The following is a 288358-nucleotide window of genomic DNA, read 5'->3' as shown; positions in this document are numbered from 1 at the left end:
AATAAAGAATAAAAAGAACGAACAAACAAAAAATACAATTACAAATTAAATACACATGCACCCTTTTGTACGATCAGATTGTATTTACCAGAGGACACCATGTAAGGGGCCCCCACCTAACAACTGAAGGATAAGACAAGGGAAGATAGGTCAAATAGGGGTGTGATAGGGCAAGTTGAGTGCGCAAGCAATGGTAAATGGAGAGTACAGTGGTACCTCGACATACGATCGCTTCGACAGACGATCTTTTCGACATCCGATGTAAAATTTGACTCGCCATTTGTTTCTACATCCGACGACATGCTGGAAATACGACGACATGACAGCACCGCAGACGAACGCACAGCGGATTTTCTTATGTGAGAAATCAACTCAGGTTTCAAAAAGATTGGTATAGGTGGTGAAACAAGCAAAAAGGTGACACTTCTAAATGAAGATGCAAGTTATAGTGAAATATGAGCGTGGGGTGCGCATCCGTGAACTGGCTCAACAATACATCTCCACGGTCCGCCTCCGACCACCGTTCGCCAGACTTTATAAGTTAAGGTGACAATTATTATTGTGGTAACATCACCAAAGAAATCGCCAGCTTCGTCATGTTTTTATCATTTATTTCACAACTTCTCCAACACAAAAGTTGACTGTGATCTCAAGAAAACATTGAAAGTGAAACTCAACCTCCTCCGCTTTCTCTCTCTGACACGTCAGCCGCGTGGTGCGTTCAGGTACAGAAAAAAAACGTCCGTCACATTAGAACCCGATTCGTTACATTATTACAGGAATTATTATTATTATAACATTATTATTATTCCGATTTTTCTTTATAATTTGTTTTGCTATGTGTAATTGCCATTTTTAATTGTACCAGCAGTATTTATTAAGGATTTAGTTTAAGTTTTTGGGCTGTGGAACGAATTAATGGAATTATAATGTATTCCTATGGGGAAATCCTGCTGGACATACGACCGTTTTGACTTACAAACAAGGTCCTGGAACGAATTAACTTTGTATGTAGAGCAGAGGTTGCGCTAGACTTTTTCGTTGTCTGTCATTTTGACTGACAGTGTCATAAAAATCCGGTCATAATCTATTTTTACCCGTCACATTTTTAAAATGATAATAATGACATATTCAAGAGTATTTAGTTTTCATTCATTTTTAATTAATATTCTGTCCGAACAAGCTTAACAAGAGGCAAACAGACAGCGGAGTGCACCAATCAGCGACGAGCAGACGTGCCGTTAGCAAAGCGACGAGGGCAGGATGAGGGACTTGCGCACGGAAGTAAACATAAGAGGAGAACGGAGTTTATTCAACATGGCTAGCATGAGACAGACTGTTGTCAATGACTCGTGTCGATGTGTTTTAGCTCATTTAAAACTGAATTTACCGCGGATTGGAACATATTCTCGGCTCTCCCGTTCGCCATCCGTGTTATAGAAGAGACGACTTTCGGCGCGCAAGAGTGACGTTGCTCGTGAAGAACACGTCACGCAAATAAACAAATCTGATTTGTCGATTGATTTTGTACCTACTCGAGAGGCTGTGTCCCAGACTTTTCTCTCAGTGTTTGAAAAATACAGGCAGAACAGTCTGGCCGGGCCAGGCAAACACTCAGTTGCCTTGACATTTTTAAGGCAACGACGTCATGCATCAAGAGAGACAATAGCTAATTAATATGCTCACTCGCCACCCTGTGGTCTGGGGTGTGAATTGCAACCTGTCAAAATGACAGACGGACTCCAGTTTTTTCCGTCACTGTTTTAAAAAACCGGTCAACGACGGAAAATATTCGGTTAACGCGACCCTTGATGTAGAGGTACCACTGTACTTATATAGCCATTAACGAGTCGACATCCATCTGATCGCTAATTCTGGCACCAACAATTGTATTCACGTAAATGTGCCTGGTTGCATCTATTCATATGTGTACCCATTATGTCCATGTTTCTGTAGGTGCAGCATTTTTATTTATCAACTTATCTTCAAATCCTGTACACGAGTCAATAATCCCGTGACGACGTTGTTCATTCACGAGCATCAGCTGGCATGAAGTGCCGCCTGACCTCTTATTTGCCTTTAAGTTGTCTTTCCCTTTGTCTTGCTTGAGTAGGAGTGGGGGGTTTGCGGGTAATGGGCGGGTGTCTTCCTCCGCCCCACCACCCTGCGTCTGGAGGCTCCTCTTGGGTTAGAGGCCCCGGCTCCTCCGTGCCACTCCTCCAAGAAAAGTGGGTCATGAGTCTGAGACTGAAGGATTAGGAGTGCAGGCGTGTGCCAGGCCACCTCTTACTTAGCCATACTGTTCAGACGCACCCACCCCTTCATTTTAAAGAAAAAAGGGGGTGGTGCGCGTGACCTCAACTCAAACTCCTCATGAATGACGCTAAAGGGTGTCAAAAGCCCAAAAGTGAAGAACATACATTAAAAATGAAGCTCTATATCAATGATGACACATAATAGCACCAAGAAATGAAAAATGTGAGCTTTTAAAGTGCTCTTGATGGGATGTTGCGTGATTCTTTGACACCTCAAATGATTAACCATTAAATAAATTACTAATAATAGACACCTTCATTCATGCATTGGAGTTATTAAAGTCATAAAAGCCATACCTTGACAGACAATTTCTCAGTTTTATTTCGACTTAAAGTGACATTGTAATTCATAGCATGGTGTGATTCAATAAGAAAAATTTGGAGCTAATGTATTAAAAAAATACAATCAGTAAAAAACATACTGTATTTCTGTACCCATTTTTAAGGGCGCTTGATCATTTTAAAAGCGGTTTATAGTTGCATCATACCACTTCCGTTTAGTTTTCCTGTAAAGTGTCGTCACAACCACACCATCCAAAACCGGAGACCTGATCTCACCAAGACCAAGAGAAGACTGAAGCCATGAAGAGATCTAGATTTTTGAAATGTAGTCTTGAGTGTGAAACCGGTCTTGAGTCATGATCCTTTTAGAACAAACGTCTAATAGAATCACAGTCAAGCAGGTATATGGATATCGATACTAAGTGTGGAAAAAAATGACAGAATTAGAGATTTATATTTCAATAAAATAATGAAGAGTAGAAATACGTAATTGCAATTATGCAAGGATCCCTATTCAGAAGAACCACCTATGATACATGAAATACGTACATAAAAATCAATGTTGTCTCTATGACATTATCATAAAATTACATTTCAATGTTTCAATGCATAACAAATTATTAAAAGAAAATTGAAAAATTTTGCCACTATATCATGATTGCGCCATACCTGGGCAGCATAGGAATAATCATAGACTTCATAATATATTGACGGGACACGGGACGCGGAACCGATTAATAGGGGGCCTGCATTGCTGGCGTGGCCGTCAAAGCTGATCTAGTGGAATCATAGACAAAGAGCTTTTTCCGTTGAAAATTCTTGGGAATAAATGCTTAAATCCCTTAATTCTTTATAGATATGCATGTAAAACAGTCTCGATTCTTGGTTAAAAGCAAAAAAAAAAAAGTGCAGTTTACATTTATTTTACATAAATATTGCAACGATGCTAGTCAGTATGCAAATGTAGTGGCCGCCTTATGAAAACAGCTTTTTCCGTTGAAAATTCTTTTGAATAAATGCTTAAATCCCAGATTTTTTTTCATAGATATGGATCTAAAACAGTCTTGATTCTTGATTTAATGCAAAAAAAAAGGAGCAGGTAGCATTAATTTGCATAAATGTTGCGAACTATGATGCTAGTCAGTAAGTAAATGTTGCGGCCGCCTTATGAAAACAGCTTTTTCCGTAGAAAATTTATGTGAATAAATGCTTACATCCCTGAATTCTTCATAGATATGGATGTAAAACAATATTGATTCTTGGTTAAAAGCAAAAAAAAAAAAAAAAAACGTGCCGTTTGCATTTATTTTACATAAATATGGCGAATGATGATGCTAGTCAGTAAGCAAATGTAGTGGCCGCCTAATGAAAACAAAGCTTTTTCCGTTGAAAATTCTTGGGAAAAAATGCTTAAATCCCTGAATTCTTTCTAGATATGGACGTAAAACAGTCTTGATTCTTGGTTTAAAGTATAAAAAAAAACGTGCAGTTAGCATTTATTTTACTTAAACATTGCGAACTATGACGCCAATGCCGTAGCGGCTAATTTCTCCCATTGATTTTTTTACAACATTTCACAATGAATGCATGGTACAAAAAATATAATAATTACCTTGAATCCTCGAACAAATCACTCCTGGGACAATCCTTCCTGTTTGTATGCGGTACAGCTTTCATACTTTTTCAACCTAAATCCGGCATTTGATCGCTGCATGTGACCGAGTGTTAATCAATGAAGCGGAGTGTGGGACGGCGCCCTTCGGAAAGGTGTGACCCAGTGAATGGGGAATGTGTCACGTCAATATATTATGAAGTCTATGCTGCCATTGATCATTTGATCGGTGCCTGCATGTGTTTTGAGAAGAACTTTGACCAACTGAAGCGGCGTGTAGGCCCCCTACTTGAAGGTGTCGCGCAGTGTCTGGGGTTGTGACCCGTCAATATAATTATGAAGTCTATGGAATAATAAAACCTAAAATACATTACAATACAATATTTGATACTACAATGTTTTTTGGGGCTGGTCTAGCATCAATATTCTGTATTGTATGTCTTTCGTATTGTTTTTTTCCCCCTGACAAATTCACCAAAGTACAGTATTTCAGCTACAAGATATTACCTTGTCGTTATTTTTCTCGATCTTGCAAAATAATGTGTAAATTGAGGCAGGAGCAAGCAACATTTTCAACATTCAACATTTTCAGAGCATATTTGTATCTGACTTCTCTTTATTCCGATCATCATGCAATCACTGTGTTGCAAAACTCATGTCAAAATAGCCCAATTTTCAGAGATGCCATCCTGTGTCGTCTTTTTCATAATAGATTTTTTGTTCAGCTACCATTGTTCAATTGCTGTATTGTGATACAGTTGTACAAATGGCACGCGCCAGCATTATTCATGCAAAGAGGCTGCCTTTGTTTGCTAAAGAAGGAAGCTGAGAGGACAGTAATGACCCGAGCCATTTCCTAATTAAAACAGCGAATTAAGCCGAGATGAGCCACTAACACAAACAAAATCAAAAGAACAGCATCTCCATTATTATGTCTTATCCCTTGAAAACATACTGACCGACTTCATGGCACGAGCCACCTACAAATAGGTCATATCATCATCTTATTATGATCATATTTTTTATTAACCACTGACCCCCTCCTCCTTGTTGTCAAAAACGTCACACACACACACCCATCACAATACACGACGCTCTTACTTCTCTGCATGTCTTAATCCCTGGCAGACTTTAAGTGTCTGGCATCGCAGCAAAATCCCAAACTGGAGAGGAGCATGTTTGAGACCTAATCCCCTTACTCATAGACTCCACTTGCCCCCAATTCACCTCTGCCAAAGTAGGCCAAGAACAAGAAGCCACAACATACACATGGACAGATGATGTATAAGCTCATATACAGTAAACTATAGGCACAGCCAGATGCTGACATGCTGTGTCCATACAAATGGACTGTTAACGTAAAAAGCCTGTGCACCTGGATTGATAATAACTTTGAGTCTGTTTCCGTTTGTCAAGGAAATGCGCTAAGTACCAATGAAAACTTCCACATTAGCATATTATGCTACTAGTTAGCAGTTGGTTTCAGTTTTTAGACCTTCTCTGATAGCCAGGGGTCGGCAACCCAAAATGTTAAAAGAGCCATATTGGACCAACGAAACAAAAAACAAATATGTCTGGAGCCTCGAAAAATTAAAGAGCCTTATGATGAAGGCAACACATGCTGTATTTATCCAGAGGTGGGTAGAGTAGCCAAAAATTTTACTCAAGTAACAGTAGCATTACTTCTAAATGATATTACTCAAGTAAAAGTAGTCATCCAAAAATGTACTCAAGTACAAGTAAAAATGTATTTGTTGAAAAGAATACTCAAGAAATAAGTAACATTGTGAGTAACTGCTTAAAATGTTTTTTAAATCATAGTATATTTTTTTCCTTATCACTTCTTCGATATGAACTGTTATACTGTAGTTTAACCTATTAAATGACCATATTAGACCAAAACGATGACACAAAAATCATCTAATTCAGACCACAACAGCAATATGAAACATCGCCGCTTCAAAGAGCATGAGCACCCTCTAGTGGAGAAAAAACATGTTAACTCTGATTGGTATAATGCAGTCATGTGGTTATTGTTTTGACGTTTCATTGGTGAAACAGACGGCCACAGTCTTGCATCTCTGGTAATAATAAAATCAATATGTAGAATTAACATGAAAAATGTAACGACTCTAGAGTAGCCCAAAGTAGTGGAGTAAGAGTTTCTTCACAAATTTACTGAAGTAAAAGTAAAAAAGTATTGCGTGATAAAACTACTCTAGGAAGTACATTTTTCTCAAATAGTTACTCAAGTTTCCCCTTACCCATCTTTTTACATTTTCAAAGATTTTTGAAAAAGCTCCAGGGAGCCATTAGGGCAGCGCTAAAGAGCTGCATGCGGCTCTAGACCCGCGGGTTGATGACCCCCAAAATTGTGAAATTGTGTTGGCTATTTTGAGCAATATATTAAATTAATGGCTTAGCTTCCATTCGTATGTCCGCAGATATTTTTTGTCCGATCAGATTCCAGGTCTAATGTGTTGCCATGTCAGTGTCATGTGTCCATCACCTTCCAGAATCCCAAAAACTTATTATGATTTCTTTCATTTTTTTAACCAGTCAGATTTTAGATTCACAACTGTCAAACTTGTACAAAAGGTGACATTAACATTTTTTTATCCTCTAATTGGTTGAATTAAATAGCCTTCCAACTGTCATTCCTCTGACTGGTTGAGCTAAATACTGCATGCTCGCCAAAGATTGATTTTAGTTGGGAGATGATGGACTAAAAATTAATTTTCAGAGCAGACTTTTCAAGAAAAACTGGACATTTTGAGGATTGGTTGGCCCACACTATTGCAGGCTGGCTTCAAGCCGTAAAAGGATTTATTCTGCACTTTCAGAGCAGAAACAGCTAGCGAAATCAGCTAAGAGGGGCAGAAAAGATGGATTTGGTCATGCATCCTCTGTGGTTTATTTCTTACAAAGTTTTTTTGTTGTTGTTGCTAAAATCTTGATTTCATTCGTGGAAATCTTAAAATAAATAACTTCATTAAAAAAAAAAAAAAAAAAAAAAAAAATAGAATTCCGAAATTAAAAATACGTTGGAATGATTAACCTTGCGACTGTGTTTTTCAAAGAATGAAAAAAGTTACACTAATCACAATGAACTGATTTTATCTACAACATTTATTATTATTAATCTATTTATTTACCGAATACTAATTCATGGATTTCTTGTAATTATTATTTACAGTATTTTCATATTGAAATAATCTTAAAAATAAATTAAAAAAAAAAACAAAAACCCTCTGACAAGTGACAACCCCTGACAATTTCCATCCATAATCCTTCTAAATGATTGACATGACTAAGATAAATACATAACATCTTTACACAACGCCCATGGACATTCTTAAATTAAAATGAAACATTAACGTTAAACTAGAATACATTAATTTTATTGAAACTGTTTTGTGTAAAGCAGGCCTGGTACTCACTGCAGTTGAGTCAATAAAAGCCCCAGGCCACTCACATGCTCCACCCGTCAACTCCCCCTCACTTTCATTGCAGCAATGGTGCATAAGATTACATTTGACTTTCACATTATGCATAATATTTTGTCATCGTAGCCCCCCCCCCCCAACCCCCATCACTCCCCGTTCGATCAATTAATTTTATTGAGTGTAAGCTTTAGCCTTTAAAGAAAAAAGCAAACAGTCTGCTTTTCCTTATGTCCATCATACTGATAAACTGTCCTTATGTCCTGCTTGCACAATGACTTAATATAGTTTGTGTATGTGTTGATTTTTTATCATCATGACTGTGACTGTTAATAGTGCAAGAGCACAACCTTGACCATGAGTTAACACGCTAGTGACACAGGTTGCATTTCTTGCACCTGTATGATAAACAGCAATGAAATATTATACATACAGAATAGTACAGTACAGTATACATTTGAATTTATTTTACATCCATCCACAGCGCTTGTGCTGGTTAAGGTCATGAGTCATGACAGTATGTTTGAGACTATATTGCTATTTGTCCCCTTGAAAAATATTCTTTACATGACAACATGGCTTTGGTACCAATACAGGATTTATACTCTCCGGGAATAGAAGTCAAATATCTGTGATTTTATTATTATCATAAAAACTTATTTATTATTTTTAGGGATGTCCCGATGGCATATGTTTACGTCCGAGTCCAACTCATATGATTATGAGAATCTGCCGATACCAAGTCCCGATCCCATACCGAAAAAAAGTCTTTTATTTTATTATGTTTTTTAATTACTTGAACAAAAGTTCCAAACATGTTACAGTACTGTACTGTTTACAGTACTTCCTCCTCTACGTTTTCCTGTAGTGTTGCAGAGTATAAAACATTATATTTTTGTTTCTTTTGGCAATATCATTGTATTTGTGGGTTATTTTGTTACTCTGTAGTCCTTAAAAAAGAAAACCATTTTTTTTAAACCCAATCCTTTCACCAGATTCTGATACTCTGAAAAATGAAAAAACATCCCAAATATTTTATTCAGATTCGTTGCCTCTTACTATTGAAGTAAACTGAGCATTTGAATCCATTATTGTGTATCATGTTATGACCAGGGGTTAATTTGTGCCGGATCCTGGTGGAACAAGATCCGGCACCTCTTGATTATGGCCTCACTGTGTTCCGGGACTTATTAGGGCAGATCCAGCACCTCTCGTGTATAGAAAATAATAATAATATAAAAAAGTTTATAATGTATTGTAATCACCCCAAATGGGGGTAAAGAAGGAGAGGAGTCGTTGATGGCTTTCTCCACTTTATTAGTGCAACAATAAGGAAACAATAAACAAAATAACAGCGGACTGCTGCCACATTCGACCGTTAACTTTTGCTTCTTGCCCATCTCCCTCTCGCTTCCTACTACCTCACAGGCTCTCCAGTTCCAGCGTCTCTGAAAGGGACCATGCTTAGTTACGGACATTACAGTATAAAATAAAATAATAATATGCATAAATTCATTTCCAGTCCCAAGAAATGCATGTTGTTTATAAAAATGTAACACCATTTGAAAGAGTCGGAGATTTGTTGATCCACTGAAAAACTGGACCAACAAATCACACCCCTGACATTAAAAGAAAAAGGAAAAAACTTTGGAAATTTGTGGCATCTGGGGAGCAAGCAACCAGGATCAAACAGTATTTCAACATGCCAAATATACAGTTGCCTTTACTGTCTTTTTTCAAAAAGAAGGAAGATGGTTCAAAACGTTTCAGAAAAGCAATAATGAGGATGAGGGCAGCTGCAGCGATCATGCTAACGGACCGGGCGCAGCAGAACGCTAGCTTCGCATTATCTAGCCAGGTTCATGGACAACCAGCCAAGCCGGGGCAGGAGGCTGCTACCGTGGCAGCAGCTGGTCAGGTTCAGCGCCACCCGGAGTTGGGGCCAGCTACAGTGCCAGGAGTCAGCCAGGTGGACCACCAACAGCTGGAGCAACAGGCTTGTCCCCTTATCGGAAATTCGGGTTTGGGTTGCACAATTTGTAAGGTGGAGGGAACTTTGACGCCAGAGAAGACGGGAGGGATGAAACTCGCAAAAGAACGGGTTTGTGTTATTTATTGTAATCTGATTTTTAAAAATGTTTTCCAAGTTAGACTGTACTGTAAGTTCCACCTGTGGTTATGTGGGCAATTGCCCGTGCTGTGCAGAGTATAGCCTAAATAATTGTAAATGGTTGTCATAACATTTATACCATGGATATTATCTGAAATTGAGGCTTGTCAGGCCCACAGCATGGCAAGTGGGCATTTGCGTGTTGTTTTCAGCACCATTTTCTGCATATGTTCCGGGACCTGCGCCCATCTCGTCATCCCTGCGCTGTCATACTGTATGTACTTTGCCTTCCGGCACCATATGATTTACAAATTAAGCACTGGTTATGACTGATTTAGTCATTTAAAAAAGCTTGCATGGTACTAAGAAATTGCCACATTTTCAAGATTGTGCAGGTTAACCAAAAGAAATTTATGCATATACAGTATAGGCAAGACAAGGCAAATTATTATTTGTACAGCGCAATTCAACGCAAGGTAATTCAAAGTGCTTTACACCACATAAAAATAAAAAAACACAAAATACATAAAAATCACATTAACTCATCAAGATATAGCAATATATTTATTAATATTTGGTCAATAATGAAATAATAATGTATTTTATACAAGTGGCACATGCACACACACCCACACACACGAGGAGGCAGATGGTTTTGTTTTTGTCAAACAGCGAGAGGCAAATTTAAATTGCTCAGTTTAAATCTAAAATCAGCTTATACCTCCAATCTCATTTTGCTTTTGTTGCTCCTCGCAATGCTCCGTAATGAGCTAGTGCCGCTGATGCACGGCGGACAGAGGATTATTACCATTATGACAAAAATATGAAAATGAAGAGACTTGAAGAAGCGTATTACTCACTAGGGCAATTCATTAAATTAAGAGGCTTCAATGAAAATAATACACCATAACCTTGAAGGGATGTTTGTGAGCTGGGATTATTTAGTTGCCGTATATATCTTTGCCAAGGCATGTTTGCCCCTTTAATACTGAATTTTAAAACAGGGATGGGAAATATGTGGCACGCGGGCCTTATACTGCACATGATCTAAGCTACAATGTGACTGTGACAAGCCGCACAGGACTTTTTAGAGAAAGCACAAAACATTTACTCAATAGGTCATTTGCTTGAATATGGCTTAAGCGTGGGTGTAATTTGTCTAGGTACTCCAGCGTTCTACAAGAATTGAAATAAGTTTTGACTCATTGAAGATTCTAAATGAAGTAATAGGTTTACTTTGAGCATGAATATTTATGTGTGTATTATGTGCCCAGTAAAAGGCTAATGACCAGTTCACTACATCTGTGAATTGTTGGCCAGCCTACAGTATAGCAGAGCACAAACAGACAACCAACCATTCAAATTCACACCTAAGGACAATTTAGACTATTCATTTAACTAACAATGGATGTTTTTTGTAATGTGAGAGTAGACAAATATATACAACTCCAGAGGAAAGACAGACTTGACGCCAAACCTTTATACCAGGGGTTGGGACCCTGTGGCTCACGAGCCAGATCTGGCTCTTTTGACGGCTGCATCTGGCTCTCAGATAAATCTTTAATTATTAAAAAAAAAAGTTTTGTTATACACCTTTGCACATTGCGCGAAATGGCGACGGTCACAGGTCATATTCTGGTGGTAGCCATGTGCTAGTTACCGGTTTCACGGTTTACCGTGGTGTGAAAACGTCGCGGTTTCAAAACCACTAAAATTTTACGTCAGACCGTAGTACGGTATTCCTCATTTTTCATGTGTCAAAAATGCAGCCAGAAGTGACGTGGCGCGGCAGCGCTCACCCCCTCCCATTTGTTTCTGTGTGTGAAAGTGATGCTATTGGCTAGACAGCCAGCGAACCCAAAAACAAATACTCCAAACCAGAGGTTGCGCTAGACTTTTTCGTTGTCTGTCATTTTGACTGACAGGGTCATAAAAATTCGGTCATAATCTATTTTTACCCGTCACTTAAATTTTTAAAATGATGATAATGACATTGTGGTGACCCTTTGTTTGGCATAATTCACCTTCCGTACTTGTGTGTCCATTTGGCCGAGCGCGTTACCGGTGTTCGGCTACGACAGTCACGTGACAGAGACACTTAAGAGCCGCGCGCGGTCCCCTCACTATCCACTCGCTTTCGCTATATGATTGGGCAAAGAGTCGAAATGCTCTCCCGTGAAATGCCTGTTTAAAAATGTTCCCGTTGTTACTTCTTGCGTTCGCTTATAAGTGCCCATTTAAAAAGGAAAAGCGATGGATGATACTACACACAGAGCGTATTATTAACAAATGTTAAAGTTGTATAATCATATAGCGAGAATAAGGAACGTCACAGACAAGCGCAGGCCCCCGCGAGTGGATAGTGAGGGGAATAGGATAGTGCGCCTCCAGCTAACAAGACTCTTAACATTGCATACCGCTTCAACATATTCAATAGTATTTAGTTTTCATTCATTTTAAATGAATATTCTGTCCAAACAAGCTTAACAGAGAATCCACACCGTGCCATCACACATCAAGCAGATGAATATGTAACTTTTTCTCCGCAGTGACAAAAACAGCTGATTGTGGCCCCAGTACGTAGGTAGCCTACCATATGTAGCATATGGAACAATGAAATTAACAGTTCACCTGCTGTGGCCTGAACGTAGTCTCACACTTTCCTCCTGGTGCGCATGGACTTGAATTGCGTGCCCGCTTGTGCAGTCCCTGTTTTTCACCTCTTTTATCAACACCATCGTCGTTTTGGGGCTTTTTGAAGAAACTTCGGACACTCAGTTGCCTTGACATTTTTCAGAGTAAGGCCAACGACGTCGTGCATCAAGAGAGACAATAGCTAATTAATATGCTAACTCGCCACCCTGTGGTCTGGGGTGTGAATTGCAACCGGTCAAAATGACGGATGGACTTCAGTTTTTTCCGTCACGGTTTTAAAAAATCGGTCAACGACGGGAAATATTTGGTTAACGCGACCCCTGCTCCAAACATAAGACGTTATTTTTCTTCAATTTATTGAGCTCTCAAATCGTGGTAAGTGTAATATACAAAATGAATACATTTAAAACGTTGTACAATTGTATTTTTCCATGTGCGAGTAGCTTCAACAGATTAGCACCGTGGAAAAGTTCGCCAAATGCAAAACACACATTTTCCTTTCAAATTCGATATACACGCTAACTAAAAGCTTACAAAGATGAATGTTAGCCTAGGCTTAGCTGGGAGAGCCGCAGAGTGAGAAAACAAGCTTGATTCGCTTGAATGAAGGGGAAAAAGGATAGCATCGAAGATCGTTAATAAGGAAAGATGATCTTGCCCTAAGCACAAATCCACGTTCATTAGCTCAAGGAGGTCTCACTCCCAATATATATATTTTTTTAGATGAAACCTTGCCACAACAATATTTACATTCTTTTATTTTTTTAACTAACTTATCCGTTTTTAACTAACTTATTAACTTATGAATTCTTTATGTTCTTTTTAACACAAAGGCATGACATCATGTAGACTAGATTTGACACAGTGGCTGAAAATGGCAAAACTTCACTTGAGCTTTTCCACCCAAAAAAAAAAAAAAAAATGAAGTATAAATTTAAAAAAAAATGTATTCAGAAGTGGTTTTACTTTTTTATAGAAATTATTTTGTTCTTGCTCTAATCTTGGGCATCTTGAGCTGTGACTGTGGGTATAGTCTATAAGTTATATTTTAATTTCATTTAAAATATTAGTTTTTTTAATTGATAATTTATTTATTTTAACAATATATTCATGTTCAAATTTGCAACTATGTTCTGAAAAAATTATAATCCTGTTCAATGGAAAAAAAGTTTTTTTTTTTTTTTTAACCCATACATCTCAAAATAACACAATTTGTAGCTATAATTGCAATGCCGTGATACCGTGAAACCGCGGTATTTTTGCTCACGGTTATCGTACCGTCAAAATCTCATACCGGCACATGCCTAGCTGGTGTTGTGCAGCAATGAGCAGACGTGATTTTTGCGGCGTATGTTAACTTTTTTAATGCTCTGACAACACTCGTGCAATTCGCACTAGATATCATCAAATAGCAACCTAGATGTGCGACGTTAGATCCCCCCAAGTTCCATGCCATTGGCTGCGTGAGCCCAGGGTGATCATGGGGCACGTATTCCGTATACGACAACCGGCGATTAAAAAGCTGTTCGCAGTAATTTTAGTGGGAAAGTGGCAGACATACATGTCGTTGTGTCTGTCTATATTTTTATCAATCAATCACATTGGCAACGCAGATTAGGCAGTGACACTGTTCAAGTGGTGTCGCCGTATTTTGCTGTCGAAAATAGCGGCCGATGTGCGCATGTGCGTGAAGTAAACTTCCCTCGTTTTTAGTTTCATTTTCCGTGTTTGTCAGATAATTTTAGAAACCCTTTTGAGAAGATGGGAAAAAGAAAAAAAGAAGAGGAGTATCGTACTTTTAAGCAGGCATTGACAGAGGAATTTGCCTTTGTGGAGAGCTGTCGACGACTTTTCAGAAAGACCGTCATGATGTCAAATCAAATTGAGGCAACGCAAGTGAAGGACATAAACGCGGCACCGTTTTTTCTCTCGCTTTGGATGAGTCAACAGACGTAAGCAATTTATCCCAATTCGGCGTGATTGCAAGGTTTTGACGATGAAAGGATGAAAGGAAGTCCTTCACTTAATTCACGAAAGAAAAAAATCAATCGATGGATAAACTTGTTTCAGTGTGCACTGATGGTGCTCCGTACGTGATGGGGAAAAACAGGATTCGTGGCGCTTCGTGAACATGAAAAGTTTCTCAACGCCTGCATGAAGCAAAATCATCAACAAAACCATGCAGCACCAACAGTCGCATTAATGGTAAGAAATACTCATCATTGATTGGCAACAGCAGAACAGTGTTATTAAGCCTTTAACACCGAACTTGTCGGCAGCGACGCATTTACCCATGTCGTCTTTGAAGCTTCGTCACGCTGTACTTACGTCACCCACGTGCCGCTGGATGGTCTCCTTTGAAAATGCGGAAGTTGATGTCCACACCAGTTTTTATTTGAAGTCAATCGACCAAGAAAAACGGGAGATAATGTCATTTGAATTTTATATTTTTATTGCACTCATAAATATGCATTATCCATATTTACATCATTTCTTGTCCTTTTTCAAAATCGAAAGCGGCACAAAAGACTACATATCCCGAGAGCCGTTGTGATGTCACGAAGGACGAACCGAATGTGATCATTTTTAATAAATTTCCGAGCGGGGTGCCAACTAATGAAAGCGAGGCATTCGAAGCAAGCAACGCCTGGTTGGTTTGAGCGAGCGCCTTTGAAACGTGCAGAATGAATCTAAAACCACATTTAGCGCAAGATAATGCATTATTTCATTAACTCAAGGAAGAAGATGAGCTGTTTTTGTCGTTGTTTTCTTTGGATGAGTCGCCGTCTCAGCGAGTAGAAGTGACAGCAGCGCGCAAACGGCGAAATAGTAGGCTGTGTGACATTGTGTGTGACGCAGCTCCGTGACCTGTTCAAGCAGAAGCTTTATTGAGAGCGCAAAAAAAAAGAAAAGAAAAAGAAAAGAAAACTTTATTTGTTCGCATGCCTGAAAAATTGCACTGAACTACTTGTCAGTATTTTTTAAAATACTTTTTTTCAATGTTATATATATTTTTTCTTCACTATAATATTTTCAAGTTTATGTAGATGTGTGTTCGAGAAGCTTGATTGCATGTATGTATATACTTTTGATAAGGTGATGGGTACAACACGTAACTTAAAAAAAACACACCTAACTTCAAAAAAGAGATATCCTCCAAACCTTTTGTGTGTTAGATGATATATATAATCTTTTTCTCTCACTATTTTGCACTGTATATAACCTGTTTTGACCATAGTATGTGTAAAGGCCAAAAACGCCTATGACCATACCTGCTGTTTGTGTTGAATTGTCAAACATAAAACTATTCAATCTTATTTTTTTCTATTGGATGTTTATCCTAACAAGTTGAATAGATATTATCAAGCTTCAAAACGGTTGGTCGAGCAGGTTTGGTTGTCAATGGGACATCAACATTACAAATTTTGAAAAAAGATTTTGGGATTTTTTTTTTGTCTTTTTGGGTCCAAAATGTGGATTATAATTGGTCAGTGAAGAAAACAACTGTTTGGACATGAAGTTCAAGGTGTCCTGAAAAAAGGGACCCAACTTGGCCATTGTAAACATTTTTTTCTTTGAAATATAAAGGCAACATCAAATGGATGCAAATTCGGCCAAAATAGGCTTAGGTGTTAAAGGGTTAAAAAGAAGTCAGAGACTAACCGAAAACCCTTGTACTTTAAAAGTGTTGAAATTACATAAAATGCACACATTACTTGTATTTTTAGTTTTAAACATATTGTATGGCTCTGACGGAATTACATTAAAAAAAAAAAGGTGGTGTTTATGGCTCTCTAGGCCAAAACGGTTCCCGACCCCCAGTAGACGATTTGATGGAGATGCTGACCAACCCCTAACCCACTGAAAGCCTGATCTACTATGAATATTTGTACAGGCCTGGTTTTGAAATTAGGTCAGTGTATCGCCAATACAATGCTGACCTCTAGGGCAATTTTAGTAGTATTGCACCCTAAGCAAAAACGTTTGTCATTGCACGTCATTCGAGGCATACAAGTACGTACTTAAGCTTTTAGTTTATAATTTTCTCGGTCAGGAAAAAACAATGCGAATGCGATATTTTAACTTTGAGGGAAGATTTATTATTTGCTTATTATTAAGATTCAAAACATACATAGCCTCACATTTTTTTACTATTTATACTATTTCTGTTGACCAAATATTATCAATTGCCATTTATGATTTAGCTAATTTACAGAAACAACGTTTTGCTTTATTACAGTGGTTCTTATCCTTGCCAAATCTACCGAGCCCAATTAGTTGGACGTGTGCATTCACCGAACCCTTCGAAAGTTGATAAAAAAGCATTTTTTTTTTCCAATTAAAAAAACGATATAAAAAAAAAACGATATAGCTAAGCAAGCAAGCTAATATTTAAGTGAATTCCCTTTCAAATTTCTTCAAATTTACAACAAATTATTTTGCCTTTCGCTTTTGATTTTCATGTTGGAAAATGAAATGAAGGTCATTTCAATTGTTGCTGTTTTTCGTTTTCATGTCTATATCCTCATTTTATTGTCGCATCTTCGCATCACATACTGTTTTAATGGCGTTGAACTTTTTTTTTTTTAATTAACCGAAATGAGCAATCAACACACAAACAATAACAACAAAAATAAACAATACTAACACCAATATGCCAGGGGGTATAAACACACCACGCAATGTACATTTGAAATAAAAAAAATAAACACTGCTGAAATCAAGTAAAAAAAGGTTCTAGTTTTTCACAAATACTGTTTTTTGGCTTTCAAATTCTTTAATTTTTTTAGCAGCTTTATGTAGCATATAGTTTCGTTATAAAAGTGAGAAAAGGAAGGTGACAGCTTGCTAAATTTCCATTTGTGGAGGTAGATTTTGATAAGAAAATGAGTAGATTAATAATAAAAACATTCTCACCCTTGAGATTCTTATATAGACAAAAAAAAAAAGAAGATATTTTTCCATTTGAGTTTTAAGTCCACATGTAAATTTCTGCTGATGAAATTGCAAAAGTCTTTCCAAAAGTTATTTGAAAAATAGCAGGTCCAAAAAAGGTGCTGAACTGTCTCTGGATGATTTCAACAGAACAAACAGTTTGTCCCGACTGAATTTTTTCATGTAATGGTTTGCAGGATAGAATCTATGGATGATTTTGAAAGACACTTCTTTGACCTTATTTGTCGATCTACGTTCCTACTAAAGTTGCACCGATACCGATACCAGTATCGGCAGGGGGCGCCGATCCGGCCCGAATTGGTAAAGTTGCACCGATACCAATAACAGTATCGGCAGGGGGCGCCGATCCGGCCCGAATTGGTGGTATTGGTATCGACGAGTACCAACATTTAGGGCGCCGATACCATCTACTGGCATCACTTGAACGCAAATGTACTGTCCTCCCCATGTGAGCTAACTTCCCAAATCCCGATGCATGACATTTGTATGTCTTTGTCTCGAAATTACCAAAATAAATTAACTCCTTCGTCTTCAATTTTAAGGATGTAAACTACAACGCATATCCACGATGTTACGCTGCTCATCTAACATGGCATTCACAAACGATTAGCATGCGTAAGCTAACGCCTGCTATTACAGCGCCGATGGGATCAGAAAGGTTAAAACCGTGGGAGACTAAGCAAACTCATGGTTTCATGATGAACAATGAGTGGCAAATTAAGAGCGTCGTACTTCAAACGCGTCCTGTTTATGAAAGTCGATTGTCATATGTGTAACACATATGACAATCGACTTTCATAAAAAGGAGGGGGTGCATCAATAATCGTTTTATAATCGAATCGGAGCCTCTGAATCGTAATCGTAATCGAATCGTTAGGCACAGGCGGTTTTTGCTATGGGCAATGTGGGCGACCGCCCAGGGCGCAATCTATTTGGGGGCGCACAAGCGCTCTCGAGAAAAAAATAAATAAATAAATCGTGCCGTGCCGGACTAATAAATTATATATTAAAAAAATAGAGAGCAGGCTCTCTGTATTGTGCTTTTGCATGCATGCACATGAAAGCTGTGGCGCCGCCCTCTTTTTCTTCTTGTCCTCTGCTGTAGCACTTGTGCACGGCCGAGGCACCGCCCTCTTTTTCATTTTCTCCTGTTCTGGCGCCTTGCGCGTGTACACAACTCCACAACTCCTCATCCTCGTGGTACTTCTTTTTCAATATGGAGCAGCGAGAAGTTAAAAACAAACTGAAGACCGGCGAATGGAAGAGGCAAGAATGCACCGGTAGGAGTGAGGTGTGGAAAGAATTTCAATTGATCGTGGAAGATGCAACAAAAAACTGTGTCGGCTTCGTCGAATGCAACAAATATATACCCAAAACTTTCCAAGTTGGCAAGAAAAAGTGTTGTGCATCCCTGCAAGCACCAGCCGCAGCAGCTGCGAGAGAGTTTTCAGCGCTGCAGGCCGCACAATAGATCAGCGGAGAACGTCACTGAAACCTGCCAGTGGACGCAATCTTATTCCTGCACGACGACGACCAAAAAATATAAACAGTGTAAGCAAGCCATAATATCCTGCTGTTCAAATCGCCATTTTTAGCCCGAGCCGGTCTAGTTATTTCCCTTATTTCACAGGAATAAAGAGCAGGACATGAGGCCGCGAGTTGCAGACTGCAGTCAAGGCCAGCCCGCAGTTTAAAAGCTTTTATTTCATTTGTATTTTTAAAAATATTTTATTTTTGGTATCGTTGTCATTACAATAAAAAATGTTATTTCAAAGCATTTGTAGGTTTTTTTTTTTTCCATGTGAGAACAATATCCCACACACTCAGAAATATATTTAACAAACTTTCCCAGTGTTATTTTGTTGTATAAATGCTTTTATAATTCTCATAAAAAATGTAGACTATTTAGATATTGAGTAAACTTGCATTTTTTTTCTGACAACTGTGAATTCGTTACGAAAGACACTTATTTATGTACAAAAAGGCAACACAAATGTGATCCTTTTGAATCTTCTCTGTGTGTCTGCAAAACCGCATTTTTAAAAAAAATATTAAACTTTCCCAGCGTTATTTCGTTGTGTAAATGTTTTTATAATGATATAAAAATATGTAGACTATTTAAACATTAAGAAAATTTGCGTTTTTTTCTGCCAACTCGAAGAAATGAAAATAAATTGATGCGTTTTTTTCCCGCGTCACTCCAACAAAGTAAAAAAAAAAAAATCGGGTTTTTTCGGGCTCGGGCCTGCATATCTAGTTATTTGATCGGGTTCGGGCCGGGTCGGGCCTCAATACCAGCGGGCCGTGTCGGGCTGGAGTTTTTAGGCCCGAACTAGGCTCTAGTCAGAAGAAAAGGCAGGGGGAGACGGGAGGGGGATCAGCTGCTCGCAACTGCAGAGTGAGTGAGCAGGACGAGTCTCACTCACTCTCAGAGGAAAAGCAAGGAGGGGGGCGGGGGATAGACTATTTTAATAAAATAACGTAAAAAACGTAACACATTCTTGTGTTTGATGTCGGTGGGGGGGGGGTAGTTTGGATGTCGGTTGGGGGGGGGGCGGGGGGGGGGGTCTGATGGGGTGGTTCGCCCAGGGCGCGAAAGTAGCCAGGACCGCCACTGTATGTGTTGTGCAGTAATGAGCAGAAGTGACTTCTGTGGCCAGAAAACACTCAAGCGGCGCAGCCGCAGCGCGCACACTAGATATCATCAAATAGCAACCTAGATGTACTATGTTAGATCCCATGCTAACTCTCGCACGCACACACTAGATATCATCAAATAGCAACCAGGATGTACTACATTAGATCCCATGCCATTAGCTGCGTGAGATTGATGAATTAGAAAACCGCCATGACTGAATGGAAGTTAAGCAGGCCAAATCAATCCATACCAGTGTCTATAGATAATGCTGCAAATACTGTTAATTCAGTACATGTTACAGATGGACTCGGACCACAAATAGGATGTTTTGCTTATATGGTAAATATAGCTGCTAAGAGAGCTGCAGCAATCAACAGTGTGCCCCACTTTACAAATAGTAAAGATTGTTCTCAGCACTTGTATACAAAATTTCTTCAGATCAGTAAGAAGTAAGCACATAAATATTATGCACTAAAATGCTTGTTTATATGGTTATTTTTGCTTGTGAGCAAAAAAAAAAAAAACAAACAATAATAATAACAGTTGTATTTTCTGTTTCAGAGCATTAAATGTATTGAATTGTTTCGAAAATCGTACCAAACCATGACTTAACTGTATCGTTGCATCCCTTATACGTACATACTGGACTGTCTCAGAAAATTAGAATACACAATATTCTAATTTTCTGAGACAGTCCTGTATGTAGTTAGGAGTGGGAACCTCTTGGTACCTCACGAGACGATACAATTTGCGATACAAAGCTCACGATAACGACAATCTGACGATATAGCGATACAACGATTATCAACACATTGGTCAGGAAATCGTTCTAGGATAGTCTACAAAAAATTAATAAACAGAAAAACAAGCTTATGCTGTGAATTGGAATGAGTTTATCACTAGTAGACGTCCAATCCATTTGAACTGGGAGGGTGGCAGTGAATGAACGTTAATTCGCTGCCATCCCTCCCACTTCAAACGGATTGAACGTCTCTGGCCGTCATTGGCAGCCAATGCCAGGCAATGAGTAATTTTGGGCCATTTAAGGTCATTTACCTGTTGATTTTCAGTTACTTCCTGTTGATTTTGGGGTATTTTATGGGTCACTTGCTGTTTATTTTGCGTTGCAGAACAGGAAGTGACCTGGGAATCACCCAAATGAATAGGCAGTGACTCAAACTCAACAGGAAATTACCTGTAAATGCCCTAAAATGAACAGCAAGTGACCTGTAAATGCCCCGAAAATTGGACCGAATGACTGTGAATGCTCTGGTTTTGAATGACAGAACGTTCCCAGTCTAAATGGATTGGGCGTCGAGCACCGTCAATGGCAGCCCTTTTTAAAAAAAAATTTTAATTGACCATTTTTTAAAACGACATCTCGATTCTTGACAGGAGCATATTGATAACCTTTTGGGATACAAAGTATCACGATAGATCCTTTTTTTTTTTTTTTTTTTTTTTTTAATTGACACCTTTTTAAAACGATATCTCGATTCTTGACTGGAGCATATCGATAACCTTTTGGGATACAAAGTATCACGATATATCACCATTTCGATATTTTGTCACACCCCTACATGTAGTATTACTTGTAGATGCGTTTGCTTACTGTTGGATTTCTTATGTACATGTAATTCGCTTATTATTTTCACTTATGCTAAGCATTAAAATTGTACACAACTGAAGTAAAAGTAGTGTTAAGACCCATAACATAGTGACAACACATTATGCTTGTGTTCTTTTTTTGCTTACTTTTTCCCCCGCTTTTTCAACACAACTGTCGATTTACGCAATTTAGTGGCGAATCAGGCCAGGCTTTGGCGTAATCTTCTCATAGCTAGGATATCTAATTATTATCTTGTTTTATTACACATTAAATAGACCAAGACTGTGACTGAGCGATAAGATATTACGAAATTTCAAGAGTACATACTCGGATGTTTGGAATCCTCCCCTCGCTTTCGACTTCCAGGTTCGTGGCGTCACGTTGTAGGCGTGGCTATGCGTCACTGTAGATTTCTTCCACACAGTTGCTGCCATTACTGTGGTCAGAGTGGGGGGAAAGAGGGTAAAAGAGGAGCAAGTCGTAAGGCGAGGGGTAAAACGGAAGGGGGGCTACCCAGAAAGTTAATTCGCTGTGAAGGGGCCTCTTTTTAGAGGGGGCGGGCGGAGCAGGTACGAGGCGGCGAGATGGACCAGTCGCTAGCTCATGGTGTGGAGCAGGGTCTGGCTAGCAAGCGGCTACATTCAAGGTAAGTGGTTTTTATTCCTCTAAGCTGTCAAACCCTCGAAATAATAGAAAATAGTAACTCGAAGCTTTTAAGGATGTCCGGAGGAAGCGGTGGTTGCTGAGTCAACCTGACTCGCGAGAACCATTGGCACCCAGAACCTAGCTCGGCTTGTGTAAACAGACTGAATGGAGCCCACGTACAATGCGACGTGGGAGACGTAGTATTTGGCCATATAAGAAAATGAGATCATAACACTGACATATTTGACCCTGTAATGCAGGGGTCCCCAAACTACGGCCCGCGGGCCGGATACGGCCCGCAGCCACATTTGGTCCGGCCCCCTGAACAAAAAAAATAAAAATAAAATAAAATTGTAAAAAAAAAAAAAAAAAAAAATATATATATATATATATATATTTTTTTTTTCAATAGAGTTATTTATGTCCTGGCTTTTTTCTGTGAAGAACTGAGCAATGGTTATTTGGTTATTATCTATTTAATTAATACAGTATTATTATATTATATTATATTACATGATATTATATTATATTATATTATATTATATTATATTATATTATATTATATTATATTCAGGGGTGCACATAAGTGGTCCGCACATGCGTACTGGACGTAGACAAACGCGCTGGCCCTCAACGGCTTCCATACGCTTTTGCGTACCGATGGCTGACCACTCTATTTGCGGCGGACACGAGAAAATAACTTCTCAAAATGTCGATGAGGCAGGCCACACTGAGTAATTACTTCCGTGTTCCCCCACCCCCGTCAAAAGACAGACAGACGACAGAGACGTCACCGGAGCTACCGAAAAAAAGGACTTTTGCTGAAAAGTGGCTACAGGAGGTACCATGGCTAGAAGCGAATGATGCTCGCACGGAAATGCGGTACAAAATGTGCCGTGAGAATCCCAATGTCGCCGATTAGAGCAACGCATTTTATGTAGGGTCAAAGAATTTCAGCCATCCAAACTTTGAAAAGCACGAAAAAAACAGAGAGCATGTGGCAATTAAGCAAACTATCGATGTCAAACAGGACCCACTCGCCCTATGGACATGTGGCGGAATAAAGGTAATGAACAGCGACGTGCACTGACAAACGTGTTTTTGCTCGCATTTTACAAAGCTAAACATGCACGTTCAATGAGGTCTTATGAGGAGGACATCCCACTTTTAAAAAGGCTTGGAGTTAATGTGGGAGCCGCATAATGCCCTTTATTTTGAATTGGTGCTTTTATGTTTATTTCTTTACATTTCACTTCAACGTAATGGCAATTTTGTTGTGCCAGTTGATGTTAATCAAGCATTAACTGTTAATATAATTAATCAAAGTTAATTGGCTCTAAGTAAAGCTTGTCATAAATTTATCGCATCAGGTGGGTCGGCTCTCAAGCTCAATGAGGACCAAGTCACATCTCCAGGTCCTCCTCTGAGAACCTGGGCAAAAAAATTATGTGCACCCTTGATTATATTATATTATATTATATTATATTATATTATATTATATTATATTATATGATATTATATTATATTATATTATATTATATTAAGGGCTGTCAAAGTTATCGCGTTAACGGGCGGTAATTAATTTTTTTCATTAATCACGTTAAAATATTTGACGCAATTAACGCATATGCCCCGCTCAAACAGATTAAAATGACAGCAGTGTCATGTCCACTTGTTACTTGTGTTTTTTGTCTCCCTCTGCTGGCGCTTGGGTGCGACTGATTTTATGCACCATGAGCATTGTGTAATTCTTGACATCAACAATGGTGAGCTACTAGTTAATTTTTTTGATTGAAAATTTTACCAATTTTATTAAAACGAAAACATTAAGAGGGGTTTTAACATAAAATTTCTATAATTTGTACTAAAATCTATCTTTTAAGAACTACAAGTCTTTCTATCCAGGGATTGCTTTGACAGAATATTAATGTTAATGCCATCTTGTTGATTTATTGTTATAATAAACAAATACAGTACTTATGTACAGTATGTTGAATGTATATATCCGTCTTGTGTCTTATCTTTCCATTCCAACAATAATTTACAGAAAAATAAGGCATATTTTAGAGATGTTTGAATTGCGATTAATTACGATTAATTTTTAAGCTGTGATTAACTCGCTTAAAAATTTTAATCGTTTGACAGCCCTAATTATATTATATTATACTATATTATATTATATCATTTTTATTTTATTTACTTTGGTTCCGTGAAGAATCCAGAAAGGGTTATTTGATTATGGCTTTCTGAAAAACAATACATTTTTACATTTAGGCACTCCTGCAATCGTCACACTTTTTCTGTTACAAACTGACCCCGGCCCCTCATCAGAGAAGAGAAGGGTTATGTGGCCCTCACAGGAAAAAGTTTGGGGACCCCTGCTGTAATGCAATCCCTGAACACTACTGGGTTTGCCTGCAGCATCCTCATTCCGGTCAGCTATCGATACAGGGGTCGGCAGCCTATGACTCCTGTTGGACTGCATGCACCACACTAATCTGTACAGTAAGTGAGTATTAAAGGGTCAAATATTGTATCGTTTTACAATATCAGAGAGTTAACGTTTGTCTTCACTGATAATTCGCTGACCTTTTTGGTTTTAAATGCTCTCAAATTTCGATAAATGTACTGTTTATATTAGAGCCGCAACGATTAATCGATTAAATCGAGTATTCGATTAGAAAAAAATATTCAAATTAAATTCTGTTGCTTCGAGTATTCGTTTAATTAAAGTGGCGGGCGTTTTAATGGTTTATTTTGAAAGTGTTTGCATTTAGTTTTATTGATTAGGGAGGATACACTGCCCTCTGGTCTGCCTCTTTTCACTTGGCTGAATCCAGCTGCTCCCTGTTAAGACCAACGTAAGTTTTTGTTTGAGCTAATGTTTTTTAATGCATTCATGATTTAGTTTATTGGTATATCTAGTAGAGCTGGGAATCTTTGGGCACCTAACGATTCGATTACGATTACGATTCAGAGGCTCCGATTCGATTATAAAACGATTATTGATGCACCCCCCTCCTTTTTTTTTTATTTTTATTTTATTTTTTTTTTTAATGTTTTGTACATTAGTTCCAAAATTGTTCAAAAATACTCTCAGGCTAAACCGCACTACTATTTCAGTATCAAGTTAACATATAGCAGTAAACAAATATACAAAAATAACATTAAATAAAAAACTCCAGTCCCCATTCTGTATCAGCAGCTTTAAACTACATTCAATTAATTTATGTTGTGAATCAACCATTAAATTTGTTAAAATTGCTCCCGTTATTCCATAATTTCCCTTTTGTCTACTTTCGACATGTGAAAGTTTTAAAACTATTTTAAAGATATATTCAAGTCAATATTTTACCGATTTAGGAGTATTTTAGATAAAAAGCTAATTAGGTTTGCTTGGAAGGTTCGCTACAACAGCCTTGCAGGGAAGTGTACTGCTTTAAGATGGTGGCCGTTTATAACGCCCGCATCTAGCTTTTTGTAGATGTGCTGCTAACACTACCAAATCTATATTGCATCTAGTCCTATATAAATGATATCCACCATAACATTATATGGATGTACTTTGGAGCAGCTTTTCGGCAGCAGTCAGGTATGTTGTTGTGTTTTTTTTATCTCGTTGCATGAGTTGAGCTAGAGCCGTGAGTTGAGCATTGGCATTACCCGAGGGGCCGGGTAATGGGAAGCATGATGTTTAGCTACTCTCGCTCCGTTCCGTTCCGAAGACCGCGCGGCGCGCTGAGTGTTGTGTACTTCCGCTTTACTTGGCATATTTCAAAAATCGGAATTTGGATGTTTGTGAATCGTTCTCGAATCTTCCACGGCCGAATCGCGAATAATCTAAGAATCGGAAATTTTGCACACCTCTAATATCTAGCTGTTTTTTGTGGGAATATGTGTCTGAACCATTGGTTAAGAGCATTGTAAAAAAAAAAAAAACAGCATTGTATAGAATTTAAGCTAGCGGACTTTTTCTATGTACAGGGTGACCCAAAAAAAAGTTTACACTCAGTTGACTGCTTGTTTAAAAGCCATTGAAACATATCTAAATAGGTTGTCATGGTTAAGTGATACATTAAGGTCACTCAATGCAGCTGGTAATCTCTCGTCTCTACAATTCCTGTGCTTCTGCTGAAAATGAAGAGAACTTTAGCTGTACCTGAATTGCTGCGTGCCGGTCTGACACCTACTGAGATTTCAGCAAATCTGAGACTATCCAGATGTGCAGTGTACAAAGTTAAAAAGAAGCTGAAAGATACTGGAACAGCCTCACGAAAACCTGGGTCTGGAAGTGAAGATCTGTGCGGACCAAAAAGTTGATTGAAAAGGTGATATGTGGCCACCCCAGAGTCCAGATCTCAATCCCCTGGATTATAGCATATGGGCAACTGTGGAGGACAGTGCCTGTAAGAAGCCACAAACTTCTGTGGCAGCCTTGGAGAGGTCCATTGTTAGATCTTGGGAAAAGATGACAGCATCCTACATAAAGAAGACCTGTCAAGCGTTCCGCAGGCGCCTGGAGGCTGTTGTGACACTTAAGGGAGGACACATTGAAAAATAGAGTGTACTGTACATGTTCTTTACAATAATGTATAATTTGTGATTCAATTCTAATTCTAAGATAATTAAACATGGCATTTAAATTGTATTATGGCAGTGTAAACTTTTTTTTGGGTCACCCTGTAAGTTAGCCAATTGTTATTTTGTTGTACATAACATCATTTACATTAACATCATTTAAAAATAAAAATATACCGTTTGAGGCTCAGCTCAGGTATTTTAATTTTTCATGTTCCTTATCAGATTCCTCGATTATTCGAACTAACTCGTCCATCGATTAATCGACTTCTAAAATATTCGATAGCTGCAGCCCTAGTTTATATACCTACAGCGAGGAGCAGAAGTATTTGAACCCCTTGTGATTTTGCAGGTTCACCCACTTAGAAAATAGTTAGAGGTCTGAAATTTCAATCATGGATGCATTTACACGTAGAGACATAATCTAAAAAAAATAATCCAGAATATTGTATGATTTTTCCAATAATTTATTTGCAATTTATTGGGGTTCATAAGTATTTGTACTTCTGAGAAAATCAGTGCTAATATAGTGCAGGAGCCTTTGTTTGCAATTTCAGAGGTCAGACGCTTTCTGTAGTTTTCACATATGGAAACAGGGATTTTGGCCCATTCCCCCACACAAATCCTCTCTAGATAGGTCAGGTTTCGAGGCTGTCGTTGAGAAGCACGAAGTTTCAGCTCCATCCAAAGATTTTCTGTTGGATTAAGGCCTGGAGATTGGCAAGGCCACTCCAGAACCTTGATATGCTTTTTACGCAGTAGGGGTGTACCATCTTGGGCACCCCATGATCCGATTCGATTAAGAATCAGGTTGCTCCGGTTCGATTATTGGACGATGATCACGGTTATCACGATTATTGATGGATCATACATTACGAATCAATAAAGTAGCCAAACAAATTTATGTCCATTATTTATTTAAAATATCATAATGATTCAACAGGAACAATGGAAACATGCCCATACAACAAAAAGCTGCCCTTAAGCTGCCTTTTTTCTTTTTTTTTTTTTTTTTTTTTTTTTTTTTTTTTTTATAGCAAGAAAGTGCAAAAACATTAACCATTTTAAAGGCAGTACGTATTTCTCAACATGCCTCTACAACAAGAAAGTGCAAAAACCTTAGCTGTTTCAAAGGCAGTAGTTATTTCTCGAAACAATACAATAAACTTTACACTGGTGGAATGAATTCCACATTTTCTGGAAACAAAGTGTCTTTATAAATAAGACTTAACCAATATACTTTTTTTTCAGATTTCTGTACTACTTCACATGTTTGTAGTGTTACCGCTGTACTTAGTCTTCGCTTTAAACGTTCTGCATCTAGAGTAACTTTTGTACACCACCAAACAAAGCGCTAATTAGCATAGCGCTCAGCGCTAACTAGTAACATCTCAAAAACAACAACAATAAAGGCTAAACAGTACAAGAGGGTTCATGTACTCACCTCTGATAGACGGACACGGGACTTAGCAAAACACAAGGAACTTTTTCCAATTAACACGACTTGAACCTACTGCTGGACAAGTGAAAGACAAGGAGCAACAAACTCTCTCTCTCTTCCCCTATAAAAAAACAAAACAAAAAAACCTGTGCACAGAAGCGCGACCGGCCGGTCCCTGCCTGTTGACGACTGAAAGACAAGGAGCAACGAACTATCTCTCTTCCCCTATAAAAAAAACAAAACAAAAAAAAAACCTGTGCACAGAAGCGCGACCGGCTGGTCCCTGCCTGTCTCATCCACAAATTTATTTTCCAGTCTTTTGAAAAGGAGTAAATCTCTCACTCAGTAACTGGCAGCATCCATCATAACGTTGTGCGTGCGTCTGTGACAGGTGTCCGGGCGGCAGACGTGTCTTGAATTTCATTCCGCTATGAACGGCTGTCATAAAGGTATTAGGGAAAATCATTGTTTTTGAATCTTTATGAATCGTAATCCAATCGTCACGTGTCGAATTGCGAAGCATCTAATAATCGATTTTTTTGGCACTCCCTTATTACGCAGCCACTTCTTGGTCAGCTTGGCTGTGTGCTTCGGATCATTGTCATGTTGCAAGATCCAGCCACAACTCATCTTCAAGTCTCTGACTGAGGGAAGGAGGTTGTGGCTCAAAACCTGACGATACATTTCACCATTCATCCTCTGCTTTATACAATGCAGTCATCCTGTCCCCTTTACCAGAAAGCAGCCCCAAAACATGAGGTTTCCACCCCCATGGTTCACAGTGCAGTGTTTCCCACAGGATTTTAGGAGACTGTGGTGGGAGGGTCTCTGACCATAGGATTTTTTGAAACTGTGGTGGTGGGCTTCATCGGAGTCGGACAGCCACACCATGTCGTGCCACGGCGATTTTTTTTTTTTTTTTTCATTATTTTTTTCCCCCCAAGAAGAACCATAACAAAGATATATTTGAAATATTTCATTAGCTAGGCTAATGTTATAGCTCTCAGCTACGGTACATGTATGTAAAATGCGTTGCTGATTACAGCTACGTTACCCTATGTAATAATGCGACTTTTTTTCTCGTAGCAATAGTACAACTTACATCTCGTAGTGACTCAGGGTTGGCAACCCAAACTGTTGAAAGAGCCATATTTGACCCCCCCGCCCCCCCAAAAAACTGATACACTATGTCTGGAGCAGCAAAAAAGTAAAAGCCTTGTACAAGCCTTATAATTATCAATACTAGCTATATTAGCCTACTATAAAAATGACTAAGTTGGCTAGAAATACATAATTAGCCTTCATGATTAAATGTTTATTTTCCCTGCAGTGGATCCTATAGCGCACCACGTGACTACTCTGTTGTACGATGACACCACAAGTTTAACTTCATTACAATATTAATGAATTGAAAGAATGTTTGTATCATGTTTGTCCTCCTAGAAATCCTATTAAAACAAAAAATATATTTCCCTCCCCCGTCTTTTTCCATTAAAAAAAAAAAAAAAGCTCCGAAGCAGCACTAAAGAGCCGCATGCGGCCCAAGAGCCGCGGGTTTCAGACCGCCGTTGTAGCCCTCCTTTTTCCTTTTTATTTGACCCTCATAAGTACTACATTACCACAACAATAACAGTCCTTCTGTCAACTGACCCATTTACAGGACTGGGGGAATTCTAATGGCCGTGTAAAGTTTTTATTGATTCGGTGAGAAGGTGAATAGTTTTTTCCCCGTTGTTCGTGAACTAAATTTCCACACAAACGCACATCGAGGTACCATTAACTTAGCAAGGAGAGGTATGAGAGTCATTTTTCGAGTGTCCCAGAGCTCGCGAAATTGGGGGGGGGGGGCGCATTTATCCAACTCCTGTCTGAAGTTGGCGCGTCGGTGTTGTGCCGAAAAATAGCCACTCCACGCGAAATGTCCCCCCGACGGGAGCGCCCACACGTCACTCGTACAAACAGCCTTTTCTTACCAATCGATGGACACGGAAACGACGTTCTTGTACCGTGAATATGTATCATTTTACTCTGCTTGAACTAATAAATACTTTACTGTGACCAACGCTCTGAAAATAGAGCAAGGCTTTATTTTGGGCCCCGCCTCTCCGCGCAAGTTCAGTCAAAGTTTGCTGTCCGTCCAAGACGGCCGTCCACTGCTCACTTTCGCCGAAAAGCAGGGGCGGACTGGGACTAAAAAGCAGCCCTGGACTTTGACTCAGCCCAGCCCATAAGAATCGCTATACGAAGGGAAACACAGACCCCATAGGGGGGTCCGGGAACATGCCCCTCCCGGGAGAATTTTTTTTTTTTTTTTTTTACATTTTATTGTAAAATGCACCAATTTCGTGCACTTTGAGAGAAAAATGAAGAAAATGTGTCTAGACTGTGACTGTCTGACTACGGGCACTCAAAGTACTGCAAGGCTGAACTGGAGTTGGATTCATTTTCTGTACTAGCTCTATGATCAACCTGAATAAACAAATGAAAGAATTTATTTTTCAAAGCAAGTTTTACGTATCCAATTGATTATAATATATCTCTATAGATCTCTGTCTATAAAATGACTTCATTGTTTATGCCATAATTCAGTGGTCTCCAAACTATTCCACATAGGGCTGCGGCGGGCGCAGGATTTCATTCCAACAAAACAAGACAAAACCTCTGCACCAATCTGGTGTCTTACAAGTGTAATCAGTTGATTGCAGTCAGGTGCTGCTTGTTTTAGCAGAAACTTCATTGGTTAAACTGTCGGTACTCGATCGGTTAAAACAAAAACCAGGCCCCACAGCGGCCCTTGAGGACCGGTTTGGAGACCCCTGCCATAATTAATCTTGCCATACAAATAATAAATTTCAATGAAAATACAATACACATTTCAAGACAAATCCTGTATACATAAACTTCATTGGAAAGTATTAACCAGAAAACAAAACGATATATATATGATTAATAATGTATATAACATCAATTTAACTACCTAAACTTTAAAGTAAAACCATTCATTTTATTAATATTTTGTTATATTTCTTCTGAATTAATATTGCTATGCTGCGTGTGCATACATTGTTTTACGGCTAAAATATTTTTTCTTAGGAGAGGGATAGTAGGACTAGCATACTGTAACTTGACACGATTGCAAACGGGTACATCGACTAGCTGGCACTAACCCTTTAATTGTCATTTATTTGATTTAAAATGTAGCTACCTGATGGATAACAATTGCCAGTTTACAGAGCAAGTAACCCTCTTCATCCCAATTTACTTGCCCTGCGCTTGTCTGGGGAACTTCCAACAGTTTATCGTTGCCCCCTCCCTCTTCTTTTCTCTCTCCCAGCACCGTCTGCACGTCAGAGCGGCTGCAGCTCCCTCTCACCATCGCCGGGAGCTGAGCTGTTGTTACCCGACGTGGCCGTTGCAGCCAGACTGCTGCTTGCGAAAATATTTGTCGATTTATGACATTTTAATGCTTCACTCTCCAGTTTCTTTAATTTTTTCTCTCTAACCTTCTCCGCGCCACCCTGCTCTTTTCAGTTTTTTTGCCACCACCATCCATATTGTGCATTAACACTCGTCGCTATTTTGCTTCCACAAGGAAGGAACCAATGAAGGCTACTCTGTGCTTTCGTCCTTCCTAGTCTATCAGATTGGCGGTGAAAAACCAGGCGCATTGCTGCCACCTGTCGGATTGGATGCGAACTGTAGATAATCAGAGGATAGGGGGGATAAAAACAGTGATGCATAATGAATGGCGGCCGCCGGCCGTCCAGGGCACCGGCCGTTCTGTGATCCTCCAGAACCCACAGATTACCAGTCCGCCCCTGCCGAAAAGTCAGATCCAAACTATTGTAATGCCCCGGATATGGGGAAGAAGGAGAGAAGTCTGTATTTGCTTACCCACTTGATTGTGGTAACAATAATAAAGAAAAACAATAACAAAATAACAGCGGGCTGCTGCGACATGCGACCGCTATCTCTCGCTATCTCGCTCGTTCTCCCATTCTTCCTACTCGTTCCCCTTGCGTCTCTTAAATAAATAAATAAATAAAATACTACTCTAAAATGCTGCTCTCGCTCGCGCGGGTAGTAGAGTGGAGTGGGCTACAGCTGTGACTGACGCATCTGATTAGTTTTTTTTTTTTTTCCCCGGCATTGGGGGGGGGGGGGGTGTCAAACGAGACTGGCGGGCCCAAACGAGACTGTGGCGGGCCGCCACAGTCTCTTTCATTGGTGGGAAACACTGCCAATGGTCAACTCACGGCTTTAGCTCAACTCATGCCGCTGGATAAAAAACACAAGAATACCTGACTGCTGCTGACAGCCGCTACAAATTACGTCAACGTCGTTTTACTGGAGATAATAGATATCATATGTATATAGAACTCGATGCAAAACGACAGACTCGACGGCGTTAGCAAAATTGAAGTATTGAAAACCAGATGTGTTCATTGGTGGGAAACACTGCAGTGGGGATGGTGGTCTTGGGATTGTACTCATCCTTCTTTTTCCTCCACACACGATGAGTTACGTTTGCATCAAAAAGTTCTACTTTCGTCTCATTTGACCACATGACTTTCTCCCATGACGCCTCTGCATCATTCAGATGGTCCATGGCAAACTTCAAACGGGCCTTCACATGGACTGGCTTCCACAGGGGAACCATTTGAGCAATGCATGATCTTTCATGCAAATCATTGCACCGTAGTGTTCGACTGACAGTAGCCTTTGAAACTGTGCATCCAGCGCTCTTCAGTTCATTGGCCAGCTCCTGCCGTGTAGTTCTAGGCTGAGCTGTTACTTTTCTCATCATGGGTGATGCCCCACAAGGAGAGAATTTACATGGAGCCTCAGTCCTAGGTAGATTATCAGTCATGTTTAGCCTTTTCCATTTTCTAGCAATTGCTGCATCTGTGGATTTATTCTGACCAAGCTGCTTTCCAATTGTCCTATAGCTTTTTCCAGTTTTGTGTAACTCAACATTTTTTTCTCTTTTGTCTTTCGAAAGCTCTCTGGTCTTGCCCATGGTAGCAGTTGGATTATGACTGACTGTGGGGTTCGCAGGTGACAATATTGAGCTCAAACGGGTGGTGGGTGGGTGGTTACTAAGGGTGTAACGGTACATGTATTCGTATTGAACCGTTTCGGTACTTGGTGGTCGGTTCGGAACGGAGGCGTACCGAACGAGTTTCTGACGTAGTGTAACCCTTACTTTTCGAGGCTGCGAGTCGATCGGGTTACAGTTTCTTTGTGTAGATTATATTTACTCCGTCTTCTCTACTGTAATGAGGGCCAACACGATAGGACAGTAAGAAACGTAAACGGCGCGACAACGTGGCCGCCACGAGAACGCAGTGAAACGCGGCCGTTAAAGTCAACAGCCAATGCACACCAGTCGCAGCGCGGCTGCGTGTTAGACGCGTCCCAGAAGCGGCTCAACGCGATGCACGCGAAAAGAACGGCAGAGTTTATTATTTGACGCGAGACGCGGCCCTCCTGCGTCAATACTACTAGCTAGCAGACCGGAAGTCACTCGTATAAAAATACGGTGGATCCGGTCGATTTTCAAACTAATATGCAATCGTAACTTACTTTTTGAGTCCATCAGATCTCTTGAGTGGTAGATCGGGGCACAGTTGACTTGTCTTTGTTGATTTACAGTTGTCTTCTCTGCTATAATAATAATAACCAACACGGCCCTGTGTTCAATACAAAGCCCTCCTACCACAACAAAACAAGTAGGAACTAATGTTCACATAGGAACTAAAGTTATACAACATAAAATATACAATATAAATGAATACTACATCACATTTGTAAAATACAAACACATAATAAAATAAATAATAGCCCATTTAAATAAAATAAATTGAAATGAGCTAAAACACCTGTAATTAAATAGTAAGAATAATAGACAGATCCGGCTTACACAATTAAATTTATTAATTTCTGTGTGGCGCTTTTACTTGAAAAAAAATCCACCAATAAAGCTTTTGAAAACCGTTCATAAGAAAAAAAATCATTGAGGCATTTCATTTGTAAAATACATGTTAAAATCTTTGTCATTGGGATTGCTTTTCTCTTTAGCACAGGACTTCATTTTTCTTCTTTCTTTCTGAAAGAAAGCTGACCAATACGCGGGGTCTGAAAGGCAAATTGTTGTTGGATTATTATCTTCAAATACCCACTACTTTTAGAGCAGAATTATAGCTTTGTATAGGCTACTGTTCCTATTGTTGAAAGCACAAAAGTATGTAATAAACAACTAGCACATTTATATTTTGCATTTTGTTTTCTTACTGTACCGAAAGTGAACCGAACCGTGACCTCAAAACCGAGGTACGTACCGAACCGAGAGTTTTGTGTACCGTTACACCCCTAGTGGTTACGCATGGGTCGGTAATCGGTGAAGGCAATCGCTCCCGCCACCGTGTATGACTAGAGTTTGAGTAGTTTTTTGTGATTTTTTTTATTTTTATTTTTTTTTAACGTGTTCGAAAGGCGAGGAAGCGACTTAAGAGCCGCTCGGTTCGGGTTAGCATGTAGCCTAGCTGTCACGCCTCCTGTTTTGTTTATGCTATTTCCTCGTTCTCTGGGGCAGGGAAATGACAAGAGCCGGACTAACTCTGGTGGCATAAAATACCGTTCGGGAGGTTTAAGAAGTCGGCAGTTTTGACCATTATGCAGTAATTTAGCCCTGTCATACTGAATAAAGGCATATTTAGTATTTCATATTTCATTTAGCACGAGACTATTATTTGTCATGACCATACAATTTAGGTAGCAGTTGGGGAATCAATACTTATACAAAAATATTCTGTAATAATATTGGAGTAGAAAGATAAAAACAATGATGACATTTTGCATTAGCCATGCAGTCTGTTGTAGTCATCATTATTAGGGATGTCCCCATCCAGGTTTTTGCACTTCCGATCCGATACCGATATTGTTTTGCACTCCCGATCTGATACCGATACCGACCTATCTGAGCATGTGTTAAAGTTTAAAGTTATTTAGCCTCCTTACTTAGTTGTCAGACTCATGTTGAAAAAGGTTTTAGTACTCTTGATAACTACTAGCCAGCTGAATTAGGTGAGTTTGAATAACACACAACAGTTGGTAACAAGAAACTGAACCTGTTTATTCAGTGACAAACACAAAACATTATAAATAACAAACAGAAATGGCATAGTCAGTCAGTAAAACGTGCAAATAATATTGTAAACTGTCTTAAAAAAGCAAAACACACCAACAACCTCAGTGGAAAATCCCACAAATCCCTTAAGCTATTAGATGCTATTAATGTTTCGTGCATTAGTTACAAAATGGTGTAAAAAGCCTCTCAGGTTTAAATAAACGACTATTTCAGTATCAAGTTAACATTTTGAAACAGTAAATAAAATACTCAAGTCCCCATTCTGTATCAGCAGCTTTCAACTACATTCAATTCATTTAATTTTGCCAATTAAGTGTTAAAGTTGTTAAAATTGCTCCCGTTATTCCATAATTTCCCTTCTGTCTACTTTCAACATGTGAAAGTTTTAAAACTGTTTTGAAGATAGACTCAAGTCAAGATTTTGCCGATTTAGGAGTATTTTAGATAAAAAGTTAATTAGGTTCGCTTGGAAGGTTCACAATAGCCTACTAGGGAAGTCTCCTGCTTTAAAATGGCGGCTGTTTACTAACGCATCTGGTTTTCAATACTTCAATTTTGCTAACGCCGTCGAGTCTGTCGTTTTGCATCGAGTTCTATATACATATGATATCTATTATCTCCAGTAAAACGACGTTGACGTAATTTGTAGCGGCTGTCAGCAGCAGTCAGGTATTCTTGTGTTTTTTATCCAGCGGCATGAGTTGAGCTAAAGCCGTGAGTTGACCATTGGCAGTGTTTCCCACCAATGAAAGAGACTGTGGCGGCCCGCCACAGTCTCGTTTGGGCCCGCCACAGTCTCGTTTGCGCCCCCCCCCCCCCGAAAAAAAAAAATACTAATCAGATGCGTCAGTCAGCCGATTACACAGCTGTAGCCCACTCCACTCTACTACCCGCGCGAGTGAGAGCAGCATTTTACAGTAGTATTTTATTTATTTATTTATTCATTTAAGAGACGCAAGGGGAACGAGTAGGAAGAATGGGAGAACGAGCGAGATAGCGAGAGATAGCGGTCGCATGTCGCAGCAGCCCGCTGTTATTTTGTTATTGTTTTTCTTTATTATTGTTACCACAATCAAGTGGGTAAGCAAATACAGACTTCTCTCCTTCTTCCCCATATCCGGGGCATTACAATAGTTTGGATCGGACTTTTCGGCGAAAGTGAGCGGTGGACGGCCGTCTTGGACGGAAAGCAAACTTTGATTGAACTTGCGCAGAGAGGCGGGGCCCAAAATAAAGCCTTGCTCTATTTTCAGAGCGTTGGTCACAGTAAAGTATTAATTAGTTCAAGCAGAGTAAAATGATACATATTCACGGTACAAGAACGACGTTTCCGTGTCCATCGATTGGTAAGAAAAGGCTGTTTGTACGAGTGACGTGTGGGCGCTCCCTTCGGGGGGACATTTCGCGTGGAGTGGCTATTTTTCGGCACAACACCGACGCGCCAACTTCAGACAATTACGGCTGACGAAAGTTGGATAAATGCGCCCCCCCGCCCCCCCAATTTCGCGAGCTCTGGGACACTCGAAAAATGACTCTCATACCTCTCCTTGCTAAGTTAATGGTACCTCGATGTGCGTTTGTGTGGAAATTTAGTTCACGAACAACGGGGAAAAAACTATTCACCTTCTCACCGAATCAAGAAAAACTTTACACGGCCATTAGAATTCCCCCAGTCCTGTAAATGGGTCAGTTGACAGAAGGACTGTTATTGTTGTGGTAATGTAGTACTTATGAGGGTCAAATAAAAAGGAAAACGGAGGGCTACGACGGCGGTCTGAAACCCGCGGCTCATGGGCCGCATGCTGCTCTTTAGTGCTGCTTCGGAGCTTTTTTTTTTTTTTTTAAATGGAAAAAGATGGGGGAGGGAAATATATTTTTTGTTTTAATAGGATTTCTAGGAGGACAAACATGATACAAACATTCTTTCAATTCATTAATATTGTAATGAAGTTAAACTTTTGGTGTCATCGTACAACAGAGTAGTCACGTGGTGCGCTATAGGATCCACTGCAGGGAAAATAAACATTTAATCATGAAGGCTAATTATGTATTTCTAGCCAAGTTATTCATTTTTATAGTAGGCTAATATAGCTAGTATTGATAATTATAAGGCTTGTACAAGGCTTTTAATTTTTTGCTGCTCCAGACATACTGTATCAGTTTTTTTTGGGGGTGGGGGGGTGGGGGGTCAAATATGGCTCTTTTAACAGTTTGGGTTGCCAACCCTGAGTCACTACGAGATGTAAGTCGTACTATTGCTACGAGAAAAAAAGTCGCATTATTACATAGGGTAACGTAGCTGTAATCAGCAACGCATTTTACATACATGTACCGTAGCTGAGAGCTGTAACATTAGCCTAGCTAATGAAATATTTCAAATATATCTTTGTTATGGTTCTTCTTGGGGGAAAAAAATAATGAAAAAAAAAAAAAATTCGCCGTGGCACGACATAGTGTGGCTGTCCGACTCCGATGCAGCCCACCACCACAGTTTCAAAAAATCCTATGGTCAGAGAGCCTCCCACCACAGTCTCCTAAAATCCTGTGGGAAACACTGATTGGCATTACTCGGGTCTATGCCAAGCATTATGTTTACTTTCGGGACGCAATGCGGTCAGTTTCTCATTGCGTCCCGAAGACCGCGCTGTGTATTAGTTCCGCTTTACTTGACATATTTCAGTAATCGGAATTTGGATGTATGTGAATCGTTCTCGAATCTTCCACGGCCGAATCGCTCAAGGATGTATTGACGGCTGGGCATGTTGTACCGTGGTTCTAAGTGTTGGATGGTGCGTCTTTACTCACGTGAGATAATGGCTCGTCATCCAGAATGAATTCTTCGGCAATGACTCTTGTTATTCCCTGGGCTTTGGGACTGTCGAGTGCCAGTTTGTCATGCATGGCAAAAGTTTCTGCCAGTGTTAGTTGCATAGGAGCTTTCTTTTTGTCTTCGGTTTTCTTAACATACTCCTCATATTGTTTGTGTTGGTATTTCGCTAAATGCTTGATTAGGTTGGTTGTATTAAAACTTCTTACAGCTTTACCACTACAGTTGACTTTATTGTGGCATATGTTGCACTCTGCCTCTTCGTCTTTGTCGTCCTTTAAGGTGAAATGATCCCACACAGCTGACATTTTTACCGATAAAGTCTCTCGGTAAATTGGAGGACGGTAATGTAAATGTAGTGTGTTGAAGGTGTGCCGTAAAATGCCGACCGGATTTTAGGGAAACTGAAGCAAAAACTGGAATGGTTTATGTAAATCGGTGCGCTGGAAAACCCGGACCGGATTAAAAAAAAAAGTGGATCGGAAGTCTCGGAATTTTTCCGTGTTCTGATCCGATACCGATGCGCATTTTTTTGCCCATATCGGCGTCCAATTCGATCCAAATATCGGATCGGGACATCCCTAATCATTATCGTGTTTGTTGTCTGTTGCCTTTTTCTTGTTCTGAATCTTCCTCCTCCTCCAAATACGACTCAAACATATGTCACATACTTCCTTTGGATCGACAATATTGTTCGAAAAATCCACACTTGAACCAGAATCGCCGAAAACGGCTTCTTCCTCCATTGGGCTCCATGCTGAATCCACTGAAATCTTTCATTGTCTGACGTCATCACCAAGATGGAGGCGCCAGAGTGCTATAATGACAGGAGGAGCTAAACGGCAGATATAAAGACTCATTTCTCTTCATCTGCGCTTTGCCAAATTTTTGTATATAATTGAATTTCAATAATAATGCTATTTAACTTTTTTTTTTTGTCATTTCATATGCACTTTCAGTACTTGGATGAGTTTCACAAAATTTCAGCCGTTTCAAACCAGAGAAAACATTTAAAAAAAAAAAAAAAAAAAATGTTTTTTTTTATTTTATTTTTTTTTATCAGAAGGAACAAATCAACCATGGGAGTGACTTCAATGCGAAAAGTTTTTTTTTTTCTTTTTGGCACCCCTTTACCATGAGACGTCGGCCCATTCTATAAATCAGTGAATGCAACATTTTAGAATAGCTTGTCATCGCAAAAGATAAATGTATTAATTGATATACATGTGCTGTCAGCAACTCAAAGGCTGGCTGCAACCAGCTAAAATTTTATTCATGTACTATTTTTTTCCTCCTGCACAAGCAAATTCACCAATGGCAATGAATGATAACATGTCATACTTTTGCTAAAATAGTCCAAATATCAAGGTCTATAACCATAATTTCCACATCTTCCTCAAACTAGCTGTTTTTTTCTCTCTCTAAACTATAAATTGCAGCAATTAAAAAAAAAAGAAGGGCCAATGTCTCAACACTGGCAACAGGAAATGGTCAAAGCTGTGCAGTGACATTTACGAGGTAGGTCTTGTTTGACACTCAAAGGTTAAATATGTTACATATCTCATTGTTAAGGCTTCTGCCCTCTTAGTTTTTTTCTGCCAAACGTGACCTTCCAGTGTAGTGTTTCCTTTATTTTGTTCCTTGTGGCAAACAGAATCAACTTACTTGTGAAGGGGAAAGTCAGTTTTCCATGAGACAAAAGAATCTATCTACTTTTAAGTGCCTGCTGCAGGAAGGGAAGGGGGGAAAACATTCATAGTTTTCCAGACAACCGGCCACTGCAGTCTACAATTATTATTACATTACTACTACAAGCACAAATATGCTCAATTGAGCAGTATGAATGAAGCCAGAAGAAACCTGTGAAAGACAAAAGAGTACATTAAATTATGTAAGAGTTGATCTGATTTAACTGCGCTACTGTAGCTTATTGAACATGTATCTAATTGCTACAACAAAGCTACTTCATGCCAGACCAAAGGCAGGCTTCTGGAGGAATGACAGTTTCCCTCAATCTGACCAATTTGAATAATAATAGCGGGATGTCTTTCACATAGCTTTCTTCAGTAAACCACAAGGATGTCAAGAATGTGACTCGTGGAATTGAAATGATTGTTTTTGTGGGCTTGCTTTTCTTCTCCCCCCATCTTTTATTTTCTTAGCATTCTTTCTGTCGATTTGATTCCTTCAGATCACTCATTTGCTGTTTGTTGAGGTTATTTTTTATATTCCAACTTTGGACACAGATTTACAACTACTCCAGGGCATTTAACAATTTGAATTTATGTGCCGTTCAATGTCTCTTTGAGGTATTTTTTAAACAGTTCTGCCAGTTGGATGGATTTCTTGCTTACTCTGGCCTTGTTGGGTCCCAGGCTAGGTCTTGCTAACGTGCTGAAATTTTCTAGCCTTTTGCTGATGCAATGCCCTTGAAACTCCTTTGAAGTAGTTTTTTTCTCCATCTGTAAGGGGACCCACGTCTGACTTTTAGGTCTGAAGGACTTGTTCTTAGTACTTTTGGCTACCGTCCACAACTCACTTCAGTCTTGAGTGTGGTGGTTGTCATCATGCTCTACTTTCTGTTGTAGTGGTTTGGTTCATAACCTGATCTCTGCCAACCCTCCAAGGTAAATTGTACAGGATGCCTATTTCTGTCAATGGCAGCCATTGAGTTAACACTTTAAAATTAACGCATTTTAAAAACACAGTCTTGTTTACCCGATTCAGATCCTCTAAAAAATGACGCGATCGGCTTTGATTTCCAATCATGTGATCGGATCGAGGACATCCCTACTTTCAACTTGTAACTACAGGTGTCCAATAGTTACTTTTTAACCAATATCCAGATATTGTCCAACTCCAAAAGCTGGTACTACATGGTCGTGGACCTAACAAAGTAATTATTTTTCAATCATTTAATGTTCATTTAATTTTTACACATGAACGCAAACGGTCTTTTCACACAACAAATCCCAAGCATCTTGGGTCGCTTTCACACTAGCACTGTTAGGTCCATTTTAGTTTGCCGATATCTAATGTTCAGTCAGCACAACTGCTGTGCTAAGCTGTAACAAGCCATTGCACAAAGGCAGAAGGTGTCTACATTCACTTTGAAGGCAACACGTATATTGGCCCAAAACCGATAATGAAAAAGCAATGTTAATATTATCCGATATGGTTCTATATAGTGTAGAGCTGAAACAAATACTCGAGTAACTCGAGTTTAAAAACTGATTCGAGTAATTTTATTCACCTCGAGTAATCATTTCATTTTGACAGCTCTAAGCATCACGTTTTGCCCGGACTACTTTTAATGCGGGACAACACGCTGATGTCACGCGCTTTGAGAAGGAAGCAATTTAAAAAAAATAAAAAAAAACTTACTGCAGCCGACAGACATGCAGACGTTGCTAAAAACTAGCCCGCATGATGCTACGGTGGTAGCAGGTAGCGTCTGATGCGTCCCATAGAGATCACATGTATGTTGAGCTAGATGCGAAATGACAGAGTCAGCGACGTTAGTAAACAGCCGCCATCTTAAAGCAGGAGACTGTCACTCACACACGTAACGTTAGCCCTGCGAAGGGCTAGGTTTCTATTAATTATGACCACTTCGATGCGTGGCTAACGTGTCTTACATACAGGCTTTATTTAATCGTGAAAACATAGCGCTATAGAGTGATGAGGGTGCCAAACAAAAAAACTTAATAATGCTGTCAATTTTAGCTCAGTAGTCATTGCTGGATAAAACACCAAGTAGCACTTGTACCTAATGTGCTCCAATACAGCAGGTATCATACATTTATTTTGAACACTGCACAACTCAAAATCCTATCAGGACTTACAGTTTAGACTAACTTAAAACTAAACTAGAACTTAAAAATAGCTTGACACAAATGGAAATTCAATTGGAAAAACGTAGGAAAAACACCTAACTTTTAAGTGATGTGTGTTATCAAGCGCAATGGCATTTTTAGGTAAGAAATATATATATATATATATATATATATATATAATTTTTTTTTAAAGATCTAAGTTTTTTTTTGAGTAAAAGCAGTGAATTATTATTATTTTTTTAAAATTCTAGTTTCATCTGAGATGCAATTGTTGGCTGTTTTCAACAACGTACATCGAAAATAAAGACATTGATTGACTGACAATGGTTCAATATCAGATGAAATGTCTTGTTTTCTCATGTATATTTATAATTGCTCTTCACCTAAAAATATATGTTATATCTGATTACTCGATTAATTGATAGAATTTTCAGTCGATTACTTGATTACTAAAATGTTCGATAGCTGCCGCCCTAATATAGTGCTTTTATTGATCGGACATCTGCCTGTAACTGGGTGAAATAAGAACTGTCACCAATGTACATGTTTACAGACATTGTATTGACAGTTTAAAATCTTTGGAGAGTGGACACTGAAGACTAATGACCTAAAAAGGTTCGCGCCGAGTCAGCGTATACTGTAGTTGGATTAGCCTGGATCACTTACTGTGTTGCATGGACTCTATTGAGAAGATGAAGCTCTGACTTTGATGGCTAGCGGTCTTATATAAAGTGCTCTTGCTTTCAACCAAACCTTTTTTTGTTTTTGTTTTTCCCTCTACGTGAGGTGTGTAGAATCGCAACTAGCTGAGGATTAGGAAAATATCTTTTATGAATAGTAGAAAGATAACATGTCTTTAGTGGACTAGTCAAACTGTTTTTGTCAAGCGGAAAATCTGGAATGGCTGTGTTTTGGAATTGGGTAAACACTTTTTTTAAGAACCTGAGAAGCAGATGTCATTATTGGAGCTTGAACTTCCATTGAAGTTCTGTCAGGATAGATTCTTCGTCACTCACATTGCCTGACAGTGTCTCATGTCATATTCTTAAATTTAATGCCTGATCCTGATGCATTTGAATCGTGCCCTCTCACGGGGGCAGAGCAGGCAGTATGCAGGCTAGTGCACCGTGGCCCTCGACCTCAGGCCATGCTCAAACCCTTACACTTGGAGTTAAAGGTATTTGTGGACAAGGCACTTGGCAAGGAAAAACAAAGGTACTGAAACCAGACAGTCAAACTTCACTCATTCTTTCATAGATAAGTGATTTAATGAAAATGAGTCACAATACATAGCCTAATACTGGTGCATCTTTGTTCACACATGGAAAATTGTTCAATGGAAAAAGAATCTTGGTATGTGTCAAGTTTTTTTCCCCGAAATCGTCAGTAATGTGAAACTATTAAGCAAAATGTTGCTGAATGATAAATTTACACTTCTGTGTAAATTGTCACAATACATGTACTATCAAGGGATTTACAGTAAATTGGACTTTAGATATTAATTCCATTTTCATAATATTAAATAGTAATCTCATTTATGTACAATGAAAATCTATGATAAAAGATAAACTAGATTTTAAAAATGTACAAGCAGTATTACATAATACATATTAGTGCTGCAACGATTAATCGATTAACTTGAATAATTCAATTAGAAAAAAGCTTCAATTAAATTTTGCTGCTTTGAGTAATTGTTTAATTAAAGTGTTGTTGTTGTTGTTGTTTTTTTTAAAGTGTTTGCATTTATTTCTTCTGAGTTGGGTGGATTCACTACCCTCTAGTGACAACAGTGAATATGACATAACTCATTTAACATGGCTGAATCCAGCCGCTCCCTGTTAAGACCAACATTAGCTCAAACAAAAACCTCATGTTTTTTTAATGCATTCGTAATTTAGTTTACAGGTATATTTAGCTGTTTTTTTTTTTTTTTGTGGGAATATCTGTTTGAACGATTTGTGAAGAGCATTGTGAAAAAAAACATTAGTATTTTATAGCATTTAAGCTTGTGGACTTTTGCTATGCAAGTAGGCCAATTGTTCTTTTGTTGTATTAGATCCTCGTTTAATTTTTTTAATACTGTTTGAGGCTCAGATCAGATATTTCAATATTTTACGTTCCTAATCTGATTGCTTGATTATTCGAAATAACAAGTTCATATATTAATTGACTACTAAAATAATCGATAGCTGCAGCCCTAGTACATACACATAATTACACCTAAATATGGCTATCCTGATTTTTGATGTGTAATTCAGACAATCAATAACAAAGATCTAGCCATTAACCATCAGGTGAAGTGTTTCAGGAGTACAGGGAAATGCCCCTTTGTTCACCCCTCCATTAAACCTACTTACTGAATAGCATATGGCTCTATCTTTTCTTCGATAGGCAGCATATGTAGATGAGATTAAATTGGGTGATAATCCTTGATCAACATTCTTTCTGGAATTTGGCATTGCCACAAAAAATGCCTTTGAGTTCATCCTGGATTACGAATGCTTGTGCTTTTTGCCGATGACGCTTTGGTACGTCTGTATTGCGTTTGCATTCACACACTTTGCACTGAATTGTGTGCTCCGTTTACAATGAAGTGCTTGTCAGAGAACACAAAGATGTTTTGTGCATTACCTCAAACAGTGCAAGTCATCCAGTGGTTGCCAGGGTAACCCAAGTATTCTGTTTAAGAAGCCTCCGGTTGAAAGGCATTTTACACAGTCTTGGTGCACATGGGTTGAGTACGGAAAATGTATCATGACTCAAAGAAGGGAGCTCATGATGGCAATAAGGTAAGAATTGTATAAAAAAACAATAATGTAAAAAATACGCAATTTATCATCATCCAGGATGGAGGCATCCTGCTTGGAGCTAGCCTTGGAAGGGGAGCGCCTGTGCAAGGCAGGGGACTTCAAAGGTGGGACAGCGTTCTTTGAGGCGGCTGTGCAGGTTGGCACGGAGGACCTGAAGACCCTCAGCGCCATCTACAGCCAGCTGGGTAATGGCTACTTCTACCTGAAAGAGTATGGGAAAGCCCTAGAGTACCACAAGCATGACCTTACTCTCGCCAGGTGAGAAAAATGTTGGACTTGCTGAACCATCTGTGTTTCTTGGAATTAAATGTTCCTTTTCGAAATTTAATGGCAATAGATGTACAATCCGTTTGATCTGGGATGGTTGACAGAACTGGTGTAACAATATATTGAAAAGATGATATATCGCGATACATTGTAGATTAAAAAGTTATAGATATGCTCCCACCAAGAATGGATGTATCGTTTTAAAAAAGTGTCAGAAAGAACCTACTAAAATTTTCCATTAGACTAGTGTCTACATTAGCTCCATGTCTTCCATTGACAGTGCTATACATACAATTAACTTTGACTGGATTGGACGTCTCGTGTTGTCAATAGCACTGAAACTAGAGCATTCACGGCCAGTCTTATGGGCATTTACAGGTCACTTCCTATTGATTTGGAGTCACTTCTTATTCATTTTGGGGACATTCTTGAATTGCTTCTTTTTCAATAACCCAAAATCAACTGGAAGTGACCTGTAAATGCTCCTAAATCAAAAGACCGTGACCTGTAAATGCCCCAAAAGGAAAGGGAAGAAACCGAAAGCTAACAGGAAATGATGTGAAATTCTCCAAACTGAACTCATTCCCAGGCATTGTCTGCCATTGACGGCCATAGACGTGTAATCCGTTTGAACTGGGAGGAATGGCAATGAATGACCAAGCATGAACAAGTTCATTCCAATTCACAGCAGGAGGATGAAAATAGCTTGTTTTTGTGTTTGTTAGTGTTTTTGTAGAATATCCTAGAATGATTTCCTTTTGGAATTTCTCACATTTCTGCATACAATCAACATCAAATGTGATCTGATATTTGTCAAAATCACACAGATGAAAAAACAGTGTCTGCTTTAACTAAAACCACCCAAACATTTATAGGTTTTTAAATTTTAATGAGGATAGTATGCAAACAATGACAGAAGAGGGAAAAATAAGTAAGTGAACCATCACATTTATTATTTTTGTGCCCCCCACCCCCACCCCCTTTGGCAGCAGTAACTTCAGCCAGACGCTTCCTGTAGCTGCAGATCAGTCTGGCACATCGATCAGGACTAATCTTGGCCCATTCTTCTCTCCAAAACTGCTGTAGTTCAGTCAGGTTCCTGGGATGTCTGGCATGAATCTTTTAGGCTGTCTTTAGGTCATGCCACAGCATCTCAATGGGGTTTAAGTCTGGACTATGACTTGGCCACTCCAGAACGTGTATTTTGTTCTTCTGAAACCATTCTGAAGTTGATTTACTTCTGTATTTTGGATCATTGTCTTGTTGCAGCATCCAACCTCTTTTTAGCTTCAACTGTCTGACATACGGCCTCAGGTTTTCCTGGAAAACATCCTGATCAGCTTTTGAATTCATTCTTCTATTAATGATTGCAAGTTGTCCAGGCCCTGAGGTAGCAAAACAGCCCCAAATCATGATGCTCCCTCCACCATGCTTCACTGTGGGGATGAGTTGTTGATGTTTGTGAGCTGTTCCATTTTTCCTCCACACATGACGTTGTGTGTTACTCCCAAACAATTCAACTTTGGTTTCATCAGTCCACAAAATATTTTGCCAAAACGTCTGTGGAGTGTCCAAGTGCCTTTTGGCGAACATTAAACGAGCAGCAATGTTTTTTTTTTTTTTTTTTTTTTTTTTTATAGACAGCAGTGGCTTCCTCTGTGGAGTCTCCCATGAGCACCATTCTTGGCCCAAGTTTTACATATGGTTTATGTGTGCACAGAGATATTGGACTGTGCCAGTAATTTCTGTAAGTCTTTAGCAGACACTCTAGGGTTCTTTTTTTTACCTCTCGGAGTACTCTGCGCTGAACTATTGGCGTCATCTTTGGTGGACGGACACTCCTTGAGAGAGAAGCAACAGTGCCAAACCCCTTTCAATGTGTAAACATCTTCTCTGACTGTCGATTGATGAACATCCAGACTTTTAGTGATTGTTTTGTATCCTTCGCCAGCTTTATACAAATCAACAATCCTTGATAGCAGGTCTTCGGACAGCTCTTTTGACCGTGCCATGATGCACATCAGACAATGCTTCTCATCAAGATATTTCTTACAAGGTGTGTGCTTTATAGTGGGCAGGGCAGCTTTAAACTACTCATCAGTGATTGGGCACACACCTGACTTAAAATGTTTGGTAAAAATTGGTTTCAGTTGCTCTCTAAGTCTCCTTAGGCAGAGGGTTCACTCATTTTTCCGCCTAATGTCATTGTTTGCATGCTATCCTCATTAAAATATGAACATATAAATGTTTCTGTGGTTTTAGTTAAAGCAGACATTGTATTTTCATCTGTGTGATTTTGAAAAAGATCAGATCACATTTGATGGTGATTTTATGCAGAAATGTGAGAAATTCCAAAACGTTCAGATACTTTTTCATGCCACTGTATCGATAGTTGTTCTATCGGCGTATTGTGAGATCACCTTTATCGTGAGCCTTGTATCGCAAATCTTATCGTGAGGTACCCACAAGTTCTCAACTTCCCACTCTTAGTTGGCAGCGATTGAATGTTGAAAGTTTCAGTGTCATTGTCATGGTTTGGGCAGCTAGCGCTGTCAATGATAGCATTCAGTCAGTGTCCTATAAAAGGTTAACACATAAAATATGACACAAAAAGTGGGGGGACTTTCATTTTGGCAACAACTATAATCGAGGATCTGTATGAGAAATTTGCAAACCCGCTGAGAGTGCAGGTGGTATTTCAGTAGCAGGGGCGTGATTAAAGACCCCCTGGGGTAGGATTTACCTTGTTACATTGTAGACCTGGCAGGTCCACGGGGAGCTGGTCCCGTTGAAGCTGCTCATTAAAAGGCACTTTACTGCCTCGTCTAATTAAATCAAGTCTTAAGTGCTGCACTTTACAATTTAAACCAAGGCCATTTAATTTTATGGGGAATTGCTGTATTAACACAAGCTCCAAAACACTAATATTTTTCTCTCAGGACAATTGGAGATCGAATCGGTGAGGGAAAAGCCAGCGGTAACCTTGGCAACACGCTCAAGGTGCTTTGTCGTTTCGATGAGGCCACCGTCTGCTGCCAGAGACATTTGGATATCGCTCAAGAGCAAGGCGACAAGGTCCGAAAAGCTTTTTTTGACGTCAGAAACTGCACGTATGCATAATATTAACTGTATTGTGTGCTAGGTGGGTGAAGCCCGGGCACTTTACAACATTGGGAACGTGTTCCATGCTAAAGGCAAGCAGCAGTTGTGGGGCTGTACACAGGAGCCTGGAGACCTCCCCCCTGATGTTAGAGACACGTTACAAAGGGCGACAAGCTTTTACGAGTATGTATTCCTAATACTTGTTAAAAAAAAATTAGAATGTAGAAGTCCTATTACCAGCAGGTGAAACCTAAGGAAGGTCGAGGTTGTACTGTATATTCGGTTCCATATGTCAGTGTGTTCGTATGTTTGTGCTCAAGGTAACTGAAGAACCAAAAAATGAATTTATTATATCAAACTTGAAGGATGTTTTGTAATATGAAATGGAAGAGATGATTTAGTTTTCAATTGGATTTACTTTATACGTTAGAAACGTGATTAATGATTAGCCTTTTCAGGGGAGGTGATATAATGAGAAGAGAAAAGGTCAAAGGTCACAAGTATAGTGCTGCTTAGGTGGAAATCTCTACCAGTGCTCTTCTACTTACAATAGAATACAAAGCCTTTTGTTGTCATTGTACAGCGTGTAATGATATTAAAATCTTCGCTATAACGTGCACCACATAAAGCAAAGGTACAATAAGGCTAATACAGTGGTACCTGTACATACGAAGTTAATTCGTTCCAGGACCTTGTTTGTTAGTCGAAATGGTCGTATGTCGAGCAGGATTTTCCGATAAGAATACATGATAATTCCATTAATTTTTTCCACTGACCGAAAACATACACTAAATCTTGAATGAATACTGCTGTCACTATTGCAAATATCAATTACGAAGAGCAAAACAAATAAATTAGGAATAAAAATCTGAATAATAATATAATAATAGCAATAATAATAATAATACCTGTAATAATGTAACAAACAGGGTTCTAATGTAGAGAATGTGTTTGCGTGGTGTACCTGAACGCATCGCGTGGCTGACTTGATAGAATGAGCCTTTTTAGTTTCACTTTTTTTTAGTGCTGAAACGATTATTCGATTAACTCGAGTATTCGATTTGAAAAACAATATTCGAAATACATTTTGCTGCTTCGAGTGTTCGTTTAATTAAAGTGGCGTTGTAATGGTTTGTTTTGAAAGTGTTTGCATTTAGTTTTATTGATTCGGGCTGATACACTGCCCTCTAGTCTGCCTCATTTCACATGGCTGAATCCAGCTGCTCCCTGTTAAGACCAACATAAGCTTATTTTTTATTTGGGCTATTGTTTTTTAATGCATTTGTAATTGAGTTTAAAGGTATATTTAGCCATTTTTTGGGAATATGTGTTTGAACTCTTTGTTAAGAGCATTGTAAAAAAAAAATAAAGTTGGCATTTTATAGCATTTAAGCTAGTGGATGTTAGCTAGTTTTGCTATGTAAGTTAGCCAATTGTTCTTTTGTTGTACATGCAGTATATCCTCATTTATTTATTTTTTTATACTGTTTGAGGCACAGGTCAGGAATTTTTTATGTTCCCTATCCGATTACTCGATTATTCGAACTAACTAGTTCATCGATTAATTGACTGCTAAAATAATCGATAGCTGCAGCCTGACTTTCTTTACTTGCTGCGGGGGACATTAGGCGTGCTGTGTTGCTCAAGTTGATGGAATAAATGATTAGAAACCTGACGAAGCTGGCGATGGTACCACAATAAGAATTGCCACCTTAACTTATAAAGACTGGCGAACGGAGGAGGACAGTCATAGACTGTCTACGGCTGTATTGTTGAGCGAGTCATATCACGGATGCGCACCACACGCTAGGCATGTGCCAGTAACCGGTTTGAAGTTTTACCGTGGTATGAAAACGTCACTGTTTCAAAACCACAAAAATTTTCCTCAAAACCACTAAAATTTTCCGTCATACTGTAGTACGGTATTCCCTATCATACATTTCTCAAAAATGCAGCCAGAAGTGTCTTGGAGCGGCAGCGCTCACCCCTCCCTCTTCGGTTGTTGCTGTATGTGTCAGTGACGCTATTCTGCCAGTGAACCAAAAAAGAAGCACTCCAAACACAAGGCATACTTTTCTTGAATTTATGCACGTCTCAAATCATGGTAACAGAAATAAACAAAACAAATACATTGAAAACGTTATGCAATCATATTTTTACACGTCTGAGTAGCTTCATTAGCACAAATACAGCAGAATGAGAGGAAGTCATATCTGTGAACACCATGAAAAACACTGTGAACAAAACACGCATTTTCCTTTCAAATTCAAAATACAAACTAACTAAAAACTTACAAAGACTAATGTTAGCCTAGTCTTAGCTGCGGGAGCAACTTCGTCGAGGTTATAAATCTCAAGGCCACTGAGAAACAAGCTTGAATGAAGGAAAAGGAATAACATCAAAGATCGCTAATTGCGACAGATGATCTTGCTCTAAGCACAAATGCACGTTCGCTGGACAAGGAGAGGTCTCACTCCCAATATTTTTTAGATGAAACCTTTACACAACAATGTTTACATTTTAACTAATACGTTTTGAACTTAATAACTTATGACTTCTTAGTGTTTTTAACACAAAGGCATGAAATGTAGACTAGAGTTGACACAGTGACTGAAAATGGCGAAAATTCACTTGAGCTTTTTGCCCCCTCAAAAAAATTGTCATACAGTAGATATATTTTAATTTTATTTAGAAGTGTTTTTTTCTTTTTTTATAGCAATTATTTTTGTTCTTGCCCTAATCTTGATCAACCTGAGCTGTGACTGTGGGTAGTCTATAAGTTCGATTGATTTTGATTTTATTCAAAATATTTGTATTTTTTTTGTTTATTTAATTGAACATTATATTCATGTTCTAATTTGCAAATATGTTCTGAAAAATGTAAAAAAAAAAAAAAATAAATAAAATCCCGGAATTTTTTTTTGTTTTTTTTTGTTTTTGTTTTTTTAACCCATACATCTCAAAATAACACATTTTGGAGCTATAATTGCAATACCGTGAAACCGCAGTATTTTTCCTCATGGTTATCGTACCGTCAAAATCTCATACCGGCACATTTCTACCCCACGCTCATATTTTTCTATCATATCTGTCTTCATGTCAAATGATAATGGTAAGCATCACCTTTTTTTCACCACCTGCACTAACATTGTTGGAACCCATGGTGATTTGTCTCACAAGAAAATCTGCCATGCTTACATCTTGCGGGAAAACAAAGAAACTGCGGTGCTGTCATAGATCGTCGTATTTAGAGCATGTCGTCGGATGTAGAAACAAATGTCGAGTCAAATTTTACGTCGGATGTCGAAAAGATGGTGTGTCGAAGCGTTTGCGTATGTATGTATGTATGCGTAAGCCAAGTATGTCGAGGTACCACTGTAATTTAAAAAAAAAATAAATAAAAAAAATACAAGTTACAGTGTACACAGATTGGAAATAAAGTGAATAATTGACGATCAGCAAGTGGTGATGTAGTACAGTACTCTGACTAGGAGGCAGATGGCTGACTTGATATAATAGTGCAAATGACAGTTTATGCATCGATATTGATGTAACAGTGCAAACACACTATAATATAACTGCAAATATTGCATTTGCAGTGGCCAGATTATGCAGCTGTCTGAGAACATATTACTTAGTGAGATGCATGTGACAATGTAGTGGCATTAGCAATGCAGTGACATTTCAGCGCTAACTTCGAGTATGGTGACAGTCTCTCAGTCTGTTTGGCTGTTATGGCCCTATAGCGCTTGCTAGAGGGCAACAGGTTGAAGAGGTGGAAACTGGGGTGTGTATGGTCTATTATGAGGCTCTTTAGTGGTGCTCCAATAGTAGTATCTTCTAGGATCTCCACATTACACTGCGCATTATTATTTTTCTACGTACTTAAATTTTCTTCCATCTTTTCAGGATGAACTTGTGTTTGGTCAAAGAACTGGGCGATCGGGCTGCCCAGGGGAGAGCATACGGGAACTTGGGCAATACGCACTACCTTTTGGGAAACTTTGTGGAAGCCATCAAGTTCCACAGGCAGGTCAGTAGGTAGAGCGGGTTGGTTTGAATCATGACTCCGAATTCCCAATGTCCAAGTGTCCTTTATACAGACACAAATATTCCTCCCAGGGGGCCAGGGAGCACTTTAAATGACAGCAAGCAAAATGGTAATGAAGGATATTATTGCATTTTCTTTAACTCAGTGGCTGCCATTGACGGCGCTAGACAACCAATCCATTTTAAGCTGTAGGGTTGGTAGCGAATATATGTTCATTCGCTGCCGCCCCCTTTTCGTCAAATGGATTTGTCCCCTAATAATCATAAACTCATTTCGAGTTTTGATTTAGTTTTAAGGAGCCACATGATTGGATGTTTATCAAAGTCAATGGCACTGAAAAAGTTTATTGGAAAATAACAGTTTTTTTGTTGTTGTTTTTTTAATTAATTGATTTAGTATCACGTTGAAATTTTTAGTTTCGTCACAATCGTACATAACATGTTATAGGTTAAGGTTAGTTTGCAGAGTCTTCTTAAAAAAAAAAAAGACAAAATTTATGATTGCTATTGCTTCAAGTAATTCACTCAATACTGTGTCTCATCTACAGAGATTATCCATCGCCAAGGAGTTTGGTGACAAAGCAGCAGAGCGAAGAGCCTACAGCAATTTGGGCAACGCTTTGATATTCCTGGGTCAGTTCAATACTGCCACGGACTACTACAAGTAAGTTTAAAGCCTGACCTCTGGTGTTGGTTAGAGGAAGTAAAATAAACAGAATAATACAGCGCAGTAGTCCGCAACCTTTTTTTAGTGCCACTGTCCAGTTTAACACACAGCCAAGGGCGTAGGTTTGCATAGGGACTGTTGGCACACCACACTACTGACTTTTCGGGAACTTTTAAGTAACCTTATTTGCATTATTGATTTTAGTGGTATCGGTAATTTAGATTGTTTTCAGATATGTTGTAAGGATAAAATTGATCCGACAATTATGAAGTGAATTACTTTCATTATGTTCAGACTTACATTAACCCCTTTTCACTTGCTGAATGCGCCAGTCCATTTTTTTCCCCCTCAAATGCTCATTTGATTGGCTAATGATTTGAACCCCCACCTCCGTCCACACACGCACACATGCAATTACAGCTTCGACACAAATACAACATTCCGCTTCCTCCGCCCCCTTCGAAGACTAGGAATATTCGATTTTTTTTTTTTTTTTTGCCGCTAGCAGCAGCCACTGTAAGTAATGTTAAAAGACGTCAATGTTGTGGAGGTTGAGAACACACCACTAATTTTGCAATTGAAAGTCTGACCTGCTTCAGAGTTAGCATAACAATAATGTGTGTGGATTTCCCGAACTTGAGTAGAAAGCTGCTTTGAGAGAAATATCTTCCTGTATGTTTTGTACTGTCAGCATTAATTAAACAGTGAAATGTAGTGAAGCGAGGTTTATCCCCTTCACCCCGATTTTCACTTTTATTTGATTTATGTGATCTTAAAGCAGCCCAAAGAAGCTTAAATTTTTCGCTAATTTTGGCTGTGCATATGGACAAAAGCAGTAAATTTTTTTTACCTGAAGGAAGGCTCCATTTTTATTTATTTTTGTTATACGCTAAGAAGTTTTTCAGTTATATTTAATTTATTTGGACAGACATTTGTTGAGTGGTCTTAAGACAAATGTTTATTGTTTGCATTCCTGGATAGTTGAGAGATTGTTAATAGGTTTGTATTTATAGTGTATGATGATATAGTTTAAATTATGTTCAAATATTGCAATTTAAATTTGCTAATAAAACCTTGAAATTTATTCTGAAAGGTTTCAAAAATTTTTTTTTAGTAGTTTTTGAAAACAAAGGTTTGAATTGAACGGTGTATCACCCGAACCAACACATTTATACTGCAAAAACACACCTCCTTAAAACCAATTTAATTCATTTGTTTTCATTGTAAATCCACCAGAAATAAGTGAAATGATCTGCCAGACCATAAGTGAAATGATCTGCCAGACCAGAGCTTCAGGTAAATTTTACTCACTCAAATTTCTTGAAATGAAAAAAAATAGCTGTCTGAAAATAGGCTTAAGACTTATTTTCGGCAAAAACAATATTCATTCATTCATTTTCCATGCCGCTTTTTCCTCACGAGGGTTGTCAGAAATATTTTCAATTTAAGAATAGATATTGTTGAAAACATTATCTGAAAGCAAATTTTTCTGGGTTTAGGTGAAAAATGACCAAGTTTTAGTTGTATGGGCTTAATAAGAACACATAGTAATATCTACTTAATTTAAGTGGAATAAACGGACATATTAATCTGTTAACTAGTCTTTAACACTAAAAACAAGATAGAGAAAATTATTCGACTAGATTTAGGAAAAATTATCAGATTAAGACGTTGTAAATTTGCAGTGTGAAAGTTAATATCAGCCAATACAGATGTATTTTGCATTGATCATTTAGCCTATCAATTATTAGATTCATATTTGTGAGAAATGTAGCCCTGACCCCAGTTCATCCAATCTGTTTGGTGTTATTAATGTCACGTCCCCAGCAAAAAGTGTACATGTAGGTTATCCTGTTATATCGTCCATACCAATAATGAGACCAAACCTACGCCCTTTCGCGCAGCAGACTGATTTTGAAACTAATGTTTATGAAAACAACACATTACTATGCTGAATGTAGTTTTTGTCATCAGTAGGATCCGATTATTTAATTTTGTGTAGTGCAATTAATTGCAAGGTTCTCAGTCTAATAATCGTGATTAAAATCAGCATTTGAATAAGTTTATTTTGGTTATCTTTGTGAGCTATTTACATTTTGTTCACCTTCAAGATTAAATTGGAAAGCAAAAAGTAAATATGGACAGGTTTTTTTGGAATGCACATCTTTGTGTAGACTTGCACTCTACCATATTGAAGAACTTCTGATTTAGAGAAATTCTTTGTCGTTCAGGAAAACTCTGCAGCTGTCGCGGCAGCTAAGGGACCAGGTGATGGAGGCGCAGGCCTGCTACAGTCTTGGAAACACCTACACACTTTTACAGCAGTATGAGAGAGCCATAGAGTATCACCTTAAGCACCTGTATATTGCTCAGGATCTTACAGACCGGTAAAAACATTTATGACTTCACATTCACACACAGTTGTGTGGAACTTAGACAATATTGCTCGAACTGTGCACGTGTCGTGTCAGGGTTGGCGAAGGCCGAGCCTGTTGGAGCCTGGGAAATGCCTACGTGTCCTTAGCCAATCACAAACAAGCACTTCACTACGCTCGGAAACATCTGAAGATCTCCAAAGAAGTGAGATGTTTTCCATGAAAACGTGCTTTAATTTTTATACATGAAATTTTATCTATACTTCTGTTTTTCCCTATGACAGATTGGGGACAGGAATGGCGAGCTGACCGCTAGGATGAATGTGGAGCAGCTGATGGAAGCATTGGGTGTTAGCGACGGTGACCTTTCACCTTCAAGTTCAGAGTTTGAGATGCAAGGTGGGTGACAAAAGACATCATTTGCAACATTTGATCGATGATTTGGGTATAAATTCGGAATTACCGTATTTTTCGGACTATAAGTCGTTTTTTTTTTTTTCATAGTTTGGCTGGGGGTGCGACATATTCTGGAGCGACTTATGTGTGAAATTATTAACACATTATTATGTAATTTCACATGTTATTTAGGTGTTTTGGAGTGACACTGATGGTTTGGTAAACTTGTTAGCATGTTCTTTATGCTATAGTTATCTGAATAACTCTTAATAGCCATGTTACGTTAACATACCTGCCACGTTCACATTTCGTTGTTCATGCATTATGTAACATTATTATACTGTACACTTATTCAGCATCTCTATTTTTATTTTAAATTGCCTTTCAAGATGACATATCTGTTCGATGTGTTGGATTGTATCAAGTAAATTTCCCCCCAAAATTCGACTTATACTCTGGTGCGACTTATACTTTTTTTTTTTTTCCTCTTCATTGCGCATTTTTGGGCTGGTGCGAATTATACTCAGGTGCGACTTAGGCTAGGTTCACACTAGGGCTGGGCGATATGGCCTTAAGTACATATCACGATAAATTGAGCAGATTTACCTCGATAACGATAAATGACGATAAATTCGCCCAAGCAAACTGTTATATAATTTGAAAATTTGAATCAATGCATGGAATACAAATTAACAGTTTCTCGTTAAATTTATTTACCAGCTTTCAATTTAACAATTGCACATGCAGTCTAAACATTAAGTATTAAAAAAAATCTTGGAAAACAATAAGAATTCTTGTGTGAACATTTATAACAGCTTGTATGACTTGAAAAATATCATCACTTGAATTTCATTAAATTCATTCCGCATTGTTATACACTAGATAGTGGCATACGTTTCGATATTTAGAATAGATACAAATACGACACATCCACCCACCCCCCCAGAAATTATACTTAATTAAAAAATAAAATGTTTCACAAACCTTTCCTTTCTTTTATTCGGCTCAATTATTTACATCTTATGATTTTGGAAATCCTTACAGTATTCAATAAATAATATTCCTGTTCCCAAGCACTGTGCTTACAGTACTGTAATTTTTACAAAAAATAAACAATACATAGTTACTCCCCGTCATCTAGGATGAGCCACTTACAAGACTAGCACTGTCGTGTATTACAAATACTGCTTTGAACACATCTTCACAGACAAAAGCAATGACACAGGCTTAAAGAGGTCAACTTTAATTGTGTAAATCACACTTAATGACGACACGATCTCCTGGTTGAAATAGACGACATCCACTTAATTCTATTGAAGATACAGGATGTAATGCTGAGGCAATTTGTCAACTTTACTTTTAAAAAGAAACGTGCACTGTTTATCCAGTAGATGGGGCTCTTGCAGTGTGTCAAACAGTGATTCAATTTAGGGCAATTGTCATAAAAGAGGTTCATTGTTTCAGAAAGCCTCGGTTTTTCCATCCCTATCTGGAACCCGTCAAAAGTTTACTTAATGTCTGGTGAAAGTTTGGCGAAGCTAACTTAAGCCTGACTTCATCCCGTTTACTTGTAGCGTTAGCCGCTAGCGTTAGCAGCTAGCGTTAGCCTACCGGGCTTCTGTTTGATTGGCTTCCTGAAAACCATGTGACTCCAAACGTAAGCACACTGTCTGCTTTCTTAAAGAGGAATGAACATAGCCGAACAACACAGTCAAAGCGGGATGAAAAGACTATATTTTCTTCTTTGATTAAATTACCAAATTTACCGACATGGTCAAAATTACGTCGGTCATCGTGAAGAATTTCGGTATCGGTAAATTTTCGGTTTACCGCCCTGCTCTAGTTCACACTACAGGTCTTAATGCACGAATCCGATTTCGAGTCAGACATTAACTTGACGGTCTGAACGGGACAAGTTGCATAGAAGTAGACCATTTCAAATCCGATCTGAGTCACTTTCGTATGTGGTTCAAATCCGATCTGGGCCACATTTTTTCAGAACGTGACTGGCGGTCTGAACTGTCAAGACTCCCAAATTGGAATTCATGCAGCAATTACGTCAGCAAAGGGCAAAAGGCACAGAGGACGGCAGCCTGGTGGCATTAGCGCCTAGCTTTAACTCTGCTTTTAGGCACGAAGCAGGCTTGACCACAGTCATAAAAAAATAAAATGAAGAAGAGAAGAAGCCTTACAATTTTCGATTTTCACTCTGTACGCTGAATCATTAATTCATCAATTCATTATTGCACACATGGCCGAGTCGGGGCAAGCTGACGCACCCACGTCATTTCATGCACACACGTCAAGGCTCGTGTGTGCGTCTATGTGTTCTATCAATCTATATAAACTTTGAATATAAGACTAAACGGGGATTATTAATGTCTGTTATTTGTGTCCCATTTTGGAAATAAATATATGATCACTCTGGAAAGACATACAGCTAGCATGTGTAATTTGTTTTGATGCTTCTGCGCATGTGGGTCTCTTTGCTGAGCGCATCTCGGACTGCGAATTAGTGCGCATGCGTGATATTTGAACGGTCTCAATGGACAAAGGCAGTCTAAACGGGCACGCCAAAAAAACGGATATGGCAAATAATCGGATTTGTGCATTAAGACCTGTCGTATGAACCTAGCCTTATAGGCCGAAAAATACGGTACTGCAGCTCTGAAAAGCGGCCCAACTCATTACCATGTTCCCGTTGGTTGCAATCAAAGGAGAAAAAAAGAGTAAATCCAATTAGTTCAGTTTGACATTGCAATAGTTCAAACATTAAAAAGGTCCAATTTTAGGAAATTGACCTATAGGGCTACAGCGATCGATTACTTTAATAGTCGATTAATCTGTCAATGAGTTAGTTCGAATAATCGAGTTAGCGGATTAGGAACATTTAATGCTTTGCAGAATAAATTTTAAGACATGTATAACTTAACCTTGCTAAGATTGACCTTTCAAAAGAATATTAAATGTGAACACAAAATTCCACTTTTATTTAAAAATACATTAAAATACCTGAGCTTAGCCTCAAACGGTATAAAAAAGGAGGATCCAAGAGAAAATTGGCTAACTTGCATAGCAAAAGTCCACTCCAGTAGCTTGAATGCTGTGAAATGCTCACGTTTTTTTTTTTTTTTTTTTTTTTTTGCAATGCTCTTAACAAATCAAAAACATATTCCCACAAAAATATCAATATTAATCAAATAAATTTAAATATACCTATAGACTAAATTACGAATGCATAAAAAAAAGCATATTAGCGCAAACAAAAACTTACCATATGTTGGTCTTAACAGGGAGCAGCTGGATTCATTCATGTTCAACGAGTTATGTCATATTCACTGTGGGCAGTGCATCCACCCAAATGAATAAAACTAAATACAAACACTTTCGAAAAACCCCCATTACAAATCCATTCTAATTAAACGAATACTCGAAGAGGCAAAATTTGATTCGAAGCTTTTTCCTCATCGAATTACTCTAGTTAATCGCTCGCAGCACTTTTGATTTATTAAGTTTGTATTTAAATTGGGTGTCTGGGTATGGTTAAATTAGCCAGTGGTAGCTTTGCACGTTGGCTATTTGATTGCAGTAAGGGCATAAAGAGGTGAAAATCTACTCCGTGGGGTGTCTCAAATACAATACACTCGTAGATTACAAAACCCATAACTAAGTAAACATCATATTACAGCGTGAAAACAAAATGGGGCAAGTACTGGTTCTGACGGGGCCACCACAACTTGGCATAAAAAGCACAGTGTTTGGCCTTGCAATCTGGTAAGGAATTGAAAGAACGGACAAAAAAAATACACTGTAAAAAAAAAAAAAAAAAAAAAAAACTTTTCAATCTTGATACATCCCTACCGAAACATAAAAGATATTGAGTCACATGGAAAATTGTTTTCCATGTGATGTTATTGTAGGCTGAAAATCCACATTCAAGATGACCATTTTTTTGTGCCTTCCGATAAGTCAAACAGACTTTCCTTTGTTAGCCCTGCGAAAGCTGTCATTACATTGTACTAGCAATTTGCAACATGTTGGGGAATAATGATTGTGTTTTTCACACTTTAGGAGCGAGGCCCAAATTCACCAAGAGAAACAGCATGGACAGCGTGGAGCTGTGGAAGTTGTCTTCCTATAAGGTGATACTGCTTTTTCTGGATAGTGGCTGTTTTCAGGTCTCACTTGTAGGTGACTTTAACGGAGAACTTCACCACACTCCATTCAGTATACTCACACAATTAGTGATGTCTCGATCTGATACTCAGTATCTGTATCAGATCCCGATACGGCTTTTTTTTGAGTGTCGGATTTGGTCACAAGATCTGATCTGATCCAATCCGATCCAGCAATCATGTGTTCTCAATAACATCATGCTTCGACGCCGTCGCTCCGCTGTCACCGCAACGCAGAAGCATAAATATGCCTTGAAACTACTGCTCTTTCAAAAACTAACAATCGTGATTGATCTAATATTTGTAAACGGCGCATTTATTGATGAGGTACCTGCAGGGCTCAATTTAATACAAAAAATATGATTTTTCATTTACTGGCTACATAGTTTTTCTACATAATTTTTAAAATTATTTTTACTGGTCTATAAAGATAGGTATTGCATCGGCAAAACATATCTTGAAAAAAAAAAAAAATCTGATCGGAAGTATAAAAAAAAATTAGCATTGGATTATCCATGCACACAATACTCTCTGAAAGGGAACCTCGGACTCAGTCTTATAGGCTCTCACAATTGTCTTATAGGCTCTCACAATTGTTCTCTTTTCCTCAAATATGCTATTAGAAACGCATAAAATATTGCCATTGATTTAGAAATCTATAGTGTTTAGTAGGGATGGGAATCGAGAACCGGTTCCTATAGAGAACCGGTTCCGTGTGTTTCAATTCCATGGAATCGTTTGGCAGTCTATCTAACGGTTCTCTTATCGATTCCAAAAAGTACAATTTACGTCACGTAAATTACGCATATTACACTCTTTCAATTCAGCAAGTAACACTACTTGGTTACTCAAAGAGGGAGATCTCACCATGTATAACCTGAGGAGTCATCGCCGAGTGATGATGCATTTCTTTTCACAGGCCAAGTCATTATTCATGAGACTACTTAAAAAATGGTGATTTTTTTTTTTTTCTCAAAAAAGTCTATTAATGGGTCTATCGAATACTCTATCAGAAAAATATAACATATATGCATCTAAAATAATCCTAAATGATTTTATCAGCAATTTTAATACTCCTGTTAGAAAAGTTCCTTGGGTATGCGTTCGTTCCCATAGCGCCCAGTCAGTTACTTCCTGTTACTGTCCTATTCTGGGACCGATAATAGGCGTAAGGTGCACATTTCGAGCAGTGTGGCCACCTGTTAATCTGTGTGCGTCCATGAACGAATGTAAGTATGTCCTCTTCATATCATGAAGTACATATGATAAATTGGACCCGTTATCAGCACCACCGTTTTGTATTTTTACTGTTACGTCGGCTGGTTGTTCCCGCTCATCCTCGCTGCGTCGAGGAGAGTGTTGTTTACATTATATTCGCGTTGCACATTTGTGTTAAGAGAGAATGTGTTAGTTAGCATCTTAAGATGATGATGTACATCCATATGATTGTGAAGTGCTTTGTTTTCGCCACTTTTATGGCCAAGATGACCGCACGTGGGCGCAGTGTGCTTCCGGGTTGTGCGCGCACACTCGCGCCCACCCACCTTTGTGTTCATTACACTGTGCGAGTCATGCATACCTGTCAAGTTGCACAGTTTCGGCGTAATTTGTACAAGTGAGGACTGATTTTTCAATGTGTACGCCGTACATTCAAAATCTGTACGTTTTTCGTGCATCTCGTTTTTTTTTCTCCGTTCGGATTTTGTCACCATTTCGCCAACAAGACAATGTGCGTTAGGATGCGTTACTACGTTGGTTGAATGACACGAGAAAAGTCAGAGACACGGAGAGAGAAGAGTGTTTGTTGTGACGCTGTAGCAAACGTGATGCTAGGCTAGGGGGCTCCAATATTTCCTCACTGTAGCCGACAGCCGACAATCTACGCCTAGATATTACATGCATATAGAACTACATGCGGAATGACAGACTCGGCGTCGTTAGTAAACAGCCGCCATTTTAAAGCAGTTGACTTCTCAGAAATGCTCTGTTTTAGTGAACCTTCCTAGCGAACCTAAGTAACTTTTTATCTAAAATACTCCTGAATCAGCAAAATCTTGACTTGAATCTATCTTTAAATGATTAAACAGTTTTAAAACTTTCACATGTCGAAAGTAGACAGGAGGGAACTAATGCAAAAACAAGAACAACTTTAACAATTTTCACAATTCACAACATTAAATAACTTACAAACATAGCAAAGGTGACTTTTTTTTTATGAAAAAAAAAACATTAAAGGTAACACCAGTTACTTTGCCAAGTAATTACTCTTACATTCAGGTTACTGAGTTAATAACTCAATTACTTTTTGGGAGAAGTAATTTGTAAATTAATACTTTTTAAAAGATTAACAACACTGGTCAAAAAGATAAAGTCTGCAGAGTGAAAAGTGACGAAAGTGCAGATTTTTTTCTGCCAATTTGTTGCCGAACACAATTTGCCTGCAACTATTGCTGATCACTTCTCAGAATGAGCAAAAGAAATGTTCCCTGACTCAAACATTGCATCGGTAAGATGATTTTATCAATTGACCTTTTTAATTTATAACTAGACACACTAACTACCTTCAAGTCAAACTGAATTTCGAGCTGAAGTGCCATTAAGTGCAGCCATCAAATGACATGATAGAAATTGCCAAAAGTGCTGCATATATTTATAACAAAAGTCACTGTTAAATTTTAGTAATCATGATGTAGCTGAAGATATTGACTGTTCTTTGATTGCACCAGGTTATGTTACAATATTATAAATAAATTCATATTTTAAAAATTTAGTATTGTTTTTGTTTCATTTTGCACTCTATATAGAACGTTGTAAGATTAGTCACCAATTTGTAAGGGCATACGTAAGATTGCCACCGGCCACGGGTTGGCAGGTATGTGTGTTATTGACTGCTTTACAGTCAATTTGCATTGTTTATTGCATCAGCACTAATATGATGCAATTTTCTTTCCTTTCAGAACCACACATATACCCACACATTCCAGTCTTCTTCCACACACATACAAATACATCAACATCTTTCCATGCATGCTCTCATCTGCTCATTGAGTGATTCTCATATCAAGCGCCATTGTTATGGCAACAGGCACCACTATATATAAGTTATGCCTGTTGCCAAGTTGGATTAAAAGTGCCAAAAACCAACTCCACTCTCCGCTCCTTGTGTTCTAACCGACACCCCGATGCGAATGAACCATAAAACATATTGAACCCAGAACCTCATACAGTCTATTAGTCCAAATTAGAATCGGGAAGAGAATCGATGAAGAATCGAATCGTTAAGCAATATCGATAATGGACTCGGACTCGTAAAAATTTTATCAATTCCCATCCCTAGTATTTAGTACATGTTTTCACCTACGGAGGGAGCCATGTTTTAAGTGTGCTCAGGGTGATGACATAGATTGTCACTGTCACTCAACGAATACTACCGGGTTACTGCAACTCCTTCTACGCAGCGAGATGTTCAACACGTGCGCTCATCAGTTAAATGCGGCGAGTACTTACTATTTGTGTTTTTGTTTTATTTGATTGAATTACCTTTTCATTGCCACAAAATACTTTTTGCATGTGTTTCCCTCTCATACTTTGAAGCATTTTTCTTGTGGTAGCTTTAAAGCAGATTGTTGATCTGTTGACCACATTAGTCAAGTAGCATATTTAAACCACCCTTATTTGATATTACGATAAGTATTTTCTTAGGGCATTTTTAGTATGTTCTGTCTGTACGCATCTAAACAAAACAAGCTCAATGCTCATGGTAGTACTTTGGGTGTCAAATTCGCCTGTTCTACGACATTTCGCCGTTGTAGCACATTTTGGCAGAAGACCATTTTTTTTCCTACTCTCGTCTCATCCCGTCTTTCCTGTTCATTTTGCTTTTGCTGTTCATTTTGTGAAATATCGACTGTACTGTAAAGCTCATTAATGTTCCTCTTAATGTTCCTATCGGGTTCAAATTGAAAGGGTTTAGCAAACGACATGTTTATGTCGCTAGAGTCATACTCTGAAAACTGCAGCGTAACAATGTGATGTCACCGCTCTGCGACGTCAACAACAATGGTGACCTACAAGTTAAACTAATTTTACAAATTGTATGAAAAGGAAAACATCAATAAGGGTTTCAATATCACATTATTTTAACTTATAATAATGTTTATCTTTTAAGAACTGCAAGTCTTTCTATCTGTGGATCCCTTGAAACACGGCAAACACTTTGTTCAAGTGACTGATAAAATGACATCAAAGTTCATCAACAATTCTATGATCTTGAGTTATGGTATATGACCTTTTAACTCTTTCAGTGCAACTGACGATGATAGACGCCCACTCCTTTGGCGGTCAATCTTCCCTCTGCTGTTATGTTTTATTACTTAGTCACTAGTAGAGGTCCAAAACATATGAACTGTAAAGGTTGCCATTTTGACGTGCTCTCCGTAGGACGGTGAGGGTCACGAGGTGGAAAGCATACCCAGAAGGTTCAAGAATCCGACTGCACAAATGGAAAAAGGGAAAGGCTATCCCGACAGCCAGTCTTCGGACGAAAGGCCCTGGTTGGACTCTCCTGTGGACACAGAAGACATTAATTTGCAAGTCCCACCTCTGGTGCCAGTGAGTAGATACTCCGTGTCCTGCGTCAGGTGGTGGTGTAGCCTGTTTCTGTTCCATAAATCTTAGAATTTCTAATTGGCATTGAGTTTCCTATGTATAGTCAGTTTATTCAAATGTTAACTCATTGGCTGCCTCTGAGTGATCAACTTGGTTAAATCTAGCTGTAAAGCGCGACATGATTGGACGTTTATTGTAGAATGTTACAGAAGACATCATGAGCCAGAGTCATTTGAGGATTCCTTTAATTTCCCATGAGCTTGAGCTATAGGATTTAATAGGTCACCAACAGTGAACAAGTTGACATCCCTCATCTCATTTTCCTTGGAGCTAAATTCACGCATGATGGGAATTATAATTGCCTTTGGCTTTTATGCAGACGAAGCTGTACTTTCACACAGCAAAACAGATTATTAGATGGCGGCAACGACTGGTGTGACATTGGAAAAATACAATTTGGGCAGCTGTGTGTCATGTTTTGAATAGCGTTGTGGTATTCCCTTACACACAAGTACTGCTTTTGAGAGACAATAGAAGAAAGAGTCATTTTTGTAAATGTTGGAATATTACATGATTTACAGTCTTAAAAGGGCAATTTATGTGCTCAATTGTCTGGCCTGGGGAACATTTATCATCCACTTTCCACTCGTTTGAATTGTTAGTATATGTATTACTATTATAACATTCACACCATTCTTTTAGTTTGTTTGAAGGCAGCACTTTAGTTAAGTCTTTAGTTATTTTATTTTCATTTTTGCTGCAGAGTCCCATCTTTGATAGAGCTCTGGTCCTACATTAGTACTTTTTTATGCTAACAGTAAAAAGTTTTTGTCGTTATTTTTTTTGCCAAAAATGAAATCCAGCAACCTGTTGCTCAGTATAGTATTCCATGAGAAGGAATTTGATTCTTTGTGTAGTTATTACTTTGTATTTTGGGGCCGACAGCAAATAGGGGGAGAGAAAAAAATAATTAAAACAGAAGTTTTGCACTTCAGTTACATTATTAAAAAAAATAAATAAATAAAACTTGTTTATTTTTCAGCCATATCACCCAGCTCTAGCTGCTTGGACAGAATACCAGTATATCTGAGGGGTCATTTACATGGTGACACTCCGAGAATATGACACATTTCATGTTTGGAATTACATAGTTTTGTCTCAGTTCGAACGATGTCACAATTCCGCTTGAAAACGATGGAGTATTCATGCCAGGCCCTTTGGGGAAGTGCAGTTTTACAAGGCGACAGCCAATGATGAACTTCCTGGACAAAAACCTCCTCAGTCTGGAAGACAACATACCCGCCCACTCCAAGCAATGACGTCCACACGTTTTTTTTCTTTTGCTTTGAAAGGCACATTTTCATATATTTCCTGAGCCGCTTGTCCTCACAGGGGTGCTGGAGGCAAACATAAAATATATTTAATTTAAAAACATTATAAAAACAGTGTGTTAAAGCTGACTTTCCACCATGTTTGCTGTTTTGAAAGCCTGCAAACAGTTTGCTGATGACATTTCACCAAAGCACATGGATTAGTGGAACCATATCCTATGGTCTGATGAGACGAGCGGGCTTTCTTGTGTCCCGTCTTCAGAAGAAGCTTCCTCCTGGGGTGACAGCCATGCACACCAATTTGATGTAGAGTGCGGCGTATGGTCTGAGCACTAACAGGCTGACCCACCACCTCTTCAATCTCTGCAGCAATGCTGACAGCACTCCTGTAACAACTCACATGACATTTTGGAGGGAAAATGATGAGCAGTAGTCAATTTGGACATTTAGGGATGTTTTATTATAGGGGTGTACTCACTTTTGTTGCCAGGGTTTATATTAATGGCTATATTTTGAGTTATTTTAAGGGGAAAATAACTATTATATAAGCTGCAAACAGACTACTTTTCATTGTGTCAAAGTGTCATTTTGTCAGTGTTGTCACATGAAAAGACTTAAGTATTTGCAGAAATGCGAGGGGTGTACTCACTTTTGTGATACACTGTATATATTAGGGGTGTGACGGTACACACAAGTCTAGGGCTGCAGCTATCGATTATTTTAATAGTCGATTAATCGACTAATAGTAATTTCAAATAATCGAGTAATCGGATAAGGAACATGAAAAATTAAAATACCTGAGCTGCGTCTCAAATGGTATAAAAATAAATAAATGATGATCCATGTACAACAAAAAAACAATTGGCTAACTTACATAGCAAAAGTCCGCTAGCTTAGATGCTATAAAATGCTAACGTTTTTTTTCCAATGCTCTTAATAAATTGTTCAGACACATATTCCCACAATAAACAGCTAAATATACTTATAAACTAAATTTCAAATGCATTAAAAAACATGAACTCAAACAACAACTTAGCTTATGTTGGTCTTAATAGGGAGCAGGTGGATTCAGGCATGTGGAATGAGGCAGACCAGAGAGCAGTGTATCCACATAAATCAATAAAACTAAAAGCAAACACTTTCAAAATCAACCATTACAACCCCACTTTAATTATACGAATACTCGAAGCAGCAAAATTTAATCTTTTTTTTTTTCTAATCGAATACTCGAGTTAATCGATTGATCGTTGCAGCACTACACAAGTCATGTGTACAACAGGAAAAATGCTTTTTTTTCTCGCAGCATTGGAAAGCTTAAATTTGTATACTATTACACACTTATATAGGTGATATATGTATATATTTTATTTATTTTTTTATTTTTTTAATTGTGAAAAGAGTGACCTATGTTTTTTGGGGGGGAATGAAAAACACACTTCAGTTAATATGAACATATTTAATTTGATAGATGTTATAGAATGTATCATGTAAAACATGGAAAGTAATGTCAGTTACTTTGCCGAGTAACTAATTACTCTTACGCTGAGGTAACAGTTACTAACTCAATTACTTTTTGGGAGAAGTAGTTTATAATTGTAACTAATTTTTTATTTAAAGTAATACTAACAACACTGCATACAGTACACATGATTGATTGCATATTGTAACGAATGTTCATTTACCCTTCCCAGTCAAAATGGATTGGACTATTCTCATCATCAATGGCAGCCAAATGACATGTTTATATGGGTTGGGCCAGAGAATGGCCCTCCGAAGGAAGCTATAATTACAATGTAGCCCGCAACAAAGATGAGTTTGATGCCCCTGACCCATTGGAATGCAAAGTATTGCAATATATCGCTATACCAAGATATTGTCACACTCCTAACGGATATAATACACATTGCTGCCTCCATTCGGATAAGTGTTGCCAACGTTGGCATGCAATCTAATCATAACTGAGCCCTTGCACCCGTCTTCCCTCCCCCATCAGCGCTCTGATAATGTGACCTTGATCACAGCAGCGCTTCCCAACCCCTCCCCACTGCCAACCCTTCCCATAATGACTTGTTTTCCCACAGTGAGTGAATGGCACAAAAACGGCCTGCGAGAGAGGGAGAGGGAGAAAGTGTGAGTGAGAGAGAGAGAGAGAGAGAGAGAGAGAGAGAGAGAGAGAGAGAGAGAGAGAGAGAGTGGGGGAAAGAGGAAGGGTGTGCATGAAAGCAGAGTTGGCTGCAATAGAAGGACACAATTGGGGAGGAGAGGGATGTAAGGTGGTAGGGGGGACGTAAGGGGAGAGGAATGACAGAGGCCAAGTTGAGAAGAGAAAGCGCAGCAACTGGTGAGTTGTTTCATTCATGTTTTAATGAACATAGTTAGCCTTCTTGCTCATGTATGTTTTTCCTCGCTAGGTCGGTTGATGAATGAAACAGAGTTTGTCACGTTGTCCGAAGAGGGTTTTGCGTGGAGACATAAACTTTTGTTCTAAGCCTTAACTCATTGGCTGCCATTGACGATGACAGCCGTTCAATCCATTTGAAGTTGGAGTGATTCCTTCATTTGCTGCCACCCCTACCAGTTCAAATGAATTGGACGTCTACTAGTGACAAACTCATTTAAATAGTCGATAATGTCTGTTAATTTATTGGATGCTATTGACAGCGCTAGATGTTCAATTTCTTTTTGACTGGGAGGGGCCGAATGAATGAACAAATGAATGAATGAAGCTTAAACGTGAGCATTCAAAGCCAATCCCTCCAGTTTATTTAAAGCGAAAATACTTCGTTTTTCCAAAATCAGTTTTGTTAATTTCGTTCTATTATTATATAGTGTATGTAGAAATAACCTGTGACCCACCGTTAAATATGTTTCACACTTATTGGAGAAAAGCTAATTTTACTTGCCCATGTGGCAGAAGTTTGAAAGACATTTGGCAAACAATCAACGTAGCTAAACATTGTTTGCTAGCCGGTGTGACGTAACTAGAGGGAGACTGTTGTATGCACACATACCAGCACATACAACTAGATACACTGATCGCTAAGGGTGTAACGGTTCACGTGGATGTATTGAACCATTTCGGTTCATTACGTACCATTTCGAGTTTGTTTTATGGAATTTTTTCCACATAAAAACCAACTGTGGGAGTTTCCGCACGGACACCTAAAGTGTTGGACGCTCATGGGCCATGGCTTTACTAAGGGTGTAATGGTTCATGTAAATGTATTTAAGCATTTTGGGTTTGCATTTTAAGCCAAATGATTTTTCATTTGTCGCTGAAGAACTTTGAGACTGATTAAAAAAATATGACCATAAAAAATCAACTATGAATGAATTGGACGTCTATCGTTTTCAATGGCAGGCAATGAGTTAAGACACTCATTTGTCTACAAGAATGTGAAAATAATATAGTGTTGCTCTATTAAAGAAATGTTGCACTGAAATATTCTCAGTCTGAGATGGTTTTTGAAGATTATCAATGACAGTGCAGAAGTTTTTTTCCCCCCATTTAGAATTAGCTTGATTTCTCTTTAATAGTTGTATGGTAGGATGATTTCCTGTAGGATGATTTCCCCATTTATCAATAATTGTGTATCGCACAATATTAGACACATATTCTTGGTAAAACTGATTTTCTACAGTGTACAATGAATTAAAGCATATTGAAATTTGAGTAAGGTCAGACATACTTTTTCTGGGTTACACATTTTCCATGTGATAGGCATCTAAAAATACTTCAAAGCTTAAATCTAATCACTGTCTTATACCGTTCTTACGCTACAGGAACTTTACCCTGGAGCTTGGAACAGTTGGTGGATCATGGGATTTTTTTTGTCCAAGTTTAATTCTGAGGTCATTCGTCATTGCCGAATGAGATGATTCTTATCTGATTTAAACCTTTTAATCACACTGAAACTAACATGTGCCTGCAGCATTGGGTGAAAATGCTGCACACAAGAAAGGACACAGTCACATTGCACTAATGGTCTCTTGTGAATCCATCAAATTACTTCCCCATATTCCTCAATAGGAAAATCCTCATTACGCGTAATTATAACGGACATCCTGTTCAGTTGTCTCATCGGCAGCTTATGTTTCCTAAAATGGCTAACCTTGCTGATGCACGTGTGTTAGAAACTTGGCCGTGACCCTTCCGATGAGGACTGCTTTTTTGACCTGCTCAGCAAGTTCCAAAGCAGCCGCATGGACGACCAGCGCTGCCACCTCGATGAACCGCACGACGGCAACGGGCGAGATGGTGCCACTCTGAGTGACATGATCGGTGAGTCGTTAGCACATACTTGATCGAGAGTGGTCCAAATAAAACACCACATGCCTTGAATATGTTACTGTGAAACTGACACCTCCCTTCGTTCCTCTCCGAAGATCCCGCGATGACCACTTCTCCCCAGACAGAGGAACTGTTTGATCTGATCGCCAGCTCTCAGAGTCGCCGCCTGGACGACCAGCGCGTTAACGTGGGGAACCTTCCGGGTCTCAGAATCACACAGAACAACCTGGGACACCTAGTAGGCGAAGCAGAGCAGGAGCCCACTGACGACTTCTTCAACATGCTCATCAAGTGCCAGGTAATGGCAAGAAAGCATTGCGTTGAAATTAAGAGGTCTGGTTTGAGAATATTTCTTGAAAGGAAGGTCTGCAAGATGTGTAAAACTATTATTTGGATGCGTATTGCAGTAGCTTAGTCGTTGCACACTAATTTATTTGACACGATCAAAACTAATGAGCAGCAGGATGTTTGGAATTCACTCCTTTACTATGTCATGTAATGCGCTCATCAGTTATATTTTTCAATACTTCCTTTTTAATTATCTAAATATTGGTGCGTAATTGCAGTGTAGCTTACACATCAGTATTAGATGGTAGAACATCTGAAATACCGTAATTTCCCGAATATAACGCGCACTTTTTTTCCCCAAAATCAACTTGTAAAGGCAAGGTGCGCATTATAAACGGGTACATGGATGGAGACAGAAATATATATGTATTACATATATATGTAAACCGATTTTTTTTCATTAACACGGCCATGTTGTGTTGAAGAAACGTATGCGGCTACCCGTTGCCGACCATTACGGTACGTGACGTCACCGTTTTGTTTCGGTAATACTTCACTCTAATCGGCCGAATGATTTTGTCTGTGTTAAATTCTGCTTTTTTCACTCTTCATAAAGCACAGAATTTAGTTTCTTGAACTCATTTGAGTCGACGTTTATTGCAGCTCCGCAATTCGGACCATAACAAATGTAAGGACACACACTTCCTGTGTCCGTCAACTATATCGGTCCCTCGGGAAACTCAAACCCAAATAACAATAGTTCCTTTTGTTACTGTCGTGTTGACAGCTATGAGCTCTCACGGATTTCCAAATTACCTTCTCACTTTCATTTTACTGTATCAATCCATGGAAGAAACATTTATTCATCATGAGGAAACGAGCAAGTTATACAGCAGCCTTTAAAAGAAAAGTCACATGTTTTGTTTTCTCCTAGATTCTGGTAAGTTCGAGAAGTTGTCAAATCATATTATTACCGTAAATATTGTCAGTTTACGGTAATGTTTTGAACTACCAATGTGCTATGCTTGTGCTGTGTTTCACCAGTCAGTAAAATGACATCTCTGTATCTGTACACAAGCTCTGTTTTCTTCTAAAATTGGGGTGCGCGTTATAAACGGGTACAATAATTTTCCCTAGATTTTACAAGTAAATTTGGGGTGCGCATTATACACGGGTGCACCTTATATTCGGGAAATTACGGTAATCAATGATTTGACAAATTGAGGGGAAAAAGAAAACATCCTTCAACTCGTGTAACTATGGCCATTGTGCAGTCACACTCAAGGCTGTTATTTTTATATATTGACTGCAAATTTGAGGGAATTTGTTTTTTTGTTTTTTTAAATCCTTCTTAAATTATATATCCCCTTATGAAGAGATCCTAAATTGTGATATACAGCGGTACCTCGACATACGACGCTTTGACACACCATCTTTTCGACATCTGACGTAAAATTTGACTCGCCATTTGTTTCTCCATCCGACGTCATGCTCCAAATATGACGACATGACAGCACCGCAGACGGACGCAGGGCAAATTTTCTTGTGAGAGAAATCAACACAGGTTTCAAAAAGGTTTATACAGATGGTCAAACAAGGAAAAAGGTGACACTTCCCATTGAAATGAAGAAGCAAATTATTGAAAAATTTGAGCGTGAGGTGCGCATCCATGAACTGGCTCAAAAGTACATCTCTACAGTCCTCCTCCGACTTTGTTTTGCTATGTGTAATTGCCATTTGTAATAGTACCAGCAGTATTTATTAAGGATTATAATGTATTCTCATGGGAAAATCCTGCTCGACATACGACCAATATATATATATATATATATATATATATATATATATATATATATATATATATATATATCAGGCATGAAAATCACCCACCTTTCGGCGAAATTCGCCGTTTTGAAGTCAAAAAGGGTGACCTACGCGAATTGTGTAGATCCGAGGAGAAATTTTTTTGGGGGGGGGGGTCGTAAGTCCATCTAACTAACTAACTAACTAACTAACTAACTAACTAACTAACTAACTAACTACCGACATGTTTTATTGAAGTAGGTAAGCCTGTCGCGAGATGCAATGAGTCCATTTATCGTGAGGTAAATAAAAATGAGGGCGGTAATTTTCAAGGCTGCGTTTTATCACCGCGTGCGTGCATACATTTGTGCGTGCGTGTAGATCAGGGTCCCCAACCTTTTTTGAACCACGGACCGGTGTTATTTGGGTCTTTTTTTTTTGCGGACCGGTGTTCTGACAAATTTTGCAACCCATCAAAAATTGCAACGATGCGGTTCTGCGCATGCGCGTAACGTTAAACATAGCCGCAAAATACGCAAATGCAGCGATTCCAAAGTAAACACTACAAACTTTCTTGAAAGAAAGGAATATTAACTTACGTTTGATCATGGAAGGACTTGTAGAAAAGTTCTTCTCAGATTCATCCTGCCATGTAAGCTTCACACAACAGCTGCACACCGCGCTCACCATTAACGACTTCGCCTTGTCGTTAAACATTAATTAAGAAGCCCGCTTCACAAAGATACGATGTTGGAAATTGTAGCAAGGTTTTCAACGCTCTTGTCGTGATGTCAGGATATTCCAGAATGACTTTAATCCAGAACCTCGGTAGAGTTGTTGTCTCAAATGTACGTTTAATAAGGTCGCCGTCATTTGCGATCTCTCTGTTTATTCACAAACGGGTCACGAATCCACTCCTTCGCAGTTCGTGGGTCTTCGAGGTTGTAGGCTCGTCAGGTGCCCTTTTCGCCGTAAAAATATCCTTTTCGCCGTAAAAATATTTCCAAAGACGTCTGTTTTCCTGTTATCTTTGCTCATGTGGGGGCTAATTATTTCCGGGAACAAATGTGCTGCGCCGCGGCCTAGTAATACGCTATTATCGAGGACAAGCGCACATAGATATATTATATACACAAACAAGATGTACTGCTAGCAGTCCAATCAATGGACTTCTATGACAACATTGCAATCTATCTCGTAGTATTATATCTAGAGTAGACAGAGATATTGGTGTGTTAAGCAGGGGCACAGGGTTAATTCGGCCAGAATGCGGTCGTTATTAAATTATTTTTTCTTTGCGGCCCGGTCGCAAATACGCCACGGACCGGTACCAGTCCGCGGCCCGGCAGATAGGGACCCCTGGTGTAGATGACATATGACACTCCAGTTGTTGTGTCCAGATGTTTATTGGTCATCAACACGGCGTAGAATTACAATTTACACATACAAAATAAGGAAACACATCTATATTAAACACTGTAAACGTTAACGTTGCTACATTGACACTAATGGCGAACAAAAGACAACCTACTTTAGCTTGCATTGGCAGTCTTCTCCAAAACGCAAACTTGCGTTTAAAAGGTGACACTTAAAACATGAAAAATCACTGGTTAACAGCATTTGCAAACGAAAAAATGAAATTAAAAAAAATCTATTGATGACACCACAAGCAATGACGAAAAGTGCTTTTTGCGGAGTGTAAAGTTGTTAGCAGTTTAGCGAACGTCCTTCCAGTGAACATTTCAAAATAAAAGCACGTCACGTTCATCATATAAATAACGATTTCTGGAGTTAATTCTAAAGTATGTGGGATTAATACTATAATATGTAAATACTATAATACTGAGGAATTCAGATTCTACACTAAGAATAGGTTTAATATGACCACCCTTTTTAAAAAAGATGTCTGGCAATGAATATTGTAATTATTTTAATACTATTATGTATAGTAGCATACTATAATAATAATGCTACATTTTTGTTTTTAAAGAATTGTTTTTGAATAATGTTGGAACGGCGAAGTCAGTGTTCTGAATCTGTTTACATTCCATTTTTTCGCACTAGTAAATTCTATCAGCTAAGCCTGCACAATATATCGTTTGAACATCTCCATCGCAATGTGCGCATGCGCAATAGTCACAATGCAGGACATTCAATTGTTTTTTTTCTTCAACATTTCAACTTGTGTTTTACCTCATAAACACAGCAAGTGTGCAGATCCTGTATTAAACTGCGTTATATAATAGGGGTGTGACAAAATATCGAAATGGTGATATATCGTGATACTTTGTATCCCAAAAGGTTATCGATATGCTCCTGCCAAGAATCGAGATATCGTTTTAAAAAGGTGTCAACGTTTAATAAAAATTTTTTTTAAAAAGGAACCAACAAGTTGCCATCAAAATCTTCATTCATAATAGTGTCTCAGTTAACTCTAAGGCTGCCATCGACAGTGCTTGACGTTCAATCCATTTAGGCTGGGAACATTCGTTCATTTGAAACCAAAGCATTCGCAGACATTCTGTCCTATTTGCGGGGCATTTACAGGTCACTTGTTGTTCATTTACAGGTCATTTCCTGTTGAGTTTGAGTCCCTGCCTATTCCTTTTGGTGATTCCCAGGTCACTTCCTGTTCTGTAACTCCAAATAAACAGGAAGTGACCCATAAAATACCCCAAAATCAACAGGAAGTAACTGAAAATCAACAGGTAAATGACCTTAAATAGCCAAAAATTAACTCATTGTCTGACATTGGCTGCCACTGGCAGCCATAGACGTTCAATCCGTCGATGGATTGACGGATCCGTCCAGTTGAAATGGATTGGGACGTCTACTAGTGATAAATTCCAATTCACAGCAAAAGCTTGTTTTTCTGTTTATTAGTTGTTTTCAGAATATCCTAGAATGATTTCCTGACCAATGTACCGAAAATCGTTGTATCGCCATATCGTCAGATCATCGTTATCGAGAGCTTTGTATCGCAAATTGTATCGTATCGTGAGGTACCAAGAGGTTCCCACTCCTATTATATAAATTAAGGTCAATGGCGCCATTTTTCAGAGCATCGGAATCGGGTGAAAAGGATCGGGTTTTTATTTAAAAAAACATACATTTATGTTTTTCTGCTTCAAGCTCGTACAGCGCCACAGCTTCTCACTCTCCCTCCTGCTAGGCAAAGCGACCAAATTGTTTTTCTTAGTCAACAGTGCAGCTATTCCAAATGGAGCAATTCAAGTTTTTTTGTGAAAAATTTCTTGTTTTAATATCGCAAACGCCCCAAAAATCGCAATGATAGTTTTTTCCAATATTGTAATAAAAAAAAAAAATTAAAAATTATTAGTCGACTAATCGCAAAAATAGTCGGCTGACTAATCGGGAGAAGATTAGTCGTTTGGGACAGCCCTACCGAAACATATTTCCTCCACACCCTTCTCAACTTTTTAACCCCTGACCCATTTTCATGCCTAATATACAGTACTGTGCAAAAGTTTTAGGCAGGACACCTGCCACCTAAAATCTATCTATATATATATACGTAATTCAAGAAAAGTTTAGGGCAAGTGCCTATTTTTGGTTATTAAAAAATATATATATGTATATATATATATATATATATATATATATACAGTGCCTTGCAAAAGTATTCGGCCCCCTTGAACCTTGCAACCTTTCGCCACATTTCAGGCTTCAAACATAAAGATATAAAATTTTCATTTTTTGTCAAGAATCAACAAGTGGAACACAATCGTGAAGTGGAACAAAATTTATTGGATAATTTAAACTTTTTTAACAAATAAAAAACTGAAAAGTGGGGCGTGCAATATTATTCGGCCCCCTTGCGTTAATACTTTGTAGCGCCACCTTTTGCTCCAATTACAGCTGCAAGTCGCTTGGGGTATGTTTCTATCGGTTTTGCACATCGAGAGACTGACATTCTTGCCCATTCTTCCTTGCAAAACAGCTCGAGCTCAGTTAGGTTGGATGGAGAGTGTTTGTGAACAGCAGTCTTCAGCTCATACCACAGATTCTCGATTGGATTCAGGTCTGGACTTTGACTTGGCCATTCTAACACCTGGATTCGTTTATTTTTTAACCATTCCATTGTAGATTTGGCTTTATGTTTTGGATCATTGTCCTGTTGGAAGATAAATCTCCGTCCCAGTCTCAGGTCTTGTGCAGATACCAACAGGTTTTCTTCCAGAATGTTCCTGTATTTGGCTGCATCCATCTTCCCGTCAATTTTAACCATCTTCCCTGTCCCTGCTGAAGAAAAGCAGGCCCAAACCATGATGCTGCCACCACCATGTTTGACAGTGGGGATGGTGTGTTCAGGGTGATGAGCTGTGTTGCTTTTACGCCAAACATATCGTTTTGCATTTTGGCCAAAAAGTTCAATTTTGGTTTCATCTGACCAGAGCACCTTCTTCCACATGTTTGGTGTGTCTCCCAGGTGGCTTGTGGCAAACTTTAAACGAGACTTTTTATGGATATCTTTGAGAAATGGCTTTCTTCTTGCCACTCTTCCATAAAGGCCAGATTTGTGCAGTGTACGACTGATTGTTGTCCTATGGACAGACTCCCCAACCTCAGCTGTAGATCTCTGCAGTTCATCCAGAGTGATCATGGGCCTCTTGGCAGCATCTCTGATCAGTTTTCTCCTTGTTTGAGAAGAAAGTTTGGAAGGACGGCCGGGTCTTGGTAGATTTGCAGTGGTCTGATGCTCCTTCCATTTCAATATGATGGCTTGCAATGTGCTCCTTGAGATGTTTAAAGCTTGGGAAATCTTTTTGCATTCAAATCCGGCTTTAAACTTCTCCACAACAGTATCTCGGACCTGCCTGGTGTGTTCCTTGGTTTTCATAATGCTCTCTACACTTTAAACAGAACCCTGAGACTATCACAGAGCAGGTGCATTTATACGGAGACATGATTACACACAGGTGGATTCTATTTATCATCATCGGTCATTTAGGACAACATTGGATCATTCAGAGATCCTCACTGAACTTCTGGAGTGAGTTTGCTGCACTGAAAGTAAAGGGGCCGAATAATATTGCACGCCCCACTTTTCAGTTTTTTATGTGTTAAAAAAGTTTGAATTATCCAATAAATGTTGTTCCACTTCACGATTGAGTCCCACTTGTTGTTGATTCTTGACAAAAAAATTAAATTTCATATCTTTATGTTTGAAGCCTGAAATGCGGCGAAAGGTTGCAAGATTCAAGGGGGCCGAATACTTTTGCAAGGCACTGTATGTATACTGTAATCATTTTTATACAGTCTTGCATTGTTGGAAAATGTACAGTGGTGCCTCTGCATACGAAGTTAATTAGTCCCAGGAGCTTGTTTGTAAGTCGAAATGGTCGGATGTCGAGCAGGATTTTCCCATAAGAATACATGATAATTCCATTAATTTGTTCCACAGCCCAAAAACCAACACCAGAGATGTCCAAAGTGCGGCCCGGGGGCCAAATGCGGCCCGTGCTCAAATTTCATCCGGCCCCCAACCTCTGTCATAAGATCAATAACGTCTGGCCCGCACACAGACTGAATAAATTGGTCAGCAGTACTGCTACCAGCATACGAAGTAGCTTACACATTAAATGCTGCTCCTCATTTACCCACTAAAAGGAAGCAGCACTCTAAGCAACGTTACCCCGTGTGACGCTTGACTTCCAATTTTCTAAAATGACAACAATCAACAAAAAAAGTTGACTGCGACGGCCGCCGCTTCAAGGATAGGTGGAAATTGAACTATTTCTTCACTAAAATACACAACAACTGTGTCTGCCTCATTTGCAAAGAGACAGGCGCTGTTTTTAAAGAGTTCAATGTGAGGCTATATTACCAAACAAGACACGCTGACATGTACGACAAGATTACAGGGAAGATACGCAGCGAGAAACTGAAGCAACTTGAAGTTAGTTTAATTTCACAACAGCAATATCCTGAGAGACGAACGCCACAAAGGCTAGTTGCGAGATTCTTGAAATTATTAAATGAAAATAATAAAGCAAATGTGACACACAGAATGGCTTGCTAAAATTTGCTTGAATATATTGTTCTACGTAAAGGACGTCAGCCAAGTTCGGCCCCCCACATTCTTACCACACCAAATCTGGCCCCCTTTGCAAAAATTTGGGCCCCCCTGACCTACACTAAATCCTTAATAAATACTGCTGTTAATATTGCAAATAGCAATTACAAAGAGCAAAACAAATAAATTATGAGTAAAAATCAGAATAATAATAATATAATAATAGTAATAATAATAATACCTGTAATAATGTAATGAATCGGGTTCTAATGTGGGGGACTTTTTTTTTTGCTGTACCTGAAAACACCACGGGGCTGACGTGATAGTGAGCAAGAGAGCGCGGCTCTATTTTAATTTCTGTTTTAAAGCTGGCGTTGTGTTGCAACAAGTTGTTGGAATAAATTATTAGAAACGTGACAAAGCTGGCGATGTTACCACAATAATAATTGTCACCTTAACTTATAAAGAATGGCAAACAGAGGAGGACCTCTGGTTTGAGATCGACATTCTACGGCCTTATTGTCGACCCATATTTTGCTTATTATTGACATCTTCATTTCAATGGTAAGCGTCACCTTTTTTTTTTCTCCACCTGCACTAACCTTTTTGGATCCAGTGTTGATTCCTCTCACAAGAAAATCAGCCATGCATCCATCTTCCGGCAAAACAAAGAAACTGCGGTGCTGTCAAAAATCGTCGTATTTCGAACATGTCATCGGATGTAGAAACAAATGGCGAGTCAAATTTTACGTTGGATGTCGGAACGATGGTGTGTTGAAGCAATCGTATGTTAGGGTACCACTGTATTATGTTTTTTGTAATTTAGCAATAATGTTGTGGGTGAAAAAAGGTCCTGCAATGGCACTAAAAGCAACACTGGGTAACTTTTCAACCTTTATGAAATATTTTCATTATATTTGTGATATGTCGACTGACAATTGGTTGAATGACACCCTCTTGAGGGGGTCTGTATTGCTTTCACCGGTACTAATTAACTTTGAGGAGGGTGGCAGGAACCCTGCCACACGAAAACTAAAAATGTGCTGACTACTTTACTGCATACGTCACTTCCCCCTTTCCCCATTCATTATAAAGACAGAAGTCGATGCGAACACTTTTGTGCAAATTCTGCAAAGATGGGATAGCAACAAAAGATACAAAAAGTTTTGTCCGAGGAGTTAAAAAAGGAAGCTAGTAGGATTCTAAAGAGTAAACAGTTGTCTGGCTTTCACTCACTGGCGTGAACCCCCAACCCTACCAATCCAACTGAACTCGTCGGCGCCGATGATTTCGGGTGGGGGGCATCATGCCAGCGAGTGAACGCCTGACCAATGTTTTTCTGTATATCCTGGTAGCCTCTTTTTTTTTTTTTTCCTCCTCAGACAAAACTTTTTGTCTCTTGCTGCTCTACCGACCGTCAAATGCTACTGTTTAGCCACAACTGGATTTAGTACCTGATTACTATTCATCCTCAACAAAGCTGCTGGAAACAGAAATGTCGTTTAAATCATCTGCATTCGACCGCGATACGATAATTTTACAACACTGTGCGGATCTGCGGTGGTCCTGATGGGAAGCACATTCTTCTTTAAGGCAAAACACTACCGCTTTTGCCCACCAGTGTCGCTAAAATCGACCAGAACTGAAAAGTTACCTGTTGTAGCTTTAATGTTCTGTAGATGTTTTTTTTTTCCAAAGTTGGCCTGGGATTTTTTTCTTTTACCTCCTTTTATCAAATGCATTTAAGTATTAACAATATTCCCGACTCAGTATATTTGATTTAGTGGTTCACAAAGATCTGTTTAAAAAAATATATATACACTCACCGGCCACTTTATTAGGTACACCTGTCCAACTGCTCGTTAACACTTAATTTCTAATCAGCCAATCACATGGCGGCAACTCAGGGCATTTAGGCATGTAGACATGGTTTAAGACAATCTCCTGCAGTTCAAACCGAGCATCAGTATGTGGAAGAAAGGTGATTTGAGTAATTTTGAACGTGGCTTGGTTGTTGGTGCCAGAAGGGCTGGTCTGAGTATTTAAAAAACTGCTGATCTACTGGGATTTTCACGCACAACCATCTCTAGGGTTTACAGAGAATGGTCCGAAAAAGAAAAAATATCCAGTGAGCGGCAGTTCTGTGGGCGGAAATGCCTTGTTCATGCCAGAGGTCAGAGGAGAATGGCCAGACTGGTTCGAGCTGATAGAAAGGCAACGGTGACTCAAATAACCACCCGTTACAACCAAGGTAGGCAGAAGAGCATCTCTGAATGCACAGTACGCCGAACTTTGAGGCTGATGGGCTACAGCAGCAGAAGACCACGCCGGGTGCCACTCCTTTAAGCTAAGAACAGGAAACTGAGGCTACAATTTGCACAAACTCATCGTAATTGGACAATAGAAGATTGGGAAAATGTTGAATGGTCTGATGGGTCTCGATTTCTGCTGCGACATTCGGATGGTAGGGTCAGAATTTGGCGTCAACAACATGAAACCATGTATCCATCCTGCCTTGTATCAACAGTTCAGGCTGGTGGTGTAATGGTGTGGGGAATATTTTTTTGGCACTCTTTGGGCCCCTTGGTACCAATTGAGCATCGTTGGAACGCCACAGCCTACCTGAGTATTGTTGCTGACCGTGTCCATCCCTTTATGACCACAATGTACCCATGGTTTCTTGAACATGACAATGAGTTCACTGTACTCAAATGTTCCCACAGTCACCAGATGTCAACACAATAGAGCATCTTTGGAATGTGCAGCCGACAAATCTGCTCCAACTGTGTGATGCCATCATGTCAATATGGACCAAACTCTCTGAGGAATGCTTCCAGCACCTTGTTGAATCTATGCCACGAAGAATTGAGGCAGTTCTGAAGGCAAAAGCGGGTCCAAGCTGTTACTTGCATGGTGTACCTAATAAAGCGGCCGTTGAGTGTGTATGTGTGTATATATATATATATATATATATATATATATATATATATATATATATATATATATATATATAGACATACAGTGCTGGCCAACAGTAGCTGTACCCCATCAATTCTGTTAGATAATGCTCAATTTCTCCCAGAAAATGACTGCAATTACAAATGCTTAGAAAGCAATATCTTCATTTATTTTGCTTGCAAGGAAAAAACACAAAAGAGATTGGGGGAAAAAAATTAAATCATTATCATTTTATACAAAACTCCAAAAATGGACCGGACAAAGTATTGGCAAACTTTGAAAAATCGTGATGCTTTTCTTATTTGTGTAATTAACAGCAACTGTTACTTACCTGTGGTACATAACAGGTTGTGGCAATTACTAAATCACACTTGCAGCCAGTTAAAATGGGTTAAAGTTGACTCAACTCTGTCCTGTGTCCTTGTGTGTACCAAATTGAGCATGGAGAAAAGAAAGAAGACCAAAAGAACTGTCTGAGTATTTGAGAAGCAAAACTGTGAGCAAGCATGGGCAATCTCAAGGCTACAAGTCCATCTCCAAAGACCTGAATGTTCCTGTGTCTATTTCGCGCTGTGTCATCAATAAGTGTAAAGCACATGGCACTGTGGCCAACCTCCCTAGATGTGGACGGAAAGGAAAAATTGACGAGAGATTTCAACGAAAGATTGTGCAGATGGTGGATAAAGAACCTCACTAACATCCAAACAAGTTCAAGCTGTCCTGCTGTCCGAGGGTACTACAGTGTCAACCCGTACTATCCGTAGGCGTCTGAATGAAAATGGACTCCATGGTGGGATACCCAAGAAGAGCCCACTTCTGACCCAGAGACATAAAAAAGCCAGGCTGGAGTTCGCCAAAACTTACCTGAGAAAGCCAAAAATGTCTTGGAAGAATGTTCTCTGGTCAGATGAGACAAAAGTAGAGCTTTTTGGGAAAAGGCGTCAACATAGAGTTTACAGGAGAAAAAAAAACGACGCCGTCAAAGAAAACGCGGTCCCCACAGTCAAACATGGCAGAGGTTCCCTGATGTTTTGGGGTTGTTTTGCTGCCTCTGGCACTGGACTGCTTGACCGGGTGCATGGCATTATGAAGTCTGACGACTACCAACACCAGTATGAGAAAGCTGGGTCTCCCTCAGAGGTCATGGGTCTTCCAGCAGGACAATGACCCAAAAGACACTTCAAAAAGCACTAGAAAATGGTTTGAGAGAAAGCACTGGAGACTTCTAAAGTGGCCAGCAATGAGTCCAGACCTGAATCCCCTAGAACACCTGTGGAGAGATCTGAAAATGGCAGTTTGGAGAAGGCACCCTTCAAATATCAGAGACCTGGAGCAGTTGGCCAGAGAAGAATGGTCTAAAATTCCAGCAGAGCATTGTAAGAAACTCATTGATGGATACTGGTTTTTGTCTAAAAGTTGTGCTGCCGAGTATTAGACTGATTGTGCCAATACTTTTGTCCAGTCCATTTTTGGAGTTTTGTGTAAAATGATAATTTAATTTTTTCCTTCTCTTTTGTGTTTTTTTCATTGCAAGCAAAATAAATGGAGATATTACTCCCAAATCATTTGTAATTGCAATCATTTTCTGGGAGAAATTGGGCAATATCTGACAGAATTGCAGGGATGCCAATACTTTTGGCCAGCAGTGTACCATGAAAATTTCAAACCTGCCCATCATTTCTAAGTGGAAGAATATGCAATATCGCAGGGTGTTCAAAAAAATACATATTTTCCTCACTGTACATATATGTAATTTTAAGACAAATAGTATTAACAAATAGTGATTAACATACAACTACTAAAGAATAATGAATTACAAAGTCGCTCATTATAGGATTACCATATGTCGTATTATTTAATCCCACACCTAATCAAAATACATAGTAAATGTTAATTTTGTGTGTGACTGCAGTCCTCTCGTATCGATGACCAGCGGTGTTCCCCACCCGAAGCGGGACCTCACGCCCCCACGGTTCCCGACGAGGATTTTTTCAGTTTAATCCAGCGAGTGCAGGCCAAGCGCATGGATGAGCAGCGAGTCCACCTGTCCAATGATGAGCAGGACAGCCCAGAAGAGGAATCTCCTGATCCCGAGCCACCTGGCGGGTTCCCTAGCTAGGGACGCAGTTGATACGGGGAACCCCGAAATGATCACGAACACGCATTAAGACGCGCTGCTCGGAAGCAAAAATGTCCTCGTGGAACAGGTGGTGTCATTTTACTCATATGTGTAAATATATTGGGGAAACGTTGCATTTTTTGCACGATTATGAGATTTCTATTTGACTGCAGTCTGTTTTAACTCTTTCTATGCCATTGACGATGATAGACATCCAATCATGTGGCTCTTAAAAACTAAAAACGCTTTTGAGGTTATCTCTAGTTGAGATCCAATCCATTAAAAGTGGGAGGGCTTGGCAGCGAATGAACAAACGTTCATTTGCTGCCAGCCCTCCCACTTCTAATGGATTGGACGTCTATCACCATCAACGGCATTCAGTCAGTAACGAACATACTGTAACGTGAACTCAAATCTAAAGCCTTAATCAGCATTTTTTGGTTTCCCAGACTCAAGATTGTATTTATAGAAGCACACCAACTATTTGGGAGTCATTTGAATTCTAGAGCTCCATGATTTTGCACTGAAATCTAGAAGATGATTTTTAGGGAAATGAGTTACACATTTGATCAATTGCTTTGTACATTGTTATTTTTTTTTTTCCCAGTGTTGCACCGATACCGTTTTTAGGATCCCGATACCGATTTCAACATCCAGCTTTGTGGTATCAGCCGATACTGTACTGATACCAGGCTTAGTACTAAATTATTGAGTACTCACTTGAACATAAAGTAATTGCTATCTTGGCTTGGTCAAACATTCTTAACTAATTATATGCCATTGATGGCGCTAGACATGGATGTCTACATGTGATGAACTCATATAAAATAACAGCAGAAGAATGACCGGACGCCACACAATTGGACATTTCTCCTTTTTTTACCACCGTGGGCGTAGCTGGCGGCCATCTTCGGTTGGGCAACCGGTGGTTTGAAACTAAATCTCGAAAATTACATGTTCCGCAGGATCGGCACGATATTTCTAAGTACGGTATTTTTTGGACTATAAGTCGCACCAGCCAAAAAATGCGCAATGAAGAAGAAAACCTATATGTCACATTTTGAGGGGAAATTTATTTGATAAAATCAAACACCAAGAACAGACATTTAATCTTGGAAGGCAATTTAGTAGAGAGTAGAGAACAACAGGCTCAAGTGTACAGTATGCTAACATTGCTATTAAGAGTTATTCGGATAACTATTGCATAAAGAACATACTAACAAGGGTGTAGTTTTGGTCTAATAATTAGTAGGGACGATAAAGCAGCATAACCTGCATGTGCACTTTTTGCTGGGGACGAGACGTTAATAAGACCAAACAGATAGATTTGTTACGAATATGAACCAAATTAATTGATAGGCTCAGGGCTGTTAAGACTTGCAGGGGCCCAGAGACAAGAGACCATTATAGGGCCCCCCCACCCCTGCCACCAGCTTGTCACGACAACATACGCAGTACTTTTAACGCTTTGCAAGCAATGACAGTGTAAATTTTCAAATGATTTAATTTCAGATGAACAGTTAAATTTAACGGACAGTAATTTTAAGGGGCAAAATATAAACAATTTCCATCTATTGTCCTATGTAGGCGACAGTACAATACAACTGAGAGTGCTATTCCTGCCTACTAAGCAACTAAACAATATAACTAAACATCCTGTGACTGCCCCCTCCACATCCCTAGGGTTATCAAGCCCTCAAACAGTTATGCGCCTAGATTTTTTGATAGCAAAGTCGTTTATAACATCGATGAAATCCACTTTTTGAGCAAGCTCACGCTCAGTGGAGAGCATGGCTAGGTTGTTAAGCCTGCCCTGTTATATAGTGGAGCGTAGGTAGTTTATTTTTATTTTACTGAAGGCTCGCTCATCTCCAGCTACAGTCACTGGCAAAGACAAGAAAATGCCTAGCAGTGTGCTGTCTGTAAATGGGGGTCTCCAGGGTAAAACGGACAAATTGAAAATAGTTTGGGGGCTTAGTGTGCCATGAAACTGCTATGGCAGCATAGACATATTCATCACACATTCAAACACAACAGTTCTTTTGGCTTAAAATACAGCAGTTTATTTTAAAGAGGGGTTCAAGAGCAGAAACTGCTTTTTTAGCCTTGTCTGTTTTCTGCCATATATGTATGTTACTTACAGTATATTATCCATATACTGTAGTTATTATAATACTATACTATAACTTATTACATGACCATATTAGACCAAAACGTCACAAAAATCATTGAACTGAGACCAGAATCACCCGCACAAAGAGCATGAGCGCCCTCCAGTAGATAAAAAAAGTTACTTCTGATTGGTATAATGGAGTCATGTGGTTAGGGTTCCGACGTCTCATTGGTGAAACTGAGAGGGCTACTGTCAGCATCTCTGGCAAAATGGTAAATGGTGTTATACAAATAAAGTCTATATCTAGAATAAAGATGAAAAATGTATAGACTTTAGTGTAGCCCAAAGTGGAGTAAGAGTAGTGTTTCTTCACAAATCTACCCAAGCAAAAGTAAAAAGTACTGCGTGGTACAACTACTCTAAGAAGTACATTTTTCTCAAAAAGTTACTCAAGTAAATGAAACTTAGTAAATGTAACACATTACTACCCACCTCTGGTTTTCGCCAATGTTGAAACCGAGGCTTTGAGCACCCTCTTGAGGTTTAGTGTGAAAATAACGTGACATTATCAGATAACGTGTTAAAAATTTCACACATAAGTCGCTCCAGAGTACAAGTCGCACCCCCGGCCAAGCTATTGGGGAGGGGGACGCGATTTAGTCCGGAAAATATGGTACTCTTCAATAATGATGACGTCATTACAGTGCTGTATTGGTGCAACACTCGTTTGTTTTTTTGGGCAGCATTGCAGATTAATAGTTAGCACTTCTGCGCCTCTGAGGTTTGGGATTTAAATCTTGCCTCTGTACTTCCTGTGAAAGGTTTGCGTGAGCTTCCTCCCACATTCTTAAAACATGCACATCAGGTCCATTTGAAGAGTAAATCGTGCGAATAGTTTTGTCTATATGAGCCCTGTGATGGATTGGCTATTTTGTTTTGTCAAAAACAAGCATATGTGCGAATATAAATGCCAAATCTCATTCCGATGGATTTCAGGCAAAGGACTGCTTGAATTATTGCTGCTTTAAGCATCCATACAAGACTGGTGGCACTGATGTTCAGTGACTATATTGCTGTAGTTAATACTATGCAGTGATGAAATTTGCAAGCACATGCTTGATGCAACGCATCAAACTGTGAGCAAATACTTGTTGTACAGTACAGTATGATTGGAAAGTGTTATCCAGGCCACAGTTAATGCCAATTATATACTGCGCCCATGTGGTCAAAGCCCTCAATTACCTCTGCAATTTCATGTATTGGGATTATTCCTGTCTAAACTACCCATCCACAGGAATAGGACAGTATTGTACTGTACAGTGCAGTGAACTTCAAGTTGACCCATCCTGAAGCTCTGGATGTTTTTTTAATTACTCAAAAAAGGGCTGTGAGAATTTTGCTGGGGAAGCTCCTTGTATTTAAGGTAGAAACTGTTCAAGATGGTTTTAATCCTTTATAGGGCAAGTGACTATTTTTGGTAATTAAAAAGAAATGCAACTCCATAAAAACCTGCTGTCCACCTACATGGACAGCACATTTTGCGTCATTTAAGATACAGTATTAGGATTTGGCATACAAGTGTGACCTCAAAGGTTCTCAATTGCACTGACCAGTTTTTTTGTTTTTTTTTTCGTTGCATGAGTTTTTTTTTTTTTTTCATCCAATTTTTGCCATCCGGTTTCAAATCTGCCATCAAATTGTTTCTGTATTCTTTAGTTTTCATACAATCGGCATTTTTTATATTCTAATATTATTGGTATTTTACACAGATTCTTTTAGTGGAAGCTATAAGCCCACTTTGTTTCTGAAAACATTTCTTTGGAATCATTTAACATTGCACCAAAAAAAAAATGAAATCGATGTTGGAATAAAAACAACTACAGTTTACAGAAAAAAAAAAAAATTAAGGTCAGATTCAAATTCAGCACCCTGAAATTACGTATTAACTAGTGTATTGACCAGTGTTATCTAAATTACTATTTTGATTTTTAGGTATTTTTTAATTAAGAAATGTTATTCAAAATTGAATAACATGCTTTATTTTTTTGGTTTTGTTTATTCATAGTATTCATCTACTTGCCTTTCGATAAAAATGATAGACGTCCAATTCACTTAAACCGGGAAGTCTTGCTGCGAATGCTCATGTTTGTGTCCCATTGATGGTGCTAGACGTCCGATCCAATTTCCTTGGGAGGTGCAAACGTTGGACGTCAGGCGCTGTCATTGGCAGCCAATGAATGCCCTATAAAGGCTTAAACAGTGGAAGTTTAATGGTACGAATACATACTTTAATGTATACAAAAGTGGTGCGTACCTCATTTTTGTACCTCAAACTATGACTCTGAAGAGATAAAAAAGTATATATATATTGGGAGCTGCAGTTTTTGTGATTTTACTTGCGTACGCTTCAATTTGTGACTGCCATAATTTGTATATGTACAGTATATAAATATATTTTGTATTTATGTTCCAATTGGAGGTTGCAAGTAAGTTGGCCATGATTTTAATAAAATGTTAGAGGTTTATCGTGGATATGTGTTCATTTTCCACTGAATGCAGTGTTTGCTAGGAAAAAAACAAAAGGCCTAACAAAACTAGCTTTTTTGTGTTGGAATGTGAACAATTCACACAAATAGTTGAATTCACGCTCATGGGTTTTGTTTACACGGCTTAATTTTTTTTCAGTGGTTTTGTCCCATTATATTTTAGCCTAATAAGTTACCTGACACCATTTTAGCGAATTAGATTTGAGCTAGAGCACTCCTCATTGGTCGAGTTTTGTATTTATAAGGAGATTACAGTTGTTATAGTAGAGTCCAAAACACACGCTTACTCACTGGCCGGTATTGTCAAATTTTGCACCCCATCAGAAATTGCTACTTTCCGGTTTTGCGCATGCGCGTAATGTTAAAAATTGCCACAAATGCAGCAGTTCCATAGTAAACACTACAAACTTTCTTTCAAGAAAGGAATATTACGTTTGATCATGGACATGTAGAAAAGTTCTCCTCAGACACATCTAGGGTTGCCACCTTTCAGAAATAGAAATAAGGGACGCCCCCCATGCGCCCAAAGCCTTATGGGCGAAAAAAAAAAGGGGGCATCCTTAAAACTCCTAAAATGCATAGAAATGTATCTATTTTTAGATGAGAAAACTGTATTGTGCACTATGTGGGCATGGCAGTTTCCTTGCAGCAGACTTTTTTTTTTTTCTGCAGGTTAGTGAAAACGAAGTTAAGAATATCGTAATTAACATTTGTGTTGTCGGCACTGAATCCAGTCACGTGACCCATTGACAAGCCAAATTTCTTAAGGGAATGTTCGAGGAAAGCTAACTTCCAGCAGCTGACTCGTCTGCATTCTCTATGAAGTCCATCATTTTGTTGGTGACCCCAGACTCTGGACTGAAGTACTGGACAGCAAGGGGAAACATCTTCCTGCTCAATTTATTCGAGTCATCAGTCTGTATCGAGAATAGGATGGGTGATGTCAAGATCTTGAGCACGCCACCCACTGCCTTTGGACCCAGGACTTGTTTCAACAGTGTCTCTTGCTTTGTTCTCCCCAAAGTCATTTTCTTCACCATTTTGGAATCGCATAAAATCATCTGATTGAGCATGTGTCCACAGTCAGCACTATTGTAGCTCTAGCCACGTTTTACTGTGTGCTATACCTGTGTCACCTCAGCTGCAGTTATTTAGAGGGTAGGAGTGTGATGATGTCAAATTATTGCTTTAATTTTGGTATCACTATAAATCAATCAATAGATAGTATATATTTGCAGTAAGACTATGTTTATTTGCTGTTAATCTATTAGGAATAATTCCAAATGAGGATCATTAGTTAGCATAACAGAATAAGATGTCCTTTATGAGTACATAAATTCATTCCATAAATTCATTCCATATTGATTGATAAGAAATGCATGTTTAAAAAAAATAAAAACATTCCTGAAAATAATCAACCATAGTTGCAACTGAAATAGCCTAGCTATGCTCCCATCAATGCATGATGTATGAAGGTAAATATAAATATAGCCTATATGTTATCCATATACAAGAGCATAATAACATACCAAATCAAGCTCGGGATGTTTCAGGTACAAAGAATTGTGACGAAGGCTCTTCTATGATCTTATATTCCGTTTGTGGAGGTCCCCTGCAGCATGCTGTTTTACACCCCCGTGAGACAGTGCAAAAACTTTCCTGCCTGCCTTGCAGTTCGCTTTATAATCATCATCAGTGACTCTATCGAGCCACGGGTTACCCGAGTCTTCCCACTCCATCTATTTTTAGGAGACTTTTCCTCTTTTGAGGATGAGGTAGGGTGTCCTTAGCGTCTGGTGTTGAAGACATCTTTGTTTTGAAAATGCGCGGGGCGGTGCACTGTGCAGAGCGAGCGATGTAACTAGGCAACGAACCCGGAAGATGAGCGCAGTGCAGGGCAGACAGCAGCGGGCAGGCAGATAACTATCTTGCTGTCTTTAATATCTCCTGCTGTTTTTGTTCATTAATGTTGGCTCAGTGTTGTGTTCACTCATGAGCGCAGGTGTGTGTTTGTCTGTGCCAGACGTGCATGGGCTGGGCGCGCCGCCGGAGCCGCGGGGTCGCCCCATGGGACATTTGTGAAATACGGAATAAACTGCGTTCCGTATTTGAACTTTTAATTCCCAATTACGGAACGATTCCGTATTTCAAGGGACGGGTGGCAAGCCTAGACACATCCTGCCATGTTAGCTGCACACAACTGCACGCCGCTCTCTCATTGTTAACGTCTTTGCTGTGTCGTTAAGTATCAATTTACGCCATTTTGGTGTTTGTCGTGTGGCCAGTTTCGTTGCACATGCATGTTTATGATCTAACTTGTTTTTTTAGCACCTTTGGATAAAATTGAGAGTCCTACTGAATGCAAAAGAGGGGCTTATTCACCGCCACAAAAGCTTTGAGAGAGAAATATGATAAGGGTGCAAAATTTGACAGAACACCGGTAAGCCTGTGTTCATTCCAGGCTCATTTTGTGAAACGTGTCAGGTGCTGCTTGGTAAGTTTTGCTTTCTTGTCTTGGCTATATATGCCATGTTACTTTAGCGTTTCAAGGTCTGTGCTGAGTGATCATTGCACACTAAAGTGACTTGTAGCGTTAGCATAGCAGTCGTGTTAGCATTAGCATTTAGCGCGGTGACCAGGGGTGAAAGTGGCTAGAATTTCTTGCCGGAACTCCCCGACGTGAATGTCGCCAGAAATTTTATTATTTTTTTATGTATGTATTTTAATTTTTTGGGAGGTGGGGTCAAACCTCCTAAAACTACTGAAATGCAAAGAAAACTGTTTTGGCACAGTTATTTCTATAACACATGCAAAAACTGATTTTCCTTCAAAATTTATTTTTTCAATGATTTGCAAAATAATGGTTAGCAAAAACAGCAATAACCCAACCTCTAACTCCTAATTTTTATTTTCCCTCATTTTCTCACATACTAAATGCCAAATCTCAATTTTAACTACTTAAGAACATGGATGTATATTAAAATTGAAGTTAATGTAAACATTTGCTTAGGGCTTTTTTTTTTTTTTAATAATAAAGATATAAGTAACATACATTCACAAAAATAAGTACAAACGACTCATATTATGCAGAGTGAAATGGAATAGATTTTGAAGACCGCGCAAACTTTTTTTTAAATCATAAGGAAATTAATAAATAGCGTAACATAAATGAACAAATATAAGTCCAAAGTGCACATTGACACTAAGATGTTCTAAACTTACCCATCAGAGCAAATAAAACTAAATATGATAAATAAACCTCAACTCTTTCCTTGCTTTTAAAGATTTGATCCATTTAGCCCTTTTTTTTATCGCATCAATTCAACAAACTTTTTTTTTTTTTCCCCGCTGTTCCAGAAAACATGCATATTTGAACCAAATGGAACTATCTCTGCTGATCACATGTCAGAATGTCAGCCAATTGAAGAAAACATGCATATTTGAACCAACCAGAGCTAACTATCTCTGCTGATCACATGTCAGAATGTCAGCTAAATGAACGGATAAACGAGTCCAGGCGTTTTGCTTTGCATTCGCGCATTGACTTGACTCATCATCGTCAGACTCGGATAACTGCAGCAAATGGGGAAACCTCCATACCGTCTGTGGAATAAAATAAATAATAAATATAGGTGGAAATAGATTACGCTACACAAGCACTTAATTATGCTTGTCGTTAACACTTGTGTATGTAAATCTGATGTTGGTAGATCGCTTTCTTCTTGGAGATGAAATGCATGTGTGGCAGCTTAGCTTTTTTTAAAAAAAAAAAATATTTTTTGACATTTGCTGTCATATTTTTGGAATCAAAGCGGAACCGGAACAGCATTCCGGCCCTGAATCTTATACCGGAACTGCGTTCCTGACCGTTCTGGCCCATTTTCACTCCTGGCGGTGACTGTGTGTCTTCCTAAACTCTTGGAAAACATTTTACATACAGTTCGTGGTGTCCAGGTGAGTTTAATTAATTGCAAATAATGTGCTGCTTTCCTGCTGAGTGTGTGTTATCATCATGACTATGGTGACTCTACAGTTATGTGCTCTTCTGTCACGTTCATGCGAAATTGTTGGAAACCTTTATTTATTCATGGACTAAAACTTTTGAAGTTTATAGACGAAAACATTTTGAGAATTGTGGACTAAAAATAGACAACATTTGAGTTTTCGTTGGCTAAAAGTAGATGAAGAAAAACACAATTTGAAATGACTCAAATATGGCCGAGCCTAACAAATATTTTCGTCCAAAAGACTACGGCGAAAAATAAAAATGGCTGCCAAAAACGACATTGCACAGCAGTTATGCTTATTGACCTTTACATTTATCATTATTAAAGCAGCCAGGGGAGCATCACAATACTGTAAGCCGTAATATGTTAAATTCACGACCGCATATATCGGTATCGGATTTTTGGTGTTAATATCGGTTACTGGCTAAAATGTTATTATCTTACAACGCATTTTCAATACTACATAAAGAATCCAAAATGTTATTTTTTCATTGACCTAGTTATTGTCCATTGGTGGTTATTGCCCCCCCCCACACACACACACACACCAAAAGAAAAAACTTTGAATTTTAACAAAATTAATAAAAACTGATCCAAAATATACAGGAAGTGGCCAAGGACTGGCTCAAAAAGTGTTGTTTTAGTCAACGATGACGAAAAAAAAAAAAATCTACAGGACTGTCTCAGATAATTAGAATATTGTGATAAAGTTCTTTACTTTCTGTAATGCAATTAAAAAAACAAAAATGTCATACATTCTGGATTCATTACACATCAACTGAACTATTTCAAGCCTTTTATTATTTTAATATTGCTGAATTTGGCTTACAGCTTAAGAAAACTCAAAAATCCTATCTCAAAATATTAGAATATCATGAAAAAGTATACAAGTAGGCTATTCAACTAATCACCTGAATCATCTAATTAACTCGAAACACCTGCGAGGGTTTCCTGAGCCTTAAAAACACTCAGCTTGGTTCAGTAAACTAAATCACAAGTATGGGGAAGACTGCTGATCTGACTGCTGTCCAGAGGACCATCATTGATACCCTCCATCAGGAGGGTAAGACACAAAAAGAAATTTCTCAAAGAGCAGGCTGTTCACAGAGTGCAGTTTCAAAGCATATCCACAAAAAGTCTGTTGGAAGGGAAAAATGTGGCCGGAAACGCTGCACAACCAAGAGAGATGACCGCAGCCTTAACAAAATTGTGAAGAAGAGCCGCTTCCAGAATTTGGGGGAGCTTCAAAGACAGTGGGCTGAAGCTGGAGTCCAGGTATCAAAAGCCACAGTTCACAGACGTGTCCGGGAAATGGGCTACAATAGCCGTATTCCCATGGTCAAGCCACTTCTGAACTCAAGACAACGGAAGAAGCGTCTGACTTGGGCTATGGAGAAGAAGCACTGGACAGTTGCAGAGTGGTCCAAAGTCCTCTTTTCAGACGAAAGCAAGTTTTGCATTTCATTTGGAAGTCAAGGCGCCAGAGTCTGGAGAAAGGCTGGAGAGGAGCAAAATCCAAGTTGCTTGAAATCCAGTGTGAAGTTCCCACAGTCAGCAATGGTTTGGGGAGCCATGTCAGCTGCTGGTGTTGGTCCACTGTGTTTCATCAAGTCCAGAGTAAATGCAACTGTGTACCAAGAGATTTTAGAGCACTACATGCTTCCATCTGCTGAAAAGCTCTATGGAGATGAGGATTTCATTTTCCAGCATGATCTGGCACCTGCCCACAGTGCCAAAACCACCAGTAACTGGTGCACTGACCATGGCATCACTGTCCTTGATTGGCCTGCTAATTCCCCTGACCTGAACCCCATCGAGAATTTGTGGGGTATAGTTAAGAAGAAGATGAAAGACACCAGACCTACAAATGCAAATGAGCTGAAGGCCGCTATCGAAGCATCCTGGGCATCAATAACACCTCAGCAATGCCACAGGCTGATTGCCTCCATGCCACGCCGGATTGATGCAGTAATCCGTGCAAAAGGATTCCCAACCAAGTACTGAGTGCATCAATGGACATTTTCAAATGTTTGATTTAGTTTTGCTGTTATAAAATTATTTTTTTACTTGGTCTGAGGAAGTATTCTAATTTTTTGATATAGGATTTTTGAGGTTTCTTAAGCTGTAAGCCAAAATCAGCAATATTCAAATAATAAAAGGCTTGAAATAGTTCAGTTGATGTGTAATGAATCCAGAATGTATGACATTTTTGTTTTTTTTAATTGCATTACAGAGAGTAAAGAACTTTATCACAATATTCTAATTTCCTGAGACAGTCCTGTATACTGTATATATAAAACTTTTTGTTGTTGTTGTTGTTGATGACTTCATGATGACGAGCTAAACGTGTCGTAGGGAGACTCAAACATAACGAGATGGATGCCAGTTGTCATCTGACGAGACGAGAACAAGATACAAAATTGGCCATAGTTTCCGTCATAAGTTCACAATGTATGATGTTTTCTTAGTGTATATGTAGTTATCACGCATCTTATCAGTGTTTGCTCGTGTCATTTATTTTTTGATGTGCTGCACCACAAGTGTGTGTGCCCATTTCAGGCCCCTTTTGTGAAACACGTTTCAGGTGCTACTTGGTAAGTTTTGTTTTCTTATCTCAGCTATGCCATGTTGCTTAAGCCTTTTATATGTACTGTATGTGCTGATTGATCACACACTAAACTAACTTGTAGTGCTAGCATTGCGTCCGCATTAGCATAGTGTTTGCGTTACCATTAGCATTTAGCGCGGTGACTCCAAACTTTTTACATACGGTTCGCAGTGTCCAGGTGAGTTTTATTAATTGCAAATAATTCCCTGTTATCCTGCTGCGTGTGTATTATCATCATGAAGATCTTGATGTCCTTGAAGACTCTACAATTCATTCGATATTGTAGAAAAACCTTTTATTCATGTATTTATTCATGGACTAACACGTTTGAAGTTTATAGACGGAAACATTTTGAGAATTGTCGACTAAAACTAGACGAAGACGAACATGTTTTGAAATAACTAAAATATGACTAAGAAGAATAAGTATTTTCGTCCAAAAGACTAAGACGAAAATTAAAAGGACTGTCAAAAACAACACTGCTCAAAATCAGCAGGAAATGATTCAATATGTACAGGAAACGACCCTGGAGTGATCCAATATGTACAGGAAGTGACTCAAAATTAACATGTTCATCTTTCAGTGGAATGTTCTTTCGGCCTTCCCAGTCAAAATGAATGGCAGCCAATGAGTGAGCAAGGAAGATATAAATACTTTTAAAAAATCCATTACCAATACTTAGACAAGTACAAAATCAAATTTACTCCATGATGACAAATTTCTGGTGACCTCTGGTTGTGCAAAAACGGACACATAACTGAATATCAATTCGGGGTGGGAACCTCTGGGTCCCTCACGATACAATATGATTTCACAAAAACGATTATATCACGATATGGTGATATAATTACTGATACATGGTTCAGGAAATAATTTTATAATATCTTACTATACAAGTAATAAACTGAAAAAAACTAGCTCTTTTTATGAATTGAGTTTATCACTAGTAGACGTCCAATCCGTTTGAACTGGGAGGGTGGCAGCAAATGAATGTTCATTCGCTACGGTGGTAAATAGAAGCCAATGAGTTTCATTTTGGGGCATCTATGGGTCACTTCCTGTTGATTTTGGGTGACAGAACAAGAAGTGACCCTTGAATCTCCTCAAATGAATAGACAAGTTTCCGAGGTACTTCCGCTTTACTTCCTTATGTCTGCTCGCAGCTTCCGTTTTACAATTTCTCCATCCAAAACAACAGTGCAGCTGGAGTAACATTACTCATCAAAATCCCTTAAACAAGACCATTTGGAAATCATCTTCATGAAGGCAGGTGTGGAACCAAGCTCGTGCCACCACAAAGACAGGTTGTTTTTGTAGCCGTATTGCCGCTGGTGTTATGGAAGGTATGTTCTTCCTATCCCTGTATTTTCATGTGTCCGGTGCTCAAAAAATACTAAAGCTTGCACATGAAATGACTTGTTGCCTTTGATATTGTTATTACGATGATGATTGTAATTATGACGATCTTTAATATTATTTACTAGAAGTTGTGTATCTGCTGCTAGCCTGTTGCTAATCAGTTCTTGTAACATGGCACAATTATGTAAATGCATAAATGCAAATGTTTTTGCAAGTTTTTTGTTCGTTTGTCTACAGGTGGAAAACGCTGTTATAGGGAAGGGAAGATAAGTTGATGTGCCTCACATGATACATCAAAACTTACTGTACGTTAATGGTCATATATCGAGACTACACGTGGCGGCCGAGAGGCTGGGGCTGGAGACGGTGTCTCGCGGCGGACCGTCAGCTCAATCCCGAGATCCAACTACGAGCTTTTTAAATGCTGAAACTTCAAGATACGTTATTGGAGCTGGAATTACCGACAACAGCGGGACAATGAGCGTCTGGATGCCACCGAAGGTCTTTGTAATGTCGGTTGAAACTTCGGGGAGTCGATTTCAAGCCGCTCCGGAGCTCTGCTGTCTGATATCACATTCTCGTATGCTAGTTTTCCAATACCATATTGGCCCGAATATAAGACAGTGTTTTTTGCATTGAAATAACACTGAAAAAGAGGGGGTCGTCTTATAGTCGCGGTCAAGACATTATACCCATTCACAGCGCTGGATGGCGCCAGATATCGTTGAAGCGATGTTCTGTCATGATAGATCTCAGCTACTCTCCCCATTCACGACGGTAGATGGCGCCAGATATCATTGAAGCGATGTTCTGTCATGACAAATCTCAGCTACTCTTTTTAGTTTAACCAGTTTGCATTATTTTATTGCAATGTTTTTCCTTATTCAGATTTGTTTCAAGACTACAGTTAGACTTCACTTTGATAGTTAATGCAGTTATTGCAATTTTGTTGTTTTATCACAATAGATTGGTTTATTTTAGGGCTGTCAAAATTAACGTGTTAACGGGCGGTAATTAATTTTTTAAATTAATCACGTTAAAATATTTGACGCAATTAACGCACATGCCCCTCTCAAACAGATTAAAATGACAGCAGTGTAATGTCCGCTTATTACTAGTTTTTTGTTTTTCGCCTCTGCTGGCGCTTGGGTCCAAATGATTTTATGGGTTTGGGGAGTGAACATGGTGTAATTGACATCAACAATGGCGAGCCACTAGTTTATTTTTTGAATGAAAATTTTACAAATTTTAATAAAACGAAAACATTAAGAGGGGTTTTAATATAAAATTTCTATAACTTGTACTAACATTTATCTTTTAAAGTGATCCTCTAACTTAAAAACATGTAGGCTCTAATAAACCACAATTGTTCTCTTGTACTAAAATATGTTGTTAGAAACACATAAAATGTTAAATCAATGGCAATATTTTATAATATTTAGTCCATATTTTGACCGTTAGTTGGCGCCATGGTTTGCGGGCTCGCAGTGATGATGTCATTGGTATCTTGCGTGTTCAACAATTGCTTATTGCTGCCTAAACTCGCGAAGTAAAATGCCACGATGTGCTGCTTTTGGATGCAATTTCCAGTCAAATGGAAACAAGGGGAGTGAAGTGAGTGGTCAAGGTGGAATTATTATTTTTACTGAATAAATGTGCAGAAGTGGAAGCTTCTCCCCCTTTTTGGTCCCTGTATGCACGCATCCTACCCACCACGCGTTACAACTAGCGCCCGAGCATTTTTCCTGGATCCTCAGTCGAGTAAGGGATCCGTCTATTTTCTGGATCCGACGGTCCCACCGCGTCTGCAATATTGGTTTCGGATCTGTCCATTGTTTTGATTCGTCGGTCCCACAGCGGCTTTTCGGATCAGTCTATTTTGTGGAATCGACGGCCTAATCGCGGCTGCGACATTGCCATGGTATCTGTCTAATTCCTGGATCTTCGAGTGAGTAAAAAAACGCAGATTTGGATTACTATTGCTATCTTTTTTATTGACTATTCTTCATGGGAGTTTTCCCCAAATCATACTAAATAATTAAAGCACTATGGCACGCTACAGTGACGACAGTGACTCTGACGTGGACCTTACAACAATGTTGAGAGTTTGTCAGGGAACGCGCGTTTATGTACTGCTGAGCTCCCGAGTGAAAAGTGGTCAAGGTGGAAATATTGTGAATAAATGGACATAAGTGGAAGCTTCTCCCCTTATATAGGGCTGCAGCTATCGAATATTTTAGTAATCGAGTAATCGACTGAACATTCTATCGATTAATCGAGTAATCGGATAAAACAAATATATTTTTAGGTAAAGAGCAATTATACATATACATGAGAAAACAAGACATTTCATCTAATCTTGAACCATTTTCAGTCAATCAATGTCTTTATTTTCGATTTATATTGTTGAAAACAGCCAACAATTGCATCTCAGATGTAACTAGAATTAAAAAAGACTAATTCACTGCTTTCACTCAAAAAACCTTTAGATCTTATTACCTAAAAATGCCGTTACGCTTGATAACACACATCACTTAAAAGTTAGGATTTTTTTCCCCACGTGTTTCAATTGAATTTGTCTTTGTGTCAAGCCATTTTTAAGTTCTAGTTAAGTTTTAAGTTAGTCTAAACTGTAAGTCCTGATAGGATTTTGACTTTTTGCAGTGTTCAACATAAATGTATGATACAGGCTGTATTGGAGCACATTAGGGACCAGTGCTACTTGGTGTTTTATCTAGCAATGACTACTGAGCTAAAATTGATAGTTAGCATGATTAAGTTTTTATTTTACACCCTCATCACTCCACAATGCTATGTTATGTTAAAAGCCTGTATGACACGTTAGCCACGCATCGACAGTGGTCATAATTAATTGAAACCTAGCCCTCCGCAGGGCTAACATTACGTGAGCTAGTAGCGACAGTAATGTTAATCTTATTTATTAGCGCTTAGCGCTCTTTATTAGCGCTTAGCGCTGTACTGCTTTAAGATGGCGGCTGTTTACAAACACTGCCCAGACGCGGCCGAGTCTGTCATTTCGCATCTAGTTCAGCATACATGTGATCTCTATGAGACGCACCAGACGCTACCTGTTACCAATGTAGCATTGTGCGGGCTAGTATTTAGCAACGTCGGCGTCGTTTGTGGCGGCTGTCGGCTGCGGTAAGTTTTTTTTTTTTTTTTTTTTTTTTTTCCTTTCTTCGCCGCACGTGACAGCGCGTTGTCCCGCATTAAAAGTAGTCCTAGCAAAACGTGATGCTTAGAGCTGTCAAAATAAACGATTACTCGAGGTGAATAAAATTACTCGGATCAGTTTTTAAACTCGAGTTACTCGAGTTGCTCGAGTACTCGTTTCAGCTCTACTTTTATACACGTATCCTAGCTACCACACGTTACAATGTACAAGACATGGATTACACAAGGTGTGCTCTTTGGCCTGTACTGTAAGCACACGACAGCTCTGGATACTAACAATCTACATAATTATATTGGGATAAGTTTGAAAACGCAATATGCTTACCTTGAGTATCTGCTAATAAAACCGGACAGCATACACTCTCGCTCCCAACCGGACTTCCCAACAGAACTCTCTCGCATCACCAGTTTTGCCCAACTTTTGTCTTATCAGGTATTTGCAGCACGCATTTTTCCCTGAAGCTCGTCTTGTGAACGACCGACAGTGCTGTCCTGCTCTTCATTTTTCAGATCTGGTTCAAATAGGAAGGGTAGAACTGACGATATGTTGGGAACGCTAACGAGTGACGCGCTGGGATTTCCGCAACGGGACCAGTGACGTCACGCACTGCGACTTAATAAGAATGGCGACCTACCACTTAAAATAATTTTACAAACTTTATTAAAACAAAAACTTTAAGAGGTGTTTTAATATCAAATTATTATAACTCATACTAACATGTATCTTTTAAGAATTACTTGTCTTAAAAAAAGAGGATCCGTTTAAGAACTACAAGTTTTTCTATCCATGGATCGCTTTAGGAGAATGTTAATAATGTTAATGCCATCTTGTTGATTTATTGTTATAATAAACAAATACAGTACTTATGTACCGTATGTTGAATGTATATATCAGTCTTGTGTCTTATCTTTCCATTCCAACAATAATTTACAGAAAAATATGGCATATTTCATAGATGGTTTGAATTGCGATTAATTACGATTAATTAATTTTTAAGCTGTAATTAACTCGATTAAACATTTTAATCGTTTGACAGCCCTAGTTTATTTACATTTCAAAAACCAGAAGCCATTCATTTACGAACGTGATTCCACTTCAGTTTACATATTTAAATGTTCAGATATTAAGATTTGAATGAGGCAAAATGACATGCTTTTTCTCTCAAATATATTGTTATAATCATTTGTTTCGGATGTACCGTAATTATTTTCTGTATAATTAATTTGGTGTTCAAAAAGCCTTTTATTCAAACTTGAGTCTTGAAAAAGAGGGGTTAGTCTTATAATCAGGGCCGTCCTATATTCGGGCCCATACGGTAATTCAATAAATTGTGATTTATTGACCTGTTTTGCACACGCACCAATCGTTGTCAGTTAAAGAATAAATGGAATCATGTTGTCCAAATGTTTTATTGCGATCAATATCGGCAATAAAAAAAGAATGACTATTCTTGTTTATATATATATATATATATACATACCTTGTAGTATTTCCTTGTAACAACAAAATCCGTGTCAGCTCTTCTGCATTTGGCAAATGTAATATAATTTATAATTTCACCTCATTTTGGTCAATTGGCCGGCGTATCGATTTATACCCCACGTCAACACAGGACGACAGGTGGTATAATTTTGTCCACGAATGATCAACGAAGTGATTCGAACGATCATACAATCTCATCTACGTCGTGCTGAATCAATTTTTGGAGATTCCGTGAGTTCCTCTGCTTTAATTTTGAAGTTTTAACTTTGTCAACACACTGCTTACTTCAAATGTAATTCATGTTGTTTTTTCTGAACCAGAAGGTTGGGGCAGACATTGTCCAAGATGGTGCCGCCTATATTTCCCTCAGGAATCTTGTCTATACATTTCAGTATCGATATTTCGATACTTTTGACAACCCTACTCTGAATACGCTTGCGCAGTAGGTTTATTCAGATAGGGTTCAAGCTGAGTATGAAAAACTTGTTTGACGGCTACAACAGCATGTGAAGTAAGTCTTTGGTGTTAAAGTTCACATTCTGGCATTGCAGAGTAGATTCTCCCAGCTTCTTTGATAGCAGTCTTTCTAGTCTAAAGGCTGAATATTTCTGAGTTGACCTAATTAGTTTTCAAATGAACCCCCACCCATTTTCAGTGCTTCTTGTACAGCAAGAAGCCATTACAAATAGGCACCACACTGTTTCTAATAACTACCATGTACTTATGTCATCTTTTCTAAAAGGAGTGTAATACTCTGCCATATTACCCCTCCCCTCTGTAATATCATCCCATCCCCATATCCTCACCCTCCCCTCCTTAGCTGCTGCGGTGCCCTCTTACCCAGAATGCAGTGCAGGCAGACGGCGCAGGCTCAGCCGTGCTATAAAAAGGCATAACTTGCGGGAGGGAGGGCTGCCGTTCAACAGGAACTGTGCTTGCTTTGCTGGTGGGGAGAACCAGTGGGTCGGTGGCCAGCCCCTCGCACCGGGAGATCTAGAGACAGGATACTCAGGACAGGTTAGTACGGACAATGCACAATGAAGGCAGGGGGAGTAGCGGGGGGTGACGTCATCTTTGTCAGGGACAGCGAGGGAATCTTGATGTAATCTGAATGTCACACAGAGGAGCTGCAGCTATGGCTGGCATCTCTGACATCTTCAGTATTGGTCAGGTCTGACGAGATGTGCAGGCAGGACATATCACAAAATAGGAAGTAATGTTGGTAGAAACCATTCGGCAAGGTTGAAATAAACCTGTCATCAAGGAGGAACAAGAAGGAGGAAAGCAAATGCAACTTATTTACTGCCATTGACGGTGGTGGGTGTCCAATACCGTTTAGCTATTACCTTTTCAGTCCAATCCACTTGATTTGATAAGATGTTTTAAATTCATAGCAGAAGGATGAAAAAAGCCACATGACTGGACATCTATCATCGTCAATGGAACTGAAAGTAGAAACTAAAGTAGAAACTTCATGGAGTACCTCTACTGTCATTAATGGCAAGGCTCGAGAAGGACAAACTGAAGATTGATGACAAAACGAAACGTAGGAAAGTTTGGTCGGCTGGACCTCATTTAAAAATCTAATTTGCAATATAGATTGAAAAATTTGGCTTCAAAATGTCCAAAAACTGCATTTCTGGCCATGATTATACATGCCGCTTTGGACCAAATTAATGATTTTAATGGACTATAATTGGTGCAAAACAAAAATCGTGTTGTTTCTCACTTATTTCCTATTCTGGACTATGCTAGCTATCAATTGACACCCATTATAAAAATTCTTGTGTGCAAAACATTGAATAATTTGGATTCATAGTGCCATCATGATTATACTTGCTTCCCTGGACCAAATCAATAATTTTGATGAGCCATAATTAGCAAAAAACAAAAACGTTGTTGGGTTTCTAACCTTTTTCCTATTCTAGATGCTAACTATTTAATGACACCCAATGTAATAATTCAGCATGTTGATGGGGGCCCAACGTACTGGTTTTGCTCCTATGCCCAGAAATACATAGGTCCGGCCCTGCGTGCTAGTCACTGTTATGAACCATATTTTCCATTAGTGTCCATTTTAATGCAGTCTGTTGTATAATTCAAACGTATCCATAATGGCCTTTAAGCAGCAGCTTATTGATTCACACGAGTGCTTTTTGTGGAAGCCAGACTGCGTGCATCGACATGTTCTCCAACATCATCCACTGCACTGACGTCAAAGAGGGTCCTCCACGCTACGCTGCCTGCTTTAAAGGGCCGGCAAGCTTTTGCTCGCATTGAATCGCAAGCAGGCCTCTCCAAAGCAACCAAAGGGGGAATGCACCACTTGCCTTTTACGCGCCTAAATTGGGAGCCTGTGAACGCCTCGGCCGCCTGACATGCTATCCCTTAACTTAACAGCTGCGACGTGCTCTTTTTTTAGCGTGTTAACAAATAGGGTCAAGGCATTATGTAGGTGACAGAATAACTTTAAGGTGCTTGCTAAGATTTTAGTCAAAATTCTGATGGTTATGACCATTCCAAAATGGAGTTGACATCTAGAGCCGTCAATGGCACAGAAATAGAATCATTCACAGCTAGCTCTATTAGTTTCAAATGAATTGGACCATAAAATAAAATAAAATACAACTTTAGAGTGTTATTATGGGCCATAACTGTAGTGTATTTCTGTTTTTATTGTATTTATTTTTTAACATTCTCTTAATTTGTAATTGTATTTATTCATAACAAGAATTTTAAAACTCCAAATTGGGACATGCCCTTAATGTTCCTGTTTCCGAACAGGCTCAGTGCTGACTCAAACACAGGGCCTCCAAGTGACCTTTTCCATGACGGGGGCAACAGGCACAGACATAAAAATTGATACCATAGACTGCTGACGAGTATAGCTAGCACACAGCTATGCAATATATTACCTGGAGTTTGCCGCAGTGATGTAATTTGATGATGATTATGACTTGATGGCGTTCAATGTACTTATGAACAGTGATTCTAAAAATGTGGTCAGTGTGGCATTAGTTGCACGTGAAGTAATGACTTCCTGAGTACAGAGCAGTTGTATTGTATACTTTTTTGTCCAATGTTGTCCAATGTACATTGTCATTGGCTGCCACTGACGGCAATAGAGGTACAATTCATGTGAATTGGGAGAGCTGGCGGCGAATGAACAAATGTTGAAAAATAATTTGAGTAACAACTTTTTTTTTTTTAATGAAACAGTGGTGGAAAGTTCTGAATTACATTTACTCTTTTTTTAGCGCTGCAACGTTTAATCGATTAACTCAAGTAATTCGATTAGAAAAAAGCTTCTAATCAAATTTTGCTGCTTCAAGGATTCATTTAATTAGAGTAGTGTTGAATTGGTTTGTTTTGAATGTGTTTGCATTTAGTTTTATTGATTTGGGTGGATACACTGCCCTCTTGTGGCAACTGTGAATATGACATAACTCGTCTAACATGACTGAATCCAACTGCTCCCTGGTAAGGGCAATGTAAGATTGTAAGTTTTTGTTTGAGCTAATATGCTTGTTTGTGTATTCGTAATTTAGTTTAGAAGCATAGAAGTTTTTGTGGGAATATGTGTTTAAAAGATTTGTTCAGAGCATTATTAAAAAAGATAGCCTTTGATAGCATTTAGGCTAGCGGACTTTTGCTATGCAAGTTATCCAGTTGTTATTTTGTTGCACTTAGATCCTCATTCATTTTTTTAGACAGGCTAAGCTGAGGTATTTTAATTTTCAGTGTACTTTTTGCCCAGGCTAAGCTGAAGTATTTTAATTTTCAATGTACTTTTTGCTCTTGTGAAATGTAACTGCAATTCTGCATAGTTTGAAGAAACACTCCGGTACTTTATTTTGTATTCACATTTAATGCTCTTTTGAAAGTCCAATCTTGGCAAGCAAAATGAATATAATTCCGAGCATAAACACTTGTTTTACGTCTCCTAAAATTTATTCTGCAACGCAATAAATGTTGGTAATCCGATTACTCGATTATTCTAACTAACTAAATGATTGATTAATCGATTACTGAAATAATGGATAATTGCAGACCTTTTTTTTTTTTTTTTTTTTTTTTTACTAAGTCAGGGTTTATGCAAGTCATGAAAAAGCATTAAAACCCTAACCCTTGTCAAAATTGAGGTTTAAAAAGCACTGAACTACATGTTCTAGGCATTAAAAAAATTACATAGGCTTGATGGTTAAAAAAACTTTTTTTTTTTTTTTTTACATAATTTATCAGAGTTGTCTGGTATTATTGGGTAGCTGATAATATCGGACCATAAAATTATTTTAAAATGATATCGGATAATATCGACATCGGTTTTTCATTATCGGTGATGAGCCAATATGCGTGTTGCTTTTAAAGTGAATTTAGAAGAGCCTCTGCCTTTGTACAACAGCTGGTCACAGCTTAGCACGGGGCGAAAATTAAGTGAACGGTAAATGATTGAAAAGTAATGCACTATATACTGTATTTTGCGCCAGAAGCACTGCGTGAGTCATATGTGATATGGAACTGCCTTATTGGCACTTTGCACTTGATCATAGACACTCTTTTTATAACTTCAGTTGAAATTGTTCTTTTTATAGAATGTTTATTGAAATACCTTGAGGTTGTTATATTTATCATTATTAAAGTATCCAGTGGCCACAATTCTACTAACCATAATACGTAACGTATTATGGTTAGTAGAATTGTATGAATTACATGACCGCGTATCGGTATCTGTTTGATATCTGTATTATTTTTGGAGTTGCATAATATCAGGATATAGGTTATCGATTAAAAAGTCATTATCGGACAACTCTGCTTACAATTTGTGTGTGTGAAACTATCTGCAGTTGGGCATGTGCATTAAATTAGTTTAAAGTGGTATCAAAGGTGGCATTAAATAACATTTGCTGATACCCTTTAGAAAACCCTGTAAGTAGCCTTTTTTGTATTTTTTTTTGGTGTCATACTGTGGCTGATAATTAGGAACTTTCCAGTGCTAATTAGCATGGCTAACATACTGTATTTCACATCAACACTGAGAGCAGCACTCAATTTTTGATTTAAAAAAAAAAAAAAAAAAAAAAAAGTACTGTTACTTATTGTGCTCGTATTGAAAGTACTATAGTTGTTATCACATCTATTAATTTGTCTGTCATTTTGTACAGCTGTACATAAAAGTATGAGCTACTTTTTAAACTTTTCGTTTGAGTTGATTTTTGCACCAGTACTTTCACCCGAATAAAACTTGTAACAATAATTTTCACCGAGTACTATTTATTTATTTATTTATCTTGGGGGGGGGCTCTACGCAGGGCCAAGAGTGGGCGGTGCTCCCTCAAATAAATGTCTTGCCCCCTCAAATTAAAATTTTAGGAGTTGAAACGGCACATTTTTAATAGTAAATGAACATATTACAAATTCACAGATTAATCTGCACTCAATATACAATCATTCCATATACAAAATCTGTATATGGCTCTTTAATATGGTAATTTATGCACGTAACTTTGGCTGTGATAGGCATGAGATGACACTTCTGTGGAGCACATTCAGGTGTTTCAGGAGATCGGACTTGACCAGTCAAAAATTCGTTCTGATGTGCTGTAAAGTCGTAATGTGGAGTAAAAACATGGTTGCTACAAATAGGAGTATTCTATTATAATGCTTCAACACGGTCCCAGGCTTCAACTGGGACCGTGTGCTTTGGTCAGATGAGACCAATACTGAGCTTTTTGGAACCAAACACTCTAAGTGGGTCTGGCGTGCCACGAAAGATGCGCATGCTGAAAAGCACCTCATACCCACTGTGAAGTATGGGGGTGGGTCGGTGATGCTGTGGGGCTGTTTCGCTTCCAAAGGCCCTGGGACCTTGTTAGGGTGCATGGCATCATGAATGCTTTGAAATACCAGGACATTTTAAATCAAAACCTGTTGCCGGAAAGCTGAAGTTGGGTCGTCACTGGGTTTTTCAGCAAGACAATGACCCTAAACATATGGCCAAATCTACAAAGAAATGGTTCACCAGACACAAAATCAAGCTCCTCCCATGGCCATCTCAGTCCCCAGACCTTAATTTGTTTGCAAAAGGCGGGTTGTACAAAGTATTAACACCAGGGGTGCTAATAATTGTGACACACATTATTTGATGTCAAATAATTATTTCTTTATGTGGGATTTTTTCCCCCACTGAATAAATGCACTTGTATTGAAGGTTGGATTTTTCTCTTTTTTCAGTTAAGGTCCCTTATTATTTGAATTAAAAAAAAGAATAGAAGCTAAAAAACACATCTTAACCAGGGGTGCCAATAATTACAGTCATAGACACATTGAACTGGCAAAACAGGAGTGGAAACGAACGCACATCCCAATCCACCGATACCGTACCAATAGCAATGTACTGTACAGTGGGGCAAATAAGTATTTAGTCAACCACTCATTGTGTTCAAGTTCTCCCACTTGAAAATATTAGAGAGGCCTGTAATTGTCAACATGGGTAAACCTCAACCATGAGACAGAATGTGGAAAAAAAAAACAGAAAATCACATTGTTTGATTTTTAAGGAATTTATTTGCAAATCGTGGTGGAAAATAAGTATTTGGTCAATACCAAAAGTTCATCTCAATACTTTGTTCGCAAAAACGGAGGCCAAACGTTTTCTGTAACTTCACAAGCTTTTCACACAGTTTCTGGTATTTTGGCCCATTCCTCCATGCAGATCTCCTCTAGAGCAGTGATGTTTTGGGGCTGTCGTTGGGCAACACGGACTTTCAACTCCCTCCACAGATTTTCTATGGGGTTGAGATCTGGAGACTGGCTAGGCCACACCAGGAACTTGAAATGCTTCTTACGAAGCCACTCCTTTGTTGCCCTGGTTGTGTGTTTGGGATCATTGTCATGCTGAAAGACCCAGGCACGTCTCATCTTCAATGCTCTTGCTAATGGAAGGAGATTTTCACTCAAAATCTCTTGATACATGGCCCCATTCATTCTTTCCTTTACACAGATCAGTCGTCCTGGTCCCTTAGCGAAAAAAAAAAACAGCCACAAAGCATGATGTTTCCACCCCCATGTTTCACAGTGGGTATGGTGTTCTTCGGATCCAATTCAGTATTCTTTCTCCTCCAAACACGACAACCTGTGTTACAACCAAAAAGTTTCATTTTGGTTTCATCTGCCCAGAACACATTCTCCCAGTCCTCTTCTGGACCATCCAAATGCACTTTAGCGAACCGCAGACGGGCTTGGATGTGTACTGGCTTCAGCAGGGGGACACGTCTGGCAGTGCAGGATTTGAGTCCCTGGTGGCGCATTGTGTTACTGATAGTAGCCTTTGTTACTGTGGTCCCTGCCCTCTGTAGGTCATTCACTAGGTCCCCTCGTGTGGTTCTGGGATTTTTGCTCACCGTTCTTTATCATTTTGACGCCACGGGGTGAGATCTTGCATGGAGCCCCAGATCCAGGGAGATTATCAGTTATGCAGATTCAGTCTTCCCAGCCTGGTGCAGGTCTACAATTTGGTCTCTGGTGTCCTTCGACAGCTCTTTGATCTTGGCCATAGTGGAGTTTGGAGTATGACTGAGATTGTGGACAGGTGTCTTTTATACCGATAATGAGTTAAAACAGGTGCCATTAATACAAGTAACAAGTGGAGCCTCGTTAGACCTCATTTGAAGAAGTTAGACCTCTTTGACAGCCAGAAATCTTGTTTGTTTGTAGGTAAACAAATACTTATTTTCCACTGTAAATTGGAAATAAATTCTTTAAAAATAAAACAATGTGATTTTCAGTTTGTTTTTTTGTTTTTTTTCACATTCTGTCTCTCATGGTTTATCTATGTTGACAAATACAGGCCTCTCATATCTTTTCAAGTAGGAGAACTTGCACAATTGGTGGTTGACTAAATACTTATTTTTCCCACTGTATATTATCGGGCCTATTAATAAGGCTATTGTATTTATTGGGATGATGTCATACTTCCTATTATCGGACTGATAATTATCGGACCAATAATTATCGTGTACTTATACTTTTAGTGGACTCTAAATGGCAGACAACAAAAATGACATTGGGTTTCTCACCTATTTCATATTCTGCACTTAACTGGCTTTAAAATGACTTATGCATAGTATTTTTTGTATTTTTTATTAATTTATTTTTTTATATATTTGTAAATTTTAATTTGTTTTATTCAAGAAAAACAATTTTTTGCATCTGACCAGGTGATTTATTTGGATGTAATGTCACCATATTCCTGGTTGAATAGGTTAAAAGAAACAGGCAACAATATCGCATATTGGCAATAAATATGAGACAATATATCGCCTACTAAAATTTGTTATCGCGAAAGGACTATTCAATCACACACAATAAAAAAAAGTGCCTAATTCACTTTCAATGTGGAATGAGCTACTTTATAACTTTTCGTTTGTGCAGATTTTTGCACCAGTATTTTCACCCGAATAAAACTTGTAACAGTACTTTTAACCGCATAATATATATATACTGTATATATATTTGCTGTTACATTTTCCACCTCTGGAATTAACATACCATTTTCAAACATGTACTAATGTCACCTCACCAAATTTCAATCATGAGTAACCAATATACATCCCTATATTTATTTTTAACTTTTATGTCTCATAATAACAAAGTAGGTACATTTGGCATATTTAGAAAATTTGTCCTTTCAAATTGTTTTTTTTTTTTTACCCAAGGTCATTAATTTTACATTCAGTATAGCCACAAAATGTTCAGTGGGCAGGACTGGACTTGTCAATCAAAACCTTGTCTACTCTTCTTCCTCATTCTTGTAAAACCTCTGAGGAAAAACAACATCAGAAAAAGGAGAACAGTGGGCTTGCAACCTTCTTTAAATTAGGTTCACTTCGACGTGGAAGTTCCTGTCCAAATGTAAGACACCCTTGTGCTTTTGCTGCATTCTTGTATTTGAGGCTCGCCTATTATTTTACAACACGCCCCTTTATTAGAAATCATCACTTACACATGTTTTTGTTCTTTGTTTTTCTTGCAAAGGAGCTGACAGTGAACGCAACGCAATGGCAGGTGAATGACGCTTTTAATATGACACTCTGATGACAAAATGTCTTTTTTCGTAACTTTCTATGACACGTGGACGCGTTGTTTCTCCTTATATGGAGTTGAACGCAAAAGCACCCATTAGCTGGTTTCTTGTCATTTGTCGCCATCTTGTGTCCATTTTGGAGAATACTGCTAGTGAGGGCCATACATTTTTTAAATTGTTCATAATTATTAATATTTTTCATTGTAGCAATGTAAATTAAAGTAGAAGAAGCTGATTCTAATCTTTTCAGTTTTTGTGGGTTCTAAAAAAAACCTTATCTGTTAAGTTCTCCTTGGCAACAAGCCGTTGATATGGTAATTAAGTCAACACAATAGTAATTTAATAATAGTGCTGCAAACATGGGAAATGTATGCACCTCGTGTGACGGCATTAGTCGAAAAGGTCTGTTATACCTACTTTAATTATTGTATTGAACTACACATTTTATTTTTTTTATTAGTATAGTGGAAAAGGAATGAATTGCCATTTTCTTTGCATTTAATTTGTTTTAATGAAACATATTTTGGTCCATGTTTTAAGTTTTTATAATTATATCATCTTTTATTAATTCACTTATTGTTATAAGTCACTTCCTGTTCATGTTTTTTTTCTCAATGTCAACTCTTTAGGTGCCATTGACAGTGATAAACATCAGTTCATATGGTTCTTAGACTAAGTGGAAATTCTTAACCCCCGTGATGCCTGAATTTACATATTAACAAATTTACATCAAAAAGCACTGTGGAATACATATGTTCATGAAAAATAAACATACCGTAATAGTGATGATGATGATGATAATGATAATAATAATAATAATAATAATAATAATAATAATAGAAATAGAAAAAAGTGAAGAAAAAAAAAATTGGGAAAACCTCAGTTAAATATAAACAATTATGAATAGGTTTTTTTAAAATAAGAAAAAGAAAATTAGTTAAAAATAAAGGTTCAACAATAAAACATTTCAATAATTCAATTTTTTATCACATAAAAAAGCAGATTTTTTTTTTTTTGTAATAAAAAAAACATTTTATTTTTGAAATTTCTTATCCATATATTTTAAGTTTTCGACGTATACAGGACGTACGGCATTTATTTTTAAATTTCTTTTCAATTTTGTTATGTACTTATGTATTCCTCCAACGCTTTATATTTGTTGAATGCAAATTCACATATCAAGGGCTTAAATGAGTTAGTCCCTAGTAGACACCCAAGAGAGGGCTGGCAGTGATTGAACACCCTTCCAGTTCAAATTGATTAGACACCTATTGCCGTCAATGACAGCCGATGAGTAAATTCTTTTTTAGCTGTTACATTATTGTTTTTAAATAAGCGAATCTCTATTTTCAGACAAGATCAAAGATGCAAAAATCATCTTCGTGGTCGGTGAGTAAGAAACACCTGAGTGGATTTTGGCTCACCTGCAATGGCGCTCCCACCCTCAAACAACGTTGTCATTTCCAGGCGGGCCCGGGTCAGGCAAGGGCACCCAATGTGCGATGGTGGTGAAAAAGTATGGCTACACCCACTTGTCGTCGGGTGATCTGCTGCGTGCTGAAGTGGACTCGGGCTCCGAGAGGGGCAAGCAACTACATGCCATCATGCAGAGGGGAGAACTCGTGCCTCTGGTAAGAAGAGCACATGTTGTCCAAGAAACCAATGTGAAAGCTATTTTACTACTTTTCACTGTATTGGCTGATTCAGTTCCAATCATGTGGCTCTTAAAACTGAATTAAAACTTTTAATTAGTTTGTGACTGGTAGATTTCCGATCCATTTGAACATTTATAATAGTCATTAGCAGTGACTGAGTTAATATATTACTAGAGAAATATTAGAAAGACCCTTAACCCTTTGTACGACACTATAATTAAAAACATATTTTCAAGTGCTATTGGAGGCCATTGTGGGACTTTACTTCTCATTGAAATGCCCCCAAATCAAAAGGAAATAACAAAAAAAAAAAAAAAAAAAAATCAGGAAGTGACCCAGAAATGACCACATATCAGAAAGTGGCCTTAAAATGCCCCCAAATCAACGGGAAGTGCTGAAAAAAGATAGGAAGTGACCTGGGATTTGCCCAGAATTAACAGGAAATGACCACAGGTTTTAGTTTAATTCGTACCGACTTCACCATACAATTGAAATCGCATTTTCTAGTAAATTTAGTCTTTATTAACATTTTATTCATTTATAAATGTTCTTATAAATAGAAATAAATATCATATATGAAATAGAATAATTGTTGACAAAAAAATAATAAAATGTGAATTAGGCATGTGCCGGTAGGAGATTTTGACGGTATGATGACCTTAAGCAAAAATACTGCGGTTTCACAGTATTGCAATTGTAGCTCTAAAATGTGTCATTTTTTAGATGTATGGGTTAAAAAATGGGGGGAAAAAAGTTTTCTATTGAACAGGATTTTTTTTTTCTAATTTTCACAACATATTTGCAAATTGGCAGATGTTTACAATAGCGGAAGACTAGGCTAATGGTATTAAGGATCTGAACCTTTTGGAATTTCTCACATTTCTATAAAATCACCATTATATGTGAGCTGATCTTTGTGAAAATCACACAAATGAAAAAACTGTCTGCTTTAATTAAAACCACCCAAACATTTATAGGTTTTCATATTTTAATGAGGATAGCATGCAAACAATGATAGAAGGGGGGAAAATAAGTAAGTGGACCCTCTACCTAAGGAGACTTAAAGAGCAATGGAAACCAATTTTTACCAAACAATTTGAGTCAGGTGTTTGCCCAATCACTGATGAGTGGTTTAAAGCTGCCCTGCCCACTATAAAACACACACCTGGTTAGAGTTGTCTGGATGAGAAGCATTGTCTGATGTGCATCATGGCTGGGTCAAAAGAGCTATATGAAGACCTGCGATCAAGGATAGTTGTTTTGTACAAAGCTGGGAAAGGATACAAATCCATCTCTAAAAGTCTGGATTGTCATCAATCGACAGTCAGAGAAGTTGTATAAGAATGGAGAGAATTGGCCACTGTTGTGTCTCTCCAAAGGAGTGGCCGTCCACCAAAGATGACGCCAAGAGTTCAGTGCAGAATACTCACAGAGGTAGAAAAAAAAAGAACCCTAGAGTGTCTGCTAAAGACTTCCATAAATCACTGGTGCAGTCCAATATGTCTGTGCACGCATCAACTAGATGTGAAACTATGGCCAAGAATGGTGTTCATGGGAGGACTCCATGGAGGAAGCCACTGCTGTCTAAAAAAAACATTGTTGCTCGTTTAATGTTCGCAAAAAGGCTCTTGGACACTCCATAGAAGTTTTGGTCAAATATTTTGGGGACTGATGAAACCAAAGTTGAATTGTTTGGGAGTAACACACAACGTCATGTCTGTGGAGGAAAAATGGAACAGCTCACCAACATCAACACCCCATCCCCACTGTGAAGCATGGTGGAGGGAACATCATAATTTGAGGCTGTTTGGCTACCTCAGGGCCTGGACAACTTGCAATCATTAATGGAAGAATGAATTCAAAAGTTTATCAGGATGTTTTCCAGGAAAACTTGAGGCCGTCAGACAGTTAAAGCTAAAACGAGGTGTAGTGTCACTGACAGACACAGGACAGAGCATCAACTGGAAAGGGATGGGTGAGCGCTGCTGCTCCAAGCCACGGATTTCTCGCTACATTTTTGGGACCTCAAAATGGCTAATTCCGTAACTACGGTACGCCGAAAAATTTTAGTGGTTTTGAAACCGTGACGTTTTCATACTACGGTCAAATGCAAATGCTTCATCCTACTCCTTTTTGGACACAATGAATACATTCTAATATTTATTATTATTATTGTCTTAAATATTGTTGTTGTTATCTCAAGTATTGTTTGTTTATTACTTTTATTTTCTCATGTCCAAAATAAAGCATTCTCATTCTCAAAACCTTGAAACCAGTAACCGGCACATGCCTAAATGTGACACTAATAATTTTTTTTTTAATAGTTACTTGCCCTATAAAGGGTTCAAATATTTAAACATTTGAATGTTTAAAAGTTTTTCTGTAAAATATTAGTAATTTTGCAATAAAAATACAAATTATATTATTAGAAACAGTGGTGGACCAAATGTGAACAGGGCCCGGTTGCGGTGAGCATAAACGGGCCACTAGAGTGGACCGTTCAATGGGGGACAGGGGGGGGTGGACAATTATTTGCGGGCCTCTCAACACTTTTAAAGGCCTCCCAAGATGATCGTCCGGTGTGTGTGTGCGTCATCCTCATCTTAACTTTTCTGTTTGACCCCCCCCCCCCAACCATGCCACTTAAAGTAGTAATGTGAAGTAAGGTTGGCCAACCATGTTTTTCAATAATATCAATGGCTAAACATTTATAGGCATATTTTCGTTATTTTTTTCAACGCAACCCTTCCAGATTCTTTGTTTAACCCATAGCAACGCCCTTGACAACGAAAATGCTTTTCTTCGGCAATCTTCGGAAATTACGTCACACCGGGAAGTGCGAGGGAAGTCCGCCATAGAACAGTGTTTGTTGCATTGCTTCTCGGTAAGATGCCACGGCGGTGTGTGGCGATGTTTTGTTCTCACTCAAACGAAAAGTTGTATGAGTGGCCAAAGGATAGCAGGGCACGTAAATGGACATCTTTCGTTCGCACGAAGCGAATTAATTTCACGCCATCATCGAGTAGTGTTCTCTGCTGCAAACACTTCGAAGATGCCTGCTTCCTTAACAGGTCTGCTTATGATCAAGGATTTGCCAAAAAGTGTGATTTTTGGATAGATGACTGATGACTTTGTCAAAGCAGAGCTGCCAACTGTAGTGGAATGTACAGTAGAAGCTAGCGACGTTAGCCGAAAGCCAACTCGTGGCAATAGTCGTGGCATAGTTGTTGTTGTGTTCGCTAGTGTTATGTCCCAAGGACGGCTCGCGAAGGGCGTAACATAAAACGAGCCACACAATTTCACATGTGGCACAAAATTTACACAACAATCAAACTCGCAATGAATATGTACAAAATGTGGATGAAGCGCGGCTTCAGGGTAAGCCCAGGCCAAAACAACAAACAAAAGGAATCTACACTTGACTAACCTAACCTAACTTCTTCAATCAATCTCGCAGCGAACCAGCGAGTGGCTCAAGTTCCGCAGTGAATCATGGGAAATGTAGTCTCGGGACAACACTGAAGTGGTGCTTTGTAATCTGTTCGCTTGTGTGAAAAAACTACATTTCCTCATGCCATTAGACGCCACTTCCTGCCGAGAGCCCCAGCAACTGTTAGCTCCATGTGTTAAGAAACAAAGTTGTCAGCACGTCGTGTGTTCGATACCTTTGTCAACAAAAAGCTCATAACAAGATACTATGCATGATCCATTTAAGAGACGCTGGGACTGGAAGTATTAGTAGCTGGTAGTACGAGGCGAGGCGGAGATGAGCGAGAAGCAAAACTTCGCGGTCGAATGTGGCGGCAGTCCGCTAGTCGCCATCGAAGACTCATCTCCTTCTTACCCCCAACGTTTTTATATTATTATTTTATATGCACGAGAGCTGCCGGATCTGCCAAAATGAACATGCAGTCTGATTATTATTTTTTTAAACAATGTCATCAGATAGACTAAAACATAAAATTATGTGCAAATGCCTGCACATTCAAATCATGAAAATAATAACAGCCTATATTTTACCAATCTTGTAATCTCAATGGGTCTTGTCTCCATTCCATGTCAGGTAGTCTAGGCACATTGTTTGCATCCTGATTAGCGTCTGGCTAATACATGTTAGGTCCAACATAAAATTCCAAGCTCCTGTTTTTCCTCCAACTCTTCAAAAACTTGGATCTCCTCCCTTGCGCTCGATCTATTGCTTATCTCGCTGTTTGAATCATTGTTTGAAGGGCTTTATATCGCGGCCGTATGGAGCGCTGCCATCGCTGTTCTCGGTGTGACGTATCACTTCCGGGTTCGTCCCCTTTCAGGCTCGAACTTCGGAAACGCGATTATTTTGTCAAATATACAACATATAAATTATTTTTTTCATGCTTTATTTGTTGGACAATGTTTAATTACCTTAATTGTGACCCTATTTGGCATGTTATGTAATTACTTCACATTACTGCTTTAAAACCCGCAAACCGGGCCCCTTAGAGGCTTGGGTTTGTTCACACCCCTACACTCGGCCCTGATTAAAAACCTTCTACAAATCTTTATAAAGTTCTACAAACAATCCAATATATTAGTACCCAAATATATTTTCCACATGTGACTTGTACAACTTCCGGATGCATTCTTCCTTGACTTTACACTTGTGTCTTCAGGAAACGGTACTGGACATGATTAAGGACGCCATGATCGCCAAGGCCGATGTGTCCAAGGGCTTTCTCATCGACGGCTACCCCCGCGAGTTGAAGCAGGGCGAGGAGTTTGAGAAAAAGGTTAAAAGTTTATAAACTTTTTAGTGCAATGTAAAAACAAAACAACAACACAAACCAACTTCAGTGACGTCTCCAGATTGGTAAACCGTGCCTACTACTGTACGTGGACGCCAAGTCGGAAACCATGGTCAAGAGACTCCTGAAGCGCGGCGAGACCAGCGGCCGCTCCGACGACAACGAAGAGACCATCAAGAAGCGTCTGGATCTCTACTACAAGGCCACCGAGCCCGTCATTGCTTTTTATGAGAAGCGCGGCATTGTCAAGAAGGTAAGTTTTGGCATTACCACTGCAACCTTCATTTAAGAGTAGACGTCGGACCGATATATCGGCTGGATGATATTTCGGGCCGATATTTGGACTTTTTTTTTCCAACGTCGGCCATCGGCAGATTAACAAACAAATAAGCCGATAAAAAGTATTTTGATCTGCCATCTGTTTGAGCAACTATGGCTGCCTCTGACCGATGGTAGGAGCCTAGAAGGACCCTGCAACAGCATGAAGGCAAGCTACTATCGGAAGCTTCAGGCTTGCCTGTTTTGTAAATATTTTGTAATATAAGATTTGTTTTAATCTTGCATTTTGCTATGCAATGTTGCGTGAGCCTTTAAATGTGTTTACTGAGTGATCCTCACACTCTAAATGTAACTTAGCGTTAGCGTAGCATTCGTGTTAGCACTATCTTTAGCATGGAGAGCATCTTCTTAAACTCTCACTTGTTTACATCTTGTCGTGATGTCCTGGCGGGTTTAATTATTTGTAATTGTAATGTTCTTGCTGAGTGTGATTCATCATAAAAAGTTCTGCGTTCGTTGGTTTGGAAGCACTAGACGAAATTAATCCTTGAAGTCTCAGGCCTTCATTGTAAATTTTAAGTTGTTGAAGCAAATTTTTTTTCACAAAATTGCCTTTCATTGACTTAACAAAATCGGCCTTGTATATCGGCAATCGGCTGAAATTTGTTTTAGATATTGTATATGGCCGATCGATCGGGTCCGATCACGTCATTTTCAAAGTATCGGAATCAGCAAATAAATATCGGCCATGCCTTTTTTTAATATATATATATATATATTTTTTTTAATTAAATCGTTTTCTAATTGTATTTAACGTTACAGACATAATATGTTACACTCATCCAGAGTCTTTAGTTTAGGCTTAATGTAGGGTTCTCAAAAGTATCCCGATAATGGCGGCAATTAATTTATTAAAAAATGTGTCACGTTAAAATTTTTAATGCTACTAAATTATACGCTGCACGATCCTCTCACTCATTGTCGCGCTCGATCTGTTAAGACGCCGTGTTACCTATATAGAGAGATAAAAGGTAGCGCAAAATGAGTGAATTTTGACAGTCTTTGAAGCCGTTCTTCAATTGGCTAAAACCTTGCAATTCCACTCCCTATGAATAGAACTATCATGGGAAGCAAGGTGGCAATAAATCTTTGTCTTAACACCTTAACTCATTTCCCAAAGCAGAGTATATCCATTGGTAGCACGACGCACAGTCATGGTTTTACTTCCCATCATGGTTCCACTTCCCATCATGCATTGGGGCATGCTGCAGTATCATTTACTGAAAGCTCAACAAATACACTAGATGGCAATATTTAGTCACAATACACAAAGTCACAAGTCTTTCTATCCGTGGATCCCTCTTACAGAAAGAATGTTAATAATGTAAATGCCATCTTGAGGATTTATTGTCATAATAAACAAATACAGTACTTATGTACTGTATGTTGAATGTATATATTCGTCCGAGTTTTATTCCTTTTTTTCTTAATGCATTGCCAAAATGTATATGATCGGGAAAAATTATCGGGAATGATTGGAATTGAATCGGGAGCAAAAAAAGCCATCGGATCGGGAAATATCGGGATTGGCAGATACTCAAACTGAAACGATCGGGATCGGATTGGGAGCAAAAAAACATGATTGGAACAACCCTAGTTATTGGTATACCATATCGGTCGACCTCAATTTAAGAGCGCCGCGACTTCTTCAAGTCGAAGCTATTCCACTCATTTCAACCGTGAAACTTCATAAAAGATATCAAAAGTTTTGCATTACGAGTGAAGGTACACAACAAATTAAACATGTGAGTCAAGATATCACTGTAATTTAATTGAGAATCTATCTGATGATGTCATTATTCTCATCCTGTTCAGGTGGACTCTGAACTTCCGGTGGAGGAGGTCTTCACCCAGGTCTCCAAAGCTATTGATGCACTGTAGTTAAAAAGGAAAAACAAAACAAAGAAAAAAAAAAACCCAATGAAAATAGTCTTGTTTGTTGATTTGCGTTTCCTGTGACTGCCACCAAGGCTCATCATTCATCCACTCATTCGCTGCCTTGCAGCAAGCAACTCGTCGCCAAAAAGCAAAACAAAACAAAAAAACCCCAACAACACGCCAGCCGCTGTTTGGGTGCATATGGGTATTTTCAACAAACTTGGAATTCACAGTCAAGCAGCCACATGGACATGTGCACCCCTCCACACACAAAAAAATGTGAAACTAGAGTACAAATGTGATAGAAGACATTTACCAACACTGCAAATTTATAACAGCTTAATCAGATAATTCTTAAATCTAGTCAAATAGTTTTCTCCATCTTGTTTTGAGTTAAAGACTAGCAATCAGATTAATGCGTTCGATTTTTCCACCTTAAGTATTTTTTTCACCTAGATCAAGAAAAAAATGCTTTATTCATTCTTGAATTAAGAACATTTCTGACAAACTTTTTTTTTTTAGATTAAATCTACTAATTTATTGCTTAAAATAAATCTGTTGATCTTATTTTCAGCTTGCTATTTTTCTTATTTCAAGAAATCTAAGTGAGTAAAATTTACTTGAAGCACTGGCTGATAATTTTCACTTATTTTTTAGTACAGTGGTACCTGTATTTACGAAATTATTCGGTTCTGAAAGTAGTTTCGTAACCCGCAAATTCTGTAAGTAGAGACTAGACATGTGCCGATTACCGGTTTCAAGGTATACCATGGTATACAAACGTTTTAAAATCACAAAAATTTTCCGTCATACCGTCCCTAAGGAATTAGCTATTTTTTTATGTCCCAAAAATGCATGGAGAAATCAATCGCTTGCAGCTGCAATGCTCGACCCTTCCCCACCAGTTGTTGCTCAGTGTCAGTGAGTCAGCTGTGCTACACGATGGCTGGAGGAAGTGAAACTCCTGAACTTTTACCCCCATCGAAGAAAACGAAATCGCTGGTATGTGAAAACTTCGGCGACAGAAAAGTTACAGACGGCCCCGGCTCAGAGGAGGAGGGCCAACAGACATGGAAAACATGTTTGCGAATATGATTTCGTATTTATACAACATTACAGGTTAGTAGAGACTGTCATGAATGTTTCCCACCAGCTACGAGAGTTATCTCCAGTGTGTTTAGTGTGTCTAGCTGTGGTAAAACATAGTGTTTTTCTCTCTGGCAACTGCCTGTGTTGAGAAAGAGAGTATGAATTATGTAATTATGAGTCATACACACGTGCTTTTTATGGAAAATAATTCAATTATTTTTGTTCTAATGGTAATAATGTTGAGTTGTTGTTGTGGGTATAGGCTCACCTAAAGGACTTAATTTATTTTAATTTTAGTTAGAATATACCTTTTATATAACATACTGTGTATACTACGATGTTCCAATTTGCTAATATGTTTTGAAAAATAAACATTTTGTTCAATTGAATTTTTTTAAAAAAACCTAGATATTTCAAAGTAACAAATTTTAGAGCAATAATTGTTACACTGCGAAACCGTGATATTTTGACTTAAGGTTATCATACCCGTCAGAATATCAAACCGGCACATGCCTAGTAGAGATGCTTTTTCCATGCCAATGCCCTAATCTGTTCCAAGACTCCCAAAATTCAGACAAATCTTTTATAATGCATAAAAATGAATCAAAACATGTAAAAAAAAATAAAATAAAAAAATCTTACAATTAGAGTATTGCACAATAAACATAGAATCTGAGTTGAGCTTAATGTAAAAAAAAAAAAACAAGAAGAGTAAAAGTTAATACACTCATAACCAGTAAAGCTGTCGGAACACGAAGAGGAATGAATGAAGAGGACACTGAGATACACACATACATATACAGTTAAAGTGCCTGTGACACGAAAAAGCATTATTTCATAATACACGCGGCATTTTATGTTCCTGAGTGAAATGGACCGCTTGGATGTGTGTGGAAGCGATCGCTATATTTAGTTTTTTGAATCCCGCGCCATGAAAATGAGTGACTTCCGGCGACAGTGTCAAGTTGAGAAAGACGGTGCTGTGACGTGTACGGAGGAAGGAGTCCTTTTCACTATACAGCCTGACTGTTGTATGAGAAGGACTAAGGATTCAGCTGATTTTGCGGATTAATTCGTTTATTTTTCGCTTCACGCCAGCCAAACGGCTGCAGAAAAATCTTGCTGTACGAGTGAGAGTCATGTGCGCCTTTTTGGGGTTTCAAAAGGTCCACATTCACCGGTGGATATTGGCCAAAACAAGCCCTACTACTGTGGGACCATGGGACCTACGAGGAAGTGAGTAAACATCGTCTTTTGTATTATGTTAAATACTGGGATCATTTTAATAGGGAGGTGGCTTGCATTTTGTGGCTGACATGCTCCTTGTCCCCTCGGCCGACGAACGGCGGCTTGTCGCACATCCCCCGCCGGGAGAGCACTATACTCTGCTTATTGCCCTCTTCATGTGCCCGGTGTTGTGTCAAATTTCCCAACCGATCAGAAATTGCAACTTTTTGTTAAAAATAGCCGCGAATACAGCCATTACAAAGTAAACACCACAAACTTTCTTTAAATAAATGTAAATGCATGTAAAAAGCTCTCGTCATACACAGATTGTCGTGTTAGCTGCATAACAACTGCAGCCGCCCTCCTCAGTAGTCTCTCGCTGTTTACGATTTCGCTGTTTAGTAAAGCATTAGTTTGCCATATTCGTGTTAACCATTTGGCAGCTACACGCTCCTCCGACGTCGGCCGGTTTGTCCGGCGGTCATTGTCCAGCTGCTTCCCCGCAAACGAGCCCTCTGCCCTCAGCAGGGGAATGACGAGCTCTTAACTTGGTCGCCGCCGGGCGGATTGCCGATCGGCAAAGACAACAACCCAGTCATCATGTGAAATGATCTGGGCTAGTTATGTGGGATTTTCCGCTTCGAAGACTTTGAAACATCACTTGGTTCGTGTTAGCATGTCGGCTAGCTGTCACACCTCTTGGTTTGTTTACATTCTCCGAAGCTGGGGAAGGGAAATGATATAAGCCCGACTCAGGTGGCATAAAATATCGTTCGGGAGGTGCGACAGTAAAGGTGAAGTCGACAGTTTTGACCATTATGGAGTAATTTTGCTATGTCCTGAATAAATGCATTTTTATTATTTCATATTCCATTTAGCACAAGACTGTTATTTGTCATGACCATGCCATTTATTTAACTATTGGGGAAAAATACTTGGATAAAAAGAATATCCTGTAAAAATATTGGAGTAGAGAGACTGATACAATGACATTTTGCGACTCTCCTCGTCGCGTTTTCCTCGTTCTGAATAATTCCCCCTCATTGGGCTGAATAGTAAAACCGATGAGCCCATTCTCCCGCTGACGTCATCCACCTGTTGGGGACGCTAGAGCCCTATAATGGTAGGTGTGGCTAACCGGCAGATTAAAAAACTAATTTCTCGTCATCTGCGCTTTGCTAAATGGTTGTATATAGTCGAATCGTCTCAAAATATGATTCTAATTCACATAATAATGCTATTTAAGACTTTTTTTTTTTTCTCCTGTCGTATGCACTTTAAGGACGTGTGTTTTTGCTGTGTAAACACAAATTCAAAGCATCACCTTATTTGGTTGAGTGTGCACGACCTTTAGATACGAAACAAAATATAACAATTATTATATCATATAAATCCTTTTCTGACCTCTGTGACCTTTGAACTCTGACCATATTACAAACATATCCTGCCCATTTGATATTAATCCTTTTTCTGGTTTTTGAGGTATCGCAAAATTCCTTTTCTGGCCTTGATAAACTTTTACCTTTGAACTCAAGAATCCAAAATTGAATCACTGCTTTTATTTTATATTATAAAATCTTTCTATATATATTTTCATATCCTAGAAGCTTGATAAGAATCCCTTTATTCATTCTTGATTTATCTTGCACACAAATATACAAACTGTTTGTATATTTGACAAGGTGAGATTAATTAATTTTGTTTGAAATAATACTTTCAGCAAAGAATGGTCTATTCTCAGCAATTACAGCACTGCAGACCTTTGAAATTCTAGCTGTTAATTTGTTAATGTGATCTGAAGAAATTTCACCACCCGCTTCCAGAAGCCCCTCCCATAAACGGGATTGGTTAATGGGCACATCTTGCGTACCTGATGATTAAGCTTCTTCCACAACAGCTCAAATGGGTTGTGATCTGGTGACTGTCTAGGCCACGCCATTTCAGAGAGAATACCAACTCCTCCGAGTTTACCTACGAAGGTTAGAAAACAAAAACACTGAGTCCATTCGGTCCCTCCGTTCCTCTAGGAACTGCAGCATAGAAGAAAAAGCGTTGTCATGCATTTTACAAGCTGTCTCAACAAGGTCAAGGGCGTCATGGCTCAGTGGGGTTGATAAAGTAATCATCTCCCAACTCAAAGGTCATGGGTTTGTTCTGCTACCCTTGAACTGAACCCCCACTGCTTCTGATGGTGCAATAAGTTAATGAGGAGACTGTATCAAAGCGCTTTGAGTCCCTTTGAAGGTGTAAAACACTTTTAACAAGTGAATGCCCAATATATATGTATTTGCGGAAGAAATTCAGGAAAATCGATTCAAGCAAAAGCAAACAACATAAGTACCATATGATGTGAGCAAGTACTCTATGTACTCTAATTTATACACCTTGTGTAATTAAATTATATATTGTAAATATGTGTAAATTTGTGGAAATCTTAAAATCTTTTCTTGTATTCAGCTTTTATCACAAAAAATTTCATTGTAGATGTCTGACATAGTATTTGTTGTTACACTTTTTTGTTGTTTTTTTCAAATTTCATTCATGAATATTGAAAGGAAGTTTACCGATTTTGATACAGGTTATATTTTTCTGTATCAAAGCAGGTGGCCATCTTGGCAATAGGCGGTTGGAAAATAAATCTCAAAGAGTACATTTCATGCTGCATTGGCGATCCGGCGCATTATTTCTTAGTACAGTGAGCCCTTGTTTTTTCGCGGTTAATGGAGACCAGAACCCGCCGCGATAAATGAAAAACCGCAAAGTAGCGCCCGTGTGAGTTCAATGTATTTATTCAGATTTAGCATTGGAAAGAGTTACATAGAAGACATGTTTTTTCACTTTTTTCCCCAAAGCGTAATAAAAAAAAAAGTGTATACATACACTCACCGGCCACTTTATTAGGTACACCATGCTAGTAACGGGTTGGATGTTCATTCAGGTTACAAATTTTTTCTGCATCAAAGCTGATAGCTGGGGGCCATCTTGGGTCGAGCAATGGGCGATGGGCAATTAAATTGGAATTAAATCTCAGAGTACATATTGTGCAGCATCGGAGCATTATTTCCTAGTTCACGAAAATACCGGTGCCTGCATTTAGTGCCATATCAGGGTCAGGCTTCCGATACTACCAGTATCGGTTCAACCAAGGGCGTAGGATTGGTCTCAATATTGGTAGGGACGATAACCCTAACAAAAATAAATGAAAATGGAGACTTCCTTCAAGTAAAACTACTGCTTTTGACTACAAGCACAGCCAAACTCTTCGGGGTGCTTTAAGACCACATAAAAAAAATAAAGATGAAAACTTGGGAAAAGGGGATACACCTTTGTTTACTACATTTCTTACAGTTTAATTACTATTAACGGTAAAAGACAGAGGAGGACGTTTCCCTCAAAGCGGCTTCCTCCTAAGGTTCGAGAAATTCACATAGATTAATTTTATGCTAACTCTAATGCAGGTCGGACTTTCAGTAGCAAAATTAGTGGTGTGTCCCCCACCTCCACAACATTGATGTCTTTTTAGATTACTTTCAGTGGCTGCTGCTGGCTGAAAAAAACTTCTAATATCCGTAGTCTTCGAAGGGGGCAGAGAAGGCGGCATGTTGTATTTTTGTCGGGGCTGTGTGTGTGTGTGTGTGGGGGGGGGGTCATCAGCCAATCAAAACATGCGTTTGAGGGGAAAACATTCAGCAAGTTAAAAGAGGTCAATGATAGTCTTAACATAATGAAAGTACTGTAATTCACTTAATAATAGAAGGGTCAATTCTATCCTAACAGCATATGGGAAGACAATCTATATAACTGAAGTCATTATATCATGCAAATAAGGTTGTTTAAAAGTTTAGCATCCTGAAAAGTAGCTAGTCATATGTCCCTACGCAAACCTACGCCCTTGGGTTTAACTTTACTGTATGAAGTGACCAAGTACTTGAGACCTCACTCCGGGCGGTCAAACAAAATGTTTCATCATGTCTAATTAATTTATATACATTGTGTATTTAAATTTACATTAAAAAAAAAATATGTTTACATTTCATTGAAAACTTAAAATCTATTCAGCTTATATTAGTGTAAAACACAACTATTAGTTATGTGGATGCCTGATATAGTAGTTGTTCAGCATAATTCTTAATAGAAGTACACTGTTTTTTATTGTTTTTTTGTTGTTGTTTTTTTTTCAATTTCATACATGAATACAGTGATCCCTCGCTACCTCGCGCTTCAAACTTGGCGTCCTCAGTCGATCGCTGACTTTTTTTCATTAAAAAAAAAAAAAATACAGATGAGCTGTCCCAAGCCGATCGCATAGTCTCACTCTCCCTCCCTCTCCCTGCTCTTTGTTGGTCAGCAGTGTTGGTAATAATGGCGTTATAATATAGGGGCATTACTAACGGCGTTATTTTTTTCAGTCGTGAGTAATCTAATTAATTACTTTTCTCATCTTGGCAACGCCGTTACTGTTACTGAGGCGAGAATGGCGTGCGTTACTATACGTTACTATGTTGGTTGAAGTGACGCGAGAAAAGTCTGAGAAAGACGGACTCACGGAGACGAGAGAGTGATGGCGTTGCAAACGCGATGCTAGGTGGCTCCAATAATACCTGACTGTAGCCGATAGCCTACAAACTACTCCCACATGATGGTACGGTAGATATCACATATTATCGAACTAGATTCTAAATGACAGAGACGGCGGCATTAGCAACATGTATAAAGAACGAGATGCGTTAGTAAACGGCCGCCATCTTAAAGCGGAAGACCTCTCAGGAAGGCTCTGTTGTAGAGAACCTTCCTAGCGAACCTACCGGTAAGTAACTTTTTATCTATAATGCTCCTAAATCGGCAAAATCTTGACTTATATCTATCTTTAAATTATGAAACAGTTTTAAAACTTGTCGAAAGTAGACAGAAGGGAACAAATGCAATAACGGGAGCAATTTTAACATATTTAACGGTTGATTCACAACATTAAATGACTTCCACACATAGCAAAGGTTACTATCTAGTTATGCAATACCCATAGGCCTAGTTAAGTTTAGGGTAAAGAATTGGGGTAGGGCCAACTGTCCCAAAAACCCTTTAAACTTCACAGTGTGTGACATGTTTTTTTTTTTCTTTTTTTGAGAAAAAAAACCCATGAAAATGATCACCATTTACTTTGCCAAGTAACTAATTACTCTTACATTCAGGTAACTGAGTTACTAACGCAATTACTTTTTGGGAGAAGTAATTTGTAACTGTAATCAATTACTTTTTTAAAGTAAGATTAACAACACTGTTGGTCAGGCAGGGAGTGCAAACTCACTTTAACTAGCAACTCTAACTAGCCAGAGAAGCAAATTTCAAAGCGCCGCATGCGTCAATAATCGTTTAACTTGTTAAACAGTTCCTGTGGCAACTAATTGTGAGAAGCTTGAGTGGATTTGAGTGGACTCAATGAAGCATTTAATAATAAAGCATTTTCTGCTTTATTGTTTAAAAATAATTCAGTGGGACAGTAACATGTTTAAAACTTATCATAATTAGTATGAAGTGCTTAAAAAAACCATTAAAAAAAATTATATACACGTTTTTTTTAATTATACTTTGGGGAAAAAAAGTGCAGATGCAAGTCTTTTATCTATCTCTTTCCAATGCTAAATATGAATAAATACAATGAACACACATTTATTTTATTTTTTTATTTTTTTTGCGCTTCTTTGTGGTTTTTCACCTATCGTGGCAGGTTCTGGTCCCCATTAACCAGGAAAAACGAGGGATCACTGCATTGAAGTTCACAGATTTTAATGCAGGTTACATCATTTTCTGCGTTAAAGCAGGTAGCTGGTGGCCATCTTGGGTAGGGCAATGGGCTGTTGGAAATTAAATCTCATAGAGTGCATAACATACAGCATCCGCGCATTATTTCTTCGTACTCGACAATACCGATGCCTGCATTTAGTGCCGTATCGGGGCCCCTTCCAATCCTAGTATCGGTTCAAAACTACAGCAATATAAATTTGGCTACAGTCTGCATATTTCAGTTCATCGTCAACTCTCACTGGCCGCCACTGACGACAATAGACATCCCTGTTCAACTGAATTGGACGTCTACTAGTGATCAACTCATCAAGAGTTTTATTGTGGGGAAAAAAGCAAATCGGCAAAAACATTGGTTGTATGTGCACGTTCTCGACACCGTGTCTTCACATAACTCAGGAAAACAGGAAGTGCTCCTCTTCAGAAATCTTGGAGACACAACAGGATGTCTGACATCACAGTTTGCATTTGTTGCCACAGCTTTGCTACCCAGGCAACAGTTCATAATAACACGCGCACTTCCACCAGGTATCCGGATTATCCTCAAAGGACACTGTTGGGATGATGATGAGGAAGAAAGGGGGGTGCACAGGATACATCCCTGTCGGAAAGCCCCGACAAGAAAAGGCATCCGTAAGCGCTTTACAACAAAAGTTATGTGTGGAATGCCGCTAAGAAAAAAAAAGCGGATAAAAGACGAGGTGGCCGTGCGATAAATCACGTACGGCGCTGAAATGGACAATGGAGCAGGAAACTGAACACGTGGATAACACACTGGGAGTATTTCAAATGTGGTAATTAAACTATAAAGATGAGACCAGTGTTAAAATGGGAATACCGAATATTAGGACAACAATTCATCAACTTTTATGGTTTAACGCCCTCTTGTGGCAGTACAAAAAATTATAGTGGTGTATTTTACAGTGGTATGTCAATATCAGTGGTGGATGAAGTATCACTTTGTTTTTTATACTTAAGTAAAAGTACAGATACAGGTAAAAAAATATCTAAGAAAAAAATTACTCAAGTAAAAATACAAAAGTACTTGCTTTAAAATTTACTATTAAAAGTGAAAATATTTTCTCCCAATTCAAAAATGTAATATACGTGTACAGAGAGGAGTAGAAGTATTTGAACCCCTTGTGATTTTGCAAGTTCACACTCTTAGAAAAAAGGTACAGGGCTGAAATTTCAATCAGAGACGTTTCCACCTATAGAGACATTATTTTTAAAAAATCTGGAACTCGCATTGTATGATTTTTGAATAATTTATTTGTAATTTACTGGGGTTCATAAGTATTTGGATCCATGAATCAGCAATAATTATGACACTCAAAGAGTTGTCAGTCTACCTTCAAAAAAGTCCACCTTTACCCCATGAGTAACCACCCACCCACCACCCGTTTGAGCTCATTATTTTCACCTGTGCACCCCACAGTCAGGCATAATCCAAATGCTACCATGGGCAAAACCAAAGAGCTTTCGAAAGACACCGATAAAAAAAATTGTTGAGCTCCACTAAGCTGGAAAGAGCTATGGGACAATTGGAAAGCAGCTTGGTGAGAATAAATCAACAGTTGCAGCAATCGTTAGAAAATGGAAAAGGCTAAAGATGACTGATAATCTACCTCGGACTTGGGCTCCATGTATAATCTCTCCTCGTGGTACATCACTCATGATGACAAAAGTGAGGACTTCATAATACTTGACAGGACACTGGAAACGGGGCCGATCCGTAGGGGGCCTATTTTCAAAGACTTCAAATATTCTCAGAACCAAAGTTGCTACCGACCTAAAACCAAAACAGGCCATATATGAGTCTCCAAGAGCATCGGCATAAAAAAAATCCATTTCATTCCCTTATAAAATCCCAATTAATTATTTTTTTGTATATAAGCAAAACAAAACTTAAATGACTATAAAATTCTCAGATTATATATACACAGTATACAATATAGTGGGGCAAATAAGTATTTAGTCAACCACCAATTGTGCAAGTCAACCACCAATTGTGCAAGTTCTCCTACTTGAAAAGATTAAAGAGGCCTGTAATTGTCAACATGGGTAAACCTCAACCATGAAAGACAGAATGTGGAAAAAAAACAAAATCACACTGTTTGATTTTTAAAGAATTTATTTCCAAATTAGAGTGGAAAATAAGTATTTGGTCACCTACAAACAAGCAGGATTTCTGGCTGTCAAAGAGGTCTAACTTCTTCTAACAAGGCCCCACTTGTTACCTGTATTATTGGCACCTGTTTTAACTCATTATCGGTATAAAAGACACCTGTCCACAACCTCAGTCAGTCACATTCCAAACTCCACTTTGGCCAAGACCAAAGAGCTGTCGAAGGACACCAGAGACAAAATTGTAGACCTGCACCAGGCTGGGAAGACTGAATCTGCAATAGCTAAAACGCTTGGTGTAAAGAAATTAACTGTGGGAGCAATTATTAGAAAATGGAAGACATACAAGACCACTGATAATCTCCCTCGATCGGGGGCTCCAAGCAAGATCTCACCCTGTGGCGTCAAAATGATAACAAGAACGGTGAGAAAAAATCCCAGAACCACACGGGGGGGGGATCTAATAAATGACCTACAGAGAGCTGGGACCACAGTAACAAAGGCTACTATCAGTAACACAATGCGCCGCCAGGGACTCAAATCCTGCACTGCCAGACGTGTCCCCCTGCTGAAGAAAGTGCACGTCCAGGCCCGTCTACGGTTCGCTAGAGAGCATTTGGATGATCCAGAAGAGGACTGGGAGAATGTGTTATGGTCAGATGAAACCAAAATAGAACTTTTTGGTAGAAACACAGGTTCTCCTGTTTGGAGGAGAAAAAATACTGAATTGCATCCAAAGAACACCATACCCACTGTGAAGCATGGGGGTGGAAACATCATTCCTTGGGGCCGTTTTTCTGCAAAGGGACCATGACAACTGATCTGTGTAAAGGAAAGAATGAATGGGGCCATATATCGAGAGATTTTGAGTGAAAATCTCTTTCCATCAGCAAGGGCATTGAAGATGAGACGTTTCAGCATGACAATGATCCCAAACACACAGCCAGGGCAACGAAGGAGTGGCTTCGTAAGAAGCATTTCAAGGTCCTGGAGTGGCCTCGCCAGTATCCAGATCTCACCACCATAGAAAATTTGTGGAGGAAGTTGAAAGTCCGTGTTGCCCAATGACAGCCCCAAAACATCACTGCTCTAGAGGAGATCTGCATGGAGGAATGGGCCAAAATACCAGGAACAGTGTGTGAAAAGCTTGTTAAAAGTTACAGAAAATGTTTTGCCTCCGTTATTGCCAACAAAGGGTACATAACAAAGTATTGAGATGAACTTTTGGTATTGACCAAATACTTATTTTCCAACATGATTTGCAAATAAATTCTTTAAAAATCAAACAATGTGATTTTCTGGGTTTTCTTTTCCCCACATTCTGTCTCATGGTTGAAGTTTACCCATGTTGACAATTATAGGCCTCTAATATTTTCAAGAGGGAGAACTTGCACAATTAGTGTTTGACTAAATACTTATTTGCCCCACTGTACATGCAAAACGTCATAAAAATGCCTTAAACGTAGTAATATTAAATATGGGTGGTTTAAATATGCTACGTGACGAATGTGCTCAACAGATCAACAATCTGCCTTCATCACCCTGAGCGTCCATTGCACGCATAAAATACGGCGCCCTCCCTAGGTCAAAACATGTACTAAATATTATAAATTTTTAATTCAATGGCAATATTTTATGTTTCTAATAACATATTTTAGTAAATGACAACAATTGTGGCTTATTAGAGGCTACAAGTCCGAGGTTCCCTTTAACCTCATTCACTGCGATTGACAGCACTGGACGTCCAATCCATTTGAAGTGGGGGGCGGCCACCCTCCCACTTCAAATGAACTGGACGTCTTCTTGTAATAAACTCATTTAACTTCACTCCCCAGAGGGCCATAAGGAAACAAGTCAACTGGCTCATGCTCAACCTTGAAACCCCCGCCCATGCCCTCACCTTCCATGCCCTGTAGTGTGGTGGCAGGCAGGCAGGCTGGCACCGAGCGAGAATCGACGTCAAGCTGTGATGAAAGATGTCGGCCAATTGTTTCCTGTTATTGAAACACGGAGGCATGGGAGGAAAACAGTTTACACACGAGCATGCAAGCAAAAACTTAGAGGTTAGTCAATGCTGATTCAATGCGGATATCACATTAATACAGTAATACAAACTTCTGGAGCCGCCTCATGAACACAAATATAAAACAATAACCTCGAACAATGAACACCATGCTACTTTATTATCTGATCACAGTATTTTCTGGTATATTTCCATTTACAGTCACAAATCCAGACTTGTGAGCGGGAAATAGACTAGGTAGACCCAACATCCTTTCTAGACTGAGCAGAAAGAGATGAGTCATTCTCACGCACTTGGACACGCTGTATCCATTGACAAAAATATGTCATAATAAAAAATATGTAATATATTCTTTTTGTTGCTTCACCTGCTAAGTTTGAATTGTAAGTGATCTGGGGGTGAACTGTAGCATCCATAAGCGGATTTAAGGGGGGGACGGGGGGCAGGCCACCCCGAGTGGCCGAAAAATGTTATTGCATGTAATTGACTTTCTTTTTTATATATGTGTGTATATGTATATGTGTGTGTGTGTGTGTATATGTGTATATATATATATATATATAGATATGTGTGTGTGTGTGTATATATATATATGTGTGTATATATATGGCGGAAAACACTCAGGTGACTTGAAGTTCCACTCTGAGACCCCCAATTTGGCCAGATTTCAAAAGTGTCTGATATGCATGTGTCATACATCATTGGAAAGCTTCAAATCTCAATTTTCTGGGGGAAGAAAAATGTTGAACTGGAGGGCATTTTTGAAAAAAAAATTTTTTTTAAACAGCAAAATCATAACTGGAGGCGAGTGCACGCGAGAGCAGAATTAAAGACGCCACGATTTTAACGACATATTATCACGGACTTACCTTGTTTCGATCCAAAAACTCCATGTAGCATGTATCACTGAGTGTCAAGACACAGCTGTGAATGGCCACAGCCAGATTTTTTGGGGATTTATTTGGGGATATATATATTAAGTATATAATATAATATAATTTTATTTATTTATTTATTTATTTTTTTTTTTTGAGGAAAAAAAAACATGAAAATTATCACCAGTTACTTTGCCAAGTAACTAATTACTCTTACATTCAGGTTACTGAGTTACTAACGCAGTTACTTTTTGGGAGAAGTAATTTGTAACTGTAACTAATTACTTTTTTAAAGTAAGATTAACAACACTGATTATTGGTATACAGTATTACAAGGGCTGCAGCTATCGATTATTTTAGTAGTCAATTAATCATGAACTAGTTAGTTCGAATAATCGACTAATCGGATAAGGAACATAAAAAATTTAAATACCTGAGCTGAGCCTCAAACGGTATTAAAGGGAAAAAAAATTGTCGCTATGTACAACAAAAGAACAATTGGCCAACTTATAAGCAAAAGTTCGCTAGCTTAAATGCTGTAAAATGCAAACTTTTTTTTTTTTTTTTTTTTTTTACAATGCTCTTAACAAATGGTTCAGACACATATTCCCACAAAAAATGGCTGACTATACCTTTAAACTAAATTATGAATGCATGAAAAAAAAAAAAACATTAGCTAAAAAAAAAAAACTTAGCTTATGTTCGTCTTAACAGGAAGCAGCTGGATTCAGCCACGTTAAATGAGGCAGACTTGAGTGCAGTGTATCCACCCAAATCAAAAAAACTAAATGCAAACACTTTCAAAACAAACAAAGCCTCTTTAATTAAACGCATGCCTGTCAAGTACGGTTTCGGCGTAATTTGTACAAGTGAGCACTGATTTTTAAATGTGTACACCGTACGTTCAAAATATGTACGTTTTTCGTGCATTACGTTTTTTTTTCTCAGTTCGGATTTTGTCACCATTTCAGCAATGAGGCAATGTGCGTTACGATGCGTTAATACGTTGGTTGAATGACCCGAGTAAAGTCAGAGACACTGAGAGAGAAGAGTGTTGTGAAGCTGTAGCAAACGCGATGCTAGGCTCGGTGGTTCCAATATTTCCTGACTGTAGCCGACAGCCTACAATCTACGCCTAGATATCAAATGCTTATAGAACTACATGCGAAACGACAGACGGCGGCGTTAATAAACAGCCGGCATTTTGAAGCAGTAGACTTCTCAGAAAGGCTCTGTTGTAGTGAACCTTCCGAGCGAACTTAAGTAACTTTTTATCTAAAATCCTCCTAAATCGACAAAATCTTGATTTGAATCCATCTTTAAATGATGAAACAGTTTTAAAACTTTAACATGTCGAAAGTAGACAGAAGGGAACTGTTGAGGTGGTTGCAGCTCAACGTTGCATTCGTAGGAAGAATTGACGAAGAATAAGTTGTCTTTTAGCCAAAACTTGGCGTGTGTAATTTCCACTGACATGCGGATACATCCTCTCTCATTGCTGTCTTCACAGGCAATCCCACAAATCAAAGTCATCAAAGTCAAACAAGAAGAAGTAATAAAAGTAGCACTTTAGACAATTAAGTCCCATCCTGCCATCTTGTGGCGAAAAGTTAATATGTCAATAAAAACAAGCAATAGGAGCATTATTTCCACATCAACTGAGGACACATTTATGAATACAAAACATTTCCTCCACCATTTCTCTCAACAGGAACTAATGCAAAAACGGTAGCAATTTTAACAACTTTAGCAGTTGATTCACAAGATTAAACGATTTCCAAACATAGCAAAGGTTACTATGTTTTATTTATTTATTTCTTTGAATGGAAAAAAAAAAACCAACAAAAAAAAAAACATGAAAGGTAACATCAGTTACTTTGCCAAGTAACTAATTACTCTCACCTTCAGGTAACTGAGTTACTAACTCACTTACTTTATGGGAGAAGTAATTTGTAACTAATTAATTACTTTTTAAAAGTAAGATTAACAACACTGGTCATAAAGATGAAGTCTGCAGAATGAAAAGTGGCGAAAGCGGAGATTTCATTCTGCCAATTTGTTGTCGAACACAATTTGCCTGCAACTATTGCTGATCACTTCTCAGAATTAGCAAAACAAATGTTCACTGACTTAAAGATGGCATCGTTAAGTTAATTTTATCAATTGATCTTTTTAATTTATAATTGGACACACTAACGAACAGTGTTGGGCACGTTACTTTAAAAAAGTCATTAGTTATAGTTACTCACTACTTCTTCCAAAATGTAACTGAGTTAGAAATCAATTTACTCTATAGTAAAAGTAAGTAGTTACCAGGGAAAGTAACTATTTCCGTTACTTTAAAAAGAAGTTGTTGTATGTCAAAGAATTTGAGATTTTCTGAGCAGTATTCAAGTCAATTGAATAGAGAAGAACAGACAGGTAGTTCTGTTATAGTCTAGAACAGGGTTCATTAAATCGGGACCTTGGTGCCACTTTTCCTGTCGTGTTTTCCATGTCTCCCTCCTCCAACACACCTCAATCAAAATAATCAGGATCATTATCAGGCTTCTGGAGAGGTTGCTGATGATATAATCATTTGATTCAGGTGTGTTAGGGGAGAGAGACGTGGAAAACACGACAAGAAAAGTGGCACCGAGATCCGGATTTAGTGAACCCTGGTCTACAACCTTGTAATATTTATATGACCTCACCAGCAACAGATTTATCCTACACTTGAAGTGCAACAAAAGTAAACAGATTTGAATTGCTTACCACAGATGTCGACAAAAGCTTTGCCCTGGGACATAAATTACACTTTACATGCACGTTCTTTCCTTTAATTTCGACCAACTTGAAATAGTGCTTATATCTCCACCTCGTAAAGGACAAATTTTCATTTGAATGCTCTGCCATCATATCCCTCTGCATCTATTTTGCGTGTGTGTGTTTGCTGCATGCGCTGTTCCGGTTTGTGTGTGAAAACACCGGATCTGAAGTTAGTTTTTTTTTTTTTTTTTTTTTTTAAACAATCAACAATAAATACACGTGCGCTATTAGGCTCGAGCGTTTACGTCACAGAATGGGGGAATCACGTGAGATTTGACAACAACGCAGCCATATTGGAAGCAGGTCTGGCTCGCGGGACATTAAACTTTAACTTGCCAGTTCGATAAAGAGACAAACTCGTTACTAAGGCGAAGAACAGATATATGATCAAACTTAAGGATGTGAACTATATTGACCCTTACGAGCAAGCCGAAGACAAATGGAGTAAAGATGTCGACGAGCTTCCACAATTACGCGAAATGGACATTCTGTTGTATTTATTGTTCTGTGTATGTTACTAAACTCATCAGCGATTCCGAAATTACAAATCGCTACAAAGCTGCGAACAGTTTTGCTGCCGATGGGTGCAGGACCTGCACATTATGACCGTAGCAAACGGCATCTCCATCGTTCTTGCAAAGGTAGGCTATGTATGTTTACTATTTTCATTGCCATGAACCTGAACGCACCCCAAGTCTTGGATGACAAACAGAGCAGAGTAGACTCACTACGGCTGGTAGTTTCTTCAATTTATTCAAAGTAAGTAACGCACCGCTTTTGACCATCAGTAACGGTAACGGCGGAAAAAATAATTAATTAGATTACCCCGTTACTGAAAAAAATAACGCCGACATGTAACGCGTTATTCCCAACTCTGCTAACGAACTACCGTACCTTCAAGTCAAACTGAATTGCGAGCTGAAGTCCCATCAAGTGCAGCCATCAAGAAATAATAGAAACTGCCAAAAGTGCTACATACAATTATAAGAAAAGTCAGTTAAATTTTAGTAATCCTGATGTAGCTGAAGATATTGTTCTTTGATTGCACCAGGTTAGATGTTACAATATTACCAATAAATTCATATTATTTTAAAAATTGAGTGGTATTTTTGTTTCATATTGCACGCCTATAGAACGTTGTAAGATTAGACACCAATTTGTAAGGGCATACGTCACTATTTGTTTAAGATTATTTAGGATGTTGTTTAAGATTGCCAACAGCCTCGGATTGACAGCAGGGCCGGCCCAGGCCATTTGGGGGCCCTAAGCAAAATAATGCCAAGGGGCCCATATTTTTGTAAAAATGTATTAAAATTGTAACTCAATGTGCATCTTTCTTGATTCCTGATCTCATAACTATGTACACGACATTGCCGAGCATTACCTTGAATTGTACATTTGGGGAAATCATTTTGTGAAGAGGACGGCACTCCACCTCCAATTCCAAGATGCTTCTCAATAGCTCCTTTGAATCATACAAAGTACAAAATATGATTACATGGAACAAAATTTAGGCCAGGAAAATATTCGTCAATAAAAACGTTTACTGTGGGAGTGCGCAACTAATTAAGTAGATTCACCATAGGCTGATACATGACAGCAATGACTACACTAGGACAGTTAATTTTGTCTAGGGTATTTTGCCGACTATTTTTTATACCTGTCCACACTACGTTTAAGGTGCGTTTAAGCCCCTTTACCTTGATACTGTTGTTTCTTTTCTTCTCCAATTTTCTTATTCTTTCGTTTCTCAGCTCCAGAAGGATAAATTCTCTTCGACATATTCGTGCATCTATTTTCCAAGCAAGTTTGAGCACCAATCATGGCAAAGCAGGTTCAATGTCACTCCCAGTTTGCCAGATTGTAATGACAAAAAATGGATGTTTGCGTAGATAAACGGCAATGCGCGCCACATTATTTACGATGCTCTATTAACAACGTATAAAATGAGGTTGCCAGATTGGGGGCCCCCTAGTGGTGTCCCTAAGTAGCTGCATAGTCTGCATATAGGCTGGGTCGCCCTTGGTTGACAGGTCTGTAAACGAATACTTGAAGCAGAAAAATTTAATTCGATTTTTTTTCCCCCTAATCCAATACTCGAGTTAATCGATTAATCGTTGCAGCACTAAGTATTACCATGTTAACTTTTTGGCTGAAAAAGAATTACATTCACAATCAGTCCTTTGAGTTTAAAATTTTAAATGAATTGGACGTCTGGAAGCCAATGAGTGAATCACCCCTTGGGTTCGTGTGGAGCGACAGAACAGAAGAAAGGACCACATTCTAAGTTTATATCAAGCAGCCAGGGGGCGGAGGGGCTCCATGGGGGGCGTAGCACGTCCAAGTGCGCCGCCCAGACGAGTGGCCAAAGTTTGGACAAGTCTGACTCGCACATACCGCTGAGTGAAGCCGCATCCTCCACGCGTGGACTAAAACTCCTCTCAAGCTTTTATTTTACAACAACACTTACCGCTTTGAAAAGGTAGGCTATGTTTGAGTAACTTTTTTTTGTTAACTTAACCAGTTTTCGAGTGCTTTTGATATTTGTTCATATTAGCCTTTTTTTGGGGCTAGTTGTATTGACAGTTTGAACGCCACTTTCACTAATTCCAGTGTCACCTCCAGTGTTAACTTTCTAGTTTCCGCTTTTCTCAAAGCCCATTTTATTTTATATCAACGCGCATTGTTACTAAATAAGATCCTTTTGGAATATTTTGATGCTAACACTGCTAAATCCAGCATATGATGATGGTTTCTGTACTAAGCACTACCAAAACACAACTAATGCAGCAAAGTTCTCCTGAATATTTTGTGTTTTGGTACTGATCTTGCTGGTTCAGAAACCAGCATATGTTGGATTTCCTAGCAGGGATTTCAACACCTACCACACTTAATCCTTGAATACCACTTTTGCGTTTTGTAAGAGTTTTAGTTGAAGAAAGAGTTTTCTCCAGGCTTTTCCTCCACGCCTCCAACGTTGAATCACATAAGGGGGAGTCAGGCTCTGCACCTTATCTGATCCCTCATTGTGATCTTATTTAAAGCTAAAAGTGTTGCGTATAAGCGTTTCCTGAAATATTCCCAGTACAGAGCCCAGACGATAACCCCGCAGTTTCCGATTGTGCATCAAGGAAGCAGGGGAGAAGATGTCAGGTGATTGTGAAAAATCCTGATATCCACGCTTTTTCAACTGCTATCTGCAAGCGAGTACTGTACTTGTGTCTGTTCCAGCAAAACCACGAACAAAACACAACAAATCCAGGAGAACTTTGCTGAATTTGTTGTGTTTTGGTACCGGTGTTGCTGGTTCATTTAAAGTCATTTAAACTTGGAGTACTGACAGTGAATGCTCTTCTCAGAACAGTTGATGGTACGAAACGTCCAATCCGTTTAGACCGGGAGTGATTGAAAGAGTGCCCTAGAATGGCTTAAACTTGTTATAAGCTTTCTGCCTTTTGTTGTTATTGTCTCTTTAAAAATGTAGAGCGCAAAAATATTTTTGGTGAAAAATATCTGAGATTTTTTTGATTAGACCAGTTGTTCTTAATCTGGGTTCGATCAAATCCAAGGGGTTCGGTGAAGGTTAAGAGACGCAGGGCCCTATTATCGATGCTGACTAAATCGAGGCAAAGTGGCGTTTGAGAGCAGGTTTTGGACTGGTTTGTCCCCAGTTTACAGGCTTTATTCCAATTCTTTCAACTGCCAGTCCTCTTTCTGATGGGAGGAGAAACTGGTTTGCTCAGTGGAAGGTTGACAGACAACAGACCTATGGGGAGCGTGCACCACGTTTACATTAAAAAAAAAAAAAAAAAAGCGTCACATTTTATATCATGAAAATAGTATGTGAGGCAAGGATGTGATGGAATGAGAATGTCCACATGAAAACAAAAATTGAAACTATGAAATAAATCGAGTTTAATTTCATTTTCCAATCTGAAAAAGCAAATTAAAAGGCTAAATTATTTGTTGGAAATTCACATATTGGATTTGTGAGAAGATTCATGTTAGGTTTTTATCATAATGACTCTGTGTACAAATTTGATGATCATTTTGTGCAGGGTTTTTCATTGAATTTGATATAATTTGAGATGCAAACATGACAAAAACTGCACGGTCAAGGTTAATGCAATCAATCAGGTTTAATGTTGAACAATATATTTCTGCAAATTTGAATGAAAATTTCTCAGATATGCGCATTGGGCCAGTCTTTGTTTTGTTGTCTAATAATGCTGCAGGCACAAAGATAAAAAAAAAAAAAAAATTGGCCTAAATGGAAATTCACTCATTTTAGCTTGCTAGCTTAGATATATTGATTTTTAATTAGAAAAAAAAAAAAAAGTCTTATTCCAAAGGGTTTGGTTAATGCACGTGTGTAACTCATGGGGTTCGGTAACTTTAGCAAGGTTAAGAACCACTGGATTAGACCATATCACCCAATTCTGACAAAACCACCTTGCAACGACAGTGAATGATTACTACCAGCCCTCCCATTTAAAATAGGTTGTATGTCTTGTGCCGTCAATAGCAGCAAATGTGTTAATAAATCCTATAATTAGGTTTTTTTTTTACTTTCCCCTATAAAATTTCCATATTGACCCCTCTTTTCCAGGCGCTGAACCTCGAGTAAGCATCCAGTTCCAGGAGATTCCCCATATCCTGCCTCCAAACCCACCGAAACGAGAACTGGAGTCCAACATGGAATCGTTAAGCTCTCTTCTCTGCCTTGTTGTAGTTGTGTCAGGTGAGTCATTTGATTCATGCCCTACCTTCATCAAAATATATTGTTGTTCTATTTATCTGCAATATATTTAAAGTACCAGCACACAAAATCCCATCAATCATGTTCATGGTAGTCAGCGACTGTAGCTTTAAATACAGTGTGGGAACAAAGCCTTGGGTTTAAGTCACTCCTTTACTTTTAATGACGGCTGCAGCTTTATTTCAGTAGTCGATTAATCTATCAAAGTTAGAATAATCAAGTAATCCGATTAGGAACATTTAATGCATTGCAGAATGAATTTTAGGAGATTTAAACAAAGGCTTGTTAAGATTGCACTTTCAAAAGAGCATTAAATGCGAATACAAAATAAAATTCCAGAGTGTTTCTTCAAACTGCAGATTTGCACTTTCATTTAAAAATAAATTAAAATACCTGATCTTAGCCCCAAACGGTATAAAAAAAAAAAATTAAATAAATGAGGATCCAAGTACAACAAAGGAACAATTGGCTAACTTGCATAGCAAAAGTCCGCTAGCCTAAATGCTGTAAAATGCTGAAGTTTTTTTTTTTTTAAACAATGATTTTAACAAATCGTTCAAACAAACATTCCCACAAAAAAACCTATAAACTAAATTACGAATGCATGAAAAAAATATTGGCTCAAACAACAACTTACCTTATGTTGGTCTAAACAGGGAGCAGCTGAATTCAGCCATTTGAAATGAATTCTATCATATTCACTGCTGCCACTATAGCAGTGTAACTAAATGCAAATAGTTTCAAAACAAACCATGACAACGGCACTCTAATTAAACAAATACTCGAAGCAGCAAAATTTGATTCGAAGCTTTTTTCTAATCAAATTACTCGAGTTAATCGATTAATCGTTGCAGCACTACTTTTAATACTGTACTGTACTGTACTGTACTGTACTGTACTCTACTCTACTCTACTGTACTCTACTCTACTCTACTCTACAGTTGTGTCTCTACTTATGAAATTCATTGGTTCTGAAAGTAGTTCTTTAACTTGAAAATTCTATATACCCGTATTTTTTGGACAATAAGTTTTTTTTTTTTTCATAGTTTGGCTGGAGGATTTATACTCTGGAGCGAATTATGTGTGAAATTATTAACACATTATTATATAATTTCACATATTATTTTGGTGTTTTGGAGTGACACTGATGGTTTGGTAAACTTGTTAGCATGTTCTTTATGCTATAGTTATCTGACTGACTCTTAATAGCTATGTTATGTGAACATACCGGCCAGGTTCGCATTTCGTTGTTCATGCATCATGTAACATTATCATACTGTTCAGCATGTTGTTCTCTATTGTATTTTTATTTTAAATTGCCTCCAGTGCGACTTATATATGTTTTTTTTCCCTCTTCGTTGGGCATTTTATGGCTGTGCAACTTATACTCAGGTGCGACTTATAGTCTAAAAAATACGGTAGACGCGTTTCCATGTAAATGCCCTAATCCATTCCAAGCCCCCCAAAATTTAGACATAAATATTTTATAATGCATAAAAATACATCAAAACATGTAACAAATACATGTTACAATTAGATTATTGAACAGTAAATGTAAAATCAGAGTTGTGCATAATGTAAGAAAACCAAGAATAAAGAATAAAAGTTAATACACTCATTAAAGATGTCGAAACATGGGAAGCGAACGAAGAAGACGCTGTGACATACACATACATATGCAGTAGAGGTCCCTTTTGGCCCATTGGATTCCAGGTATGCGATGCAATAGCCAATGGCAGAGCAGCTCTTAGTGTGTTACGTTCAGTAAACTCTGGGAGCTGCGAGTACCAGCCATACTGAATTCTTGCCTTTCGTATCCTGAAATTTCTTTCTTAACAAGAGGCAGTATTTTTCCATTGAAGCATGTCTTAACCAGAAAATTCTGTATGTTGAGACGTTCTTAAGTAGAGGTACCACTGTACTATACTACCTTCAGTTAAAAAAAAATCCAGAAGAAATGTCCAAGCCCAGGCTGCAAAGCATTCTGGGGGTTTTAGGTAGGGTCTCTCAACCTATCACGTCCCAGCTAAGCTATGCCAGTTCGGTTTTGTAACTCACTCTTTTCAAACCTTAAAAAAGAAAGTATGTACCTTTAATTTATTTTCACTCAAGTAATTTTTCAGCAAACCCAAATCATTAGCAGTTTGTTGAAATATATTTACTAATTTCAGTCAGTTTTTAAAATAATAAAATAGGCAATTGTTTAAAGAAGGACATTTGAGTTGTATATTTGTGTTTTGTGGTGATATATGACACACCTGGTTTGCTGGTGTAGGGAAATCTAGTGCCTGTTTCGCTTCATAGATCAAGAAGTTTTATTGCTTTAGATTTTGAGTACAGCTGATTTCTGTAATCTACTTTTTAAATTGTTGATAGTGGAATTTGAAGTATTTACTATTATTTTGTCGATTTATACATCGTTGCATCGCCCAGCACCTAATGGTAAGTATTGCTGTAAATATTTAGAAATATTCTTTTAATTCTTTACCACAAAACATACAACTGGCAACAAATATATTAAATTATCAATTATGATAAATTTTCATGTTAAAACACAATTTTGTGTAATATCTAGAAGAAAAAAAATAACTGAAGGACTTTCCCTCTTTTAATTTTTCATTTTCATTGAACAAATTACAGTGGTACCTCGACATACGATCGCTTCGACACACAATCTTTTCGACATCCGACGTAAAATTTGACTCGCCATTTGTTTCTTCATCCAACGACATGCTCGAAATACTACGATTTATGACAGGGCCGCAGTTTATTTGTTTTCCCGCGAGATGGACGCACGGCAGATTTTCTTGTGAGAGAAATCAACATGGGTTCCAAGACTGTAAGTGCAGCTGGTGAAAAAAAGGAAAACCATAGAAATGAAGATGGAAATGATAGAAAAATATGAGTGTGGTGTGCGTGTCCGTAAACTGGCTCGACAATACGGTCATTGAATGTCTTGACGGTCCTCTTCTGATCTCCGTTTGCCAGTCTTTTATAAGTTAAGGTGACAATTATTATTGTGGTAACATCGCCCAAAAATCGCCTGTTTCGTCAGGTTCGTAATCATTTATTCCAGAACTTGTTCAACACAACATTCCTACTGTCCGCCGCAGCTATGAAAAGGGGAAGTAAAAAGTCCTCTCTCACTCTGTCTAGTCAGCCACGCGGTGCGTTCAGGTACAAAACGCAAAACACATCCGCCACATTAGAACCCGATTCGTTAAATTATTACAGGTATTGTTATTATTATTATTAATAATATTATTATTCCGGTTGTAATTAATAATTTATGTGTTTTGCTCAGTGTAATTGCTGTTTGCAATGGTACCAGCAGCATTTGTTAAGGATTTAGTATAGGTTTTCAGGCTGTGGAACGAATTTTTGGAATTATAATGTATTCTTATGGGAAAATCCTGCTCAACATACGACCATTTCGACTTATAAACAAGGTCCTGGAAGGAATTAACTTCGTATGCAGAGGTACCACTGTATAACTTTTCTTCTGAACGCAAGCTAGCCATGTTTTGATTGCCCACAAATCATATGCTCCATTTTGAATTGACTGCATCAAGACATTCCATTCAGTTAAATCTTCTTCTTGAATCTTGATGCTGTCAATGTAACATTTACAAAGTTCTGTGTATACCTAACTGAGAAATTTATGCTAAAAATATGGTTTATTGAGTCCAACTGAGTAGCATTTCATTGGGTGGGAAGTGCTATAAAATGTGTTATTGTACTTTTGCTAACATCCCATTTAAACCACTTGGACCTCCTGCTGTGGTTGTTCCTACCCTGGAGTATCCCTCCACGGGTTGAAAGAAAAGTACAAAAGCAGATTAGCCCAGCGCCTAGAGAAAAAGGGAGGGGTGGTTAAAACTGAAATAGATCATATAGAGAGAGATAACAGTAATCATAAGACATATGGGATGTAGAGGGTTCTTCTTTTGATGAATATAACACAACTAGATTGCATATGGAGCTGTTTTTTAATTTTTAAAAAATTATTATTAGAGTAGAAATTTAAGACGTGATGATGAGACACGAGAGTTTTCTCAGACGAAAGGAGGCCGAAAAAGCGGCGTGGCGAGTCAAAACAGACCACTTCCTGTGTTTTAATGCGGCGTGAGCCAGCCCCGGGCGGCCGTCAGACTGGGTGGCAGGGAGACAGACGCGACCACTTGTCGCTGGCCCAGACCGATTTCAATCTCTCTCACTGTTATGTCCCTCCCAAATAACAATCCATTTCTGCCTGCCTTGCTTTTCCTCTCTTAAAACAATCAGCTTTTTTTCCCCCTGATGAACAATCACTAATATGAATACTTACTGCACCTGTTGACAAAATTTTTGTAAACCTACCATTTCTTTAGAGAAAGAAAGAAAAACCTTCAATGTAATAAATATTTTAATAGCTCAGAAACACAAATGGAATATTAAATAAATCTGAAGGAAATTAATTGCTAGATTTTTGTGGTCCATGAGAATCATAAAAAAATGTAATTGTAATTTCTGCCACACCGTGGCTTTCAGTAAAAAAAACAAAACAAAAACTACTGTACATTAGTGGCCCAAAATACACGCATTTGTTCGTTGCTGATATTCAGATGAGTATTTTGAAGTATTCAGTTGTTAATGGACGAGGGTCCATAACGGACGACTATTATTTTTGTGGTAACGTAGTATGTGTTAGCACTGGGAATCTTTGGGCACCTAACGATTCGATTACGATTACGATTCAGAGGCTCCGATTCGATTATAAAACCATTATTGATGCACTCCCCTCCTTTTTTTTCTTCTTCTTTTTTTTTTTTCCCTTTATTTTTTTAAAAATGTTTTGTACATTAGTTCCAAAATTGTTCAAAAATACTCTCAGGCTAAACCAAACTACAATTTCAGTATCAAGTTAACATATAATAGTAAACAAATATACAAAAATAACAGTAAATAAAACGCTCCAGTCCCCATTCTGTATCAGCAGCTTTAAACTACATTCAATTAATTTAATGTTGTGAATCAACCGTTAAAGTTGTTAAAATAGCTCCTGTTATTCCATAATTTCCCTTTTGTCTACTTTCGACATGTTAAAGTTTTAAAACTGTTATTAGGTTCGCTTGGAAGGTTCGCTACAACAGCCTTCCAGGGAAGTCTACTGTTTTAAGGTGGCGGCCGTTTACTAACGCCCGCATCTAGCTTTCTGTAGATGTGCTGCTAATGCTACCGAATCTATATTACATCTAGTCCTATATAAATGATATCTACCGTAACATTATGTGGATGTACTTTGTAACAGCTTTTCGGCAGCAGTCAGTTATGTTGTTGTGTTTTTTTATCTCGTGGCATGAGTTGAGCTAGAGTCGTGAGTTGAGCATTTGCATTACCCGAGGGGCTGGGTAATGAGAAGCATGATGTTTAGCTACTGTCGCTCCGTTCCTCATTGCGTCCCGAAGACCACGCGGCACGCTGAGTGTGTTGTACTTCCGCTTTACTTGGCATATTTCAATAATCGGAATTTGGATGTTTGTGAATTGTTCTCGAATCTTCCACGGCCGAATCGCGAATAATCTAAGAATCGGAAATTTTGCACACCTCTAGTATGTATTATGGCCAAATAAAGAAAAGAAAAGAAAAAAGGACTATGAGATGTAAGTAGCTGTAATCAGCTACGCATTTGATGTACATGTACCGTAGCTGAGAGCTATGACATTAGCCTGGCTAATGAAATATTTCAATTCATAGATATTTGTTATAGTTCTTCTTGGAAAAAATAGATGTGAAAAAAATTCTCAAGTGTCATGACATGAAGGAATTTCGTCATATATACTGTATATACAGTGGTACCTCGACATACGATCGCACTGACATACGATCCTTTCGAGTTAAAACATAAAACGACGTAAAATTTGACTCATTTGTCTCGACATATGACATCATGCTTAAAATAGGGCGATTCATGACAGTGCCGCAATTTCGTTGTTTTCCCGCAGAACTGGAACTTGCAGTGTTTATGAAGGAATTAGTGTAAGTTTTTGATAGAGGTGGGAATCTTTGGGCACCTAACGATTCGATTATGCTTCAGAGCTTACGATTCGTTTATGAATCGATTATTGATGACCCCCCCCCCCCCCCCCAAGCTATTAGCTGCTTTTAATGTTTCGTACATTAGTTACAAAAATTGTATAAAGAGCCTCTCAGGCTTAAATAAACGACTATTTCAGTATCAAGTTAACAGTTCATAACAGTAAATAAAATACTCAAGTCCCCATTCTGTATCAGCAGCTTTAAACTACATTTAATTAATTTAATGATGTGAATCAACCGTTAAAGTTGTTAAAATTGCTTCCGTTATTACATAATTTCTCTTCTGTTTACTTTCGACATGTTAAAGTTTTAAAACTGTTATTAGGTTCGCTTGGAAGGTTTGCTACAACAGCCTTCCAGGGAAGTCTACTGTTTTAAGGTGGCGGCTGTATACTAACGCCAGCAAGTCTGTCATTTCGCATCTAGTTTTCTATACATGTGCTGCTAACGCCGTCGAGTCTGTCATTTCGCATCTAGTTCTTTATACATGTGATATCTTCCGTAGCATTGTGTGGACGTAGTTTGTAGCGGCTGTCAGCAGCTCAGGTATTCTTGTTTTTTTAATCTAGCAGCATGAGTTGAGCCATAGCCGTGACTTGAGCATTGTCATTACCTGGGTAATAACAAGCATGATGTTTACTCTTGGTCCGTTGCTCATTGCGTCCCGAAGACTATGTTGACTGTGTTTTAATTTCGCTTTACTTGACATATTTCAATAATCGGAATTTGGATGTTTGTGAATCGTTCTCGAATCTTCCATGGCCGAATCATGAAAAATCAAAGAATTCGGAAATTTCGCACACCTCGAGTTTTCGGGCTTTGGAACAAATTCATGGATTTATAATCTATCTTTAGGAGAAAATCCCGCTCGATTTACGGCCATTTCGATTCACAAACCAGGTCCTGGAATGAATTAAATTTGTATTTAGAGGTACTGCTGTGTATATATTATAAATCATTATTTTCATTGACTCGTGTTTTACTGCCATTGACGGCGAATGGGAGGGGCGAACTTTTATTCGCCCCTCCCAGTAAAAATGAATTGGACATCTAGCGCCATCGATGGCAGCTATTGAGTTTAATGAGAGCCCCTCAAAGGATTGTGAGCTTTTCTCTGATTTTGTTGTTATTATCTCCTATAAAAAACAGTGGGAAGAATCAGAAAACAACGTAAATCAAATTTTTGCTTCCAAAAAAATGTCTCACCCTCATTGTGGTCTCTTGCCCAATGCTCTTATTCGCAGTTTGTCCTGAACGGCTCATTAGTTGTCGTTGAGATAAATGCCTCGTCAGCATGGCGACCACTTGTGCCCCATGTCAACATGCCTGCTGTCTGCACCGATAAGACCTGGCATTATGCACGCTGTTATCTCTTGACCGTTTTTGCCCACTGGCAGACCCAGAGGCTCTCACAGGATAAGTACTGGCACTTAAATTTGGATGGACATTGAGGGTGCAACTGCAAAGTCACGGGCCGTTTTGACCTACCAATGAGTTGAAGTGTGCGAAAGGCGTTGGAGGCTCAAGCACATTGATTGTCAGAGTTGAGTCTTATCTTTAGTAATTTAACTTTAATCATTCACTCAAGACGTGAATTAATGAGGATAATGTTATGCTGGGGAAAATAAGCACTTTTACTTCACCCAACAGATTAATCATAAAATAATTACACAAATGCATCGTATCTTGATTTTTGATAGGAAAATTCGTTCGCTCACAGTTAAAATAGATTGGACGTCTACTAAGGACGAGATCATTTAAATTTACAGCAGAAGGATGCAAAGAGCCATATGATTGGATGTCAAAATAGGAAAAAAATTACCTGATATTAAATTTCACAGTGGCAGCAAAATGGGGTCGTTTTGTTATATTTTATATACCATGATTTGTAAACTGTCTTCAGTGGTATAGAATTTCATTCTGAAACAGATAAGGATCAACCACCTTGGAGGTCTTAGCTCCATATGACAGAATTCAATTACTACATCTGCATTATTCTCTGAATAATTTACTGCTACAAATCGAATGTGCAAATCCTATTGATATTACTTGCATCTGAAGCATATCTCCCAGGTTTACAAGTTCTCTATAAAATATATCGTTATTTATTTATTATTTTTAAAATCAGATTAAAAAAAAAAACACAGTTGTGCGATGTTAGGAACAGCCTCATTCCCAATGAGGTGTTTGTAAACCTCTTGATTCAAGCACTGGGCGGGTAGTTTTCCTGTTGATTCAGGTGCCACACTGTTCAATCTGTATTTATAGACCTGAGATCTCTATCACATCTACATAGCTGTGTGTGACAATGTGTTTGACGCAAAAAGAAAATCCTGAGTCGATTAAAACAAATGTGTTTTTTTTTTTTTTTTTTTTTTTATGTATTAATTGCAAATGCCACAAAAAATGCATTTTCATATGTATGATTGCTAGAAATCAGGGTACATTTACTACATACATCCATACCCACATTTCTTGCATCATAAGCATTAAAAAAAAAAAAAAAAAAAAAAAATTATCAAAAAAAAAAAACCTCGGACTTACTTGTAGGCTCTAATAAGCCACAATTGTTCTCTTTTCTTAAAATATGTTATTGGAAACACATATATTATTGCCATTGATTTAAAAACAACTATAATATTTAGTACATGTTTTGACCAAAGGAGGACGCCATGTTTTACGTGCGCAATGCATGCTGGGGGTGATGAGGCGATTGGGCTGGACTGGGAGAATAGCTGTGGTAGCTCGCAACCGTAGCTAGTATGACGACTGGCAGAATTTTGTCACATTCTGCTGCTGGTCAGGTTGTTTTGTTAAAGCTGTGGGATTAGTTCCTGACGTCGTACCTGCATCAGTAGTGTCTTTAAACCGATCCTAGGCGGCTTGCCGAGATATTGACTTGCTGCCATTTGACAGCTTGTAAATCCCTTCGTTGCTAGTTGGATAATTGCCCTGTTTTTGTTTGTTTGTCTGCCTCTCACCCTTGTTTTTGTTGTTGTTGTTGTTTTTTTTTTATATTGATCCCGATCTACCCTTTTTATGTCTCCCTTTTCGCAATGTTTTTTGTTTGTTTGTGTGTGTCCAATAAACCATTTTACGCAATCCCTATGTTATTGTTGTCTGCTTGCTATTATAATTGAGCCGCATTTCCTAATTCCGTGGTCAGGTCAGCTGCACTTTATTATAAGTTGCATTTCCTGTTATGTACTTCCCTGATCTAAGTACATGTAAGGCCGAGACTTGAATGGAACAACACTTCTTTATTCAGTGTGCTTCTCAGCATATATGTCACAGAGACATAACAGAGGTTCCTTTTTATACTGTAATACCACACCCACAGGAAGTGCACACTATGGCAACAGCAGTGTGACATAAATATGTCACATTTCCCTTTCAGGTTTTACCGCACAGGTAGGCAACGTATGTGGGTTGGATTACTTTATAAGGAAAATCATGACTCTAATGTCAAGCGAAAGTCCTGTGGTCTATGCGATCGTCTGTTTCACTGGAAACGCAGGATCGAATCCCGCTGAAGACCTTCATTAATTGGTTTAGCTGCTCGTTTTGTGAAATATTGACAGCACTGTCCTGCTCATCACTTTTCCGCTCGGGTTCAAATTGGAAGGGCAGAACCGATGAAATAATTACAGTATGTAGCTCACGAGTGACACTGTGGAAGTATGGCAGCGCAGCACAGTGACGTCACTGCCCAGAGTGCATTGCGTCATCAACAACAATCCCGCCGGACCCGCGCTGGCGCAGCTCCAATGACCCGGGCTGGTGGGACCCTGACATCCCAGCCAAAAGGCCAAACTCTGCGTGTTCACCTTAGTCTTAACCCTTTGTACTGATTCAATTTTGAAAGGTTTAAAGAAGGCTCACCGAAAACAAGTTAACAATTTATTCAAGTCGACAACGATCAAACAGCAAGGCGAAACAGACTCAAGCGGGGAGGCAAGGTCACCAAAAAGGTTCCCGAGAAAAATGACCACGATAAGTTAAATATTCACTCTTTTGAAGGCTCTCGCGTGGCGGGCTGTGGACAGGAAGAAGGGTGTGTTTAGGATTATTGTCTGTTTGTGGATTGGACAGGAGGATACGGGAGTTACTGTTGTCAGGGCAACGAGGGATGTAGATTTTGCCACCTCGGCGTCAAAGGGGCTCTTGGAGTCTTGTCAGTTGTGTTATCAGTTGGTTATCAGGTGTTCGCTGGTGTTCCTTGTGTTGGGACAGAGCGTCCTGCCATTTGTTCTGGACTGTCCAGGAGAACGGATTGCAAGAGTTGGTGGTGCAGACGTGGGCTTGTCAGCGTCAATCTTGCACAGTCAGTTGCATGACGCACACGTTGGGTTTCCGACATAAGAAGGCGTCATGTATCTTTATGCCCTATGTTCTGCTTGTTTTCCTTAAATAGCACTTATACCATAGTTTATTTTATATTGGGTGTATTGGATTAATATAAACAGTAATAAACAGTCAAACAGTAAATACAAGAAACGATACTATTCCCTGATTGATTATATTAAGTGTTTTAGAATAATGCAGTTAGACGTTGCCTACGAGGAAAGGTACTATCTCCTTCACGACCTAATAGTTAAACTAATTTTTCAGATTTTACAAAAACGAAAACATTAAGAAGGGAATGAATATCAAATTATTATAACACATACAAACATTTATCTTTTAAGAACTACAAGTTTTTCTGTCCGTGGTTCCATTTGAGTTCCAATTTTAATGTGACACTGGAAATTAATAACTTTATATATGATAACATCATTTTTTTTTACAGTTTCCCAAGAATCCCATCATGTTATACAGGATATCTGTTGCCACCAGGTCAGTTTGATATAACAAGGCTGTTTAGTATCATTGTCTGCTCGATGGTAGAATCACTCACTAGCACGTCACATGAGTGACACAACCATACACTGCTAAGATGCAGGCTAACTACGCATAAAATACCACAAATTGTGAACATGTGACAGAAACTATAGCGCATTTTCCTGTCGTCCTTGTCTCATCAGACAAAACTGGCATTAGGCTCGTTACGTTTTAGTCTCCCAAAACACGTCCTATTCAAACCTTTAAACCCTCATAAAAGAATTGCCGAGCTCTTCTGCAAGATGCTAGCAACTCGTGTATTACTACTAATAACGGTAATCTGAACCTCAACTTTGCCCTTTTGACCCCTGAAACTTTGCTTGGATACTGACTAAAACCTTTGTAGCCTTTGAGTTAGCGGTGTAGTTAATAGCTGCCTCACAAACCCGTTTAGGAATCTGCTGATTCCGAAACCTTGACGTCGTTAACATTTCCAACTTTTCCTCATCACTGGAAGTCAAACTCCTAACTGCGGCAACATTTTAATTAGCTCATAATGTTTTGCGGGAGTATTAAACGAGCTATCTGAGAGTGATAACCTCGCTTGTCTCGTAAGCGCTGTGCATTTCCCCTTGTTGTTTCCACTTGGCTTGCATCTTTATTCAAACATCACGGCATTCGTTGTGCTCTTGCTTTCAAATTTGGGAGCCATCCATATTCGCTGGAAAGAATCAGTCAAAAATGCCAAAACGACAAGATAATATTTGCTGCTTACGGATGATGCATAGGTGGTTACAGAGCTACATTAATCTCCAGCAATTGGAAACAGTCGCTGTCTCTGCTTTCAGTTGCCCTTAATTGCAATGGAACTTTTAATTTAGTCTGTGTGTTCATCTTAAACACAGATGACTGATTATGTTATACAATCTATCTTTTGTCGTACGAGAGAGAGAGTCATGCATAGCCTTGAATATACAGTATACCCTTGACAAACATTCTTTCGTTGACATAATCAATATTAGGATTGTGACAAAATATAGAAATGGTGATATATCGTGATACTTTGGATCCCAAAAGGTTATAGATATGCTCCTGCCAAGAATTGATCTGTCGTTTTAAAAAGGTGTCACCATTTAAAAAAAAATAAAAATAAGATAAAATAAAGAACCAACAAGTTGCTACCAAAATATTCAACTAGAGTAGTGTCTCTGTTAACTCAATTGCTGTTGATGACGCTAGACGCCCAATCCATTTAGACTAGGAGTGGTGAATGAACGTTCTTTCAGTCAAAACCAGACCATTGGCAGCCAGTCTTTAGGGTTTTGTGGGTATTTAAAGGTCACTTTATGATCATTTTAGGGCATTTACAGGTACAGTGGGGCAAATAAGTATTTAGTCAACCACTATTTGTGCAAGTTCTCCCACTTGAAAATATTAGAGAGGCCTGTAATTGTCAACATGGGTAAACTTCAACCATGAGAGACAGAATGTGGGAAAAAAAACAGAAAATCACAATGCTTGATTTTTAAAGAATTTATTTGCAAATCATGGTGGAAAATAAGTATTTGGTCAATACCAAAAGTTCATCTCAATACTTTGTTATGTACCCTTTGTAGGCAATAACGGAGGCCAAATGTTTTCTGTAACTCTTCACAAGGTTTTCACACACTGTTTCTGGTGTTTTGGCCCATTCCTCCATGCAGATCTCCAATAGAACAGTGATGTTTTGGAGCTGTCAATGGGCAACACGGACTTTCAACTCCCTCCGCAGATTTTCGATGGGGTTGAGATCTGGAGACAGGCTAGGCCACTCCAGGACCTTGAAATGCTTCTTACGAAGCCACTCCTTTGTTGCCATGGCTGTGTGTTTGGGATCAATGTCATGCTGAAAGACCCAGCCACGTCTCATCTTCAATGCCCTTGCTGATGGAAGGTGATTTTCACTTAAAATCTCTCGATACATGGCCCCATTCATTCTTTCCTTTACACAGATCAGTCGTCCTGGTCCCTTTGCAGAAAAACAGCCCCAAAGCTTGATGTTTCCACCCCCATGCTTCACAGTGGGTATGGTGTTCTTCGGATGCAATTCAGTATTTTTCTCCTCCAAACACGAGAACCTGTGTTTCTACCAAAAGTGACCATAACACATTCTACCAGTCCTCTTCTGGATCATCCAAATGCTCTCTAGCGAACCGCAGACTGGCCTGGATGTGTACTTTCTTCAGCAGGGGGACACTTCTGGCAGTGCAGGATTTGAGTCCCTCGCGGCGCATTGTGTTACTGATAGTAGCCTTTATCACTGTGGTCCCAGCTCTCTGTAGGTCATTCACTAGGTCCCCCTGTGTAGTTCTGGGATTTTTGCTCACCGTTCTTGTTATTATTTTGACGCCACGGGGTGAGATCTTGCATGGAGCCCCAGATCGAGGGAGATTATCAGTGATCTTTTATGTCTTCCATTTTCTAATCATTTCCCCCTCAGTTGATTTCTTTACACCAAGCGTTTTACCTATTGCAGATTCAGTCTTCTCAGCCTGGTGCAGGTCTACAATTTTGTCTCTGGTGTCCTTCGACAGCTCTTTGGTCTTGGCCATAGTGAGTTTGGAGTGTGACTGACTGAGGTTGTGTACAGGTGTCTTTTATACCGATAATTAGTTAAAACAGGTTCCATTCATACAGGTAACGAGTGGAGCCTAGTTCGACCTTGTTAGACCTTGTTGAAAGAAGTTAGACCTCTTTGACAGCCAGAAATCTTGCTTGTTTGTAGGTGACCAAATACTTATTTTCCACTCTAATTTGGAAATAAATTCTTTAAAAATCAAATAATGTGATTTTCTGTCCCCCCCCGTCTCTCATGGTTGAGGTTTACCCATGTTGACAATTACAGGTGGTTGACTAAATACTTATTTGCCACACTGCAAATTCCATTTGAGTTTAAGTCACTGCCTATTCATAGATTCACGGGCCACTTCTTGTTCTGTAACCCAAAAATAAACAAGGAAGTGACCCATAAATGCCCCAAAATCCACAGGAAGTGACCCATAAATGCCCAAAATGAGACTCATTTGTTGCCATTGATGCCATACATGTCCAGTCCGTTTGAAGTTGTTCAAATGGATTGGATGTCTAGTCGTGATAAACTCAGGGCCTTTCCTGACCAATTTGGTACCCTAGGCCAGGGGTCCACAAACTTTTTTGCACCTCGAACCGGTATTATTTGGGATTTTTTTTTTCACGGACCGGTGTTCTGTCAAATTTTGCACCCTTATAAAATTTTGCTCCCAAAGCTTGTGTGGCGGTGAAAAAGCCCTTTTATATTCAGTTGGACTCTCAATGTTATCCAACGGTGCTAAAAAACTATTTACATCATAAACATAGATGTGCAACACGAAAATGGCGCAAATTTATGCTTAACGACGCGGCGAAGTCGTTAAGTGAGAGAGCTGCGTGCAGTTGTTGTGTGCAGCTAACCTGGCAAACGTAAGTCAATATTCCTTTCTTTAAAGAAAGTTTGTAGTGTTTACTTTGGAATTACTGCATTCGCGACCATTTTCAACGTTATGCGCATGGAAAATTTGTCAGAACTCCGGCAATGTATAGCGGAAAAATACAGCAAATATAAACTAAATTTTTTTTAGCCCTGTTGTGTTAAGTGCAGGGAAAAAAAAACTCACCCGCTGAATCAGTGGGGGGCCTGAGCTTGTTTTGTTGAGACAAGATGGTCCCATCATAGTGTGATAGGAGAGTGAGAGAAGCCGGCTTCACAAAGATACGATGTTGGAAATTGTAGCACGGTTTTCAATGCTCTCCTCGCGATGTCAGGATATTCCGGAATGACTTTAATCCAGAACCTTGGTAGAGTTGTTGTCTCAAATGTACGTTTAAGGTCGCCGTCATTTGCGATCTCCACAAATTGATTCTCCTGTTGCGCAGACATGCTCTAATCACTCGGTTTATTCACAAACGGGTCACGAATCCACTCCTTCCCAGATCATGGGTTTAGTGATTGGGAAGTAGCATAGATTTTGTTTTCTGCGAGGTTGTAGGCTCATCTTCTGGCTCGTCAGGTGCCCTTTTCCCTGTAAAAAACCTGTCCAAAGATGTCTGTTTTTCAGTCATTCTAGTGTGGGGGCTAATTATTTCCGGGAACAATTGTGATGCGCCCGCCCTACGTCAGACATTATTATCGAGGACAAGCGCACATAGATATACAAAACAAGATCTACTGCTAGCAGTACAATCAATGGATTTCTATGACAACATTCCATCCTGTAGTATTATATCTAGAGTAGACAGGGATATTGGTGTGTTAAGGGGCACAGGCCAAAGTTAATTTGCCCATTATGCAGTCGTTAATAAATTATTATTTCGTTTGTGGCCAGATACCAAACCGGTCCGCGGCCCGGCGGTTGGGGACCCCTGCCCTAGGCAACATATTTGCCCCCCCCCTTCTTTGTTTCTCTCCCCCCTGGCAGTTTGTGTGTGGGAAGGTACTTTACTTGGCAGGCTTGCACTTGGTGCTGATGTGGATAAGGTGGCTGTAAACGATGGCCCGGGATGTACAGAGGTGGAAGGAAAATACTTCAGAAGAGCATCTACAAAGAGAAGAAAGTGGGATGTTACATTGTATTATATTAGTCAAATAGCTGTTGTTTGTGAAACCAACATGACATAACCATAATAGTGCCTAACTTTAGCAGCCTACTCGCAAGTTGATTCGGTCTTCACATTTTTTTTTTTTTTTGGTTTCCGGAAAACGTATGAAGAAAACATCCTTCAAGTGTCGTAATGTCTAGAGTCGTTTCTACAAGTTCCAAAAAAGCAATGCGTGATCGGCATGTTCGTTTTTGAAAGATTACCAGAGAAAAGTGGCACAAATTACGTTGTTTCTATGCGAGGGCGGGTCTATAATGTCCCACTTCGGCTTTACTTCCGCTTTACGATGCGACGTCACGGTCTAAGAATAGCATGCATGCGGTACGCCATTGCAGAGGATTGTATAAAAATAACACCTTCAGGTAGCTCTCTGGTCTGGGGGGGTAGGAGTGGGTAGGTGTGTGAGATTAGAGACTGTGGTGAAATTACCGCATCACAGGGAACAGTGAAACAGGCAGAAGGCGCATTAGAAAAAATATTTCATTATTATTCAAAGACTTATCACTATATGTATTGTTGTTCTTTTGTTTTATTGTCTTGTTTACTTTTTTTTAATACTGCTATCATCAAATATTATTTGAAAAATTTTTTCTTGACACCCTTTTGGACGCTTCAACACCCCTAGCATTTGCGTAGTTCGTCCTATGGACCGCAGGGGTCTAGATAAACTCAACTCAATTCATGAAAACAGCTTGTTATTCTGTTCATTAATCGTATAGTAAAATATTGTAGAATTATTTCCTGAACCATGTATCGATAACTGTTATATCGCCATATTATGGGGTAATCGTTATTGTGAGCCTTGTATCTCAAATTGTATCATATTATGGGGTACCCAGAGGCTTCCAGCCCAATCGATAGACGTTTTGTTCTCACAGCGGATTAAGAGTATTCAGTTACCACTCAGTTCTTTTAATTGGATTGTTTGTTTTTAGTATTTATATACTGTATTTGTCAAAGAAGTGTTTTTCACTATTGACTCCGATGATGACATTGCTACTATGTCAGTATAGGTTAGGGATCGACGACTAGCAATTCCAATTAGGATCGATTGTAAACTAAGAATCCTATTTACTCCACATTTTCTAAAGGTTGACGTTGAAACGTTTTTCCATGTCTTTTAAAATACTGTTTTTCATTTTACTAGCATCCCTCCAAAAATGGAGCTTTGTCCTCGATACGTTTGGTGTTAAAAATGAAGTCAATAATTATGAAAAAGAAGAATACCAACATGCTCTTAAGGCCATGCAGAGGCAGGGCTTTCCAAAATGGATGCAGCGGCTCAACACAAAAGGGATGAATGAAACATTTGCGCCCTGCGGCAAGGCTGGATGAAGCTCGTTAGGCTGTAAGAAAAAATCCTTAAATTGGCCGTATGGTTGTTTAATTCAGAGGGTGGGGAAAAACTAGCGTCTTGTAGTTTGGAAATTCCAATTTCCAACAGGTGAAAAATAATGTTGAAACAAATAAAATAAATAAACTGACACTGGTGCATGAAGTATCGAGCTGTTCATTTTTATCTGCACAGCACTAGGTAATCTGTAAATTTGGTGCTGCAGAAAAATTACGTGATAAAAATGTTACTAGAAAGACCAGACATTTCACAATTTTGGCTCATAAGAGTTAACAAAATTAGCACATTTTCAAGTCAAATGCAAAGCACATGCACAACATGAACATCTAATTCGTTGCGAGATGGAAGAACCCATTGGTTGGGGGCGTTTCGAACACATCATCTAGGAAAAGGAAAACACACTTTTTATGTGGAGCGATTGACGGAACTTGCGAAATTCAATTGCTTGCTGTTCAAAATGGATCTACGGCGGCAGCTAACGATTATTTTTTATAATCGATCAGTATTATGATGAAACGTTTACCGTATTTTTCGGACTATAAATCGCAGTTTTTTCATAGTTTGGCTGGGGGTGCGACTTATACTCAGGAGCGACTTATGTGTGAAATTATTAACGCATTATTATATCATTTCACATGTTATTTTGGTGTTTTGGAGTGACACTGATGGTTTGGTAAACTTGTTAGCATGTTCTTTATGCAATATTTATCTGAATAACTCTTAATAGCTATGGCAACGTTTGTGTTCTGCCTTTGGCAACGTGTGTTCAATTTTATCATTGACTTTTTTATATTGAAATGCATACTTTTAGTTTGTGGCACTTTCATGCCCAAGTGGGGGTGCACTCGCACTTGTTTATGTGAAGAAGAGCGCTCACACGCCAGAAGAAGACAGACAGCTACGCAGCGCCTGAGCGAGTGTGCGAGAGAGAGGGAGAAAAACACGGTTGCGAATCTACGTTCATTGTTTATGCTTGTAAAATATCTCTACAGAGGCCAGAGCCAGTTGTGTGGGTGTTTGAATGATGTGCTAATGCTCGCGAACGCATGCTAACCGTTTGTGTCATTGCTGTAATAGCATTGCCTGGCACGGCCAGACTGTTCTCCCTGTGTTTTTCCAAACACTGAGAGTATAGTCTGGGACCCAGCCCATTAACGGCCTCTCGAGCCAGTACAAAATCAATCGACAAATCAGATTTGTTTATTTGCGTGACGTGTTCTTAACGAGCAATGTCACTCTTCCGCGTCGGAAGTCGACTCCACAACAACACAGATGGCGAACAGGAGAGCTGAGAATATGTTCCAATCCACGTTAAAATCAGTTTTAAATGACCAAAAACACATGGACACGAGTCATTGACAAGTCTGTCTCGCGCTAGCCATTTTGAATAAACTCCGCTCTCCTCGTATGTTTACTTCCGCGCGCAAGGCCCCCGTCCCGCCCGTCGCTGATTGGTCCACTCCGCTGTCTGTTTGCTGTGGCTTGCTCCGCCCTGGAAATTTTATCCGCTTAATGGTGGCCAGACTCAATAGCTGGAACAGCGGTGAGTCTGGAGCACCAGGCTAGTAATAGCAGCTAATTATCATTTATCTGATGATGCAAACCTGTTTGGTATCGAGGACGAAATTCATTTGAATTATTTTTATTTCGGGTTTCACTCTTTAAATGATGGTGTCATAACGACGGCCAAAATAAAGTCAGCAAGTTATATGTATGTCCAGCATCGTCATTTGGGAGTTTAGCTCGCTGTATAGTCAGGACCGAGCCGTAGCGTATACACTTATTCAGCATGTTGTTCTCTATTGTATTTTTATTTTAAATTGCCTTTCAAGATGACATATCTGTTCCAATGTATGGATTTTATCAAGTAAATTTCCCCGAAAAATGCGACATATACTCCGGTGCGACTTATAGTCCGAAAAATACGGTAATTGGATGATTGTCACTGTTTTCACTTACCTTCACAATTTAACTTAGTTGTTTAAGGCATGTTGTAAGTGACAATGAAGACAAAATGGATGACTATTTCCTTAAAAAATATTTTGCTACAGACTTAACTGTAGTCTACAACTGTACTGTTTTAAGTGCGTAAAACTTGCTAAAGTTTTTAATAAAGGATCTAAGTATAAAACATAAAAATAATTTCTCAGTACACAAATAAGACAAAACTGTTCATTTAAAAAAATGCTGCGGGTTGACATTTTTTATCTTGTGGGCAAAGCACTGACATAAATTGTGTCAGTGACTCATTTATTTTCTTTAAAACAACCACAACAACAAAATCGAATGAGGAGGCAGACTGTCATGAATACGTTTTCTTCATCAAATGGCTGTTCATAAACAAAATCCAAATCCAATTTCAAAGCACACTCTCTTGTATGACAATTTACAGTTTGTGTTGAAAGGAGACTAAGCTGTTATATGAATGGGTTTATGTGTGTGGTTTCTTTTTAAAAAGAAACGAGAAGAATTTACTTTCTATCAATAACTCAAGTGCTAATATGCTTCACCAAAACACAATACAAACGGACACTTAATACACTGATTAGCATGATTGCTAACCTGCTTAGTAACGTCTCTTCAGCAAAGAATACAAAAAATACAAATGGCTTCATTTACTCACCTCTGAGGGACGCACACTGGATCTAACAACACAACAGACAATCTAACTCTTGACACTTTGTAATATTATTGATTCAGCAACCTAAAAGCAGCAGCAGCAAACTCTCTCTTTCTTGCTCTAATCACTGGGGCGAACGCACAGCCTCACAATACACACAAACAAGGATCCAAACAGGACTGCTCATAGCTGCCAGCGTAAATCGATTATCAAATTTGGTGGCAACTAATTTATTAATCGAATAATTGTTGCATCTTTAAATGGATCGCTGTCAATGGCACCCGATGAGGTTTAGTATTTACACACACATATAGCTGATATGCCTTTTACCTGTAAACTGTATGTCTGACTGGTGATACGGGATCGATTCAGACATTTTTTATGAATAGTGATAGTGATATTGGCATCAGTATTAATAGACCATCCCTTTAAATTGAATTTTCACTTGACAAAAACATCACGAAACTGTTTGGTATTACAAATGCAAATATATTCCTTCTCTTTCTGGAGTAAATTAATACCCCCGTCCTTTATTTGCAGAAACGTGGTAAACAGCAGACTGGCTGAGTGTACATAAACGTGATATGTTTGTTTATGACATGACAAAACCTAGCATAGAAGCAAACGTGCCTGCGTCGATATGGAACGTCTCATTACGGGCATAAAGCGAGCACAGAGGAAGCGAGCCATAGACCTTCCATACGCTGCCGCCGCACTTGCTGTTGCGCCGGCTTCCGACAACGATGAGGCGACGGACGAATGGCTCCCCGAGGTGTAAACAGAGCTAGTGTGAAGACAGGCTGTCTCCAGGCTCGGCGATTACGTCCTGGCTTCCTTTCCAAGCGCGGCTTGGCCAGAGCGTCCGTTTGGCTCGCCTTTTTAAGCTGTCAAAACTTTGACACCACTAATCACCATCTTGTGGGGGTGTGTGTGCGGGCGTGTTGCTTTTAATGGATAGCATTTCAGGTGCTTGAGGAAGCGAGATGCTCAGGAAGCTTGCATGGTTGTGTGTAGCAAGCAGAGGGGTGAGAGGCCAAGGGACAGTGCATGCCCCTGCAGGGTACTGATAAGAGCTTGTTTACCTTCCTGTGGATGGTCAGGCCTCAATCTGCAGCTGCGGAAACGCCGGGACAATAGGTGTGTGTGTGGTGCTTTGGGGGTGTGTGTGGGTGTAAGTATATGCATGGGGTGTTGTGGCCTTGACGTTTGCCTTTCCCGCCACAACTAAAGAACCTTTGGCTCCTCCCCTTCCTCGTTGTGATTACTTTACCAGGCGCAAACACTTAATCATATATGGAATGAAGCTGAGGTGCAAAATGGATTTTATGTATTAAAAATCCAGAGCAGTGTTGTTTTTGGCAGCCCTTTTAATTTTTGTTTTCGTCTTGGTCTTTTGGAAGAAAATACTAATTCGTCTTAGTCATATTTTATGCGTTCATCTTCGTCAAGTTTTAGGGCGCTTTCAAACTATTGTTTGGTCTGTTTTAAACGGACCAGAGTTCTTTTTCTCAGATAGTCCGCTTTGTTTTGAAAATGTAAACGTGCATCCGATCTCTCATTCCCTACCAACTGAACTCAAAAATCGTCAAAAGTCTCAGTCCGCTTTAAGTGCACCCTGCTTCGCTTGTGAATCCAACCGGACCAGGTGCGCTTTTGCTACTTTATGTGCAGCGTCACAGCGTGGAGCTGTGATGCTCTAGGCTGTGACAGTACACGCAGGGCATCCTTGGAAGCAGAAGTATAGCGCAGATGGATTCAAAATCAACAATGGCAAGATGTCAGACGACTAGCCATGGCCAAGTGTTGTGCTTTGCTAAGCAGTTGCATTGGATACACAGGATTGGTTCTATTGTGGTGATTTTGTTTTCCATGCTGTTGCTGAATGTACCGTGTGAGAGTGACTTGCTGAAACAGGCGGACCCTCTCGGGGCGGCCATGTCGTGTGTCTCGCTCTCCTGGAAGCGGCGACAATTTGAGTCCAAAAAGTCACAAAAGTGATAGAGATCAGCCTATGTGACTTGGAGTACCATGCTGTGCCAATTTTGTGGTTTATTTTTCCCCATGCATTTTTTATATACTCCAGTTCACTCGGCATTGAGTGGGGAAGGACTGACCCCGCCGCTGGCTGAGCTGCGACTTACTATGCTACATTATCCCCCCCCCCCCCCCCCCGAAATTACGTGCATACCAAATTCTGTTTCACAAAACAGTCAGTTGACAAAAAAACACACAGATGCACTATTACATTATCATTGCAAAAATAAAAGACTAATAAAAAAAAATATATATATATATATGTATATATATATATATATATATATATATATATATATGTGTGTGTATATATATAATTAGGGGTGTCGAACAATTAAAATTTTTAATCGAGTTAATTACAGCTTAAAAATTAATTAAGCGTAACTAATCGCAATTAATCGCAATTCAAAACATCTATAAAATATGCCATATTGTTCTGTAAATTATTGTTGGAATGGAAAGATAAGACACAAGATGGATATATACATTCAACATGCGGTACATAAGGCAAGGCAAGGCAGGGCAAATTTATTTATATAGCACAATTCAAGACAAGGCAATTCAAAGTGCTTTACATCACATGAAGACCATAAAAATCAGATTTAAATCAACACAACGTAAAAACCAAGACAAAAGATCGCATTTAATCACAGAATAAAAATAAATAAATAAAAATAAAACAAAAATAAAAATAAAGCAAAAACTACTACTACTAATAATCATTGAAATCAGCAATGGAGATAAGCACAAGAGGAATAGAAGGCAGGTAGATTGAAATATATAGACAGTTATGGATATGCAGTGCTAAACAAAAGTGTTTTTAGCCCTGATTTAAAGGAGCTAACAGTTTGAGCATACTTCAGACGTTCGGGTAACTTGTTCCAGAGGTGAGGAGCATAATAACTAAATGCTGCCTCACCCTGCTTGGTTCTTTTTCATGGAACATGCAGAAGACCCGTTCCAGACGACCTTAGGGGTCTAGATGTCTCATAGGAATCTAACAAGTCAAGCATGTATTTTGGTCCAAGGCCATTAAGTGTTTTGTAGAGAGCAGTAGTATTTTATAGTCTATCCTTTGACTCACTGGAAGCCAGTGTAGCGATTTCAAAACCGGTGTAATGTGGTCCAGCTTCCTTGTATTTGTGAGGACTCTGGCTGCAGCATTCTGTACTAGCTGCAGCTTCCTGACTGATTTTTTATCAAGACCTGTAAATATACCGTTGCAGTAGTCCAATCTGCTGAAAATGAATGCATGCATAAGTTTTTCCATGTCTTGTTGAGTCAGAAGCCCCTTAATTCTGGTTATATTTTTTAGGTGGTAATAAGCGGATTTAGTGACGGACTTTAGATGGCAGTCAAATTTTAGGTCTGAGTCAATAATTACGCCAAGGTTTCTGACTTGATTTGTAGCTGTAAGTGACATTGTGCTAAGTTGGCTGCTTATCTTTGACCTTTCCTTTTTTGGGCCAAAAATGATCACCTCTGTCTTCTCCACATTTAACTGGAGAAAATTCTGGCACATCCATTCATTGATTTGATGAATGCATTTACTCAGGGAGACTAAGGGACTATAATCATGTGGGGACACAGAAATGTACAGTTGTGTGTCATCTGCATAGGCGTGATAGGAGATGTCATACTGTTCCATTATCTGAGCTAACGGAAGCATATAGATGTTAAATAAGAGTGGTCCAAGAATTGACCCTTGAGGGACTCCACACGTGAATTTGGTTCGTTCTGACTGATAGTTTCCAATTGACACAAAGAAATCCCTATCATGTAAATAGGATGTGAACCACTGAAGAATAGTGTCAGTAAGCCCTACCCACTGTTCCAATCTGCTGAGTAGTATGTTGTGATCAACCGTGTCAAATGCGGCGCTGAGATCCAATAGTAGCAGAACAGATGATTTGCCTGCATCTGTATTCCGACGAATATCATTTAGGACTTTGATAAGCACGGTCTCGGTGCTGTGTTGTGGCCGAAATCCAGACTGAAATGAGTTAAAAAGATTGTTTTGCATCATAAAAGTCTGGATCTGTTCAAACACAGCCCTTTCGATAATTTTCCCCAGGAATGTCAGATTTGATATTGGCCTGTAATTACTAATGATTGAGGCATCCAGATTAGGTTTTTTAGGAGAGGTTTTATTACTGCAGTTTTTAAAGTCTGAGGAAACTCTCCTGTTTGGAGGGAAGTATTTATAATCTGAAGTATGTCTGGGGCTATGCAATGAAAAACAGTTTTGAAAAAGTTTGAAGGAAGGATGTCAAGGCAGCATGTTGTGGGCTTTAATTTCGACACAATTTCTGTTAAAGTGGCATAGTCCAAGAGGCTAAACTGTCTAAGATTGACGTGGGGGACATTTTGGGAGGCGTTTAGTGTAACATTTGTTAATCCGGAGTTGCACACAGTCTGTCTAATCTTTAGTACTTTGTGTGTAAAGAATGCTGCGAAATTATTTCAGGACACCTCAGATGCCAATTCCTGAGGTATTGATGCTTGTGGGTTTGTCAGTTTGTCAACAATAGAAAATAGTATGCGAGTATTGTTGGTGTTTCTACTAATGATCTCTGAAAAATATGATTGTCTAGCATTTTTCAATTCCTGGTTGTATTTGCGAAGACTCTCTTTGTAGATATCATAAAAAACTAGGAGTTTGTTTTTTCGCCATCTGCGTTCTGCTCGTCTACAAACTTGCTTTTGTTTTATAGCCAGTATGGCATTTCTCCAGGGTGACCTCTTCTTTCTTGACAAAGTTTTTGTCTTAATCGGGGCAATAGTGTCCATTACAGTCATCACACTGGAACTGAAACTATTTACAAGTTCTTCCACTGGAGCTATTGTAGGGGTTAATGATGAGGCATAGGCCTGTGTGAATAACGCACATGTGTTATCACTTATGTAACGCTTCCTAATAACCTCTGTTTCCCTTTTCAGAGGATGGACAGGGGTGGTCATTTTAAACATAATGCAGTAGTGATCAGACAGAGCAACATCATTCACCGTGACCTAAGAGATGTTAAGACCTTTGGATATTATTAAGTCCAGTGTGTGCCCTCTGTTATGTGTTGGAACTGTGACATGCTGAGATAAACCAAATGTATCCAAAATATTTAAAAACTCTCTAGCACATCCTTCTTCAGGATTATCAACATGAATGTTAAAGTCACCCACTAAAACAACACAATCAAAGTCCATGCAGACGGAAGATAGTATTTTGGTAAACTCATCAAAAAACATTGTGTTATACTTCGGTGGTCTGTAAATTGTTACCAAGGCAGCTCTGCAAGGGCTTTTTAGCTGAATGACAATATACTCAAAGGAATCAAACTGACCACGTGAAATATTCGTACATTGAAAACTGTCCCTGATCAGACTGGCAACCCCACCTCCTTTCTTATGGGTTCTTGGGGCACTAAAGAAATTGAAGTTTGTGGGGGTTGCCTCAATCAGAACTGTCGAACTCTTATCTTGATCTAACCAAGTTTCTGTTAGGAGCAACATGTCAAGGTTATGTTTGTTGATAAAATCATTAATTAAGAAAGATTTGCCAGCTAAAGATCTAATATTTAGCAGAGCCAATTGGAGATGCCAGACTGGATTCACTGGTGAGTTTTGGGAATGACATTCTATGCTTAACAGGTTGGCAGAGTTGATTGAATGTTTTTTATTTCTCACCAGTCTAGCCCTTTTTTTGTTGTTTATCACCACTGGGATTGTTGAGCATACAGACTGTACTCCATAAGGCCCCGGCTTTTGCTGGGACAGAACAGTCTTTGTAATGTTGTCACAGCCTGGACCCGGTGCACATCATATTGGTGTCGCAAACATGGCTTCCTCCATAGAAGGATAATACCGTGTAGTTCCAGAGTTGTAGTGCTTTGGCTTTGCCCCGAGAGAATTCCAGGGGAGGCTGGTTGGTTTGTTGCCATCTTCCCCTGGCACCTGTCGGGTGTGACAGGTACAGGGTGGAAGCGAAGACATGAACTTGAGGAGATCAAGAGACTGGTTAACCTTGCTATCTAGATCCATGGAGTCCCAATCAGGTTGACTCATTATTCCATCCAAACTAAGTCGTCGGCGGGGTGGCTTCCGGGACTGTGGGGATTTAGGCCTTGATGAGGCCTTAGCCTGACTGAGTCGGCGGAGTGGTGGCGTCTTGGAGTGTGAGGATTTGGTGCTGGATGGGGCCTTATCCTGGAGTCGGTGGCGTCTTGGAGTGTGAGGATTTGGGGCTGGATGGGGCCTTATCCTGGAGTCGGCAGCGTGGTGGCGTCTTGGAGTATTGTATTTGTTTATTATAACAATAAATCAACAAGATGACATTACCATTATTAACATTCTGTTAAAGCGATCCATGGATAGAAAGACTTGTAGTTATGAAAAGATAAACGTTAGTACAAGTTATATAAATTATATATTAAAACCCCTCTTCATGTTTTCATTTTAATAAAATTTGTTAAATTTTCAATCAAAAAAAAAACAAACTAGTAGCCCGCCATTGTTGATGTCAATAATTACTTACAAAATGCTCATGGGTGCTGAAGCCTATAAAATCAGTTGCACCCAAGCGCCAGCAGAGGGCGGCAAAACTCAACACAACAAGTACACCTTTCACTGTGCTGTCATTTTAATCTGTTTGAGCGGGGCATTTGTGCGTTAATTGCGTCAAATATTTTAACGTGATCAATTTAAAAAATTAATTACCGCCCGTTAACGCGATAATTTTGACAGCCCTAAAATATGTGTGTGTGTATATATATAATATATATATATATATACTGTATATACACAGTTTAACATGTAAAAAATAATGCTATTCTACAGCTCCACGCTCCCTCCCCTCCCATGAGGGAGGTATTTCCACTTATATTTGTCCAATCAATGAGTGGGCCCTTCGTCCACATGATGCTACTCGGAAAGTTTTGTTGGCACAGTGTGAATACTGACCTTTTTCAACAACACATTTGCAAGTGTTGCTGAGAGGTAGCTCTCCTACCGACCCTGGTCCTCTAGGTCTAGCGTTAAAGGGCCCTTAGTCCATGAAATATCATCTAGTTTTAGTCGACAGTTACCCATAATTTTTTTGTCTGTAAAATTCAAAATCCAAAAATATATAAAGGTTTCCAACAATTTCAAATGAACATGGACAGACGAGCACTTATGGCAGCGTCTACAAGGACAACGCCAACTTGATGATGATAATGCAGTACACACTCAGCAGAAAAAGCAGTACATCATTTTCAATTAAATCCACCTGGGAGACACGAACTGGATGTAAAAAAAAAAAATGTCTGATCGTTTAACACTTGGAAGTCTGGGATTTTTTTGCTGTTCTTAGTCTACCCAGAAGTTTCAAGCAGTATTTCCCAATAATTGCTCATTTGCCAAACAAAACAACTGAAGTGGGCTATTAGGTAATTGCCATTTTGCCAACTGCCTCTCCTCTCAACTTGCTGACCAGAAAAAACAAGTGACTCAGCTTTAGACTGGCCAGTGTTTTATGAGGATTCTCGCCATTCTGAAGCTAATGCTACGCTAACGCTAGGAGTTACATTTAGCGTCTGATGATCACTCGGCACAGACGTAATGGCTAAAGCAGCATTGCATATTCTCTTTTGCCAAGATAAGAAAACAAATCTTACTGTGTTTCCAAACAAGCAAGATGGAGCGCAGCCTACCTCAAGACACAACTTAAACTCCGGTGAGGAGAGTGAGGGAGAGGCGCAGCACTTCTCACATGAGTGACACGACCCAAACACTGCTAAGATGCAAACTTACGTACTCACGTACAATATAAAATTGTCACTCATTGTGAACATATGACAGAAACTGTCGCATTTTCGTCTCGTTGTCGTCTCGTCAGACGAAAATTGCCATTCGTCTCGTTATGTTCCAGCCCCCCAAGCCACATTTTTAGCTCGTCATCTTCCTAAAAACTTGTTCATCGACGAAATATTTTCATTTTCGTCATTGTTGATGAAAGCAACGCTGCATCAGAAATTTGCTAATTGGGGTGGCTCAGGACAAAACAATTTAATGCTGCACAGAACCTTCAGGCTTCAGGCGCTGTCTGTGAGAACACTCTGAATCAACACTTTGAATGTGCTTTCCAGCCTTGAGTCCCTCCCAGGGACAGGCCTCGCTAAGCTCTATGTCGCAATTGATCGGGAATTGGAGCCCCGTCCCATCTCCATGTCCGGGGCTGTCTGTTGCTTCACCCGGCAATTTATTGGCGAATTATGCTCAATAACAAAAGTATTGTGTAATTTGTAAATTCAGTGTAGGGAAGAACTCCAACATTTCTAACATGAGGCTAATCACTTTCACTCCTCTCCCACAAAAATAAAAGCTCCCTTCAGTTGCCTTTATTCACGTCGAGGCAAGATAAAATTTCCCTTATCGCCCGATGTTTAACAGACCGTGGAGTAATGTGTTACTCTGAAGGGAGGATTATGGGCAGTTAGAATAATACAGTGCACAAATGCAGTAGACCCAGCAATGCATCAGTGGCCTCCAGAGTGCTGCTTAATAACTATTTTTCTTAAAGCGTTGCAAAATTGTGTCCGTCTTGCTGATATAGACATTTTAGTCTCAATGTGTGGCGCAAGTACGCTAATTCCCTATCAGGGCAAATAAGTCTAGACACTTGCTGTCATGGATTTATCCGCTTCTGTGGAACAAAAAGGAGAAATACAGGATGCCAGCCAGCCAGATCTGTGTTGGGCCGCATTGATCCCCGAAGAAGATAAATCACCTCAAAGTCCAGGAACGCCCAAACACAGTCACCGGCTACCCTTAGAGCAGCTCGAGTGCACTCCGCATAATTATATTGGTCCTACGCGGACGGTGAGCTTTCATTTAAAGAGGCCCGGCTCGGCCTTCGGAATAATAAGAGTGTTTTCATTTAATCCTGGAAACAAATGAGAAGAATACCCACTGAGGGAAATAGGCTCCCATGGACAGTCCGCTACCAGGAAAATGATTATATTGCCTGGCTAGTCTTTCCATTGTTATATAAATAGTGAACCGAGCACCAGTGATGTACAGTAGCTTTCAAAAAATTAGTGTGATATTAGCAATATAGTGAATATGTGGAAAAGTGCTAATCTATACATAGGGGCAAAACAAAACAATCAGATTCCATAAACATATCATGATATTGATATTTTAACTCATTGGCTGCTCCGGTTTCAACTAAAATACACCATCATTATGATTTATGACAGGTTTGGTGCATACTTGTTGGCTGCTATTTAGAGCTGAAACGAATACTCGAACAACTCGAGTTTAAAAACTGATCCGAGTAATTTTATTCGCCTTGAGGAATTGTTTAATTTTGCCAGCTCTAAGCATTACGTTTAGCCCGGAATACTTTTAATTCGGGACAATGCGCTAAAGTCGCGTGCGTAAAGGAAGAAGCAATAACACCTGACTGCAGCGGACAGCCTAAAAACTACTAAAAACTTGCTAAAAACTACGCCCGCATGATGCTACGGTGGTAGCAGGTAGCGCCTATGCTCCAGTGGTAGCTGGTAGTGTCTGATGCCTCTCATAGATACCACATTTATATAGAACTAGGGATGGGAATCAAAATCCGATTCCAATTCCGAACCGGTTCCTAGTGTTTCGAGGCCTCGACATCACAGTGAAAAAGCCTTAACGATCCCTTTAACGATTCCTAAAGATGCATATTGCGTCATGACGTGTCTTGTTGTCCAGATGCATCAAACTAGTATGGCGCCAAGAACCACTCGCTCCAAAGTTTGGCTACACTTCACCAGGAAAGAGGGTGAAAATGAAAGGTTACGATGGTTTAGCACGAGCATTGCAGCCGTAATCATAACAATGACAGCACGTAGGTTCAAACGCTCGGAAGTGTGTCTTCACTTCACGAGGAAAATTACAACAAAGCCACTTCCAAGGCTTTATTCAACCATCACTTGAAGAGTGAAACTAAAAATAGAAATGAAACAAATCAATTTCGTCCCCAATCACAAACAGGTTTGCATCAACGTAAATCAGCGATGATTAGCTGCTAATACAATAATAACACAAACGGTTATAGCATGCGTTCGCTAGCATTTGCATATCGTTCAAACCACTACACAAATGGATTTAAGTGTCCAATCGGGAGTGGAAACACACTACAACGACACAAAAGATGATACCTACAGGCGTTGCCTCTGTAGATAAGCGGGTCGGCGTCGCGGTAATTCACGGTCACGTTGCCGTAAGAGACACACACTGCCGGTGAGTTTGTGCACATTTATTTGTATTTGTATTGTGTATTTTCACCTTCATGCTTCAAGCATTGCATTGCATTTGTACGGTTCGGTGTTTCTTTCACGGTGATCGCTTGATAGTCTTCTAGTTTGTGTTTTACGAGAGCCGCTGACAGGCGACAACTGCCGTGTTGGCATTGAGTCCATCTCGCAGCGAATCAGCAAGTGGCTCAAGTCACGCAGTGAATCATGGGAAATGTAGTCCCGGGACAACACTGAAATGGTGCTTTGTAATCTGTTCGCTTGTGTGAAAAAACTCATTTCCTCACGCCATTAGACGCCACTTTCTGGCGAGAGCCCCAAGCTGTGTTCGTACTGTTAGCTCCATGTTTTAATAAAGAAACAAAGTTGTCAGCACGTCGTGTGTTCGATACCTTTGTCAACAAAAAGCTCATAACAAGACACTATGCACGATCCGTTTAAGAGACGCTGGGACTGGAAGTAGTAGTAGCTGGTAGTACAAGGCGAGGCGAAGATGAGCGAGAAGCAAAACTTTGCGGTCGAATATGAAGGCAGTCCGCTATTATTTTGTTTTCTTATTGTTGCCACAGTAAAGTGGAGAAAGCCATCAACGACTCATCTCCTTCTTTCCCCCCAATGTTTTTATATTATTATTTTATATGCACGAGAGCTGCCGGATCTGCCAAAATGAACATGAAGTCTGATTATTATTTTTTTAAACAATGTCATCAGATAGAAAAAAAACCTGAAAATTATGTGCAAATGCCTGCATCTTCAAATCATGAAAATAATAACAGCCTATATCTTATCAATTTTGTAATCTCGATGGGTCTTGTCTCCATTCCATGTCAGGTAGTCTAGGCACATTGTTTGCATCCTGATTAGCGTCTGGCTAATACATAATATTCCAACCTCCTCTTCTTCCTCCAACTCTTCAAAAACTTGGATCTCCTCCCTTGCGCTCGATCTATCGCTTATATCGCTGTTTGAATCCTTGTTTGTAGGGCTTTGTATGGCGGCCGTATGTATGGAGCGCTGCCATCGCTGTTCTCGGTGTGACGTATCACTTCCCGGTTCGTCCCCTTTCAGGCTCGAACTTCGGAAACGCGATTATTTTGTCAAATATACAACATATAAATTATTTTTTCATGCTTTATTTGTTGGACAATGTTTAATTACTTTAATTTTGACCCTATTTGGCATGTTATGAAATTACTTCACATTTCTGCTTTAAGGACTTGTAGGCTCTAATAAGCCACAATAGTTCTCTTTTACTGAAATATGTTATTAGAAACACATACAATATTTCCATTGATTTAAAAATCTATAATACTTAGTACATGTTTTGACCTACGGAGTGCGCCATGTTTTTATACCTGTAATGGACGGTCGGGGTGATGATGTAGATTGTCACTATCCCTCGATGAATACTAACCGGTTACTGCAATTTGTTGTACGCGGCGAGATGCCCAAAACATGCGCTCATCGGTTAAAAGCGGCGAGTTCTAAGTATTGTTTTTATTGAGTCTTTTATTACCTTTTTATTGCCTCAAAATACTTTTTGCATGTGTTTCCCTCTCATACTTTTAAGCATTGATTTTTCCTATTGTAGCTTTAAAGCAGATTGTTGATCTGTTGACCACATTAGTTACGTATCATATTTAAACCATCCTAATTTGATATTACTATGTTTAAGTATTTTCTCAAGGCATCTTTAGTATGTTCAGTCTGTATGCATCTAAACAAAACAAGCTAAAAGCGCACGGTAGTACTTTAGGTGTCTTGTAGCACATTTCGCCAGTGTAGCACATTTTGGCAGAACACAATTCCCCCCCCCCCCACTCCCTGTCGCCTCGTCTCATCCTGTCTTTCCTGTTGTAAGATATGCTTGATTGTATGACCATTATACTCTGCGGGATACAAGTTTGCTCTCCCACCGCTATTATACGCGCTCTCCCAAGCTATTATGAAGAATACAGTTTTAGTCCATAATCATGTGCTTACATTTATATTACCGGCAATTGCTCACATTCTGCTGATAAATAGATACACACACATATGTTGATTCATCACACAACGTCTCAGTACTTTTCCACCAAGCTACTTCGAGTGCAAATGTGTGTTCAAAACAAAGTTATCTTGCTTGCTCAAGAGTGTGGCCGTTTAATTTAATCAATGAGTGTGACTGTTAATTTAATCAATGACTAGAATAAGGAACTTGCCCGATCGAAACTGCCACGTTGGACAACAGTGTTGTAACTATATTCTGCCCAGCAACAAGCCCTCAATAAAAGTCAGCAGCACGGGGAGCTCTGAGAGAGACTTTGATGAGACGCTCTTAGTCATGTTGCCCGATCTCAGACCTCTCCCCAAACTGCAGTTTGATAAAAGTCTACTCTCTAACTCCTGCCTCCTTGTGTCCTGCCTTTGTCACCCCGCTCTGGGTCAACAGCTAAATTGAAGAAGGTGTTTTAGACCCAACTCCTGTTCATTTTGCTTTTGCTGCTCGTTTTGTAAAATATCGGCAGTGCTGTCATGCTCATTAATGTTCCTCTCTGGTTCAAATTGAAAGGGTGGAACAGATGACATTTTTAGAACAGAAACTAATAGCTCTCTATTGTCATTATACAGTTGTACAATGAAATTGTGGAGCATCTCCCTTTACAGTTTATGTGACTAGAGTCATACTTTAGAAGCCTGGGAGCGTAAACATATGCCGTCACTGCCCTGCGACGTCACCAACAATGGCGACATACTAGTTGAACTAAGCCTCAAAGACCTGTTAGTCGCCTTTTAAAAAGTCCAACGAATAAACGGAGTAGAGGTGGAGTTTTTGAGTCTAACTTTTTGACCTGTTTGAGGCAGTTAGCTGCATATACGTCAGCACCTGTCCTCCCCATACAATCAGGAAGACTCAAATTCGTAACATGGTCAAGACCAAAGAGCTGTCCAAAGACACTAAGGACATAATAGTAGACCTTTACAAGGGTGGACAGTTTTACGGGGCAATTGCCAAGCAGCTTGGAGATATAAGATCCACCGATGGAGCAATTATTAGAAAATGGAAAAAGCTAAAAATGACTCAATCTCCCCCGGACTGGGGTTCCATGCAAGATCTTCTGTACCTCGTAGAGTCTCAATGATCCTAAAAATGGTGAGGAATCAGCCATGAACTACACAGGAGGAGCTGGTCAATGACGTGAAAGGAACTTGGACCACTATTTTCAAGGTTACATTTGGTAATACACTAAGACGTCATGGTTTAAAATCATGCATGGCATGGAAGATTCCTCTGCTTAAGCCAGCATATGTCCAGGCCCGTTTTAAGTTTGCCAATGTCCAGTTGGTTGATCTAGAGGAGTCATGTGGTCATATGAGATCAAAATGGAACTTTTTGGTCTTAATTCAACTCATAATGCTTGGACGAAGGAGAATGATGAGTACAGTTGGGCATCGTTTGAATTTGAACGGTTCTGGTTCCGATTACAGGTTTTCATTACGGTTCCAAATGGTTCTCTTTTAATAGGCAGGATAAAAAAAATTGCGTAGTTTACATTCATTTCTTAACTTCTCGATTATTTTTATATTATATGAATTATCAATCAACTTTGTTATGAATTTCTCACAGGGCTATTTTTAACCTGTATACAAGTATCAGTCTTTGAACTTAAATATGATGACATTTCTTTCCACAAGAGTGCCCTTTCACAAAGATGTTTATTTTTCATAAGCTCGCGGAGAAAACATTACACATATTCTTTGGCCTATGTTTCAGAGTGTCTTATGCTGCAGTCATTTATTGTATTGCATCGTTTGTTTTAGGTGGTATTTTTACAATTTAGTTAAGGGCTGCAGGCGGGGAGTGTTCTGTCCCTTAATCTTAAGTTGACTACATTTTAAGTTGAGTTCTTTCTAAACTGAAATATTGTTCATCAGTCCACAAGATGTCACTATAGTAACTCCGGACTCTACAGTTTTTCTTTGGATTTGCTATGTGCGCTAGGCTTCCCAGAGTGGTGACTTACTAGAAGCAGCAGGCAAAAAGAACATTACTTTAGTTGAAAAAGAATCCTTGAGGTGTACAGATGCTACACACCTCTTCTGCACTACACATAGTTGGGAACCCTTGATAAAACAAAATCTGTAAGTTTGCACATTTTAACATGGGGTCTGATATGATTTCGGTGTGTTTATTCTGTTACTTTGTTGTCATTTATGTGAAGCGTTTAGGGCTGCAACTATCGATTATTTTAGTAGTCGATTAATCGATGAACTAGTTAGTTCGAATAATCAAGTAATCGGATAAGGAACATAAAAAATTAAAATACCTGAGCTGAGCCTCAAACGGTATAAAAAAACAAAAGAATGAGGATATATGTACAACAAAAGAACATATAGCTAACTTACATAGCAAAAGGCCGATATCTTAAACGCTATAAAACGCTATTTTTTTACAATGTTCTTAACAAATAGTTCAGACACATATTCCCACAAAAAATGGCTAAATATACCCATAAATTACTTTACGAATGCATTAAAAAAAACATAAGCTAAGTTTTTGTTTGAGCTAATGTTGGTCTTAACAAGGAGCAGCTGGATTCAGTCATGTGAAATGAGGCATACTAGAGGGCAGTGTATCCACCCAATAAAACTAAATGCAAACACTTTCAAAACAAACCATTAGAATGCCACTTTAATTAAACGAATACTCGATGCAGCAAAATTTAATTCGAATATTTTTTTCTAATCAAATACTCGAGTTAAATGATTAATCGTTGCAGCACTAAACACGTTTTTGTCTTAATCTAAATTAGCCACTTAATTTGACTTGGAGCTAGTGGAGCTAGTCTTCACGTGGATTTTTCTTCGTGGTGTTTGGCAGATATTTTTGCCAGTAGGTGGTCAGGGCATCGAAACGTGGAATCGAAATTTAAAAAATTGAACGGTTCCAGGAGAACCGTGGCGTTAATCCCGGATCCCATCGATCGATGCCCAATCCTAATGATGAGTGCCATCCTAAGAACACGATCCCTACAAGGAAAGATGGGGAAGGTAGCATCATGCTTTGGGGCTGACGACTGCTCTGTATTAGGGAGGGGATGACCAGGGCTAGTTAGAGCATTGAAAATGGGTCTCGACTGGGTCTTCCAACATGACAATGGCCCGAAGCAGGCAGCCAGAATAACCAAAGAGTGGCATTTTGTGCTAGTCAGTATTCTGATCTAGTTGCAGTACCTTTTTTGGCCATCAATCCTACATTTTGCACCTTTGATAATAAACTCTTTTGTGGCCATTGATGATGATAAACATCCTATCTATTTGACTTTGGATGGCTGAAGTGGCTTTGATGTATGTATGAAGAGGGATTGGCAGCTCATGCTTTTGACAACCGTGACTGAAAATTGTGAAATTGTGGAAAAAACTATCTAAAGGTACACTGTGTCTAGTCATGTAGTATTTTGCAACTGTTGCAGTTTTGCATTCTAGTCTTAGCTTTGACTTTCCGTCCAAGCAAGCATGAGTTACCTAATCCGAGAAATAATCTGAAAGAGAGTCGATGATGAATAATGATAAACCAATGATACCTCGCAGCAAATATAACAAATTAACTAATTCCTTTATTTTAAAACCCCCTGCGGGCTACGTAATTCCGACACGGTGCTAAAAAAAAATAAAAATACCAGCAACCGCTGCAATGGGGGCATTTGTCTGTGTTCTCGTGAACAATGGTTGTTTTTTGCTGCCGAAGCGCGCTGATGTTTTATCTTGTCAGATGCAAGTCTGTCTCCACGGGGATCCTTTCCCGAATAAATCTGTCAAATGGAAAGCCTCGCTCAAGGAGAAGTTGCACTGTGAAATCTGGTGGGAGGTGAGTCTGTGCAGGAAGTGTAGAAATGAGTGGGAGACCGAGCGATGTGTTGTAGAAACATTATTTATATATAGTTATTAGAAAATCTAAGCAGTGAGTGGTGTTTGTGCTGCCCCAAACAAAATAAAAAAATGATGCCCTACTTCACAATGTTTGAAATGGCCTTCTATCGCACCCTATAAAATGAAGAGTCAGCAGGGATCTTTTTAGGCAACTGCCAATCAAAGTAGGTGCACTATATTCTGGAACACGACTATTTTGAGAGAGGTTGGCGAGTGAAGACAATGTGGTTAGCGTTAGGTATTGTGCACTCTTCTAGTAAAATCAACAAAGCTTGTCACATGTGCCAAGGTGTACCTGAGTGAAACACGACATGAAGACAAAAGGTTTTTGTCTGGATCTCCATCTAAAACTCTTTTCCCTAAGAGGAGTTGAATTGTGTAGTTGATCTTATTGTCAAGAGGTACTGTTAGGTAGACAAAGTGCAGGAATGTTTAGCCCATTATAGGGCACTCATTGAATTAATTTGCTGTAATCAATGGTACTGAAAGTTGAGCGTTTATAGCTAGTCCTCACAGTTTAAATGTCTCCTTGGGGGCGAGAGTAGATTTGTTATATATTTTAATTAAATTGTATTTTTAGAAAGATGATTTTATTGATTCATTACCCAAAAATAATATAAAATTGTTTAATTATTTAAAAAAAACTGATCTGATCTCATCTGACCAAAGCACACCGTCCCAGTTGAAGTCTGGGACCGTGTGTATTTTTGTGTGAGACCAAAATTGAGCTTTATGGCAACAAACACTCTAAGTCGGTCTGGCGTGCCACGAAAGATGCGCATGCTGAAAAGCACCTCATACCCACTGTGAAGTATGGGGGTGGGTCAGTGATGCTGTGGGGCTGTTTCGCTTCCAAAGGCCCTGGGAGCCTTGTTCGGGTGCATGGCATTATGAATGCTTTGAAATACCAGGACATTTTAAATCAAAATCTGTTGCCCTCTGCCTGAAAGCTGAAGATGGGTCGTCACTGGGTCTTTCAGCAAGACAATGACCCTAAACATATGGCCAAATCTACACAGAAATGGTTCACCAGACACAAAATCAAGCTCCTCCCATGGCCATCTGAGTCCCCAGACCTTGTTTTGTTGGCAAAAGGGGGTTGTACAAAGCATTAACACCAGGGGTGCTAATAATTGTGACACACATTATTTGATGTCAAATATTTTTTTTCTTTTTGTGGGATTTTTTCCCCACTGAATGAATGCACTTGTATTGAAGGTTGGATTTTTCTCTTTTTTTCCCAATAAGGTCCCATATTATTTGATTAAAAAAAAAAAAATCATAAATCTTTTTTAGGGGTGCCAATAACTATGGAGGGCACTGTATTTCCTGGAAGCCGCAACCAGGAGGGCTTGTGCATAACAGTGGCGATCCTGGAAGTGGCGACAGTTTTGGCAGGGAGAAATGTCGTGGAAAAAACTGATCGCGCGCCTCTTGACTGGGAGTACCACGCAGTTTCACTTTTCGTGGTTTAATTTTACTCTAAGCATTTTTATATATTCATGTTCGGTCAGCATTGAGTTGGCAGGGGCTATCCCCGCAGCTGGCTGACCGGAGACAACGCGGGAGACGAGCTCTGTAAAACATGCTCATCTCTGCGTCACTCGTGATGGGAGGACCACAACTGGGCACTGAATTGAAGCATATTATTGCGACGTGGTTTGAAGGTTCAAGAAAAATGTGTGGAAAGGAAAAGAGGAGCAGGAATGCCACGTCGTGATTGTCCGCCTCCGTTGATGACGATGCCGACTACTTACGCATCCAAAACATTTCAGGTGAATAAAACAACCTAAAAGACATTGTCTGGGATAAAGGAAAGATTCAACTAATCTATCTGACGGCATGAAGTCACTTCATTAGTATCTTATTGTTGTACGGAGACAGCAGTCCATATTAAGCGGCATGTAATCTTACCCGCCTACAGTATCCGTCTAACAACTAATCCGGAGAATAGGCATACTAGTGTAACCGACATGCCGTATAGTCCAAGTAATTACACGTTTAAGGCCATTGTCTGTCCTAGTTTAGACTGCTAATGCTGCTGCTGCTTTCCTCCCGGCGCCGACTCCTCTTGCGAGTCCCGATCCGGTTTTTTGAGTTCGAACAGCGGGCTAGTGTTGAGAGAGGCGACGCTGGTGACCTGAGCGGCCATGATATCCTCCCTCCCTCGCCTCCCCTTTTTCCTACAGCACCTTTTTCTCTCAGCACGGCGACTCACTCGTAAGGAAAGTCCGAATAAAATAGAAATAGAATAGAATAGCCCTTTATTGTCACTATACAGTTGTACAATTACAGTGGGGAGAACAAGTATTTCATACACTGCCAATGGGAAAACCCACTGGCAGTGTATCAAATACTTGTTCTCCCCACTGTATATTGTGGAGCATTTCCCTTTACAGTGCAGGATAAGTTATAATAGTCGTTGAATATAATATAACGGGATTTAAAGCGCATACGACAGGAGAAAAAAAGTCTTAAATAGAATTATTACAGTGCCTTGCAAAAGTATTCAGCCCCCTTGAATCTTGCAACCTTTCGCCACATTTCAGGCTTCAAACATAAAGATATGAAATTTAATTTTTTTGTCAAGAATCAACAACAAGTGGGACACAATCGTGAAGTGGAACAACATTTATTGGATAATTTAAACTTTTTTAACAAATAAAAAACTGAAAAGTGGGGCGTGCAATATTATTCGGCCCCTTGACTTTCAGTGCAGCAAACTCACTCCAGAAGTTCAGTGAGGATCTCTGAATGATCCAGTGTTGTCCTAAATGACCGATGATGATAAATAGAATCCACCTGTGTGTAATCAAGTCTCCGTATAAATGCACCTGCTCTGTGATAGTCTCAGGGTTCTGTTTAAAGTGCAGAGAGCATTATAAAAACCAAGGAACACACCAGGCAGGTCCGAGATACTGTTGTGAAGAAGTTTAAAGCCGGATTTGGATACAAAAATATTTCCCAAGCTTTAAACATCTCAAGGAGCACTGTGCAAGCCATCATATTGAAATGGAAGGAGCATCAGACCACTGCAAATCTACCAAGACCCGGCCGTCCTTCCAAACTTTCTTCTCAAACAAGGAGAAAACTGATCAGAGATGCAGCCAAGAGGCCCATGATCACTATGGATGAACTGCAGAGATCTACAGCTGAGGTGGGAGAGTCTGTCCATAGGACAACAATCAGTCGTACACTGCACAAATCTGGCCTTTATGGAAGAGTGGCAAGAAGAAAGCCATTTCTCAAAGATATCCATAAAAAGTCTCGTTTAAAGTTTGCCACAAGCCACCTGGGAGACACAACAAACATGTGGAAGAAGGTGCTCTGGTCAGATGAAACCAGAATTGAACTTTTTGGCCACAATGCAAAACGATATGTTTGGCGTAAAAGCAACACAGCTCATCACCCTGAACACACCATCCCCACTGTCAAACATGGTGGTGGCAGCATCATGGTTTGGGCCTGCTTTTCTTCAGCAGGGACAGGGAAGATGGTCAAAATTGACGGGAAGATGGATGCAGCCAAATACAGGAACATTCTGGAAGAAAACCTGTTGGTATCTGCACAAGACCTGAGACTGGGACGGAGATTTATCTTCCAACAGGACAATGATCCAAAACATAAAGCCAAATCTACAATGGAATGGTTCAAAAATAAACGTATCCAGCTGTTAGAATGGCCAAGTCAAAGTCCAGACCTGAATCCAATCGAGAATCTGTGGAAAGAGCTGAAGACTGCTGTTCACAAACACTCTCCATCCAACCTCACTGAGCTCGAGCTGTTTTGCAAGGAAGAATGGGCAAGAATGTCAGTCTTTCGATGTGCAAAACTGATAGAATCATACCCCAAGCGACTTGCAGCTGTAATTGGAGCAAAAGGTGGCGCTACAAAGTATTAACGCAAGGGGGCCGAATAATATTGCACGCCCCACTTTTCAGTTTTTTATTTGTTAAAAAAGTTTAAATTATCCAATAAATTTTGTTCCACTTCACGATTGTGTCCCACTTGTTGTTGATTCTTGACAAAAAATTAAAATTTTATATCTTTATGTTTGAAGCTTGAAATGTGGCGAAAGGTTGCAAGGTTCAAGGGGGCCGAATACTTTTGCAAGGCACTGTAAATATAGCGATCGCTTCCACACACATCCAAGCGGTCCATATCATTCAGGAGCATAAAATACCGCGCGTATTATGAAATAAACATGCTTTAACGTGTCACTTGTACTTTAAAGCAATGTACCTCACAGTATCTTAATTTTTTTTACTTCATTTTATTCATATGAAATATATAATCCATGTTTTTGGATAGTTATTTTGAGATTTTGGGGTAGCCTACTTTCTTTTTTTTTTTTTTTTTTTAAGGGATACTTAAAGGGCTAATTCAGAGTTGCGCGGAAATACTGGTTACGTCACCAGTGCAGGAACGGAACTCATTCGTAACCTGGGGACTACCTGTACTGCTTGTAATTCTTAAAATTGATTCATCTCCCAGGCTTAGGAACTGTATATTTTCCTCATCTGACCCACAAAGCAGGACATTGTACATAATTTTGCCTGAGAGGTGATGGGGAGTAGAGCTGTCATTAGCTAATGGTTTTCTTATAAAAGCATCTAAATTTGTCATATGCGCAAACCAGAGTACATAGTGTTGGCGGGTGGACCATTTGTTGTTTGCTGACGGTACCATTTACTCTTTCCATAAAGCTATCAAGCTGCTGCTTCTTTCAAAAAAACTTGTATCAAGGTGAACCTTGACATGAACACAATACGTATAAATACATTTCTCCAAGAGTAGTTGGATATTGGAGCGGATGTTATTAGCTAAAGGGCAATTGTTGTGGTTGGAGGGGGCACGATCGACACGCAATTCTTTCCCGATGTATTATTCCTTGAGGAGTTCAGCCAATGTTCTTAACTAAATGTACCGGGTATTCTTTTCATAAAGCCACCCACGTAGTCATTAGCTCAGATGTGTGTCTTAAAGTAGTATGATATGAACATAAAGGTTTATCTCTGGATTTTGGCGTCCTTTTATCCTGATAGCTGTGCTAAAGACAGATGTCCCTTGGGCTTACTTAACAGCTGTTTCGTGGATCTGTTTTAAAAGGTACTGCAATCACCCTTCAAAGCATTCACTCACTTGTCCGTATCCCCGATATGCCGAGACATAATCCGTGGAATTCGGTTAATTTTCCATCTGTTCTCCCAACATCTTTCCCTCTGTCATAGCCCAAACATCAAACTGGAAATCAGCAAGCTGCTGAAACATGTCCCACCGCACATAAAATGGGAAATGGAGGCGGTTGATGTAAGTGGATAAAGAGGACAGGGGATGGAATAGCCCTCCATACATCATTTACCAGCAAACCGCTTAGCGAGGCCATTGGCATTTCCTGGGTCACAAGGGCAAAATGAATGTTGTTCATATCCTATGGTGCCTTGTAAAAATGTGACACATGCCCGCACACACGCTTACAAATGCAATCTGCAATCAAGACGATTTACGAGCGAGACCTCTTGGGGTGACTGTCATGGAAAGTTGATTCCGTCACAGCAGAACAAGAGAAAAATGCCTTTATGTACGTGGTGGCTATTGAGCTAGAGACATGGACGCAGAGAGGCAGAATAACAGGAAGCTGGCCCTGACCTCCCGGCTGAGGGAAGGGATGGCGTGATGGGGATGGACAAAGACAAGCTGTAGTAACAGACAAAATAGGAAAGAGTGAAAAAATGATTCCACAAATAACAGAACTTCCCTTCATGCCTCTTACATTTCAAATGAAAGCCCCTAAATCACCGCTTTATCTGGATTGTTCACTCTTTGGCTACCATTGACATCCCTTGGCAATCAATCCAGTTGAAGTGGGAGGGTTGGCAGCGAATGAACACGTTCATTCGTTGCCAACCCCCCACTTCAAATGGATTGGATGCCTACTACTGATAAACTCATTTAAATTCACAGCAGAAAGATGAAATGAGCCACTTGATGGGACAGCTATTACGTTATGAATATGCTGTCGGAAACGGTAGCATTTTTAGTGTAGTGTAAGTCTGGTGTAATATCGTCCAGTTTCCTTGTTTTGTGAAGACTCTGCCAGCAGCATTGTGGATTAGCTGAAATATCCTGATTGATTTTTCATTAAAACCTGTAAATATGTCATTGCAATAATCCAATCTGCAAAAAATAAAAGCATGGACGAGTTTTTCAATGTCTTGTTTGGACAGTGAAAGCATCTGACCTCTTGGCCAGACTGCCGTAATCACGCCAGCCGAACCTCCCTAGCGCAATTCCAACGATCCCGACTACCCAGCCAAAAGGCCAGACTCCGCGAGTTCACCTTAGTTTCAACCCCTTGTACTGACTCCATTTTAAAAGCTGGAAGAAGTTGACAATTTATTCCAAGTCGGCAGCAATCAGACAGTACAGAGAGACCCAGGCGAGGAGGCAAACTGGATTCAGGGTCACGATATCACAAGTCGACCAAAGATTTCCGCAAAAAATGACAAAGATTAGTTGAACATTCAGTCTTTTAAGGGCAAGGCAAGGCAACTTTATTTATATAGCACAACTCAACACAAGGCAATTCAAAGTGCTTTACATCATCTGAAGATCATAAAAATCACATTAAATCAATAGAACGTAAAAACTAAGACACTCGAAACAGGAAATAAAATACATAAAAATCGCATTTAATCATGAACAGTATCAAAATAAAATACTACTACTAATACTAATACAAATAATCATAATAATTGAAATCAGCAATGGAGATAAAGCACAAGAGCAATAGAAAGCAAATAGCTTGAAATACATAGACAGTTATGGATATGCTGTGCTAAATAGAAGCGTTTTAGCCCTGATTTAAAGTAGCTAACAGTTTGAGCATACTTCAGACCTTCAGTTAACTTGTTTCAGAGGTGAGGAGCATAATAACCAAATGCTGCCTCACCGTGCTTGGTTCTTGGAACATACAGGAGACCGGGTCTAGATGACCTTAGGGGTCTAGATGTTTCAGAGGTATCTAACAAATCAAGCATGTATTTTGGTCCAATGCCATTAAGTGTTTTGTAGACGAGCAGTGGTATTTTATTGTCTATCCTTTGACTCACTGGAAGCCAGTGTAACGATTTCAAAACCAGTGTAATGTGGTCCAGTTCCTTGTTTTTGTCGGGACTCTGGCTGCAACATTCTGTACTATCTGCAGCCTCCTGACTGTTTTTTATTTATTTTTATCAAGACCTGTAAATATACCATTGCAATAGTCCAATCTACTGATAACGAATGCATGCATAAGTTTTCCCATGTCTTGTTGAGTCAAAAGCCCCTTAATTCTGGCTATATTTTTTAGTTTGTAATAAGCAGATTAGTGACGGACTTTTGATGGCTCTCAAATTTTAGGTCTGAGTCAATAATTACGCCAAGATTTCTGACTTGATTTGTAGCTGTAAGTGACATTGTGCTAAAGTGCCTGTTTAACTTTGAGCTTTCCTTTTTCGGCCACCAAATAATCACTTCTGTTTTCTCCACATTAAGATGGAAAAAAACCTGGCACATCCATTCATGGATTTGATTAATGCATTTATTTCGGAAGACTAAGGGACTATAATCATGTGGGGACACAGAAATGTAGAGTTGTGTGTCATCTGCATAGGTGTGATAGGAGATGTCATACTGTTCCATAATTTGAGCTATGGGAAGCATATAGATGTTAAGTAAGAGTGGTCCAAGAATTGACCCTTGAGGGACTCCACACGTGAATTTGGTTTGTTCTGACGGATGGTTTCCAACTGACACAAAGAAATCCCTATCATGTAAATAAGATGTGAACCACTAAAGAAGCCTCTGGTGAGGCGGGCCGTGGTCCGGAATAAGGGTTTGTTTGGGCGTTGTTTAGGATTAAGCTCTGTGTGGATTGGGCAGGTGGTTTCGGGCGTTGCTGTTGTCTGGGCAACAAGAGTTGAGGAATTTGCCACCTCAGCACTACGCGAGTGCTGAGTGTCAACCTCTCAGTCGCGGGTTCCTCGTTCTCAGATGTTTCTTGTGGCAAGACAAGATGTCCCGCCATTTGTTCTGGACTGTCCAGATTAGACGATTCACCTGCTTGTCAGCGTCAATCTTGCTCAGTCAGCTGCATAACGCGCGCATTGGGCTTCTGTGGTCAGAAGGCATCCTGTATCTGTTCTGCCCTTATCTACCCGTTATCTTGGCGCTGCAAATTCTAATCATTTGAAGTCCAACTGTTCATAATATCAAATATACTCTGCTTGTTTTTTCTTAAACTATGATATTGATGATATAAATTTATTTTAATTTGGGTGTGTTAGAGTAATGCAAAGAGTCAAACAGTAAATACGATAAAAGATAATGCTTCCTGATTGATTATATTTAATGTGTTAGAGTAATACAGTCAAACAATAAATACGAGAAAAGATACTTTTCCCTTCAACAGAAGCCCCTTAAACCTGACTGTTGTTAAGTGGCTTTATGCATATTCAGTGATAAGATTTAGATGGTTGTAATAGTAGTTGGAAATCTGAGCCAAAAATTTTACCAGGGTTTCAGGTTTGATTTGTAACCGTCAGTTTTATTCAGCCAAGGTGAGTGCTGATGTTTGATTTTTCATTTTTTGGGTCAAACATGATCTCTTCTGTCTTTCATGCAGAAAATTCTGGCACATCCATGTATTTCATGAATACATTTACTCAATGAGAGTGAGGAACACTGAAATTCTTTCACTTTCCTCTTTGTTTTGTACTTTTTCATTCTGTTGTTGTCTGGTGTGGACCTGTTGGGGATTGTTTTTGTCCTTGGCATTCGTTTTAGGGGAGTGACGGCACCTTTTACACAGCGATTGCTGTAAATGAAAGTGGTGAGTGTAGGCACCTCTGTGATTGTCGCCACTTGTTGGTGATCGTAAGGTCACGGGGTCCTGGCGTGGAGCTGAATGTGTTCTGGAAGAATAAGAGTGTTCATAAGTAAAGTGAAGAGAAAGATGACTAGAAGGGGCGAAAATATTTGAATTGTTTTTTCAGTATATGTGTTGCTGTCACCTGTTAGAGGACTACAGTTGATTGCTTACTTTAAACCTCAGATTGCGACATTCGTGTGTTGACGTATCCTGATTGGCTTGTAAAAGCCAAGTGACCTTTTTATTGCGGTTTCCAAACAGCGTTCTTTTGAGGAAACAAAGTTCTCTCTGGGATATTTTATCACTCCAGCCACTGGTCAGATTTGAACATATTGCATGTTGACAGCAAAAGCGCCAGTGTGACAGAATAGCATGGACACATGTTACCCAGGTCGGAGCATTTATTTAACCAACCTATACCTCATCCGTGACCGGACAGGGCAGTCCATATTGATTCCTCTTTCGGAGACACAGGTCCCCCTTGGGGTTAAACAGCAGCCGGTACTAGTAGATTGATGGATGACTGCGGCCGCTAGTCCTGACACGTTTGATAAACGTGTCCCAGACGATTCGTTTTTAAACAGCACTGTCCGAGTCGCACATGGAGGGATGCTCCCACACTGGCTACAACAAGTTCAGACCTATGAGTCTGATACACATTACTCAATTTATCAGTGCAATGAGACTGCGCCCTCAGGAGAGCGCAATCCTCTACTAGGGCCAAACAATTAAATGTTAGCTGTATTGGTACCTTCGAGGTCTAACACAATCCGTTTCGATGTAGGTTTTCCAAAAATATTAACTGACTGCAGCTTAAACCATTATGTTCTGAGTGACAGTTTCAAGATTAATAAATAAACTAGTATGACGAATTCCAACTGACCCAGGGCATACTCTATTTCAGTGCCATTGACGATGATAGACGTCCAATCATGTAGTGTCTAATCATCCTTGTGCTTTGAATTTAAATAAGTTCATCACTAGTAAGCGTCCAATCAGTGTTGTTTTTGGCAGCCCTTTTAATTTTCGCCTTAGTCTTTTGGATGATAATACTAATTAGTCTTAGCCATATTTTAGCCGTCTCAAAATGTGTTTGCCTTCGTCTAGTTTTGGTTGACGAAAACTCAAGACGAATTTTGTCTAGTTTTATCGATGTTTGCTAAAAATGTTTTCGCCTGTAAGATTTTCTTTTACTCCAAAATAAAGGTTTCAGACTGTTTTGAATAAACATTGACAGATGAGCACATATTGTCTAGGGTCTTCAAGGACAACGTCAACTTAATACAAACGCAGCAGGAAAACGGTACATTATTTTCAATTAATTATACGCAACCGGACCCCACAAACTGTTTGTAAAATAAAATTTTAAAAAACTTGTCTGAGAGTTTGAGGACGCTCGCAGGAGCTTAATGCTAATGCTATGAGTTACATTTAGTGTCACTTTCCACAAAAATTTAAGGCTAAAGCAACATTATATATTCTCTCTGGCCAAATAAAAAAACAAATCTCAACGTGTGTGCGAGACTGGAGAGGACACACTGGTAAGTTGGAGGTGGGCCGCAGCATGTCACATGAGTGACACAACCAGACACTGCTACGATAGAAGCTAACTGCACATAAAATTTTAAAACTATAGCACAACTTCGTCTCGTTCTCGTCTCATCAGACGAAAACTGCGATGTCTTGTTTTGTCTTAGTATACCAAATCATGTTTTTAGCTCGTCATTGCCTTAAAAAAATAATGAATTTGTTGACGAAATATTTTCGTTATTGTCACCTTTGACGAAAACAACACTGCGTCCAATCCATTTGAACTGGGAGGGATAGCAGCGACTGAATGATGAATGGTTATTTGCTGCTATCCCTCCGACTCCTAGTAATAAACTTACAAAAGTGTTAATTTAGTCTTTAAGAGCCACATGATTGGACGTTTATCTTCGTCAGTGGAACTGAAAGAGTTCATAAAATAACATTATGGGTTGTTTAAATTTGTGAACTATCGAGTATCTTTTTGAATAGTCATAGAGAGATGAGTATTTTAGTATGTTGACAACAGTGATAGCAAGTACAAACATATACGTAAATAAAAATGGTAGAACATACAGGTCAAGTATAAATATGAGAATTGTATGAATAAATTTGAATGATTCATAAAGCACGAGTTTTGTTGCACAGGTATTTTATTGAACATGTCATGTCGAGTTTGTATTGCACAGCAACGATTCTTCTAAACTGAGGATCAGATTTCTATTTCACATGGCGATTTATAACATTGCATTGCTTAACCATTTGTGCCTTGCGCTGTCTTGCAGCCTCCCGTCCAATGTGTGAACCCGTGGATGTAAGCGATAATTCTTGGATTCGCGTCAGAGAGTTGCAACTTGGCTGTTGGACCAGCTTCTTAGGACAGGACAATGCCGAGGTCCACATCCTCAAGCTCAACTTTGCTGCAACGGTAAGGAATTCGAGCTGAGGTTATTGTGGCTTTTTGATGCAAATGTGAATAATAGGCATGCGTTTTGGAAGATATAATAAGTAGTATCTGTTTAGTCCTGTTTTTATGTTGGTTTGGGCATTTTTAATAGACTGCTGCAGTTAGGTAAACTTCTGAAGCTGCCCATAAAAGTGCAGTAACCAATGTGTGTAATCACACCCATCCTCACTGCCAAGTGTCAAGATGTCACGCATTGCCTATTTGATATTTACATCCAACGCACTACGCCCTGTCACACGTCCAACATCACTGCCTGATGATTATCACCAGCTGACAGGACAATACAGTATGTCAAAGCTGGTTTCCTCTCTTTAATTTTCACCATATCTTCTGCTCTAATGGAATCTGCCATTCACAAATATCAACTCAGCAAATACATTTTGTATATACATTGCCATTGTCCTGCTTATAAATTTCTTATATATTTCTTTTAATCCTTTATCCATACATTTAATGGAAGAGCTGGCAGCAAATTATTTAACATTCAAACTGATTGAAACTTTATTCGTGATTAACTCATTTAAAAGGAGATGGATGAAAAGAGCCATATGAATGGATGTCTATCATTGTCAATGGCCCTGAAAGACTTAATAACTGAAAAGTTTTTTTTTTTTATCATTATCATAAACTACATGGCTGTAGTGAAACTACAGTCCTATTAGTCTGAACACCGCATTGGGATGAATATTGCATTCCAGGAATGTCAGAGTTGTTTTCGTCAACAGTGACGATAAAGAAAGTTTTTCATTAACGAACAATTTTTTCGTGACGATGACGAGCTAAAAACGTGGCATGGAAGACTAGAACATAACAAGACAAATGCCAGTTTTCGTCTGACAAGACGACAACGAGACGAAAAAGCGATATCATATCTGTCATGTGGCCACAATACGTGACATTTTCATATTGTACTTTAAGTGGAGCATGTCAGCATAGTAGCAGTGTTTGGGTCATATCATGTGAGATGTGCTGCGCCGATCCTTCACTCTCCTTACCGGAGTTTAGGATGTGTCTCAAGCTAGGCTGCGCGCCATCTTGCTTGTTTAGAAACACGGTATGATTTTTTTTCTTATCTTGGCAAGAGAGAATATGTAATGCTACTATAGCTTAAAGGTCTGTGCTGAGTGATCGCTCGACGCCAAATGTAACTCATCGTGTTACCTTAGCATTTGCGTTAGCATTAGCTTCAGAATGGCGAGCGTCCCTTTAAAAGTCTGGCCTGTCTAAAGCTGAGCCACTTGGCTTGTAAAGGAAAGGATGAATGGGGCCGGGTATCATGAGATTTTGAGTGAAAACCTCCTTCAATCAGTAAGGGCATAGAAGACGAAATATGGCTGAGTCTTTCATCATGACAATAACCCCAAACACACTGCCTGGGAAACTAAGCAGTGGCTTCGTAAGAAGCATTTCAAGGTCCTGGAGTGGCCTAGCCAGTCTCCAGATCTCAACCCCATAGAAAATCTGTGGAGGGAGTTGAAAGTCCGTGTTGCCCAACGACAGCCCCAAAACATCACTGCTCTAGAGGAGATCTGCATGGAATAATGGACCAAAATACCAGCAAGAGTGTGTGAAAACCTTGTGAAGACGTACAGAAAATGTTTTGACCTCTGTCATTGCCAACAAAGAGGATAGAACAAAGTATTGAGATGAACTTTTGTTTGTGACCAAATTCTTATTTTCCACCATAATGTACAAATATATTTTTTTAAAGATCAAACAACGTGATTTTCTGAATTTTTTTCCCTCATTCTGTCGTTGAGGTATACTTATGATGAAAATTACAGGCTTCTTTCATCTTTTTAAGTGCCTTGCACAATTGGTGGCTGACTAAATACTTTTTTGCCCCACTGTATGTTCATTCATTTTCTGCGATTGGCTGGCAACTAATTCAGGGTGTACCCCGCCAACTGCCCGGAGTTAGCTGGGATAGGCTCCAGCACCCCCGCGGCCCTCGTGAGGAAAAGCGGCATGGAAAATGAATGACTATGTTAGTTGGCAATTGTTGGAAACCTTTATTTTTGGACTAAAATGTTTGAATTTTACAGACGAAAAATTTTCGAGTAACTGTTGACTAAAATGTTTGAATTTTGCAGACGAAAAATTTTCGAGTAACTGTCGACTAAAACTTGATTAAATGTGTAATGACATTTCGTCGACTAAAACTAGATGAAGCCGATTAGATTTTGAATGAACTAAAGTATGACTAAGACTAATTAATATTTTTTTCCAAAAAACTCAAGACAAAAATTAAAAGAGCTGCCAAAAACAACACTGATCGACATTTTATATGTCGATCTTTATTATCGCCATGAATAGACCTGTTCCTGAAATGCACATTCGTGCCTGTAGATAACGCCCAATTTGCGCTGAATAGCTACATTGATAGTATTTCCTATATCGTAGTAGTACCAATGTCTCTATCAACAATCGGCCACAAGATGTCTGTCTCCGCCTTCCTCATTCTGTTTCGCTTTCAGACTTTGTCAAGTACACTGATAATGTCACGATATGGCAATATCAAAATACAGCATCTGCTTAATAACTGAAACATGATATTTAATGACTGAAAACAATACAGCCAATTAATAAACTCGGCGAAATGAAGTGCTGTAACTATCTATTGAAAATGACGCATTAAAAAAAAATCCAATTTCTTTATCAAAATCTACTGCTGTTCTATAGAAATGGTACTCCTGAGACTGCACTCCAAAATCAAATAGTGTGCAGTTTGTCTTTGAGTAAACTGGAATTCGCCTAGCGGGGAAAAAAAGAGCTCCGGAATCTTTAAAACCTTATCGCTTTTCCAGACTCCATATTTCACCGACGCAGTCCACATTTGTCACAACCTTATCAGTGTGCTCATGCTCACTCTTCTTCTGTTTGCTTTCCCATAAGCTTCTGTTACTTCTATCCTTCTCATATGTTCATCATTACGATAACGTAGGCGTCTTACCGTAGTCACTCAGTCAATTCTTTTAGCGATTTAATCTTTAAGGTAGTGGCAATACAGGCGAGTGCATGTTGTTTTATGAAATATCATAAAATGACGAGGATTCTGTGGGAGTGCAACAAAGGAATTTAATGCATCTGGATTGCAATTCAACATTAACACTTGAAAATTGCAAAGTCCTGTCAATTTATGACTGTTGAATGCTTGCAGATGGACTGGCAAAAATACGCAAATATAGTGCGAATTTGTAACCCTATATAGGGCATTCATTGGCTGCCATTGCTGGCACTAGACGACCAATCCATTTTGACAGGCAGGTCGAAATAGCATAAGCATTAACAGCCAATCCTCCCAGTTTAAATGAATTGGACGTCTGTCGTTCTCAGTGGGAGCCAGCCAATGAGTAAGAAGAGATGGGAAAAAAAAAAAAACTATCTGTTTTTATTCATTATAATGTTGTTTTTGACATTTTTTGACTCATAAATGTATTACCTCATAAAATTTTGGGGGTCTTTTTATTTTGGAACAAAAAAATAAAAATACAAATTTCACATCTTTCTTCCTCTGGAAACCTTAGCAAAACATGTGTAGGTGAAATACTCTATGAAAAGACTATACCATTAACAGGATTTCCCCTACATATAAAAGATTGTGGCGCACCGCCACACCAAAATGAAAGCAGCCGCACCTTGCAAATGATTTTTTTTTTTTTTACAATTTAAATGATATGAAGCAATTTTGCTGCAGCACAACATGTTGGGACTGATTCCAATGCAACCTTCCACCACCACAGCTTCAAAAAATCCTAGGGGAAACCCTATTATGTATATTTGCACAAATCCACGGTATATGATCAGTCTTTTTTTCTTAGATGGAATGTGCTTATTTAATAGCTGTTAGCTGAGCAAATGTGTACGTCGATTTAGTCAGCGTACCAGAAACTTGTGCAATGACAAAATTTCCGTGTTTGGCACGTAAACTGCGATGACAATGCATTCTTTTTTTAAACTCGTTAAATCTTTCATCATTAATTATTCATAATTAATGTAACCTCCCACCCTTATTAATTCATTGGCGGCCATTGACGGCGCTTGACGTCCAATCCGTTTTGACTGGGAGGGCTTGCAGCAATAGAAGTGATCAAGGGTTAAAATGATTTACATTTGACATATTTTACATTTGTATCATGTACTATCAGAAGTAGAAAGACGTGAACAAATAAAATGTGACACTTTTTTCAATAAAATTTGAATAATTGGTTTTGTATTTTTGGAGTATGGTTCACAATAGAGTCATTCCACCCAGCCACATGTCCCAGAAAAATCAACAGTGTTACAGCCTCCTCAATTTATTGTATATCAGCAGCATGTCTGTGTTTTGACGGGGAAAAAAATCCAACAACAAACAAAACAGATGTGATGTCATTTCATTTGATCCTTTTACTGTTTGAGTCAAAAGGGAATTCTATACCCGCACTGCATTAAATAAATGTTATAGTCCCTTCATCTTAGGTCTGCTACATGCGAGCACATGCACAGACAGAGAAACACAAATTACTTGTTAACCATTCAACTTTTGCGGAGGAAATAGACCGACTTCATCCCTTGCCAAGCTAGGTGTGAAGATTGTCAGAATCCACAGGGAGGAACTTGCCTGATGTCCCACTTAGGTAGGCTGTGTTAGTCAGGCTTGTTGACACCAGGCAGAGACTAGACTGGCGGAGCCAATTCCTTTTCAGGGAAGGAGACAAAAGAATAACTGGAAATGGCATCAGCAATCATCCTAAATAAATGAGGAGGTGAGTCAATGTTGAAAGTTGCATTACCAAATTCCTTGGGGATGCCATCCCAGTTAACACTTCAATGCCGCCACTGAGGATATCTGTGACAGTAATTATTGGACATTGAAAAAAGTGGCAGCGTTTTACTTGTGTTTACACAACTAGAACTATTTAAAAGGTAAAAATTGCCTTGGTAATAAAATGTTGGCCTTTTTGTTTAAATCAAAATCACAGTTATTACCATTTTTTAAAGCAAGCCACTGTTTTTGGTAATACAGTGATCCCTCGTACTTCGCGCTTCAAACTTCCCGCCCTCAGTCCATCGTGGATTTTTTTTTCAATTATAAAAACAAAATAATACAGATGAGTTGTCCCGAGCCGATCGCATAGTCTCACTCTCCCTCCCTCTTCCTGCTCTTTGATCGTCAAGAAGTGCACTGGAGTTGCTTAAAGTTAACAATGATTGGGTTTAAGCTTGCCAGAGACATGAACTTCAAAGTGCCGTATGCGTCAATCATCGTTTAACTTGTTAAACAGTTGCTGGGGCAACTCACACACACAAAAAAAATAATTGGGCGTGGGGGGGTTGCGCTAATTCGCACTTTTTCACTTATCGCGGTTAAGAAAAAAAAATCTTCATAAAGGGGAATCACATTTTGGGTCACTTGTACTATACCAAATGTTGTAAAATGTTATGAGCCGTTTTTACATTGTAGGAATTCCTAGAACCTTTTGGGGGACACTGACTTCATTTTGCGTGTTTTCACATGTAGGACCTAGGGACCAGGGTCTTGGATTCCGAGAACCAGTTCCTACTCGGAAGTAGGGACTTTGTTTGAGTGGAGTGGTAGGAACTTGATTACATAGGTGTTTGGTTAATTCACTGAAATCAGCAGTTACGCCCTTTCTATACTCGCATGTCTCTAGGAGCTGCCATACTTAAAAAAAAAAAAAAAAGAAAAAAAAATACCCTGTACTAAGCCTGCACAATATATCGTTTGAACATTGCTAGTGCTGCGATGATTAATCGATTAACTTGAGTAATTTGATTCAAAAAGAGCTTCCAATCAAATTTTGCTGCCTCGAGTATTCGTTTCAAGTGGCATTGTAATGGTTTGTTTTGAAAGTGTTTGCATTTAGTTTTATTGATTTGGGTGGATACACTGGCAACTGTGATATGACATAACTCATTTAACATGGCTGAATCTAGCTCCTCCCTGTTAAGACAAACATAAGGTAAGTTTTTGTTTGAGCTGTTTTTTAACGCATTCGTAATTTAGTTCATGGGTATATTTAGCTGTTTTTTGTGGGAATATGTGTTTGAACGATTTGTTACGAGCATTGTAAAAAAACGTGAACACTTTATAGCATTTAATGTAGCCAACTTTTGCTATGCAAGTTAGCCAGTTATTCTCTTGGTGTACCTTTGTTTTACATCTCCTAAAATTGATTCTGCAACACAATAAATGTTCTTAATCCGAATACTCAACTATTCGAATTAACTAACTGATGGATTAATGGACTACTAAAATTATCGATAACTGCAGCCCTAAACGCCATCGCAATGTGCGCATGCAAAATAGTCACATCGTAGGACTTGCAATTGTTTGCTTTTTTATAACATGTAAACTTTTGTTTTAGTTCATAAAAGCAGCAAGTGTACAGATCCTGGATCCCTTTTATAGACAGCAAGCCTGGATTATACGGCATTATATAAATTAGGATGTCCTCGATCCGATCACATGATCGGAAATCGGGCTGATCGCGCCATTTTTCAGAGGATCGGAATCGGGTGAAAAGGATCCTGTTTATTTTTTAAAAATATCAGGGATTCCCCTACACAAAAAACTGTGGAGCACCACCACTCCAAAATGAAAAGCATCCACATCTTGCAAATGAGATATTTTTTAAGATTTAAAGATGCATTCTAATTCAAAATTTATAATTTGCATCATTTAACATGACGTCTATATGAATATATATGGCTCATTGTATATGCAGTATTTGCCAGAAGTCATCTTAAATAGCACGTCAAATACAAATTGTTACCTTACACCAGAGGTTGCGCTAGACTTTTTCGTTGTCTGTCATTTTGACTGACAGGGTCATAAAAATCCGGTCATAATCTATTTTTACCCGTCACTTGAATTTTTAAAATGATAATAATGACATATTCAATAGTATTTAGTTTTCATTCATTTTTAATTAATATTGTAATGCTTGCTTGGCGGCGAAAAATTAGACACGGAAGTCGTGGTATTTTTCTCCCTCTTTTTACTCTGCTTACCGCCAGCAACACCAACAAAGAAAAAGAGGCAAATATATACACAGGCGGCAATCTAGTCCACCAATTGGATGACGCGCTGGCACACCGGGTGCACCAATAAGAACCTCGCGTTGATGTGTCTATCACGGTGCCGCTGCCAGACCCCGGTGACGCTACAATATTCTGTCCGAACAAGCTTAACAGAATCCACACCGTGCCATCAAGCATATGAATATGTAACTTTTTCTCCGCAGTGACAAAAACAGCTGACTGTGGCCCCAGTAGGTGGGCTACATATGGAACAATGAAATTAACAGTTCACCTGCTGTGGCCTGAACGCAGTCTTCCTCCTGGTGCGCATGGACTTGAATTGCGTGCCCGCTTGTGCATAATCAGATGTCTCAAGTGGGATTCCTTCAGAGGCTATTGTCATGAGGTTTTGGACTTCTGCCTCGGACAGACGACTTAGTTCGGACACTCAGTTGCCTTGACATTTTTCCGAGTAAGGCCAACGACGTTATGCATTAAGAGAGACAATAGCTAATTAATATGCTCACTCGCCACCCTGTGGTCCGGGGTGTGAATTGCAACCTGTCAAAATGACAGATGGACTTCAGTTTTTTCCGTCACCGTTTTAAAAAACCGGTCAATGACGGAAAATATTCGGTTAACGCGACCCCTGCCTTACACGCTTTATTTTGAAAATCACATTGGCTCTCCTGTTGCAAGCTTGTGCCTGACTATGTCGGCGTGGAATTGCAAATAAGGTGAAAAATCTATAGAAAGGTAATTCAAGTTAATGAATGTAATTCTGTTTTAAGCCTGTGAAAACGACCTTAATATTGACATTGACGTAGCATTCTTCATGGTGTGTGTATGACCCGGCTTAGCATAGAATTTGTTCGTTTGCTGACGTCACAGGTTGTCATTTCAGATGAGTATTTTGAAGTGCTTTCGAAAGATAAAACTTGTCAACGGACAAGGGTCCATTAACAGAAGGACTATTAAGGCCAAAGTGGACCGGATGCGGTTTCGGTGCGTGTCTAGCACAGCTCCGTGTTGACTGTAAGACTGTGACAATATCTCGAAACAGTGATATATCGCAATATTTTGCAACCCGATCAGTTATCGATATGCTCCTGCCAAGTATTGATACTTTTATTTGACATATTGGCCATACAATGGAGTATGGATGCTATAAACTGCTCAATGTTTGTTGAGCAATTCCTTGGCGGTCCACTAGGGGCGCTCAAGAGTGGCGGTGAAGGTAAGTGCGCACAAGTCGTCTAGAGAAGAGGAGAGGAAACTACAAGTGGGTTGAAAAAAATAAAAAAGCTTCGTGAGAACGGTGCAGGAAAAAGTGAGAAAAATATTGCTACAAATCACACTTGTGGACACACTTTAGATTTTACACCAACAAGAAAGAAAGTAAGCTGAACAAGGACTTTGCTGTATGCAAGAATTGTCTAACAAAAATAAGGTTCACTGGCAGCTGGTGACGTAGTGGACACCGAATTTCTTCACTGCTTCGCTTTCATCACTTGAGGTAAGCAAGTCTTGCAATGTGATTTATTTTTTAATTTACATGTATTATTTTGATGACATTTGGTGTTGAAAATAAACCAGGACCCTAAACTGGATGAAAGTGAATATCGAACAAGCCTACATGAATTTACTGATTTATTTGATATTATTTGAGAACCACTTTCCATCTAGTTCACTACACAAACTGTTATTACTGCCATTTTGATACAATAAGCTTTAAAAATGGTTTGAATAGCTTCCAAGCTATATAAGGTGATGTGCAGGATAATTAATGTAGCCTTCATATTAAAAATAGGTAATTATTGCATTTTTAATTTCTATACATTCAATTCATATTTTTTAATTCACTCAATACTTCCAACACACAAAAAAATATCAGGATTTCAACTGAAAATCTATCAAGTAGCTAATATTTTTTTGTTTTATTTTGTTGTTTTTAAGGTGAGGAAGAAAGTGACTGACTGAGTCTGACATCTCAAATGCTGAAGCAGATGGTGGAAGTGCTCAAAACAATGCTTTTGGCAACAAAGGTCATATATGAAGAAAAGACCCACCAATTTTATCATCCCCCCACTCCAAGCTCAACTGCTGACTGACACCTACAGCACTGTGAATTTTTTTTAAATGATTTAAAACTTTAAATAAATTAAGGGTGCCATTCATCATGATCTCTCCAAGACATACAATGCCTTGCAAAAGTATTCGGCCCCCTTGAACTTTGCAACCTTTCGCCACATTTCAGGCTTCAAACATAAAGATATAAAATTTTAATTTTTTGTCAAGAATCAACAACAAGTGGGACACAATCGTGAAGTGGAACAAAATTTACTGGATAATTTAAACTTTTTTAACAAATAAAAAACTGAAAAGTGGGGCGTGCAATATTATTCGGCCCCTTTGCGTTAATACTTTGTAACGCCACCTTTTGCTCCAATTACAGCTGCAAGTCGCTTGGGGTATGTTTCTATGAGTTTTGCACATGGAGAGACTGACATTCTTGCCCATTCTTCCTTGCAAAACAGCTCGAGCTCAGTGAGGTTGGATGGAGAGTGTTTGTGAACAGCAGTCTTCAGCTCTTTCCACAGATTCTGGTCTGGAGTTTGACTTGGCCATTCTAACACCTGGATACGTTTATTTTTTAACCATTCCATTGTAGATTTGGCTTTATGTTTTGGATCATTGTCCTGTTGGAAGATAAATCTCCGTCCCAGTCTCAGGTCTTGTGCTGATACCAACAGGTTTTCTTCCAGAATGTTCCTGTATTTGGCTGCATCCATCTTCCCGTCAATTTTAACCATCTTCCCTGTCCCTGCTGAAGAAAAGCAGGCCCAAACCATGATGCTGCCACCACCATGTTTGACAGTGGGGATGGTGTGTTCAGGGTGATGAGCTGTGTTGCTTTTACGCCAAACATATCGTTTTGCATTGTGGCCAAAAAGTTCAATTCTGGTTTCATCTGACCAGAGCACCTTCTTCCACATGTTTGGTGTGTCTCCCAGGTGGCTTGTGGCAAACTTTAAACGAGACTTTTTATGGATATCTTTGAGAAATGGCTTTCTTCTTGCCACTCTTCCATAAAGGCCAGATTTGTGCAGTGTACGACTGATTGTTGTCCTATGGACAGACTCTCCCACCTCAGCTGTAGATCTCTGCAGTTCATCCAGAGTGATCATGGGCTTCTTGGCTGCATTTCTGATCAGTTTTCTCCTTGTTTGAGAAGAAAGTTTGGAAGGATGGCCGGGTCTTGGTAGATTTGCAGTGGTCTGATGCTCCTTCCATTTCAATATGATGGCTTGCACAGTGCTCCTTGAGATGTTTAAAGCTTGGGAAATCTTTTTGTATCCAAATCCGGCTTTAAACTTCTCCACAACAGTATTTCGGACCTGCCTGGTGTGTTCCTTGGTTTTCATAATGCTCTCTGCACTTTAAACAGAACCCTGAGACTATCACAGAGCAGGTGCATTTATACGGAGACTTGATTACACACAGGTGGATTCTATTTATCATCATCGGTCATTTAGGACAACATTGGATCATTCAGAGATCCTCATTGAACTTCTGGAGTGAGTTTGCTGCACTGAAAGTAAAGGGGCCGAATAATATTGCACGCCCCACTTTTCAGTTTTTTATTTGTTAAAAAAGTTTAAATTATCCAATAAATGTTGTTCCACTTCACGATTGTGTCCCACTTGTTGTTGATTCTTGACAAAAAAATTAAATTTCATATCTTTATGTTTGAAGCCTGAAATGTGGCGAAAGGTTGCAAGATTCAAGGGGGCCGAATACTTTTGCAAGGCACTGTATCAGTGGTTGTGGTTTGTTTCCTCTGTACTAGTATGTGCAGGTACACAACTTGCAGTAGACTTATATTTTATAGCAATGTTGCACAGAAAAGGTGTCACTGATTAATAAATGACTTAAACAGTATTTTTTTCTATTTTGAAATATATATATTTTTTTCGTTTCAACAGTTGTATCGTAGAATATCATGTATCAAATTTTTGACCAAAAATCGATAATCGCTCTATCGTGATATCGTGAGATAATCGTTATCGTGAGCCTTGTATTGCGAATCGTATCGTGAGGTGCCTTGAGGTTCCCACACCTAGTTGACTGCGTGCTCCGCAGTACGTCAAAAATAGGACAAAACATACCGGTTGCGCACCGCTGTTGTCCGGCAACTCCGTCCCGTCGTGAGCTCTCGCGTGATAGCGTGCGAGAATGTGGCATTAAAACAACGAAAAACACACGGGAGTCTGTACTCAACAGAGAAGCAGAGAGAGAGCGGTGGACTTGATTCCACCGAACATCTTTTCCCAGAAAAAAACTCACCGTCCGTTCTCATAGCTTCTGCTATGGCTTTCCATGTGTAATATTCTGAGTGAATGTTTTCCACGGCACCCTGTTGTTTTTGGTCATGTGACACAGGAGTGAGAGAGAGACACACACAGCCTGCCGATAGCCACAGGTTGTGGAAGTGTTTTTTGAGCTGTATGGTCATGAAAAACAAATTTGTCAGCATGTCGTGTGTTTGATGTCTTTGCCAGAAAAACAGACAAAATACGACACCATGCAGCTTCCTTTTTAATGTTGTCCTTATAAAAATGATCTACTGCATCATAAATCACTTTCCGCCAACATGATGAAGCATTCTTTGTCCATGTTCGCTGGTGTTTAAACCGTGTATAAGCATCTGGGCTGTTGACTCCAGGCCTGGCTCAGCCCATTTTGATGGATGCATCTTTGGCAAAAATAAAAAATAGACCAAACCATCTGACAAACTTCAGCACGTCGGAGATGCTCCACAGCGGAGCACTGAAGCGGTCGGTATACTTTGAACAATAGGATAGAATGGAAACTGATTGGCTCCGACGCTATATTTTGCCGGACACGCACCGCAACCGCGTCCGATATACTTTGGTCTTTATTGTCGTGGTGATGTAGTACGACGGGGTATTAGGGCCACATAAAAAAAAAAAAAAAAGAAAAAGAACTACTAGATTAAAGTCGTTCTATTGCTACAAGAAGAAACTCATTATTATGTAAGGATAATGTAATTGTAAGCAGCTACGCACTTTCCGTACATGTACCTTAGCTGTGAGCTACGACAAAGCATTAGTATATATACTATATATACTGTATATATACTATATATACTGTATATATATATATATATATATATATATATATATATACAGTGGTACCTCTACATACGAATTTAATTCGTTCCAGGACCTTGTTTGTAAGTCGAAATGGTCGTATGTCGAGCAGGATTTTCCCATAGGAATACATTATAATTCCATTAATTCGTTCCAAAGCCTAAAAACATACACTAAATTCTTAATAAATACTGCTGGCACTGTTACAAATGGCAATTAAACATAGAAAAACAAATAAGTTATAAATAAATAATTCAGAATAATATAAGAAGAAGAAGAAGAATTAATAATTATTCCTGAAAATAATGTAACGAATCGGATTCTAATATGGCGGACACTTTTTACTGTCCCTGAACGCACCGCGAAGGTGACGTCTCCAGTGAGATAGGTCGGTGCGGTAGAGATAATACTTTCGTTTTCCTGAGAGCAGTCAACTGCTTAAGACAATGAGCGTTTTGTGTTGGATAAGTTCTTAAATAAATGATAAAAACGTGACAAAGCTGGCGATTTCCTTGGCAATGTTACCACAATAATAATTGTCACCTTAACTTATAAATAGTGGCGAACGGTGGTCATAAGAGGACCATGGAGCTGTATTGTTGAGCCGGTTCAGGGACGCGCACCCCAAGCTCATATTTTTCTATAACTTGCATCTTCATTTCAAAGGTAAGCATCACTTTTTTCCTTGTTTCTCCAACTGTATCAACTTTTTTTGAAAACTGTGTTGATTTCTCACATAAGAAAATCCACCGTGGGTTCGTTTGCAGTGCTGTCATGTCGTCGTATTTCGAGCAACTCGTCGGATGTAGAAACAAATGGCGGCTCAAATTTTACGTCGGATGTCGAAAAGATCGTGTGTCGAAGTGATCGTATGTAGAGGTACCACTGTATATATATATATATATATATATATATATATATATATATATATATGGCATAATACACTCAGGTGACTTGAAGTTCCTCTCTGAGACCCCCAATTTGGCCAAATTTCAAAATTGTCCGATATGCACGTGTGATACATCATTGAAATCTTAAAATCTCAATTTTCTTGGGGGAGAAAATTTTTGAACAGGAGGGCATTTAAAAAAAAAAAAAAATTCAACAGCAAAATCCTAACTGGCGGCAAGAGCATGAGAGAGCATAATTAAAGACGCTGTAATTTTAACGAGATATTATCTCGTACTTCTCCTGTTTCGATCCAAAAACTCCATGTAGCATTTATCGGCGAGTGTCAAGACCAGTGTTGTTAATAACGGCGTTACAATATAACGGCGTTACTAACGGCGTTATTTTTTTCAGTAGTGGGTAATCTAATTAATTACTTTTCTCATCTTGGCAACGCCGTTACCGTTACTGAGGACGGAAAGGCATGCGTTACTATGCGTTACTATATTGGTCGAAAAGTCTGAGGGAGACAGACTCACCGAGACGACAGAGCAGAGCAGGAGTGGGGAGGAGGCAATAAAGTTGTGACGCCGAGCAAACGCGATGCTAGGTAGCTCCAATAATACATGTTGTAGCCGATAGCCTCCAAACTACGCCCGCATGTTATGGTAGATATGGTAGACATGGTAGATATCACATGTACTGTATATAGATATAACTAGATGCTAAATGACAGACATGGCACTAAATGCGTTAGTAGACAGCCGCCATCTTAAAGCAGTAGACTTTTTAGGACGGCTCTGTTGTAGAGAACCTTCCTAGCAAACCTAAGTAACTTTTTATCTAAAATACTTCTAAATCGGCAAAATCTTGACTTGAATCTATCTTTAAATGATGAAACAGTTTTAAAACGTTCATATGTCGAAAGTAGAGAGAAGGGAACTAATGTAATAATGGGAGCAATTTTAACAACTTTTAACAGTTGATTCAGGGTAAATGGTAAATTAGGGTAAAGAATTGGGCTCGGGCCAATTGTACCAAAAACCTTCACAAGAAACTTCACATAGTGTGGCCAATGTTTTTTATTTTTATTTTATTTTGTTTGTTTATTTAAAAAAAAATTTTTTTTGAGGGAAAAAAAAAAAAGTAATTATTACCAATTACTTTGCCAAGTAACTAATTACTCTTACATTCAGGTAATTGAGTTACTAACGCAATTACTTTTTGGGAGAAGTAATTTGTAACTATAATTAATTACTTTTTTTCAGTAAGATTAACAACACTGGTCAAGACACAGCTGTGAATTGCCACAGCCGGATTTTTGGGGGATTTTATGGGTGAAACATGGTAATGTAAGAAGAATCGCGATGCAGAAATCGCAGACATCAGGGAGTGGTCGAGATTTCCTTTTTCATATATTTACCCTTGTAAACGTTATTTTTTTCCCCCAATTTTTCGTTGTTTGAATCGATTATTTATCATTTATCACATATCGGGGAAAATACGACAGTGCAACATACAAGTTCCGCTCTGAGACCCCCAATTTGGCCAGTTTTCAAAATTGTCCGATATGCACGTGTGATACATCATTGGAAAGCTTAAAATCTCAATTTTCTGGGGGAAGAGAAATGTTGAACAGGAGGGCATTTTTAAAAAAAGAAAAAAAAAATTAAAGAGCAAAACCCTATCTGGAGGTGTGAGCACGCGAGAGCAGAATTACAGACGCCATGACTTTATTGAGATATTATTGCATACTTTGTTTCGATCCAAAAACTCCATGTAGCATGTATCACTGAGTGTCAAGACACAGCTGTGAATGGCCACAGCTGGATTTTTGGGGAATTTTACGGTTGAAACATGGTAATATAACAAGGGTCGCGATGCAGAAATCGCAGACATCAAGGAGTGGTCGAGATTTTCTTTTTCATATATTTACCATTTTAAACTTTTTTTTCCAATTTTTCTTTGTTTGGATCGATTATTTATCTAACATATCGGAGAAAATGCGACAGTATAAAAAAATACAATTAAGCGATAGTTATGAGGTAGATATCCGTGACTTTTTTTACAGACGGCATTTTTTTCATTGTGACATAATTTGTTTAAAATATGTGGGTGAATAATTTTTTAAAGTGTTTTTTTTTTTTTTTTAAAAACAAAATGTGAGACATCAATTAATGATTCTAAGCTAAAAACGATAGACATTTTGAATAAAAAATATAATTAATTACTTTCGTTTTACGGCTGGGTTGAAACCAAAGCGGTTGCGCGATGTCTGTAAACGGGTTTTTTTAGGGTAAAACGGACAAGTTAAAAATAGTTCGGGGGCTTAATGCGCCATGAATCTGCTATGGCAGCATATAGACATATTGTTCAATCAAACACAACAGTTGTTTTGGCTTAAAATACAGCAATTTCTTTTAAAGAGGAGTGCATGAGCAGAAACTGCTTTTTCAGTCTTGTCTGTGTTTTCCGCCATATACAGTATATATACAGTATATATTATAAAACATACTTTATTTTTGTTTCTTTTGACTTCCTTGTCCATCTTGATTATTTTGTTCCTTTGTAGCCATTTCATCCATCCATCCATCCATCCATCCATCCATCCATCCATCCATCCATCCATCCATCCATCCATCCATCCATCCATCCATCCATCCATCCATCCATCCATCCATCCATCCATCCATCCATCCATTATCTTCCGCTTATTCCGGGGTCGGGTCGCGGGGGCAGCAGCTTCAGCAGGGAAGCCCAGACTTCCCTCTCCCCAGCCACTTCAGCCAGCTCCTCCGGCGGGATTCCAAAGCGTTCCCAGGCCAGCCGAGTGACATAGTCTCTCCAGCGTGTCCTGGGTCGACCCCGGGGAACATATTAAAAACACAATGTTTTTACACCCGTTTCTGACCTTTATAAGGACGTTGCGTTGTACAAAACATACATTTTAATGTTTCTATATCATCGTGTATCTTATTTTGTTGCTTTGTAGCCCTTAAATAAAAAATATCTTAAAACCCCAATTTTTTTTACCCTTTTCCAATCTAAAAATAAAAATATTCAAGCCCAATTTCTAATCACGTGATCGTAACACTTACCTCGTTCATCATTCCGGAGCTGCCAGCCCCCGTAGTCTAAATGGATTGGAAACCTATCATCGTCAATGGCAACTAATGAGTTGATTACTTAAAAATATATACATTTTAAAAACCCAATTTTTTTCCCCGATTCCGATCTTTTAAAAATGAAGTGATCGGGCCCGATTTCCGATCTCGTCATCAGATCCAGCGCATACAGTACCTAGTATATATTATGTTTTATGTGTAAAATTTGGTGGATGCGACTTATACTCCAGAAAGTACTACTACATTTACTATTAAATGAATGCCATAGGTTTTAAGATGGGTGTAGTTTTACAGTGTATTTACATTTCTGGTAGCTATAATACAAACTATAGTTTTAATTGTTTAAAAAAAAAGACCATTTAAACTCTTAATATATTTTCATTGTATATTTGAAACATTTGTGGTTAGGAGACAATTAGTCTTTGGAGTCTCCTCGGACTTAATTTGTTCAGCACAGGGTCTGCAAATTTTTGTTGGCCTGGCCAGGCTCATCACTATTCTCTTGGATCCCGCTCAAAATCTTAGAGAAAGAAAATTAATTTAGCGTTAGACCTGCACATTGCCTCCCTGTTGGACAGAGCCTAGAAAACAATCTTTTTCTTTCTCTCTCTCTCTCTCTTTCTCTCTCTCTCTCTCTCTCTCTCTCTCTCTCTCTCTCTCTCTCTCTCTCTCTCTCTCTCTCTCTCTCTCTCTCTCTCTCTCTCTCTCTCTCTCTCTCTCTCTCTCTCTCTCTCTCTCTCTCTCTCTCTCTCTAAAAAATAAAGACCTAGACCTAAATGAGTTTCTATGAACGTTAAATCCTCACAGGAGGGATGGTCCTCTGCTGCTCTTCTTTCTAATAACGTGCACGGTAATTGAGTACCACTAGTCAAAAGTTTGGACATTTTTTCGCTGCTGTTCAGAGAAACTGTGCCCAGTATTAAAGACGATTTTAGCTTAAGTGGAGAACTGCAGTAAGGTTGACATTCAGCATTGTTGTGTACTGCCGTCCCAATACTAAGATTTTCAACTCGATATCGATGCTCCCAAAAAATACTCAATAGCATTTTCGATACTACATTAATAAAAAATTAGAAAAAATAACTAGTGCTGTCAAATTTATCGCGTTAACGGGCGGTAATTAATTTTTTAAATTAATCACGTTAAAATATTTGACGCAATTAACGCATGCACGGAATGACCCGTTTATGCGTTGCCTCAAACAGTGTACAATGATGCCGTTTTAGCACATTAGGAGCGAAAAGGCAGAGAAATGCGAGTCAACACAGGAGTTCATTGGGCCTCACCTTTTATTGGCTTAAGCTTTGGCAACTCTTTCACAACAAGTATAAGTATTGTGGCAGCCGACGTGGAGAAGAATGACAGAAGTAGGCCTGTCGCGATAATACATTTTAGTGTGCGATAATTATTCTCATAAATTATTGCGATATGCGATATTATTGCGCCCCCCCAATTTTTTAAAAACCAATTTACAATAACACAGTGAGAATACAGTATATATTAATAGATTAAGTACACCCATTTAAACGCGATAAATATTTACTCTTAAATTCAAAAATACTTTTTAAGAAATCACAACTAAAAACAATAGACCATGCCTCTTAAGTAAAAAACAACAATATTGATACCGCACAGAAACACAGAATAAATATAATGTGTTTTTCAAGAAAAAAAATAAATAAATTGCACTTTATAACTTAAGCATTTAGGCAAATGAAAACTTTTCCCGTCATAGCTTCTGCAGTGGTGTTCCATAGGGATGCAACGATACAGTTAAGTCACGGTTCGGTACAATTTTTGATATGGGGGACATGATTTTCGATCCGATTCAATACATTTAATGCTCTGTAAAAAAAATAAAACATTTTTTGTTTCGGTTTTTTTTTTTTTTTTTTTTTTGCTAACGAGCAAAAACTAAATTGCCATCATATAAACATGCATTTTAGTGCACAATATTTATGTGCTTACTTCTTACTGATCTGAATTTTTTAAATTTTTTTTTTTTATAAAAATGCTGAGAACAATCTTTACTGTTTGTAAAGTGAGGCAGGGCACACTGTTGACTGCTACAGCTCTCTCAGCAGCTAGGTTTATTACATGAGCAAGACATCCTATTTTTGGTCCGAATCCATCTGTGTCACGTACTGAATTAACAATATTTGCACATTATCTATAGTCACTGGTATGGATTGATTTGGCCTTCTTAACTTCCATTCAGTCATGACAGTTTAGAATTCATCGATGTAGTATATGGACTACGTGTCCCATAATCACTCTGGGCTCACGTAGCCAATTGCATGGGCCATAGCACATCTAGTTTGCCATTTCATGATATCTAGTGTGTGGGCGCATTAGAAAAGTTAGCAAGCGCCGCTGAAGTCACGTCTGCTCATTACTACACAACACCAGCATATGAGAATCGACTTTCATAAACAGGACGAGTTTGAAGCAGCTGTTCGTTGTCAAAGCGAGGTTGTTCGTAGCAGCCAAGTCGGTAACAATGTTTTGGCAGACTTCATTGTAAATATCCGGCGTTGTGCCGAAAAATATCCGCCCCGCGTGAAACTCCTGACGGGAGCGCCCACACGTCAACAACACCGGCGCTCCATAGATGGTCCACAGTCACTCCGGAGGACTGACGCGGCCGGTATATGTTGAACAATAGGATATAATGGGAACGATTGGCTCCGGCGCTAGTTTTTGCCGGACCTGGAACAAAGATGCATTTTGCGTAGTTGGTAATGAGAAATCCTAACTTTTAACAGCACGTCTGCCGCACGCGCGCACGCACATGCACGCAAGGCGATAAATCGCAGCGGAAAAATTACCGCCTTCATTTTTATTTATTGCGCGATAAATGGAATTAATGCATATTGCGACAGGCTTAGACAGAAGACGATCTTTTTCTTAACACGCTTAATTGGACACAACGCAGAGCATACTGTATACCATTTGCAGCCACCCCTGACAGTCATGGTTGCCCAACTTTCCATCATGCATTTGGGCGGAACAGTTAGTCGCGACAGTATCATTTAGTGAAAGCACAACAAAAATTATATTCCTATCTCTCAAAAAAAATAATGTTCACAAAAAGAAAAGCGCTCAATGCAAAGAGAACTGGCATTCCCAATCAAAACAGCTATGAAGAATACACATAAAGACTTTGCCTTGACTAGATTGCCATTGACACCTTGTGGTGTATTCAATCACTGCCTTCCGTAGTTAGACACTGTGGAAGAACGACAGGGAGGCCATGTGACGTCCTGAACAGCGACGCCAGCAATGGCTAGCTATTAGTTTATTTTTTGATTGAAAATTTTACAAATTTTATTAAAATGAAAACATTTAGAGGGGTTTTAATATAAAATTCCTCACATTTTACACACATTATATCTTTTAAGAACTACAAGTCTTTCTATCCGTGGATCCCTTTAACAGAAAGAATGTTAATATTGTTAATGCCATTTTGTGGATTTATTGTTATAATAAACAAATACAGTACTTATGTACAGTATATTGAATGTTTGTATCCGTCTTGTCTTATCTTTCCATTCCAACAACAATTTACAGAAAAAGTTGGCATATTTTAGAGATGGTTTGAATTGCGATTAATTATGATTAATTAATTTATAAGATGTGATTAACCCGATTAAAAATTTTTAATTGTTTGACAACCCTAAAAATTACACAAATAAAATGATTTTTATTGTTATTATTAAGTGTTCGAAATTGAAATGTTTGTCCCGAGTAAATGTTTAGTCCATTTGAGCAGGAAGTGTTGGCAGCAAATGAACATTCGTTTATCATTGCTCTTTTATTGAGTTTTAAACCTGAGTGTACTGAGTCCCACACTGCAATGTCTTTCGCAAAAATCCACAGCCCGTGGTATTGTTGTTTTTGTCAACGATGACGATGACGATAACGGAATTATTTTGTTGACAATCACGAATATTTGGTTTTTCATGAAGATGACAAGATAAAATCATGTCTTGAGAGACTAAAACATAAGACTAATGCCAGTTTTCAACGAGATGAAAATGCGACATATTTCTGACATATGCTAACAATGTGTGACATTTTCATATCGTACACGGAGTACATGGGTCGTGTTACTCATGTGAGAGGTTTATTATCTTAGCAACTGATAATATGCAATTTTGGTTCACTCATTAAATGTAACTCGTAGCGTGAGCATAGCATTCGCGTGAGCTTTAACATTTAGCGTGGCGAGCATCATTTTGAACTCTCAACATATAGTTTGTTGCGCCCAGGTCGGTTTAATTTAATTGAAAATAATGTACAGTTTTGCTACTGAGTATGTAGGATCTATAAAATTTTCCGTTGTCCTTGTAGACGCTACAATATGTGCTTGTCTGTGAATGTTCATCCGAAATAGTTGGAAAGATTTTTTTTTGGGAGTAAAAGTTTTTGATTTTACAGACGAAACATTTTGAGTACAGTAGTCTTTGACTAAAACTAGACTAAGACAAACAAATGTTTATATATTTTTGTCCAATGTATTTTTGTTGTTTAGCATTAGCACATTGTTCAAACAACCACACAACTGGCTCAAAGTGTCCTATCGCGGGTGGAAAGCACACAACAACAACAACAACAGAAAAGATGATACACACAGGTGTTGCCTCTGTAGAGATATTTTACAAGCATAAAGAATGAACGTAGGTTTGCAGCCGTGTGACCCCACCCCACCCCCACACACACACACACCCTCAGACGCTGTGTAGCTGTCCGTCTTCTTCTGGCGTGTGAGCGCTCTTCTTCGTGTAAACAAGTGCGAGTGCGCCTCCACTTGGGCGTCAAAGTGCCACAAACTAAAAGCATGCATTTGAATATAAAAAAGTCAATAATACAATTGAACACACATTGTCAAAGGCAGAATGCGAACGTGGCCATAGCTATTAAGAGTTATTCAGGTTACTATAGCTTAAAGCGCATGCTAATAGGGCTGCATCTATAGATTGTTTTCGTAGTCGATTAATCGATGAACTAGTTAATTCGAATGATCGAGTAATAGGTTAAGGAACATGAAAAATCAAAATACCTGAGCTCAGCCTCAAACAGTACCAAAAAAATGAGGATCTATGTACAAACAAACAAAAGAACAATTGGCTAACTTGCATACCAAAAGTCTGCTAGCTTAAATTAAACTTATAGTCCGAAAAATATAGTAATCAGCATTTCCCAATAATTGCTAATTTAACAAATAAAGTAGCTGAAGTCGGCTATTAGCTAAATGCAATTTAGCAAACTAGCTCTCCTCTATACCTACTGACCAGAGAAGCCAAGTGGCTCTGCATTAGACTGTGTAGCTTTTTGAATGAAATGTTTATTGTCATCATCATCGGTATCATTGACAATTACAAATTGTGATATGATTTGCCCGAAGAAAGAAAGAACCGAAGAAAGACAAGGACAGACAGGAGAAGCATATGCTTATCATTACCCGTCCCCCTACAGAGGGGGGACGCTCGTCATTCTAAAGCTGAGGCTAATAAAAATGCCACGCTAACGCTAGGAGTTACATTTAGTGTGTGATGATAACTCAGGACATACCTTTCTAGGCTAAAGCAGCATTGCATATTCTCTGTTGCCAAGATAAGACAACAAATCTTACCAAGTTTCCAACAAGCAAGATGGCACGCAGTCTAGTTCTAGTCGCAACCTAAACTCCGGTGAGGAGAGTGAGGGAGAGGCGCAGCACATCAGTGACACGACTCAAACACTGCTAAGATGCAAGCCGACGTACTCCACGTATAATATGAAAATGTCACGCATTGTGAAGATATGACAGAAACGATGCCACATTTTCGTCTCGTTGTTGTCTTGTCAGACGAAAACTGGCATTTGTCTCGTTACGTTCTAGTCTGCCAAGCCATGTTTTTAGTTGTCATTGTGACGTCATCGTCATGAGAAAAATTGTTGACGTCACTGTTGACGAAAACAACACTGTTTGGTCCTGCACTTTCCTTTTTACATTATTTTTGCATTGATTTTAACTAGTCATTTTCTTTCCTAATTGACGGTGGAAAAAACGGCATCAAGAATTGCTCTCTTCAACATGAGGATTGCTCTCCACAATGGTTTTATTGTTGAACAATTCCTTTTCTATACATCACCCTCATCTGCAATTGAGTAGACAAATGACCCTGGACATTATTCGTAGCAAAACAACGCCTTAATTGGTCAATATGTCATTGGTGCGAAACTACTCTGACCTAAACTGCAGCAAATGACGCATCCTGTGAATTCTTGTTAAAATTTGACATTTTCTGTACGGTGCAACGATGTTAAAAATAGAAAGCACATTTTACCTCGTTAGCATCCGTTCTGCAAACTGACTGGCGTGCTGCTTGTTCTGGAGACGTGTTGACATTGCATAGCTGTCACACCCTTGGCTGATTACGCAATAGGCTAAGAAGTGTAAGTCAAACTCTACTGAAACTGGAAGTTATTTTTAACACTTCAAACAAACGTCTCACTTCTCCAAGCCAATTAGAAGCCTTGTTAATTGAGTCGATGCTGTCGAGATGGGGGAAGAAAGGAGGGAAATGGCAGGATTACAATGTGCATCCTTTCCTTTGCACAAAGAATTAGCATCATTGGCAAGTTCTGTTACATTATCAAGGTCGCACGTACATGTACAAATTGTCACAAACAATATAAAGTATGTAGATTATTTCTGGTCTGGTGTTGGTTTGCATAAATAACTGGCGAGAAAAACAGTATTTTTATGCATTCTGGGTGACTGAGCATGCCATGGATTTTTGTTGTTGTATTTCTTAATTATGTGTTGTTGTGTTTATTACATTTTGTCCTTGTTAACTCCTTGGAACTGGGAGGGAAGGCATTAACATCAATTTCCACCATGCTTCATGAGTGGATGTAATATAAATGTTACCGTAATTTTCAGGCTATAAGCCGCTACTTTTTTCCCCTCATTTTGAAGCCTGTGGCTTATAGTCCAGTGTGTTTTATGTGATGATTTATTGGGTTATTAGGTAACACTTTGTTTGACAGAGGCGTCATAAGACTGCCATAAGACCATCATAATTATAACATGACACTATCATTAATGAATGCATATGACAGATGTAATTTAGTGTCATCTGGCAAATCATGTTACTAATTCCATTTATGTCCAGCTCGGACATTTTACATCCATTCAAAAGTAAGATAATTTGTCGGATGACACAAAAATGATATGTGTCATAAGCATTTACTAATGCTCATGGCAGTGTCATGTCATCATTATGATGGTCTTATGACAGTCTTATGGCTGTCAAATAAAGTGTTACCAAATACCATAATTAGCTATAAATAAAGGAACAGTAACTGAAGAAATAATTAGCATACAACATGAATTTTGATTGTTATTTACATCTGTAGCGCTGCAATGCATGCTAGGAGACATGTTGGACGACAACAGTGTTGACAGCAGGTGACAGCAGAAGTTGACTGTCTCCCTCAAGGGAGAAATGATGGCCAAATGAAGCTTCTTGAATCAATGAAGCTTTGCCAATTGGTTCAAAGTTTCATGAGGGTTCATTTGGTCTTATGACAGTCTTATGATGCCGGTGTCAAATAAAGTGTTACCGGTGAATATCTCATGGTGTAAATATCTAGAGCTGAAACGAATACTCGAGCAGCTCGAGTAACTCAAGTTTAAAAACTGATCCGAGTAATTTTATCCGCCTCGAGGAATCATTTAATTTTGCCAGCTCTAAGCATCACGTTTTGCCCGGACTACTTTTAATGCTGGACAGCGTGCAGACGTCACGTGTGTAGAGGAAGAAGCAATATTACCCAACTGCTGCCGACAGCAGTTACAGACTATGCCAACAACATTGCTAAAAAGTACACCCGCATGATGCTACTGTGGTAGCAGGTAGCGTCTGAAGCGTCTCATAGATATCACATGTATATAGAACTAGATGCGAAATGACAGACTCAGCGGCGTTAGTAAACAGCCGCCATCTTAAAGCATTAGTCTTCTCAGCGCTAAAAAATTGCTCATGCAACGTTAATCCCTGTGGAGGGCTAGGTTTCTATTACTTATCACTACTATCGATTCGTGGCTAAAGTGTCTTACATACATGCTTTATTTAATCTGTAAAAACATAGCGCTGTAGAGTGGTGAGGGTGTAAAATTAAAACATAATAAATAGTGGTGTCAACAATAACCGATGCGGCGATGCATCCCGATGCGGGGCAGGGACGATTCGATTCGATGCGGGCAACAAGCTGAATCGATTCAGCGCATTTTAAAATTTATAAGTACTTTCAAAAATCTTCCCTGCGCAATTCCGGTGATGCAACGGGTTTGGTTTACCTATTCGTATTATTATTCTCATGTTTCATTTTTTACACATTGTTATGTTATGTCCTATCTCTTAGAGGTTAGATCTTGTGCCCGAACCCGATTAACATTCTGGGTTCGGGTCGGGTCGGGCCCAAAATGTTAAGCATTCGTGTTCGGGTGGGGTCGGGCCGCCGCGCCGGACTAATAAATTATTTAAAAAAAAAAAAAAAAAGGATGAAACCGAGACCAGGCTCTCTGTATTGTGCATTTGCTTGTGCACGCACATGAACGCCGTGGCCGGCATTTTTTGTTATATTAAACTTTCCCAGCGTTATTTCGTTGTGTAGATGCTTTTATAATGATCATAAAAATATGTAGACTATTTAAACATTAAGAAAACTTTTTTTCTGCCAACTGAGAATTCGTTACGAAAGACACTTTTATTTATGCACACAAAGGCAACACAAATGTGATCCTTTTGAATCTTCTCCTCTGTGTGTCTGCAAAACCGCAAGTTTTTTTTTTTTTTTTTTTTTTTAATATGAAACTTTCCCGGCATTATTTGGTTGTGTAAATGCTTTTATAATGAGCATAAAACTATGTAGACTATTTAAACATTAAGAAAACTGCTCTGCCAACTCGTGAAATGAAAATAAATTGCTGCTGCTGCGTTTTTTTTTTCCGCGTCACTCCAGAAAAAAACAGCTTTTTCGGGCTGGGCCTGCAAATCTAGTTAATTGATCGGGCTCGGGCCGGGTCGGGCTTTAATACCAGCGGGCCGTGTCGGGTTGGGCTGGATTTTTCAGGCCCGATCTAACCTCTATTGCACATATATAGTGGGCTAGGCCTACATTGTACTTTTGTTCTACATTACAATTTAGTTGATGTTTTGTTTGCAACTGAACTGATCCCTGGATTGATATTGCGATAAAGATGCTGCTGCACTACAATATTTTCTTTGTCGTTTTCTTTAATATTTACTTGAATATTTTTTTTGATGGGTCGTTGTGACTAAAATACAGTGATTGTTATTACTGATTTTGCACATGAGTTCAGATGTTCCACTGTGTGAAAGGCTGCTACTGTGTGTAAAAAAAGAGAAAGCCCTGGTCTCATTCAAAGCACTAATTAAATGCTGTGATCTGTTTTTTTTTTTTTTGATATATATATCTGAAAGTATTTTCATTTGACTTCAACCAGGAGTGACACAAGAGCCAATAAAAAGTTGTTTAATGTCTGACCGCTTGTGTTGCCTCATGATTCACAAAAAATATGCTTTGCTTCAGAATTTTAATGCATCCCAGGCTTTAATGCATCGCGATGTATTGCTGAATCGAACCGAATCGAAGCCTGACCCTCTGAATCGAATCGAATCGAATCGAATTGTGGCCCTCCGAATCATAATCGAATCGAATCGTGAGGGTAGTGCCAATGCACAACTCTAATAATAAAGCTAACAATTAACAATTTTAGCTCAGTCAAGTAGCACTGGTGCCTAATGTGCTCCAATACAGCAGGTATCATACATTTATTTTGAACACTGCAAAAACTCAAAATCCTATCAGGACTTCCAGTTTAGACTAACTTAAAACTTAACTAGAACTTAAAAATAGCTTGACACAAATGGAAATTCAATTGAACCACGTGGGGAAAACACCTAACTTTTAGGAGATGTGTGTTTATCAAGCGTGATAACATTTTTAGGTAAGAATTTTTTTTCTAATAATAATGTTATGAATTATGATTGTTATTTACATCTGTACAGCTGCAATGCATGCTAGGAGGAATGTTGGACAACTACGAGTGTTGAGAACAGGTGGCAGCAGCACTGTCTCCCCCAAAGGAGCATTGATGGCCAAATGAAGCTTGTTCAAGCAATGAAGCTTTACAGCCAAAGGGTTCAAAGACAGTCGTGTGATGCCGCTGTTAAATGGAAGTTACCGATTAATATCTTTTGGTGTAAATATCCCAGAATACAGTGAGGACAGCTACGGTTTATCGTCCAGTGCGGCTTATCTATGAACAAATTACGTTTTCGTGAAGGGTGGCGGCTTATAGTCAGGTGTGCCCTATAGTGCGAAAATTACGGTAATCTTGTTTGTAGAGGTACCACTGTACTATGAAATTAAAAAAAGAAAGAAAAAAAAAATCATTTTTATTTGGAGCCATATTTTATTTTTATATTCTTTTTAATATTATTAATTTTATTTTATTTCTATTTTGTTCACATTTTGTTCATTCATTCACAGCCAACCCTCCCTCTTCAAATGGATTGGACGTCTAGCGCTCTCAATGGCATGCAATAAATTAATCATTTAACAAATAATATAATTACGTTTCGAGGCGTGTGAAATTTCCGATTCTTAGATTTTTCGCGATTCGGCCGTGGAAGATTAGAGAACGATTCACAAACATCCAAATTCCGATTATTGAATTATACCAGGTAAAGCAGAACTAAAACACAGTCAGCGCGGTCTTCAGGACGCAATGAGGAACGGACCGAGAGCAAATATCATGTTCAACTCATGCCGCTAGATAAAAAAACAAAAATACCTGACTGCGGCCGACAGCTGGTTCAAACAACGCCCAGTTGCTAGTTGCTACAAACATACGGCCACATACTGCTATAGTAGATATCACATATATGCAGAACTCGGTGGGTTTGGGTGACATCAATAATCGATTTTTAATCGAATCGGAGCCTCTGAATCGTAATCGAATCGTTTGGTACCCAAAGATTCCCACCTCTAATTACAATTGAGCCTTGCGTCCACATACTGTATGAGGACATCACATTTTGGGTCCTCTAGCCCAACCCTTGTGTATCAAAATGTTAGTATTGTAGCCTACAGGACTCAATGTGATGTTCACGTACAATACTGTATGTAGATGCGAGGTAAAGTTTTTTTTTTTTTTTTTTTTTTTTTTTTTTAAATATATCAAACATAGTCACTTGTAAAGAGTTAAAGATCGCATTTTTCCACTCTATTGATCATATTTAATGCTAGAGGAGTTGGTGTGCCATCCGAGTTGTGCTTTGTTTGTGCAACACCGCATACACTTGGCGAGCCTCATTACTTGGCTCCTCCGTAATTCTCACCGGGACACTTTGACAGTGCGGGGGGAAATATTTACGCCGCTTCGCTGGAACGTCTTTTCCTAATCACAGGCTGGCTTTTCATCTACTGCCAAACCTCCCCTGCGACAGGACCGTTAGCGCCGCATTATGAAGATCTCTTAAGCATTATGGGTTATTATCTCATTCTCATGCTGAAGCAGTGGAACACTTGCATATAAAAGTGACGCATTGTTCAAACCATCCCGCTTGGCTTAATTATTCATGGGGCTGTAACAACATGCACATTATATATATATATATATATATATTTTTTTTTTTTTTCCGTTTTTTTGTTCATATCAGTTGTTGCTTTTCTCCATCAGGATGGCAAGTTCTTCTCTCTGGAGATGCCAGACGCCAAGCCAATGAACCTGATCATCACATCTTCAGACACGGCCTACGGTCTTTATAAGATCAACGTTGGCATTAATATTTATGTGAGTAGTGCTTTCATTTTGGTTTGTGATATTACGATGTAGTAAATTTGTTCAAAGGTAAAGCGGATGCAGACAGTTACAGTAAAAGAAATACGGAATTTTTATTTTAGAGGTTAGTACCGTAATTTTCAGACTATAAGCCGCTAATTTTTTCCTTCATTTTTATACTTGTGGTTTACAGTCCAGTGCGGCTTATTTGTTGATTTATTTGGGTTAATAGGTAACATTTTATTTGACAGTGGCTTCATAAGACTGTCATAAGACCATCATGATTATGACATGACACTATCATGGGCTTAACTGAATGCTTTTGTCATTAAGTGTCATTCGGCAAATTACTGTGGTACCTCGACATACGATCTCTTCAACACACGATCTTTTCGACATCCTACATAAAATTTGACACGCCATTTGTTTCTACATGCGACGACATGCTCCAAATCCGAAGATTTTTTTACTGCGCCGCAGTTTCTTTGTTTTACCGGAAGACGCACGGCTGATTTTCTTGTGAGAGAAATCAACAGTTGATCCAGGTGAAGAAAAAAAAAAGAAAAAGTGATGCTTACCATTGAAATTAAGATGTAAATGATAGCAAAATATAAGCATGGTGTCTGCATCCATGAACTGGGTCGACAATAAGGCCGTAGAAAGTCGATCTCGGCCGGCGTTAGCCAGTCTTTATAAGTTGACAATCCTTATTGTGGTAACATCCCCAAAGAAATCGCCAGCTTCGTCAGGTTTCCAATCATTTATTCCATCAACTTGTGCAACACAACGCCAGCATCAAAACAGAAAGTAAGTTAGCCGCAAAAAAAAAGTCCACCACATTAGAACCCGTTTCGTTACATTATTACAGGTATTATTATTATTAGTATTATTATATTATTATTATTATTATTATTATGATTTTTATTCATAATTTCTTTGTTTTGCTCTTTGTAATCGCAATTTTCAATAGTAACAGCAGTATTTATTAAGGATTTAGTGTAGGTTTTTGGGATGTGGAACTAATTAATGGAATTATAATGTATTCTTATGGGAAAATCCTGCTCGACATACGACCATTTCGACTTACAAACGAGGCCCTGGAACGAATTAACTTCGTATGTAGAGGTACCACTTTATGTCACTAACTCCTTTATATCCATCTTGGATCTTCTGCATCCATTCAAAGGTGGGATAAATTGCCGGATAACACTAAATGACATGTTATAAGCATTCATGAATGCTCAGGACAGTGTCATATCATAATTACGATTGTCTAATGACAGTCTTATGGCGCCACTGTCAAATAAAGTGTTACCAAATATAATAACTAGCATTTAATGAAACAACTGGAACAGTAACTGAAGAAATATTTAGCACAGAACATGGGTTTTGATTGCTATTTACATCTGTAGCGCTGCAATGTATGTTAGGAGGCATGTTGGAGGTTAACAATTTTGACAGCATGTGGCAGCAGAGGTTGACCGTCTCCCCCAAGGGAGCAGTAATGGCCAAATGAAGCTTCTTGAGTTTTGCAGCCAATTGGTTCCAGGCTTCATGGTGGTTCATTTGGTCTTATGACCGTTGTATGATGCAGCTGTCAAATAAAGTGTTACCGGTTAATATGTTTTGGTTTAAATATCTCAGAATACAGTGAGGACAGCTGCGGTTTATAGTCCAGTGCGGCTTATCTATGAACTAATACAGTTTTCGTGCCAAATTTGGTGGGTGGCGGCTTATGGTCAGGTGCGCCTTATATTGCGAAAATTAGGGTATACGTATTTTTAATTGGAGTTTTTAGGAGAGTAATCAAGCAAGTAGAGAAATGAAAATTCAAACCATTTTTATCCTTGACGTTTAGGACTATTTTCTTGGAAGATTCAAAACAATTTTTGGTACTCTTACCATTTTTAAGAGGATAAAGTTTTGAAATATTGCTGCATTTCTACAAAGAAAATCCGCGATTTTAATACCCATACGATTTTAATACCCATAATTGCATATAAAAGGACAAAAAGGGTCAGTTGTTCACAAGCAAGGATGGTGTGAAGTTAACAACTTTGTGAACAATTGCATGAGAAAAATAAAATTCATGGGTTTCGAAATACAGTAGCTTTTCTCAATGTTGGAAGGGTGAATGAACAAATTTGCGTTTGCCCCTCCCAGTCCATGTGCTGTCAATGGCAGCCAATGAGATAAGAAAGAAATGACCCGAAAATATCCCCAAATTAATGGGAAGTGACTGAAAATCTACAGGAAGTGAGAGCAAAGCATCATTCCGGAATCATTTTCTACAGAAATTCCTTTTTTTAGTTTCTATTATCAATCTTGTTCGACCTATAAATCCGAAGAAACTGTGCGTCAGTGGAGAGCCCACTGTATCTGAAATATTTCTCAATTGCTCATATTTATCCAATGACGAGCTTCAAATTTAAATCCTGCACCGACACCGTGTTGCTGACAGGGGCCGACACCAGTAGCAGGATATGAAGCGACAAAAAGCACATTTGTCAATCAAGAAAACACTTAGTGGTGCAGGCAAAGTTCAAGCTCACAAAAGTAAAGTGCTACGTGTGCAATAGTGGAGGAAAGTACAATAGTGCTACACGACAGCACAGGGACTGGGAGCTGCTTCGCAGGCCAAAACGCATTGGATAAAGCGCTGCAATAAACAATTGGGCCAAGAACTTCAACTATATTATGACTGAGCTGAAGCAAGAAGCTGTTAAAGCTATCACTAACTTATTAGGAGAGAGATGGCGGCAAGAGCACTGTGATTTCCCAAAACTATTTGAAGGGTTGATTTCAGAGGCTGCAGTACTACATCAATAGAATTTTTTTTTTTATCAGCTCTTGCACTGTGATTGCCATTTGTTCATTTGCTGCTAGCCCTCCCAGATCAAATGTATTGGACATATAGAGATGTCAATGTATTAATAAGAGAAAATGTTTGGAAAAAAAAAAATCCTCCATTAGTATCGAGAGTATTTTTTGGGCTATACATCGCACCTGAGTATAACTCACACCAGCCAAAAAATGAGCAATGAAAAGGAAAAAAAACATATATAAGTCGCACCGGAGTATAAGTCGCATTTTTTGGGCGATGTTTATTTGACAGAATCCAGCACCAAGAACAGACATGTCATCTTGAAAGGCAATTTAAAATACAATTGAGAACAACAGGCTGAATAGGTGTACGGTATGCTAACATTACATGACGCTAGAAGTTAGATCGAGCCTAAAAAATCCAGCCCGACCCGACCGGTCCGCGGGTATTAAATCCCGACATTGCCCGAGCCAGATCAATTAACTTGATTTGCTTGCCCGAGCCCGAAAACCCCCGAAATTTTGTGTTTTGTTTATAGGCACAAGCCCGAAAAAAAAAACAAAATTTTATGTTTTATTTCTGAGGACTCAGGAAAAGGAGCAAATGCGGGGATGTGATGTGTGATCAAGTTTGTGACGATGCGGGTGCATATATTCATAATGATAACAAATTAAAGCCTGTCTTTTTTAACAAATTCTCCCAGTTAAGCAAGACTGTTAGATGGATATTCAATAAACATTTATATCTTTTATATTTGCGTGTCTGTTCTAACAGGCGGATAGTGGATTTGACATTTATTTTAATCTCCTCGAGTTGGCAGAAAAAAAAAAAAATTCTCAATGTTTAAATAGTTTACATATTTTTATGATCATTATAAATGCATTTACATAACAAAATAACGCTGGAAAAGTTTAAATATATTTTTCGTATGAGACCAAAGCGCCACATTCGTTTACATTCAGCGAAGCTGACAGAGGTTTCCTATAGCATCTTCAACAATCAATTTGAATCCTTTCCATATCCCACTCCTACCGCAGTTGTTTGCTCTTCAATTCCCCTGTCTTTAGTTTGTTTTTCACTCCTATAGCTGCTCCATATCGAAAAGGAAATACCTTGATGCTCGCAGAGGGCGGGAAGGTTGAAAAAACAGCTGGGCCACTGCGTTCACATGCGCAGGCATGCACAGTGCCTTTTCTGTTTTATCCAAATTATTTTTTTTTATTTAACATCCATACATCGTTGATGAATATATATTTATTTTTAAAAAAGTTAGCGAGAGAGAAGTGGGCCCGACCCGACCGTAAATAATCACACGTAAGTCGCTCCAGAGTAGGCATGTGCCGGTTACCGGTTTCAAGGTTTACCGTGGTATGAAAACGTCACTGTTTAAAAACCACTAAAATTTTCCGTCATACCGGATTCGCTATTTTACATGTCCCAAAAGTGCAGCCAGAAGTGTCTTTGAGCAGCAGCGCTCAGCCCTCCCTCTCCAGTTGTTACTGTGTGTGTCAGTGACGCTATTCTGCTAGAGAGCCAGCGCACCAAAAAAGAAACACTCCAAACACAAGGCGTACTTTTCTTGAATTTATAGAAGTCTCAAATCATGGTAACTGAAATATACAAAATGAATACATTTAAAATGTTGTACAATAGTATTTTTACACGTGTGAGTAGCTTCATTAGCACAAACACAACAGAATGTGAGGAAGTCATATCCATGAACACCATAAAAAAGTTTGCCAAAAAGAAAATACGCATTTTCCTTTCAAATTCAAAATAAAAACTGACTAAAAACTTACAAAGACGAATGTTAGACTAGTGTTAACTGGAAGAGCAACTTCGTCGAGGTTATACTAGTCAATCTCACGGGCGCTGAGAAACAAGCTTGATTGAAGGGGAAAAGAATTGCGACAGATGATCTTGCCCTAACCAAAAATGCACATTCGCTGGAAAAGGTTTTTTACATGAAACCTTTGCACAATAATATTTAAATTTTAACTTATTAATTTTATGTCTTTTTAACACAAAGGCATGACATGTACACTAGAGTTGACACATTAGCTGAAAATGGCGAAACTTCACTTGAAGTTTTCGTCCCCTCAAAAAAAAAAAAAAAGTTGTGCTGTAAATATTGTTTAATTTTATTTAGAAGTGTTTTAAAATGTTTTTATAGCAATTTTTTTTTTGTTCTTGCTCTAATCTTGAGCAACCTCAGCTGTGCCTGTGGGTAGTCTATAAGTTCTATTCATTTTAATTTTATTTAAAATGTTTTTTGTTTGTTTGTTTTTTTATTTATTTATTTTAACATTACATTCATGTTCTGAAAAATGAAAGAAATCCCAGAATTTCCACTCATTAATATTCATGACATTAGCTACTGTTGCTAAGTAGGGACAAACGGAAGTAGGGACAAGACCCCGTTTGTCCCTAACAGGAAATGAATAGAAATTGTGTACGAAAGAGATGTTTACAGAGCTAAACCTACCAATTCTCTCCGAAAATGATGTGCCAGGTGCCAAATTCACTGGCAAAGATGTGGAAGAACATAAAAATGTTCAGTTAAAGAGATGGCTTGAATGTCGAAGGCTGAAAAAGACGAAAAAAACGAGCCGACCTGAGGATAGCTTTAGCTTTTTTTATCGATGCGGCTGACAATGACATTCTCCTGTTTCAACAAGCTATCCTTTACCATCAGCCCTGTCTTTCTTATATATCCTCTGGTTGTCCTACGTCTCTTCCCGTTCTTGGGGGTAATTTAGTTAGCTTTGTGTAGCGATCGTGAATGCTACTCAGTGACAGCCAACGAACACTTTTAATTTTTTCATCGATAACATTAATTCTATAATTTATTTACACTTTCCCCTTGCTAAAGTTGTTTTTTTTATATATATAACAGAAATGGTAACAGTGGCAGTCAGATACCATTGTAATTCTTTTCAGGTCATTCATTGTCAGAAAGAAGCAGTACGTCACAACGTTACGCTAAAAAAATAAGTTAAAAATATAAAAATGGCTTACCTCTTTGTCCTCTGAAAGACCATGCCAACCCAACATAATGTTTACTGCATATGAAATGTGAATGGATTCACCGAGCTGGTGTTAAAGTCCGCGCAAGTTGATTCGGTCTTCACATTTTTTCCTCCCGGGTTTTTGGTTTCCGGAAACGTATGAAGAAAACATCCTTCATGTGTCGTAATATCTTGAGTCGTTTCTACAAGTTCCAAAAAAGCAATGCGTGATCGGCATGTTCGTTTTTGAAAGATTACCGGAGAAAAGTAGCTCAAATTACGTTGCGTCTATGCGAGGGCGAGTCTATAATGTCCCACTTCAGCTTTACTTCCGCTCTACGATGCGATGTCACGGTCTAAAAATAGCCTGCGTGCAGTACGCCATTGCAATAACGTGATACCGTGAAACCCCGGTATTTTTTGCCCAAGGTTATCGCACCGTCAAAATCTCATACCGGCACATGCCGCACCCTCTGCCAAACTATGGAGAAAAAAACTGTGACTTGTAGTCCGAAATATACGGTAGTGGAAAATCAGATTCACCCCATGACAAAAGATTTCTGGTGACCTGTGTGTAGTGCAAAAAAAAAAAAAAAAACTGTGTATCAATACTTTTGCAATCAAATACAGGTAGGCCTAGTCCCCAGGTTAAGAATGACTTTCGTTCCTATGCTAACCAAACCCTGAATTCTTAAAATGTTAATAAAAATAAATTATAAAATGGAAACAAACGTATATATTTTAAACATATTATTTGTTTATTTAACTCATTGCCTGTCATTGAAAATGACAGACGACCGGTAGGGCCGAGTGAATGTTTATTCACTCCTCCCAGTCAAAATGAATTGCTCGTTTTGCGCCATCAATGGCAGCCAATGAGTTAAACATGTGCCTTGTAAAAGGTTAAAACGGATGACACATCAGCTTTCCCATTTCAAAATGATTTGTTTTTCAACACTGTCAATGACAGCCAATGAGTTAGAAGATGTTACAAACTTGCAACGTAGCCTGAGGGCAGTAAAATACAAAAATAATAAAAACTGTGAAAGTTCAGGATAGATGTCATCTCCTCCAGATATGCTGACAGTCTTGTGATAGCATTACCCTTATCATGGGTCACTGAGGATCTGGACAACATTACCCTCGGACCGCAAGATGTTTTGTTCAAATTTTTGTTTTGTTTTGAGGGTTGAGCCGCATCACTAGGGGATAATACTGTTTAAGTGCTGTGTCAGAGAAAACAGCAGCTGCTGTGCATCAGAGGACATGCGTCATGACTCTGACAGTTTGGCTCAGTGTCACCCTCACAGCTAACAGCAGAGCATTAACACTGCACTTAGGTCACAGCTACTGGCAAAGGTGAGATTTAACACTCAGATCACATCAATGTTCTAATATTGTGCAGCTATATACAGTCTTATATTTTTCAGGGTATAATTGATGGTAGCTTTGCATGAAATGCGAAAGCACCCCCCAAAAAAGTAAAAATGTCTGTAGTCCTGCATCATTTATTTAATTCACAGAAAACAGTAATTTTTTTCTACCAAAAATGTACCATTACAGCCCATTGATGTTCAACTGCCACCCAAGTAAGTCCATGCCAATGACAGCCATGCACGTTCGTGCCATTAACGCCCATGTACGTCCTTGCCAATGACGGCTATGTATGTCGATTCCATTGACGCTTATGTAAGTCGATGCCATTGATGGCCATGTACGTCAAAATATCAGCAGGAAGTGACCCTGAAATGTCCCCAAATCAACAGGAAGTGACCTGGAATCAGCAGGAAGTTACCCCAAGGGGTTTACCTGCTAATACTATACAGTCATGTGAAAAAATTAGGAGACCAATTATTAAATTAAATGAGGAGATTCAGTTCTTTATCAAGAAGTGTTCACATATCAATGTCTGATCTTGTTTTTATTTATCTGTGGAAAAGAAAGTTATTTAAATGCAACTGAATATTTGGTTTTATTCATTAAACCAAATATATCAACAAAAATGCATATTCTAACTGGGGAAAAAGTTAGGACACCCTACCACCTAATAGCTGGTGTTACCCCCTTTGGCTGAAATAACTTCAGTGAGACACTTTTTGTAGCCATCTACCAGTCTTTGACATCGGTCTGAAGAAAATTTTTCCTACTCCTCAACGCAGAATACCTTCAGCTGTGAGATGTTTGAGGGGTTTCATGCATGTACAGCGCATATCAAGTCACCCCTCCGCATCTCAATGGGATTAAGATCTGGGCTTTGACTCGGCCAATCCAGGACTATCCATTTCTTTTGAACCAGTCCTTGGTGGATTTACTCGTATGTTTTGGGTCATTGTCATGTTGCAGGGTCCAGTTTCGCTTCAGCTTGAATTATTTCATAGATGATCTCACATGTTCCTCAAGCACCCTCTGATACACGATTAAATTTATGGTGGGTTCTATGATGGTGAGCTCGCCAGGTCCTGCTGTAGCAAAGCATCCCCAAACCATGATACTTCTACCTCCATGCTTCAAAGTTGGTATGAGGTTCTTTTTCTGGAATGCTGTATTGGGTTTACACCAAACATGTCCTCTGTTCTGGTGTCCAAATAATTCAATTTTAGATTCTTATGTCCAAAGGACATTATTCCAGATGTCCTGGTTTTTGTCTACATTCACTCTGGCAAACTTCAGTCTGGCCTTCATGTTCTTCTTGGAGAGAAAATGTTTTCTCCTTGCACCCTTGCTCCCGTGATGACATTTTAGGGTTTTTGGAGACTTCTTTTAGCATCTTGCGGTCTGCTCTTGGGGTAAACTTGCTTGAACGGCCAGACCTGGACATGTTGGCAGTTGTGTTGAATGTCTTCCACTTGTAGACTATTTTCCGGACAGTGGAATGGCTGATCCTATTTTCTTTTGAGATCTTTTGAAATCCCTCAACAGACTCATAAGCATCTACAATCTACTTTCTGAAGGCCTCAGACATCTCCTTTGATCTCACTATTGTGTTTTCTCTCACTTCAACAGTCAGGGGCACACCAAACTAAATGTGAGGTTTAAATAAGGCAATCAGGCATGTGCACCTGATATGATACACCTGTGTGTCATTTTAGCCATTTTAAGTGGGATTGAATGTGGGGGTGTCCTTATTTATTCCTCAACAGAAGTTGCATTTCTTTAAAATTACATTTTACAGAAAGTTATAAAAATATATTTTTTCAGTTTTAGTTGTTTAGTTCTATTACTTGAATCTCTCAAGATTGTAAAAAATAATATTAAATATCCCTATGACCAAATATGTTAGAAAACACACAGGCTTCCATAGGGTGTTCTAATTTTTTCACGACTGTATATTTTGCTCTGAGAGTTTTGGAGAAAATCTTTAATCCTTTTGTCCTAGGACTTTTTTTTTTTTTTTTTCCTTATTATCAAACACACGGAGGAGTAGGGAAAATCATAATTATTTTAAATCTTATCTGTTTTATTCCCTCAAAAAGAAAAAACACTTCTTTCAATTCCAGCATGAGTGGAGTTCCCCATTTATATTTTTGGTAGGTTTTCCATAGTATGGTACGCGCTATTTTTGGTACCTTCGTCAGTGAAACAGTCACACGAACCAATGACTCCCTGCAGTGTTCCTCTCCTTTCAGCGTTCTTTCTTTTTCCGCATGCACACACTCGAACAAGCGACAATGTGTGAGTGTACGTGTGACCTCAGTGACTTACGCTGACACAAAAGCCCCAAAAAGATAAGTCAGTTGTGAGTGTCAGCACTTTCACTTCAAGATAAAATTCTGACCTGGTTATCATTTGTGCTCTGTCTGCCTCCAATCAAAAAACAAAAAAAAGCCACTTGTTTCTTCAAGATAAAAAAAGAAGAACATCACATTGCCAATCCAACAAGGTCATTAGCAATGGTTTTTGGATGCAAGTCTGAGTCACCTGATTTTGAGGACCTGCTGATATCGAGTCTCAAACCGATACTTTTGAAATGTATTTGAACAAAGCTATCGCAACATTATAACCAGGGGTGAAAGTGGGCCAGAACGGTCAGGAACGCAGTTCCGGTATAAGATTCAGGGCCAGAACGCAGTTCCGGTATAAGATTCAGGGCCGGAATGCTGTTCCAGTACACGGTGCTTTGATTCCGAAAATATCACAACAACTGTCAAAATACTATGTTAAAAAAAGGGGAAAAAAATGCTAAGCTGCCACACATGCATTTCAGCTCCAAGAAGAAAACAATGTACCAACATCAGATTTACATACACAAGCAAAATAAAGTGCTTGTGGAGCGTCATCCGTTTCCACCAATATTATTATTGATTTTATTCCATGGACGGCATGGAGGTTTCCCCAGCTGCTGTAGTTATCAGAGTCTGACGATGATGAGTCACATCAATGTGCGAATGTGTTGCATGGGATATTTCCAATCTATTACAAATGCACGCAACAAATCAAAACGCCTGGACTCATTTATCGGTTCATTTGGCTGACATACTGACATATGATCAGCAGAGATGGTTAGCTCTGATTGGTTCAAATGTGCATGTTTTCTGGAACAGCAAAAAAAAAAAGCTTGTTAAATTGATGCTACATAAAAAGGGCAATGCAACATAAAATGGATCAAATCTTTAAGAGCAACGAAAGAGTTGAGGAGGCTTAAATTATCATAGTTTTATTTGCTCTGATGGGGAGGTTCAGTCATCTTAGCTGTCAATGTGCACTTTCGACTCATATTTGTTCATTTATGTTTGGCTACTTATTAATTTCCTTATGATTTAAGAAAGTCAATGTTTGCGTGATCTTCAAAATATATTCCATTTCACTCTGCATAATATACAGTGCCCTCCATAATTATTGGCACCCCTGGTTAAGATGTGTTTTTTAGCTTCTAATATTTTTTTAAATTCAAATAATATGGGACCTTAATGGAAAAAAGAGAAAAATCCAACCTTCAATACAAGTGCATGGTCCTAGGCTTCAACTGGGGCTGTGGCTTCAACTGGGACCATGTGCTTTGGTCAGATGAGACCAAGATTGAGCTTTTTGGAACCAAACACTCTAAGTGGGTCTGGCGTGCCACGAAAGATGCGGATGCTGAAAAGCACCTCATACCCACTGTGAAGTATGGGGGTGGGTCAGTGATGCTGTGGGGCTGTTTCGCTTCCAAAGGCCCTAGGAACCTTGTTAGGGTACATGGCATCATGAATGCTTTGAAATACCAGGACATTTTAAATCAAAATCTGTTGCCCTCTGCCCGAAAGCTGAAGATGGGTCGTCACTGGGTCTTTCAGCAAGACAATGACCCTAAACATTTGGCCAAATCTACACAGAAATGGTTCACCAGACACAAAATCAAGCTCCTCCCATGGCCATCTCAGTCCCCAGACCTTGTTTTGTTGGCAAAAGGGGGTTGTACAAAGTATTAACACTGGGGTGGTAATAATGGTGACACATATTATTTGATATCAAATAATTATTTCTTCATGTGGGATTTTTTTCCCCACTGAATAAATGCACTTGTATTGAAGGTTGGATTTTTCTCTTTTTTTCCATTAAGGTCCCATATTATTTGAATTAAAAAAAAACAAAAAAACATTAGAAGCTAAAAAACACATTTTAACCAGGGGTGCCAATAATTATGGAGGGCACTGTAAGTCATTTGTACTTATTTTTCCTGAATGTATGTTACTTATATCTTTATTATTAAAAAAAAAAAGGAAACGTTTACATTAACTTCAATTTTAATATATATCCTATGTTCTTAAGTAGTTAAAATTTGGCATTTAGTGTGTGATGAAATGAAGGAAAATAAAAATTAGGGGATGGAGGTTGGGGTTATTACTTATTAAAATCAGTTTTTGTATGTGTTATAGAAATAACTGTGCTAAAACAGTTTTCTTTGCATTTCAGTAGTTTGAGAGGTTTGACCCCACCGTCAAAAAATGAAATAAATTAATTAATTAATCAATAAAATTTCTTGCTCCGTGGCGACCTTCACGTCGCGGAGTTCCGGCAAGAAATTCTAGCTACTTTCACCCCCGATTATAACCGTATCAAAGGTTGTTTTTTTTTTTACATTTCGCAAATCAGTTGTGTAGCACAAAATAATGTCGCAACTCGGGATTTGGACGACTAGTCATTTATTCCTTTAACCTACTACTCTTAATTAAACGTTTTGTATTTTACGAGCGGGTTAAACTAGGCAACATGAGCCCCTTTCAAACATATGCTGAATTCCGTTAGCCCTTATGTCTGAAAGTAATTTCCCAGGTTGACTGACACAGAGATGACACGGACATTAACCGGGTCCCATCCTGGTATAATGTCAGGGACTTCACCGGGATGCGCATGCATAAAAGCAGCCGGTTGATTCCCCGGTCACAGCGCAAAGGCTGATTACGTACGTACTGATTGCTGGATAAAACACCATGCACTGAAAAAAATAACTCATTGGACGGACACAAATAAATTTTGGGCAGGATTTCCATCCATTAAATTTATGTAGCCCCAACTCAAACTAAGTACCTTCTTGTAATATGATAAAATTGAGTTCGTCAAACTCATTTTTATCAAATACAGCCAAAATAAAATAAGTTGAGGCCAGTTAAAGTACTAATTTACATGTCGAACTCAATATAGTCTAAAATATTTTTTTCATACTTCCTTTGACCCTCATATCAGACAGAACACAAAATCTGGTGTTTTTATTTAAAACAAATAAAAACGCATCCCAATTTACAGTATACCTATCATCAACATGAAACTTATCAAAATAATGATGAAAAACATTCTCTTAAGTTTTTTCCTCTATGATAAAGACAGTGCATGACCTATCACGTATAGAAAAGTAATCTGCTGACTTCAAAAGTGGTTCAAACAAAGTAGCACAAGTACGAGTACAACAATAAGTACAATATTTGCAAAGGCTAAGGTATGGTATAACCAGCTCCAATTAAACAAGAAACCTTACCATAAAGTGTAATACAGTATGTAACGCCTGCAAACACATAATAAATATATATGTACAACACACATGTAGAAGTACAAAACAGAACCTGAATAATATTTAAATTTCTTTGAGTCCAGTCAGCCTTTCCATATGCCCTCAATCACAATTCCCACGTCCTCTGGCTCCTCATGTCCATCTCTTCTGATTGTGTAAATCCCCATGACTGTGGTGGCGATGTCCCTTTCTGTATCCTCAGCAGCAGATGACTGAACACAAAAAACAAATTTAAGTAAAACGCTAAACAACAAACACAAAATCATATACAAAATATAAATGCACAGTTACATTTAGCCCCACGATATAATAGATTATGCAAGGTGCAAGAGTGCCGATGCCATTTGTCGCATTCCACAAGTTATATAAACTCTTCTTTGTGTAGTTTAGCTAGCTAACTAGCTAGCAGGCCTGCAATGTCTGGCTTCACTAACGGTGAAATTTGTCTCACGGTCTTTTCACAGCAAGCTTTTAAAAATATTACATAATCGCGTACTCACCAATGAGTGCGATTACAGCACCTTTGAGCGTCTCTGTAAAGTATAACCCCGCAGCAGCGCCGAAAGAAGTTGTCAGTGAAAAAGCTAGTCCAGACGGGGATGAACAGAGGCTGAGCGCGCGTTGCTTTGCACATGCGCAATGGGCGGTCCCAAATCAAATGAAACGCATTCATTTTGAGTTCTGAATGTGAAGATGAAATTATTACGTTGACACTATGAAATGTACATATATTTCGTATTTAACAGATTTGTTTTAGCAAATCAAATACAAAATTAATGCGTTACATCAAAGAAGGGCTTGGATGTAGCACTGGTTCTTAATGTGCATCAATACAGCAGGTATCATACATTTATTTTGAACACTGCAAAAACTTAAAATCCTATCAGGACTTACCATTTAGACTAACGTAAAACTTAGCTAGAACCTAAAAATACCTTGACACAAATGGAAATTCAATTGAAACACGTGAAACACTTTTAAGTGATGTGTGTTATCAAGCGTAATGACATTTTTAGGTAAGAAATGATAAAAAAAAAAAAATTAAAAAAAATGTATACTGAATATTATAAGATCTAGATCTGTTTTCAACGATGTACATTGAAAATAAAGACATTAGCCACGTTTACATGCTGACTTTTATTCATACCGATTCAAATCATTCCGAATGGAAATTTCAGATCAGCTGTTTACATGTCACTTCATCTATTCCGATCCAGCGTTTACATGTGTCTGCCTTTATTCCGAAAGGACGTTTGACAACTGCCGTCTGACTTGCGCAGATTAATCAAAACAAAGTGTCACGTTGCAAAACATGGAGATCGATCGTCAGATCAGCTGCTGTTTTAACTTTTCGAGTGGAAACAAAACTTCAGAATGACACGCCGTTCATTTAAAAAGTTGTGTGGGCTGGTGGAGGGATTCATGGATATAAACTTTCCGCCGGACTCCAATTAGGTGCGCTGTGCGTGTGCTTGGAAGCCATGTTGCAAGTGACGTTACTTACGTCACAAACTGACGTCACCACGTCAGTACGGAGCATGTGCAGAAAGAACGCAACCAGACACCATTCCGCTTCCCTGTTTACATGATATAATTTTACTTCTAATCGGTTTGGGAAAAGGAATATTCCACCCCTGTGAATCGGAATGAAATTCCATTCGGTTTGGGCCTGTTCATTCCGAATGAGGTGTTTATATGGAACACATTTATTCGGTTTGAACAAATATTCCGATTGTAATTGGAATATTTGGCTCCATGTAAACGTGGCAATTGATTGTCTGAAAATGGTTCAATATTAGGTGAAATGTCTTGTTTTGCATGCATGCATGTTTATAATTGTTCTTTACCTAAAAATATATATATCTTTTATCCGATTAATTGATAAAAAATTTTCAGTCGAATACTAGATTACTAAAATATTCGATAGCTGCAGCCCGAATTGAGATGAACTTTTGTTCTTCACCAAAGACTTATTTTCCACCATAATTTGCAAATAAATTCTTTAAAAATATGACGAAGTGATTTTTTGGGATGTTTTTTTGCTCATTCTCTCTCTTATATCTGAGGTATACCTATAATGAAAATTACAGGCCGCTCTCATCTTTTGATCTGGGAGACCTTGCATAGTTGGTGGCTGACCAAATACTTTTTTGCCCCACTGTATCTTGGTGATTTTTTGGCAATTGCTGTCGCTGGATATTTACCTTTGATCTGCAAAGTTTGTGTCAGTAATGTTAGAAAAAAAAAAAAAAAAAAAAAAAAGGAAAATCTTCACCACTCACTTTGTTGGTTGTTACGAGCCTCCATGACTACTAAATACCAAAATGATCGAGGAAAAATCCCCATGTTTTGATTAAAAAAACAATAGCAAGAATGCTGAGGTCATAGTTGGAAGCCAAGGAACAGGCAGCAGAGTGTCACCATTGTTTCTATTTCTATTTGCTTCCAGTATTCCCAGACTTTTTTCCATATCAAACATGTTTGTCTCCCCCTCTCTCTGTCTCGTTCTCTCATTCACTTATTCATCGCCCCCCGCCCAGCTCTCCTTCACGTCTATTCTCTCGATAGAAAAGAAATGTTTATTATGGTTAAGCGTCCGCGGGCCCAGTTGCACAACCCTCTTTGGAGCCAAGGTCTTTCCTTCGCTTCCTGACTGGGGCCAGGAAATGGGACCTTTTTTAGCTTTGTGCGTCACCATAGTCGGCTGGAATCTGGCTCCATACAAGGTATAAATATATACATCCACACTGCGGACGAGACACTACCGCTTCCGCGTCTGGCCCAAGGGAAATAATGGATTCTAGCAACTCATGAGAGAGGCTGTCGATGCGTGAACACGCAAAACGATCTGTCTATCCAATAAGTAAAACATTGGGTATAATTATCACTTGGGCTGCAACTATGGTTACCGCCTCCCTGAAAAAAAAAAAACAAATTTAAAAAAAAAAAAAACAAACATTAATTCCGAGGTAAACTCCCCCCAAAATTTAGGTGCATTCACAGTCCCTCAGCAGTAGGCATGTGCTGGTATGAGATTTTGACGGTATGATAACCTTAAGCAAAAATACCGCGGTTTCACGGTATCACAGTATTGCAATTATCGCTCTAAAATGTGTTATTTTGAAATGTATGGGTTTAAAAAAACAAAACAAAAAAAAAACATTGAACAATTTTTCACAACATATTTGCAAATTGGAACATCGACATGAATGTAATGTTAAAATAAAAATATATATAACAAAAAAATAAATAAAATAAATAGACCTTATAGACTAAACCCACAGCTGAAGTTGCTAAACAATAAAACAAAAATAAATATTTTCCATAAAAAGTAAAAACACTTCTAATAAAATTTTAAATATATGTACTGTATGTCAGGTACTTCACTGACTTTAAAGCTCGACCTCAAAATTTTTAGAGACTTGCTCATTTTCTACATATTTCGCTCTGAGTCCAAGTTGTGATGCAGGACTGTGAGTATGTTCACCTTTTCTGGGTTAATATACTACTACTACTATTAACCCTGTGGTTGAATATTAATAAAGAGCGAAAGATGGAGATGGAGAGCGTGTGTATGACTCGTATCATTATATACACATTATATGTATTATATATTATATATATTATTATACACACACTCCCACCCTCTCTCAACATAGAAAGTCGCCAGAGAGAAAAAACACCACTGGCTTTATTATGAAGATGTTATTTAGAACAGGTTTACAATGGCGGAAGACTTTACAAATGTATGCGAATAGTAGTGAGGAAACTAGTTCATCGTCTTGGCGTGCTAACTAGCCACGTTAATAGCCTCGTTAACAAGCTTACGTTATAGTACTTGTTTTACCCTTGCTAGACGTACGAAACACGCTGGAGTGAACTCGCATAGCTGGTGGGAAACGTTGATGCCATTGTATACACATTCATGACAGCGCAGCGATAGCGGTGTCACCGACACATAAGCAACAACCGGAGGGGGAGGTCAAGCCACTTATCGCTGCATTTTTGGGACATAAAAATGAGCTAATACCGTACTACGGTATGACGGAAAATTTTAGTGGTTTTTAAACCGTGACATTTTCATACCATGGTAAACCTTGAAACCGTTTTGCCTACTCACATGTCTACTCAGCAATACGTTTCACAAATGATCACTCCAAATATAATGTGGAAATGCTAACGAAATTGACAGAACACAAAAATATAATACAAATTGTGAAAACATAAGACACAGAGTCACACAAGAAAACAAATGATCATCATTTTGAATATGCTGTTTACTCGTGCTGAAGTGTCAGAACATCCTCGACCAATGAGATGACCGTGATTATCATATTTCTATAAAAAAAAAAAAAAAAAAAAAAGCTACAATGCTCAAGTAGGTCAAAATCCAACGTAGGGCTACTGCACCTTAAAACAGGTTTTGTTTTTTGCTTGAGATAATTGTTGTTATGATTTGGTCTAAACAAATAAAAGTTGATTTCATTTTGTTTGACTTAGAACACATCCATAACTGAACAGTATGGACATGCAGGTAACAATGTTTTTTAGGTAACCTATTGTGGTTCCTCGGTTTTATTATTATTATTATAGTTATTCTTGGTTCCGCAGCCCCTTTGAGCTCAATTTGACCCCCTTAGAATGCTTCACAATGCACCAAAATCGGCAGGCAGTTCAAGACAGGTGCAGTCTTTGATACCGTGTAAAGACAAATTCCAAATACATTATGTAGCGGCAAGCGTCCCCTAGCAGTAATTCTTTGTCCCGCCCTACTTTGACCCCCTCAGAATGCTTCAAAACTCACCAAACTCAACAGCCAGGTGAACACTGGTGAAAACTTTGACAAAATGTTACCAAAAATAAAAATATGCGTAAATGTGTGTAACGCCCCCTAGGAACAAAGGTGAAAGAGGAGGTAACAACACAAAGTTTAAAATTTAGAACACATCAGTACTATATGAATGGGATACCATACGCGATGCCCAGACTGCCGTAAGTTCAACATCCAGCAGATGTAGAACCCCCCACCCACCGCGGTAACGCCCCTGTTCTCAACCAATCTCAAACCAAATTAGGGCTACATGTGGAAACGGAGGCAGCTACGATGGAAAAATGCCAGCACTTTCTTAGTGTTCAAAAAATTTATTTAGACTAGGCTTGATTATATAATATCTAGTGATTTTAGCCATGGAATTAGAAAAGGAATTTAGTTTCCCTGAGCTTCTACTTAGCTAACATCCAAGCTAAGTACGTCTTTGCACACATACACACAGCAAATGAAGTTTCTTACAATTTTGGCAACTTTGTCACATTGTGTCAGGCAAAGGGTTTTATATACAAGTAATAATGACATACGTGGTTGGTTCTACCGTAATATATCATTGCTGTTAAAGACTCTGAAAAAGCGCAGCAGGCTTACGTTTAAATATGGCTATCCTTAAATGAGGCGTTTCCAGTGGAGTTCGTCCGAGGTGAGTCGCTGTCTTCCCGGTCAACCAAGAACACAACTGTTTTTCGACCAAAACTCCCGCTCATCCATTATTCGATGACTTTTCAATCATATTTCCTGGTCAAATCATAAAAATAAACTATATCTTAACATTAGTTAATCAACTGTTAAACAATGTTAACCCAACCTTCACCTGACATACCAGAGAACAATGTTGTTTGAACGTCACTGCCATGTGTCATCGGTTTTTGCGACATTGATTTAACATAGTTTGTTGTCGAAAATTTGTCAACCATACTGATGATTTTGATGGAAAATCAACGTTAATTCAATGTCGATTTGCTATCTGGGTTGTTAAAGTTTTAATTAAGGTTCTGCGTATAAAACATAAAAATAATTTCTCAGGACACAAATCAGACAAAAGTCCTGTTCATTCAAATTAAATAAAAGTGCTGCTCATTGATCTTTTTTTACTTGTCGGTAAAATGACTCATTTATCTTCTTTAAACAAACTAAACAACAAAATCGAATAAGGAGGAGGCAGACTGTAATATATCAGTTTTCTTTATCCAACAGTATCCAATTTAAATACAATCCAAATCCAATTTCAAAGCCCACTCTCTTGTATGACAATTTACAGTTATAGTGGGAGTTTGTGTTGAAAGGATACTCTAAGCTGTTATATGAATAGGTTTATGAATGTGGTTTCTTAATAAAAAGAAATAAAACAACTATCTAGCAAAAACTCACGTGCTAATATGCTTCACCAAAACACAATACAAACGGACACTTAAGACACTGATTAGCATCATGGCGAACTAGCTTAGCACTCCATACGAAGTGGTAACATAACCAGTACCTCACTAGCAAAGTATACAAACAATACAATTGGCTTCATTTACTCACCACTGAAAGAGACACACTGGATCTAACAACACCCACGGTTCAAGATAATCTAACTTTCAAAACGTCGTAAATCATATTGATTCAGGAACTCAACCTGATTGTAGCAGTGAACTCTCTCTTGCCCTAATCACTGGCTTTCATGCAGCCTCACAAACAAGGACCCAAACGGGACTGCTCATAGCTGCCGGCAAAAATCGAAAATTCGTTTAATTCGTTGGCAACAAATTTGTTGATATTTTTTTTTTCGATTTAATCGTTTAGTTGTTGCAGTCTTAATTATCACTTTGCCTTTGAGTAGATTTCAACATACTGTAACAAACGTATTTAAAATGAACTACTGTAATTTCCGGACTATTGATTGAAGGGAATAGTATCTTTTCTTGTATTTACTCTTTGACTGTTCGTATGACTCTAACACATTTAAAATAATCAATTAGGGAATAGTATCTTTCTAATACACCCAATATAATAATAAGTAGCAATTATATCATAGTTTAAGAAAAACAAGCAGAATATATTTTATATTATGAACAGTTGGACTTGAAATAATAAGAATTTGCAGCGCCAAGACAACGGGTAGATAAGCGCAAAACAGATACAGGACACCTTCTGACCACGGAAGCCCAACGCGGGCGTCATGCAGCTGACTGAGCAAGATTGACGCTGACAAGCAGGTAATAGGCAAGACATCTACAAGCACCTGCATCCGCACCACCAAATCCCGCCATCAGCTCTTCTGGAGGCCAACAATGGGCCGTCCAGAACAATGACGAGACATATTGTCTTGTCACAAGGAACATCTGAAAACGATGAACCCGCGACTGGGAAGTTGACACTCAGCACTCACGTAGCGCTGAGGGGACAAATTCCTCAACTCTCGTTAGCCTGACAACAGTAACACCCGAAACACTCCTGCCCAATCCACAACAGAAAATAATCCTAAGCAGCGCCCAAACACACCCTCTTTCCGGGCCACAGCCTGCCTCACCAGAGCCTTTAAAAGACTGAATGTTTAACTAATCGTTGTCATTTTTCCCGGGAATCTTTTGTTGACTTGTGATATTATGGCCCTGGATCCAGTTTGCCTTCTCGCCTGGATATCTTTGTCCTGTATGATTGCTGCCGACCTTTGTCAACTTGTGTTTTGAAGCATTTTCCCAGCTTTTAAAATAGAATCAGTACAAGGGGTTAAGACTAAGGTGAACGTGCAGAGTTTGTCCTTTTCGTGAATCCGTCAATTTGGCTAAAAGGTCAGATTCCTTCACTATAAAGCGCACTCGACTCTAAGCTGAATTGCCCAAATTATACACAATTTTAGAAAAAAATCCATATATAATATATATATATATATATATATATATATATATATATATATATATATATATATATATATATATATATATATATATATATATTAGGGGTGCAACGGTTCAGTTAGCCCACGGTTCGGTTTGAACCTCGGTTTTGGATCACGGGTTCGGTTTCGGTTTGCGTTTTGCTTTTTTTTTTTTTTTTTTTTTTTAAACTGCCTTTATTTTGCTTTTTAAAAAAATTAAATAAACACTTAAAATGTAAACATTTTCGACTGTTAAAATGCCTCTTAGCTCTTTGGCAAGTGTAGTGACTGACTACTGAAATACACACACAGTAGTAAAAAAGTTACTTGGCAAAGTAACTGGTGATACCCTTCATGTTTTTTTTTTTTTCATTAAAAATAAAACAAAAGAAACAAACAAACAAACCCAAAAACATAGTAACCTTTGCTATGTTTGGAGGTCATTTAATGTTGTGAATCAACCGTTAAAGTTGATAAAATTGCTCCCGTTTTTGCCTTAGTTCCCTTCTGTCTACTTTCGACATGTGAAAATTTCAAAACTGTTTCATCCTTTAAAGATAGACTGAAGTCAAGATTTTGCCGATTTAGGAGTATTTTGGATAAAAACTTGCTTAGGTTCGCTCGGAAGGTTTACTACAACAGAGCCTTTCTGAGAAGTTTACTGCTCTAAAATGGCGGCTGTTTACTTACGCTACCGTGTGTCATTTCGCATGTAGTTCTATATGCATGTGATATCTAGACGTAGATTGTATGATGTCGGCCACAGTCAGGAAATATTGGAGCCGCCTAGCATCGCGTTTGCTACAAACCAAACGCGTGACCAAATCCAAACGGATGAAAAAAAAAACAAAAACGCAATGCACGAAAAACGTGCAGATTTTGAACTTAACGTACGGCGTACACATTTAAAAATCAGTGCTCACTTGTACAAATAACGCCGAGACCGTACAACTTGACAGGTATGAATTATAGTGGACCGTCACAGTTAGGTAGTAGCACTCTATAGCACGGGACGTCCAACTATCAGCGGTCAGGGCGAAACTATGTGCTTTCGCGAAATCATCTTCGATAGCTTTGCGTGCCATTTCATAAATGTCGGGGATTATGTTGTTGGCGAAATATGTCCGCGAGGGATTAATATAACGCGGGTCAAGCGTTGCAATTAAATTCACTAAGCCCGCATCTTCAACCACGGAATATGGTTGCATGTCTTTTGCAATGCACATCCCCGCTGCGTGGGTTATTTTCTTGTGTTTTTCTGACCTGATATTGTAAGGCTTTTGGAACGCCTCTTCTATAGACCCGTGTGTTTCACTGGTGTCATCTTCGGGGTTGTCCTGCTCTGAGAAAGCGATGTCTGTGGGTGATGCCGGGCTGAGGTGCCCAAGTCATGTTAGAAGTGTTGCCGTTAGCATAGGGAACAAGCGCTAAGCAATGCTTGCAAATTGTTTTTTTTTTTTTTCAATATTTTCTCTCCGTCTGCATTGTAGTCCACGGGGAAACTGAAATGTTGCCACACCGCAGATTTGAAAGAAGCCGGTGCCTCCTCAAAAATCGGTCTGTCGACTCCTCCGCTCGCCATAACTTTTTTTGTTTTCTTTCTTGTTTCACTTTCACCTCGCTCGTAAGCGAGAGAGGGCGTTACTCGGCTCATATTACACAGGTGCTTGACAGCGATTGGACATTTACTCGCGGGGCAGGAATTTCTCCACAGCTGCGCTTCACGTCACACACAGGCACACAGAGTTTGACCAATTCATTCCACAAGCGTTCGGAATAAATTACTGTAATTGCAAAACCAAAAAGGCGCGGTTCATAAAGGCGTATTGAACCGTACAGGGCGAACCGTATGGTTCGGTTTTGAACCGCAAACCGTTGCACTGCTAATATATATATATATATATATATATATATATATATATATATATATATATACGCTGCACCTGACTATATTGCAGGTGTCCATACCTTAATATGTGACATTTACAGTTTGCTTCCATCTTTCAGAAAAGCAACACATCCGCACTGGTCCTGTACGGCAATGAACATGGCAGCAATGTTCACGACGTTGACGTCCCAGATGAGGACGAGGAACTGGTGAGGTGGACGACTCGCAAGTTTGGCGGCGTCACTTCCTTTACCACTGTGGAAAATCTTAAAGTGATGTACTCCAGGCCCACGGAAGGTAAGGAACCTATTTTTTGTAGTACGTAAGTGTGTCATTTTCCAATTAAAGCCAGGTGAATTAAAAGTGTAGAGAACTGTGCTGCTCTCGCCTGTGTGAACACAATCATTTCCCCTACAAATCCTCCTTAAGGCGCACTGAGCCTCACAAGCGCTCCGACATGGCTCGAGGTGGATGCCGGTGATGTTGGTAGTTATTTCATCCTCTTCCATTTTCCCCCTGTGACATCGGTGTCTATCAACAGAGAACATGTTACGTGATCCCCCACTGAATTTAAAAATGAGTCTTTGGATGATTAATGCAGTCATTAATACTGTAGATTAGGGCTGTAGCTATCGATTATTTTAGTAGTCGATTAATTGATGAACTAGTTAGTTCGAGTAATCAGATAAGGAACATGAAAAATTAAAATATTTGAGCTGAGCCTCAAACGGTGTTTAAAAAAAAAAAAAAATCTATGTACAACAAAAGAACAATTGGCTAACTTACATAAAAGTCTGCTAGCTTAAATGCTATAAAATGCTAACTTTTTTTTAAACAATGCTCTTAACAAATGGTTCAGACACATATTCCCACAAAAAACTGGCTAACTATGCCTATAAACTAAATTATGAATGGATAAAAAAACTTTAGCTCAAACAAAAACTTAGCTTACATTGGTCTTAACAGGGAGCAGTTGGATTCAGCCATGTGAAATGAGGCAGACCAGAGGGCAGTGTATCCACCCTAATAAATAAAACTAAATGCAAACACTTTCAAAATAAACCATTACAACGCCACTTTAATTAAACGAATACTCGAAGCAATAAAATTAGAATATTTTTAAGTAATTAATTACTTAATTAACAATAATTACTAATACTAATACTAATTACCAATACTTGAGTTAATTGATTAATCGTTGCAGCACTACTGTAGATATTAAAGGGGACGTTCAGAATTTTTGGCATTCAGCTTAATCTTCGAATTGGTGGGAGTTTAATTAGTCGGTGTAGTTGATTTCAACAAATTCAGTGCAGTTTGTTTGTTTGGGTTCCGGAGTGACTAAACTAGCGCATATAATTTTTACATTATAAACATGCTCTCTTTCTCAACAGACACAGTTGCCAGAGAGAAAAAAAAATACGTTTTACAAGGGCTAGACACACTAAACACGCTGGAGTTAACTCTCGTAGCTGGTGGGAAACATTCATGACAGTGTTTACTCACCTTTAATTTTGTATAAATGCGAAATCATATTGAAGGTATTGCCTCCTCGGCAGCCACCCTCCACAAACTTGTTTTACATGTTGTTTGGCCCTTCTCCTCTAACCCCGGTATTACACCAGACACGTCTACGCCGCGACAACGTGGCCGCCGCGACAACACAGTGAAACGCGGCCGTTAACGTCAATCAGCCAATGCACGCTAGTCGCAGTGCGGCCGTGTTTTAGACGCGTCCTGCAAGCGGTTCAAAGGGTCTCACGCGAAAAGAACGACAGAGTTTATTATATGACACGAGACGCGACCCTCCTGCGCCAATACTACTAGGTAGGATCGGGCAGACTGAAGTCGTGTAAAAAATACGGTGGATCAGGTCGATTTTAAAAATAATATGCAATCGTAACCCTTACTTTTCAAGTCCATCAGATCTCATGAGGCTGTGAGTAGATCGGGTCACAATTTACTTGTTGTTGTTGATTTATTGCCGTCTTCTCTGCTATAATAACCTACTGTTCAACTCTGCTTTTAATCTTGGCGCACCAGTACCCCTGTGTTAAATACAAAACCCTCCTACAACAACAAAACAAGTAGGAACTATTACTCACATAGTAACTAAAATTATACTACAGAAAATATAGAATATGAATTAATACTACATCACATTTGAAATGAGCTAAAACACCTGTAATTAAATAATAATACACAAATTTCACTTGAGAAAATCTATCAATTAAGCTTTTGAAAACCGTTCATAAGAAAAAAATATTGATTCATTGAGGCATTTAATTTGTAAAATACATGTTAAAATATTTGTCATTGGGATTGCTTTTCTATCTAGCACTCATTTTTTCTTCTTTCAGAAAGAAAGCTGACCAATACGCCGGGTCTGAAAGACAGATGGTTGTTGTATTATTATCTTTAAATCCCCGCTACTCTCGCACAATTTTACAATACTCGCGTAACCCCATCGAGCCGCTCTAAAGACGCTCCGCTCGTAAAACGCGTCCTATGGAAATTGATGGCGAGCGTCAGTGGTGCGTTGTCGCGCCGCCATCGCTCACACGCCGTAGACGTGCCTGGTGTGTTACCGGGGTAAGCCGCACCTGTCTATAACTTTTCTGTAGCCGAAGTATTCCCATTCCAGCAATTTATTTTTCATCGATGGGGTAAAAAGTTCAGTAATTTTATCTCCTCCAGCCATGGTGTAGCACAGCTGACTCACTGACACTGAGCAACAACCGGTGGGGGAGGGTTGAGCCTTGCAGCTGCATTTTTGGGACATAAAAAAATAACCAATACCGTAGTATCAATTTATTTTGTAGAATTTTTTTGCGGTTTGGAAACTGGCGTTTTCATACCACGGTATACCTTGAAACTGGTAATTGGCACATGTCTAGGCTCGACATTTAAAAGCAAGAAGCACATCTTTTATAGTATTGCATCGTATTTTTGCCTCTCGTAACCTGAAAGTTCTTTCCTAACAAGAGGCAATATTTTCCCCTTTAAACGTGTTGTAACTAGGGCTGTTAAACGATTAAAATTTTTAATTGAGTTAATCACAGCTTAAAAATTAATTAATCGTAATTAATCGCAATTCAAACCATCTCTAAAATATGCCATATGTTTCTGTAAATTATTGTTGGAATGGAAAGATAAGACACAAGACGGACATAAACATTCAACATACTGTACATAAGTACTGTATTTGTTTAATATAACAATAAATCCACAAAATGGCATAAACATTATTAACATTTTTTCTTTTAAATGGAATCACGGATAAAGACTTCTTAAAAGATACATTTGAGTACAAGTTATAGTAATTTTATATTAAACCCCTCTTAAATGTGTTCTTTTTAATTAAATTTGTAAAATTTTCAATCAAAAAATAAACTAATAGCTCGCCATTGTTGACGTTGCCGAGCGGTGACGTCACATCGGACTCCCTGCCGTTCTTCCACAGTGTCTTTAACTACGTGAGGTAGTGATTAAAATACACCACAAGGTGTCAATGGTGAGTTTTAAATTAATTAGAGATCTAGTCAAGGCAAAGTCTGAGTAAGTTTTATGTGTATTTTGGGTAGCTATTTTGATTGGGAATGCCAGTTCTCTTTGCATTGAGTGCTTTTCTTTTTGTGAGAGATTTTTTTTGAGAGATGTACTGTAGAGATGATACTGTAACGACTCAACTGTTCCGCACAAAAGCATGATGGGAAGTTGGGCAACCATGTCTGTCAGTGGTGGCTGCAAATGGTATACAGTATGTTCTGCGACGTGTTCAAATAGGCGTGTTAAGAAAAATATTGTCTCCTGCTCCGCCCAAATGCATGATGGGAAGTTGGGCAACCATGACTGTCAGTAGTGGCTGCAAAGAGTATACAGTACGTTCTGCGTTGTGTTCAATTAAGCGTGTCAAGAAAAAGTTTGTCTCCTGCTCTGCCCAAATGCATGATGGGAAGTTGTACAACCATGACTGTTAGTAGTGGCTGCCAAAGCTTAAGCCAATAACAGGCGAGGTCCAATTAACGCCTGAGTCCACTCGCATTTCTCTGCCTTTGCCTTGATGTGCTAAATGGTGTCATTGTAAACTGTTTGAGGCAATGCAGAAACAGGTCATTCTGTGCATGTTCTAATTGTGTCAAATATTTTAACGTGATTATGTAAAAAAAAAAAAAAAAAAAATTCCGCCCGTTAACGCGAAACATTTTTACAGCCCTAGTTATAACCTGAAAATGGTGTCTGTGAGATGTTCGTAAGTAAGAGGTACCGCTGTATAAGAAAAGTTTGTGGCCTTCCTGGTGTATACTAACTCACATATGTTGACTTTGACAACAATGTTTGACTCATTTCATCAGAATATTCAAGCAGCAGGGGCCTGTGTGTTTTCCTTGTTTCTTTTTTGCTGTATTGTTCATGTAGTTAATGCCGGCAAGAGAGAGAGAGAGAGAGAGACGCTGACTAAAACAGAAAGACGGAGAAAATTTGGAATTCATAGCTCTGTCCATCGTAACAATAGGAAAATACATAACAAGTCGCTGTGGGCATTAAAATTCTTGATGCCTCCGTTTCAAGATAGTCTGGCTGAATGATAAAAGAGATGTAAGTGATTATTGGCATCTTTGTAGTATCTGACATCCTTACCTCCTCAAGATTGAGGTTGCTTTTAAAAGTTGTTTACTGTTTGCAGACATAGATTTTTAATATGAGCAAACATTTTCTTTTTCTTTTTTTTTATGTGCAGTAGTTATAAAGCTATTAGTATTCAGCTTCTGTGTAATACTTCAGGATGTTTCTAAAATGCAGTATTTCCATTAAAGCTGGAAAGTAAAAGAAGGTCAAATGAAGTTTACCTGCAAAACTTTTGCAATACATCATGGTCAACATAACCATATTTGGAAGTGCTGAGATAGCTAGTGCGTCTTTTGTTGAGGCTCTGCTCCTTTTTAGGAGGTGGAATTACTTAGCATAATATCGTATAGAGGCATATGTATCGCACAGTATGTTAACTGCCATTGGCTGCAGTAGATGTCCAATCTATTTGACCTGGGAGGGCTAACAGTGAACGAACAAATTCACTGCCACCCTTCCGCCTTGCCGTCTTCTAGTGTTAAACTCATTTGAATTCAAAACGAGGAATACACTCCTGGCTGCCAATCAAAAAGTCAACATGATTATTTTTCTTATATGCTCTATTCATTTTACTGAAATGTCAACGTATACACATGAATTTCAAAACAAGGTACTCCTGCAGGAACAAAAGGCGGTTCTCGTGAGTGCGTGCTCCAAAGCGAAGATCCGTCAGAGAAACACTTCATGAAGATTGAAGCAGCACCATTGACGTCTTCGTTTAAGTCCTGCTCACCGCCACTTGAGCGGGAGAAGCAGCGGCAACGCGCCTCCGTTGCCAACGCCGACGCACCGGAACTTCATATCATCAATATCCCCGAGGATGCCAATATTCGGTAGGCAGCGAAATATATATTGCACTGCTCCTCCTGAAGTGTAAATACCTTCAGTCTTTCATTGTTGGTATTACAGCAACGTGTCAGTTCGTGTAGACACAAAGAAGTCCAGCGTGTTCTTGAGGGGTCCTCAGGGCACTACGTGGACCTTCCTTAACCCGCAGCACACTATGTTCTGGGTAGGACTTTGCCAACTTACATTATTCACACTAACGGCTCGAGAGTCATGACTAATTAACTGAGCCTGCTTCCACACATTTCCAGTCCAACAATGAGGTTGTGCTACCCGGCATGCCCCCCAGAATCCAACCCCTGTTTGAGCTGCGCAGCGACAAGGCAGAGGTCGTACAAAAGAAGGCTTTGGAGTATTTTAAAGCCGATGCCTTCACCAGCTATACCGAAATGAGGCCTGAGGGTTCCCAGTTGTTACTGGTGCTCGGTCGAGACGGCCCAGCAGGTAAGGAAAATATTGGGGCAATGTTGTTTATGCGGCCCTTTTAATTTTCATTTTAGTGTTTGGGACGATAGTGTTCAGTAGACTTAAGGCTGAGTTATGCTTCTGCATTGCGATGACGGCGTAGCGACGATGTAGACCCTACGGCGTCAGTGAGCATTCAAAGTTCTACGGCGAGTGAACGCGTTGCTCTGTAATTCACCGCCAAGCCACTAGAGAGGGGTGTGGCGTTTTGTTTGTACGGTTTTGGAGGACTCTCGTTGACTTCCTCTAGTTTTCTTCCGGTTTGACAACAATGCCATTGGAGATGGAACACTTGGATGTGGATCTTCAGCTCATCAACATTGAACAGCAAATGTTGATCATACAAATGTTGAGGTGTAGGCAACGCAAAAGACTGTTGCGGAGCTGGTCTGCCGGTTGAGAACAGCCGTATTTACAACACTGATTTGCCCACTGCGTCTCGATAAGGAAATGCACTTGCTACTTTCTCATGTCAATGGACCGGTTTGATGACATAGTGCGCCTTGTACAGGCCTTGCTATTACACCAGACAACGCACAGCAAAGCACCGTCACTTTCAGAAAGCGATTACTTAAACTACGAAGTTGTTTGAAATGACCTGATGGCTTTCTTTTAGTCACCTCAAGTAACTGTGCTATGGCAAAATGAAATGGCGTGCCAAGGCACTCTCAATTAATAATGATGTATCAAGTGTATAAACTGTCTGTTGTTGAAAATTAAACTAGGGCTGCAGCTATCGAATATTTTAGTAATCGAGTAATCGGATGAAACAAATATATTTTTAGGTGAAGAGCAATTATACATATACATGAGAAAACAAGACATTTCATCTAATCTTGAACCATTTTCAGTCACTCAATGTCTTTATTTTCGATGTGTATTGTTGAAAACAGCCAACAATTGCATCTCAGGTGTAACTAGAATTAAAAAAAAAAAGATTAATTCACTGCTTTCACTCAAAAAACTTTTAGATCTTATTAATATATATATATATCTTACCTAGAAATGCTGTTACGCTTGATAACACACATCACTTAAAAGTTACGATTTTTTCCCCACGTGTTTCAATTGAATTTCTCTTTGTGTCAAGCCATTTTTAAGTTCTAGTTAAGTTTTAAGTTAGTCTAAACTGTAAGTCCTGATAGGATTTTGAGTTTTTGCAGTGCATGATTAAGTTTTTATTTTACACCCTCATCACTCCACAATGCTATGTTATGTTAAAGCCTGTATGTAAGACACGTTAGCCACGCATCGACAGTGGTCATAATTAATTGAAACCTAGCCCTCCGCAGGGCTAACGTTCCGTGAGCTAGTAGCGACAGTAACGTTAATCTTATTTATTAGCGCTTAGCGCTGTACTGCTTTAAGATGGCGGCTGTTTACAAACGCTGCCCAGACGCGGCCGAGTCTGTCATATCACATCTAGTTCAACATACATGTGATCTCTATGAGACGCGCCAGACGCTGCCTGTTACCAATGTAGCATTGTGCGGGCTAGTATTTAGCAACGTTGGCGTCGTTTGTGGCGGCTGTCGGCTGCAGTAAGTTTTTTTTTTTTTCCCTTCTTCCTCTCCGCACGTGACAGCGCGTTGTCCCGCATTAAAAGTAGTCCTAGCAAAACGTGATGCTTAGAGCTGTCAAAATAAACGATTACTCGAGGTGAATAAAATTACTCGGATCAGTTTTTAAACTCGAGTTACTCGAGTTGCTCGAGTACTCGTTTCAGCTCTAAATTAAACATCAAAACAACTCTTTTGACACCAATCCTGTGCTTTATTCTTCATATACTTGAAGTTTAACTGTAAATACGTCACAGACTCACAGCAAACATATGTACAAAATAAATAATAAGTGCACTAACCAAAAATATGACATAAAGTGATAAAAAGCTGGCAGTTTTTGGCCAGCTGGGTCACCACTTCATGTGGCCATTCGCTTCTGAACACACACATACTGTACTTGTCTCGGAGGTTCTTCAATTTTTTTATGCATTCGCTAAACTTCAGACCCGCATTTTCAGCAATCTCCTTCCACGAATTGCTTGCCATTTGGCAATCTTTATAATGCCTTGACGAAACATTGTACAGGTAGTCGTACTTGCGGACCTCTTCTTCGATGATCCTCTCATGGGCTTGGTCCATTTTTAAATGTAGCCCAAGAATGTTTGTAAATGGCGGTGATTTTGCGCTGAACCGAAAACAATAGTCTGAGCAGACCAATCACAGTCCATTTACGTTACGTCACCACGCGTTGACGTGACACATAGTCAGGATATTGTGGAGGTGCATGTCAGGCTACGGCGGAGGGTCGTAAATCGGGTCCGCCTTGACGGCGTAGGTCTGTCGCAGAAGCATATCAATCTTTAGTTATGTTATAGTCATCTAAAAATGTGTTTGTCTTCGTCTAGTTTTTGTTGACGAAAACTCAAGACTAATTTCGTCTAGTTTTAGTTGACATGAACTAAAAATGTATTTGTAAAATTAAAACGAAAATTACTCAACAAAAATAAATAAATAAAGGTTTACAACGATTTCGAATGAACATTGGAAGACAAGCACATATTGCAGCGTCTACAAGGACAACGGCAATTTGGTGATAATACACACTCAGCAGGAAAACAGGATATTATTTTCAATTAATAATACCCACCTGGACGCCATGAGTTGAATGAAAAAAAAAAAAAAAAAGGTTGTCCGAGAGTTTAAGAGGGCACTGGCCGTTAGCATTTGCCTAATGCTAACGCTATGAGTTACCTTTAGTGTGTGATGATCACTCAGCTAAAGGCTAAAGCAACATTGCATATTCTCTCTGGCCAAGATAAGAAAACAAATCTTACCGTGTGTACGTGTGAGCAAGCCTGGAGACTGGAGAGGACACTGCATGGTGAGTTGAGGGTGGCAGGTGGGAGCGCAGCACGTCACACTAGTGACACAACCAGACACTGCTACGATGCAGGATAACTATACATGTGACGTCTCGTTCTCAGACAAAAACTGGCATTGGTCTTGTTATGTTTTTGTCTCCTGAAACACATTTTAGCTCTTTCTCGTCCCGGCATCGTCATGAAAAAGTAGTTAGTTGGCGAAATATTTTTGTTATAGTCTTCTTTGACGAAAACAACACTGACACGACAGCATATTATTGACACACAAAGAAACAAAATAGGTTCACAAGAATAAAGTTGTAATATTAGTTGAAAAAAAAATATTTTTACAAGAGTTAAGAAGACATTACAAGATTGGAGTAATAATATTGCAACAATAAATTATTTTGCAAATTAATTATTATTACAGTGATCCGTCCTTTTTCGCAGTCAATGGGAACCAGAACCCGCAACGATAAGTAAAAAACTGCGGAGTAGCACCCCCCATCCCACCCCCAGTTTTTTTTTTTTTCTTTTTTCCCAATGTATTTATTCAGATTTAGCATTGGAAAGAGATACATATGGTATCTTTTTTCCACAAACTATAATATATATACAGTGGGGAGAACAAGTATTTGATACACTGTCAATGGGTTTTCCAATTGGTAGTGTATCAAATACTTGTTCTCCCCACTGTATATATATGTGTATATATATATGTGTATATATATATATATATATATATATACATATTTAAAAAACCTTTTATATTTTAATGTTTTTTAAGCACTTCAAATCTAATAATTATGATAACTTTTAAACATGTTACTGTCCTACCAAATTATTTTTAAACAAGAATAAAGCAAAAATTGCTTGTCTTTATTAAATGCATCATTGTGTGAGCCCATTCATCTCTGCTCAAGCTGCTCACTTACACGCAATGAGTTGCCACAGCAACTGTTTAACAAGTTAAACAATGATTGACGCATGCAACGCTTTGAAGTCCGCTACTCTGGCAAGTTCAAACATTAAACATCTCTCATTCATGGTTATCTTTAATAAGCAACTCCAGTGCGCTCACTGCCTGACCAACAGAGAGCAGGGAGAGGGACGGAGGGAGCCAGAGTGGGACTACGCGATCCGCTCAGGACGGCTCATCTGTATTTTTTTTAAAAAATTTTTATTTTTATTAAATTGAAAAAAAAATCCGCGATGGACTGATGGCACAAAGTTAGAAATGCGAAGTAGCGAAGGATCACTGTATATTATTTTATTAAATATTATTATATATTGTAAATAAATTAGCACATATCTTTGTACTCTATGTAATATTTATGGCTGCAGCACAGCTAAACCATAATCATACAAAAGATTAAAGTCGTAATATTAGATTCAAGTCATTATATTTGGAGAAATTTTCATATTACAAAAATTTTAAAGTCGTCATTTTACTACAGTAAAGTCGTAATTGTATTACAATAAAGTCATAAATTCACTGTTGTTTTTGACAGCCCTTTTAAATTTGGTCTTTGTCTTTTGGACAAAAATACTTGTTAGTCTTAGTCATATTTTAGTCATATCAAAATGTGTTCGTCGAGTTTTAGTCGACGAAATTTGAGACAAATTTCGTCTGGTTTTAGTCGGCGACTGCTCAAAATGCTTTCGTCTGTAAAATTCAAAATTTTTAGTCCAAAAATAAATTTACAACTATTTCCAATGAACATTGACAGATGAACACATATTGTAGCGTTTACTCAGCAGGAAAACGCCATTATTTTCAATTTTTTAAACCCACTTGGACGCCACGAACTATATGTAAAAAAATTTTTTTTTTAAATCCAAGAGTTAAGACGATGCTTACCATGCTAAATGTTAACGCTAACATGAATGCTATGCTAACACTATGAGTTACATTTAGTGTGTGAAGCAACTTACAATATGAAAATGTCACGCATTGTGAACATATGACAGAAACTCGTTAGATGAAAACTGGCATTCGTCTTGTAATGTTTTAGTCTCCCAAGCCATGTTTTTATCTCGTCACCGCCACGTCAACGTCATTGAAAAATTGTTCTTCGACAAAATATTTTCGTTAACATCATCGTTGATGAAACAACAATGATCATACTATAAGATTAAAGATTTTATATAACTTTTCAAACTTTTAAGTAAACTATATGGATGCAACATTGCTAAAACGAAAAATTTACAACGGCGTAAATTTGGTTACTTGATGTAATATTATGAGACGTAAGATTTACATGTGGTGCTCATAGGGCACGCTGGAGAAGAAAGACAAAAATATTTACAAAAAGCTTTACAAAGTACATAAAAATAGACCACATATCGCTACTGCTTGTAATATTACGTGTAGTACGTAATGCTACGAATTAGCCATGCTGCATCCAGACACATAACATAAAATACCTAACGTTACGTAATATTACGACTTTAATTTCGTCATACTAGTGCTTGATTCTCCCCTCAAGATAATTTTTGTTGTTACTTTTTGTTGTGCCCTTTAGAAACAAAAAACTTGATCATTTGGACATAAGTAAATGAATACTATACATTGACATGCTGGCTTTTTGTTTCAGTTACAGAAACAGTAACAGAGGCAGTGAAGTTAACCACACCGGAGCCTCATCAGATGCCTTTGCTCATGCAACTCTACACCTCACCTGATTACCGCTCGCCCCTGGATCCAAATACCAAGGTGCAGAGCGACAAGAGAATCTATGCTGAGGTAGGAATAACAACAACTCTGTTACAGTCTGAGAAAGGTTGGTGTTTGCCGTAGGAGCTTCAACAGGAGAGTTCAGACCTCTTAAAAATATTGTTGGCTGTCTCGTATTTCTACATTTTACATGTTAAATTTGGTTGGAAATCGTAGCGTAGTCTTCGTGACAAAATTAAACTTGATGGATTAAATTGACCAAAAACATGCTAATTTTGTTTATACGCACATCACATTATAAACACAAAAATCTAGACTGTAGCCAACTTTATATTGCATCCACTAGGGGTGTCACCTTTCAGAAAACTGGCGGTACGGATATGATCATGGATCGTAAGTTACGGATCATTTTTCATATTTTAAACATGGACAGTGAATAACAAAACAACCTAAAGTGCAATTGAAGGCACATCTTATTTTTTGACTATGGAGAACACAAGTGCAAGATATATCCACAACTGAAAAGAAAAAAAAAGCGTAAACAGAGAATACCCAAGCTTATAATGTTAAATTCTTTTTCAAAAAGATAATGATGTCCACATTGTCAGAGGAGAGTGTTGACCTGTTTGCAGTTACTATGTACGCTGCTGTAGAAAACGCTCTTTCAATAGTCAATGAAGTACCAGGTGCTGCAAGATAGCGTCTTGCCATCATCTGTGAGGAGCGCAACATCAGGGATAAATCATTCACAGTTTTTTTCTTTTCATTTTCATAATGACACGGCATGATTTTCTCACTGACGTGGTTGCACGACGGGAGATGATAGCGTGGCTCAATCACATTCATCATAAGTCTAAGACCTTTGTTTTGCACAGTTGAATATGGCCTCAAACATGCAGAAATACATATTTCAATCTCAATCGCTTCTTGTAATTTCTTTAGCCCAGGCAGATTCTGCCTCTAAGGGCTGCTTAAATGGCATGGAGATGAGCGGTTATTTAGCATTAGCAGCCTTTGCCTCGCCTCCATCCGCTATATATGTGGCCGTCACACAAACGCGAACACTGCCTCCCCACCCCATCCACCAATCCGCGGACCACTCGCGTCCCGAACTGTTGCGTAATCCGATCCGTTCATGAAAAATCCATGTTTTGTGACACCTTTATCATCCACCTTCAAAGGGATCCACGGATAGAAAGACTAGTAGTTCTTAAAAGATAAACATTATTATGAGTTAAAATTTAAAAAAATAATAAATAAATAAAAAATAAAGAGTAGCAAAAGCAAAATGAACAGGAAAGACGGGATTAGACGTGACAAGAGTGTTCTGCCAAAATGTGCTACACCAGTGAAACGTGCTACAGGAGGCTAATTTGACACCCAGAGTACTACCGTGCGCTTTCAGCTTGTTTTGTTTGGCTGCATAGAGACAGAACATACTGAAGATGCCTTAGGAAAATACTTAAATAGAGTAATGTCAAATAAGAGTGGTTTAAATATGCTACGTGAGTAATGTGGTCAACAGATCAACAATTCGCTTTAAAGCTACCGCAAGGAAACACTATGCTTAAAAGTATGAGACGGAAACATATGCAAAAGTAAAAAAACAATCAATAAAAACACAAATAGTAAGTACTTTCCGCTTTTAACCGATGTGCACATTTAACCGATGTGCACATGTGTAGGACGTCTCGCCATGTAAACAACCAAGGCAAGCAACGAAGGGATCGAGAATACAAATGGTTAAATGGCAGCAAGTCAGTATCTCGGCAACCTGCCTAGGATTGGTTTAAAGACACTGCTAATGAGCTGGAATTGGATGCAGGTACCACGTCGGGAACACCTCCCACACCTCTCTAACAAAACAATCTGGCCAGCAGCAAAATGTGACAAAATCATGCCAGTCGTCATTCGCTTGCTAGCTAGCACAGCTATTCTTCCAGTCCAGGCCAAGTACGTCATCACCCAGAGCATCCATCGTGCGCGTAAAACATGGCACCCTCCGTAGAGCAAAACATGAACTAAATATTATAGATTTTTAAATCAATGGCAATATTTCATGTGTTTCTAATAGGATATTTTAGTAAAAGATAACGGTTGTGGCTTATTGGAGCCTAAGAGTCTTTAAGTCCAAGGTTCCTTTTTAAAGCATGGTGGAAATGGATTGGACGTCTATTTGTGACAAATTAATTTCGATTAGGCTGCAGTATGTGCACACTGTTACTCATTTACTTTATTTGTTTCATATTTTGTCAGATTTCGGGGCACACTTTGGGTGACATCGTCCTGACCATCAAAGTGATAAGCTGCTTCGTGCGCTCCAAAGGCTCCTGTCCAGTAGTCCAAGAGCTTCCCTTCATACCAGAGTTCTGCTCCTCCAATTCGTGTCCCAACAGCACACGACTCAGCTTCTCCTTGGATCAACTGCAAGAGCTCAGCTCCACTACTTGGGACCTGGAATGTTCTGTCAAACTGTGCTACAGCGAGGTAACAACTAAAAACACGCTCTGCTTTTTTAATACCAGTCAAAGCATTTGACAGCTCATTAAATTGCTAGTAAGAAATGTAGGGTGTCATGCACGTCTGATAAAATATGTGAAGATCATGGAGGATGCCGCAGCAGAATTTAGGGCTCATTAGAGGCTGAAACGATGGGCGACACGGTCAACTGTTTGTCTGTTTTTTTTTTTTTTTTTTTTGCTCACCAGAAATGTGGCGATGGAGGACGTGTGAAAAGGAACTTGGAGGTCACACAGCCATGTCAACAAACACTGAGTGAGTTAGCTTCATCTCCAACATTTGCACGAATACTCACTGCTTTCTCTGCACACAATTAAAGTTGACATTTTTGCAAAAGTTGGCCTTCCAGCAGGTTTGGATGTGGTTGTGCTGCATCCATTTGTATTTATAGGAGTTTTTACTGCATACTTAAGAATACAGTGGTACCTTTACTTACGAAATTAATAGGTTTTGGAAGTAGTCTCGTAACCTGAAAATTCCGTAAGTAGGGATGCGTTTTCCATATAAATGCCCTAATCCATTCCAAGCATAACTGAAATGTCACATTAAATTTTATAATTGGGGTAAAACCGGTATAAAACAACAGCCAAACAAATTTGAGTCATTCTAGAAGCCAAAAATTGTACTCAAGTAAGAGTAGCGTTACTTCAAAATAATATGACTCTAGTAAAAGTAGTCTACCAAAAAATGTACTTAAGTATAAGTAAAAATGTGTTTGGTGAAAAAAATACTCAAGTAATGAGTTACATTGTAAGTACCCCATTTTTCAGACTATACAGTGCCTTGCAAAAGTATTCGGGCCCCCTTGAACCTTGCAACCTTTCGCCATATTTCAGGCTTCAAACATAAAGATATAAAATTTCAATTTTTTGTCAAGAATCAACAACAAGTGGGACACAATCGTGAAGTGGAAAAAAATTTATTGGATAATTTAAACTTTTTTAACAAATAAAAAACTGAAAAGTGGGGCGTGCAATATTATTCGGCGTTAATACTTTGTAGCGCCACCTTTTGCTCCAATTACAGCTGCAAGTCGCTTGGGGTATGTTTCTATCAGTTTTGCACATCGAGAGACTGACATTCTTGCCCATTCTTCCTTGCAAAACAGCTCGAGCTCAGTGAGGTTGGATGGAAAGTGTTTGTGAACAGCAGTCTTCAGCTCTTTCCACAGATTCTCGATTGGATTCAGGTCTGGACTTTGACTTGGCCATTCTAACTCCTGGATACGTTTATTTTTTAACCATTCCATTGTAGATTTGGCTTTATGTTTTGGATCATTGTCCGGTTGAAAGATAAATCTCCGTCCCAGTCTCAGGTCTTGTGCAGATACCAACAGGTTTTCTTCCAGAATGTTCCTGTATTTGGCTGCATCCATCTTCCCGTCAATTTTAACCATCTTCCCTGTCCCTGCTGAAGAAAAGCAGGCCCAAACCATGATGCTGCCACCACCATGTTTAACAGTGGGGATGGTGTGTTCAGGGTGATGAGCTGTGTTGCTTTTACGCCAAACATATCGTTTTGCATTGTGGCCAAAAAGTTCAATTATGGTTTCATCTGACCAGAGCACCTTCTTCCACATGTTTGGTGTGTCTCCCAGGTGGCTTGTGGCAAACTTTAAGCGAGACTTTTTATGGATATCTTTGAGAAATGGCTTTCTTCTTGCCACTCTTCCATAAAGGCCAGATTTGTGCAGTGTACGACTGATTGTTGTCCTATGGACAGACTCTCCCACCTCAGCTGTAGATCTCTGCAGTTCATCCAGAGTGATCATGGGCCTCTTGGCTGCATCTCTGATCAGTTTTCTCCTTGTTTGAGAAGAAAGTTTGGAAGGACGGCCAGGTCTTGGTAGATTTGCAGTGGTCTGATGCTCCTTCCATTTCAATATGATGGCTTGCAAAGTGCTCCTTGAGATGTTTAAAGCTTGGGAAATCTTTTTGTATCCAAATCCGGCTTTAAACTTCTCCACAACAGTATCTCGGACCTGCCTGGTGTGTTCCTTGGTTTTCATAATGCTCTCTGCACTTTAAACAGAACCCTGAGACTATCACAGAGCAGGTGCATTTATACGGAGACATGATTACACACAGGTGGATTCGATTTCTCATCATCGGTCATTTAGGACTACATTGGATCATTCAGAGATCCTCACTGAACTTCTGGAGTGAGTTTGCTGCACTGAAAGTAAAGGGGCCGAATAATATTGCACGCCCCACTTTTCTGTTTTTTATTTGTTAAAAAAGTTTAAATTATCCAATAAATGTTGTTCCACTTCACGATTGTGTCCCACTTGTTGTTGATTCTTGACAAAAAAATTAAATTTCATATCTTTATGTTTGAAGCCTGAAATGTGGCGAAAGGTTGCAAGATTCAAGGGGGCCGAATACTTTTGCAAGGCACTGTAGGTCGCAGTTTTTTTCATAGTTTGGCAGAGGGTGCGTCTTTAGTCTAGAGCGACTTATGTGTGATTATTTACGGTCGGGTCGGGCCGACTTCTCTCTCGCTAACCTTTTTATAAATAAATATATGTTCATATATTTATACTAAAACGATGTATGGATGTTAAATAAAATAAATAATTTGGATAAAACAGAGAAGGCGCTGTGCATGCCTGCGCACGTGAGCGCAGTGGCCTTGCTCTCTTTTCAATCTTCCCCTCCCGCGCCGTGGTGCCCTCCGCGAGCATCCATACATATCCTTTTCGACATGGAGCAGCTATAGGAGAGAAAAACAAACTAAAGACAGGGGAACTGAAAAGCAACTGCGATAGGAGTGGGATATGGATGCACACCCAGAGCAGTGTTCTCCTGTGAAATGCATACCTGTCAAGTTGTACGGTTTCGGCGTAATTTGTACAAGTGAGCACTGATTTTTATACTGGACTGTCTCAGGAAATTAGAATACACAATATTCTAATTTTTTGAGACAGTCCTGTGTATATATACAGGACTGTCTCAGGAAATTAGAATACACAATATTCTAATTTCCTGAGACAGTCAGGAAATTAGAATATTGTGTATTCTAATTTCCTGAGACAGTCCAGTATGTGTACACCGTACGTTCAAAATCTATACGTTTTTCGTGCATTACTTTTTTTTTCCTCCGTTCGAGTTTTGTCACCGTTTTTGCAACAAGACAATGTGCTTTACTAAGTTTGGTGAATGATGCGGGAGTGGAAAGGAGGGAAGAGTTTTGTGACGCTGTTGCAAACGCGATGCTGAGCTCGGTGGCTCCAATATTTCCTCACTGTAGCCGACAGCTTACAATCTACGGCCACTTGATGTTACACTAGATATCTCATGCATATAAAACTAGATGCGAAATGACAGACTCGGCGGCATTAGTAAACAGCCGCCATCTTAAAGCAGTAGACCTCTCAGAAAGGCTCTGTTGTAGTGAACCTTCCAAGCGAACCTAAGTAACCTAAGTTTTTAGCTAAAATTCTCCTAAATCGGCAAAATCTTGAATCAACAGTTGTGCTCAAAAGTTTACATACACTTGTGAAGAACATAATGGCATGGCTCTCTTGGGTTTCCAGTTATTTCTACAACTCTGATTTTTCTCTGATAGAGTGATTGGAACAGATAGTTTGTCACAAAAAACATTCATGAAGTTTGGTTCTTTTATGACTTTATTATGGGTGAACAGAAAAAAGTGATCAAATCTGCTGGGTCAAAAATATACATACAGCAGCGCTAATATTTGGTAACATGTCCCTTGGCCATTTTCACTTCAATTAGGCGCTTATGGTAGCCATCCACAAGCTTCTGGCAAGCTTCTGGTTGACTCTTTGACCACTCCTCTTGACAGAATTGGTGCAGTTCAGCTAAATTTGATGGCTATCTGACATGGACTTGTTTCTTCAGCATTGTCCACAAGTACTCAATGGGGTTTAAGTCAGGACTTTGGGAAGGCCATTCGAAAACCTTAATTCCAGCCTGATTTAGCCATTCCATTACCACTTTTGATGTGTGTTTGGGGTCATTGTCCTGTTGGAACACCCAACTGCGCCCAAGACCCAATCTTCGGGCTGATGACGTTAGGTTATCTTGAAGAATTTGAAGGTAATCCTCCTTCTTCATTATCCCATTTACTCTCTGTAAAGCACCAGTTCCACTGGCAGCAAAACAGCCCCACAGCATAATACTACCACCACCGTGCTTGACGGTACGCATGGTGTACTTGGGGTTAAAGGCCTCACCTTTTCTCCTCCAAACATATTGCTGGGCATTGTGGCCAAACAGCTCGATTTTTGTTTTGTCTGACCACAAAACTTTCCTCCAGGAGTTCTTATCTTTGTCCATGTGATCAGCAGCAAACTTCAGTCGAGCCTTAAGGTGCCGCTTTTGGAGCAAGGGCTTCCTTCTTGCACGGCAGCCTCTCAGTCCATGGAGATGCAAAACACGCTTGACTGTGGACACTGACACCTGTGTTCCAGCAGCTTCTAATTCTTGGCAGATCTGCTTTTTGGTGATTCTCGGTTGAATCTTCACCCTCCTGACCAATTTTCTCTCAGCAGCAAGTGATAGCTTGCGTTTTCTTCTTGATCGTGGCAGTGACAAAACAGTGCCATGCACTTTATACTTATAAACAATTGTTTGCACTGTTGCTCTTGGGACCTGCAGCTGCTTGGAAATGGCTCCAAGTGACTTTCCTGACTTGTTCAAGTCAATGATTGTTCAAGTCAATAATCACTCACAAGAAATTGCTAATTCGTGTTGCTGTATGTATATTTTTGACCCAGCAGATTTGATCACTTTTTCTGTTAACCCATAATAAAGTCATAAACGAACCAAACTTCATGAATGTTTTTTGTGACAAAGAAGTATCTGTTCCAATCACTCTATCGGAGAAAAATCAGAGTTGTAGAAATAACTGGAAACTCAAGAGAGCCATGACATTGTGTTCTTCACAAGTGTATGTAAACGTTTGACCACAACTGTATCTTTAAATGATGAAACAGTTTTAAAACTATCACATGTCGAAAGTAGACAAAAAGGGAAGTCATGCAAAAACGGGAGCATTTTTAACAACTTTAACGGTTAATTCACAACATTAAATGACTTACAAACACAGCAAAGGTTACTATGTTTTTGTTTTTTTTTAATGAAAAAAAGAAGTGCAGCCATCAAAAGACGTGATAGAAATTGCCAAAAGTAACAAAAGTCAATGTTAAATTTTAGTAATCATGATGTAGCTGAAGATACTGATTTTTCTTTGATTGCACCAGGTTTTATGTGACAATATTACCAAAATATTCATATTATTTTAAACATTGAGTTTTATTTTTGTTTCATATTGCACATTATAGAAAACGTAAGATTAGTCACCAATTTGTAAGGGCATACGTCACTATTTGTAAGATTGCTTACGGCCTCGGGTTGACAGGTATGGAAATGCATGTTTAAAAGTGTGACAGTTGATCTTGAGAGTTGTAGTAATGTGTTTGCTTAAAAGCTCAACTTTAATAATGCGTATGTAAAGATTGGTGGTATCACACACAGAGATAACAATTAACAATTAAATGTTAGTCAAAAAGTGAAGGAAACATGACGGTTGAGATCAATTGTACACACTGTAACTGCCTTCTTCAGTTACATCCTTGCTGAAAGGCAATATAAAAAATATCAATTCATTCAGCGAATTTACTGTATGAGAAAAAAAATACATGGCGCCTTAAAGCGGAAATGTGAAGTAAGGATGGCCAACCATGTTTTTGAATAATATCAATGGCTGAACAATTATAAGCATATTTTCGTTATTTTTTTTCACGCAACCCTTCCAGATTCTTTTTTTAACCCATAGCAACGCCCTTGACAACGAAAATGCTTTTCTTCGGCAGTCTTCAGAAATCTTCGGAAATTACGTCACACTGAGAAGTGCGAGGGAAGTCCGCCATTGAACAGTATTGTTTGTTGCATTGCTTTTCGGTAAGATGCCACGGCGGTGTGTGGCGATGTTTTGTTCTCACTCAAACAAAAAGTTGTATGAGTGGCCAAAGGATAGCAGGGCACGTAATTGGACATCTTTCGTTCGCTTCGTGTGAATGAATTTCACGCCATCATCGAGTAGTGTTCTTTGCTGCAAACACTTCGAAGATGCCTGCTTCCTTAACCGGTCTGCTTATGATCAAGGATTTGCCAAAAAGTAAGTGTGATTTTTGGATAGATGACTGATGACTTTGTCAAAGCAGAGCTGCCAACTGTTGTGGAATGAACAGTATAAGCTAGCGACGTTAGCCGAAAGTTAACTCGTGGCAATCCCCGATCATAGTTGTTGTTGCGTTCGCTAGGTTAAGCGTGTTTAAATTGTGCGTCATCTACGATCTCTTTCCGAAAGGGTTAATCCACTGTCAATCGGGAAAGGGGTGATGCTGTGCTAATAAGTGGGTTGGCGTCTCGGTAATTCACGGTCACGTTGCCGTAAGAGACACACACCGCCGGTGAGTTTGTGCACATTTATTTGTATTTGTATTATGTATTTCCACCTTCATGCTTCAAGCATTGCATTGCATTTGTACGGTTCGGCATTTCTTTCACGGTGATCGCTTGATAGCCTTCTAGTTTGTATTTCACGAGAGCCACTGACAGGTGACAGTTGACAACAAGCCTGTTGGTTTTAATGGCTGGCAGCGAATCAGCGAGCGTGCAGGTCACGCAGTGAATCATGGAAAATGTAGTCTCGGGACAACACTGAAGTGGTGCTTTGTAATCTGTTCGCTTGTGTGAAAAAACTACATTTCCTTACGCCATTAGACGCCACTTCCTGCCGAGAGCCCCAAGCTGTGTTCGTACTGTTTGCACCATGTGTTAATAAAGAAACAGTTGTCAGTACGTCGTGTGTTCGATACCTTTGTCAACAAATAGCTCATAACAAGACACTAGGCACGATCCGTTTAAGAGACGCTGGGACTGGAGTGCTGTGAGTAGTAGGAGGCGAGGGGGAGATGAGCGAGAAGCAAAACTTCGCGGTCGAATGTGGCGGCAGTCCGCTATTATTTTGTTTTCTTATTGTTGCCACAATAAAGTGGAGAAAGCCATCAAAGACTCATCTCCTTCTTTTCCCCCAACGTTTTTATGTTATAATTTTATTTGCACGAGAGCTGCCGGATCTGCCAAAATGAACATGAAGTCTGATTATTATTTTTTTAAACAATGTCATCAGATGGACAGAAACATAAAATTATGTGCAAATGCCTGCATCTTCAAATCATGAAAACAATAACAGCCTATATTTTACCAATCTTGCAATCTCGATGGGTCTTGTCTCCATTCCATGTCAGGTAGTCTAGACACATTGTTTGCATCGTGATTAGCGTCTGACTAATACATGTTAGGTCCAACATAAAATTCCAACCTCCTCTTCTTCCTTCAACTCTTCAAAAACTTGGATCTCCTCCCTTGCGCTCGATCTATCGCTTATATCGCTGTTTGAATCATTGTTTGAAGGGCTTTGTATGGCGGCCGTATGTATGGAGCGCTGCCATGCTGTTCTCGGTGTGACGTATCACTTCTGGGTTCGTCCCCTTTCAGGCTCGAACTTCGGAAACGCCGATTATTTTGTCAAATATGCAACATATAAATTATTTTTTCATGCTTTATTTGTTGGACAATGTTTAATTACTTTAATTGTGACCCTACTTGGCATGTTATGAAATTACTTCACATTTCTGTCCTTAAATAATCTTAATTTAACTTCATTATTGTGTCATCAATACGCTGTCTTGAGTGCTATTTTGTCGAGCGTCGTCAGATTGAAGAAACTCGTGAAGTGGTACTTTTTTTCCCCCGACATCGCGACTAGAATCTCCCTGTTCGAGTGGCGTTCCAATTAAATTTTTCCTGGTCTGAGGTTGGTAACGTTTGACATCCCACAGTCCCGAATGCTACACGAGCGCTGTTGTGACATCATCAGCAGGTCCAGGCCCCCGAGCAGATTGTGCAGCCCGAGTGGATTGTGTGCCTAAACCGGTTTGGACACCCCTGGCCAACGATGTTTTTTTTAAAAACCCGTTGGTTTTTTTTCTCATCACAAAGTTATCTATTTGAACTGATATTATTATACTGGACTATAACCTATTACATAACCACATTAAGCCCCTGGGGAAAAAAAACGGCGAGAGAAAAAAAAATCATTGGTCAAAAGAGCATGAGTAAAGATAAAGTCAATATGCATAATAAAGAGGAAAAATGTTATGACTCTAGTGTAGCCCAAAGTAGCGGAGTAAGAGTAGTGTTTCTTCTTCACAACACAACTCTACAAAACCTAAAGTAAAAAATATGTCTTAGTAAAACTACTCTTAGAAGTACATTTTTCTCAAGAAGTTACTCAAGTAAATGTAGACCGATTATTGGCCAGGCCGATTATCGGTGGCGATATTTAGAAATTTGATGTACTGTATATCGTATCTGCCTCTTTTTTTTAATCAGACCGACCGACCGATGTGAAAAAAATCAATTTAAAACTGGGTTATATATTTGTTATTTCTATATTTAGTTTGTCCATTAGTTTAGACCTGTTTTCATATTCGTGGTTATATTTCTTCTGTGGAAAAATTTTAGAAAGCTACTGTACTTATTTAACTTTTCATTTAGTTATTTAACTTTTACTCAACTTTATAAGAGATGTAGGAAATTCAGGCACTTCTGGAGCTATTTTTTTCTAATTGTTTGATTCAATAAACATGCTTTAGGCATTTCAATGAAGTTCAGTATTTGCATTATTTAATTTTTTTTACGCCAATTTTTTCACCTTTACTGCAAATGAATATCAGCTCCAAAAATTGGTTAAAAGCCCCTCAAACTACGACTAACCGGTATTTGTGTCGGTCCTGAAAAAACTCTGTAATGAAGTAGATGATAGAACATAATGCAAAGGAAAAATGAAAAAAAAAATCTCTTAGCTTTCGGACAAAGTTATGTCCTCTTCTTTCACGAGATCGAAAACGGCGGCGGCTTTGTGGCAGGATAACGTCTCGCCGATTTCTGTTTTCCTAATCCAGAGGAGAAGTTATCTCTCCGTCTCATCAAAAAACTCTTCTTGAGACAAAAACGCGAGGAGACTTGTGCTCTTTTGGCGAAGACAGCGAGCCCGCTCTACCAGCAACAACATTATCACGCCTGTGCACGTCATCAAACTGCGACATCCAAATTAAAACGTCAGCAACAGTAGGCCAATAGGCACGCAGAATCGTGTTACTGATGCATGATGGGAAAGATTATGACCAATAGAGCAGCAGGATTTTAAGGCACAATATTTAATAGCAGGAAGAACATACTTATCTTTTATAGTACTGTACAGTATTTCTTCTTCTAGTATCCTGAAATTTCTTTCGTAACAAGAGGCAATATTTTCCCGTTGAGGCATGTTATAACCTAAAAATTCCGTTCGTAGGGACATTCGTAAGTCAAGGTATCATTGTATAAATAACATTTTCTCAAAAGACAGCCCGAATCATCAGTACAGAGTATTTTAGTCTACAAAACCACTCACCTTACCTCACCTTACTTACGCCAGCCAGAGAAGTCCCCGTCACTGACTTTCCCTAAGACATCTAGCCTCGTACATATATCTATTGTTTGGCTCCATCCATTTCACACCAATGACTGTTATTTAACACAGTTGAAACAGTGTTAAGTGCTGTACAAACCTAAAACAAACGCATGTAGTTACAAAGTAAGGACTGTATTTGTATGGCTTGGCTGCGGCTCAGTGGCCAACTGTCAAACTAGAAAATGCTACTGTTTACAAAGTCAATCCACACAAAATGAGCCCAAAGTCACGAACGCAGCATGATCTCTGTTGCGAAATGTTTAGGGATTTAATCTTAAATAAACTTAAGACATTTATACATATGTCTAAATTTGGCTGACTGCAGCGGTCCACCGCTAACTCAGCTCTCATGAGATTAGTAGCCGTGTGGCAAGCGCAAAGTTGGCAAGTGCTTTAAAAATGGTAATTTGACGTCACATTAAGGCCAATTTCAAACCCGGCATGCAAAGTAATTCCTTTTAACTTGCTGGCTGCCATTAACTGCGATAAACGTCCAATTAATCTGAACTGGGATGGTTAGCAGCAAAGGAATGCATGTTCATTTGCTGTAAACCCTCATTTGAAGACTCATTTAAAGAGTTTTGATTAAGTTTTAAGTAGATAGTCGTAGTAGTAGTCCGATCACGTGATCGAGAATCTGGCCGATCGCGCCATTTTTCAGAGGATTGGAATTGGGTTAAAAGGATCGGGTTTTCAATAAAAAAATATATTAAAAAATTCAGAGCTAAAAAGTAATAACATAATCCGGAAATACAACTACACTGCCAAACGAATCAAACATATATACAGTGAAGAAAATAAGTGTTTCACCACCCTGCTATTTTGCAATTTCTCCCACTTAGAAATGATGAAATTTTCATCGTAGGTGCATGTCCACTGTGAGAGAGATGATCTTAAAAAGAAAAATCCAGAAATCACAATGCATGATTTTTTAACAATTTGTTTGTGTGATACAGCTGCAAATAAGTATTTGAACTCCTGTCTATCAGCTAGAATTCTGACCCTCAAAGACCTGTTAGTCTGCCTATTAGTCCACCTCCACTCCATGTATTATCGTGAATCAGACACAATTGTTTGAGGTCGATGGCAGCATTAAGACACCTTTCCACCCCATACAATCAGTAAGAAACAAATTTGTAACATTGTCAAGACCAAAGAGCTGTCCAAAGACACCAGAGACAAAATGTTAACCTCCACAAGGCTTGCCAAGCAGCTTGGTGAAAAAAGGTCCACAGTTGGAGCAATCACTCGAAATTGGAAGAAGCTAAACATAAGTCATTCTCAATCGGAGTGGAGCCCCATGTGGGGTCTCAATGATCCTAAGAAAGGTGAGGAATCAGCCCAGAACTACACAACAGGACTTGGTCAATGACCTGAAAAGAGCTGGAACCATCATTTCCAAGGTTACTGTTGGTAATAGACTGGACGTCATGGTTTAAAATCATGCATGGCACTGAAGGCACCCCTGCTTAAACCAGCACATGTCAAGGCATGTCTTAAGTTTGTCTATGACCATTTGGATGAGTAAAATATAAAAATAAAATACAGTAAAATAGAACACCATGTTTGGAGGAAGAAGAATAATCTCAAGAAAACCATCCCTACTGTGAAGCATGAGGGTGGTAGCATCATGCTTTGGGGGTGTTTTTCTGCAAATGGGACAGGACAAGTGCACTGTATTAAAGAGAGGATGACTGGGGCCCTGTCTTGTGAGATTTTGGGGAACAACCGCCTTTCCTAGGTCAGAGCATTGAAGATGGGTCGTGCCTGGGTCTTCCTATATGACAGTGACCCGAAGCACACAGCCAGGAAAACCAAGGAGTGGCTCTGGACGAAGCATAACAAGGTTCTAGCATGGCCTAGCTAGTCTCCAGACCTAAACCCAATAGAAAACCTTTGGAGGGAGCTCAAACTCTGTTTCTCACCGACAGCCTAGAAAACTGACTGATCTGTGGGCCAAGATAACTCTTGCAGTGTGTGCAAACCTATTGAAAAACTACAGGAAAGTTTGACCTCTGATTGCAAAGAAAGGCTACTGTACCAATTATTAACATTCGTTTTCTCAGGTGTTTAAATATTTATTTGCAGCTGTATCACACAAATAAATCATTTTGAAAAATTATACATTGTGATTTCTGGATTTTTCTTTTTATATTATTTCTCTCACAGTGAACATGCGCCCAGATGAAAATTTCAGACTCCTCAATGATTTTTAAGTGGGAGAACTTGCAAATTAGCAGGGTGTTCAAATATTTATTGCCATCACTGTACATTTTTTACTCTGGAAGACTAACTGAGAAAGCGGAAGAGGAAGTACTGTAAATAGTACAGTACTGCAACATTTTTGAAACTTTTGTTCTTTTGGTGTAAGCAGATTCTCAAAATCATGTGACTCTGACTCGGCAAAAATAGGCGATCGGGACATTCCTATTTTTAAAAGCCACACGATCTATCTTCATCTGTGGCAAGGAAAGAGTTAAGGTACGAATAGCATGACAATGAGAATAGATGTAAAGTTTTAACCTGGTCACACACTCATTCTTTTATGTTATGAATGAAAATAAAATAAAAAATTGGAATATTCAGCAGATCCTCATTGATTTTTGTTTGAAAAAATTCTACATTCAATGTAAATATATTCCCTAATTTTACATTTTTTTTTAGATTCCATATTGACATCATTTTTGGGTTAGCTGATTTTTATTTTCATGTTTTGAGGTCATGAAGTCAAAGGTCACAGAGGTCTGAAACTGTATTTTGCAATAATTCTGGAATTGATGAAGGGATTATTATCAAACTCACAGGATATATTTCTAATATAAAAGTGAAGAAGCAATTAAATTTTAGGGTCATTAGGTCAAAGGTCACAGAGGTCAGAAAATGAATTTTGCAATAACTTGCAAACAGATTACCTTCATTTTGACTATAAACCTGACTATAGGCCACGGCTCTGCTCACTGTAATATGGGATATTTACACCAAAAGATATTAACCCATCACACTATGTTTGACCGTGTCGTCATAAGACTGTCATAAAACCGTCATCATTGTGACATGACACTGTCATAAGCATTAACGAACGCTTATGACAGATGTCATTTAATGTCATCTGGCAAATTAGCTCACATTTGAATGAATGTAAAAGATCCGAGCTGGACATAAATGGAGTTAGTGACAAAATTTGCCGGCTGACAATTACGGTAGCCTATTTAACTCAAATTTGCAGGGTAGATGAGAAGCTAAGAAGAGAAAATGATGACATTTTGGGGCATGGTGGCAAATGTTGACTACTAAATTTGGCTGCCTAGGTGGAGGTCTGCCTTGTGAGTGCTCCTTTAGTTAAGTTCTAGTTTAAATATATTCATTTTTCATTTTTATCATGATCCATCATTTAACGTTTCCCCCTTTTTTGAAAAAAAAAAAAAAAAAAAAAAAAAAAAGATTATTATTCCTTGTATGATATGTTTTTTAATATTAATATTTATGTTTTTAACTAGCCCTACAATTGCAAAACAGAATAATAAGTCAACTATATTGCCTCTAAATATCTCACCGCTCTGTATCCTCACTCCTGGCTGCAGTTTGCACAGCTATTGTTACTTTGAGTGCACCAGAAGCGGCGTGCAGGCGGTTGTCATAGCAGTGAACTCAGGATGCCGCCTCATAAGTGGGCGCGGAGCCGCTCGGAGACGGGGGGCTCGTCCTCTAGGAAGGCCTGCAGCCTGACCTTGTGGCCACAATCACAAGTAACGACCCTCCAGGGACGTGGCCCGAAGCCCTTTGTGTTTTCCACGGGGGTTTTTGACTGCGCTGCTGTCCAAACACGGGCACTGGGCCTCCAGCTATTGTCGGCCATCGGACGGCCATTACTCAAGCACGCAGGAACATTTAGATGATTCAAGAGTTGGAATCACGCAAGGAAGTCGAGGGTGATTAAATGGAGGGAAACCTTCATTTTGTCTGGCCTCTTCCTCCTTTATCTTCTTTCCTTTGGGTCATTTACAACCGTTTTCATGAGGTTTTAGTACAATTTGTACACAAAGTTAATTTAGTAGAATGCTTTACTTATACATTGTTGGACTGAATTTGCACTTACATTGTTGAATTAATTCAAATGCGTATATCATTAAAAAAAAAAGAAAAAAAAGAAAAAAAAAAAGATTAAATTCACAAATAATATGATTATTTTTACAATTATTGCATTGTTAATTAGGGGTGTGACAAAATATCAAAATGGTGATATATTGAGATGCATCCCAAAAGGTTATCGATGTGTTGATGCCAAGAATCGATATATTGTTTCAAATAGGTGTCAGTGAAAAAAAAAACAAACAAACAAAAACAAAAACAAGCTTCTGCCAAAATTGTACACCATGGGACACCAATAGTGTCCCAGTTAACTCTACGGTTGCCATTGATGGCGCTCGACGCCCAATCCATTAAGACCGGGAAGGGCGAATGAACATTGGGTCGCACAAAACCAGAGCATTCACAGTCACTCTTTCAGATTTTTGGAGCATTGACAGGTCACTTTCTGTTCATTTTAGGGCACTTACAGGTCACTTCATGTTGCGTTTCAGTCGCTACCTATTCGTTCTCAGTCACTTCCCGTTCTATAACCCAAAATTAACAGGAAGTGACCCATAAAACGCTCCAAAATCAATAGAAAGTGACTGAAAATCACCTAAAATAGCATAAAATTACCTCGTTCCCTGGCATTGGCTGCTACTGACGGCCATAGGAGTGAGAAGCCCGTTTGAAGTGGGAGGGGTTCATTCGCTGCCACCCTCACAGTTCAAGTGGATTGGATGTCTTCAAGTGATAAACTCACAGAAGAAATATGAAGATAGTTTGTTTTTCTGTTTATTGGTTTTGTAGAATATCCTAGAACGATTTCCTGACCAATGTCTCGATAATCGTTGTATCGCCATATCGTGAGATTATCGTTATCATGAGCTTCATATCGTATCGTGAGGTACCAAGAGGTTCACACCCCTATTGTGAATATTATTTTTGTATAGTTATGAATACATTTCTAAATTATTAAAATGTTATTAAAAGATTACCGCAATTTTTGGACTACAAGGCGCTACTTTTTTCCCCTCATTTTAAATCCTGTGACTTACAGTCCAGTGTGGTTTATTTGTTGATTGATTTGTCTTAATGGGTAACACTTTGACAGCGACGTCATAAGACTGCCATAATACCATCATAATTATGACGTGAAACTGTCATTGGCATTAATGAATGCTTATGACAGATGTCATTAAGTGTCATCCGGCAAATAATCTCACTAATTGCATTTATGTCCAGCTCGGATCATTTACATCCATTTAAAAGTGAGTTAACTTGCCGGATGGCACAAAATAACATCTGTCATAAGCATTCATTAATGCTCATGGTAGTGCCATGTCATAAGTATGATGGTCTTATGACAGTCTTACTGCACCATTGTCAAATAAATTGTGTCTAAACAATATAACTAGCAATTAATGAAACAACTGGAACAGTAACGGAAGACATTAGTAGCAAAGAACATGAATTTTTATGCTTATTTACATCTGTAGCGCTGCAATGCATGCTAAGAGGCATGTTGGACAACAACAGTGTGACAGCAGGTGGCAGTAGAGGTTGACTGTCCCCCCTGAGGTAGCAGTGATGGCCAAATAAAGCTTTTTGAAGCGATGAAGCTTAACAGCCAAGTGGTGGAAAGCTTAATGTTGGTTGTTTTTGATGTTATGTCAGTCCTTTGGTGCCGCTGTCAAATAAAGTGTGACCGGTTATTATCTTTTGATGTAAATGTCCCATTATACAGTGAGGACAGCTGCGGCTTCTAGTGCGGTACGGCTTATCGATGAACAAATGCCGTTTTCGTGTCAAATTTGGTGGGTAGCGGCTTACAGTCAGGTACGCCTTATAGGGGTGTGCCATCTTAGGCACCCCACGATTCGATTCAATTACGATTCAGGGTGCTACAATTCGATTATTGAACGATGATCACGATTATCGCGATTACTACGATTATGGATGCATCGTACATTACTAATTATTACAGTAGCCAAACAAATGTATGTCCATTATTTATTTAAAATATCCTAATGATTCAACAAGAACGATCGAAACATGCCCATACAATAAAAAGCTGCCCTCAAGCCGCTTTTTTATTGCATTTTATTTTTTTTTACAAGAAAGTGCAAAAACATTAAACATTTTAAAGGGAGTACTTATTTCTCTCTAATCTAATAAAATTTACACAGGTGGAATGAATTCCACATTTTCTGGAAACAGTGTCTTTAGAAATCAGACTTCTTTTAACCAATATACTTTGTTTTCACAGATTTCTGTACTATTTCGCATGTTTGTAATGTTACCGCTGTACTTAAACATAGTTTTACACGTTCTGCATATGAAATACACGTTAGTGCCGAGCGCTAAGCTAACTAGCTAATTCGCTAACTATTAACATTTCAAAAACAACAACAATAAAGGCTAAAGAGTACAAGAGGGTTCGTGTACTCACCTCTTATAGATGCACACGGGTCTTGAATTGCCTTATTACTGCTGGACATCTGAAAGACAAGGAGCAGCGAACTATCTCTCTTCCCCTCTTGCTCTAGAAAATAAGTTGCACACAAAAGCGCGACCACCGGATTGCGCCTCTGTAACTGCCTGTCTCATACACAAATTTATTTTCCAGTCTTTTAAAAAGTAGTAAATCCCTCTCGCAGTAACTGGCAGCATCCATCATAACGTGCGTGCGCCCGTTAACGGTGCCCGGGCGGCAGATGTGTCTTGAATTTTGTTCTGCTACGAGCGGCCACCATAAAGTTATGAGGGAAAAATCATCGTTTTTGAACCTTTATGAATCTAAATCGAATGTCACGTGTCAAATCGCGATGCATGTAGTAATCGATTTTTTTGGGACTCCTCTAGCGCCTTGTAGTCTGAAAATTACAGTGATTATTCATTCATTCATTTTCCATGCCGCTTATTCTCACAAGATTAAATTAAAATGAATAGCAACAGAAGTAACACTGACAAATGTTCATTCACCCCTCCCGTTCAAAATGGTTTGGACGTCTAGCACCGTCAATGGCAGCCAGTGACTTAAATGAGTGCGATGTAAGGGTAAAAACAACAACAACAAAAATTCTTAATTCTTGCTTGAAAGTGAAAGTGAAAGCTTAAAATGGATTGGACGTCTATCACTGTCAATGATTGAGTTAAAAAATACAGATATAATGTTTTTTTTTTTTTTTTTTTTTTAATCAGTTTTCATCAACTCCATTGGCTGCTATTCACTGCGATGGATGTCCTATTCATTTGACGTGGGAGGGTTGGCAGTAAATGACTGAATGTTCATTCACTGCCAACCTCTCACTCCAAATGGATTTGATACTACTTTGAACTTGTGATGATCTCACTTTTAAATTTTTCGTTTTTAAGAACCCCATGATTGGCTAAAAGTAATCTGTATAATGTCATTCTTAATTTGTTCTTTCCAATTTTGGCATCAGTTTATATATTCAGTTGCATTGAAGCAGCTAGAATAAAACTCACTCTGGCAGCCTGACATCATGTTTGCCACATTTCGCCTCCAGGATGTTCAATGTGACTGTCAACATGGTCTACTACTGCTTGTACCAATAGAACTGAAGAGGTGTGGAAAGGCTCAGCGCTGTCATTTATGTAGAAAGTTGTATCATGTTGTTTTCCATTTTTTTCCTCGTGTATGTTTCAGATACTCCCTGCTTTGATTTCGGCCTCCCCGCCATCCTGGGCATCGCTTTTGGAGGATTTCTTATAGGAGTGTTACTAATTGGTGCGCTGTGGTTTATTAAAATCAAAACAGGTAGGTTTTATTTGACAATACTTTTACTTGCTGTCATTGTGGTTACAACCCTCCCCACATATATTTTAATATCTGTTTGTTTGTTTTTACCACACACTTTAACCGATCCACACTGTTCCAACTTGGAAACTAGGGTTGGGAACGTTGAGCATGAGGCTGATTGGACATGTATCAGTCGTTCTTAACCTGAGTTCAATCGAACCCCAGGGGTTCGGTGAGTAAGTCTAACCCTAAATTCACACCACCTGCAGCTACGACGGATGCGTGACGACTACGAAAACATCTCAGGTCAATTTCTACCGGTTGCATCTGTGCGACGAATGTCTGCGGCAATCAGACAGAGGAAATCAAGATGGCTCTCACGAGAACACACAAATTCAGGCGCAATCAAACAATAACGTGTGTGCTTGTATAGAGAAACAAGTACATTAAAAAAAACACGCATTGGTACAATCAGCTAATATTACCGTCAAGTCCTACTACTCGTGCTATGGGAACCCACGCTGCCTACTTTCTCTGGTTATCCATAAAAAAAGGATCTGAGGGGTCATAAATGACTGTGATTTTACACCTCGATAATTAGCAACGCCTCATCCATGTTGTCAAAATTGTGAAGACTATGCACCAGACAATTGGTCTCGACTCGGACTTCAAGGAAAAAAAAACGCAGACTACAAGTTGACTCAGTTGAGCTGTGAGGGTCCAGGACTTGAGACTTGACTCTGCTTGACACACGATTCAACCTGACTCGTGAGACAATGTTTTGACTTGACACGACTCGTCTTTACAACCTTTGACACGACTTGACTTGACATAACTTTATGACTCCACTCGACTTGACTCGATATAACCTAGTGACACAAATCGTCTTGACTTGCCCACAACAGGTAAGACTCGTGACTTACTGATGACTTGGAACATATTTACTAGTGCAATTGCCTGCTATGCACTGCCCGCCTTCACCCACCATCGCATCGTGTAAAATACAACCCACCCGCCGATTTGTGGTAATGATGGCAGGTAAATATAAGGACAGACTCCGTGACCCTCGTTGACAAAAGTGTTTCATTTTGAAAGGAAACTGGTAGTTTTATTTTGCGTCATTGCTAAAGGTCCTTTCCAACACGGGTGTATTGTTTCGACTTCACGCGGTCCAGCCTCGCCGCCTGGAAAAACTTCTGCGTCAAGTCTACGATTACATGCGACAAGTCGTAGCCCATTCCGGTGGAAATTGTCAGATTGATTAGTATGCTTGAGAATACCTACGGCGTCTTGAAAGCAGCCAATCATGTCGCAGCAGTAGGCGGTGTGAATTAGGGGTAAGGGGTTCAGCCAAGGGCGTAGGTTTGCATAGGGACGGTAGGGACATAACACTACCAACTTTTCAGGATGCTCAAATTGTCCCAACAAACTTTTAAGCAACCTTAGTTGCATTTTATAGTGAGTTCAGTTATATAGGTAATTTAGATCGCCTTCCCATATGTTGTAAGGATACAATTGACCTTACCATTATTAAGTGAATTATTTTCATGATGTTCAGACTTATATATATTTTTCACTTGCTGAATGTGCTAGTCCATTTTCCCTCCCTCAAAGTCACGTTTGATTGGCTGATGACCCCCCCCCACACAACACACACGCGCACTGACCCGACAAAAAAATATTTTGCCAACATGCCGCCTCATCCCCCCCCTTCAAAGAGGAGGGATATTAGAAGTTTTTTTTCAGCCTCAGCAGCCACTGTAATTAATGTAAAAAGATGTCAATGTTATGGAGGTGGGGAACACACCACTAATTTTGCTACTGAAATTTTGCTACAACTTGCATCAGAGTTTGCATAACATTAAACTGTGTGAATTTGCTAACCTGCAAAACTCGAGTAGGAAGCTGCTTAAATGGAAGTGTCCTCCACTTTCGTATGCATTGTCTGCTGTTAACATTAATTATACTGTGGGAAATGTAGTGAACCGAGGTTTACCCCCTTCTACCCAGTTTATATTTTGTTTTGTTTATGTGGTTTTAAAGCAACACTTGGTAACCTTTCCGTTTTTGGTCGATTTTAGCGATTTTAAGACTGCGTTTTCCATGATTACCAGCGTTATGAGCGCGTAGTTTCTTCCTATGAGGGGCATTACAGAAAATAATTGAGAAGCACTGTTATATCTCAAGACAGATTTATTTTGCAATGATCAGTTAGCCTATCAATTAATTAGGTTCATAGTCGTGAGAAATGTAGCCGTGACCCCCATTCACCCAATCTGTTTGGTCTTATTAATGTCTTCTCCCCAGCAAAAAGTGTACATGCATGTTATGCTGTTATATTGCCCCTACCAATGTTGAGCCCAAACCTACACCCTTGGGTTTGGCGACGGTTAAGACACGCTGGGTCCTGCATATTTTTCTACACCAACATAATCACTGCAAAGTGGCATTTTAGAGCAGGTTTTGGACTGGTTTGCCCCGATTTTATAGGCTTAATTACATTACTTTGAACTAATTTGGTCCATGGAAGGTTGACTCAGACTTACTATGGGGAAATACAACAGACCTACAGTCAGCGTGGATTGGTGTTGAATTTAAAAATATTTGCACTAGAGTTGTCCTATATTGATGTTTTAACCAATAACAGTTTTGTTATTATCTGGTGTCTTTTGACAACTCTTTGGTCTTGACCATGTTAGAGGTTTGAGTCTTATTGAATGTATGGGGTGGATTGGTGTCTTTATGCTGCTATCGACCTCAAACAAGTGCATCTGATTCGGGATAATACACTGCTGGCCAAAAGTATTGGCACCCCTGCAATTCTGTCAGATAATGCTCAATTTCTCCCAGAAAATGATTGCATTTACAAATGCTTTGGTAGTAGTATCTTCATTTATTTTGCTTGCAATGGGAAAAATAAAAGCAAATGAAAAAAAATTCAATCATTATCATTTTACACAAACCTCCAAAAATGGGCTGGACAAAGGTATTGCTACCCTTAGCCTAATACTTGGTAGCACCACCTTTAGACATAATGACTGCGAACAACCACTTTCGGTATCCATCCATGAGTTTCTTACAATGCTCTGCTGGAATTTTAGACCATTCTTCTTTGGCCAAATGTTCCAGGTCTCTGAGATTTGAAGGGGGCCTTCTCCAAACTGCCATTTTCAGATCTCTCCAGAGGTGTTCAATGGGATTCAGGTCTGGACTAATTGCTGGCCACTTTAGAAGTCTCCAGTGCTTTCTCTCAAACCATTTTCTAGTGCTTTTTGAAGTGTGTTTTGGGTCATTGTCCTGCTGGAAGACCCATGACCTCTGAGGGAGACCCAGCTTTCTCACACTGGGCCTTACATTATGCTGCAAAATTTGTTGGTAGTCTTCAGACTTCATAATGCCATGCACACGGTCAAGAAGTCCAGTGCCAGAGGTAGCAAAGCAACCCCAAAATATCAGGGAAACTCCGCCATGTTTGACTGTGGGGACCGTGTTCTTTCCTTTGAAGGCCACATTTTTTTCCCTGTATACTCTATGTTGAGGTGTTTTCCCAAAAACTTCTACTTTTGTCTCATCTGACCCGAAAGCATTCTTCCCAAACGTTTTTGGCTTTCTCAGGTAAGTTTTGGCAAACTCCAGCCTGGCTTTTTTATGTCTCTAGGTCTGAAGTAGGGATGGGAATTGATACGATTTTTACGATTCCGATTCCATTATGGATAATGCTTAACGATTCGATTCTTTTTCGATTCTCTTATCGATTCTAATTTTGGGGAAAAGAACAAACATTTTGATTGGCATCGAGTTTGTTTAATCAGGAGTCACAACCTTACAAACTCAGAACGAGGTCAAAAGAGGCCCAAAGCCTCAATGTTAACTGTGGCAATAAGTGCCAAATGCACAAGAATGTGTAACATTTTACTAAAACATTTTTCTAATAGAAATAAAAAATATTTGTATATATTGGCATGTAGGTCGTTGTTCTGCCTTTGGCAATATGTGTTAAAGCAGGGGTCCCCAAACTTTTTCCTGTGAGGGCCACACAACTTTTCCCTTCTCTGATGAGAGGCCGGGGTCAGTTTGTAACAGAAAAAGTGTGACGATTGCAGGAGTGCGTAAATGTAAAAAAAAATATTGTTTTTCAGAAAGCCACAATCAAATAACCCTCTGGGGATTCTTCACGGAACAACAGTAAATAAAATAAAAATAATAATATAATATAATAAATAATAATAGCACTATTAATTAAATAGATAATAACCAAAAAAACCCTCTATGAGTTATCCACTGAAAAAGGCCAGGAAATAAATAACACTACTGAGGGAGCAAAAAACAAAAAAAATTCAAAATGCTCTCTGTAATTGTTCAGGGGGCCGGACCAAATATGGAGCCGCGGGCCGTAGTTTGGGGACCACTGTTTTTATTTACCAGTATATTGAAATGCATGCCTTTTAGTTTTTATAGTGCTTTCACGCTCAAGTGGTGGCGCCCTTGCGCTTCCTCACGCGAAGAAGAACGCGCTCACGTGAAGAAGAAGAAGAAATGCCGCATCCAAGCAAGTGAGCGAGTTAGTGAGAAAGGGAAACACTGCCACGAGCCTACGTTCTTTTTTCATGTTTGTAAAATATCTACAGAGGCAACGCCTGTATGTATCATCTTCTTTGTTGTTGTTGTGTGTTTCCACCCGCGATCGGACACTTAATCCAGTTGTGTAGTGGTTTAAACAATGTGCTAATGCTAGCGAACGCATGCTAACTGTTTGTTATTACTGTGTTAGCAGCTAATCATCGCTGATTTACGTTGATGCAAACCTGTTTGTTATTGGAGACGAAAATGATTTGTTTCATTTCTATTTTTAGTTTCAAGTGATGGTTGAATAAAGTCAGCAAATTATACCAACGTCTTCTGCATCGTCATTTGGGAGTTGAGCTAGCTGTATAGCCAGGACTGAGCCTTAGCGTCTCGGTGAGGAGTGGACAGTGCAGTCTATTCCCTCCCGATGCAGTTATCTCCACCTTGCAATGACTGCAAGTCGCTTTGTTGTAATTTTTACTTTCAAAGTGAAGACACACTTTCGAGCGTTCGAACCTACGTGCTGTCATTGTTATGTTTACGGCGGCAATGCTCGTGCTAAACTATCGTAACCTTTCATTCTCACCCTTTTTCCTGGTGAAGTGTAGCCAAACTTTAGAGCGAGTGGTTCTTGGCGCCATGCTAGTTTGATGCGTCTGGACAACAAGACACGTCACGACGCAATATGCGTCTTTAGGGATCGTTAAAGGGATCGTTAAGGCTTTTTCATTGTGATGTCGAGGCCTCGAAACACTCAGAACCAGTTCCGAATTGGAATCGGATTTCGATTCCCATCCCTAGTCTGAAGTGGGGTCTTCCTGGGTATCCTACACTAGAGTCCCTTTTCATTCAGATGCCGACGGATAGTACGGGTTGACACTGTTGTACCCTCGGACTGCAGGGCAGTTTGAAATTTTTTGGATGTGAGTCGAGGTTCTTTATCCACCATCCGCACAATCTTTCGTTGAAATCTCTCGTCAATTTTTCTTTTCCGTCCACATCTAAGGAGGTTAACCACAGTGCCATGGGCTTTGCGCACGGTAGACAAAGGAACATTCAGGACTTTGGAGATGGACTTGTAGCCTTGACATTGCCCATGCTTCCACACAAATTTGCTTCTCAAGTCCTCAGACAGTTCTTTGGTCTTTCTTTTGTCCATGCTCAATGTGGTACACACAAGGACACAGGTTTAGTGAACTTTAATCCATTTTAACTGGCTGCAAGTGTGATTTAGTTATTGCCACCACCTGTTAAGTGCCACAGTAAGTAACAGGTGTGGTTAATTACACAAGTTAGAAAAGCATCACATGATTTTTCAAAGGGTGCCAATACTTTTGTCAGGCCCATTTTTAGGAATTTTGTGTAAAATGATAGTAATTCAATATTTTTTCCCCATTCTCGTTTGTGTTTTTTCTAGGGCTGTCAAAATTATCGCGTTAACGCGCGGTAATTAATTTTTTAAATTAATCACGTTAAAATATTTGACGCAATTAACGCACATGTACCGCTCAGACAGTATACTGCCTTTTGGTAAGTTTTACAGCAAGGTTTTTTGTGCTGTCTAACAGCGAACTCTTGTGGTCGCTTTGCGACATGGTTTATTGCTTTCTTGCCAGTTCAATATGGCTGCACGACGTCTCGGGCTGACGCCTACGTTGTAATGTTGTGCTTATATGATCCTTGGACAAGATTTGTCTGTAAGTATGGTTGTTGTAAAGAATGTACATATTATGTTAGTAAGCGAAATGTTATATTTTTTGTATGAGACACTTTTTGTTTATGTTTAGTGAACCTGTATAGCGTGCTAAGCTAACGTTGTTGCTAATGCAATGCTTGTGTACTTTCTTTTTGTAGTTTCACTACAGTCTAAAGAGGACAATGGTTTGAGGCCATTTTATTAATAAATCAGATGAAAAAGGAAGAAGTCTGATTATTAAGGCGTCGTTCACTAGCTATCTAGCTTTGGAAAAAGTAGATGCTTCGGAGTGAGGACAGCATAGACAGATTTAAATGACAGTAGAGTGAAATGCCCACTACAGTCCTTAGTACCGTATGTTAAATGTATATATTCATCTTGTGTCTTATCTTTCCATCCAACAAATTATTTTACAGAATATATATATAATTTACAGAAAAATATGGCATATTTTATAGATGGTTTGAATTGCGATTAATTGCGATTAATTACGATTAATTAATTTTTAAGCTGTAATTAACTCGATTAAAAATTTTAATCGTTTGACAGCCCTAGTTTTTTCATAGCAAGCAAAATAAATGAAGATATTACTACCAAAGCATTTGTAATTGCAATCATTTTCTGGGAGAAATTGAGCATTGTCTGACAGAATTGCAGGGCTGCCAATACTTTTGGCCAGCAGTGTACATGGAGTGGAGGTGGACTTTTAAAAGTTGGACTAACAGGTCTTTCAGGGTCAGAATTCTAGCCGATAGACAGGTGTTCAAATACTTATTTGCAGCTGTATCACGTCAATAAATTGTTAAAATCCATGCATTTTGATTTCTGGATTTTTCTTTGTAGATTATCGCAGTGGACATGCACCTACGATGAAAATTTCTGACTCCGCCATGATTTCTAAGTGGGAGAACTTGTAAAATAGCATGGTGTTCAAATACTTATTTTCTCCACTGTATCTGTTATTGCTTTAATGAAGAAGACTAACCCAATTACACCTTGTCACTTCGTTTTGGTTGACTGGTGGGCGCTATTAACATGTCATTTTGATTGGTTCAGGCTACCCGACCGGACTGGACATGGCTTCCTCCCTGCCTTCCGGTTGTCCCTGCTCGGGAGCGAAGCAGCAGCCCGTGTCGTCGAACCCCTCTGCCTCGGAGAACAGCAGCGCTAACGCGAGCATCGGCAGCACCCAGAGCACACCCACAAGTAGCATGGCTTGAGGTTAGGGCAAGCGGAACACCGTCACTAGAGACTGAATCGCCTGCCCCCTTTAAACTTAGTTAAATTGTAGATTTCTTTCATAAAGAGTCTCCCCACACCACCCCTTTTTGATTTTTTTTTTTTTTATAATTCAAACATCTTTGACATACAAGCCCGGAATTGATGCAATCGGGCTGTTTGTGTTGTCGGCTGGCGGCGGTGTCTAATGGATGGCGTGTGACGCTAACCTCTGCGGTCTCCCTTTAAAGTGCAGCTTCCAGACAGGAAGTTAAAGAGGGCAAGAGGAAAGAAAAAACAAATTGGCTCCCAGCAACAGGAAAAACAAACCCTGTCTCCCCCTCGGGGGCCAGCAGGAAATTCACCGCATTCCTCCGCCAATTGTGACGGTTGCGATCGCCGGTGCAATCAAAGTTTGTACGGCAGGAGATCAAGCGAATGGCAGATGTGGAAAAAAAGGCTAGCTGGCTGCGTCCAAACGGTTAGTGAAAGACCTTAAATGCTCCCCGACAGAGGTACCTGTCTCTATATTTGTCGTCGCCCCTTACGACATATGCGCAGCTAGCAAAAATGAACAAATCCCGACAAAACAAAAACACCAAACTGGAATAGAGTATTTATTAGGACTAGCTGCATCCTGTTTGTTTTTGATACTTAGAATTTATCCCCATATTTTCAGCCAACCTTGACAACATATCTTTCTGGTATTATAACCTTGTAGTTTTTTAATCAAGAGACCGTAGATGAAGCAAATAAACAGACGTAAAAAAGCGTTTTGCCAATGTTTGCGTCCAAACGATTAGCAAAAACAGTTCTCCCTCATAAAAAAATATTCGACTCCCTGTTGCTCATTATAAGCAAATTTGACAATAACAACTAACGTATATTAGTTCCGAAATGTTCCAAATTGTGATGAGTGGTTGAAACGTTGGCTAACTGCTTTCAAACAGTTAGCAGGACTTCTTAAAAGCACTCTGACACAAGTACTGTATTTGTTTCCGTATTTCTTGTTGCACTTTTTGCCAAATTATCGTAACTACCAACAGTTCGTATTTCAGCCTACCAAGAAAGAAGTGACCGATGTAAATTTTTCAATTACCGACAAACTCAAATGTTTTCTAAAAGACACCTCTTTTTCCATAATTCCTGTTGCCAACCTAAAAACTGATGGAAAAAAAAGATGTCCAATATATTTTAACTGGTACTCTCAGTTAAAATTTCATTGGCCTATCGCCATCAGTATTAGCGAAAAGGTTCATAGCAGATTTGTTGCGATCCAGTAAAAGAAGGGAGAAAATGCAGATATACAGAATGGCTAACTGCTTAAAAACAGTTAGCCTTGCTAAAAACACCCCTTAAAAGTGGTCGCTGTCTCCATATTTCCCTTCACCACCGCTAGCAGCTCTGATATTCTCTTCTACCGCTGGAAAAAAATTATGAATCACTGAAAGATTGACTGTAGCAGCCAGTTACACTTTAGGACATGTAGCAATTGTCAGATGGCACAACCCTTTCTTGACAAAGTCATCTGCTGGACACAAGCTGCAAAATGGATTACCCTCATTTTTTGAAACCCCATGTTTCAAAGATATGTAACGTAATAAATATATATATTTTTTTTTTAATCTTTGCATATTACTGTTACAGCCACAATGTGATTGAAATGTTTCTTTTCATTTAATAGATTCAAACAATGAATTCCAGCTGATTTCTTTTAACAATTAACTGTTATTGATATGTTATTTGATCGACGTTTCCATAGCAACACTGTGTTTTGCTGCTGTCCAATGAAAAGCAAGTATTTGTCCTCCACTCGAAAGGCCATAGTTGGTGTTTTTTCCAAGAAAGAACTTATGATATTTTTATTAGGGAGTAAAAAAAAAAAAACAAATGTTTTTTTCTGTGTTCCCCTGCCCTCTGGAAAGACGGTCTATATAAAAAAATTAAGTAGTTTTGGTTCTTTTTCACAGAAGTTAACATACGTTTTTTATAAATTATATTTAAAAATACTTTGAAAAATACTAAATAGTCATACATTGGAGAAAAAAATCCTATTTGTTTTGTAGAAAATGTAATCATTCCAGTTTTTCAAAGGAGGAAAAAAAGCAAATATATTTTCAAAAATCCTGAAAAAAACAACAAAATAAAAAACATTTACAGCAGAAGAAAAAAATGTCTTTTTTTGTGAAAAAAAAAAAACATCCAAATCGTGATTTTTGTTTTGGAAAAACTAGTCTTTTTTTTTTTTTTTTTTTTTTTGGGGGGGGGGGGGGGGGTCCTTCAAATTCCTTTTAATTTTTTTTTTTTTTTTTTTTTTGTTTCCCCACAAAATAACTTGTTCCGAATTTTTCAAACCCAAATCATACATTCAGGAAATGCGTGTACGATATGTATCTACATGCTGATTTTCCCGAGCAGAATCATGTATGTTGTTTTGTGGGGCAACAAACTTACAAACAAAAAACATATTTGTTGTTTTTCCAAACAACTTCATTTTTTTCTGAAATACTATAACTCCAATTTTCCAAAAATGTACATTTAGGCAAAATATGCTTTCAAGATGAATTTCTTAACAACTTTTCATTGGACAGTGTCAAATGGTTAAATCTCTCCTTGTCATTCGAATGCAAGCTGTCATCTTAATTGTATTTTTGTGCTTCTGTTCGGTTTTTGTATGAAACATGGATCAAAAAGGAACAGTACTAATCACCACTTGAGTATTTGTGCAATATGTGGAGGGGCGACGACAAACTGTTGTAGCTTCCTTTTTATTGTTTTATAATTTCTTAACTTCATTTTAATCGTTTATACGGAGTTCAATTGTGCTGCTGATGACATCATCACATCCTGTATCATTATGTACGTCACAATATTCCCCAAGCCTTGTATGTAATGTTTATATCATTTTTTGTGTGTGTACAAGTTGATCAATACTATTTTCTCTATCCATTTTGAAGAATTGGGACCAACCCTCAATGAAGGCACTTAGCAAATGCACAATCAGTTTTTTTTAATGTATAGTTACTTTTCTGTTCAAGTTACTGTATACATTTGACTGACAAAAACGAGATTTATTGAGACATTAGTCAAGGGACTCTGTTTTATGTTTCTGTGAAGAAATATCTTTTTTTTTTTTTTTTTTTTAATGAAAATCACCCAAATAAAATGATTATGAATTTATTCATGATATGCCATCCTTTAATACAAACCTAGAAGTGTGCATGAGAGCAATGCCAAACATTAAATATGCGGTTATTTGCTGGAAATGTGGTTATCTACAGAATAGTGCACGTGCATGAGTGTTTGTGGTGGGGTATTGACCACCACCAGATGGTGCTATTTCTTAGCTGTGCTTCTTGCTAAAGATGGTGCCAGTCTTGCTCAACTTCACGTTGTGGTCCTCTATTAATTTCTCTGTGCTCTTGAATATACATTTCCATAATGCTTTAATGGTGGATGTCATATAAAGTTGACTAAAGTTTATTTTTAAAAATAATTTTATTAATTACTCATTGGTTGCCATTAATGGCAAACATTCGTTCATTCGCTGCGAACCCTCCTACTTCAAACGGATTGGACATCTACTGGTGATGAACTCATATAAATTCCACTTATTTAAAGGTCTGTCATGGTCAATGGTAGAGAGTTCAAACTTGCACCCACATCCCGAATGATGACTGTGCTGTAAATTCCATTCGTATAAATTAGAAGTTTTTTACTGTGATCCCTCGCTTCTTTGCACCTTCAGTAATCGCATTTTTTTTTTTTTTTTTTTTAAATAGAAAAAAATATATATTAAAAATAATAATAGATGCATTATATTGTAGAGCTGTCCCGGTCCAATCACGTAGTCTCTCTGCCGCTTTTCTTGGTCAGGCAGTTCTCTGGAGCTACTTATTAAAGTTAACGATGATTGACAGACGTTAAGGTTTGATCTTGCCAGAGACCCTTAGAAGCCGAAACTTCAAAGCGCCGCATACGTCAATCATCGTTTCACTTGTTAAACAGTTGCTCTGGCAACTCATTGTGTGCAAGTGAGCAGCTTGAGAGGATTTAAGTGGACTCACTCAATCAAGCATATTAATAAAGGCAAGCATTTTTCTACTTTATTTTTGTTTAAAAATAATTCGGTGGGACAGTAACATGTTTAGAACTCATAATTATTACATTGGAAGTACTTAAAAACCATTTATTAAAATATATACTGTATGTATACAGTATTTTTTAAATTATACTGTACTTTGGGGAAAGTGAAAAAACATGTCTTATACATATTGCTTTCCAATGCTAAATCTGAGTAACAATAATTGAAATATTTTTTTCATTTGTCGTGGCGGGTTCTGGTCCCCATTAACCGCGAAAAATGATGGATCACTGTGCTTCCACAAAAGAGAAAAACGAAAACTGTAATTTGATCAACTGTTGAATGGTGAATTTAGCCCGGTACAGTTATTATGAAGCACTTACATCAACATACAATCAAATTTTAGTAGACTATACAATCTGGGTCTATAGACTACCGTAATTTTTGGACTATAAGGCACTACTTATTTCCTTCATTTTGAATACTGAGGCTTATAGTCAAGCTCGGTTTATTTGTTGATTTTGGTTAATAGGTAACACATGCCTCATAGCATGCACTGCAGAGCTACATATGTGAGTAGCAATCATATTCATGTCCTGTGCTAAAAATGTATTCAGTTACTGTTCCAGTTGTTTCATTAATTGCCAGTTATGGTATTTGGTAACACTGTATTTGACAGCGGAGCCATAAGATTGGCATTAGACAATCATAATTATGAGATGACACTGTCATGGGCATCAGTCAATGCTAATGACAGTTATCATTAAGTGTCATCTGACAAATTATGTCACTAACTCCATTTATGTTCAGCTCGGATCTTTTACATCCATTCAAAAGTGAGCTAATTCCCCGGATAACACTGATTGACATGTGTTATAAGTAATCATGAATGCTCATGTCAGTGTAATGTCATAATTATGATTGTCTAGTGACAGTGTTATGGCGCCAGTGTCAGTAACTGAATAAACAATTGGCACAGAACATGAATTTTGATATTTACATCTGTAGTGCTGCAATGCATGCTAGGAGGCATGTTAGACGACAACATTGTTGACAGCAGGTGGCAGCAGAGGTTAACTGTCTCCTCCAAGGGAGCAGTGATGGTGAAATGAAGCTTCTTGAAACAATGAAGCTTTGCAGCAAATTGGGTCAAAGCTTCATGGTGGTTCATTTGTTCTTATGAAAGTCTCATGATGCAGCTGACAAATAAAGTGTTACTGGTTAATATCTTTTGGTGTAAATATCCCATAATACAATGGGGACAGCTGCGGCTTATAGTCCAGTGGGCCTTATAGTGCAAAAATCACGGTCATTTGATCAACCGGTAAAAGGTGAATTGAGCCCCGTACAGTTGGTATAAAGCAATTACATCAACATACAGTCAAATTTTACAATAGACTATAAAATCTGGGGCTGATGATAGATTTTTGGAGCCGATATTCATTTGCAGTAAAAGTGCAAAAATTTGCGGGAAAAAAAATGAATAATGCAAACACTGAACTTTATTGAAATGCCAAAAATGTGTTTATTGAATCACACAAATAGAAAATGAAAGCCCCAGAAGTGCCTGAAATTCCTAGACTCAGAAACATCTCTTATAAAGTTGAATGAAAGGTTAATAAATAGCACTCTGAAAAATTTCCACAGAAAAAAACGACCTGATGAACTCTTCTTCGTATCCTTGAGCAAGACACTCAACTCCATGTTGCTCCTAGTGCAGCGTGACCAGTAGGTACAGTGTATCACAAAAGTGTGTACACCTGTCACATTTCTGTAGATATTTAACCCTTTAACACCGAACGTGTCGGCAGCGACGCGTTTACGCATATCGTCTTTGAAGCTTCGTCACGCTGTAATTACGTCACCCACGTGCCGCTGGTTGGTCTCATTTGAAAGTGCGGAAGTTGATGTCCACACCAGTTTTTATTTGAAGTCAATCGACCAAGAAAAACGGGAGATAATGTCATTTGTGTTTTATAGTTTTATTGCACTCATAAATATGCATTCAAACGCTGCATGGACCATGTATCTATCTCCATATTTCCATCATTTCTTGTCCTTTTTCAAAACCGAAAACAGCACATAAGACAACATATCCCAAGAGCCGTTATGATGTCAAGAAGGACGAGCCGAATGTGATCATTTTTTCAATAAATTTCCGAACGAAACGCCAACTAATGAAAGGGAGGCATGCGACGCAAGCAACGGCCGGTTATCGGCCATTCCTTACTACGCGGCGAAACGTCCTACACAATGCTCAGCGCGCTTGCGCAAGCATCCGCACGCATGCGCACATCAGTTAGAAGCGGCGAGAACTCACTATTTTTGTTTTTATTTAGGTTTTTAGAACCTTTTTACTGCCTCAAAGATACTTTTTGCATGTATTACCCTCTAATACATTTTTTTTTTTTTTTTGTGTTAGCTTTGAAGGAGTTGACCACATTAGTCACGTAGCAAATTTAAACCATCCTTATTTGATATAACTACATTTAAGTATTTTCTTCAGGCATTTTTTTAGTATGTTACGCCTGTATGCAAAGTTTAGAGCGCACGGTAGTACTTTGGGTGTCAAATTCGACTAATGTAGACGTTTCGCCGATGAAGGAGATTTTGGCAGAACACCGGTTGGTTTGACCGAGCGACTTTGAAACGCGCAGAATGAATATAAAACTACATTTAGCGTAAGCTAATGCATTATTTCATTAACTCAAGGAGGAAGATGAGCCGTATTTGTCGTCTTTTTCTTTGCATGAGTCGGCGTCTCGGCGAGTAGAAGTGACGGCAGCGCGCAAACGGCGAGTAGGCTGTGTGACGTTGTGTGTGACGCAGCTCCGTGACCTGTTCAAGCTTTATTGAGTGCGCAAAAAAAGAAAAAGAAAAAAAAAAACTTTATTGGGTCGCATGCCTGCAAATTTTGAATTGAACTGAACTACTTGTCAATATTTTTAAAAATACTTTTTTTCAATTTTATATATATTTTTTCTTTACTATAATCTTTTCAATTTTTATGTAGATGTGTGTTCGAGAAGCTTGATTGCATGTAGGTATATACTTTTGATAAGGTGATGGGTACAACACCTAACTTCACAAAGAGATATCCTCCAAAACCTTTTTGTGTTAGATGATATATATAATTTTTTTTCTCACTATTTTGCACTGTGTATAACCTGTTTTGACCATAGTATGTGGAAAGGCCAAAAACGCCTATGACCATACCTGCTGTTTGTGTTGAATTGTCAAACATAAAACTATTCAATCTTATTTTTTCTATTGAATGTTTATCCTAACAAGTCGAATAAATATGATCAAGCTTCAAAACGGTTGGTCGAGCATGTTTGGTTGTCAGTCGGACGTCAACATTACAAATTTTGAAAAAAGATTTTGGGATTTTTTTGTCTTTTTGGGTCCAAAATGTGGATTAAAATTGGTCAGTGAAGAAAACAACAGTTTGGACATGAAGTTCAAGGTGTCCTGAAAAAATGGACCCAACTTGGCCATTGTAAACAATTTTTTCTTTGAAATATAAAGGCAACATCAAATGCATGCAAATTCGGCCAAAATAGGTTTAGGTGTTAAAGGGTTAAGTATATCTTTTCATGGGACAACACTGAAAAAAATGACACTTTGACACAATGAAAAGTAGTCTGTGTGCAGCTTATATAATAGTTAATTTATTTTCCCCTCAAAATAACTCGAAATGTATCTAAAAATATAAAATATCTAAACCCCTGGCAACAAAAGTGAGTACAGCCCTTAGAAACTACGTACATCCCTAAATGTCCAAATTGAGTCCTGCTTGTCATTTTCCCTCCAAAATCTCATGTGATTCGTTACAGGAGTGCTGTCAGCATTGCTGCAGAGATCGAAGAGGTGGGGGTTGTGCGGGCATGTTAGTGCTCAGAACATACGCCGCACTCTACATCAAATTGGTGTGCATGGCTGTCACCCAAGGAGGAAGCCTCTTCTGAAGACGGAACACAAGAAAGCCGGCAAACACTTTGCTGAAGACATGTCAACAAAGCACATGGATTACTGGAACCATGTCCTATGGTCTGATGAAATGGGCGGGCTTTCTCGTGTACCGTTTGCTAACTAGTTAGAGAAGTGAATCAAAACTATACCTTTTTCCTTAACACACACTGTACGGCTCTCGTGGAATTACATTTTTTAATACAGTGGTACCTTGACATACAGTACAATCCTTTCGACATCTGACGTAAAATTTGACGCGTCATTTTTAAAAAATGTTTTATTTTATTTTTATTTTTTATTTAATCTTTATTTTACCAGGCAGTCTCATTGAGATTAATATCTCTTTTACAAGAGAGGCCTGGGCACAAAAAACATTCACAAATATCAAACAACACAAAATACACGAACGGAAACAGGAATCAGTAAAAACATCAGACGAGATTTAAAATCACCAAGATGAATGACTGACTGTAGTTTAAGAGTAGATTGCAATTCGTTTCATTTAAGAGGAGCATAGTAGCTAAAGCCAGTTCTGCCAACATTAGTGCGTGTGAGTGGGATGTTTAGGGTTAAGTAGTTGGATGACTGTGTTTTGTAGTTTCTGGATTTGAATGACAGGAGAGATGTGAGGTAGTTAGGAAGTTTGCACAGTAAAGCCTTATAGATGAATAACATGATGTGGATATTTCTTCTTGACTGTAGTGAGGACCAACCAACGTTTTGATACAGGGTACAATGATGAGTGCAGAAATTGTCATTGGTGATAAAACGTAGTGCACTGTGATAAACCGGGTTTAACTGTTGAAGAGTTGATGGAGCTGCATGACAGTACAAGATGTCCCCATAATCAAGAACGGAAACAAAAGCAGATAATTGTTGGGGTGGTTGCAGCTCAACGTTGCATTCGTAGGAAGAATTGACGGCCCCCACTTGTTCTCATGTTGATGCCTTTTTAACAACCAAATGAAATTTTACTAGGGCTGTCAAACGATTAAAATTTTTAATCGAGTTAATTACAGCTTAAAAATTAATTAATCGTAATTAATCGCAATTGCAATTCAAACCATCTATAAAATATGCCATATTTTTCTGTAAATTATATATATATATTCTGTAAAATAATTTGTTGGATGGAAAGATAAGACACAAGATGAATATATACATTCAACATACGGTACATAAGGACTGTAGTGGGCATTTCACTCTACTGTCATTTAAATCTGTCTACTTTTTCCAAAGCTAGACAGCTAGTGAACGACGCCTTAATAATCAGACTTCTTTCTTTTTCATCTGATTTATTAATAAAATGGCCTCAAACCATTGTCCTCTTTAGACCGTTGTAAAACTACAAAAAAAAGTACACAAGCATTGCATTAGCAACGACGTTAGCTTAGCATGCTATACAGGTTCACTAAACATAAACAAAAAGTGTCTCATACAAAAAATATAACATTTCGCTTACTAACATAATATGTACATTCTTTACAACAACCATACTTACGGACAAATCTTGTCCAAGGATCATATAAGCACAACATTACAACGTAGGCGTCAGCCCGAGACGTCGTGCAGCCATATTGAACTGGCAAGAACACAATAAACCATGTCACAAAGCGACCACAAGAGTTCGCTGTTAGACAGCACAAAAAGCCTTGCTGTAAAACTTACCAAAAGGCAGAATTTTGTCTGAGCGGGACATATGCATTAATTGCGTCAAATATTTTAACGTGATTAATTTAAAAAATTAATTACCACGCATTAACGTGATAATTTTGACAGCCCTAAATTTTACATTTCATATTCCAAAAATAACACTGTCAAACTTCTTCAATTTTAACTTTGTTACAGGTTTTGTCATGATATCAGCTATCATGTCATCCGTTGGACAATACGTCAGTGTTACTCTTCCCTGATTCACAGTAGATCTAATAAAATGATATTTTATGTCTACGTGCTTGCATCTCTGTCTGTTAACAGGATTTTTCGCAAGAGCGATTGTCCCTTAGTTGTCATCGTGTACAATTGTTGGAGTGTACTGATAATGATCAATGCTACCTAGTAGTTGCTCTAAATATAGGCATTCTTGTATGGTTGAAGCCAGTGCCATATATTCAGGTTCACAGGTAGATAGTGCGACTGTAGTTTGTTTCTTTGTTTTCCAAGAAATTGGAGAACTATTGCTCAAGAAAACACAGTATCCTGAAGTACTGCGCCTGTCGCTAGTATCCGCTGCCCAATCAGCATCACTATATACCTGTATACCTAGTTTTGCAATGTTGTCTCTTTTGAAACTAAGTCTCTTTTTGGAAGTACCTTTATCTCTCCCGTCTTCATCCTTTTTGAGTGTGTAAGCCCATTTACCCCCCACTGTTTTCTTGCCTTTTGGCAGTGTTGTCAAGGTAAATGTTTTATTTTCGTTTAGTGACTGAACTTCTTCATCCATGGCTTTTGACCAATCTTTTGAGTTATTTGAACTCATAGCCTCCTCATATGTTTGAGGTATACCAACCACCATCTTGTAGCAGTAGTACAGTACAGTGGTATGAACTCCATCACTATCTCTGACTTCTGTTATGAAGTCTTCTAAATGACTCGGTTTTCTCCTCTCTCTTGAGGGATATCTTCTACTCTCAAGTTCACATTTTGTCACTTCCTTATGACTCTCACTATGTGCACTTGGTTCTACAGGATCTTCAGTTCTGTTTTTGACCTCTACATTTGTTTGATCAGTTTTTAGTAACCTTATGTTGTATTCTTCATCTTGATCCATGTCACATGTCTGTGTCTGTTTTTCTATGCCTTCCTTGTTCACAAACTTTACCAGCCTATGTTTTTGTACTTTCTTTGTGTCTGGATAGTAGACTAGATATGCTGGACTGTTTTTGTCATACCCAACAAACTGTCCTTGGCCACACTTAGAATCCAATTTTCCCTTGTCTTGTTTGTATGCGTAACATACAGACCCAAATTTTTGCATTCTGGAAATATTTGGTTTCTTGTTTGTCAACATCTGGTAAGGAGTTTGCCCTGTACGTCTATTATAACATCTGTTGCGTACCATTGCTGCGGTTTGTACTGCATAGTGCCATAGGTATTTTGGTAGCCCACCTTCGACTAGCATGCGCCATCCTCTTTCAGCTGTCCCGTTCTGGTGTGGGGAATACGGCGCTGATGTTTCGTGTCTTATTTCACTTTTTCTCAACAATGTTTGGAACTCATTGCAAGTATATTCAGTCCCGTTATCAGATCGGATGCACCTTACTTTCCCATAAGGAGCTATATCTGCGAGAAATTTTTCTCTTGCTAGAACAGTGTCACTTTTCTTTTTCAGGAAATATGTGAAAATTGCACCAGAGTAAACATCTGTGAATAACTGCACATATTTGTAACCATCAATCGATTCTGGAGTTATAGGACCCGCAAGATCTGAGTGTACCAATTTTAAGGGTGTATCTGCTCGAGTATCTGGGTCTCTATTTCGTGTCTGGATAAATTTTCCTTGTATGCATATCTCACACGTTTGTTCAGGTCTTGTTTCTTTTCCCTTAATCTGCATTCCATCAACTACTTTCTGTAATTTGAGCACATCCTTATCATTACAGTGGCCTAATATTTGGTGCCATGTGTGAATATCATAACATGCATTGCACTTGTCTGACTCACCATATGTATGCAAAAAGTACAGCTTGCCATACACATGAATATTGAATTTCGTACCGTCTTTGGTTATCAGTGCGTCGTCACCTTCTTTGAAAAGTACCGTGGCTCCACTCGATGTTGCTGCTTTCACCGAAAAGATGTCTTGTGGGTACGATGGTATGAAGAGTGCGTTTCTGAGTGTTGCCTTGCGCTGCTGTCCTCTGTTGTCGATCAGGTAGCACTCTGCATCTCCTCTTTTTAGTGCGACTCCACTGCACCTGGTACCATCTGCCAACTCGACGCCGTGGTTCTCTGGTTTGAACGTCTCCTGGAAGCTTTATGATGCTGTGTGTATCCTGCCGCCTGGTGTCGGGCTGTTCATCTGTCACCTTGAATTCGAAGTCAGGATCTCCATCTTCAGCAATTTTTCTCGCAATGTCTGGTTTGTCCTTGCGTCTGCAAGTGGTGTCTTTGTGCGTGTCAGTTTTGCAACGACTACACCATGTCTTTTGTCGACATGATTTTGCACAGTGGCCTTTGATCCCACATTTGAAGCACACCAACTCTGTGTCGTCTTTGATCCGGTCACGAGGGTTTGCTTTTGTGGCTTGCTTTGAAGCTCTTGCTTGAGTCTTCATCACTGTTGCTTGATTCTGCTGCATTTAACTTTTCCGTTTCTTCAAAACTTCGGAGTTTGGTTTTGAATTCTGCAAATGTCATGTTCTCATCAGTATGTGCCACATGAATTGTAAATGGCTTGTAACTTTCTGGCAGCCCCTTCAAGACCATTGCGATAAGTAGACCATCTGCCATTGTTTCACCTGCATTTTGCAATGCTGTGATGGTGGTCTCAGCTCTTATTATGTAGTCCACTATGCTTTCTTCGGTTCCCTTTTGAAGAGATGTTAGCATGGTGTACAAATTTATAATCCTGGGTTTTCCCTTCCCAGCATAATATTCTCTTAATATTTTCAGAGCTTTTCTTCCGTCATTTGGCGCATCTCTCATTATTAATGAAAGGCTTTTATCATCAAGAAGTTGTATCATTTCAGCATA

The 288358-nt window shown here is 38.8% G+C and overlaps 3 protein-coding genes across 7 annotated transcripts in view; all 3 read left to right on the top strand.

Moving 5' to 3' along the window:
• The window catches only part of gpsm1b (G protein signaling modulator 1b), a 114150-nt gene extending 24893 nt beyond the window's left edge, over positions 1–89257 (top strand). The window contains exons 1-14 of one of the 4 annotated variants that reach the window (XM_057818426.1): positions 22100–22266; positions 44944–45165; positions 48114–48249; positions 48317–48459; positions 52186–52309; positions 52875–52990; positions 55225–55380; positions 55465–55573; positions 55653–55767; positions 59836–59906; positions 64380–64550; positions 70013–70160; positions 70265–70467; positions 83168–89256. In XM_057818426.1, coding sequence (XP_057674409.1) covers positions 22205–22266; positions 44944–45165; positions 48114–48249; positions 48317–48459; positions 52186–52309; positions 52875–52990; positions 55225–55380; positions 55465–55573; positions 55653–55767; positions 59836–59906; positions 64380–64550; positions 70013–70160; positions 70265–70467; positions 83168–83374 — 1983 coding nt within the window. In that variant the 5' untranslated portion in view covers positions 22100–22204 and the 3' untranslated portion in view covers positions 83375–89256. Of the gene's footprint in view, positions 1–22099; positions 22267–24733; positions 24775–42443; positions 43313–44943; positions 45166–48113; positions 48250–48316; positions 48460–52185; positions 52310–52874; positions 52991–55224; positions 55381–55464; positions 55574–55652; positions 55768–59835; positions 59907–64379; positions 64551–70012; positions 70161–70264; positions 70468–83167 lie in introns of those variants that run through there. The other 3 variants (XM_057818427.1, XM_057818425.1, XM_057818428.1) reach the window with 3 other exon arrangements.
• Positions 89258–101531: 12274 nt separating this feature from the next.
• On the top strand, positions 101532–120233 carry ak1 (adenylate kinase 1). Of its 2 annotated transcripts, none has more exons than XM_057819774.1 (7): positions 101532–101702; positions 109719–109748; positions 111121–111156; positions 111235–111398; positions 116072–116188; positions 116265–116456; positions 118358–120233. In XM_057819774.1, exons 2-7 carry the CDS (start codon positions 109742–109744, stop codon positions 118421–118423), a joined length of 582 nt encoding a protein of 193 aa, XP_057675757.1. In that variant the 5' UTR covers positions 101532–101702; positions 109719–109741; the 3' UTR covers positions 118424–120233. The 2 variants fall into 2 exon arrangements, with proteins under 2 accessions (XP_057675757.1, XP_057675758.1); XM_057819775.1 differs by lacking the exon at positions 101532–101702 and adding an exon at positions 109352–109595.
• A 16465-nt stretch (positions 120234–136698) lies between these two features.
• On the top strand, positions 136699–277860 carry eng (endoglin). Its single transcript, XM_057819773.1, has 13 exons — positions 136699–136850; positions 138978–139109; positions 186091–186233; positions 214247–214360; positions 236864–237041; positions 241996–242206; positions 242283–242385; positions 242471–242663; positions 248145–248293; positions 250481–250711; positions 250933–250999; positions 268035–268145; positions 275446–277860. The coding sequence occupies exons 2-13, from the start codon at positions 139064–139066 to the stop codon at positions 275607–275609; spliced, it is 1710 nt and encodes a 569-aa protein (XP_057675756.1). The 5' UTR covers positions 136699–136850; positions 138978–139063; the 3' UTR covers positions 275610–277860.
• Positions 277861–288358: the final 10498 nt, after the last annotated feature.

The sequence above is a fragment of the Corythoichthys intestinalis genome, chromosome 17 (assembly GCF_030265065.1).
Source record: "Corythoichthys intestinalis isolate RoL2023-P3 chromosome 17, ASM3026506v1, whole genome shotgun sequence".
NCBI classification, from domain to species: domain Eukaryota; kingdom Metazoa; phylum Chordata; class Actinopteri; order Syngnathiformes; family Syngnathidae; genus Corythoichthys; species Corythoichthys intestinalis.
This window is presented reverse-complemented; position numbering and strand designations above follow the sequence as displayed.

Bases quoted from the DNA above. Each gene is read 5' to 3' on its own strand.
- ak1 (XM_057819774.1), top strand. The intron at 111,157-111,234 runs GTGAGTAAGAAA...TGTCATTTCCAG, and splicing joins AAAAATCATCTTCGTGGTCG to GCGGGCCCGGGTCAGGCAAG. The intron at 111,399-116,071 runs GTAAGAAGAGCA...TTGTGTCTTCAG, and splicing joins GGGGAGAACTCGTGCCTCTG to GAAACGGTACTGGACATGAT.
- eng (XM_057819773.1), top strand. From the start codon at position 139,064: ATGGAATCGTTAAGCTCTCTTCTCTGCCTTGTTGTAGTTGTGTCAG. The intron at 242,207-242,282 runs GTAGGCAGCGAA...TTGGTATTACAG, and splicing joins CCCGAGGATGCCAATATTCG to CAACGTGTCAGTTCGTGTAG. The intron at 251,000-268,034 runs GTGAGTTAGCTT...TGTATGTTTCAG, and splicing joins GCCATGTCAACAAACACTGA to ATACTCCCTGCTTTGATTTC.